Here is a 288,358-nt window from a genome sequence, read left to right on the forward strand (position 1 = left end):
CCACACTGACCACACAAGTCACTCTGTAGTTACAGACTGTAGTCCACTTGTTTGCCTCCTTTCCCCCTGTTCTTCAATGCTCAGGACCCCAACAGAGCAGGTTTGATTTGAGCAATGGATAATTCTTAGCGCTGCAGGGACACTGACATGGTGGTGGTGTGCTAATGTTGATTGGGCTGGTAGGAGTGGATCAGACACAGCAGTGCTGCTGGAGTTTTTAAACCCTGTGTTCATTCAATGTCCACTCTGTTAGACACTCCTTCCTCGTTGGTCAGAGACAGCCAGAGACAGTAGCTCATTTGTCGCTGTCCTTTGTTATGCCGTTGTCACACAAATAAAGGAAGCTGAGGATGCTGCTTTAAATGATATAGAAATATATTATTTTGGTTAGCAATCATATGATGCATATTACTGTTATTATTATTATTATTATTATTATTATTATTAACATGTGACATGTGACATGTGATTCACACACACACACACACACACACACACTTCTTCATGAGGATAAATGTGTATTAGAGTAGGTTCAATACACAGGTTTTGGAAGTGGGAGAATGCACGTGGAAGTGTGTGTGTGTGTGTGTGTGTGTGTGTGTGTTGGGCATATATGTGTCTTTATGTGGGATGCATGTGTGTATTCAAGCAGGGTTAGTGAACAGGTGTAAGAAATGGAAGTGTATGTGTGTGTGTGTGTGTGTGTGTGTGTGTGTGTGTGTGTGTGTGTGTGTGTGTGTGTGTGTGCAGTTCTCGTTGATAATCTGTAAATGGAGGAGAGGACAGATGGTAATCTCATGCAGGAAGTGAGCTGAGAAACCACAGGAGACACTGACCTTGTACGCTGCAACTTCACACATAGTGCAGCTGCGTGAGATGCTGTCAATCATTTTCCACCACACACACACACACAAACACACACACACACACAAGCATGCACAGACAGAGTGTGGCCTAGCATCTAATGTGTAAAACATATCCTCGGTGCAATACGCAAATTTTACCTATTGCTTTCTCTCAATCTTCAAATCAAAGTTTGTAGCAACTTCTCATCAGGTAAGAACCCTCTGATTTTATGCTGGTGTTTAATTATAGTTATATTACTGCACTTTACTACTGCTTTATTACTGCTTAGAACTCTGCTAAAGCCGTGAAGGGTGCATTTAATCTTCGTCACACTGTAGTCTACGCTAATTTTACCTCTTTGAATGTATTATCCGGTGATATATTTTGGGCTTTATTAAGTTATACATTCATATAAAGCAATTTCACATAGAATAATATCACTAAGCACGTTTGTATTTGTGAAAATATAAAGGTAACACTTCCTGTGTTTCCTGTTGCTAAATACGGTGTATATATTACTTTATAATTGTAACATAATTACTGTAATAAACTTTATAAATAAGCATGAGTTCATAAATTCACCTTCTGTAACTCATTATTGATGTGAATATTTCAGATTAGAATCATGTTCGTTTACAAGACCTTTAAAAAATGTTGTTATGCACAGAAAACTTAACTTGAATAAAGTCATGTTCACTTATATTAAATTATATATTTATTGTAATTGTAAACAAATGCAAAAACTTTATGAAAGGCATTGTAGGAACTTTAAAATAAATATAACACTACAAATTGCTCTAAAAACATTAATGTGTGATTTGTAAAATGTTTTCTAAACATTTGTTTAACTGACCAAACAACAAAGGAAATATTTCCAATAGTTTTTACTAAATAACTTGATGTTTTGTTAATACACCGGATTTTTTGACTGATGCTTGCAACAAACATAAAAAAAACACACAACACACAACAAAATCAAAATATTTGAGGAAAATTTGTAGAATATTCAGGTTTCACTATTTTCCAACCAAGTAACCGTGAGCAGGAGAATATAAACCGTATACAAGGAGAGTCCAAAAAAGCTCAGGTTTTCCAAGTAATAACGTGATTTGCTCAACACTTTGTGAGAGAACTGAAAAAATCTACATTTCTCAAAGTGAGATCGCAATAAATTCAGGTCTTTCTCAATTAACTGTACACAAACATCTGAAAAGATTCAGGAAATCCTGAGAAATCTCAGTCGACATAGAGCACAACATGATACGACTGTTCAGTGTGAGTGAAAAACCTTCAAGCCCTCAGATGGCACTGCATGAAAAATATGTCTGGCATGGACACTGTTAGTCATAAAAATATTTTTTTATCCCAGATCCCATTTTTTTTTATCCTTTTTATATTTGATCCTAAAAAAGTGCCCGAAAGCTTTTTAAAAACCTTGATTCGTTCTCAGAGTTTTGGACCAATTATACTGAGCCATTTACTATGAAATGTTAACTTTACATAAAAAATATGTGGCTGTCAACAACAAGTAATGTAAAAAATAGATGACACTTTACTGTAGGTCACCATTCACAACAAATTCACAAGCCCTTCATGGCAACTGACCTCAACTTACCGGAATATCTATAAAGTATGATAACACTTTGTAGTATGAAAATACATTAGGCACAACTATAATGAGTGATTATTGAGAGGAGCTTAAAGACGTTTATGAAGCTTAAGTGCCATGCAGCCTCATATATATATATATATATATATATATATATATACCTAGATTCTTGTGTTATTAATTTATATCATCACATATATAACATATCATAACTGTCCAAAGAAAACCATGTCTCTATTTTTTTTTTTTTAGATTTTGTTTCATTTGTAAAATATTTCATGATGAAAATATTCCAAAATTAGTTAGAACACAATCTTTTTACATTAGCATGCATGCATTCGCAAGAATGTTTTTGCTTTTTACTGTAAAGTGATAATTCATTTTTTATGTTGTTGGATAATGAGGTTAGCAAAGTTCAGTTTTCTTGATGGTTGTATATTATTTTCCTCTCTTTACCAACAAAAAAGGGAGTAAAGTTAGGGTTAAGCGAGAGAAGAAGTGAAAAAGGAAACATTGTTGGACTCTGGAGTCATACAAACAAAAATTCAGTGGTCCGATTTCCAGAGAAACATTTAATGTGAAATATGCTGTTCTCTCTGAACTGCCTTCACATGCAGTGGGTCAGTTTTATATAAACACAGCCAGCAGTTGGCATGGTGAAGTGGACGACACTACTGCCTTTCACTCAGCAGACGCAGGGACAATTCCCAGCTCAGGCAGCAGCACCAGTGTTAGGAACAGTATTGCGAAATTTACAGTATTGATAGTACTCTATCAACGAGTCCCTGGTCAAGACCCCAAACACTGGCAAGAGCACCTGGCAAGAGCCGTAAATGTATTTGAGCATGAAAAAACATCAGCCTAATAACAAAACCTCATATTCCCAAAATATTTTTTGGGAAACAAATTAAGTTGCAAATTTTTTTAATTGGTCAGTTGTGGTCATGATTAACTAAGCTAATAATAATAGTAATTATAATCTAAACTAAACTCCTCACTGTTGCCTTGGAGTGTTGTAAGTTGTAAGTTGTTTGTTGAATTTTATGGAAGGGAATAATAAGTATCACATTTATTTGTACTTGAATGACCCTTGTATGCAAACACACACACAGTTTAGGAGTTTTGGGGATGGAGGTTCAGTTGTGGTCAGGAAAGGAGCGGTTGCACTTCATTTTGTGTTTTTCTTTTCACTTCTCTCTATTGTAATGTGATTCTTAATAATCGGTCACTTATTTATTAGGGCTAAGGACGTGTGTGGTTAAAAACAAACATCTTACAGTGAAAAGAAGTGCATTTATGAATTTCCACTCTGGTAGCTGGTTACCAGCTAATTAATTGATAATTCATTCATATAAATCTGTGGAGATAATGAGGCATGTACTGAGTACTGAGGTCTCTCAGTCTCATACTTTCCTCTGTATGATGACCTCTAAAATGTCCAGGATCATCCTTGTTTGCTCAGATTGTTTCTTACAGTGCACCGAACTGGCTTGATTTAAGATTAGAATTCAAGTACTTATTAGTACTACTTTTAAAACAGGAAAAGTGTGTTCTTCTTATATCAGTCACAGTTAGCACTGGGTGCTACAATATAAGCATGGGGTACAGCTTCTGCTTGTAGTGTAATATTAAAAATATATTTTTTAACTTCCTAAAAGCAGTTTTGTGGCTTGTAATAAACCATGGAAATAATTTAAAGCCCAGCTGTTTCTTCCACACTGTAAGTTCTCTAAGTATGGACTTTGGAGTTTAGGAATTTTGGGGACTGAGGGTCAGTTGTGGTCAGGAAGGGAGTGGTTGCACTTCATGTTGTGTTTTTCTTTTCACTTCTCTCTATTGTAGATTTAGTTTAGTTCAATGCTTCTTATATATATGAACCACCAAGTACCACCCATTATAAAACCAGAACCTCAATGTGTACATCATATCACAGAAACATAACACACACACACCCACACACAGAGAGAGAGAGAGAGAGAGAGAGAGAGAGAGAGAGAGAGAGAGAGAGAGAGAGAGAGAGAGAGCGAGAGAGAGAGAGAGAGAGAGAGAGAGAGAGACAGAGAGAGCGAGAGAGAGTACACATACAACTGCATGTCCATTTTGTTACGGTACTTGGTCTTGTCATATTTTGGGAAAGTGGTAAACAACATTCTTCACCAGTTTTGTTTTAGCACCTGATTTTGCAATCCACAAACAAGCATTGTGAGATGTTTCTTGGGATTTGGAAACTGCGGTCGCAGTATTCTTTATTGTGGATGTGCATTGTGTCAGATCTTTAGTTGACATTTGCACACAGGGTATATATATATATATTTTTTTTTAAAGCAAACACAAATGTATTTGATTTAAACTAAATTTTGCAAACTCTGAAACAGTGTTAAACATAAATTACACATAAAAATTGATTTTCAATTGTAAAATAATTATTTTATCAGTGAATTTAGTCCATTTTCAGATGTCATCTGGGGTGTCACTTCAGGATGCTTCACTTACCACAGATTGAGAACCACATGTTGTTGTTCATTTACAGCCATATATACATATGTACATATGTGTGTGTGTGTGTGTGTGTGTGTGTGTGTGTGTTTGTTTGCATATATACTTACTTAAAATGAGGAATTAACACTTTACACACACTGTACACAATCAGAACCAAAATCAGCAAAACCAAATCCAAACCATGTAGAAGAGTTATGCAATCTGATCACACACATATATATGATATAAGATATGTTTATTTTAATTTGTGTAAGTCTTTCACTTACAAAGGATACACACTGCACTGTGTATTTTGATATTTTGGGCACACAAAAATTCTGATAATTTATAAATTGTCTGCTAATAAATAATCTGCATAAATTACTAACAAATAATATGGTGACTATATATTAACATTATTTATATGTTTAGGGTTAACAGTAGCCCCACAAATGACCTGACAATAAATCCAGATATTTTATACATATTTCAAAATAAGAAAACCCAGCTCTTATTGTAGCTCATGTTAATACAGGATTAATACAGGAATACAGAATAATAGGCTTGAAACACGATATAAAATAATAAGACTGGGATTTAAGTGATTAGGTTTAGGTTTGGGTTTATATTCACAAAATCAACTGCATTTAAATTTACAAATATTTTGAGAAATCTCCATTTGAGACACTTAACTAAACGGCAACATGTCATGGTGTGTCAGCAATCTCTTAAAATGGTTTCCCCACCATTTAAAAACATTTTTGAACATTTTAAAACTTTTTTAAACTGTGTTCACAGTGACATAGTGAGTTTACGGAGATATAAATCATAGTTAGAAAGGAATGACATAAAGACTTGATTTAATCATTCTACATTTTTGTTACAGAGAATATGTTCAAAGAAGAAAGAAAGCACACAACATTCATTTAATATCCAACTTTTAAAAAAATTAAAGTTTGCAATTAGTATAATGTAAATATTCAATTCCTTTTAAGGGGCACAAATTGAGTATAGGATAGCTGCTGTGCACACAAAGCTTCTCCATGTCCAGTGTGCAAGAGAGAGGTACAAAGCCCCCAGCACTGGGAGTGAAAACAGGGGACATGCATCCAAATATTTATTGAGCTCAGTGATGGTTTTGTTGCTGAATTCCATCAAATCCTCCCAGAAATGTTCTAAAATGTAATATAAAGCTGTGTCACAAAAGAGGACGAACACCATGTCTGTCTGTATGCCCATTTCCAGATTATTTTTTAAATAAGAGAGCTATTTAAATAACTGATGATCATAATCTACTGCTGGTAATAACTCCTTGGTCTCCTCTTATATATCATGTCTATGCTCAGTGATAAGTTCTTGAAATTGTCCTGTCATTTATTATATGCACTATATAATGACACACTATATAAACTCAGTTGCACAACACTGTAGTTTAGTTAACATTTAACTTTATTAAATTATATTCCTTTATATAAATGTAAATGTGTCACATTTACATTATTCAATTGCTGCAATGTAAACAAAGTCAGTCCTAGTGGCCTCATGGATGCACCTTAATGTGTTATAAGTGTGTTAAAATATTTGTATTGTAAGCCATGTTCACAAGGTATATTTTATATATGTGGCCCTTGGGTAATTTCCTCTTTTATTAAGATTCTCAATCATTTCTGGTCTGGTGATTTCCGTTTTTTTTTTTTTTTTTTCACTTTCATTCCTGAGAAAATTACAGGCTGAATTAATTAGAATTTGTGACTGAGTAGCTAAGAGTTACTCTGGTGATTTTAATTCTGTCAGGATACTACAGAGTTTATGAGTTTCTGTAATGACAGTAAAGATACGTCTTAATATCAGTGGGAGGGTTTTAATACATACTAGGGGTTTCAAAATGGTAGGGAGCAACAGTCAGCCATATTTTCTTTCTAAAATGAGGCCACAAAAACACGCATTTGGAACTAGATGAAGAGTACTGGAGTAAAATCGAGATTGATGACAGTACTATACACTTTTGAGTAATGAAACAGATGCATTTGAAGAATCCCTTGGTTATCTACATTGTAAATACTTTTCCTTAAAGAAATATAATCAAGAAGAAGAGAGAAGTGAGCGGTTCAATAGACATTACAGTTTCAACTACAAATTTAAAGCATGACTTTTTATTTTAAGATTATATGACCAAATATCTGATGTTGAAGAAAATAGCCACTATGTGATCATTTTATCGCAATCCAGACGGGAGTGTACAGACATCTCCTTGTTAAACTAATATATGCAGCTACACAAAGCAGACTTTGCTGGTGTTTGCCAGTAGATGGTGTTTGGCCTGTTATTTTCAGACTGTCATTTTGAGCGTGGACAGTGACTCTTTCAGCGATCACAGTGGTTTATCATTTTTGACCTGAGCTATAAGTGTGTTAAGAGAGGAGAAAAAATGCTGTGTGTATTTTTGCAGCCTCTGCTCTTCTTAGTCTGGAGGATGCAGCAGGAAACCGCACTGAGTGAAGAGCTAAAATTAGAGCAACACACACATATATTTGCACATCAGTAAAACATAGAGAGAAAGACCTTGATGTTTTATCATTTTATAATTAGCATTTACACACACAAACACTTCACGTTTATTTTTCTCTTAATAAATCTATGCAAGCCTAGTGTTTCAGTGAACTATCAACTATAACTATCAGTTCTTATGACTTAAGTTGATGGTAGTGTGTTTTTGTTTTTCAATAGAACTTACTGAGAGATCACTAAACCTTCAATGGAGCTTATCCAGAGAAGACGGTAATCACACACACACACACACACGCACATACATAAGTTGTGTATTTTATTCCTTTGTATAAGGCAAACTCAATTACAAAGTAAATGTTATTTTAGTTCATGACATGAAATATTTTAGTACAAGGCACAATATACTTGCTTTTTAATGTAAGTTAACACAGAAAGAACTAGTTCTCTATTTTCATATTATGCTGTTTATCCTGAAACCTTTACAAGGTTTAAAGCAGAATTGCCCATTCCAGATAAGGCATTTTTACACTGGTGTTTAAGTGCTTAGTTCCTTCATTTGTAAACTGTCAGTTTCTACAAAACTCTTTTTGTTATTTTATTAAGTACCATGAACATGTGCGCTTAGATGAAAAATTCAGGTAACTGGTAGGAGATAAATGAGGACACATGATTATACAAGACAACTGTAGAAATTCTCATTAAAAAAAAAAACAAGAAGATTTTTGAAGAAGAAATTTGAGGAAACAATAAAGATTGAAGCCTTTTTCTTTGACCGATCTGAACATTAACCCAATTTTGTGCTTTTCTGGAAGCATATGTGTAACCTCACATCAACAGAATATCATATTAATAACAGAGTTTTAGTTGAGCGTATGACTGTGGTTATTTTTGTTTCTCCTGAATTGACATTGACCTCAGTGGTCAGTCATTTCTTTTGGGCAGCAAAGGCCCAATTCGTGATCAATAACAGTCTGGCCCTACATAATCAAACTTTCACGCAAAATATATATACTTTTATCATGTAATTATGCATCTGTCCATTGCAGCATATCACACACTCACCCTGTTTTTCACGCACTCACATCTGCGAGTTCAGTTCACCTACGGCCATGTGTAAGTCATCGCTGTTCAGTTAAAACATAATTATCTCTCCTGTAACTTTACAGGAGAAAGAAAAAACTTTCTTAGCTCTTAATGGAAGTCAATTTAAAAACATTTTATTCAGAGTCATTTTGGAGCATTTGGAGCATTAAACTAAATATCCACAAACATGCATATACATGTTTTTCATTGGACAGCGATGATATTTATAAGTGGGTGGCATAAGGTGTTCCAGGTGGTTGCTAAAGTAGGTGATGCTTGCAATAAGATGTTTCTTGCTGTCTCCTCTAGTATATAAAGTGATTTTTAATTTAAATTGGACAATTTTGGTTATAATCTGAGAGGTTATTAGGTGGGACAGTGTTAGCCAGGTTGGTTGTGGTGGTAGTCTGTATGACTGTGTAGTTGTTATTAGTGCATTTGTATCACTGTAACATAAGCAATGTGAACATTTTTTGCATCTCATCCTTGTGACAAAACAAAAACATCAAAATTGTGTTGTTACATGGAAACTATAGGTCTGATCAAAAGAATTCATACAAACCAGACTCGACCAATCAGACTAAACTGTGTGGAGTTAGGATGTGGTATGATATTTTAGTGGACAAATAAATATGAGACTTGCTCTGCGATGCACAAATGAAATAACTGCAACTACTGCAACATTTGCATATTGGTTTTAAAACAGAAACTTTCTACAGATGTGAGTGTGTGAGTCTCTGGGTGACTGTGTGTAACTGTCCACATGTATGAATGTGTGTGAGTGACTGGGTGAGTGTGTGAAACTGCCTGCAGGTATGAGTGTGTGTGATAAGATAAGATATTTGTTACAGCAGCAGAGTAGATGCACATTATACAAAATACAAACTAAGATATAATTGTAGAAATACATAAATAAACATCTGTTAGCAGAAAAATATGACCAAATAGGTGACTGGATGAGTGTGTGAAACTGTTCATACGTGTGAGTGTGTCACCGTGGTGTTTAATCTAGTGAATCTGTAATGAATTACGCTGGATTTTTTTAAAATCAGAGCTGATCGCCCAAACTATAACGTACAGTTCCATCATCTAACATAAAGCATAATGAGCAATAAGCAATAAGTATAGAGTAATTGTTGTTGTTAAGCTTTTACTGGTCAACTGTGGTTTGTGGTAACTGGAGTTTGGTGAGAGTCTTTACTGTGCAAAATAAACTGTGTCAATTCAAATAGATTTCGGTAATATAATCTAGGTCACTGTCTATGTGTGTGTGTGTGTGTGTGTGTATGTGTGTGTGTGTGTTGTCAAAAGCAGAGGGTGAACAGAAATGTGTCTTTGCTGAAAATGGTGAGTAATTCTCTCTCTCTCTCTCTCTCTCTCTCTCTCTCTCTCCTTTGCTTTGATCATCTTTTCATTAAAACCTGATGAATATACCAGTTATTATTCATGTGATCAAATGTGAGATGATTATATTATAAAAGATGGATAGATTTTATGCTAAATAAATTAATAAAAAGATAAAAACAGCCAATATTTTAAATAAAATGTTGTACAAATGACAAATAAAAAATCCTGTTTCTGGAAAATTTGGTACATGCATTATGTAATATGCAATATAAATAATAATGAGGGTGTGTCAGAAAATGTGCCCTATTCACTATATAGTGCACTATTTTACGGATCTGAACTAGTGAACGATTTCAGACATATGGGTTTACTCATTGTGCCACTGAGATTCTATCAAATAAATGTCACCAGTCCATTAAAACCACAGAGTCTAACTGTCCACAGAAGAAGAGCCATTTTGTTTTACAAAGTACTGAATAAATATTCTGCACTAAAACTATCTTTCAGGGGACAAGTGTGGGTTATTGTGTGTTCTGAACGCTACTGACCTGCACCACATCTATGTATTTTTGTTGCCAGTGTTACCATAACCAAAGCAAATTTACCTCTTATTTTAATTCTTAACTCATAAGCTTATAGTAAGGGCTTTGAGATAGATAATGTATTTATACAAGGAATCCAGCACTACTGCTGCTCTATGCCAACTATGTAATCTATGCCTCCTTAGATCAACATGTGAAGTTTCACACCAAACATCGCTGTGTATTATGGGTTTCTGCCGTCCACTAGGGTACATGGGTTGAGGGGTAATTTGAGTACACTGAAAATTGTGCACTGTGTTTATGATCACCACTGACAAAAGGCAGTACCCCAAAATAACACACTATATAGTGAGTAATGTTGGGAATAGTTAGTAGGACCCATTACATACATGGCTTCAGGGAATTGTTAATTCCCTTCAAGGTTTATTAAACTGACAAAAGGGAAAAAAAAGTTAAGAAGAGTTCCCAGGTTTTTATTTGAAAGTGTGTTTATATATAATATAAATAATATATATATATATATATATATATATATATATATAATAAACAGATTATATTATATTGTATTTAAAAAAGTGTGAAAAAATTATGTCCATTGCCTGATGCCGGAGACGATGTGTCACAATAATTTGACTTAAACATAGGTTCACAGAACAGAAATAGTCTACATGCATATTATTTTTATTCTTTAGTTATTTATTTATTTTGCCACAGATTTTTAAAGCTTGTCTTCAGAAGAGTAAAATGCTTTAGCTCAGTGCACAGTAAATTCACCAGTGTTAAATCAACAATATTAGTGTTAAATTAACGCGGTTAGTATAATACCTTAGCACTCTCAGTGTTAAGTTAACACTAATAGTGTTGATTTAACACTGGAGAATTTGCTGTGTTGTTGCCAAACTTTTTCTGCAGTAGATAAGAATTTTTTCATGCCCCTCTCCAGACTTCACCGGAATTTATTTTAAAAATTGTAATAAAAAAAAACCCTGCAACTTCTTATTGAACAAAACAAAATATAGCGACATATCAACTTTACAGTGACACCCACCCTGCACTTTGGGAACCACTGCTTCAGCATGCAGAACATGTAGCATGTCAAATTTCATATATCATACAAATGAATTAAATTAAATCATCTACATCCGGAGATATAATTAGACAATGAGTATATTACTTAAACTGTATTACATTTCATGCAACAATTGGAAATAAAAAATAATAATAATAAAAATAAAAATGCCTTTTTTTTGTCAGCGTAATTTTTACTGGTGTATTTTTATGCGTTGTGATTGACACCTCTGTCAACAAATAGGAACGTCTGACCAGAGGCGGCAGGGTCAGAGACAGACCTGATCACCACAGCGACTCAGATGGAGATGGAGATTACCACACTCCAGAGGAACCTGTAACACACTTCTGCCTTTCGCAAGGAAACCAGTCTAAAGAGTACGCAGGTATCATCAGACCCAGCTAAACAAAACCAACAGGGGTACAAGAGTTTGTAAACACTCACTCATCCAACATTTTCTCAGAATGAAAGAGAATTAGCTGAGAGTTTTCTCCTTTTGCCACAGTAACAGGCCACTCATCTCGTAGATATTGAATAGAGCTCCATCATCCTGTATTGTGCAACAGCTCGGGGGCCCTTATACCCATTTAACCACACTTAGCATTGGGCTTGACATTCAGTTCATGTGCATTCTGACACTTCCGTACTAAAAAGAACACTATCATATAAAAATATTGTTTTATTCTATATTTTATTGGTGAGTTTATAGTATATTTGTAGCTGTTTGCTGTATTATTTTTCACTGTAGTCCTGTAAGTCACTCAGCAATTACTGACTTCAGAATTTTCAGACATTAACACACTCAGAACATTGCATAATCTCTCACTGTACTCTCATTACAACTCTATGATTCTTTATTTGTACAGTTCTCGGTTTTTAAAATACTCTTTGTCTACACACTGCTCTATATTTGTTTTAGTCCTGTGTCGACCAGAGGAGGATGAGTTGATCTGAGACTTAATTCCACTCAAGGTTGTAAAAACTGAATATATATATATATAAGTGCTCTATAAATAAAAAAGTGTGGAATTTAATTGGACTTTGAGCAAAGGCATTAAATATTTTTCCTCTGGAGGCTCCCATTGCCTCCTGTTTGTAACTGAATTGTACTGAACTCATTATTCCACACAAACCCAATACTTTGGCTTGAGAATGGATTTAGGAAACTCCACCAATTTCTATGAAGATTCATACTATTTACTGTGCAAGCATGAGTGGAATTAAAGAACCTTATTCTATATGTGTTCCAGTGAGTCCATCTAGAGGTCAGAGTCTGTTACTGCAATTTGAGTTGGAGAATAATAATGCTCTGGATCCATAAACTGAAAGACCCCATGAGTAAAGCTTAGCTTTGACTAGAGGTGTCTGTTAAAAGCCATTAACACTGCACTAGGGAGCAGATGACAGACTATCATTCAGTATGTCTATAATATGTTGGACTCGATTTTGTGATCTAGAACTAATCATTCACCATCAGTACCTAACCGCACTGAAAATGATATGCCAGAATGCAATCAAAACCTCATGGCAATGTTCCAACAGCTCATTTAAAGCCTTTGGCAGATGAGTAGATTCTGTTACTGCAGCGAAGTTGAGAAAACTCTTGATTAATGCCCTTCTAATCAGAACAAACACAGGGCAAGTTGGATTTCCGTAAAAAAGGAAAACACAAGAAGACATTTTGACATGCCCTTTAAAAAGAACAAAAAAAAAAAGCTCCTAAAAGAACCAAACAAGATACGTTTTCACTCTAAATGTTACTGGGTCCAATCACATGTTGTACGTAGTGTTAACAGGGCGCATTGAGATGGCTACATGAGACCATCTCTGATCAGTGATCACCATCTAATCATATATGAAGTTGCTCTAAGCCATGACATTCGTCCTCAGGCACACTGTATTAGAAAGCACACTATAACGACCTCAACTGTTATTGTTACTTTTGTCTATAACCATCCAGACTTTACCGCCATTTCTTTTCCTGCTCACATTAATGACTTGAAGCTCATTACAAACAACCTACAGACTGCACTGTGTACAGACATAGACAGTGTTGCGCCCGTTAAGACCAAACAATTTAGAGAGAAAAAGCTAGCTCATTGGTTCAGTGACAGCACACATACTTTAAAACAGGCTGCTCGTTACCATGAGCGTAAATGGCGAAACACAAAACTAGAATGTTTCCCAACTGCATGGCAGCACAGCTTCGCCGATCTTTCCAAAACCAAATCAAAGCATACCACTTTTCTTTTTAGCACTGTATCAAAACTAATTGGCAACCAAAAGAATATCAACTCCATTGTCCCCTCTGATTTCTGTAGTAATGATTAAAAATTGATTAAAATTGATTAGCTTCGATAGCCTTCCTGTTACTGTTTAGGGTTCAGACACTCTCAATCTTTAAAACCTACCTTATCACACAGGCTTTTGGTTACTCTTTCTCTTCTGGTGTTATAACTGGTTTTACATTTTATCTCTACTTTGTATTAACCCTGTCTTAGTTATAACATTTTTTTTAGTTAGCTTTCTGGTAACCACCAATCATACTGCTCTCTCTCTCTCTCCTGCCTGTCTGTTGCTGGGTTCCCTTGCCTGGCCTGTGGATGCTTTTTTTGCAGGGCAACTTTGCCCCTGCTTTACTATGAACCTACCAACCACTTTACTCCCCACCCCCCTTCCACCCCTTGTCTGATTTTCTTTCTCTTGTCTCTCTTATGCTTCGAGATGCCCTTTTCCTGCTGATCTCCTGCTGTTGCCCTGATCCAGTCCCCACTCTTGTGTATCCTGTACAAGACCTTGGCCTTCTCTCATCTACAGCATCATGCTTGGCCATGCCAATTTATTTTTATCCCAAATTAATTCTGCTTGCCTTTACCCTCCTAGAGAAGCACTGACCACCTCCTCCTTCCTCATACTCACATCAGTAATATTTTACCTTCACATTAATATAATTAATTTATCTCTGTCAGTTCTCTTGGACTTCTGTTCTGTTACCTGTTAGCTCTCCGGTGTCGACCCGAGGAGGATGGGTACCCCCTTATGAGGGTTATGAGAGTTTCATCTTCGTGCGCTGAGGGAGTTTTTCTTTGCCGCTGTTGTCCTTGGCTTGCTCATAGGAGGCTTGGACCCAGATCTCTGTAAAGCTGTTTTGTGAAGACTTTCAGTTGTGAAAAGTGCGATATAAATAAAATGTGATTGATTGATTAAATTCAGACTCACAGGATCTCTCTCTCTCTCTCTTTCTCTCTCTGTGTTTGTGTTGTGTAGACAGACTTCCAGTGAGAACGTGGGGGACTCGGAGAGGAGAGGAGGAACCAAAAGTGAGTTTCTCACAATCAACTGTAAACATGTCTCTATAAAATGTGTGTGTGTGTGTGAGAAACAGAGAGAGAGAGAGAGAGAGATTTGAAGCTGACTGGAGTGTTTGTGTATCCGCAGAATGTCCTGGCCATACCTCCACGGCCCCCAAAGAGAATTGGAGGTAAATGCAGCCGGTGTGATTTGTTTAACTGTATGATGGCTTCCTGTTTGTATGTGTATTAATATTTTTCACAATAAAACAACAAATATAAAAGGTGTGCACAGCACTGTGCAACAGTCTTAGCCACAATATTCTGTATGTAAGGTTCCCATCAGTAAAAGAGACAAACATTGTTGATATTAGTTGTTATGGCTTGGTTTGTGAGGCAGTTTAAGCTCAGTGGGGCATCACAATGTTAAAGCTGTAATTATAAGGTAGGAAAACTACATAGTGTTGCTTTAAAAGCTATTTGTAATCGCTTTTTTCAATAAAGAGCACAGAAGAGTGTAAAATGACTTCTATCCCACCTTCACCTCAAGTTTGCAAAACAATTAATATTATGTTATTTCAAATTTCAAAAATGACACCTGTCTTAAATGTGTAAATGGGAACCTTATGTATAAATTATTCACACAAACAACAGTAGCTAGATCAGATTTCTTTGTAGGAAGTAAATCTGTAAATCCTTAAAATGGCAGAGCCCATGACTATATTTGTGCCTCTCCATCTTTCATACAGGAAATGCAGCGCCGCTTGTAAACAGAGACCTGAAACCAGGCCGACAGCCAAAGATTACCTCAGGTTTGACAAAGCTCTCGCTCTGTCTCTCTCTCTCTCTTCCACCTACCACTCTCGCTCACTCTCAGTCTTACACTTTTTCTCCCACCTCCCTCTCACACACTTTCCACCGCTCTCTCTTTCACTTTCTCTCACTCCCTCACTCTCTTTCTCAGTCTGTCACATACAAAGCAACTGATATGAGAACTGGGCTCTGGCTTAAGTCACCAATGTAAGTGTTGGACAGTAGTTTATCAGTCGTTGTTTGACAATGGATCACTACTCCGACTCATCCCAAAGGCCTCCGTCTTTTCTGAGAAAAGGTTTCCCAGCTCTCCAGCCTAGTGCAGGGGTGTTTATACCACTCTAGCTGAAGCCTGGCATTGGGTTGTGTCAGTGACGTAAGGCCTTACTGAGGCTAATGTGTGCTACATATGAGTATCTCATATATCCCTTCATAATGTGTATTTTTTCTCTCTATACACAGAAAGCCAATCAAAATCAGTAGGCTCCACTGAAACGGTAAACATACAGCCCTTCTATGTTTTCACAAACACACGATAACTCTACTATTCAATAATTAATATAGTTATTGATTTTATTTTGTAAAATATATTTGTGGGGAAATGTATGATTCCAGAATATTCATTCGTCTTAATATTATCTTTGCAGAATACAAGAACACCACCAAGGTAAATAAAGAGAAAGGTTTGGTTCATTTAATCCTGATTTTGTGTCTAAAGTGATGTATACATGATTGAATGAATGTTGTATGATATGGTGCAAATATTAGAGGCCACATTTCTGTATTGCCCGTTTGAAAATTGGGAAAAAAATAGAGATATTTTTAAGGATATTTCAGGGATATTTACGAATACCTGTAAAGTTACAGTTGCATTTTGAGCTTCTCATGAACCAAGAAATCCCAAACACATTCTGTGATTATGAGGTTAGAGATCAGCACTTTGTTCTGAAAACACCAGCTATGTGGATTGATTTGATTCAGTTTTCTTCTTTCTGGTCATTTTTGATTTCTTGAGAGATTCAAATTCTTTCAGACACATAGCGCTGATTCGTCTGGTCACACTGGAAAAATTAACAGAACATTTCTCTGACTTTGTCTTGTCTCTTAAAGGAATACTAGGTAAGATTTGCTATTTTTGCTCCTGGGCTCCTCCCACAGTTCCACAGTGTTAGCAATTTTACAGCACTGTCCTGAAATCAAGGTGGCAGGGAGTGAGGTTTCCTATCCCCCTCCCAAAGTTACATAGTGCAGTTTCTGCAGAGCTGAGCCCAGAGTAGCAAAGACAGAGGCTTTATTCTCCCTATTACAGCCCAGTGGAGCATCACAGTGATTTTGAAGCTGTAACTTAAAGTGAAATTATTATCTACTGTCACTTTAAATACTCATTCATTCCTTATCTGTAACCACTTATCCAGTTCAGGGTCATTGGAATCATTGGGCGCAAGGCATGAATACACCCTTGAGGGGGCACCAGTCCTTCACAGGGCAACACACACACATTCACTCACACCTACGGACACTTTTGAGTCGCCAACCCACCTACCAATGTGTGTTTTTGGACTGTGGGAGGAAACCGGAGCACCCGGAGGAAACCCACACGGACACAGGGAGAACACACCACACTCCTCACAGTCAGTCACCCAGAGCGGGACTCAAACCCACAACCTCCAGGCCCCTGGAGCTGTGTGACTGCGACACCTACCTGTTGCGCCACCGTGCCGCCTCGCTTTAAAGATGACAGCTTTAAATACTGTATATGTGACAAGGATTTATTTTGATGATCTAGCATTGTTGATAATTCTAAAATTAATTGGAGATTAATCTTCAGAAAACAAAAATATATACTTAAATAATAGATTTAAACTCTGTCTGTAATGGCATATTTTAATGTTGTGTTTTTTGTCCTCCAGGCCGATTAAATGTCTTCCAAGGGAAACAACGCCTCAGCTCACCATCCCAATAACCCCACCCAAAACGTTCAACCATTCTGGAGATTCACCCCCACACAGACCCCTACCCAGTACCCCGCAACGTCCTTCACACAACTATCTACACACTTGGCCTGAGTGAGTGAATAATTCTTTCATAAACACAATCTTTAACAAACATTCTCACAAGTGCAGTGCACGTGAGAACTATTGGCATCCAGGTTACATCCGGATGAACAAGTCTTTTGTTGTGTTGTTTTGTCTTGATCTTTATTATAGTAAAGACATCACAGAGACAGATGTTTCTACACATGTGTTCACACAGTGCTCCTGAATCAATATTAGTTTGTTCCCATTCTGTTGCAAAAACATGTTCAACTAGCTTTGCAAGTTTTTACATTTGCTGTAAGGATTTGATTGCATTCAGCTACTTCAGGTACGGAAGTGGCATGATTATTTCTCAACATCAACAACAAAAAAAAGCTCCAAATAATCTCAAATGCTTTGGATGGTGCTTCTTCACTCCAGGAAATGACTGCTCCAGAGCCCAAGGCTCTACGGCTTTCATTTATTCGTTGTCTGTAACCGCTTGTCCAATTCAGGGTCGCGGTGGGTACGGAGCCTACCCGGAATCATTGGGCGCAAGGCCAGGAGTGGGTTCCAGTCCTTCACAGGGCAATACACACACTCACACATTCACACCTATGGACACTACCAACGTTTGTTTTTGGACTGTTGGAGGAAACCGGAGCACCCGGAGGAAACCCACACGGACACTGAGAGAACACACCAAACTCCTCACAGATAGTCACCCGGAGCTGTAGAAACTGTTACTGCAGCAATTGGCCTGCTAATAAACTACATTTCAGAAGAAACCCTGGACCAGTGCCAGGGTTTTCTCATCCTTCATCGTGTCTGGCCCTGTTTTCCTTGGGACATGTCTTGGGTTTGTTTTTCTTTCCCCTCCACTGGCTTTCACTGTATTAGCCACTCCCCTGTCACATGGCCAAATCACCCCCAGCTGTACTGTGTTCCTAGTTTATATTCCTGGGTCTTTTTATCTGTTTGTCCACCACTTTAGTTTGCTATGTAGGTGTGTACCTCTCTGTTTTACAGGTCTCTGTCTATGTCTTCTGTTGGTTTTTACTTCTGGTTTACTTCATTATTGTTATTTTGTTTTCCTTACTTCTGTGTTTTGAACCTTCTCTCTCTTATCTTAATCTTATCTCCTTTCTCTGTGTTTCATTTTATTTCGTTGTTATTTCTCTCTTTCTTGAGAATTTGCCTCAGATTCCAGTTTTCTTTGTTATAGTTCTTGTGTTTAATTATCAGTTCTTGTTTAGTGCTTATGCAAATGCTTTGTGGTTTATCTGTTTGCCTCCACAAAAAAAAAAAAAACAACAACTCCTTTTTCAGGTTGTTAAAAAGCATTGAAAAATGCAAACACACACACACACTGCACAAGGAAATGTACATATTAAACAGACATAAACATATCAAATATAGAAATATTAAATATAAATATTAACAAAACATTCACATAAACAAAATATTAACATAAGTATTCACAAAAACTCTCATTTGTATTCTTCTACAGTGGCGCAAGTGCTAAAGGAAGTGAGAATGTAAGCTGGATTTCAGATCTAACTCTAAAATGATTAAGTCATTTAATCATAACATAAGTTACAAAGGTGTTCTTTTCCTTCATTTGACCTGCAGGTTAACAACAGATTGGGTAAGTGTCTGAGTTGTGCTGAAATACATATCTGAATGTTTACACTCATGGAGGGCATCTATGGTACTGAATGAGTGTGGTAGAACTCGGGTAGGAAGATTTCTGGTACAGTATAAAGGTGGTTGGACTATTGAATATTTATAGTACTGTATACATGTGAAATATCTGATTAACTGCAAAAGGCCTAAATTCACATTCCGCTCCTCCTGTTAGTGTTTAAGAACGACTCAAACCAAAGACTCTCCCTAGATCTGGAGACGCATGATCTGGAGCGAAGGTAATTAACTCTCATATACTAACAGCACTCCTCACCGCACTTTTGGATGCTCAAAATATTTTCAAGTTCAGAAATGAAATAAAACCAAACACAACCTCAAAAAGATCAGAATCTAGAGTTTCAGGGATTATACATCCCTCTGCTTCCAGCATTTTTCATCCAATAAGTCTGATTAATTTAATGAACATTAAGAGATGACTATGAATGACTAAGAGATGTCGATCGACATTTTTCTTAACAGTCATTTGTGTTGTTTCTAGTGACCTATGCTCACAGTTCTTGGATAAAATTAAATTCTCAAGCTGTTATCAAAGAAAAAAATAAACTGTTCAATTAATGTCTAGGTTCAGGAAAGTAACAAAAACATATAAAAAATGTAAATTTCTAAAGCTGCAACCCTACATTAGATGCTATGTGCATGTATGAAACAAATAAAATAAAATTTTAATTTTATAGTGCTTTTTACAACAGATAGGATCCTGGGTCACATAGGATTTTTACAGAATTACTATCAGAACAGATAACAGTGTGGATCAGAAATCCCCGAGGGAGCAAGGCGAAGGTGGCAGTGTCAGGAAAAAGTCCCTTGAGACTGGGGGAGGAACCAAGACTCATTAAGGGGACCCATCCTCCTCTTATCATGTAATTTACTGGAACAGACACTTGAGGAATGTGATGTTAAGGAGTCTTATTTGGAAACCAAACTGCCCTTAATGTCGCTCTAAGAACATCCTTAACATCCAAACTGGCTCACAGTGCTGTTCAGAGTTTTCTGCAAACATCAAACACTCTTTCTCACTCTCTCTCTCTCTCTTTCTCTCTCAAAGTGGTATAGAGCGAAAGAACAGCATGAAAGGTAATCTTCCTTTTCTAAATTGTAATAAAATGAACATAATTATTATTTAATTGATGGTATAATACACTCATCTTTTGTAACTATAACTTCAGAAATATTAAAGAGTTTTATTGTATATTTTAACTGTTGACCCTCATATGTGTGAAGTTTTCTGTTGGTTAACACCTCCATTAGGTTTGGGTGCCTTGAACTGTAATGACATTTAAGTGCTGATGGGAGTTTTGTGATGTGTGAAATGCACAGGTTTGAGTTTATGAGTTGGTTAAGGTGTTGTTTTTCTGCTAGTACAGATTCAGTGAGAAGGCAGCACCATGAATGGCCACAGGTTAAAGGAGACGCAGACCAAAGTGGGTACAGTGGTCAAAGCAAACCAATGGAGGTACACACACGCACAGTATATACTTTATAATAACAATCCACACACACTACAGACAAACTACAATTTTCTAGTCTTACAATTGTGTTGCTACATACTGAGAAATTACAAGCCTCAAGTTTAAAGTCCCACAGTCCCCTGGTGTCTTATACAGCACTGTGGAATAGTTTTAGACAATGGAGAAAATTTTGATTTAATATCTGTTTATCTGAGTATTAACACCAAATAATAACAAACAAATAAAACAAAAAACCCTAATATTAGTATAAAGCCTACCCCTTTATTCCAGTGAGTGTGATACTGTGTTGTTAATAAACAGCAAAAAAACATCTTCATTATGTTAAATCAAGTGTGCTGTTGATTTAACAAATCCATATGATCAAGGAGAACATCTGGAAACAAACTTTGTTCTTCATACTCGCTACAAAACCACTACTTGTAGAAAAAAAAGTAATTTTCCTTTTTACAGGGTTTTTTTGGAGTTATATATACAATTATATAAGCACCATGCTTATTGAGACCTGGCTTGATAACTGAGGGATTTTTGCTCAGATAAATAGCATCTTAAATCCCATTTTCTCAGGTGCCTAAAACTTCTGCACTATACTGGAGAATATTTTCAAATTAAGGAGCTCATAAATAAACACCTGTGCTTTCTTATAGGGTTCTGAAGAGCTGGACTGGTACGTAGGACCCTTCAGTCGAGTAGAAGCAGAACATGCTCTTCATCTGGTGAACAGGGTAAACAGTTAGCTACAACACTCACAAAAACTTGAACTCAAGCACTTCATGTGTTTGTTGTCATCGTAGTTTTCATACCACTGGTATTATTTGCTTGAGTGTTCACTGTACAAACGAATTAAATGTAAAAAATATATATATATATATAAAACATTTCTTATCACTATAGTAATCTTATTACTTATTTCTTTATCAAGGGGATTTGGGTTGTGCATATCTCCTGTTTATCTTTCTGTAGGCAGCATCTTCTAACACACTACACTTAGCTTACCTACTGTTTTATTTAAACAACTGTACGTGTAAAACTATGCCATGGAAGCACATCGAAAATGTAGCACAATTCGCCAGAACACCGGCAGTGGCACTGACGTTTTTACGATCCGTATTGGTACAAATGTGGGACAAAGTAACTTGCTGATGACAGGTTAAAGTAATATATAATAATCACATTTTCCTGGAATGTACAAAACATTACATTACAACAACCCCCTAAGGGGGGTTGACCTCTGTCTATAAAGTAGAAGTTGCCCTTTGGACTGCAACATTTCAGCAGCAATCAATGACCAAAGTAACTGATTATCAAGTGAATAAATGAGCTGGCGTGTCATATCTGTTAATAACATATGAATAGGAGCCTTGAAGGAAATTAATATGTGCATTAGAACATGTGCTATTCATTTTTTAATATTTATTTTATTAGGTTCTTCATTTCTGAAAAGTACAGTGTAATTTTGTCATTTTATGGTAACCGTGTTCTGTTAAAAATTACAATTGTCATTTTATTCAACAAAAATAACCTAAGTGTAGTAGTGTGAAAATGGCGAGTGAAGAATGTATTGGTCACTGCTCCATCAGGAAAAAGTGCTGCAGAAGAATTGGAAAAGCGGTTACATAATGAATGAATGAATAAATGAATGAAAAACAAACAACCAAAAATATCTATTTATTCATTCATTTTCTATCATTCTAACCCCTTCTCCTAGTGGTGCGTGTGAGACAATCCTCTTGTATTGTGATAATTTGTCTAATTTTCTGCTTTATCTTCACTGACAGGAAGGAGCTTATCTAGTGCGAGACTGTTCCAGGAACACTACCAATGAGCCCTACGTCTTGGCTGTCTTCTATGAAAACAGAGTCTTCAATGTCCAGATCCGCTACAGCAAAGAGACCAGCAAATACACACTGGGAACCAGGATCAAGACCAATGATGTGAGTTTAGTATCTCGTCTATTAGGCAGAAAGAGAGTGGGAATTAATGCTTTCGTTAGACTGATATCCCCAGTGAAGTCTATCAAATAAGCCTTTCAAATAAGAGTTTGACTAAGTGAAAACAGTTAAAATTTCAAAATTTAGTGGTTATTCAAAAGTATACATGTTTGTGTGTGACTGGGTGTTTTGCCATGTGATGTTCTGGGGCCCTGTCCAGGGTGTGTTCCTGCCTTGCTTCTCATGACTCTTAGCCCTGGACCCATTGTAACAGTTTTTTTTCTTTTCAGACATTTGCAGCAACAGATATCATGCACAGCTTAATACAGTAATGGTTTTACTTAAAGCAGTCACACTCTTTGATTAACCTGTGGCCAATTTTTTAAAGACTGAATTGAGAGTGATTACAGCATGGCTTGCCCCAAAACAAGGAAAGATGATGCAGAAAACCGAACTGCAATAGTGTAAAAGAAAAAATTTGTAAAAATGGAGAGAATACGAACTCCGTTATAGAATCATTTTTAAAGGTTGATTTTAATTGTTGGACCTATGTATATAGATTCTATAAAGTTTGGACCTTAGTTTGAGTTAAATACTCGTGATTTAAGGCTTCTCTGAACGTTAAAAGTGAATTACATATTGCTACATTTGCTGAACATCATTGAAAAGAAAAGTGGGAAAAAATGACGATAAATGACTTCTAAAAGCACCACCTTGCCCTTGTCTTCCAGACTTTTGATTCGGTGTCAGACATCATTAAGTTCCACTCCATCTTCCCCATCGTTCTCCTCGATGGACGGACCCCCTCAACAACGTCCCAACCAAAGAGACACTGCATCCTCATGTACCCCATTACAGCAAAGGACATGAACCAACTGCTGAAACAGCAACTCTGCAGCTAAAGGAACTGAAAATGCTAGCATAAAAATACTATTCAACTCACTCAGGACAAAAAGCCCAAAACAACTTCACAAACATGAAATTTGAGTTCTTTTATTAAGCCAAAAACACAAGTATTGATGTTCAATACAAAGCTGTTTATTAACAAACAACTTCCCATAAAATAAGGCATTTTAAGAATTATTCATTTAGAATGGAATTGTTTTGCACATTTACAAAAGATATAAATAAGCATGTCTGTTATTTGTTTATAACTGTCAACATAACAGGCCCATCCATGCTCCACCCACAAATGTGTTCTGTTGTGACAAGGGATGCAAGACGGATAAACATTCAAATTCTGAACAGAAACCATCAAGACATATACAATCGCAATAAATTCTCAGTTTTGATTAGGCCCAATTTTAATTTGCTGCTATTCAGTGCTGCTAAATGTAATGGACATGCAGTGAAAGTCAGACACTGGGCACTCTTGCTACACAATCTGCTTTGAGGAGACACATTTGTGGGCAAAACAAAGACAGTTGCATTTGGAAAAGTCAACATCTCTGGACACGTCTCTCATCAGAACCGGAAATGAACTTAATTTAAAATGAAACATAAGAAACTGTGTGAAATTGTGGATATGGAAATGTGCCTTGTAGGCTCTCAAAGAAACAAACATAATTTCACTGGTAAACCCACTCTTTGAACCCAAACACTGAACTTTCATTGCTACACAATCAGCTATGATTTGGTGTTTGAGGTATGAAACATACAAAGAGCATCAAGGTGCAAGTTTTGTCTGTTGTTATCTGTACTACTGCAGCAAATTAATGACCTGAATATTCATTCATACCTTTACTGCCCTTAAATACAAACGTGTTAGGCACAACATGGAAATATAAACCAACATAGGACCAACAACAGTATGCTGAGATATCTTTTCAAAACATAGCATCAGCTCTCCACTCTGATCTTATTCACCACTGTGAAGAGTTCTCTAATAGTTAATTTTTCATTTGAGTGCATTTCTTTCCTTTGACATTCTGGCGGCATTTCTGCTACTACAGTTAAAATAATGAAAAAACAGGCGGAAAAGGATCATAATTCAAAATGACTTCTCAGCTCAAAGCAATACATAATGGTATTCATGTCTATTCATTTAATAACCAGTGAGTTTCTGTGATTCTTCACTAGGAAGGGACTTCATGGCAAATATATAACAAAATTTAGGGCTGGTGTTCATCAGAAAACTTCTGCTCAGAAGCCCACATAGGCCTGTCACAATAATTATATTATCAAATTATCATTGTACAATATATGGACATTACCTCAATTTTTGCTGTATAATTTTGTGTTTGTTTACGTAATAAATAACACGTATATTTTCGCCAGTTGCTCTGTTCTCTGGTTTTCTCTGTTCTGGAGACGTTATGTGGATTTGTTTAAATACAGTGGTTTTACTTTATTTGTTATTCATTTATTTGGGATATTTAAATACTTTATATTCACTATTCCAATATCTGAATATTCTTAACTTATTTTGCAATATGTTACTGCTAAAATTTCATTGTTCTTTAAAAGGTGTGTAACTGCTTTATTATACTATCATTACATCAGTGGCATAAGATGGTCATAAAATGACTATATCATATATTGTAACTATTTCTGGGACAATAAATCAACCACAAAACATGGCTATTGAGACAGGCCCAAACTCACATTAACATAATGTGATATGGATATGATTCCTACTTTAAACAGCAATCTAATCTCAAGAATTTATGTATTTTATTGGTTTTAACTGAATCTGAAAGAAATAAGCCCAACTCCTTACTGTCAACCTCATACTTACAGATGCTATCATTATTTATTATTTTTCATTATTTTACAAAGGTCATAGTTCCAATGTGTGTATATCAATGTGGTTCTGTCTACACTCAGCAGAAAAAGTGTCACAAATCCATTATATTTCTTCATTGTGTGACATCAAAGTGTTAGAAATGTGGCACTATGAACAGAAAAAAGAACAAATCCGACATTTTTAGCTGTAATTCAGGGTTTTTTTTCCACTTGTGGGACTAAAATCTGACATGCAGCAAAGCAACGTTGATACACGTTGTCTTTCACGTTGTTACATTCCTCATAATTTTCACACTGCTGACATGAGAACAAACATTAAAATGTAATCTTCATTATTAATGCACATTCATTTATTGTGTACTTAATTATTAAGGTAATGTACCCACTTTTCCTCTTTGGGAGTCTTTATTTTCCAGTTTAGACATATAAAATATCAAACTTTCCTGCGTCCATCCAGCACACGAAAAAATCACTGACGTGTTGGAATCTGTTCAATATTATTATCTATATTTTTCACAAAAAGAATCTGTATGAATCTGAATGTTTAAACTAACATCAGATTTATGTCACATTAAAAAAGTGTAATGAGGAAAAGATTTGCGACACTTTAACAAGCTGTGTGATGCTGGTTTAATAAAGCTGTTGCCACATTTTATAAAATCAGTGCTTTTAAAATGTCAATCTTCTGTCTTCATGAAAACATTTGTCAAACACTAAACCTTATGTACAAAATTTGAAAATATATCAGACTTATTCTTCATTTAGAATTAAATGAGATGAGGTAGGCCACAAAAACAAAGGTCAACAAGGAGTTCACGAAATGTAGTGATGCCATAATTATGTAAAATAGTATAAATACTATGTAGTGAACTATGCAAAATGTTAGTTGAATACTGCAATGCTTTCATCAAAAAATACAGCTTCCAGTCCTCGTAACCACTAGGAAAACTTAAAAACAAATATACATTTATATAAACCCATGTGGGGAAATGTGTCTCATATTTACATCTCATATTTACAAATTTGACATGTGCCTATGGTGTTCTCTCTGTGTCCGTATGGGTTTCCGACCATGGTCTAAAAACACATGTTGGAAGGTGGATTGGCTGCTCAAAAGTGTCCATAGGTGTGAGTGAATGTATGAGTCTGTCACCCTGTGAAGGACTGGCACCCCCTCCAAGGTGGATTCCCACCTTGTGCAACCCTGAACTGCATAAGCATTTACAGACAATGAATGAACATCTGCCTATGGTTCTTGAAAAGAATAACAGTAATGAAAGTATGTAATATTGTAGTGCATTGAAATATCATAAAATGCAGAAATGAGTTGGAGATGTACAGGGAATACTGTGAAATGAAAGTTTTTTTTTTTTTGTTTTTTTTTTTACAAACTTTGACAAAGGTTTGTTTTTTCAGAGACACCTTTCATTACAAGTTCTGTGACCTCATACTTCTGCCCCTGGACTTTTTTAAGTTTCATTATAAATGAGGGACAGTGAGGAACGACGTGAGCAGGAGTATCTACTTTCCCAGTTTGAGGGTTACAGGCTGGAGAAATATTGTTATAATCCTTCAGAGCCTGGTCACCTCCACTTTCCGACTGGAACAGGGGGTTTGGATGGTTCAGAACCACCACAGGTTGGTTTGCTGCTGGCCGTTTGACGAGCTGATCTTCTTTTAAAGGCATTAAACACAGCTTTTCCATCGTCCTTTTCACCAAAATCTCACTGAGATTCAACGTGTCATTTGAAGGCTTATGTTTCTTAGCCCTTTTCTTTTCTTTATGTTTTTTGTGTGGAGACTGAATAACAAAGTGTGCGAGTACAGACTGATAGTCTTGGCCTGCGTTCTTGTTTTCGCTTTCAGATCGTTTCCTTTTTAAAACAAGTTTAATAGCTTTTTCTTGCACATTTTGCTGGCTTGATGTGCTATAAAGAACAGGTCTGGCTGTTATGCTTTCCTCATCAGCTGGTCTCTCTGAAACTTTCTTTGTAGATTGTACTAGGGAATAGAAATCCAAACTCGGAATTCTGGCCAAAGCTACTGTAGGATACATAGGTAAAACAAAATTACTTTGTTTCTGCACAACCAAACTGCTCCCAGACACTGATGTTTTCTCCTTTTCCTCACATTGTTCAGAAAGGTTTATCCTGCTCAGTGGTGAATCATTAATCTCCACTAATTTATCTGCTGCACCTGTTGGGTGAGCATCGGTCGAAAGACTAGACAGCACTTTTGACACAACTTTGTCCTTCTGCTCTTTTGGAACTGTGTCTACATTTTCAGGTACAACAGTCTCCGTAAGTTTGGTATCTTTGACAAGAACATCCATCTTCTCTTTCAGGTTCACACCAGGTTTTATAATGTTTTTAGTTGAAAAAATTATTTCCTTCTCTGTTTTCAGTTGAGTTTTACAGATTGTTGAATTATTTACACGTGCCATGCTTTGACTCAAGCCTGAATCAGATGATTTCTGGGTACCTTCTGCATGTTCATCCGCAATTCCTCCTCTCACATGAATGCCATTCAGAGTTGCTTCTGGACCAGGGCATAGCGAGAAAACTGAAGAAATCACAGGAAGTCCTTGGTAAGAAGACTCCACATTCTCCTGTTTGTTATTAGAGGCTTCAGGAGCACTGAGCTTACGCTTAACACCCGCGGCCTTGGTGGTGTTTGCACTTTGAGACTTGGTACGTTCTCTGCAATGTGTTTGTCGCAGCTGAGTAGCTGTTTCTGTTGTTTTTCCAACAGTTTTGTGTCCTGCTGATGGTGCATGTGATTCTGAAGATTTCGCCACTGATCTTGTTATGTCACAGAAGCCTCCAGTCAAAGATCCTGGTGTCTCTATTACACTTATCTTTGAACAAACCACTTTTACCTCAGGTTCCTCTTTCACATCTATATTGAGATCTGAGGAATGCTCCTTTAGATGTGGTCCTTTGCCTTGAGGCTCTGGAATTGCATTTATCTGTAAACTGTTGGTGCCATGGTTAAGTCTCATTGGTCCAGTCTCATTTGCAGAAACTTTACATTTAAAAGACATCCTGCTTGTACTATTCGGAGTAGTAGTATTGGCAGCCCTCAAACTTTCCGCTTGCTGTGCATGGGGTTGCTGTGGAACCAGTCGAAGCTCCAATTCTCGAGTCCCATTGATGGTTTTCACCTCCACCAGCTCAACAAGGCAGCCAGCAGGGATGGTTATCTCTTCAGGACATGAAACCGTCAAGGGTCTGTTGTGTACGATCGGCTGGTTTAAAGGTGCCAGCAATTCTACTTGGACACTCGACTGTGTGCTTGGATTAAGCTTCTCTGTAGGGCGCTTTGAAAGAATGTTGGGACGTGTCTTTCTTCTGTTAGGAATTTCTGCATTCAGATTCCTTTGGGAAAATGATGGTGCTCCTTGTCCAAACTGCTCAACTTGTGTGCTGGGATGTGCTCCAGACTGAATAGGCCTTTGTACTGCATTTGCCACTGGAATGGTTCGTATAACTCCCGTATGAACTGGCTTCTGTGTTAGCGAAGCTGCCGTCACATTCCAGGTTTCAATAGCCCTTTGCCTGACAGGTTCCACTGGGCTGCTAAGAAGTGTTTTCAGATTGCCACTGGTTCCAGCTGGCAACGGTATCTGGCTTTTGGGAGCTGTTTTCGACTGAATGATAATCTTTTCAGTAGCTCCTACTTGGTTCTGAGGCTGTGATTTTTGCTGAATGGCACGATCCGCAGAGACACAAATGACCTGATTACTTGCAACTGTTTTTGTCTGAAACACTGTCTTCTCAGTAGTTGCTACTACTTGATTCTGTTGCAGTAGTTTTGGCTGAGTTGCACGATCCGCAGACACACAAATGATTGGATTATTTGCTACTGTTTTGGTCTGAAACACTGTCTTCTCAGTAGCTACTCCCACTTGACTCTGAAGCAAGGTTTTCTGCTCAGATGCATGGTCCTCAGAGACAAAAATGACTGGATTACTTGTAACTGTTTTTGCCTGAAGTACTGTCTTCTCAGGAGAAGCTCCTACATGACTCTGAAGCAGTGTTTTTTGCTGAGTAGCATGATCTGCCGGGACATTTATGTGAACTCTGGGAAGCAAACTTGAAGTAATTGCTGTTCCTGAAGATGTTCTTCCAGGAAGAAGGTGTTCAACTTGATTCCCAGTAGCATTTGCTAGATTACTAATACCATGTGTAATCACAGTGTGACTAGAGCTGGGCAAACTGTGGGGAGTGCTAACAGTCTTCGAAACAGGAAGAATACAGGTTGTGTTACCAACAGACTGGGCTGCTGGACTGCAAATCAAATGGGTCTGGGGGTTGTTTGTTTGCTGCACAGAACTGAGGAGAATATATGGCGCGCTGGCTCTGGGCTGATTTGCACTAGGAAGCAAACCGAACACATTCCCTGCTGATTGACTAAGAAGCGTCATGTTTTGGGTAGGTTCACTCAATGTTCTTGAAATCTCAAGGCTTTGATCAGCAGTCTGATTCTCCACTTTTGCAGCAGGCAGAGCCCAATCCATAGTTAAGTCTCCATCTGCAGGCTTTCCGTGTATTCTCTGAATATGTTTTACCATGTAGTCCCTTCTGACTGCACCATACGAGCACCAGTTACACTTATAGGGAAATGAGCCTTTGTGTGAGACAAGGTGCCGTTGTGATTCCACTCTGGAGTAGGAGACGTGGCTACACAAATTACATGAGAAGGTCACCTCCTTATGGTGAGCCACATGCCTTTCAAACAGTTCCGCATCCTTAGTTGAGAAACGGCATTTTTCACAACAACGACGCCTCCCGAATTCTTTAGGGGTCTCTTTTTTGTTGTTTTCCAAAAACCAGATAAAGTTTTGTTGTAATCCTGTTGATTTCATGTTTACGACAAATCCAAAAATGTAAATATTGCTGATTACTCATTGGTAGCCTGTTCTGGCCTCTTTCAGTCAGCTGTGTGATGGTCTAGATCAGACAAGTTGTTTTTGGGGATAGAAATATACAGCTCCTGTCAATCTAAAAAAAAAAAAAGACAAACATTAAGAATGAATATAAATTTATGCAACAAGGCGACTTATGGCTTATAAAATAATGATAGTATATTAATTCAACATTACAGCTTTGATTAAAAAAAGGAACCTAAATACTGCAGTAGAGTTGTGAAGAGTACTGAACTTGTTGAGATGTGTAATACTAATCATACACACTATCAATGCATTTTTTCCAGAAAGCATTAACAAATCTCAACCCTGTGTAAAAGCAAATATTCATTAGGTGATTCTGTGTTAGCGACGAGTTAACAGTAGTGTTATTTATTTTCCCCACACTGGGTTTAACCCTGTTAATGGCAGCTTTACAGTAAACAGTATAATATATTATTTGTGGAAGCTGGTATCATGTTAATAATCTGCTGCTCCAGCGGGTTTTATTTAGCATGGTCTCAGGCCTTTGCCTTAAAGGCTAAGCACCAGCTATATGAAAGTGTCAAACAAATAAACAGAGTGGAATTTGAGTTCCTAACTTGTGTTTATTGATAGTCAGAAAACATGTTATTTCTTATTAACTGAAGGAATAAGGTTTAAAAGACCGTTGGTCCACCCACCAACAGTGTTCGGAAACTCTAATAGGCGTCTTGCCTGTGACGTAGATGGTGGACAACAGCTCTAGAAGTTGCACTTAATTTAATGCAAAATGACGAAAAGGTGTGTTGTTTTTAGCTGCAATAATTCAATCTACAGTGGGACATCTGTGCACAAATGGCCCAAAGATCCCAAAATATCCAGAAAATTGACTAAATTTGTCAACTTTAAACGGGCACTTTGGAAAGGACCATCCGCTCACTCACTCCATTATCTGTAGTGCTCATTTCACTGGCGCTTTTCCAACAATATGGGCAATATGGGAAACCAACAAAAGAGCCTCTGTAACATGGAGGTAAACAGAGCAAGGACACTTACTTCGCCTGTTTTAGTTGGTGTTAGTTAACGTTAGCTTGACTTGCTAAACTCGGTGGCTCAGATTATACTCGGCCACGTAGCTGCATTACGGAGGTTTATAGTGTCGGATGAATTCGAGTTCGACTTCGATCACATTTACAAGAATAACGGTACCTCTAAATTTGTTTTTAGCTTATTGCTAGGCTATTGTCATGAATAATGTTGGTTATTTAGCTAGATACTGTCATAACAGTCAGTCATAACTGTGTTTTACGGCGTTCTTCAGCTGTTGTCCACCAGTGACGTCACGGTTGCGTTCAAGAATTTCCGTAGCGAGCTCGGGTTTTTTTTGTCAATTTAATAAAATTGTCAGTTTTAAAGCAAAATAAGCTGCTATTTTCATTTTAATCCATACTTATATATGTCAGTAACTAAAATAATGTGAAATATTCATGGAGGTCCATTAAGTAGTGTTTAGCCTTTAACATATATTATTAGTTTCTTATTACTGCAGAGACTCAGAACACAGACGGAAACTCAGGATTAGGGAATAAAAACTGACTTCAGATAAAGATGGGAATTAGCAGAATTTGACAATTAAAAAAAATGAAATTTTGGAAAATGGATTTCAATAAAAAGGCCTTACAGCTATGATTAGAAAAGCAAATGTGTGGTGGATCATTTTCAGTGCTGCAGTGACACTGACGTGGTGGTGGTGTGTTAGTGTATGTTGTGCTGGTAAGAGTGGATCAGTCACAGAAGTGCTGCTGGATTTTTAAAGCCCTCAGTGTCACTGCTGGACTGATAATAATCCACCAACCAAAAACATCAAACTGACAACATCCTGTGTACACTGATAAAAGAATCAGAGAATGACCAACACAAACTGTGCAGCAACAGATAAGCTCAAGGTCGGCCAACATCTACAAGGTGGACCAACAAGGTAGGAGCATGTAACAGAGTGGACAGTGAGTGGGTTTAAAAACTTAAGCAGCGCTGCTGTGTTTGATCCACTCGTACCAGCGGAACAGACACGAACACATCACCACCACATCAGTGACACTTAAGCACTGATAATGATCCACCACCCGAATCATACCTTTTCTATGGGGGTCCTGACCATTGAAGAACAGGGTGAAAGGGGGCTATCAGAGTTTGCAAAGCAACAGATGAACTAAATTCTGATAAATTTTAGTGGCAGTGCTCCTGTGTGGCCAGAAGAGCTGAGACAATGGACAGGGAGGTTAGAAACAAGGAGGTGGTCATAACAGTCTAATATTATTGTGGGTATAGCAGCATTTAATGCAGAAATCTCTTTAGCACATTTTCCAAAATGGACAAGTTTTGACATAAAGGCTATTTTCAAAATGGCTGAACAGTTAATCAGCAACAAGATACCACATAATAATGTACAATATGTACTTAATTCTAATAGTAATGTTATTGTAAATATACTAGAATGGATGTGTTAAATTTGTTTAAAAAAAACACAAATAGAAAGACTAATATTGACATGTCACAAAACAAGCTCAAGCACCACACAAACCATATGAACGAGTTTTATTTTTGAGAAGCTTACTGCATGGCATGCACCTGAGAGATTTATATCTTATATACATGTGAAGCCCTGTAAGTAGACAGGATTGGCTCCCTGGGTTTGTGATGTAAGAAACCCTGGCTGTCTGAAATCACCCATTCAAGACTATTTGGATCAAAGTTTCAAAACAGAAATGCTCAGGCGTGGCACTGAAGGTCATTATCACATTATTATACATTTATAATAAATTAGAAAACACATGGACGTTCAATATAAACACGTTTGTGTATCTTTAACATAGGTGTTGCGGTCTAGATTTGAAAACGGGAGTGTGAGAGGAAATGAGGGGAAAAGAGGAACTGGTAGAAAAAAGTGAAAACTGAGAGGAAAAGGTGGGACCGCAGCAATTTCCAAAACAATAAAAGTAAATAATGTAATTGACGCTGAGGTTTTTCCATTGGCGTCTAAGCTATGTTCAAAGTATCCGAATACTTAAATAAAGTTCTCATTTCACTATAACTGAGGATAGATTGAAAAAAAAAACAGGCTAAACGATTTGATTTTGGCGAAATATGAGGAAAACCATGATGGAGCCGGACAAGAGAGCGGCTGCAATCTGAACATTCCCTTCCATGTCTCGAGAGAGAGAGAGAGAAAGAGAAGGACGGGCAGGGTGGGGGTCGGGTTGATTTACAGGGCATGGACAGAAAAATAACATCCATATTCTCTAGAGGCGAAAATACCGCCACGACAATGCTGCGACAAAACACGGGCAAAACCGGCAGCTCGCGCGTGCGAAATCTTTACAGTAAAAATAGTGTCTCGCGCGAGAGGCACAAGTGTCCGCACCGCTTCTAGTCGCCTCTGTTGATCAGACATTTTGTCCATTGTTTGCTCGAAACGTCGCCATGACGATTCCTCCCCCCACCTCCCTCCCTTACCGTGTGAAAACAGAATCCACGCGCACTCACCTTCTCCTTCCCCGCCACGCGCTGGAATCGCGCATTGTGACTCTAATCGTCTCCCAGTGTCATGTGCATCCGTGTTTAATCCCACGCTTGCCTTTGTTGTGATAAAATCGCTCGTGTCCGCTCGGTTGCGTGGCCCCAGCTGTGCGTGAACGCCATTGGCTGCGCGCGCTGCTGCAGTAGAGCTCTACACAGTCACGAGCTTCCTTGGCTTAACCCCGCGCGTGCCGGACCGCTGTTCGATTAATGCGTTTTACGTCTGTTTTTGCGATAGTTTCGACCCAATAGCGATAAGAAATGAAACGAAATTGTGTTTCGGGTCTCCGGAAATGCGACTTTAAGCAAATTTAGGCGATGTATTCTTTGGTTTGCAAGTGTTAACCTTGCGCATGCTCAGTGGTGTTGAGTAGAGTGCTACGTTAACCCTGCCCATGCCGGATGTGCCGGAAGAGGGTGCATGGAGGAGTGTGATTAGTCGTCGTGAGCTGACTGCGTTAGTCGTGTAATTCATGTTGTGTATGATTTTGAATATTGCAGCCACAGTTTAGTTCTCAGTTAGAATTAAATTAACACATGGTAGTATTTTCACATTAAAATTACAGTTTCAGAGTCATTGTGATGATTCACTGAGCTGTAAAAGGATTGCCTCTGTAGTTGCTAACCCAGGATAAACACAGCAGAATCTGCGCTACATAACTTTTAGATGAGGGCAGGAAGCCAGCCCCATTATTCCGTTATCATTGGCCGCCATGTGTTGCGCCAGAATATACAGTCCGTGCAGAAACACTTCTTATAACTGAGTAGGCTGATATACAGTCCTCTCCAAATTTGTAGTTCACCCAGTAAAATATTAGTAAAAAGAGTTATATTAAAACATCTGAAACTGCTTATCCAGTTCAGGGTCGCGGTGGGTCCGGCGCCTACCCGGAAACTCAAGGTGCAAGGCAGGAACACACCCTGGAGGGGGCGCCAGTCCTTCACAAATTATATATATATATATATTGCGAAGGACGCGCGCCCCCACCAGGGTGTGTTCATGCCTTGCAACTAGTGGTTCTGGGTAGGCCAGATTAATTAACAAATACAATACCATTTTTAGGGCTTCAAAGGTTTGGTTGCATAATTATGCAATGCAAATATATGAATATTAGGTGTGTGTGTGTTGTGGGGGTGTTTGTCTTTCAGTGAATCTGCGTCCCAGGCCTGAGTTAACATCCCAAGTCTGTGCTGCAGCTCCTGCTAACTTGTTCCCTAACTCGCACATACAGACTGGGCACCGAGTACATGAGTTAAACAGAGCTTCATGGAGAGGTGGTCTGGTCTAATTTGAGGTATAAATCTGACAAAATTAACTGTAAAGTTTTTTTAAATTTTAACAGTGTTTACATACTACATCAAAATCTTTTATTAAAACTTTAAACTCTAGCAGTGACACAGTGCAAAATGTTTAGCAGCAGAGGGTTTGTGCGTGAAATATATATAAGAAAATACTGTTAATAAAAATACACTCATGTACCAATAAAGCTGTATACTTCTAAGACTAATAATATAGAAAGAGAATAAAACCTGTCCTTATGACTATATTCCCAGGTCTCAGTGAGTCTGCTTTCTAAAACTAAGATATTGGCTAAACTGATATGTAACTCTATTTATCTTTAAAAATAAAAGGCTATTATTTTAGCCGTCCCAGCTAAATTCATTCCAATACATACACTCTACTCAGCACAACATGGCTCTGAATTTTTCAGTTTGTGAACCTGGCATCACTGGAATCGACTCCTGCAATCCAATTTATTGTTTGTATAAATCAGTCCACTATGTTTAACCAAATGCCATGCCACTTCTCTAGATGGAGTCAGGATTAAACAGTTTTTTTTCCCCACATTTTTTTGCTACTCAGCTCCACTGACTACACAGGAGCATTTTGTACTTTTACAGATGCAGACTGTAATCCACCTGTTGCTCTGCATACATTTTGTGCACACCATTTCACCCTGTTCAGTCAGGACCTCCATAGAGAATGTATGATGTGGGTGGTGGATCATTCTCAGCGCTGCAGTGATACTGATGTGGTGCTGGTGTGTTAGTGTGTGTTGTGTTGGGAAGAGTGGATCAGACACAGTAGTGCTGCTGGAAATTTGAAAGCCCTCAGTGTCACTGCTGGACTGAGAATAGTCCAACAACCAAAAAATCCTATTAGTAATGTCCGGTGGACAATGTCCTCTGTGCACTGATGGACTAGAGGATGACTAACACAAACTGTGCAGACACAGATGAGCTACTGTCTCTGATTTTACATCTACAAAGTAGACCAAAAAGGTAGGCGTGTCTAACAGAGTCTACAAAGAGTGGACACAGCGTTTTAAAACTCCAGTAGCACTGCTGTGTCTGATCCAAAACACATAACTAATAGACCAGCACAGCACACACTAATACACCAAAAACACATCAGTGTCACTGCAGCGCTGAGAATGGCCACCACCTTAATCATACCTGCTCTGTGGGGGTTCTGACCATTGGAGAACAGGGCGAAATTCGGCTAACAAAGTATGCAGAGCAACGAGAGAACTACAAACTGTAAAGAAAACAAAGAGTGTGTGTACAAACATCTGCAGCTTCTGGACTAGGTTTAAAATAGAGTCTCCCACTTGCATACACACATCTAGAACACCTTTTAAAGTGTGTCCCCTGTGCGGGGTGAGGACATTTTTGTAGTTAAAAACGTGAGTCACGGGCACTAAACCCAGATGCCAGCTCAATCTCAAACTCATCCCGGCCATGGCACACGTCACTTCCAGTGCGAGCTCGATAGACTCGCCGCTTTACTATATTTGGGCAAAGGCGCGAGTGGGGCGGAGGGGCGCGTGCACTTCCGCGAGAAACTCAACACGTACACGGGAGCTCCGGGACTGTGTGTTGTGTTGTGTTGTGTTGTGTGTGAGGTTTTCTTTTCTCCCCGGTCCGGTTCGGAGGATCAGCGCCATCATGTCGTACGAGCTGAGTAAGTGCTCCGGAGCTGCGGGGGCTTTTGTGTTGAGTTTGGGGGGGTATTATCCGGACATACCGGCGCTACAGCACCGGTGACCGGCTCATTAGAAATAGCAGAACCGGTGACAGCAAATGCAGACTTTCTGAGCTGGACTGGCTTCTAGATAATGCCACTTTACTTCACGTTCTAAGCTTCTGTATTCAGCTTTTATTACCGCTGTTAGTCATAACCAGTTCGCCTCTTTCTTATTGTAATCCACCTTAAATGCTGCAGCAGTGACGTGCCTCCTTCCGCTACTTAAGGTGGAACAGGATAGTTCATTGGCGAGCTGCAGAACATTAACTGTGTGCCTGAATTCTGAATAAAATTGTTAAACCATTTAAGATGAAATGGAAAGTTCAAACACAAAAAACACATTAATTGCTGTTGATTTTAATGTATTAATGTGAAAGTCATAGTTTGGCCCAAAAACTAAAAACAGGTCATCTGTCAAAACAATAGCGTTAGCTTCTTTTTTTGTGTTGATTCTTCCACCTTAAATGGTGCAGCACGATTTAAGGTGGAGCGTAACATTCACATAAAAACCGAAAAGAACGTTGATTTCTTCTGTAGTGACATTGGAACAAAACTGAAATCATGCATATAAGGTTAATGTCTAAAACACAGAAGTAAGTGTGTGTGTGTGTGTGTGTGTGTGTGTTTTGGTTGCTGCACCCATATGCGGAAACACAGATTCGTTTTGACAGACAGGCAGCTTTCAGTGTTTTATGACAAACACAAACTCTTATTATCAGTGCAAAGCAAACCCGCCTCTACTGTGTGTGAGAGATTTGTGGTTTAAATCATAAATACAACCAGAATGAATGAATAAAGAAATGAATGAGTGAATGAATGAATGCTTTTCATCTGATCTCTTTGGAAAAGCCCAGCCCTGAATGCTGCTGGCCCTGTCTGCCTGAGGCCTGCATGTAACTACATGCAGAAACATTGGTGTTTCAGGTTCAGATCTGATTAGTTTCTTTCAATTTAAAGTGCACAACTTTAACATGTACAGGTGCATAAAGTTAAACAAATGCATCTCTATTTTAATCAGTGGGTTTCCTTAAAATCCTAGTTATCTCAAACCTTCTTTCTGTTCATCTAAATTACAGATGCTAAATGTATGTCCAATAATCACAGTTTAAATGTTAATTAGCTTTAAAACCTTTATTTTTTTATTCAGTGCATATGGATCTATTAAACAACTAATTCATGACTCTATCTCTATTTGACCCCCTTCAGCTTTAAAGCCCTGCTCTGTAAATAGATGGGATTGGTCCCTAGGTTTATGACCTCAGAAACCCTGGCTGTCTGAATTTGCCTGTTTGTTACTGTCTTTGGAGCACTGCAGTTTCAAAGCCAACATTCTCAGCCATGACGCTAAGTGCTTATTTCACTAATGATATATATTTTTTCTAGTACAAAAATACCATACAGACAAACTAATGGCAAAATAACAAACGTGACCTATACTGGAGGGGGCTTTTAAGGTTTTGGTGATACACAAATGCTTTAATCATTTAGCAAATCAACAAATAAAACATTAAAACATTTGTATATAGACTTTATTCAGAAGTGCTGAATATTCATATTCAATAACACAGCTTCCAGTAATGGATTACACCTTTCTTATTTCAGTAATAATGGTGGAGTTGATTAAACTGTAGAGTTGATATTTCTTATATTTTTAAAATGTCTCCCAACATCATATATTTGCTTAAGAATGTTTTTATTCTGGATGTCACGGTGGTGCAGCAGGTAGTGTTGCAGTCACACAGCTCTAGGGACCTGGAGGTTGTGGGTTCAAGTCCCGCTCCAGGTGACTGTCTGTGAGGAGCTTGGTGTGTTCTTCCCGTGTCCACTTGGGTTTCCTCCGGGTGCTCCATTTTCCTCCTATTGCCATAAGAGTGAATGTGTGTGTGTTGCCCTGTGAAGGACTGGCGCCCCCTCAAGGGTGTGTTACTACCACAACCCGGAATTGGATAAGCAGTTACAGACACTGAATGAATGAATGAATGAATTAATTAATGTTTATATTGTGAAAAAAGGACAAAAAAAAAGAAACTTTTTCTGTCAATTTGACAATGTTTATCCCTTTAACGTTTTGTTCAGTGTTTATATGTAACCTTGACTAGCATCACTTCAATCATCTGATTTTACTGCTTTTTTTTATTGAACACCTCTGATATTTTTAAATCCATATATCCATATCCTACATTTTTCTTATCTAATGTCCTGTAACGACAATTGCATGTTTATTTACCGTACGTTAAAGTATCTTTTGTGACACAGCCATCTTCCAACCTCTCGTTATCCCTTTTATGATGTTATACAGGCTGCTATAAATTTGCTTTCAGGGCTGACATATGTAAATGTGCTTATTTGCACTGTTTGGCTCTCCTGTGTTGTGCAGCACTGAGAGTTTATTCCAGTCTGGGGCTTATTTTTGTGCCTTCATTCTAAGTTTGTTGTCGATTTCTCAAACTACATTATTCTTTTTTCCCCCCTAAACACCTTCTAAGTAATTGTTGTGATTTTGGTTCTTTGGAAATGTAGACTTTGTTTTCAGTGGATAATAAATTAGGTAATGAATTAAAATGCAGACATTTCAGAACAGCATCCCAGCAATGACTAAAAGTTCTGCTCTTTTTTAAATACACAAAATACTGATTTTGGAAAACTCTTTGTCTTTCCAGTGCAGATTTCTAGCAAGCACCCTAGTTTTGTTCTTTTGAATTTTGTTGATTTCGAACACATCTTGAACAGACAGTTGCATTAAATATTTATTGGTTGAGTTAGATCTCTATCTAGTGTTTACAGTTGTGTAACCATTTGTTTTGTTTGTCCTGCAGAGCGTGTGTTTGCCAGCCTTCCACAGATGGAGAGGGGTGTAGCCAAAGTGCTGGGTGGAGACCCCAAAGGGAACAACTTCCTGTATACCAATGGAAAGAGTGTTATCATCAGGAACATTGATGTAAGATATTGCCCTCTCAGCTTCCACCGATGAGACCTATGATGATAATCCCTAACTGGCATAAAGCAGGAGTTTAAATAAATGCTAGGTTTGGTACCGAACTTGGGATATATTTTAGTTTGGCTTCAAATTAAGGGGTTACTTCTGAGCTGTGGATGTCACAGCTTATGTCAGTCACTTGTAAAGATTCAAATGTCTCATGGCATCGGAAATGTGAGTTAACTTCTGAGAAAAGTTGATCTGGATCATTGCTCTGAGCAAACACATTTTGCGGCTCAGTTGTCATAGACCTCCTTTTTCGTTGTTGACCACTGCTGCTATTATTCTGCTCAGAGACATTAGGTCTGTCCTAAAACCTAGTGAGCTGCCTAGGTACGGACTGCATAGACAACTGTTTAAGTAGACAACATTGTAACGGTTGTCTGTCCTCATGAGGCAGATTATAGAGATGATTGCATCAGGGCTTGTTCCCGCCCACCGCACACAACCAGTGATTTTTTTTACGTCAGCAGATAGCATCGCGTGGTGGTTTTTATTGCAATTTTACTCATTTTGGGTCTGGGAGATGAGAGAAATGGACGGGAATTGTTCATGCATTTCCTTCGCAGATGAGGAGAGGTTCAATGCTGCCTTAAAATCTGGCCACTAATTGGGACAGCCTATGTGTCATCAAATGCTCTCTATTTAGACAGCTTACTTGTTTTGGGACAGACCAATTTTGTTTACGTTGCAAAATTTTCAACATTTCAGGTTCAAATCTAGAATAACCTGTTAGTTTAATCTGTTATGTAAAAACATTTTGTCTATGTCTTGTCTTATAAAGCAAATAATTGACAGCGACGGCTCATATCTCTGATATAAAATTGATTCAACCGTAAGCAACGGTTTCACTGTGCTTCATGACATTCAGAGCTGTAACAATAGTCAAAATTGCTTTTCAGTTTGCTCCAAAACAAAATAGCAGGTGTGAAAGGTTCTTCAGTCCATGGTCCGGACAAAACTGTTGAGATTTTTTCCAACCAAAAGAGTTGGTCTAGGTCTAGTTCAAACTGAACCTTGTTTCGATTCCTGTGCAGTGTGAAAACACTTTATTGGATGACTGCAGGAAGTCGAAGCCGGCTATCGTCACTCAGTAAAACACAATATTATCATGTTATTTTCCTCTTTGGGATTACACGTATAAAATCTTAAACTCTCTTGGGCAGGATTCATTATTCCTGGGTAAGTTTAATTCAGGACGTCTGTAATGTTTGTAACTGTCTTTACACAGAGAATTCAAGCCACGTACAAATCAGACACGGATATGACCAGGCAGAATACATACTGTCTTCACTCCAGAAAGAGTAGAACAGTTATAAAAGCTTACATTTACCTGAAAATGTATTACCTGTATTTAGATAAGAGTGCATACAGTGATCATTGGATATGAAAAGCTCTTACTAGGTCTGTTATAAATTATAACCCCTCTCATCCAGTGCAGTGAATCCAAGCATTTAAAGTGGAACTGAAAATGTGAATAAGGAGCTGGTAAAAAAGTAGGCTAAGCTTGGCATATGTAAGGAATGTGTTTATTGATTGTTGCTGCTGTTAATGGTTCCATAATATTATCTGCAGATTGACAACAAAATGAATCTGTACATACTACAGTCCCCCAGCTACCTGCCGAATTGACCACATGCCGACATCCTACTCACACCCTTCTATAAGCAAATTAGTGTCAAGTATAGGATGTACAAGGATGTAGGAACAAAACACTAACCTTGTTGTCACACACACATTTTATGGTTAAGGATATGTACCAACATATGTACCTATTTACCTAATAATGTAAGATGTAATCAGAATATCAGTCTGCATGTGTTATTATAGAACTATTATTAAACTTTATGTAAACTTGTCTATTGATTCAGTTTCTCCTGAAAATTCTCTGGCCTAGTTGTACTTAGAAAGGCCAACACAGCTGTGTGTTTAACTCTCTGAATGCTGTAAACAGGGATCTGAGGGCCCTTTAAGAATACTATGCTCTTACCTTTCAGAATCCTGCCATCGCTGACATCTACACAGAACACCCTCACCCAGTCAACGTTGCCAAATACTCCCCCAGTGGTTTCTACATTGCCTCCGGAGGTGGGAAAGTTTCTTTATGCGTTTTATTCTATGTGATTTAGGCCATGACAGACCTGAAGCCAAGGGGAGTTGCTGGAAATGTGTATTGCAGTAATGACAGCTCATGATTTTAGCAAATCTGACAGGCATAATTAAAAATTTTATTGTTACTGCTTTAATATTTGCAGCTGTAGTCTGTGCTTTCTGAAAGCATATTTAAGTTTTCAACAGTTAGAAAGAGTCTTTAACATTTAGTTATGGAAGTTGTGCAGTGATACTTTCAGGAAACGCACCTAGAATTATTCAGTTTTGTTTGTGGTGGTTTTCGTTTTTAAATTCTCTTCCTGCTCAGACTGAAATTTCAAAAGTCTTAATTCTCAGTCGAGTGCAAATCACTGATTCTATACCCGATTTTAACACAACGCAGTAGCATGGCTTTGCTAACATGCCTGGTTGTACGCAGCTTAAAAATCATTTGTGGTGTTTCACTGAGCTGTAATAAGGAGAATAGGGCCTCTGTCATTGCTACTCCAAGCTAAGCACTGTGTAATTTTTGGAGGAGGGTAAGAAACCATCCACCCTTCCTCCCCCTCTCCATTGATTTTAATACAGCGCTGTAAAAATAAATTACACCCAGGGGGAGCCCCAGGATCAAAAAAGAACTCCACACCTCACCATGTGTTCCTTTTAAAAGCAGAAGACACGACTTTTGTTTTATAGGTTTATTGCTTTATGATCATTGCATGATGGTGTTGATAGACTGGTGTTAAAAACAGAGGGTTTTGTCTGTTTCCCTCATGTGTTGTGGTGACACCTCTCTACTGGACTGACATGATAATGCAGCCATATTCTTATTTTGTCTGGATGGAGATATTTTCAAAAACGGAGAGAGGAAAACCTCAGTTTTTAAAAATAAACGGATCCGCGTGGACGGGGTCTCAGACTCGCAATGGATGCCTCAGAAATATGAAAGTTGGAAAATTAGGAGCAGAAAAACCAACCCCTCTGCTTTTGTAGAAGCCTGGCCATGATCCAGCCTGTGGTTGGAAACTAGATCAGCTAAACATAGTGCCTCAATATCCTGGAAACCATTCTGTATTTGACTCTTGGGTCACACTTGCTTTTTCCTTCCAGAGCATTACAGCATTACTCCTTGTGCTTAATATAAATGATGAAGTTATGAGACTCAGTGAGCCAAACAGTGAGCTGTGTCCACTCATGGTGCTCTCTCAGATCCTGGAGGTTAGACTAAATGAATCTGGGCAGTTCTAGGAAATATCTTCCATTTGTGTGGAACCTCTACAGCATATGGGAGTTTTTTAAGCCTTTGAACTGGAGGCTGTTTTGTCATGCTATGATTTTTTTTATTATTTATTTTTTTTATTCATTTGTTAGTAATAAAACGTATTACTGTAGTACATTGGTGCATTTTTCTTTACAAATCACAAATTACCATTACAATAAAATGAATGATAAAAATTCACATTGCACATTAAATAAGTTATTTGCAAAAGCTAAATGCTAAAGGTATATTTTTAGTTTTTTTTTTAATTATTATATTATAACTATAACAGTTGTAATGAAGACTGACTGATACCAATAAGCAAAGAATTACAGTCATACGGCAGCAACGACATGAACACATGAATTTCTTCTACAGTTCTTTTTGACAAGCATGACTTAATCTAGTAGATATTTCTTCAACGGAAAGAGCCACTTTTATTTATTTATTTATTTATTTATTTATTTATTGTTTTAACCTAGGAATGACCTGGTGTAAGACACTCACTGATCTAATCAGAAGAGCAACCTATATTAATCTCTGTTTTTCTCTCATTTATTTGTAAAAAAGTTTTCCGGCCATCCAGGTTTACGTTTTTTGTTATTTGTAAGAAACAAAACAAAGTGATTTTTATATGTTACCACTTTTAAAGAAGAGTGTTTGGCATTTGTTAAGAATAGAGTTAGTTTTTGTGCCTTGTAACATTGGTTGTGTGTAAGAGAAAGAGAGTCTAACTGATCTGTCTCTGTGCCTCAGATGTTTCAGGTAAGATCCGTATTTGGGACACAACCCAGAAGGAGCACCTGCTGAAATATGAGTACCAGCCTTTTGGAGGGAAGATAAAGGACATTGCCTGGACGGAGGACAGCAAGCGCATTGCTGTGGTTGGAGAAGGCAGAGAGAAGTGAGGATTCTGCAGTTTAAATGAGCCCTGAAGTCATCATCATCATCATTATCTTTTCCGCTTATCCATTTCAGGGTCGCAGTAGCCCTGATCTAATAGGGTTAAAGAAGACAAAATGTTTGACAACATTCAGACTTTATCTAATTTAAGTCATTTTGTTTGCCCCATTTATATTTAAAGGTTTTGATCATACAGTAGGAGAATTGATGGGGTATAAACATCTATCATGCTTCCTACAGTAGCCTCTGAGCTTTTTGCCAAGCTACATATTTTAAATAATGGTTTGTTCAACATCTAAGAAACATGCTTTTTTTATCATTAGTTATAGGTTTGCATTTTTGTTTCACATTTGATTGATCGCATACTTTACTTGGCTTTTGACCCTAAAGACACTGTGTCTTGTTTGCAAAGCAGTGTATAATATTACAGCTTTTTGAGAGGGCAAAATAAGCTCCATCAGGATGCATTTAATACTTTCAGCCATTAAAGGAACTTGGGTATAATATTTGATATCTTTGCTCCTGGGCTTGTGGAATTGTGATATCTTTAGTATGCACTCTGAAGACACCTAGTATTGCTAACACTGCTGATATGCCTAATATTGGCAGCATTAACAAGGTATTGTTTTTGTAAATGAAACTTTAGATTTGACCCTTTAGCAAATTCACTATGGCAGCAGTTATAAATAACACAATCAACGGAAGCTGCGCTTTAAAACATGTATAGGAGGTAGATGTGAGAGTTGGGATGATATATCAGTTTTCTAGCCATTACGCTTCAGGATAAAACCAGGAAAGTGCAAAAATGTGCTGCATTTATCATTTTTTGCATTGTTGATATTAAATATATGAATATATTTATCTGCAATGGACTGATGGAATGGTGGCTTTCTGCCTTGTGCTCAGTGATTCCAGGGAATTTGAATGAATGAATAATAAGATTTTTTTGTTTGTTTTTTGTCTGTGCTTTTGTGGTATGGTTGTATATCTTACGAATTTGTGTGTGTGTTCCCTACAGGTTTGGTGCTGTATTCCTGTGGGACAGTGGGTCATCCGTAGGCGAGATTGTAGGCCACAGTAAGATCATCAACACTGTGGACATTAAACAGACTCGGCCATACCGCCTGGTTACTGGCAGTGACGACAACTGCACCACTTTCCTTGAGGGACCTCCATTCAAGTTCAAATGCACCTTGAGTGTAAGTTCTGAGAGTGTGTTTGTGTGTATACAGAGTCTCCTCTATATAGCGCATTGCTGTGCACTATATATTACCACAGTTATTTCCAGCCCTGTATATGTGATTGGATAAGAGATCTACTGAAAATGCTCTTTTAAGTATTACTCGGCCACATACACACAACTCAGCAATGACGCCGGTACTTACAAGACAGCAGGAGTCACCTGATTTTCTACCAATGTGGTACCAGTTCTGTTGTTGTTTGTGCATCTAATTTTGTAACGTTCAGCGCATTTCCACCAAAGTAAACAGATTCCAGAACTCTGAAGATTCATGCAGATTAATGCCATTTTAGTGCTGGCTGGTTTTAATTATTTATCCTTGAGTTTCATTCAATCTATACAGAATAAGTCTGGATAAAGTTCCTTAATAAACTGTCTTACTTAAAAAGGAGCTATAGAAACATTATAAATGATCTTCTTAGAGTATTGCCTTCTCACCTGGATGCAGGCTCACAAAATGTCTGATGAAAAATGCCAGCCACTTAACAGTTTAGCCCCTTTCAGTTTTTGGTTTTAAGAGTGTAGAGTCCATCACTTAGACTTTATTTGGGGAAAAGGCCACAGCAGTTTTGGGAGAAAGGAATGTGCTGCTTGTTTGAGCCTGTTTTACTTTGACAGCACCATGCTAGCTCGCTAACTTCACACATTTACTCACTCATCCTCAGTTTACTGAAGTTCCTCAGGCATGTTTGCTATTTTTGCTGGTTTTGCACTGTAGCTAAAAGGCTTGTAAACCACAAAGTAACAAAATTCAGGCTTCAGGAAAACCACTGTATCATGTTTTATCCTTTCTTATAAGAGGCATTGTCATTTAATTTTACGTAAGGAAGTCTATATGAAATGATGTAACAAATTACTTCAGTTTGAGGTAAGTAGATGAGGATTTAGGCCTTCAATTGATATAATGCTGAGCTACCATTGCTTCTCAGTCCTAACCTTTTTAATTTTTTGACAGGCAGGGTGCCTCTGGGGAAAAGGCCTTTCATATATTACTTTACATTCTAAGCAATGCTAGGAATGCTAGACATCCTGGAGTGTTTTAAGTACTGTTTCATCATTTTAAACACAAACATTTCTGTATTAAATCTGAAGCTAATTCCTGAGCTGGCGAATGTTCTTGTACATCAGTTGGTGTTTGGATATGATCCCAAACATGCCGCGTTAATATTCTACTGCAATACCATGCTGAAAGCCTTCTTGCCAGACTCAGATTTGTGTTGTTTTCCCAACACAGCTAGAACCTGGCTTTGAGTAGCATGGCAAATGCACAACTATGAACTAGAGACTTGTGTAGTTATATTTTAAAAATGCATTAAATATTTTAAGCCATTTTCAAGTTATGCAATATATATTATGATATTTTTCTAGTCTGAATATTGTAAACATGTTGCATTGAGAGTTGCAATGAAAGACAGCAATGCCATATATATTTTTAAATGCTTATTATTTACCTATTTAAAATACTTATTATTTACTTATTAAATATAAGCAAAAAAAGTACAATTTATTACAACTATAATAAGTTTCGTATTGCTGCCTCATCAGGAAGGCCAACAACATATTGGTATATTATTTATGCAATTTTGTAATGCATATGCATTATGTAAGGGCATAAATGCAGTAAAGTATTTGGAATATATTTAATTTTTAAGTTTTAAGCTTAGGTCTCTATATTTTGCACAATTAATCTTCAGTCTTATGAAGCTATTAGATAAATTTTTCTATTTAATTCTATAAATGTTAAAAAATGTATTGAATCTAGTGTGCAAATATGATGAGACACTGGAAGGTTCTGATGGTGTTGAGAGGGAAAAGGCAGCAGTAGATAGAAGTGAGGAGTGCGTTGTAGAAAGCAGAAGAGACTGAGTGGAGGCGGCTGTGTTGAAGGTTTCTGTTGACAGTGATTAATGCCATTGGCATTGGCACAGTTTAATCTGTCGTTTCTTAAGGGTGTTGTTAACATTGATTATGGTTCTCTCCTGCTGTATTTATGACAACTCTTAATTTTATTACTCCAGGGGAAGCTTGGCAGTAGAACTGAAATGTATGCAGCCTGATTAAGATGAGGATGAAGATGATGATACAAATCACCCATAACATTAACATGTAGCACCATCACTTAAATAAACACTGTTGCTCTGCTCCATAATTGATGGGGGGGTTATACACCTATTGCCCCCACTAGATATTGAGCGTAGTGATTGACTCTCCTGCTATAGAATTTTTCTCCATAGATTTAATTTATAATTTTACCATCTTTAACACACTTTTCCCATCTCTCTCTCACTCTCTCTCACTCTCACTCTCATTCTGCAGGATCACAGCCGCTTTGTGAACTGCGTTCGTTTCTCACCAGATGGAAGCCGATATGCCTCCGCAGGGGCCGATGGACAGGTGACAACTGCAGTCTTTCAATTGATATTGTTTGCCATTTTTGATTTAAGTATTTCTGCCTAAACTTCAGTAAAAGACATGTATCCACCTTATGGCATATTGTATTTATATTCTGAACTCATTAAAACTGTTCTCCTTTTTTTTTGTTTTGTTTTTTTTATCCTCTTTCATGTTGCTGCTTTCTTTAAATTCTGTTACTTGGTCCAGATTTTCCTGTACGATGGGAAGACTGCAGAAAAGCAGGGCACGCTGGGTGGAGCTAAAGCCCACGAGGGAGGGATATATGCGGTACGTGATGCTAAAATATATCTGCTAAAAGCTCTGGACAGAGTGGAATGTGCAGATGTTAGTGTGTGTGGATTTTGGTATGGAAAGATACTTTTCTACCATAAAAACCCTTTAAACTGTGTGTGTGTGTATTTGGCTTTTGCTGAGTTGTTATTTTGGGGAAGGAAGACTTCTACAATTCCAAAAAAAAGCAAGTGTGATATGGTTGAATGCTAACTTCCCATTTACATGAGTTTGCAGACCGTATTTATTATCAGTTGGATCTGTATAATGTACAACTCTATTTTTATTAAATCTGACTGAATCTTAATGAAATTTAAATAAAATTTGTGCCTTAATGTCATTGTACAGTAAAATAAAATTTGACCACTGGTTTTAACCCATATGTGCCAGTATACGCGCGCGAACACACACACACACACACACGCACACGCACATATTAAACTTCACGGGTTCCACTGTACTGGTTAAGACCTTCAATAGACATAATAAATGCAGCTAATTAACCCTGCGCCTACCCTAACTTGACCCTAATGTTAAATTGCATAACAATAAGGAAAACATTTGGCACTTAAATATAATTAAATATTGTTTTCCGTGCTGAGAGTTGAATTCAGCCCAAAAACATTTATTTCTACGTGATGATTACCACTCCTTAGGTGTGCTGGAGTCCCGACAGCTCTCAGCTTATCTCAGCCTCAGGTGATAAGACGGTGAAATTATGGGATGTGGCCACCGGCACCGCTGTAACTACATTTACCCTGGGGTCAGATGTGTTGGACCAGCAGCTGGGCTGCCTGTGGGTGAAGAACCATCTCCTCAGCGTTTCACTGTCCGGATACATCAACTATCTGGACAAGAACAGCCCCAACCGGCCTCTCCGGGTCATCAAGGTGAGAACAGTACTTTTTCCTCATGTAAATCAGATTTAAATCAAATATAGGATCCTATTTTGGTTTAGCTTTGCTTTGGAGCAAATGGTTTCAGAGACTGTAAAACATGTTTCTGTCTATAAATATGAATCAAACTCATGGAAATTTCAGCTTTTAGCTATGGGTTATCCTCTTTCTTCTTTCCATATTTTATCCTTGTAGCTCCAGTGGACTCCACTACATATGAGATAAGAAGAAAACTTCTGTAAATGTTTAACTATTGCTAATGATTTATTTCCTCACAACCTTGGAACTGAATGTAAAGGTGTTAGTGGCAGGTTATCAGACGAAGAGATTCTTAAGTTAACAAAGCAAGAAATACCCCTGTGAATAAAAGTCAATCAAAATCAAACGGAGAATAAACAAAATTGCACAATACTGCCACTGAGTGCCATAAGTTCCCATCTTTGATGAGGAACGTCATCAGATATTTCAAGCAAAATCTGTGCATATTGAGATTGTTGTGCCTGTTTTAGACTAAATCCTAAAAATGCAGCAAAAACCTAATGCTGAGTTTTCTACAAAAGTCTGGATATGTGTTTTTGTATAAAGCAGGTACAGCAATGCGTCAACAATGGGAATTTCGAGAAAGAGTGAAGGTCTTTGAGATGATTTAAAAATTTTTATTTAAAATCTTTTTCCCATTTTTGTTTTCTGTCAGGGCCACAGCAAGGCTATCCAATGTCTGACGGTCCATAAAGAGGACGGCAAATCTGTCATCTACTCCGGCGGCCAGGATGGGCATATTAATATCCTCTTAAATTTAACATGTCATTAACAAAAAAAAAGCTTAGTTTATAAAAGTTTGAAATGAAAAATTTAAGAATCAGTATAATAATAATACATTTATAGAGCACATGTCAGGATCTATAAGTGCTTACAAATATTTAACAAAGAACAAAAGCCATATTAAATCAACACTTATTCTTATTCATGTTATTTAATTTGGGAACCTGGAGCCTACCAGCTCTCAAACTGTGAATCAAATGTAATGTTCCACACATGATGCCAGTCATATATTACGTATTAGGGGGCGTTCACAAGAGGTTTACAGATAGATCCTTGACATCTGTGTACATTACTGGGACGCTGAGACAGGAGAAAATGAGGCAATCACAGGAAAAGGTCACTCCAACTTGGTGGCCAGGATGGACGTGGATGAGTCCAACCGTTTGGTCTCCTGCAGCATGGACGATACCATCCGTTACACAGATCTCGGCAAAAAAGAGTACAGGTAACACACACAATGAAAAAATGCAGTGCAAAAAAAAAGAGGCTTCAAATCACACTAATGACAACATAATAACAACTTTACTGTGTGCCCTCTCTGGGTCAGTGCCTCTGACTTGCTGAAGATGGATGTACAGCCAAAGACTGTTTCAGTTGGGCCAGGGGGACTGGCTGTAGCCGTGTGTATTGGGCAGGTAAGGCTTAAACACACACACACAAATCATAATATATATAAATATTCAGTCCTTGACTCTGGTCATTGTCTGAGTAGTTTACCCTTTTCTACCTGTGTTTTGACAGTTAGGGTTTCCTCACTTCAAAAACTTGTTAGTGAGATTAGCTTTGTGAAATTATCCATGTGTGTGACATTGTGATTATGAAATGCCCTAAGATGGGCTGGTGCCTGCAGGGTGTGTTTCTGCCTTCCCCCAGTGATTCCCTGCAGGCTTCAGATCCATCACATCCCTGATCAGAATGAACTGGGTACAGAAGATGAATAAACAAACAATCAAAAATCCTTTATTTGATCAGGTTTAATGTTAGCAGGCTACCAGTGCTGCACAGCTAATGTATTCTCCTTACAGTGGAGACTGTTATTGGCAACCTAAATTTTCCATTTTCCCCATTGGGGTTTTTAATTCTCTTTTATATTTATATTTTTCCTCCTCTCTCTGCCCTCTTGCTCATTTATTTATTCTTAGGTCTATTACAAGCACTGTCCATGTTATCCTGCTGAGGTTATTACAGTAAAAGCTATTTGCAGTGTGTTAGCTGCTGAGCTGACAGATTTTTGTTCTGATTTCCTGCTGCAGGTTGTGCTGCTGAAGGATAAGAGAAAAGTTTTCACTCTTGACAACCTCGGCTATGAACCAGAGGCATGTGCTTTTCATCCAGGGGGTGGAACTGTGGCTGTGGGTGGAGCTGTAAGTCATCAGTGTGTGTTGTTTTCAAGTTAATGATTGGTTTTATCTGTTACAACAATCATTAACCATCACATTTGCATTAGACAGACCGTTTGTATTTGTCTATTTAAAAGAGAAAAGTTTCCTGACTTTGTAAGAAAGCTCAGCCTACATTTGTAGTGCCAACAGCATGACTGACTGCATGTAGTTATTTTAAGACTATATCTTAGTGTCCCATATGGTCTTCACATAACTTGTTCGTAATGACCAAAGATATTTTTGCCTATGAACAGCGTGTTTCATTGTTTTTAAGTGAAGATTTTTGTTTACTGAGTTTTAGCTTAGAATTAGGTTTTTGCAAATATTTTCATGTGTAACATATTCATGTTCTTTTCAGTGTTTTGCATATGGAAATGTGTTACTTAATGAGTGTTTGTGTATGTGTATTCACACCGTGCACGACACATGAATCGACATTGTATTAAACAAGTTTGCATGTGTGTGTATGCGTGCAGGATGGAAAGGTGCGTCTATATTCAGTCCAGGGGAACACTCTGAAAGATGATGGGAAGGATTTGGAAGCAAAGGGACCTGTGACTGATATGCAGTTCTCCCGAGACGGAGCCTTCCTGGCTGTGTCTGACGAGAAGAAAGTCATCACCGTCTTCACTGTTGCTGATGGTTATGCGGTGTGTATTTCACCTTAAATTTTATACATTTTATAAATTCACATTTAGCCTTTTTTTTTTTTTAATTTATTGATTTTTTTTTTTTTAATGCTTACAGATAGGTGTGTATATATATATATATGTATGTATGTGTATATGTGTGTGTGTGTGTATATTTTTATTTCCATTAATTATTTATGCTGTAGATACAAAAAGCAATTTATGTAATTTATCTTTAATTTTTTTCATTATTATTATTATTATTTAATTGGCTTCATATACAATGTTTCATTCTCAATGTCTCACGCACAAAAAAATAGCGTATTTTATTACAAATGCAATGTTTTAAATGTGTTCTTTGTGTGTGCAGGTTAAGAATGATTTCTACGGACATCATGCCAAGGTTCTGTGTTTGGCCTGGTCTCCTGATAATGACCATTTCGCCTCCGGAGGGATGGACATGATGGTCTATGTTTGGACCGTCAACGATGCAGACAAGAGGATCAAAATCCCAGGTAAATTATAACACACCCACACCGACACACACAAAAACGTGACGTGTAAACCTTGCAGAGCACTGATTGTCCAGAGAGAGTCGTCACTCTACACCACATAATGCAGACGTCCAGCACAAACTTGCCATCTCCAGCTACAGCAGAGATCACATTTGTTTATTTGTTTTTATCCGACTCTCAACGGATAAAATTACACCGTGGTCTTTTAAACAGCTCCTTGGATCGGTGGCCGACAAAAGAATCTAGCGAGAGCTGGACGCTGCCACAAGAAAGGAACACATTTATTTGTCTGAACTGATGACAGCTGCGTACAGTTTCAAACAATAAAAATTACAACACGCTAATACATGATGTGTAAACAACACAACATTACTGCCGCTGTTGTTGTGGTTTCCAAAGCCCACTGTTGCTGTTAGAGACGGGGTTTTGAGACAACACGAGAAATATATGTCTGAATGTTTGCGTAGACCCCTTTTTATACTGAGTAAAATTTGTTGCTTTAATGTGGGGACCTAAAAATCCAGTCGTGCGCACACAGCTTTTATTATCCACCTTAGAATACATGAAATGAAATGGCACACTCTGAAACATAAAATCATGTCCTATGCTGTCTGTGGACATAAAGTACAGTATATGTTCGTAGTAAAGTTTTCCAATAAAAATAGAGGCTGGGATTATTCTTAATTAAAATGCTTGAATTCAGAAGGAAGTTCTGTTGAGCAGATGTCTACTTTTGCCATATACGCCACATAGTGTATTTTATATGCTATTTAAATAAATTTATATTTCAAAGCTAATTGTTCTGTTCTACCTTGTGGTCCATAAATATTTTCAATAAATCCTTTCACACATCTTTCTTACAGATTCTCACCGATTGCACCACGTCAGTGGCTTGGCCTGGCTGAACGAAAACACACTCATCACGACATCTCACGATTCCTGTGTGAAACAATGGACATTGAAAATCTAAGCACACACGCACACACACTTCAAACACTCTCATGGGATCACCAGGGATAGGGATGACTGTAGAGAACTGCTCTCTGGCATTTTCTTTCTGTCTGTTTAGGTTTTGGGAAGTTTGTAAGTAATTTTGTTTTGGCAATCAAAGCTGATCAGTTGGTAAAAGCGTACTGAAGTGTTGGCTGTGCATCTAAAAACTTCTGTGTTTTAATTTCATTATTCATCTGCGCAGATAAAAACACATCATAATACTGTATCTAAAGGAGAAATCCAGCATTTTCATTCAGATCTCTGTTTGGTACATCTGTATTTTACCAGCAGTGTTCAGTCAGCAGTTTCAATACATTTTCAATACATGGTAAAGAACAAGAAAACAGTTGACTAGAGATTTGTTTCTAACAGAAGCCATATGGTGAGGATGAGACGGACATGAGAGTCTTCCCAAAATTGTTCTGCAGTTTTACCAAGCTTTTGAGTGCTAGCCGTGTATTTATAATCACTTAGTAGTGTTTGAAAACTCTACCCATAGCACTATGCAGACAACACGTTACTGGAAATACTTCCCTCTGGAAAACTAGTTCACTAGTCTCGACTTTGAGAGAATGAAAATTTTAAGGGATTCGGTGAAGTGTTTAAGAGCAGTATGTGTGTTACATAAATGCCCACTGATTTCCATAATAAGTGAGTATGAAATCAACAGGTTTTTTTTAAAACTCTTTTCTAAGTGTAAACAAATGTGTTGAAATGATTCTCTGCTGTAATTGATGCATGGATACAGATGCAGCCTATAGGGAGCAGCTTGAAAAACACTGGAGTATTTCTTTGAAGCACTTAATATCGGAGAGCTTTCTTACCTTAAACACAATTACAGATATCTCCTAGCTCTACATTCCAGAGGCACAAGCCTGATCTCCACCCAGGTAAAGAGTCAGAGAGTAAGTCTAGGATTTTGGTGATAAAGGTTCACACCTTATGCCTCTATTAAATTCATCTTTCTTCTTTAATACTAAAGCAACTGATGCAAAACAAGCCTAAAGCTCAAGAAAAGTGTTTCCAAGAGCACTGCAAAGCACAGCCTTTCTGTAACAGTTAAGCTTTAAGTATTCCTCAACGCAAGACCAGCCACTAAGCACCATTCTAATCAAGTCTTTCCTTGGTGGAGATTTAGCTTCTGCCCTCTTTTTCTCACTCTCTTTTTGTATGGTGGAACATATTTGTGTTTTTCACAGTCCAGCTCTAATGAGAGGAAGTGTGCCTGTTTGGGGGGAGCAATAATATATAAAGCCGAAAACATAATGAAAAGTTCAAGAAGATACTGTAGTGTGTTTGCCGCTTGTGTGTTATTTTTGTTCTCTGTGTATCAAGTTTCCTTTTGGTTTTTTTGTTTCTGATGCCTCCACTTTTTTTCCATTGGAGTGGAGGTGATTCATAATAATATTAATAATGGAAATAAAAACAAACACTTTTTATGCATTTGGATGTTGGATGTCGTCTCATTCCAGAGCCCAGTTAAATGTTATTTTTCCTTTCAGAATGAGTGAAATTCGTTCTTACACAAGTCAATATTAATATATTTAAACTAACTTTAGATTTGTGTGCAATGAACTGACGGCAGCTCCCTGCCATGAACCTCAGTCAGTGAAAGATGTTGTAAATAACGTATATTGAAATATTGAAAATGTGTTTTAAAATCATATGATTGTTAGTGAATCATTTTATATTGTGATTGTATATTGATATTGAATTATTGTCCAGGCCACGAATCAAAGAATGAATGAAATGTGTAATAAACAGACACTTTCATTCACTTGCAACAGGAAAACACTTGTTGGTAACATTTGATCTTTTTGCTTTTACAACAGTTTGTTAACATTTGATAAAGTTGATCCTCTTTTGGCGCAGCAAGTAGTGTCGCAGTCAAAAGCTCCAGGGACTTGGAGGTTGTGGGTTTAACACCAGGTGACTGTCTGTGAGGGGTTTGGTGTGTTCTTCACGTGTCTTGTTTCCTCCGGGTGCTCCGGTTTCCTACTACCGCAAAAACACACGTTGATATGTGGATTGGCGACTCAAAAGTGTGTGTGTGTGTGTGTGTGTGTGTCACCCTGTGAAGGACTGGCACCCCCTCCAGGGTGTGTCCCTGCCCTGCGCCCCATAGATTCCGGGTAGGCTCTGGACCCACCACAACCTAGAACTTGATAAGCGGTTTCAGACAATTAATGAATTATTTTCTTTAAAAATCGTGAAGCTGTGACCCCTGTCTTTTTAATGCTGGAAATTATCTAGATAAAAGTAAAAAAATAATAAATTAGTAATGTTAACTAATATTTCAGTGTAAATATGCGGTAAACCTCCATTTTAGATGTGGTGATTTGATCATTTGTTTAACATAACCTTAGAGCTAAACGCAGCTTTCAGTGTGTAGCCTGTGACTTTATTGCACAGTGTTTACTTTCAGTCTTTCTTAAATCACATCATTGCTAGTAGTGGCTAAGTGGAAAACACTTTGGCTGGCTGACAGAGAGACAGAAAGACAGACCTGTCCTCTCCTGCAGAGCTATGACCTACGCTGCTTAGATACCAAGAGAGAAAGGAGTGAGAGGCGCAGTGTGATGTTCTTAGTGGCTGTGATCAGATCTGGCTGGTTATTCTGATTTAAACTAGAAAATGTATGTCTGTTGTGTGTGTGTGTGTGTGTGTGTTTGTGTGTATAAGTTTGAGAATGTGTAACAAAGGAGCTCTGTAAATCTAGGAAATAAGACTAGAGGCTCAGTCACTGTCCTGCAGTGCTATGACCTATGCTGCTTAGATACAAGAAGAAGTGTGTGTGTGTGTACCAGGAATATATCACTCTCATACTGTGAGGACCATCATTACATTCTAAGTTAAAGATATATTAAGGTCAGGTTAGGGTTGACGTTAGTAGTACTTAGAAAAGTTAAGAGTGAACTATTATTTCTCTCTGTTCACGAGGCTAACATCGAAATCCACGCCTTTTAAATCATAGAAACCAAAACTCACGCGTACTTTTGATGATAATAGTGATTTTAATGCGACATAACAGTTACCACAAAATAGCAGGAGAATGTTTGAGTTTTGAATTACCATATGTTTACACACAACCTATTTGAACATAACGCAAACAGGATGAAATCTGGACCTCCACCTGTTCTGCTGCAGCAGTGCGGCCTTGACCATGATACGGAGCAGTGTATAACTATGTGGTGGAGATTGTGTTTGTGCAGCAAAATAAGAGTATCAAATTCATTTCTGCGCTCAGAAACAATCAGCTATTCATTCAGCCACATGTAAGGCCAGCCTTTATTCAGTAGAGAACACACACACACACGCACACACACAGTCACACTGCTCTCCACACTTAATGGAATGTACAGGAAGATGACCCTGGTAAATACAAATTTCAGTAATTTACTCCCTGTCTTTCGCTCTATTTCACTCCCTCTCTGTCTCTTTCTCCTCTATGTTTCTCTCACTCTCTCTCTTCCTCTCTGTCTGTCCTTTTCTCTCTCTCTCTCTCCCTCTCCCTCTCTCTCTCTCTCTCTCTCTCTCTCTCTCTCTCATGGTTCATTGATAGATCTTCCTGGGTGCACTGGATTCAATGAATTTGATGCCATCCTGTTCATATCTTAATCTCTAGAAAAGAAAATCTAGATAACAAATCACAGTCACAGCTGCACAATAAGCCTGTGACTAGGCCAAATGCCAGATGTAGACTTGAAGGACAATGTCCTGTGAAGCACTGTATTCAGTTTCTGGAGTGAAGGATATATATTCAGTGTCTTTGGGATGAGTTGGAGTGGAGTTTGTGATCCAGCACTAATCACCAACACCAGCCTCCTCATTGATGCTCTCATGGCTGAAATCCATCATATCCTTACAGAAATGTTTCAGCATCTAGAGTAAGGTCTAGACAAGGAGAGTAGAAGCTGCTACTGTAACAACACGAGGACTAAATCCTAATTAATGTTTGGTATGATTTCAGAACCATTGTTAAATGAATGTTTATAAACCTTTAGCTAAATAGTTTATAGGCTGCAGGATCACGTGTGTGTGTGTGTGTGTGTGTGTGTGTGTGTTCTCTTTGGATTAAGTGTCACATGCATCATGAATACTGAGATGCCTGCTGGAATACTCAGAACTCTCCCTCTCACTCCCTTTTGCTCAGAATAGGTCGAAATAATTAAATAAAGGACTTTTATATATTTTAGGAGGATACATTTCCGCTAACGGCTCGCGACCACACGAACTTGAGCCTGTGCACGCGCGTGTTTCCTCTCTTTACTTTCTTTAGTTTGTTATTGTCTTTCTTTCAAAGCCGCGGGCGAATGACTCCGGGATAAAAAAAAAAAAAAAAACACTGACTCCGTGGCTTTGTGTAACACCCGGAGTTTAGTCTCGGACTCGGCGCTGTTTTGTTCATCTGAACCGCGCCTGTGGTCTGATGTGAAGGGGCTGTGCGAGGCTGAGGCGGTAAAGTCACTAAGCGACGGAGAGGTGATGGTTTTGTAGCATTTAGAGAATATTATTGTTTTTTATTTTGTATTAATGTAGCTCTCTGTCGCGCCGTTCCTGTGAATGTGTCATTTTTACACGTGGCCACTAGAGGTCAGCACTATCTGGAGCAGCGCTGTAACAATGAAACACATTTACAAGTTATTTGTTAAAACAAACATTTAAATAATTATTATGAAGTAGAGGTTGTAGTATGACAAATTAATAAAACATAATAATAATAACAAGGGGGCGGCACGGTGGCGCAGCAGGTAGTGTCGCAGTCACACAGCTCCAGGGGCCTGAAGGTTGTGGGTTTGATTCCCGCTCCGGGTGACTGTCTGTGAGGAGTTGGTGTGTTCTCTCCGTGTCCGCGTGGGTTTCCTCCGGGTGCTCCGGTTTCCCCCCACACACGTTGGCGACTCAAAAGTGTGTGTGTGTGTGTGTGTCTGTCTGTGTTGCCCTGTGAAGCACTGGCGCCCCCTCCAGGGTGTATTCCCGCCTTGCGCCCAATGATTCCAGGTAGGCTCTGGACCCACCATGACCCTGAATTGGATAAGCAGTTACAGATAATGAATGAATAATAACAAGTGGTTCTCCTCATCTTCTCCAGACTTTGATATTTTTGATCCAACTGCCGTAGGCAGAATCTGGACTCATCGCTGAACATAATGTTCCTCCACATGTTCAGGTTCCAGTGCATGTGTTGCTGACACCAGTGCAAACGTTCCTGACAGTGAAGGGCAGTCATGGCAGCTCAATGAGACCGGAGATTGGCTGCGTGCAGTCTGTTCCTGATTGTCTGGGCAAAGAGCCGTGGGCCACCTAAGCGCTGACAGGGTGAGGAAACAATCTTCTTGGGGTGTCGTCTTCTTGGTACGCTAACTTCACGGCCTTTCTCTGACATCCTCCGTTATATGGAACTTGGCCTTCAATTTGGACATGGTACTAGGGCTTACTACAAAAAATGCCGCAACTAGGTTTTGCGGACCACCACCTTGAAGTTGCTCTATTGCACTGGCTCTATCTCGATCAGCAAAACAAGCTGTTTGGCATTGGCAAAGAACATATTCAGCTCTACTGCTCATCTCACAAATATATGTTCTTTACAAAAGTGGCACCATTTAAAAGGGAGATTAACAGGCTTTCCAATGGTATAGATTTTATAATAATAATAATAATAATAATAACTTTTTATTTGAAAAAGCACCTTGCAAGGGACCAAAGGACACTGTACAATAGATAATAAAATAAAAAGGGAAATACACATACATACATACATACATAGACACAAACATAACCATAAACACATATACATAATATCATACATATGGTAGCTTAAAAAGATGAGTTTTAAGTCTGGTTTTAAAAACATCTGCAGATGAACAAGCTTACAGTTCATCAGGAAGACAGCTTTGGACCCGCCACACAAAATCCTCTATTTCCAATGGTGCTTTGCATAAAATGTGGGACCTCAAGCAAACGGAGGCCTGAGGACAGAAGAGTACGCACTGGAGAGTATGACTGAAGTAAACTGCTTAGATAAGAAGGGGCAAGTTCATGCAAGGATTTAAACACCAACACAAGCAATTTGTACTGTATACGGTACTGCACTGGGAGCCAATGAAGATGATTTAGGACTGGAGTAATATGCTCCCATGATCTTGTATGGGTCAGCACCCTAGCAGCAGAATTCTGCACATACTGCAGCCTGCTCAAAGCCCGAGCAGGGAGGCCACACAACAGAGCATTGCAGTAGTCGAGTCTGGAAGTTACAAATGCATGGACTATGGTCTCAGCAGCAGTGAAAGTGAGAAAAGGGCGAATCCTAGAAATATTTTTAAGAGGGTAGATATTTTAAGATGATATTGTTAATATGTGATTCAAATGGTAATGTTACTTTATCACCAAGAAGCATTGTTATAACAAAGAAATAATCTACCAATCACAAATGACCTTACTCTTTGTGCTAAGTTTACAAATTATGTGCAACAAGTGGAAATCATGCAGTGTCAATTGTAATCAAGTTTAATTCTAACTACTACTGTGTTCCATTTCTCACAGTGGACATTTTCTTTTGAGGAATTTCACTCTAAAATATGAGTCTTCTTTTTTTCAGGGTTTTGCTTCTAAGCCACATTGTCTTCACAAGGCAGAGACATGAGGAAGGAGTGAATTACAGTAATTGAGCTCATGTGATAGGGTCTGAGCTGAGATATGAGTCACAGCTGGAGGACACAGTGGATCAGATGCTGGGTGAGTGTGACAGAGTTTTTGTTAGAATACTTGTTGGAATTGTAGTATTTTATTTGTAAGTGTTTAAGAATGAACTTTATTGAAAATGACGCACTGTAAATTGATCGTACTTTTACATCTGCCATAAACTTATAAGACACATGACTTACAGACACTGGGACTCAATGTTATTTTTTACTGTATCATCCATGTGTGATTCTGTGAGTGTAAGAGAGAGAATGTGAGACAACAACTTAGGAAAAACATTACTAATGTGCAGTTGGTTTTGAATAAAATGAAGCCTCTGTGTGTGTGTGTGTGTGTGTGTGTGTGTGTGTATAACACATGTGCTCTGTTCATGTGCATTACTCTTAGAACTTAGAACTATTTCTGTAATAGGAATTTCTGTATTTTCTCTCTCTCTCTCTCTCCCTCCCTCTCGGCCTGTCTGTATCTGACTCTCCTGTACCTCACATCTCCATATCCCCTAGATTAATAGTGCTGTAATTACCCTTGTTGAAGTCAAGATTGAAAGCAGATTTAAATCCTACCAGTCTTTTGTGGCTTTGCGCTGAGGTTAACCGGCTGTTTTGTGAAAATCCAGTTCTGCGAAACAACTCAGCAGGACAAGCCAGTGTTATTAAGTTGAACCACAATAGCGGCCTTTTTTGGGCCAGACACTGGATGTAAGTACATGTAAATAGCTGTACAGTAATACCTTCACTTACGAGTTTAATTCGTTCTGTGACTGAGCTCGTAACTCAATTTTCTCGTATGTCAAATTAAAACTCCCCAATAAAATGAATTGAAATACTATTAATCTGTTCCAGCCGCAACAAAACCACAACACGTTATGTGTTTTTATTTAAGAAAAATGTAATTTATAAATACAAATAATGTATAAAAATAATAATACATAATTGAGTGTAAGTTTTACTTATTTGCTCTATTGATTAACATAACTTACTCGCTACACACCTTGTGTGAATGAGTATGTATGTAAGAGTGATTTATAAACCCTTAAAAGGGTACTTCATAATTGTAATCAAAACACTTATTTTATTATTATTAAATTCAGAAGATGTTTCCTCGCCATTTGCTGCTCTCCAGTCGGTTTGCACTGGAAACCAGTCTAATGTGTTTACAAACCCCCAGTGTCTGTAAAAACAAAGTGGCTCACAGCAGAGGCACCTGGAGGTTTATAAAGAATGGAGAGACTCCAAACGTAGAAAAGCACAAACTGAAATGAGGATATTGCACAATTCCTGCACCACAGGTGTGTAATGTTGACTTGTTTGTGCTGTTTTGGATGACTTAAGGTTGAAATGTCTCCAGATTAAGAAGATGGCTAACTGAATTACTGAAAGTGCTACAAAACGAAACAACTCGAGTTACAAATGAGTTTCTGTGGTAATTCAAACTGAATAAAAACTTACAGACAATTAAACATCAGCCACGTACAAACAACAGTCAGTGTTTTCCCTTTTAACACACCATTCCACCTTAAAAGAAGCTTCCTTTTAAGTCACATATAACCGGTGTTTAACACTATGCTTACTGTACATTTAAACAAAAGCATAGGCCTCAATCTGCAAGTTAATAAAAGTTCTATTTGAGTTTTATTTATTGATTTATTTAATAGTGTGTCACATGCCATTTCAAACTACATAGGTATTAACAGTAATAATGTTTTTGAAGGATGCCTTTTGTCTGCATGTTTTAAATCAATTGTTTACTGAGTAAGAATGTGATCAGTAATTGCTCATATGGGCTCTGAGAGCTGCAGGAAGAACCCAGGGAGTCAGGAGATGTTTTCACTTCCACCAACATATGAGATGAGTTTCTTCACCGTCATAAAATATGAGGGAGCTCTTGAGTGTTTTTGCTGCATTATGTTCTGTTTCTCTCTGTGGGTCAGCATGGTGTCTTTAGTGAAGAGGGTGAAACCCGGCATTCTCAGTTGAGATTTTGAGAAAATATTATTATAGCAATTTATGTGGTTAAATATTGTCATGTCTGATACAGGTCCTAGGGTGGCTGCTTTGCTCGACTTCACAAGAAAACATGAAGATAACAACAATAATAATAAATTATTTAATTGTTTAAATCATTTCATTTATAAAGTGCCTTTCAAATATTCAGTAGAAATATTGTTCCATGACCAGCAGCTTTTAATTGTAATTAGTTATAATTCTATCTGGTTACAGTAAGACAGAAGTGCAACACAAATGTGTGTTTATTTATATAGCACAGTTCATTCAATTATAATAAAAAAGCTTTACTTATTTACACACACAACATATATGCAATAATATACCAATATCCTTGTGTGTATTTGTGTGGGTGCCTGTCCAATTCATGGCAACAGATTTCATTTCTGTGTATATAGCAGTTTGCATTTTAGATTTGCGCAATGTTTTTGTCATGAGTTAATGATTCAAAGAGAGAGAGAGAGAGAGAGAGAATTCCCACTTGCTCTGTGCTAATGCTTTCTTACACTTCTCTTTCATCAGGGTAAGTAGCACTTATCAGCTCTCTCTCTCTTTCTCTTTCTCTTTCTCTCTCTCTCTCTCTCTCTCTCTCTCTCTCTCTCTCTCTCTCTCTCTCTCTCTCTCTCTCTCTCTCTCTCTCTCATTGCATAATGAACATATTCATTCATTGTTGGACCTTTACCCTCAGACCTGTTGCAAGTTTTGAGTGTGTGTGCATATATATATATATATATATATATATATATATATACGTGTTTTGACCCATGTTTCGAACAGTTACAGTCTCTTGAGTCCTGGCTGGTAGCAGTGTAGTGGATTTTAGCAGTTATTCAAGACGAATTAAGAATTAATGCCGAGTCGAAGTTTATATTTTCCATTTTTTTCTTTCTTTAAAGTGTAAGTGTGAGTTTTGGTTTAGACGATTTAAAGCTGGTGATTTCGATGTTAGCGATTGTGAACATAGTGTTTTAATACTTCATTTTTAGGTTACTTTTTAAATAAACAATTAATTAATTAATTAATTAATTAATTAATTTATGCATTATACATAAGAAATTATTTAAAACTTAGTTGTACAACTAATCCATTTATAATAAGCTGGCATTGCTTGAGAGATTTTCTTCGTTATGCTGCTGTGGAAGGCAACAGAGCATTAGGGTTCTTGCCCAAAGTCTCAAGCTTGCTTTCTGCGTTCAGTGGAGAACTGGACCCTAGTCCAGCACATTGCCAACAATTCCAAATTAAAGAGTGCACTGACCACATTGCAAGTCGCTTCAGTGTTGTGGTCAGTTTTGCTCTGTGTGTGTGTGTGTGTGTGTGTGTGTGTGTGTGTGAAAGAGATCAGATCTATGCTGTTTTTATGCCTTGCTGTGTGACCTCTGGCTCCACACACACTTACTTTCAGCTCAGTCACCACTGTTCTCACGTGGATGATGTTTCTGATGAAGATTAACTTTTACAGGCCTGTTGTTTTGATATCAGGGGCGATGGCTGCCAGTGTGAGATGTATGGCACCTCGAAAAGTCACTCTTAGAAATGTAAAGGGCAGAAATGTTAATATTTTCTCTGCATTTGGCAACCACATGGTGCTCAAAAGGAAGAGAGGTCTCTGCTGTTTGAATGTGTGAAAAAGATTTGATCCCCAACTAATACAGACATATACCCTCTTGGGGTATCTGCATTAGTTACACACACACACACACACACACACACACACACACACACACACACACACACACACACACACTTTAATACACTCCCACACACATTTGTACTGCATTTAGTTGTAAATAAGTTGTTGGAAACATGGCAGTTACTGAAAACTGAAGCAGCTATTGTTTTGTGAGCTCAGAAATTAAATACAATTTCCCAAATATTTAATGAAATTTATATTACATTCAAGTTACTGTGTCAAACGTACGTGCTGTGTCTCTTACATCCACACGGTGGCACCCAGCACAACTCTGTGGCCCTCTTTGTGCTGTAAAGCTGAGGTCCGGTCTTTTAAACCCACCCTATGTCCACTGTACAGGGTTCTGACTGTAGTCCGTCGGTTCCAGGGAGGTTTATAAACTCCCCACTACCCTGTCCATTAATGAAAGGACCACCACTTACTGGATATATTTTGCTGGCTTTCTTTAGGCTCCAGCTGAGGTTTTGTAACACAGCAATCTTTTTACATTATTAAATTATCGTACAGTATATGGACATTTTCTCAGTCATTTTTGCTGACCTTAATGTCGTCCATTGTGTTTACTGGCATTTTTGTTTACATAGGACTAAATGTCTCCAGTATTTTAGTTATCATTTCTTTTAAAGGGGTGTAATTGCATTATTATGCTTTTACATGATTTTTATGGCATAAAATGGTTTAAAATGACAACATCGTTTTTCACAGTTATTTCTGGAAAAATAACCACCACAAAAGAATGGCTATAGTGACAGGCCTACTAATGTTACACACTGAATGCTCTGGCACCTAATCTTTTAGAAAGTGATCTGCTGTTAACAAGTAAATGTGATTGTGAACAAGTGAGATCACATGGAAAGTCAAAAGAGACTTTTCTACAACGAGTCTCCTGGAGAAATGAAAGCAGTAACCTCACCTCTGTCTCAGCTGGAGTTTAATGGAGATCTCAGTAGAATCTTGCACTTGTCTCAGATTTACTGAGATTATAGCTCTCATGTTTATCTGCAGTTAAAGAAAAAGAGTGAAATCCTGTGTGGACATTTCAGAAACTCATTCAGAATTGTGTGTGCTCACAATTGTGACGAGAGTGAGCTGCTGTCCCAGTGCTGAGGTCACTGCACTATTTTTTATAATTTGAGCCAACACTGGAGATACTGAGGTGAGTGGATTACGCAGAAAAATCACTGATTTGTTCAACAGCTGCAGAGAGAGAGAGAGAGCTGTTAGAGGGATAGGGATCAGCGAGTAGGTCAAGAGCACAGCTGTGTTGCCAGTTTATTTCATTCACTTTTTATTTCATTCATGGCAACTTCCACATTCCTCGACTGTACAAATGTGTATTTACATATTATTTCTATTTATTTAGTTCATTCATTCATTATCTGTAACCCTTATCCAGTTTTCCCCATTTTATTCTATCAATAGAAAGAGTTCACCATTGACCAGATATGCTCTTAGCTCCTGTCTTTTCATTCATTCATTGTCTGTAAGCGATTATCCAGTTCAGGGTCGCGGTGGGGCCGGAGCCTACCCAGAACCATTGGGCGCAAGGCAGGAATACATCCTGGAGGGGACGCCAGTCCTTCACAGGGCGACATACACTCACACACTCACACCTATGGACACTTTTGAGTCGCCAATCCACCTACCAACGTGTGTTTTTGGACTGTGGGAGGAAACCGGAGCGCCCGGAGGAAACACACACAGACACGGGGAGAACACTCCAAACTCCTCACAGTCACTACTGAACACTATTTGCTGCACCACCGTGCCGCCCCTGTCCTTGTTCTCTGTAACAAACTTTGGAAAATAAACATGTCTCATTTTAAATTGAGGGTAAGGATCATAGTGTATAATTTTTGGCCTTGTTGTGCCTTTAAGATCTAGAATTTACACCCAGGCTCTGTCTACAGTTTGGGTCAGAAGTAGAGGGCAGTGCTCAAGGGCAGAGACTGGACATCACGTATTTTCTATCAAATAAACTCCTCCAGGGGGCAGTACTGCTCTATGCTGTGACTCATTCCCGGTTAGATGTGATATTACTGAGTTATCACTCCCATCACTTTCTCTTTCTCTCTCTCTCTCTCCCTCTCTCTCTCTCTCTCTCTCTCTCTCTCTCTCTCTTAAGGAAACTCTGAAGTCATGCATTTGATTTTGATTAAAGTGTGAAAATAAAAATGCTATGCAGATCAGTCAGGCTAGGATTAAAGTTATTAAGTGTGCATATTAGAATGAATGCACTGTGAATTGCGTATCAGCGAGTGTGTAGCGAATGCTGTGAAGTCACTTATATAGTGTTGTGGATTAAAAAACATGATCTGTGTGTGTCAGAGGAATGAAATGAGCTTCCATTTTCAGGTGTGTGTGTGGGTGTGAAGGATTATCATTGGAGGATTTTTCTCTTTTTCAGGCTCCTGAGCTTCTATAATGGAGAAAATCCAGGGAAGCCCTGTAAGCAACAACAAGGAGCAGCAGGCGCCACCGAAACAGGTGTGTGTTTGTTCGTATGTGTTGTGTATGTTTACCTTTGTGTTGTTTCCGAGGGACTTATTTAAAAATCATTCTGTGGCAGTGGCCATGCTCCCCCAGGAAGGGGAAAGCCTAAGGCAGGAGTGGTTTGGCCCTCAGGCTGTTTATTAAAGTCTACATACATGTGTCAATGCCTAAATAAACAGTCTTTCAACGCATCAGACCCAAGGACAGATCCAGAGTCTGCCTCTTGTCTCTTTCTCTTGCTCTTTCGTTCCTCTCTCTGTCTCTGTCTGTCAGGACGTCTCCGGCAGGTGTGTGTGCGACAGGTAATCAGAGCTGAATTGAGTGAGGAGAGTCATGTGGTTGCAGCCTCTCCCCACCCCTCAGTCTTTGTGGCTCAGGGCTTGTCTCTGAGCTCAGACTCTGAAGATTCCCACGCATAGCTAAAGAGATCCTCTCTGATCACACTCAGGATGCTCATGCAACACATTCATAAGCACAGAAAAAAATCTCAAGTGGAAACTCACATTCAAGAAGTGATTTATTAAATCTGTATTTGATGTTTTTAGATAAATGCAAGCTTATTGACCAGTGTGCTAGAGGCAATAGATCAACTGCAGGTTAATATCAAGAAATTTCATATTAAAACCCAGAATATATGTATAGATTAATTCAGATGGTCATTTTAGATATTAAAAGCGACATTCACGATTGTATTTAAAACAAAAACAAAAACAAAACACTTTTTTTTTTTTCTTTCCCTTTGCTGCTTTCAAGTCGGTTTGTACTCGAAACCGGTGTAATGTGTTTATGAAGCCCCTGTGTCGGTAAACCAGTAAAAAAAAAACCAAAAAAAAAAAAACCAGTAAAAAAACAAAACAAAAAGACAAACACTTTCAAAGATGTGGAGCTTCTGAACGTAAATAAACCAGAGTGAACTGCAACTCCCCACAGTGGCAGACATTCCTTTTAAATAAAATGGTTATATTTATTGCAAACATTTTAGCCAGTAGTCTTCATAACCGCGACTATGAAGACGTCAGAGCCAGTAAGTTTCTCACTAGGAGGGGAAGAGATGAATAAAGATATGGAGGGCTGAAGAATGAAATCAAAGATATGTAGATGGAGGAATGGAGGGAGAAAATAGAAGGGAGGAAGAGGAAGAGGAAGAGTGAGAGAGAGAGAGAGAGAGGAAGAGTGAAAGTACACTAGACAAGAAAAGCGAAGGCAGGGTGAAACGGGGAGAGAAAGAGAACAAGAAAAAGTGAGGGATGAGAAATGAAAGCTACAAAGGTGGAGGAATTGAGGGATGGATGGACAATAAGAGGAAGAAAGTGAGAGAGCTGAAAGACAAAAGATAGAGGGATGAGAGAAAGAAATAGGAATGGAAGTGAGTGAAATGGCAAGAGAGGGTGAAAGGGAAATGTTGGAAGAAGAGAGTTTATTAAGTGAACTTCATTAATGCCATCAGCTCACATTCCACCAGTTAAATTCGGATAAAATTTCCAAGTAAAGCCTGTGATTCATTCCATACCAACATTAATACTAAAATAAATAAATAAATAAATAAATAACGGGTCAATAAAAGTTATGCCATCAGCGGAAATGTTGCACAAATCCCCGCCATGATCCCATACACTCTCAAATCCATCCAGATTATTTTTGTAAAACACCTTTGTCCTGCTCTGCATCAACATCGTAAATATCAAAACCACATCACAGTCCTGAGTAGCTTTATTCTTTCTACCGAAAAAAATAGAGGTTTAAACCTGACCTAGAATAAAATGAATCAACTGATATTACTTTTTCTTTTTTTTTATGGCAGTGTTTAAAACCTAAAATAAAAGAGAGAGAGAGACAGAGGGTGAGACCGTGTGAGTTAGTCCTGTGTGTTATATCTCTAGGGTTTTTAGTGGGATGGGTATAGGGCTGTTTTTTTTGTTAATTAGGAATGACTTGTGTGCTGCAGGATTTCACCACGATACTCAGAACCATGCTCTTTTACCCAGTGGTCACTAAGAGAGGTGGGGAGGCAGGATGCATTGAAGGAAGAGATGGATGAAGAGGAAGACACTAATTGTCCTTAATGGCCTACTTATTTATAGAACTCTGCCTTTTATTAATGAATTGTTTGGAATGTGTGAAAGTTTCCTCTCGTTTATTAATGAATACAAAAATATTATCCTCATGAAGCTCATATTTATTTCACGTTGATTTTAAAGCCACTGTCCACTTGTTTATAACTAGATTTACACTTGTTTTTCAAGATTCAATGAGTATTTTTCACTAGGTAAGTTTTGATGTTTTTGCTCCTGGGCTCCAGCTACAGTTGCAGAGTGTTATTCACTTTTACAGCACTGTCCTGAAATCAAAGGTGAGGGGGAGGGATAGGGGGTAGTGTCCTACCCTCCTCTAAAGGTTACATAGTGTAGTTTCTGCAGTGCAGAGCTCGGTGTTGCAAAGACAGAGGCTGTGTTCCTTATTACAGCTCAGTGGAGCATCACCATGATTTTGAAGCTGTAGTTTTAAGGTAAAAATATTATCTACTGTTACTTTAAATCCTGACATTTTGGGTTGAACAGGAGCATTGAATGCGACCTCTCATCCATCAGTGTCTTTGTCCATCATTGTTTTTTCGTGACTGAGTCGTCCTTGAGAGATAAAAGCTCTAAACAAACAAGGTTTTAGAGCTTTGTCTTCTAATTAAAATCAGCTTTCTCTAACTAAAGCTAAAATGTGATTACAGCGGGAAAGCCTTCTCCAGCTTTGTCTTTCTCTGAGACTTTGGCTCTATGGCCTGATTGCTTGTTTGAGTTTTGGTCTAGTTGTTTTTGTTTTTTTTTGTTTTTTGTTTTTTTTTTTGTTCTGGGAAGCCATTGTTCATCATGTTAATTAAGCTGCAAGAAACTGCCGAGAGGATTTGAGGCATCAGCATCATCCAGCACTGCAGAAATCATCTATGTATGTTTTCAACAAACCATCAGTGTGGGATCAGAGAGGACTTTAAGAGGCTTCCTGCAAGGCTTAGGAAACAGTTTTGGTTCTCATGGAGAAAGTGTCTGTTTACTGGCAGTAACTTTAACAGCTGGTAATTGCTCTGGAGCCGTTGGGGCTGAAACGTGTCTCACGCATTTCTTCAAGTCTGTCTGTCTTTCTTCATTTCTGTTTGTCCCCAAGTGTTTGATCAGTGGACAAATCTTTGAGCGCAGAGTGTTTTTGGGTGTGTACGCTGGAATAGTTGTTGTTCTCTTGTTTATTGTCACAGTTTTTCTTATTTTGAGAAACACATATTAGGCTTGAATGTGTGAGTGTGTGTCGCTCTGTGAAGGACTGGCGACCAGTGATTCCGGGTAGGCTCTGGACCCACCCTGACCCTGAACTGGATAAGCGGTTACAGACAATGAATGAAAAATGAAAGATATAGTCCCTATTGAAGTGTGTGTATTGCCGCTTTCCACTGCATGGTCCCTACTGGACTCTATTCTACTCTGCTTTTCTGCTTCTACATCAGGTAAATTTGGCCCTGGTCCTGGAACTGGGTTCTTTTTGAGTCCCTGCTCTCTCGTGGTTAAGAGCGAGCCAAGTAGGTACTAATCTGTGACGTGTAAACCTTGTAGAGCTCTACGTCACTCAATGCAGACGTCCAGCACAAACTTGTCATCTGTAAAATCTCCAGCTACAGCAGAGATCACATTTGTTTTTATCCTACTCACAACAGCAGCTCATAAAATTATGGTCTTTTAAAGAGGTTCTTGGATCTCTGGCTGCTGAAAGAATCCAGCGAGAGCTGGACACTGCTACAAGGAAGAAACAACGACTACTGATCTGTCTGAACTGATGACGGAGCTGTGTTTAGTTTCAAACAACAACAATAACACGCCAATACATGTGTATCAGTAAACAACGCTTAACGTTATTGCTGCCATTGTTGTGGTTTCCAAAGCCTGCTGTTCCTGTTAGAGACTTTACAAATATTACAGATGACAAGTTTGGACTGCATTGCATGGTGTAGGGCGACGACTCTCTTTCTGGACAATCAGCGCTGTGCAAGGTTTACACGTCACGGTTTAGTCCCTACTCGGCTCACTCTGAATCATGAGAGAGCTCCAGCTCATTACTAATATCTTTCAGGAAGGTGTTGAGTCTCACTTTGAAGGTGACAATGAATTAAGTCTGTACAGATTTTGCTAAAGATCCCATATAAATGCAGGTGGGACACTCAAAAGAGACAAAGCTCATTCTAAACATAGGGTAAAGATGAGCTTAACCATGATCAATGTTCTCAACAGTAACGCCTCCTCCAGTGTTTGCTCCTGTTCAGAAACATGTGATCAGTTCTGTAAAAGGCCACAGCGCCATCGATCTGCAGCCTTTGAGCCAATACACAGAGACAAATCATCTCCTGAGACAAAAACCAATCCCACTTTAGTCTTTCACTATCTGCCATCATCACACTTCACTGTGATTCAGGTATAGTTTAGTGCTGCAGAAAAACCATATTTGATATTTCCCTATTCTGAATGTGGTTAATCTCATTTTCTAATTGTCTTGTATGTGTGGACACATTGTTTCTATACTTGCTGTCCAGAGAAATACATGTATCTTGTGTCATCGTAGCAAATTTACCAGATAAGCAAGCAAAAAGCTTCTTAACTTTCGGTGGAAGTCAGTGTAAACATTTTTGTAACGTTTTCTATGAAGCCCATATATATAAGACTTTATACGTGCAGTTATAACTTTCTGTAAATTGGGAGTAATGCTTTGTAAGTATATAAACTCTATAACGCCGCATAAGGCTCTTATAATGTGCAAAATTATAAAGCCCCTATAATACATATTAACAAATTTAAAGACATAAATGTTTAAAATGCCATCATTGAGTGCTTTAATAATGTAAACCATCAATCACTTTACTTGAAGCACACAATGATAGCAATTTAACCTTTCTCTTGTGTTAGGGTCTTGACCGAACCATTTTTAGGTTTTAAATGCTTACAAGTACTGCATAAATTTGTTTACTGCATCAAGACTGTTTGACTTCGTCAGGAACTCCTATTTAAACAAAGTAACAAACATTTTTTTTTTACTAAATTATAAAATGCTCTTTTTGTGGCTTTTTTTTATGGCTTTTCTGAGGATAGGGTCAATTTCGACCCAGGTATAATTTTAAATCAGAAAACAATAACAAGAGCCAAATCTGGAATCATAAACACACTATACACCAACAGCCTACAGCTAGCTCTTCCTACAACCACTTGAGCTTCATTATTCTATATTTGCCTGTATCAGCCTAACAAGGTAAACAAGAGGTAAGAAACTAATTGGTTGATAATTGATTGTTTTTAGGGGAGATCTTATGGCTGATTTAAGACATGGGTCAAAACCGATCCGTTAGCATAAGAGATGGTAACAGAAAGCTAACACAGGAGGAAGGTTAAACATTTAAAACCTAAAATACAGGCCTCATAGAAAGTGTTACTATAATTTTTATTCAAAGTTATTTTGGAGCATTTTTATTGTATATAGTCCACTCTTCATCAGATTTTTACCCAGTGTGAAGAACAGCTGCTGTGTTCAAGTGATGATTAAAAATCCACATAAATTGACTTGTGGACGATATGGTGTGTAATGTCATAAGACTCTTGACTGGAAAATTATGATTGAACATCAAAATTATGAGTTTCTACTGTATAATCTGTGTCAGTTAGAGTCCTATCGCTCTGCAACATATGGGAAGTGTCTGATTAGGCCCAGATCCCCTTGGGTTTGTATGAAGATAACAGAGGAGATCTGAGTGACTTTGAGAGAGTGTTCATTATGGTGCCCAGATGACAGCACTGATAACCTTGCTGCTGTTTCAATAGCAAAAGTGATGTGAGTGTCATCTGCATTTCGTTCTGTCAGATGGACATCTGTAAATAGAGAAAGGACATATTCCTGGACCACGATGCTTGTGACTAATTGTGATTTACAGAAAAACAGACAAATAGCAGCTGTTCATCAAGAGTCTGTGAAGGTCAAAGCAGCTGTATGCTTTCTTTCAGAAGAAATGTCTACAAACTTAGACTCATGCCTTGAATTCTGAGTACAGAGATGCTTGTATATAATTATAATAGATACAATATTACACAAATACAGTAAAAAGGGCTCTTTCTCAGCTGGCTTAATTCTTGCCTCGACCTGGAACCGTCAAAATGTTTGCTGTGGAGTTACGAAGCTCTGTGGGTCTTTTGGCCAATTTATACAAAGCAAATCAGCCTCATCATACCAATGTTTTCATGGCTGAATGCCATTGGGTACTCACAGCAGTGTTCCAATTTCTAGTTCTCCCAGAGGACAAGAGGTTGGGCAAACTCCACTTGACTTCAGAAGAAAATCAGACAAGTTGGATAAGGAGGTATTTTAAATGTTGGCTGTATCATACTGGATCCTTATCCATGTTCACACACCTGATGTCTGCATACACTGCATTTCATTTCTGGTTTTAACCCTCCGGTGAATCCCTGACGCCATCTTGAGTGCCAGTCCATTACTGCATCAACTGAAGTGAAGTGTGTTAGATGAGCCCTCAGAGTGGTGAGGGAACGAGTGAATGCTGATGTCCACTTCAGAAGCAGAACTTGCCCAGAATGCACAAACACTGTCAGAAAAATTGTCTCTGTGGTACATATTCATATCTGCTGTAAGCTGTACCATATTCTATTAAATTGTAGATGTTTAAAGTTGTGTTGATTTCATACACCCCATTTCATCTCCAGGATTGATATTACTTTTTGTCATTTTCACAGCTCTTTAATGAACAACTGCAAATATCCCCCTCTCCTTCTGGAGAAAAGAGTGTTGTTGTACCTTTAGGGAACACAACTGGACTTTATACCCACTGTTGTACCTTTAAAAGGTTTTTTCCCTTCCTCTTTAAAGTTACTATTTTGGAAATACAGATTTCCTTTTATAATGTTGAAAATCCTCAGCTCGTGTGTTCACTCCTCTTTGAAATCTTGTGATCTCCAACTTTGAAAATCAACAAAGTTAGTGTTTGATGCTGGAGGCGAGTGTGGTCCGATTGGAAAACCTCATGGCTCCCTCCTCCCCTCGAACTACGAGTGGCCACTTGTGACGTAGGTACAGCGCACTTCTGAGTGGTTAGTGGAAGTATGAGAGGGCAAGTGAACATTGGAAATGAAATGCAGCTTCATAGACTTTACACTTGCAAAACTTTTAGTTGAAACTAAACATGGTTACTAAATGAAGGTGATTTGAGATGCATTTAAGCACACACATGCACGCACACACACACACACACACACACACACCTCTCCAGATACTGTGGGTGAGTGACATCGGGGCCGTTTAAGTTCCAGATTTAGCCTCTTCTTTGGAGCTCTGTGTGTTTCCAGATGAAAGGCATTTTTTCTGAATTGAGGCAGAATTCAGCACTGGGAGAACGTAGGCTTTGATCTTTTGTGTGTGTGTGTGTGTGTGTGTGTGTGTGTGTGTGTGTGTGTGTGTGTGTGTGTGTGTGTGAGTGTGTGTGTGTGTGTGTGTGTTTATGGAGAGTGACGCAGCTCTGAGCTCAGACACAAGAATAGACACATGGGGATCTCCCTTCCACAGCCTGTGGCTCAGATGTGTGCATAATTAGACATTGCAGTGCACCTTTGTATCTGTTTTATGCTCTCAGCATATCCAAAAGTTTAGACACTCCTTTTGCTGCTCTCAGCTACCATTGTGTGTCCTGCCTTGTGCCTGAGTGACTCTAAGTTTAATCAGGAAGATACAGTTACAGAAGATGGTTGAATTAATGAATAATTTGCCATATTGGATAATTCTGTTTTCAACTCAGTGGAGGGTCTTGGGATCACCTGCCGCTGCAGAGATGTCTAATTATGTATCATCAGCTTCACTGCAGAAACGCTCATTCGTATGATTCATTAATACGATTCTCAATGTTTAATCAAGTCCTTGGTTCTGTAGAATCGGATTCGGGAAGGTCTTGACAGAGAAATATTAGGAAAGGATCATTTAATCCAAACACTCTTTTGTTTTTTGTTATTAAAACAGTACGTATTTTTAACACATATTTATTGATCTTCCTGCTATCCACCCTCTCTCACACTTAACCCTATAATCATATTTACTGACTATAAATAAAGGTAGAATAAACAGAAAACAAAAGGATGTTTCCTACACTCTCAGAAAATAAAAAGGTGCTGTACTCAACAGTGTAATGTACCTTTAAAGGTACAGCAGTGGTGTTGTGTTCCCTAAAGGTTCGTTACATTCTCTTCTCCAGAAGGAGTGGTGGATATCTATAATCTTCCATCATAGAACTGTGTATGAATAAAAGAAACTAATATAAATCCTGGAGATGAAATAGGACATATAAAATCAACACCTTAAAAGACATGAAGATCCTGAACATAAACAACCCAGAGAGAACTGCATTTCCCCTCAATCGTATATGCTCTCTTTAAAGCCAGTGTTGCTCAGCTCCATGTTCTGATGTTCAGGTGCTATTGCTGAGTGTTATTTGCTAAGTTTGCTTTGGCTTAGATTGCGTAAATTCCATTTCAACTCCACACATTTTATTTTGTTTGTTTGTCCAGCTTCTATTATTTACCTTTTCTTTCTTGAAAAGAGAATGTAGTGTATCTTTAAGGAACACAACTGGACCTTAAGATTAGTGTTGTATCCTTTTGGGTACATTGTTTGTACCTTCAGTGAACAGGACCTTATTCCTGTGTGTGTGTGTGTGTGTGTGTGTTTCTCTCAGCAGAGATTGACAGGCTGTCTGCTAAGTGCTGCATTTTTTGGAGCTCTGGGATCCTCCTTCCTCTACGGCTACAACCTGTCTGTAGTCAATGCCCCAACAAAGGTCAGTTTTTCTGCCTGTACAGCTCTGTTGTGTTGTGTTGTGCTCTCTTCTGCTTTGTTCTCTTCTGTCTGAAAACAAATGTGATCTCTGCTGGAGCTGGGAGATTGTACAAGTGTTGAGATTCTCCCTGTCCAGTCATCACTCTGCAAGGTTTCCACGTCTCGTTTTAGTCCCAACTCGGCTTGCTTGGAACCACGAGAGAGCAGAGACTAATAAAGGTTCCAGGACCAGGACTAAATGTACCTGATGGAGAAGCAGAGTAGAGTCGTGTAGAGTAGGAAACACATCCATGTAATGAAGTCTTATAGTTAGCTTTAATTCCATCTAAAACATTGGTTAAATTTCAGCATATGTTTCTTTTTTCTGAGGTAATTAACAAATGTCACCAATACTCATTCATTCATTCATTCATTGTCTGTAACCACTTATGCAGTTCAGGGTCACGGTGGGTCCGGAGCCTACCTGGAATCACTGGGGGCAAGGCAGGAACACACCATGGAGGTGGTGAACACTCACACATTCACTTTTTAGTTGCCAATCTACCTACCTGTAGGAGGAAGCCGGAGCACCCGGAGGAAACCAACGTGGACACGGGGAGAACACACCAAACTCCTCACAAGTCCCTGGAGCTGTGTGACTTTGACACTACCTTCTGCACCACCCTGCCATCCAACAATACTTATATAAACTGGAAACTAAAATTATATTGCGACAGAGATTTTTCACAAAAAGTACACCATCACAGGTATGGTAAATATGCTTTCTGATTTCATTTAGCAGTGAAGCAAGTCTCCTTTAAAGGAATGAACCTGAGGCAGAGGCTGAACACATTAAATACTCAGCACACTGACACTAAATTCAGTTTAGAATTTTTGTGTATTTTTCTTTCTGTGCTCCCTGAATTTTCCTGAATTTTCTTAATTTCTTGAAATTAAGAGCTTAAATGTTGTATTGTCAAGAAATTAAGTAAATGCAGGGTCTCTGGTGGTCTCTACATATATTCACTTGCTCTGTTCCATGTTCCATTTCCCTTTAGGCAGGCACACACACACACACACACACACACACACACTCTCTCTCAAACACAACTGATTTTTAAACTGAGCTTTCTTTGGTCTAATTAAAGTGTGTAACTAACAGCTACCCCTGCTGTGAATGTAAGAGGGCCTGTGTGTGTGTGTGTGTGTGTGTGTGTGTGTGTGTGTGTGTGTGTGTGTGTGTGATTAGCTGCTCCCCTTGAGTTCCCCTGGCTTTGATCATTGACATACGTGTAGGGAGTTCAAATACTGAGCAAACATCCCTCACATGCACACACACACACACACACACACACAGACACTGCCCCCCACTGTCATTCGTTTTCTACTTAATTTTGTTCAGGTTATTTTTCTAAAATTGAACTTTGTGCATGTGGAATATTTTCTTTAAGGTGCCATTTGTATTTTAAACATTTCCTTGTCAATCAGTTCAGAATATTGGCACACAATATTTAATTTAAAATTAAATGCTGACATTTCACGTACACTGTATCTTTAGAAGTTTGTAGACATAAGTTTGTAGATTAGAAGAAGCAACCACAGCCTAATGTTTAGAGAACCCTGCTTGGGATGGGAAGGCAATGCTAATACACTGGAGAGTTTGGGAGCTGGTGCCCATGAGCCTAAGGCAGATGTAAAATCAGACCCACTGATCCTTTCTAGAAGTTTGTTTCATCTGCTCAGATGCCTCTAACGCTGATTTGAGGTGATTTAAAGAAGCCAGACATTTGGAATAAAAACCTGTTCCCATTAGAGGCAGGATTTTGAGACGACACCAGATTCAGGAAGGAGCTGTGGGAGTGGAAACCTGACCAAAGACCAGGGGCCAAACAAAGAGTAGTGTCCAGAAGAGACCAGTAGAGTCCATATCTATTCTTCCTAGTTTTCCTTATTCCGAGGATTCTAGTTTCCAAGTTTTCATAGTTTCCTGAGTTTACCTGCTCTGGATGTTTTCCTAGTTTATGATTGTGGAGTATCTCATATTGAATATCTGATACTGGTATTGTTTGCTTGTGCTCTGACCTTGACTACTGACTATGTAAGATTCTTGGAAAAACCCTAGTTAACCGACTCTGCTTGCACTCTACTGTCACGAGCTCCTGCTCATTTAAAATCACTGAGAACTGGTGCATTCTCTTATTAAAGTCCAGCTAGTCAACAGATGTCTGCCTTTGTGTTGTTAAAACATACAGTAATTCTGTGCAGCTTTCCTTCTTTAAGAGAAGAGAAGCGATAGATCTCTTCAAGCACGTTACTAAACATCAGCATGTGGTAAATATGGATCTGAGTGTGTCTCTGTGACGGTCTGTGCATCGTTCTTTTTCTCATTCATTTTTTCTTGTTCTTTTCTTTCTCCTGCTGTTCATCGCTCCACACATAAGCTGATTTTCTCCGGGCGGCACTATTGATTATGTGACTTCACAGCTTTTGCCAGAATTAAGTGTATCTTCTCTGTGTCTGTAAATAACGTGCCTGAATTGATGGAAGTCTGAAAACGACTTCAGAAAGCAAGCGGAGGTGTGGAGGGAATTATTCAAAATAATGAGCTCTACGATGAGGGTGCTGCTGTGGCTGTTCTACATGAATAAATCATGGAGGACACTGTGTGTGTGTGTGTGTGTGTGTGTGTTTGTGTGTGTGTATGTGTGTGTTGACCTTTCTGTCAGTTACAGATATATAGTGATATAACTCATGAGTGTAGACGTCTAGGTCAAGTGCAATGAAAAACGTTTCGCAAACACTTCCGATGAAGCCCATATTTATAAGCTTGGTAATATTAGTGATGATAGTAAGCATACTTATAAACTCTAATAGTGCCTCAGAAGACTTTATAATGAACTATAATTTAATATTTTTTATCATATACACAAGTGTCACTATTGTCATTATAGTGCTTTTGTAAATGGATAATGACCTGTGCATATTTATAAAGCACCTTTAATGCATAATAAACTGTTAAAAATCATTATTAAGTTATTTCTTTTTGTATTTATAATATAATAAATAATAATATAAACCGTCAACTTTACTTGAAGTATTCAGTGATGGCATTATAAACATTTATAACCCATTTCCATTTCGAATAGTTAATACATATAAGTGTTTTATAATCATGCACAGGTCATTATGTATTTAGACGATATTATAATGAATAGCTACACTTCTGTACAAGTAAGAAAAAAATTGAATTATTATTCATTATTAATTCTTTTGAGGCATTATTAAAGTTTATGAGTATGCTTACTAATCATTATTGCTATGTTATAAAGAGTTATAGCCACATTTATGAGGTCTTATTAATATGGGCTTCATATAAAGTGTTATCAAATTTTCAATTTGTAGAACAACTTTTTTTTCTTATGTACTTACATGAAATAACACTTTGTAACTACTAAGAGAAGTATTTGGTTAGTATTTAGTTTAGTCTTTATGTATGTAGTATTTATTAGTAACATATTGGGTGTGGTGCAGCCTGAAAAACATGCCCCACACTATCATATGGACAGATAAGTAAATAAATGAATAAATGCACAGACAGACTATATGTTGCTATACGTTTGTGTCTCTGTCCCACAGTTCCAGTGTCTCTGGGTCACATATTGGAATCTTTCCTCCAGTCAATGTCTGTAAGGGTTTTGGTGTTCTCCCTGTATCTGTGTGGGTTTACTCCACATGAAACCCTCACTAATGAAAATGTTAACAGCTCAATATTTCGTCAGACAGGAACAGTATTGAAATTGAAAGGAATCGTCTGTGTAAACACTGCCTGCAAAGCTTCAGCATGTAAAGAAATCAGTTTACAGATATATCTCACTGTCTGTATGTTGTATAAAAAAGTGTTGTTATATAATGTAATGTCTGTTGTGTCTGTGTGTGTGTGTGTGTACTCTAGAACATAAAGGCATTTTATAACGCGACATGGCTGAGTCGTTATGGGGAATCTGCAGCAGCCGAGACACTCACTCTGCTGTGGTCAGTCACTGTGTCCATATTTGCAATCGGTGGCCTGGTGGGGGCGCTCTTGGTCTCATTCCTCATCAAAGTGCTGGGCAGGTAGGAGTCCACCTGTCCTACATACAGCTACATGCAACACACACACACACAAAATGTCTAGAGAGTCAGTTCTGCTCCTCCGATGTGTGACAGGACCTTTAAATTACCTGTCCACTCCCCAGTAGGCTTTAACTCTCCCTCTTTCTCTCTCTCTCTCTCTCTCTCTCTCTCTCTCGCCCTATTTCTCTCATCACTTTTTGCCCCCTCCTATCTCCGTTACTCTCTCATTCACTCTTCTTGCATTTCCCCATCAGTCCATTTTCTGTTCACTACTTCTCACTATGAACCCCTTTTCTCTTTCTCCTAAATTTGTTTCTCTATCGCTCTCTCTCTCTCTCTCTCTCTCTCTCTCGCTCTCTCTCACATACACACACACACTCCCCCCCCCCATTCTTCTGATAGTGCTGGAATGAGAGTGTTGGGGTGGGGGTGGTATGGGCAGGGGGCAGCTGTTGGAGGGGGTTCAGACTTGGAGGATATTTTTAGTGTGTCCCCACAGAGTGAGGCAGGCTGGCAGGGTACTACTAATGGATGCTCTTATGTCTCTGTGGTGCATGTTCACACACACACACACACACACACAGACATCAGCGTGTCCACTGTAATTGCTCAGAGTGCAGTAGATCAGTGAGTGTTGATGACACACCTCAGATGTGTGGTATTGATTGATTAATCAAAGGTGTGTGTTTGTTCACATCTGTGTTGTGTGTTAGGTTTGTGAGATTGTGTAAAAACCCTGCACACACTTATGAATGGCATGGGGTCTTGTGTTAACATAAATGCTGTAATTAACTGCTTTTCTGTCTTATGAGCCTGTTAATGCTCGAATATGATGCTTAGTTAATGTTAGATTAATGTTTAGATTATGATTAGGGTATCCCTAGGGTATTTGTTTTTGATGAGTGTATGTATTTTATGATGAATGTGTGTTTGTGTGTGTGTGTGTGTGTGTGTGCATTGATTTTTATGGGGTGAACCAGAAGGTGTTGCTCGTTTGTGATTTTTAAAGCAGAGCTACACGGGTCCATTAGGCCAGATGTCCTGCTCTCTTTCACGCTTCATTCCCTCCACTCTCCGCTTTCTGACACACACACACACACACACACACACACACACACACACACACACAGGTGGCTCCATCTGAAGGTTGGCTATATTTAAGTTTAAGTTGGGGTCTGTTTTTCTGCAGATCCAGTTTTTGATGTTTGGCTTTTAGTCGTTAAACATATTCACCTCAGATAAACGTGTTCAGAACACAAGTCTGTTAGATCTCCCAGAACAAACGCAGACAGTCTAAACTGACAGTAAAATGGACGTTTTCCTTTAATCAAGACAGACGACAGCTAACAAGCGAGAGGACATCAAAGTGAAGCTCAAAGCTGCTGTAAGCTGTGCGTTCTGCTTTTTTGGTGATGAAAACCCAAACATGTTCAGGCGCATTTTCACAGGTCTCTGTTCTAGTAAAATAACAACACCACAGAAAACAAACACATTGGTTAGAACTCTCCAGAACTGTCCAGTGTGATTGTAATGCAACTGTACAATTCATGACCCTTTCAATTTGTATTCACAGAATGTGGCAAGCACTCGTCACCAGAACGACTCATAGTTTTTAATGATATCAAAGAGGTAGAGGCCAAAGTCAGGTTAGGAGTCTTGGCTAAGTATTATTATGGATGTATTGTGGAATTCCTGCCTGAGTTGGGCATAGAACCCTTATCTGAGTGTGGAGGGCAGTGGAGTTACCCACCAGGGCTTTCTAATAAGCGGACCACAGTCCACGTATGGACCCAGACGTTGTCCTACCCAGACCTCTCCCTATAATCAATAAACTATTTAGAACTCTTTAATTTTGAAGGAAGTGTTTACTTTATCCTGTGTAACTTTTCTAGCAATTACAGCACAGGTTTAGCAGCCAGGGAAACTCACAGACCAATCACATGTGTTTTAAATAACACATGTGACACTACTCAGCCAATCAGATCTGAGTACTCAATCAGAATCCTTAACAAGACTTCTGTTTACAGATAAGATCTGACACTTCAGCCAAATGAGCCAATCAGTGTGCTGATTATAGATAAAATCTCACCTTTCAGCAAAAAGAACCAATCAGCTTATAGGTTATGCAGTGAGCAGGGGAGGGTGGGTGATATTGTGGCGGTAAAAGCACTAACGTCAACCTTCACTACGAGACAAAGACATTAAACACTTTATTTTAATATGCATTTCTAATCATTTTTTCAAAAGCATTCAGTTTTATTCTTAAATTTGAATTGAAATGAGGAAAAAATAAGACCTGGAGGTTGTGGGTTCGAGTCCCGCTCCGGGTGACTGACTGTGAAGGGTTGTTGTGTTCCCCCCCGTGTCCACGTGGGTTTTCTCCGGGTGCTCTGGTTTTCTCCCACGCTCCAAAAACACACGTTGGTAGGTGGATTGGCGACTCAAAAGTGTCCGTAGGTGTGTACTTCTACAAAAACAGACTTTAGTCCATATGCATATTTTGTTAACTCAACTTTACCACATTTCTCAGAATGTGGTGGCCAGAAACGGTCAGAAGTAGAAGTCAGAGATGTTGGGAAGTTGCTGTATTTGAGTTGAGTATTGAATATCTTAGGTGCATCATTTTAGTCAAGCTTTCAAGGGTTTTAGTTTATTCGCTGGAGGTGTTGTACTGTACAAAAATAAGTCCCATGCCATTAATGAAAGAAAAATCTTCAGTTTGAAGGACAGACCTTATATGAAGACAGTGTAATAGACTATCTGTTGCACAGCTTCCATTCCATGTATTGCTTCCTTCTGTCCTTCAGCCTGAAGGTTTTCTGGAATGAAAACCTCATTATTTGAAGCTGTATTCAAAGTGATTCTGCTGACAGGCTGTGGCAGTACTGTAATGACTACACATGACTATAGCAATGTCAGTAATGCCTGTGCACGACTGTAGGAAAGAAAAACATCAAAAGTATAAGTTCAGCAAAGGAAGGCGTTCTACATTTACTGTATTACTACTGGAAATCCGTATACAGTCATTTAATTTGGTGACATATGTTGATATTTACTCAGTGCTCAGTGCCCATGACCCCACATCCTTGCCCCTTTTTGTTAATTTATTGATTGATTGATTTATTAATTATGAACGAAGGCTAATTCCCATCTGTGAAAGATTTATCAGGTGTACATAAAAGTTTGAAAGTGTTTTTGTGTAACGTAATTGTAATTCAAAATTAAATTATTCTCAGTTCTTTTGTCATATAATAGTAAACATTGTGTAGCGGGCGGCACGTTGGCGCTACAGGTAGTGTCGCAGTCAAACCTCTCCAGGGTCCTGGAGGTTGTGGGTTCAAGTCCCGCTCCGGGTGACTGTCTGTGAGGAGTTTGGTGTGTTCTCCCTGTGTCCGCGTGGGTTTCCTCCGGGTGCTCCGGTTTCCTCCCACACTCCAAAAACACACGTTGGTAGGTGGATTGGTGACTTGGAAGATTGTCCATAGGTGTGAGTGTGTGCACGCATCCGGTGTAAAAACTGTGCCAGATCGATGGTGTTGATCATGGTTGCTCCGCTGTGGCGACCCCATACAGGAGGCAGCAGCCAAAAGAAAAAGATAGTACCCTTTGTGTAGGACTAAAAATCACAATTGTCATTTTATTAAACAAAAAAATAACCTAAAACTGAAGTAGTGTGAAAACGGCGAGTGAAGAATTTATCGCTCACTGCATTCATTATGAGCTCCATCAGGAAAAAAGCACTGCAAAAGCATGTGGTGTATTTGCTCTGTTCTTGTGGATAATATTGTATCCAAAACTACGTGTGAGTTTTGGTGTAGTCAATCCATCGATCTGATGTGAATGAACAGACCCAGCTGTTCAAGAGGAGTTGCAGATCAGATATAGATCACGAAATCACGAAAGTCCCCCGAATCTAATCTAAAAAAATCAGATGTTCACACAGAAACACATACACATCTGTGTCTCATAAAGAAACATAGCCTTACCTACCACTGCCGTATGATAGTCAATGCTGAGGATGATCCAGCAGGGCAATAATACCTATAAAACCCTCTTCTGGGGTCCTGATAAGGGTGAGTGGGGTAAAAAGGGCGCTATCAGATTATGCAAAGAAAAAGACTGTAATTGTAGAAGCTGTGGCAAATGAATCTGATGAAATGGACAAGTGTAGAGAAAACGTGGGTGTATGTGACAAAGTGGACAGTGAATGTGCCAGATAATGAGGAACCTTAAGAATTCTCTTTGGACTTGATCTCTCACACACACACGTCCCTCTCAGAGAACATACAGTAGACATACACAAATGGATGTTGACACTTAACCTCTCTACTGTAGCAACTTCCTTGTCTCTATTTCTGTGTAATATAGTAATGAATGGGAAAGTGTCTGGGTCCAGAGAGGTTGTGTGTGTGTGTGTGTGTGTGTGTGTGTGTGTGTGTGTGTTTACAAGCCCCTCTCCACATTGCTCAGTCTCATAGCAGATAGGAGCACGATGCGCTGCTCTAGTGACACAATTAGTGCTAAACTGCTGCGTTTGGGGTAAAAGCGTCTGTTGCCTCAGTTAGAGTCACCTTGGACTCCTGAGCCGAGTAAATGGAGACGTGTGATGAGAACAGATGTCAGTGGGGCCACTGGGAGAGACTGTGCATGCTGAAGAAAGTTATAATAAGCAAATAAAAACAGTCTCCTGGGACTTTTTCTGTGCATTTGCCTTTTTAAGTGTCTGCGGAATCACAGCGTGCCATATAAAGCAATGTTAGCAGAAATAGAACTCTTGTAAATAAGTCTAAAGAATGGAGGAGGAATATAACAAATATCATTAAATACAAACTTAAAAGAGTTACTAAAAGTGCAAGGGATTTACCAAATGCAGTTCAATGTCATATAATTATAAAAAGCAGAATTCTCCTTTTATCTTTATTTTATCAGCCATGAAAAATGCTTAAAAGAAAAACACGTATCTCCATTGCTGTCCGTTTTTTCTTTACTACATCCTTTGAACACAGCAGTTCAGATTGTGTAAACATTTCATTGTGAATGGGCACACAAATTACTTGGAATAAATATTTTTACATTGACTTCCATTGAAAGCTAAGAAGTTTCTTTCCTTCTTCTATAAAGTTATCTTTTTGGGAGAAACATGTTTTTAGTGGATGATATGTGCATATTACAGTTCTACAATTACAGACCGTAGTACATCTGTCGCTTCACCCCCTGTTCTTCATAACTGCTCTATTGGGGTCCTAACTATTGAAGAACAGGCTGAAAGGGGGCTTTAAAATATGCAGAGCAACAGATGTACAACAGTCTCTACTTGTAGACCTACAAAGTGCAGCTATAGACATGGAGGTGGTCATAATGCTATGGCTGAATTTACACTGTACAATGCAAGGTTCTTTATTTTAGCTAGTTTTTTCCTCAGTTCTCTCTCTCTCTCTCTCTCTCTCTCTCTCTCTCTCTCTCTCTCTCTCTCTCTCTCTCTCTCTCTTCTCTCTCTCTCTCTCATGTTGCTCCATTTTTATCCAACTTCTATCCTTCTGGCCCCAATGCTTTCCCTTTTCACCAAAGTCTCTTCCCTTTCCAATCCAAACTCTTTCTCATTTCATTTCAGAAGCTCTCCATTCCATTCTCCTCCAATCCATTTTTCTGATCCATCCTCTGATCCCCCCTTTCATTGAACCTCTTCCATTTTCATCCAAACCTTCCCCTTTTACAGTCCAAACACTTCCTCATTCCTCACTTTTCCTGTTTCAGCCACGCCTGTTACTCCTCCATTCCAACCACTTTCTCCTTCCATCCCAAACACATCCTGGGCTCTTCCGACCCAAACCCTTACTCTTTCATTTCACATTATTCCCATTTCAGCCCAAACCTTCACAAAGCTGCAGTAAGAAATATTAGAATTATTTTCTTGTAGCATGTTAACAGCCACCAATCAGCTGCAATAAAAAATTATAATAAATACCTGTTTGCTTGGACACGTTTAGTAAATACAGTCCCAATTAAAGATGTGAAATATCTATGCACAGAAGGGTATTTTTCATTTTAACTCTTGTCCCTATTTCAACATTCCAAAAGAAATTAAAGACATCAACATAATTACTGGGACTCATCTAAACATTTAAAACCAATTAAATCTAGTTTTTAAGCAGTCCATCTATAATAATACTGTTACGAATAGTAACATTATTAATTCCACTAATAAATAATAATACTATTATTAGAAGTCTATCTACTGCACTGCATACTTTGCTATCCCCCTTTCGCCCTGTTCTTCAGTGATCAGGACCCCAACTGGACCTGCACATATGAACAGAAATCTGTATTTGCCCTGGACCCCATGGGTCCTTAAGCAGCCTATACTCCGCGAGGTTAAATTTCTAATTTCTTGTTATTTCTTGACTATTTCTTGTTATAAAAATATACCAACTTGATGAATTTGTTTGTGAAAAACAAGAAAATATCAAATGTCAGTGTATGAACAGATTCATTTACATATTTATGTTTGGTCAATCTCACATCTCACCAGTTATCTCTTGTAAATCCTTCCCAACAATTTGTATAGCTCTGCTAATGACTAGCTGATACTCTTACTCGGGTTTAGCAGGGTTAAAATCTCCACAAGGGGGCATTGTTAGCTTTGCATCAGTGACAATTCATGCTCTTTCCATTATTAATGTATTATTCTTAGTTTGTTTGTTGTGAGTTATTTTATTTATCTACTTTGATTTTTTTTATCTTGGCAGCAGTGAGGGCAAACAGCTGAGTGCAGTCGTTGGATCCCCAGGTCCATCCGAATGCAAGGTTTAGTTTAGTTTAGGAAATATCATCACATTTTTAAACCTTCTCCACTATTTATATTTGTCCCGGAGCAAATTTCAGCATAAGCCTTTAGATCACAATGCAAGCATTCGGTGAGATGTGTTCAACTAAAGCATACAAGTGTGGACATATCCTTCACCCTTCAAGGTTGGGGAGGGGCAGTGTGTTTTTTACAGAAGGAGTGGTGTTTAATAAACACTCTGACATTTTAGACGCATCGTCCAGGGCGTGTAAATGCCACTGCAGGATGATGAGAGGCGTAAGGTCACAGCGGGTACACTTCTGGCTAAATGTTAGCGAACACGTGGAGAGAGTGTGTGTGTGTGTCTTACAGCATGACTGACTTCTCACCCCTGTGTCCCTGCTCTTTCAGTGGGATTGTCTTTCCTGGGATCATTGCTTATACAGTAGTGGGCTTTATACACACACACACACACACACACCATATTGCGCAAACACCTGAAGCATCCAATATAGTGCCACATATATAGTTAATATTAATTAAGCAACGTTTTGAGATAGTGAGAGGCATTTCTGGGCTGTTTTGTGTCACTTATGTTCCTTATTTTCCAAATTAGGTAATAATAATTAAGCAACTTTTCTGCTCACTATGTGTCCCATATTGGGCTCCTAATTTTCTGGGAATAGTGATTAAGGGATTCGTAACAGCTAATGTGTTTCCATATGAGTCTCTATCTTTGTACCCTGCAATCCCCATGCCACTCTCATCGAGAACAGCGTTCCCGCTTGGTCATCCTCCAGCTGTCTCCAGTCTTGAGCGGCACACACTTGGCTGATTAAGTGATTTGGAACGATAGAGTACGAAGCGCTTGTGGAGAACTCAGAGAGGGTCAGAGGGTCTGATTACAGAAGGGAGAAAACTCATTTTCTCAGCCACAGAGGGAAGTGTTTAACTAACTAAATGTACTCAATTCAGAAACTCAGAGTGAGATATCATTACTGAGAGAGAGAGAGAGAGCGAGAGAGAGGCTGAAAATGGAGAAAGAAAGTAAAGAAAGACAAGTAATGTCCCCCCTCTCCCCTCCATTTCAGCAGGGTAATGACCCACGCACCCACACTGAAATGCCAGGACTTGGAGAATGAGTTTACGGAGTAAAGTGCCCCTGAGAGAGCCAGTTTCCCTCAGCTTAACGATTGCAGTCTCAGCTTTCTGATTATACCTCTACATGAATGACTGGAGTGAGAAAGTGAAAATAAAATGGCATTACGTGACAGGGTAGGAGATGCTAAGTTTTTCCCAAGGTCTTGTACCACACATATCAGATGCCTCACGTCACATACAAATTGTATACATCCAATTAGGGATGGGTGGTATTAACATTTTTCATACCTTCATATGACATCTCAAAATATTATCACAGTATACGGCATTACCATGGGGAGGAGTGGGTGTGGGGTGTGTACCGTCAGGCTGCGCTGAGCCTTATATCAGTGAGCTCAAATCATACACATTTAGACGATAAAACCTCAAAACTGTGAGGGGTCTTCTGAGAATTTTGTCTGTTCTCAGTGTCATTCCTCTTACTTTTAACCCAAGCTCAGCCCTAAACTCACAACTGTGGTGGGCTACTTGGCTTGTGCCCCCCACCCACCCATTTTCAGAGTGTGACATCACCAGTCAGTGAGCTCACAAAGTCTTCTTATGGCTCTCTTAAATGCACATGAATTAAATTTTTGGCCTTGTCCTTAAAGACACCGAACAGAAATTTGACACAACACTCACGTTGTAAATACCGCACTCGTCTTGATAAACATTCCACATTTTTAAATACCATTATTGCCAACCCTACATACAATACAACTGTGCCTACAGCACTGTACAAAAGCCTTAGGCACCTAAGATTAATATTATTATTCATTCATTCATTATCTGCAATCGCTTATCCAATTCAGGGTCGCGGTGGGTCCAGAGCCTACCTGGAATCATTGGGCGCAAGGCAGGAACACACCCCGAAGGGGGCGCCAGTCCTTCACAGGGCTTAATATTATTATGATTATTATTATTATTATTGTTATTATTATTATTATCATTATTAAGGTCACTGGATTAGGAACACCTGCCTTATATCTACATTCACTGTCCATTCTCTCAACTCCACTGACCATACAGGAGCCTTTTGTGATTCTACATTTTTCAGACTGTAGTCCTTCTGTTGTTCTGTATACTTTCCTATTCACATTTCTGTAATCCACCGGTTGCTCTGCTTATGTTGTGCGCACACTATTTCACCCTGTTCTTCAATGCTCTGGACCCCCACAGAGCAGGCATGTTTTGGGTGGTGGAACTTTCTGAGCGCTGCAGTGACACTGATGTAGTGGCGGTGTGTTAGTGTGTGTTGTGTTGATAGGCATGGATCGGGTACAGCAGTGCTGCTAGAGTTTTAAACCCCCAAAAACATTTTTATCTATAAAAGTGGGGCACAGCAGATGCTTTTTGGGAAACACTGGTAATATACACTAATATAAGTTCTGGTGATATGCCAGCTAAGAAGGTCAGTTTATGTAGCCTACTAAGCTACCTGTATTGATGTAAGCAATTCCATTTTTAATATGAATACTAACAGCACAGATCATAATTAAGAGATGGGCCAGCTCTTTGATACTGGTTGGGTATGTCAGGTCAGTTGGTGTTTGTTATGAGGAACAGAATTTGAGTGAGCAGGCTTTGTGTTAGTGTGTCTGTGTGTTTGTGAGAGTGTGTGTGTTTGTGTGTTTGTGTATGTTCCTGAATGTAGACACAGATTGGAAATAGACTAATGCATGCAATGAGAATAGAGATTGTCTCCCACAAATTATTGTTCTTTTTCCAGAGGGCACAAGGGAAAAGTAATTTTAACAAACAGACTCACCACACCTGGGGCTCTGAACCCCACACAGTTGTGCCCTTGACTTGAGTTGGCAGCTGTGAGCAACTGAGAATGATGTGCTAAATCCATGTGGAAACCTTATTATCAACTGTAAACAACATTCTTCCTTTAATTTCCTAAGCATTAAAAGCATATTTCAAGATTGTAATCAAAAAACACTTTTTTATAAATTGCAGATGTTTCTTCCTCATTTGCTGCTATCCAGTCTGTTTTCATAGTGTGGTCTAGTGTGTTTACAAAGCCTCACTCTCTGTAAATTAGTAGGAAAAAAAAACTGTCTCAGTCCGGTATGCTAGGCTCTCTCTCTGTCTCTCTGCATCAGGAGTTGTTTTAGACAATGAACTCCAAACATTGAAAAGCATTAACTGAAATGAGGATTGCCCTATTCCTGTCCCATAGGTGGGCAATATTGACTGATTTTTGCTGTTTCAGATCACTTATAGTGGAAAAGTCTCTAAACTCAGGAGACGGCTAACTGCATTACTGAAAGTGGTACAAAATTAAACAGTTCAAGTTACAAATTCTGTGGTAATTTAAACAGTGAATAAAATCTTACAGACAAGTTAAACTTCATCCACATACAAAGTTGTTTTTTTCCCCTAAAACACACCATTCCACATTTAAAAAAAGCGCGTAGTTAGAACTGCATTTCCCCACAATTGTAGATGTTCCCTTTAATGCAATACATTATTGTGTAGTTTCGTTTACAACTGCAAATGGTCCTTTATTCCACTGTAACTCACAGAAGAGTGATCTTAATAAGTATCTTTTTAAGCTGTTGGGGTATCACAAGTCATTAAAACAATCTATAGTCCCTACAGGTCTATAGAACTGATATGGAAGACTGGAATATTAATCTTACATTGTATATTCCATCATATGTTGATCTGGTGATGTTGTGGAGATTTCCCGTTAGCCCTTTTTATATGATTGATATCACTTTCACAGTCAGCAAATGAGGCAATTGCAACTGCTGCCCTGAGGAAGGGGCACTGTCATCCTTCAGAATAGAGATATATCATAATAGAGGAATGGTGACCAGTCTGAATATGTTAGTATTGATTTGCAGACACATTTCCCATTAAGAGGTCAATAGGAAACCAAACTATTGCAGGAAAATTACCCTCAGAGCACAGTTGAGCCACTAGACGTCCTTACTTTAGGGGTCAAGCCTTCAGGTTCTTTGATGAACACACATACACACACACCTGTCCCTAGTCATCAAAATAATGAAGGATCACTCCTCTGACCATATGGGTTGTTTTTCCACTGCTTTAACAGTTCTGGTCAGTTTTGAAAAATGTTTACCGATATCTTTCTCAAGAATCTTAATAAAGATGTTACTTGAGTCGCTGTTAGTATTGAGAAAATAGGGGAAAGGAATTGTAATTTCCTATTTCCATTTTTAGGTCACCATGACCTGCTCAGCACTTTAAGGGTGTTCTCACACTTGCCCTGGTTGAATCGTACCATGCCTGAGCATGATTGTCCCCTCTCCCCACCCCACACTGGTCTGGGTTTACACTGCGTTTAATGTTCAGGGTCCAAGCACACTTCTGTCATCAGACTGTGGATTTTATTTTGAATAAAGGCACTGTTGAACAGCAGTGAAGTTCAGGACTGTACTTTGTGGCCATGACTCTGCTTCTCACACGCCTTATAGATTTATCTATTATACAGCACAGGGATGTTCCTTCAATTGTAACTGCACATACAAAAAGATTTTTACAGAGGCACATAGCCCCAGATATTACCAAACATCTCTACAACCCTGCTTCTCAGCAGTAGACACTGTGTATTTGTCTAAGAGGAGACCAGTGTGACTTCTTTGTCACTGTGTCTGTTTCCGCGTGAGTATTGGAGCAGTGACATCACGTTTAGAGTCTCAGAGCAATCACACTAGTCAAACAAACATGACTTCAGGGTTCAAACGTGCACAGGCACCATACAGACTGTGGGTACACCCTAAAACATAGCAACAGAGAGAGCAGTCTGAAAGAATCTGAACCACTTACGGTTCCTTACTCATTTAATCATAACTTTCTTTTATTTATCACCCGTCTGTATACATCAAGTAAAGAGGATCTTACAGTTATTAAAAGATGCATTATAAAGACAAATCCCATGCTGCAAAACACTGGCATTTATGTATCATGATCTTTTCTTCTCATTAAATCATTGACCCACTGATGTGTGTTAATCTTGTGGGGAATTAGCTTTAATTTTATAGAAACAGGACAAGTTAACACTGTTAATTAAAGGTCTGTGACAAATTGATCAAAATATCCCATAGACTAAAAAAGGCCGCATCAATAAGGCACACAGAAGCTTTGTTGTAACTTTCTATGCTTGTTTTCACTTGTTTAAAATTTGTACTTATCCTAGTTATACAGTAATACCTTGACTTACGAGTTTAATTAATTCTGTGACCGAGCTCGAAGCTGAACTTGCTCATATATCAAAATAAATTTCCCTGTTAAAATGAACTGAAATACTATTACTACGCATTCCAGCCCCTCTAAAACCACACCCATTTTTTATTACATTTTTAAACAAGTAAATGTACATTGCATTTACAAATAATGTATATAAACATAATAATACATAATAAAAGAGAAAGTAAAGATAGAAAATTGTTCTATTAAGTCTATTTACCTTGAAGATCAGACAAAATGCAGGCGGAGGTGGAGGAGATTGTGGGAGTTTTTCTTTCCTTACTCTGTTGCTTAACTTAACTTCCCCACTACACACTTAATGCTACAATGCTACAAAAAACAGAGATACAACAGAGACGCACGGCAAGATAACCAAGTAAACTGAACGCTCGCTGGTCCACCTAGTTGTGTGTGGTGTAAGTCCACTCTCTCGCAACTCAGATCTTAGTGACGGCTCGTATCTTGGAAAATTCATAAGTTGATTCACTCGTAAGTCAAGGTTTCACTGTATCATGTCCCTAAGAGTTTGCACAGTACTGTATGCTAGACCCGGTAATGATGAATTTGTGAGAATGCAAGGGAATTGCAGCAGTCACAACAAATGCCCTGAGAATTCCTGTTCATAGTTACACTGAAGCAGGTTAATATCAGGGTGCTTCCACAGCCCAGAAAAGTGGTGGGAAAAAATGTGTTATATCTTTGACAAAGCTGAAAAAGGTGATTTACTCAAGGGCCATCACCAGCGAAGGATGTGCAGCCATTACAGAAAAAAAAAACCTTCGAAAACAGGACTCCAAGAAGGCCATGGAAGAACTGCGCCTGTCAGACAATGATATAGGAAATCGGATACGAAAAGGAAGAAGACAAGTATAAAATGGAATGGTCTAGGATGTAGGGGAAGAGTATAAGGCAGAGAATAAGAATTTAGAATGAGTAGAGAAGAGGATTGGGAGAAAGCGGGAGTGTGTAAGGAAGAAAGAAGTACATGTTGGAATTATTGAGGAAAGGCTAATTATAAAAAAAGCCAAAGGCTTGAGATGATGTAAAAAGGGATTAGTTTGGTAAAGGAAGGGGATGGAATGGTAAAGGATCATGGCTGCTGGGATGAGCTAGTGTTAGAGCCAGTATTTTTGAGCCCATATTCCACATTGCATTTTGTCCGAGGCTGTTATTTCAATAAATGGACAGGCTGCTGAATTATGGGCTCACACAGACAGGCATTAAAACTCAGTGACAGAAACTGTTCAAATCTCCATTTTGGCTTGAGGGCAGCACATTTTCCAAAAAGTTAAACACACAAGACTTTGAGTTGAGTGAGGGAACTGTCACAGAACACGACTAATCCTGCAGATGCCATTTACTACTTTAAAGTACTTTAAAGTGTGGTACAGTGGCGCAGCAGGTAGTGTCACAGTCACACAGCTCCAGGGGCCCTGTAGGTTGTGGGTTTGAGTTCTGCTCTGGGTGACTGTCTGTGAGGAGTTTGGTGTGTTCTCCCTGTGTCCGCATGGGTTTCCTCCGGGGCTTAATTATTGAAGGGGATCTTCTTAATACACTATGGAGAACAAAATTGCTTGAAGATACCAAGATTTTTACCATTCTGTTTTTGACCTGTGTGTAGAGTTTAAATTCAACAGCAATGTTCCAGACCTACATTTGTCCAAGAACTTGGAATGTGTGCGTGCGTGCGTGTGTGTGTGTGTGTGTGTGTGTGTGTGTGTGTGTGTCTGCCTGGACCATAGACTCAGAGATCTGGCTTTCAGCCAGAATCATTTCTCTTTCATTCGCCTCTCTCCAGCTGTCAGTCATGCAGCAAAAAAATAAATAAATAAATAAAAAAAAAAGATTTGTGCTGAGCTGCTGTGCAGAGCTCTGTGCCCTGATGGTGTTTCTTTTAGAGAGTGAGAGATAGAGAGAGAGAGAGAGAGATAGAGAGAGAGAGAGAGAGAGATAGAGAGAGAGATTGTGAAAGAGAAAGAAACTGCTGCAATCTGTCTTGCTCTAGTGAAACAGAACAGTCTGGAATGTCTAACAGAGTGGACAGTGAGTGGACACAGGGTTTAAAAACTCCAGCAGCACTGCTGTGTCTCATCCAACACAACACCACCACATCAGTGTCACAGCAGCTCTGAGAATGATCAACCACCCAAATCATATGAATAAGACTGATAGAATTATTATAATAATTGTCAAAATCCATACTATAAATATGTAAATGCAGAACGGATTTTCTACATTGCAAATATGAGGTTTAGGGCTTATCCAACTTAACCAACAAATTATATCATGGAAGCCCTTGTGAATAATTTGTGTAAAGTAGGAACTTTATTTTATTCCAGTTATTGAGAATCTTAGAGTTGACCAAGGGCATCATTAATTATTCATTATCATATATTATGCAGTGGAAATGATTGGAAAAATTGCCAGGTCTATGAAATTCATCCTGTTGTGATTAAGCAAAACAGAACCACACTTGATACAGGAAATAAAAATAACCCTAAAAAATGACATGGTATGTGTACAGTCATTCTGAACACCATGCTGTTTGAATTAGAATCGTTCTTATATCTCTAACATACTGTGTATCCGACACATGCAGCAGACTGAGAGAACTTTCCCACTGTTCGTGGTTGATTGAAAAGAGAGTTCATCAAATACAATGCCTCTATCTAACCTTCCCTAAACAGACTTTGGAGAATATTACAATTCTTATAAGTACGCAGAATTCGTTCAGACCAAACCAAATGAACGTAGACCTGTCTGTTTACTACATCAGCCTCAGAGACACATGGAGGGAGAAGGCTTTCAGATAAAGAGTCTGGATGAAGCCTGAGGGAGAACCAGATTTGTATTTGTATATTTTCAAAAACTGGCTTACACCTTGGTTCCTACAAAGTCTTTACTTTTTCTTTTACGAGCCTCCGATTAGGAAAAAGGTCGTTATGGTTAGAGGGCTGAGAGCGAGGAGTGTTTTGACGAGGCCATCTGCCAAAATGAGTCTCTGGTTTGTGCGTCAGAGCACTTGGCTTTAAGGCCATCCTGTCAAGAAGACAAAACTACTGCTTCAGAAACACATGACATCTCTATATCCAACACAGAGTGACCTCTGCGAGACTCGTTCTGTCTACCTACTTCAAAAGGGCAATATCTAGTCCTTCAGAAACAGACCTACATGTTTGACTGACGACAGTAGTGGAGGTTGTCTACATTGAGTTGCCAGATTATTACATGCTGTGCAACATAAGATGTTGTTTCTAGCCTCAGTTACTGGCCATCTGAGCACTAAAATGACCCCGATATTTGGCACAGAACTTGAGGACTCCAGCATCTTTCAAATGATTTTGATCATGTTTTGTTCATGTACAATCAGGAATCAAAACTGGACTGCAGAATGAGCAGTAGAGAAGATATTGTTCTGTTCATATGAGGCCAGGCTTTTTTAGCATCACACCAGTGTAAAGGTCAGAATTTGGTGCAAGCAGCTGGAAGATAGTGTAAGGAATATTTTCTTTATACATTAGGACTCCTGAAAAGCAGTAGTGGCTTGAAAATGTGGCGTATTTAAATGTTTTCAGGTTGTTTTTTTAATGTTTGATTTGAAAATGCTGATCAAGTCGATTTTCAGAAACTATTTTCCAAAGTTTCCAGATGTGTGTGGACAAGGTCTGAGTAAAACATCTGTGGGCTGGTAATTCATCCTAGTTATTCAGCACTGTAAGCAGCTCCTGGTCTCTTGGACCATGCTCACATTTCATTATTTAACTTATTGTAGTTTTCTCTTTTCACAAAAACTCATTTCATTGGCCCAAGACATGCTGTAAACGCAAGGAGTTTTCATGCAGACATCTCATTATCTACCTCCCATCTGTCCTCCCTCGCAGTTCAATATCTTTAGGACTAGTTGCAGTGAAAATTGTGATCCAACATTTCATTCAACATCAACAACTGACTTAAGGTTTTTGTGTCTGTATCAAGTGCTCTCTGACTTGTCCCAACACCTAGATTAAAGCCTCCTTGGAAATGTAAAACCTGCAGCGAAGCGGGGACAAAAAGCTCTGAAGAAATGCCAGATGAGTGGGTGTCCATAATATGTCCATATAGTGTTAGGGTTAGGGTGTCTACACACTAGACAACGCGGTAGATGCATAGGCATGCAGTTCTTGTCCATCTAGAAGGTGTGTACATGGCTGGAGCAGGGGCAGAGTGCGTAGCTCAAAATCCAGTGGGAAAGTTTACAACTGAAAAGGAATATGGACCATTAAATACCAGACAAAACCTGAATACCAGACATTTTTACATTCTGCCAATCTGCCATCGTACTGGGAAAAAGAACACTGCCATGATTCGCCTTTCCTCCATTCTGATTTTTCATCTGTCATTGGTCTGTGCCGCCCACCCTCATTTCTATTGGTTGAGGTGGCTCCACTTCAGAGTCCGTTGCAGCAAATGTTGAACTTTTTTGACATGTTCGGGCACGTTCATGTTCCATCAGAGCTGACGCAGAGTCCTAACTGAAATACATTTGAGGAATGCCTTTCTGATGCTCCATCAGCCTCTAGTGTGTAGGCACCCTTAGATTTATGGTTAAACATGATAAATTTACCAGAAACATCTCTAAAACCGAAGGTCGGAGGGGTGGCACTAGGTGAGAATGGGAAAATGGGCTGCGATGATGTGACCTTACATTGTTCCATGTATGACAGAGTTGAGAATGTTCCCACCACTCAGCTTCACTGACGAGGCACCACTGATGAGTAGCAAAAATGTCTTCAGGATTGAAGCACAAGCCCAGTTGCCTTGATTTACAGCTGGTGGACGATGTGTTTGTGTGTGTTTAATGTTTTTCACCACATGACTGAATAGACCTCAGAGACTGAGGAAATGTGAAGCCTTGTCTGGCCTTGGGAGGCTCTCATAGTGAGTCAGGATTATGAATGAGGGAATGAAAGAAACAGGGTCAACTCTTCCGGTGAAAGAAGAGCACGAAATGAATGGAGACGATGACGTGTTCAGCCCCCGTGGCTTACCTGCTGCTTTCTGGCGTTTGGTGATTGGATGTGATGGACTTGACCAGGCGTGAAACTTCATCAGGCAGAGAGAGAGAGAGAGAGAGAGAGAGAGAGAGAGAGAGAGAGAGAGAGAGAGAGAGAGAGAGAGAGAGATCACTGTGAGAAGTATTAGGTGTCTCTTTTTCCACTGTCTTTGCATGCACATATTTAGGACCAGACAGCACAAGTCAATACTGATGTCCCTCACATTTTTTACACTGGAACATTTCCTCTGGTATGACACTGATATTCCTGAGTTCTGTTGTGATCAATGGCTGTTGCAGTAAGGTGCGAGGTGTCTGGGTTCCACTTTAAAATAAAATTACACTTATAAAGTTTTATAAATGGTTTAAAAGCCTATTAAATTTGTGGATATTAATTAGGGTGTAGGGTGGCACTGTGCTGCACCAGGTAGTGTTGCAGTCACACAGCTCCTGGAGGTTGTGGGTTGTGGGTTCAAGTCCCGCTCCAGGTGACTGTCTGTTAGGAGTTTGGTATGTTCTCCCCGTGTCAATGTGGGTTTCCTCCGGGTGCTCCGGTTTCCTCCCATGGTCTAAAAACACGCTGGTAGGTGGATTGGCAAGTTGAAAAATTGTCCGTAGGTGTGAGTGTGTGTCGCCCTGTGAAGGACTGGAGCCCCCTCCAGGGTGTGCTCCTACCTTGCACCCAGTGATTCCGGGTAGTCTCCAGACCAACTGCAACCCTGCAAGATCTGAGGTTTAACAATATAGATGGATGTAGGTTTACTATTTGGCAAACAACAGGTCACCGTTGCCCTTTCTATGTATCAATGTATTAACAACATAATTAATAACAGATTTTAAACCATTTATAAACTTTTATAAGTGTAGTCTTTTTCTTAAGTAGTAATGGTGTCTGTCCTACCCATTTTACTTTGGTTCTGTTTCTTTGTCTTTTACTCCTCCATCTTGTTTTTCTTGTGCTTCCATGTTTGATTCTGTCTCCATGTGCTTCTTTGTTTGTTTGCTTTCCCCATGTGCTTCTCACTTTGTTAACCACACCCTCATCATGTGTCTTAATCTTTAATCATCCTAATTGTGTTCCTCCCTACTTTCCTAGTTCCTAGTTATGCACTTATGAAAATGTGCATAAAAAGACTGAATGGATAAGGTAAAAAAAAGAGCAAAAACACCCAAATATCACAAAAAAATGTAATGCTCAGACAAGGTGTAAAATGTAAAATATATCTAAAGATCAAATATGTGAAAGGGGGATGGAAAAGTATTTTTGTAAAAACAATAATTTTTTTATCTTGTTCGTCTGTAAAAATTATTCAGATTTTTTTTTTGAACTGGATAAGCGGTTACAGATAATGAATGAATGAATGAATGTTTACACTTGAGGGTACCACCACAGAGACAAATTTTCTGACAGTGTAGAGTTCCTTGGCCTTAGCTTTCCCTGTTGATGTCTTTTCTTAAACGTCTCTTCTCATTTAACACATTCTGTCTCATAGTGTTTCATTTCCCATCTCTCATCTTTCAGTAAGAGTATTGGTTCTCTCTCGGGTTATTAATCTGGTCTCTGTTTCCCTTCTGTCTCTCTCCGTCTTCTTTGGTTTTCTTTGTCTCTATTTAGTTTGAGTTTATCGATTTTTTCTGATCTCTGCTTCTTAGTTCTCTTAGTGTTTTGTTCAGTGTTTTCAGCTTTGATTTACATCCTTGTCACTTCCCTGGAGTGTATATTATTCTGTGTTTTCTTGTCCTCTCTTTTTGTGCATTAAAGTTTTCTTCCTTATTCTGGGTAAATAAAAAAAAAATCTGTACATACTTCCGATTCCTCGTGCCTCGTTCCTGCAATGTTTAATGACACAAGGAGATTTTGTCATCCCTGTGGATTCACTGACACTGAGGAACAATAAGTAAAGTAAAAGCTGTTTAACAAAACCCAATAAGACCAAGAAGAATTATGGAAACTCAACACAGCATGCTACAAAATTTAAAGATAGTTAAGATGTCCAGATTGTGTCTGGCTTTACTTTACTTGGTCAGATTCAAAACCATGTCTGGAGGTCACCCTTCTGATGGACATTAATTGATTTTTTATTATGCTCTCAAGGAAGCGCTACTGTCTCTCTGAATGATGCTCTATTAGGGTATTGTACATATTTATGGAAAACACCTTTAGAAAAACATCTATTTTGAAAGTCAGCATACAAATAAAACAAAAGTGAATTGAAATGTCTCATTTCCTCTCTCTTTCTCTCTCTATTTCTCTAGAAAAGGCACCCTCCTGGCAAACAACAGCTTGGCTGTGATTGCTGCACTCTTATTGGCTCTGGGAGAGAAGGCTGGGTCCTTTGAGATGCTCATCATTGGCCGCTTCATCATCGGCATGGATTCAGGTGAGTCTGGACTGGCCACGATGGATGTTTTTTTGTTTTCCAGTGGTTCAGTTGGTTGTCATATTTTTTACTAGACTGAATTAACAATGGAGATGGTGTCATGTATTTAACCGCTAAATATACAGTGCACTCAGACCAGTTGTTGAAGTATCCTCACCCAGATGTTTCCATCTTAATATTTAAATAAATTGATTCATTGATATATATCCTGTAAACTATCATTACCTTTAATCTGCAGTGATGCCTCAGCAATCTGAGCCTGGAAGTCCTGGAGGATACCAGTGCAATCTTTTGTTTTGCAATTTTTTAATTTTAATTTAATTTAAGCAGGCACAATTTCTTATTCACAATAGCAGCCTGGCAAGTAGCAAGGGCAATGTGAGCAAAAAGGGGATAAAAGAGGGGATATCTGTAAAGAGAAAAAGAACAGGTCAAGTATAAAACTCAGGAGTAAAACAGGAGTAAAATAGTATAAAAACAGGAGTAAAATATTATAAAATATTAACAGGAGTAAAATATTATAAACAAATTTTACATATTTAATGAGCAGATACATGTACTCTCTGGGTGGGTAGAATGGCCCCACTTCCCCCACCCCAGCATCACTCGTTGCCATGCTCGGTAGCACAGGGTGGAACTAATGTACTTTATACAATATATTTTGTAAAGAGCATGAGTAAATGACTGAAAAAGGCATGCAGCACAGTGCAGAAATGGGAAATCATTGACTGATACAAATGGACTGGTTAACTAATTTAACCTTTTGTTCCCAAGCTTGTGTATTTTGATCGTACCTGTCAGTTTTGCTACAGTCGTGTCATTACTGTAAAACCATTTTCCTGCAGCTTACAGCAGCATCTGCTCCAGTATTTCTCCAGTATTTAAGAAGCACATATTTTTAGGGTTTAACTGAAGATACGGCGACTAAAACTAGGTTCTAAAGCTTGTTCAGATGCTGAGTAGAGAATATGTTGTGATCGGATTGTAAATTTAAAGTTGAGTATGATGGACAGAAATGTCAGTGTGTTGGATTAGCCATCAAACAGTTCATAATCTGCAATAGCATGCAGGTTGCACCATGTTAGCTACTGTACCGAGAGTGGATGAAGTTCCATCATCTTGCTGGGGATCAGACTCATGTTCAGCTCAGTGGAGACTGTGGGTGAAGAAGAGGTCAGCGAATACCCAATGAAAGCTTTATATGCTTTAAAAAAAAAAGGTCAGAGAAGTCAAAGCCGGTCCGTGAAAAAGTGTCTGAATGTTTGGTTCAGAATAAGATGGAAGTTTGGGGAGAAGTTGAGTTCGTTCTGGGTGGGTAGGATGTCGATCCTTGTCTCCACATCACAAGCACAATGATCTGGAGACTTAACATTCTCGTCTATGTTTGTTGAGTTCTTCAGTGGTGCCCTGTAACCAGCAGCTGCAATATTTTCCTTCACGTCTCAGGTTGGTGGCATTATGTGTAATTAAGGGAGTTGTAGCTGAAGGGGGATTGCTGATGACGGAATTGGGGTGAAAGTTGGGCAGGCTGAACGAATGGATGAATAGATGTATGGAAGGATGGATGGATGGATGAACAAACATATAAAGTTTTAAGAACCCCAGAAGAGAATACCATATGAATAAAACAAATGTAAAATTTGCTAGAACTCTTAAGTATACACTATATATTTAACAATATATTGCAATTTTAGCAACAGTAGGTAGTTTTTTACCTTAAAATGTATAGCTTCAAAATCATTGTGATACCTCGCTGAGCTGTAAAATTGAGAATAGAAGCTCTGCTGTTGCTATTTTGGGCTCAGCACTGCAGAAACTGCACTATGGAACATTTGGAGGAGGGTAGGAAACCAACACCCACACCTCCTCTCTCCCCCATGATTTCTGGACAGTGCTGTAAAAGTAAATGTCACTCTTAAACTGTTAAGGAAACCCTAGCGCAAAAATGCCAAAGGTTACCCAGTGTCCCTTTAACATGTATTTCTGTATGAGGGCCTGTATGAGGAAATATACAGATATACAGAAACTGTACTTTGTCATGTGCAGAAGTGTGTATTTGTGGAGGATGTAGAGGATATATTTCAGCTTGTTTAATCAGCAGTATTTGATATTTGCTTGTAACTGTAGGAACAACATTAAATTCCTTCCCTCTTTTCCCTATTGCTCAGGTATTTCTCTCAGTGCTTTGCCAATGTATCTGGGGGAGATTTCTCCACGAGAGTGGCGTGGATCCATCGGTCAGTTTAATGCTGTCTTTATTTGCCTGGGAGTATTCGTTGGACAGTTGCTTGGGCTGCCAGAGATTTTCGGACATGTGAGTGTGTTCTTCTTCACTTTGAAGAAATCCCTACAAATGATACACGCTGTTATTTTTAAATGCTAAATAAGTAAGCAGTCTGTAGAAAACTACATCTGTGCATTCTAATTACTACTTATTTGCCAAATGAAACATTTGAAAGGGAAAATTAAACAAGGAATGTGACCAGTGTAGGCAGGAACACACCCTGGAGGGGGCGCCAGTCCTTCACAGGGCAACACACACTCACACACTCACAGACACTTTTGAGTCACCAATCAACCTACCAACATGTGTTTTTGAACCGTGGGAGAAAACCGGAGCACCCGAAGGTAACCCACACGGACACGGGGAGGACACACCAAACTCCTCACAGACAGTCACCCGGAGCGGGACTCAAACCCACAACCCAAGATCCCTAGAGCTGTGTGACTGTGATGCTACCTGCTGCACCGCCCCACACACATACACACACATATTGAGAGGAAAGTTTTCAAGTAAGTTCTGTTCTTGTTTTTTCTGTAGTTCTTCTTTTCTCTTACTCTTCTTATCTGTCTTTCCTGCCTCAGAGAGAACTCTCACATCACTGCTGACCACTGTTTAGTCCAGAATTCCTTTGACTAAAAACAAACTCACATTTTCATCAGATCTTCAGGCTTGGCCTTTACAAGTGTAGTTTTGGTTGATTTGTCATGGTATTAAAATCAGGGACAGAGAAAAACTCTCAGTAAATGACATCTGACAGTGACATTTTTATTAATAAATATATATATATATATATTATAACATTTACATACATACATATACACACGTCTGTTTGCACAGTGATTAGTTTGTGTTTAATGGGTTGAAACTCATTTCCAAAGCACTTTGGAGCTTTACAAGCCAAAGGGAACAGATCCCTAATTGAAGTAATTCTGTGAAGGCAGTGATAAAAATGCAGTGTGTTTATGCAAATGCTAATATATGTACACTTGCATGCGCTGATGGTGAAGTAAAGTCATGAAAGACTTAAAGTCAGTGTAAATAAGATGGTTAGAGTGCAGTTCAATGGAAGGATTTGCAATTATATTGAACTAGTTTTTTATACATGAGTTTTCCAAGCACTCTTTAGAACCAGGAAGGTTTATGTACAGGTGATGGTCATAAAATTAGAATATCATGAAAAAGTTTATTTATTTCAGTAATTCCTTTCAAAAAGTTAAACTTGTATATTATACTCATTCATTACTCACAGACTGTTTCAAGTGTTTATTTCTTTTAACTTGATGATTATAACTGACAACTAATGAAAAACCCAAATTCAGTATCTCAGAAAGTTAGAATATTGTGAAAAGGTTCAATATTGAAGACACTTGGTGCCACACTCTAATCAGCTAATTAGGCCTTTAAATGGTCTCTCAGTCTAGTTCTGTAGGCTACAAAATCATGGAGAAGACTGCTGACTTGACAGTTGTCCAAAAGACGACCATTGACTCCTTAAGGTGTCAACACCTTACAACACCTTAAGGTTTGTAAGGTGTACAAATAAAATTTTATAGCATTTTTTGTGTAACGTATAATTGTCATTCATAATTCAAACATTCCCAGCTCTTTTGTCATTTTATGGTGACTGTTGTGTGTTATTAAAAATTACAATTCTCATTTTATTCAACAAAATATAACCTACAATTTATGTAGTGTGAAAATGGCAAGTGAAGAATTTATTGGTCCCTGCATTTGTTATGATCTCCATCAGTAAAAAGCACTACAAAGGCATGTGATGGATGTGTTTTGTTCTTGGGGATAATGGTGTCTTTGGGAGCTTTAGACCCCTCTGGTGGTCTTTTGGCATTGGGCATGATGACATTGAACTCATATGCATCTGATATAAAGCATCTCATTCTACTGACTATACTTTTCTTGGGAGATTTTAAATATAAACTTAGCACAAAATAAAGATATCTTTTGGATTGAGCCCTAGTACCATCTCCATCAAGCTGCCATTACTGCCCTTCACTGTCAGGACCGTTTGCACTGGTGTCGGCAACACGTGCACTGGAACCTGAACATGTGGAGGAACGTTACGTATCAAAGTGTGGAGAAGATGTGGAGATCGCAATTCTGATTGCTGCACCGATAGAATAACATCTTTTGGTGGAGGCAGTGTGATGGTGTGGGGCGGCATCTCCCTCACTGGAAAAAATGAGGCTTGTCATCATTAGAGGCAATCTCAATGCAGAGAGATATCGAGATGAAATTCTGCAACCAGTGGCAATCCCATATTTCCACAGTCTGGAACTGAACTCTCCAAGATGAGAAAGCTCGCCCCCACAGAGCGTGGTTTATCAGAGACTACCTCCAGAATTTGGGAGTGGAGAGGATGGAATGGCCTGCCAGCGTCCTGACCTCAACCCCATTGAACACTTGCGGGATCAGCTTGGGTGTGCTGTTCGTGCCAGAGTGACCAACTCAACCATGATGGCTGACTTGCAACAAATGCTGGTTGAAGAATGAGATGCCATCCCACAGCAGTGTTTGACCAAGCTAGTGATATATATGTGTATGTATTGCATCTACATTCATACACATACTAAAAAGGCTGTACTTGACATATTCTCAGCAAATGTTCATGTTTTATGATTTCTCTACCTCATTTCTCACCCAACTTACTGTATTAGGCTCTTAAGCCTATCAGGCTCTTAAGCCTATCTGTATGTGTGTGTGTGTGTGTGTGCGTGTTTATGCTTGGTGCATACTGGAACTGGCAAGCTCACAACTTTGTTTGTAAGAGAAACTTCAGTGGCAGTCTTTCTCGCCTTTATTCTTTTATATTTGAGTAAGGCTGTGTATTGTGTGTGAATTGGACTGAACTTGAGTGAACGAACACACAGCACAGCGTCCCCTCACTGCAGGAAGCGCACTGTCTCTGTTTCTCGCTCTTTTTAAAAGTGCAGAGCTAGTGCTGGAGAGATTAGATGGAGCAGAAGGAGAGAGAGAAGTGCTTTGGCGCAGCGCGTGTGAGTGGGTGGGTATTGATCGGGAGGAGCCCTGCTGATGGTGAAGGCTCAGTTACAGTGTCTCTGAGTTTATGAGAGCACAACAACTGCTCATCAGCAGCAGACGAGCAGGCTGTATCCTTGACTGGCTTAAAAACATCGTTGCATCTTTATAAAACACAAGCTGTCCCCAGACATCTCTCATCCATCTGTAGCTACACATTTGTAAAAACACAGTTATGTGATAAATATATTTCACCATCAATGGTTTGCATAAATGTCTGATTGCACTAATGAAAAACAGTGTAGAACTAGTAAAAATGTAATATAATTTTTTCCTAAACTTCCTCCCAACACACTTCTGACCTGCTGCTAGTGCAGCATCATTGCAAAACTCAATGCTCTTTGAGGAGAACACCAAATATGTCACATGTGTAATAATGTATTATTTAGTGTAATAATGTTGTGCAAAAAAAGGGTCCATGGAGTTCCACATTAACTGCTTAGCAGCACTGTAGTAACCATAGCAGCCACCTAGCAACATCTTTGAAACATCTTTGAAAATTTGGGACACATGGGATAGCAATATGCAACTATCATAGTAACCACCTGGAACACCTTAGCAACCAATAGACATAGCTTAGCAACCACCTAGCATAGCAATGGGCCATAGTAACAACATATCCATTTAGCAACATCTTTGCAGCTGCCTAGGACTCTGCTATCACATTAAATGGCATGCTAACCACACTAGCTACCTGCAACACCCTTCAACCCCCTGAAATACCTTAGCAACCACCTGGAATACCTAAGCAACCACCCTAGCAACAACCTGGAATATCAAAACAACTGCCAAGAAGAACTTTAATGAAAACTTACGTTTTCAATGTGTGTTTTTGTGTGTTCTTACATTCTCTTGTTCTTGCTTTATCATCTTCCGTTGCTGAAGTTAGGTTCTAATACTCAAGAACATGAAATAATGATAAGAAGAAACACTTTTATGTATCCCCTTTGGGAAATTTCTTCTCTGCATTTGACCCATCCATGGTAGTGAACACACAAACACACACTAGTAAGGAATTCTTTACAAATACTAGTGGCAGTGAGCATACACACAACTGCAGCAGGGGGCTGCCAAACACCTTGGCGCTCAGGGGCAATCTGGGGGTTAGGTGCCTTGTTCAGCCATGAATGAATATTTCCTTGCCAGTCTCAGGAAGTGAACCGGTGACCTTTTTGGCCTCAAGCTCGCTTCTCAAACCATGGCTGCCTCCAAAAAGCACCTGGGTGTTATTCTCAGTCCACGCAAAACAGCCAGAATGCATTGGTTTGCACCTGACCAACGTGAACAACCTGAAAAGGCCCATCTTTCACTGCAGCATCTTTCAAGGTGACGTATCTTCAATGTTCTTCTCAAGTACGTTCTTCTAGTGAACACAAGTCCATTTTTGTGTTTGTTGCATTGATAAACAGTTCATAGTACAAATTTAGCAACACCTTAGGATTCACCTGATGCACCAACATAACAACCTATTATACCATAACAATTACCTGGAACACTTTTACAACCATTTTAAATACAATAGCAAATTCCCTAATAACAAGGAGCAGAGTTGCCATAGCAAACACCAACGATACTTTAGCAACAGCACACACATTAGCAACAACCTGAAATACTTCTGCAAACGTCATGTGAACACCTGGGGACGTCATATGCTGCGCAAAAATCCTTTGTTTTATTCAGGAAATGCAGTAGTTTATATTATTTAGAAATGATGTAGATATATGACTATCAATTTACATATTTTATAAAACTATATAAATTAGTTTTAGTACCTACTTGGCAGAATATATAGAAGACATCTGGTAATCTAATTCACTTGATTCACTCTGAAATGTTGTGTAGAATCAGGGCTGAAAGTTGGTAGTTGGTGTCTGTGTATGTTAGAAAACCGTGCGCTCTGGTGAGAATTTTTTAAACATGGTTTTCTAAAGCGCTTGCAGGCAGTGTTATGGCCAGCACACTATGTTAATAGATGGTTTGGTTCCTTGGGCTATTGTCTAAAAGCTTCTTAGATAACCTCTATATATGTTGGCTGTGGGCAGTAATTCCACACTGCAATTTGACGTCCAAAAACTTCAATATTTCATTTATCTAGAAGAACGACAACTCAGATACATACATGTCTTCAGGGTGTGTTTCCATGTGTAATGAGTGTGATCACAGATTAAAGGGTTCAAATGTAACTGTTTTGGTTTGGGGTTGGTGTCTTTGGAGGCAATGGCCCCTGGCTGATTTATTCTGTATTTATTCTTAGCCAGTTGCTCACGGGCGGCTGGAGCTGTGTGTGTAGTGTGTGATTGAACATCACTCATTGTGGACAGGCTTTAAAAACACACGGGACACTGAGCCGAGCGTTGCGCCAATCATTAAGAGAATTGAGTTAACTCATCGTCTCTGCTCAGTGCACTGTTAATGTCATTATAAACAGAGCATTCGCAAATCAATGTCAACGATTGGCTGTGAATGTGCATCACAGTGAATGTGCAGATCACAAGCTGAAATCTTATAGCAGAGGGACTGGACTCACATCAGTGATGTGTGAAAGAAAGACAGAACACAAGGTCAGTTGATCAATCATTTAGCAGTGAGATTAGAGTGAAAGACGACTTCCTTTCTTTCTTGTATCTTCTTAAATGTGGGCTGTTAAATACTGTGTTTCCTTTTTTTTTCATTTTTGGGCCAATAAGGATATAATGTAGTGACATAAACATTACAATACCACAGGTAGTCCTGACAGGTAGTGTGATTGGCTGGGAGATGTTTTAGGAGTATTAATCCACTATATTCATAATCACTAACACTGAAATCCCCAGTTTAATATCATCTAAACCAAAACATACACATAATTTTGGATACAATATTATTCCCAAGAACAGAACAAACCCATCACATGCTTCTGCAGCGCTTTTTCCTGATGGAACTCAAAACAAATGCAGCGACCAATATATTCTTCTCTCTCCATTTTCACAATACTTCATTCATTCATTCATTATCTGTATCCGCTTATCCAGTTCAGGGTCGCGGTGGATCCAGAGGCTACCTGGAATCATTGGGCAAGGCAGGAATACACACTGGAGGGGGCGCCAGTCCTTCACAGGGCAACACAGACACACACACACACACACACACACACACACACAATCACACCTATGGACAATTTTGAGTCGCCAATCCACCTACCAATGTGTGTTTTTTTTTGACTGTGGGAGGAAACCGGAGCACCCGGAAGAAACACACGCGGACACAGGGAGAACACACCAACTCCTCACAGACAGTCACCCGGAGCGGGAATCGAACCCACAAACTCTAGGCCCCTGGAGCTGTATAACTGAGACACTACCTGCTGCGCCACCGTGCCGCCCACAATACTTCATTTTTAAGTTAATTTTTTAAAAATAAAATGACAATTGTGATTTTACTACACAACATTCATTCATTCATTCATTATCTGTAACCGCTTATCCAATTCAGGGTCGCAGTGGGTCCAGAGCCTACCTGGAATCATTGGGCGCAAGTCGGGAATACACCCTGCAGGGGGCGCCAGTCCTTCACAGGGCAACACAGACACACACACATTCACTCACACACACACACCTACAGACACTTTTGAGTCACCAATCCACCTACCAACGTGTGTTTTTTGGACTGTGGGAGGAAACCGGAGCACCCAGAGGAAACAAACGCGGACACGGGGAGAACACACCAACTCCTCACAGACAGTCACCCAGAGCGGGAATCAAACCCACAACCTCCAGGTCCCTGGAGCTGTGTGACTGCGACACTACCTGCTGCGCCAATGTGCCGCCCACAATACTTTTGAATACTCAGGGTTGGGGTGGGTCCCGAGCCTACCTGGAATCATTGGGCACAAGGCAGGAATTCATACTCATACTCACAGCAGCACGGACACTTTTGAGTCGCCAATCCACCTATCAAAATGGGTTTTTGGACCGTGGGAGGAAACCCATACGGACACGGAGAGAACACACCAAACTCCTTGCAGGACAGTCACCCGGAGCGGGACTTGAACCCACAACCTCCAGGTCCCTGGAGCTATGTGATTGCGACACTACTTGCTGTGCCACCATGCCGTCCTTAATGTCACACATAAACACTTTAAAACGTATTTGTACACTTGCTATTTCCCAAATGTTTTTTTTTTTCCTGTTCTCTTTATCTTAAAACCTAACAATAGACAGTGAGGACGATTAAACATGCTTCTCAGTCACAGCTCTCATGGATATATCTAAAAATAAAGCACAAATGGTATAAACCATTTCTACTGTAAATGATGCAACTTTTAAGGTGGAGCGGCAAACAAAAACATAAATAAGTAAATGAATATATAAATAGATGTAAAGATTCAGCTTCTCTTTGTAGAATGTGTGTTTAGCTGCTCATTTCTCTGTTTCCATCTTTATGAAGTGTGCAGATATGATTTCATTCCATTTGTGGTATTCTGTACATTGGTTATTATTTTTATTATTATCACTTCAAAGTTAAAATATCATACTAAATATCTTCCACCCTTATAAATCCAAACTGAGAAATATTCTGATATATTTTCTCTCTATTTTTCTCTGTCTAAAGGACAACGTTATCAGCTGATTCAGTTTTCCATATGAATGTAACTTAATTGCAGTGCTTTTATACAAATTTGAATGTGTTATGGTTTGTTTGGGTGTAGAGGGTGGTGTGTTTGCTTTAAGTTATTTGTTCATTTTAGCTGCATTATTTCCACTTGCGCTAGGTAACTAAATAAATAAATAAATAACAGGAAGCATTAATTCATTCATTATCTGTAAGCGCTTATTCAGTTCAGGGTCACGGTGGGTCCAGCGCCTACCTGGAATCATTGAGCACAAGGAAGGAACACACCCTGGAGGGGGCGCCAGTCCTTCACAGGGCAACACACACATTCACTCACACACTCACATCTACGGACACTTGTGAGTCGCCAATCCACCTACCAATGTGTTTTAGGACTGTGTGAGGAAACCGGAGCACCTGGAGGAAACCTATGCGAACACAGGGAGGACACACCACACTCCTCACAGACAGTCTGACAGGAAGCAATAATTTGTAAATTCCAATTTTAATCTGCCCTATACATAGATACACCATTACAAAAGCTATGATAAATAGATACCAGTTACCATCGATTTCGAAAAACAGACCCAACACTTCTTCTCTGCCTGCCTCACAGATATTATTGGTCACGTGGATTGTGTCCTAATTAAGGTAGCACCTCCACAAGCTTGAGAAGGCATTGCGTATAAGTAGCTATCTAGATTTTTAAAAACACTTTACTGCCTTCAGTAAATCGCTCACGTGAAGACGTTAGATTGTTAAATGTTACTGTTCCACATTAAATGCTGCAGTGGTGACACACAAGTGTCAGGCTTAAGATGTGTTTTTTAGGCACTTTGAACGTAACTTCATCGGCTTTTAATGTAGAAAAGTACATTGAAACAAGAAGCAAGGTTTATTTTTTACGTGGACGGTTTGTATTTTCTAAACAACATAAGGAGAAATGTGTAAAACTCATCAAGACCTTAAAATTTACCAGAAGCTCAACGTAATGCACCATTTTAAGGTGGAAGGGAAAAATAGAACAAAACCTCATTTGTTGGCTGTAGCAATGAGGTTTTAGTTGCTGTTGTGAGTGGTTCTAGAGTAAACTAAATTATTACTGCAGTGACTCAATACATTGATGTATAAACTTGAAATAGGCTGAGGCACACATAAACCGAAAAAACAAACAAACAAACAAACCCATTTTACTTAAAGTTATTCACTAAAAGAGAGTTTAGTTTGGAGACTAACAATAGCCAGTCTTCTATATAAAGGCATTTCACCCCCCCTTAAGATTTCACATTGTAGATGCTGTATTGGTCCCCGTATGAATGGATGAAATAGGACAAAAGCCTAAGATACAGTGATTTATTCTCATTTATTCAGAATTAAAAACATATGGTTCCCGTGGAACAGATTCTGTATAATTTGAATTTCATTTTTAGGGCAAGAAAACTGCTGACAGATTTGGATTATTGGGTGGTCTATGCCTTTAATGTAAGTCAGGTACAGGCCTAAATTTTGTATGGTAGTAACCAATAGCATTGTTTGGTTTTGCTCTAATAAGTTGTTGGTGACCCCTGACTACAAACTCTGTGGTGTGGTATGTGACATATTAGCTGGTGTGCTGCAGTCATTACAGTAAACAAGCAAGACTCTGTACTGGTTTCCCATTATGACCTGAAGAAAAAGTGGACCCACCCAAACGTCATTTGTATAATTCACACCCTGCATATATGTCCATTTTATCATTCACCTCCATCAGCTTTTTCAACTTATTCTTCTTAACATTTTTATTAATTAAAGCAAATCATATAAATCATGTTAGTTTGTCAATGAGATTTCATAGAGTTTATCTATCTGTCTATCTGTATATCTATCTATTTTAATAGCTTTAAACCCCCTTGGCATTAATGATGCCAGCACAGCACCCATCTGTGGAGATAAATTTTGCCATTTTTCACTGTTCAGCATTTTTGCTGGAGGCTTTATGCCCTATTTTCCACTTCAAGATTCCCCAGTGGTCGTCTATAAAATTTGGGTCAGGTGAAATACTTGGCCAGGAGATTGTTTTCACTTGCCTCTACTATTTAGGCACATTCTGCTGTGTGTTTAGGGTTATTGTTGTGTTTGAATGATCTAATATTATTAACAGGATCTAAATTAATTGTTCTTAGTTTTCATTTCATTTTTTTCTTTTGTTGTTTGTTTTTTGGAAACATTCCTTTTCTAGTTTTGTGCTGTTTTATAACAGTTTATTTTTTATTTTTTAACAGAGGATGTCTTGGTGTAGGGCGGAATGGTGGCATAGCAGGTAGTGTCGCTTTCACACACATCCAGGCGCTGGGGTTGTGGGTTTGAGCCCCGCACCTGGTGATTGTCTGTGAGGAGTTTGGTGTGTTCTTCCTGTGTCCGCGTGGGTTTCCTCCGGGTGCTGCGATTTCCTCCCAGGGTCCAAAAACACACGGTGGTTTGGCTACTCAAAAGTGTCTATAAGTGTTAGTGTGTGTCACCCTGCGAAGGACTGGTGCCCTCCCCTGTTTGCGCCTAGCTATTCCGGGTAGGCTGAACTGGATAAGCGGTTACAGACAATGAATGAGGAATGAATGTCTGGGTGTACTGAGAGCAGATTTAATAAGTCTAGGAAAGTAACATTGTTAAGATTTTGGGGTTAATGAGGGTAACAGTCAATATTTTACAACAAATATAATGTTATGCTTCAGACATGGTCAATAAAACTGGAGAAACCTAAGGACTAAACTGTGACAGATGTGTTTGGCTCAGATGCTCTGCGCACAGGTGAGGAGCAGATGGAGTTGCTAGAAAACCTGTCTCTGTGTCTGACCAGAGGAATTTGATTATGTATGGGTGTGCATGTGTGTGTATGCGTGTGTGTTAAATGCTCTCAAGGTCCAGCCCTGTAGCAGCAGCTGCAGATTTGCTTTTATTGATTGAGATAGTCCTCAGGGACAAAGAGCTGTTGGTTTATAAAATCTCTCATCAGCTCTTCATTCACCAACTGGGGCTCAAGGGCACGCCACTGACATGATTCTCAGTGTTTGTGTGCATGTCTGTGTGTGTGCAAGCATCATTCAGGGCTGTGCAGGTGTTTTTTTTTTCTTTTTTTTCTTTTTTTTTTTTTTTACATGATTTTCTTCTTAAAGTGTATCACAAACACACACACACACACACACACACACACACACAGACAAAACACACCAAGAGACTAAGTTAATGAGAGTGTCTGGGATTTAATTACAGATTTAGTTTTGTCTGTGTTATTCCTTTGTTGTGTAGTTGCACAGAGCTGTAGAGGCTCGTATTGTTCTTTTGGAGAGTAATTAATGAATTGACTAAAGAATAATGTCATAACGGCAAAAGAGAAGTGCTTTTCTTTTACCAAGCTGAATGTGTTGTTTGTGTGTGTGTGTGTGTGTGTGTCTGTGTTTCATTGTTCATTTGTAGAAAAGTAAATAAAGTGCACATTGGATAGGAAAACCAGAAAATAACTGTGTTATCATGGAATATGGAGCGCAAACTGAGGATATTATTTTTGCATTATATTACATGTACAAATAAGTTTTAAAGCATTTCTGTCTAATATATAACTGTAATTCAAAATTGATTTTTTTGTTCTTTTATTGTAGCTAATGCGTATAGTATTAAAAATGGCAATTATAATTTTCCCAGTTTCCTTACACTTGTGACTGATTCTCATCACTTTCCCTGTGTCACAGGGAGTGAAAACAAAGAAACGGATGCAGGTGCCATGGTGGATTTAATAAACACAAAAGGAAACACTACACACAAAAACACAACACATGACAAGAGTTAACATCACTGTAAAAACAACAAAAGACATGACAAATGACTGACAAACTCTAGTCTCAAACACAAGGCTTATAGAGGGTTAGGGACTCATTGCTAGAAACGCCTCACTGTAGGGACATTGTAACACCCTGTTTCTCTTTTGCCATCATTTTACCTTTTTCTGCTTCTATTTTTATATTTTATTATATATTTCTACTTCAATTTTTTTATTCTATATTTAGTTTTACATTTCAATTTTTGTTGTCATTATCTTATTATTGTACTCTTATCTTGATGGTACCTATGGGTACCTCCCTCTGGAATCAATGAATTATCTATCTCTGTCTTTTATTTACATATACACATTCAAATGTGCAGTAATGTATTGAACGCTGCAGAACACTAACTGAATGTAGTTCACACATCACATGTAGTTGTTTTTGCTCGGAACTCTCCAACGGGGACAGAGTTTCAGGTAAAAACTTTCTCCAGTTTCCCCTGTGCCTGTGTTGTATAAACCATCTTGGAGCGTCCTGATAAACAACAGGTTTGAAAACGGATTTGAGTTTGAATTGAGCTGGCTTTGGCTCCTCAGCTCTATGGGACATAACTAGAGAACAATCTACACCGACTTATAATCTATGAAATATTTATTTTCATCTCTGGAAGTGTCACTCAGGGCAGCACTAAAGTGGCTCCCAGGAGGGGCTGTCATTCCCAGAGCCATCCGGCAGCGCGGTAATGGGATTCTGATCACTTTTAATGGCCGACTGCTATTTCAACAGAGCGACGTCTGGGTATGGGAAATCTGTCTTATCAACATCCTTTATTCTAGAGTCTGCTCCAGTGGTCTACACTGTAGTTTTACAGTGGGTATAAACATGTTATTTATTGTATAGTCTATCTTAGGAAATTCCCAGGAATGTCCAAAAATTCAACCCGGGGGTAGTCCTGTAGAGTCAGTACCATGCAATGAGACAGCCATTTTTGAATTTGAATATCTCTGGTCTTAAATCATAAATAAAGGGTTGTATTATCTCATTAACCCACATCAAATGTCATTTTTGGGTTTTTAAATTTATTTAAAATATTATAACTTATAATTTCTTAATTTCTGTAGAAAAAAAGTGATGAAAAGAACATTTACTCATACCATTTTCAACACTTATAGCCAGCAAGGATAATGGGCACCAAAAATCCCAGTTGTGCCCAGAGGAGCTTAAACACGCTCTGGGGCCCTGGGGCTATAGATTGTGCGCCCCGTGGGTCCAGTTAAAATCCGTAACATCAGCATAACACATTAAAGCACAACACAATACACTACATGTGAAGAGGTAGTCACATGCTAATCACCAGAGCCAAAAACCTTCTCCTGAAAACTCAGCATACAGCATTAGATTATTTTTAATATTTGTATTTATTTTTTAGCAAATTTAGCAAAGTCCAGCACTGCCCACTGCCTAACACTGCACCAGTTCAGGGTGTGTTCCTGCTTTGTGGCCAGTGAGAAAATAACAACCATACACTTACCAATATTCTGACATTGTATAAAAAAATATTTAGAATATTGATATTTTACACCCAAACCATCTCCACAAGTCAATCGTCTTTAGGAGCAAATTGATGAATGCAGACCAAATTTCCACGGTACTTGTTTCTGTGCCTAAATAACTCACGTAACTAATGTATGCAGTATTACGTGTGATTGCATGGCATCATTACATATATAAGTCAGAATATCACAATAATCACGATATTGATTTTTTTTTTATTGTTTACATTTTTTTTTACAATATTATTACACACAATAAGAAATTGCACAGCCCTAATCCATACGATCAAGGAAACACACTTTCAATCTGGAAACGCACTTTGTTCTTCACACTCGCTCACAAATATAAATAATTTTACTTTTACTACATTTATGATTTTGTATTTAATGTAATGGTATATAATTTATACACGCATCACACTTACTGAGAAGATAAATTCTCATGGAATGACATCAGTAGCTTTATTAATATAACTCATATAACTTTATGTGCATATCTCACTAATTTCCTTGACTGATATCCTCTGAGGCTGGACAGTCCTGGCAGTAAAGTTCTGTAGCATATGAACAAGGGATTTGAATATCAGGATTAGTTGATGTGATGAATTCATTACTTGCCTTAAAATATCTTTGAAAACCCTCAGAAGCTTTTCTCTGGAGTAGAAATATTTGAGCCAAGCATTGACAGGTTCAGGGTCATTTCTCTTGTGAAATATCGCTTTGCTTTAATAAAAGACAAGTGCTGGTGTGTCATTCTCTCTTGGGCAGCAAGCGTTAATGAAGCTGCACAGATGCTGTCTGCTCTCTGACTGACCTCTGCTGACCTGAGAAGATGGTTAAAGGAATTTCATTGGTTTTCAACCAAGTCGTATTCATGTTCAACTGTATCAAACCACTGATCAGCACAGACAGTTTCTTATTGGGGTTTAAGCAGGTTTGGTGATCCCTGGTCACATCCCATACTTGTTGATTGAAAATAGTTAAAACAGCACCCACATACAAACATAAATAAATCATATTTCATGTTTTTATTTGGCAAAATGAACGTTTAAAAAGGTATATCTACTGGAGGAAAGTATGCAGAGAAACAGAGGGACTACGGTTTGAAATTAGGCAAGGTAATTTTATTCATAGAGCACCTTTCACACTTTTCGTAATTCAAAGTGCTTTACAAAACAATTTAGAAATTTTACAGTAGAAGTTTTAAAATAAATATATATATATATATATATATATATATATTAAAATAGAAATTAAACCACTTATCCAGTCCAGGGTCGCAGTGGATCCAGAGCCTACCAGGAATCATTGGGCGCAAGGCAGGTACACACCCTGGAGTGTGTGCCAGTCCTTCGCAGGGTGACACATATTCACACACATAAAGGCCAAAAGTTGCCAATCCACCTACCAACTTGTTTTTTTTTTTGGACCATGGGAGCAAACTTGAGCACCCGGAGAAAATCCGGGTGGACACTGGGAGAACACACCAAGCTCCTCACAAACAGTCACCCGGAGCAGGACTTGAACCCACAACCTCCAGGCCCCTGGAGCTGTGTGACTCCGGCACTACCTGCTGCGCCACAGACATAGGCTGAAGTGTGATTCTAAGTGCAGCGCTATTCAAAGGCACAGGGCATCAGAGATGTCTTAAATATATTGGGGCACTATTTGGGGCAAATCTGTCTTCCAGGAGTATTTCAGGTGCAAGCTTTGTAGAACTACAAATATCTCAGTAGAGCAGATAAAAAAGGACAATGAGTGTAGGTAATTATAATGTTTTAATGGATTGTTGTATATATTATTTTCTTTCTTTCTTAATGTAATTAATACTCAATTATGTTCATTAGTAATTATTTACGTAGGTCAAGACACTGCAGTTTAGCCATTCCAAACTCTCAGACCAAGTCTCACATCTTTTATGTCCTGTCTGTATGAATAACCTTATATCTACTATTTACCTTTGTTTTTATATCATCTTTGAATTTTAGAATCTTATTTTATTTTTGTATTGGTTTATAAGAAATGCATCTTCATTGGACCAAATGGAACTGATTCATTATCTCTAACACCACACTTCATAAAGCTTATCGTAATCCTGTTATTACGTGCCTGTTTTTTATGGTAATTTGCTTTTGAGTGTGGCTGCCTACTTAGGCTGACTGAGTCAGATGTTTGGCCTGCAATGTGTTTGATGACATGGATCAGGATGTGAATTTTAATGTGACTTATGTCTTATTAGACGTGCACTTTGACATTTGTGGGTTGATAAATGTATTTCATCATGTTAATAAATCCATAACAATAGACATTATATTTAATACCACTGTTTTTTACATTGCAAACAGCTGCTGTAGTCTTACAGTAAATTACAAATCCGTTTTTACAGTAACAAACTGTTGTCCTAAACTACAACATGTTATTGCATTAGGCAATAATTCCGAAGGTGACATCCATAGTTAACATTCATTCATTAATCTTTGTCAGTCATTCATTAATTCATTAATTCATTAATTCATTCATTCACTTTCCGTAACTGCTGCAATCCTGTTCACCCACAGCTTATGAATTTTTAATTTACTTAATTTTATAAATTAATGAACACTATGATTATTTCTTATATTTTATTATAACGTTCATTTATACTTTTAATGCACATTATACCTTAAATGCTCAGTGCCATATTTTGTCCGAATGGATGGGAACACTGTAGCATTGTCAGTTAGCGCTAAGCACTTTGGGTCTTACTGAGCCTGTAACAAACAAAATTTTTGAAATGTCTGTGTTGATAACTTTTGAATCACAAGTGATATTGCAATCAATTTGTGAGACAATTCTGGTCTTCTTTGATATGCTACATGACCAACTTCCCATTGGAAAAGCTTTCCCTTGATCTAGTATGGCGGCTTTCAAGATGGTCGGCCATGTTCCGGACATGTAGCCTAAAAGATAGGCCCCCTCGGCCATTGCTTGCTGGAGTATTCAAATATGTAATTTTTACCTTTTGTTTTTGAAATTAAAAGGTGTCCTGCAACATTTAACTCACCCTTTCTCACATTCTCACTCTTAAAAATAAAGGTGCTACAAACATTTGTTTGAAGGATGCCATAGAGAACCAGTTTGACTAAAAATGTTTAAATGGATAGAGACCCTTAAGATCAAGTGATGCATTTTTAAACACAGCTCTTAAACAAACATGTTTCTTTATGGAATCAAAGGTGTTTGTTCTACAGCATTGCTCAAAAACCCTTTGTAGCACTTGAAGATAATAATAACCTTGATATAAATGAAAATGTACTCCAACAGCTTTAAAGTGGAGCAGATAATACTTTAACATTAGAAGCTATTGATTGGAGGTTGACCCTGCGTTTTTATGTTAATGCATATTTTTTTCCTGAAAACATCTGAAAACAAATTTATCCACACACAACCTGAGAAATGCGTGGTTGGAGCATGTTTGTGTGGTTACAAGTGGAGTAATAGCAGCGTCTAATTATTATACTAACTATGATTTCCTTTAGTATTATTCTTTCAGCTGAATGATGTTTTTTGCTGAAATTTTCTGCAGTTTATCAGTGTTAAACTCCACAGGATGTATTCTTGTAAAATGCTTAGTTATGTGTCACAGCTGTAAACTGTGTTGGACTGAGCTGAGGGATGAACGGTATTCAGTCCAGAAATTCTCAGGAATATGAGGCAGGTCATGTTTTAAGTTTGCAAAATGTTATTTTCGTGGCGTCTTATTGGCATGTGACACAGCTGAATAAAGAATTTGAGTTTACCTGGTTAAACAATAAGGTTCATTGATTTTTTTGGTGGAAATAGTAACAGAGAGCATGTTTTTTCAGTGCTGGATTATGCAAATAGCCAAATTAGTGCTTTCTTCTTTTTAAAGCCTGATAGCTCTATAACTATAGGTTACTACCACAATAGGTTGCCATCTCAAGTGTTTTTTTCAATACGTCTAAACAACTGCTGCAGATATGTTTCAGCAATTAATTCTATAGAGTGTCTAATATGACTAATTTTGTTTAACATAACATGATATATACTGCAACCCTGAAATGGATCAAGCTGGAAAGAATATGAATGAATGAATGAATGAATGAATGAATGAATGAATAACATGACATATTTTGTTGCTGAAACTAGAATGTGTGCTCTCAGTAAACTGCAATAATATAAATTAAACTGGTGGGTACTACTTTTTATAGTAAATAAATTATAGTATTATTAGTAAATAAATTATAGTATTTAATTTATTTATACTTTTTCTACTTTTTATACTTGTTTCATGTAAAAATAAATCACATGCCTATACTATTTGTGGGTTTGTATTTACTAGTTTACTAGAAGCAAATTTACCAAACAAAATCCTCATCTTGATGAGCGTACTTAGCTAATGTACATTTAATGCTAATTATAATTCTTTGAGTGTGTAGTGAAGTTACAATTGTCAATGTTCAGTGTACTAAAAAGACAGTGCACACTTAGAACACTTAGAAGCAGTCGATATTTGAGGATGTAATGATGGACACTGTTGTCCCACCATCTAATGGGAAACGGAAAGAGAAGAGTTTCTCACGTCTGGAAAATCTGTCCCAAATGGTGCCCTACTTCCTACATAATGCACTTTACAGATTAGTTTAATATTCTACATTGCATCTGCAGCTTGGTATGTATAGAAAGATTTCATCACGTCCTGTTTGTAAGAAACGGTGTAGTATTGAAATATTGTATTGTGTGTACTAGCCTGCCAAACTCAAACTTTTAAGATAAGTGCCTAGTATATACTGTGTAGTATTAGTGTGTAGTACACTATTGGGACACACCCAGTGTTGAAAAGTAGTCGCTGGGGTATTGTTAGGTGATTGCTACTGTATCCCAGGTTCTTGCTATGTGTGATGTATCAGACAAATGCTGTTTTGGCTGCTGTGTGTATAGTGATTTTGGTACAATAAGAGGTACGTATGAAATGTATTTTGTTTCAGAGGGTCAAGCACCACATTGTGCAGAGAGAGAGAGATAGAGAGAGATTGGGGAAGCTGTAGTAGTGTGTAAGGTGATGCTGTTGGTGTCTGGCATGAGAACTGACATTTTTACTCTGAAGGGCAAATGGCCAACCTGCTCAAAACAACACAGACACCTGCAATGGTGTGTGTGTGTATGTGCATGTGTCTTGGTACTCCTGTAAATATCCAAATGACCTCACATTGACTGGAAAACAGAATATAGTGTACAACTGTGTGTGTGGTTTTGTGTATGTGTGTGTGTGTGTGGCTCTGAGCATACTTGGTGAGTCAGTGACTGAATTCAGGTCAGTGACTCGTCCTCATGACCTTTATCAGTAAAGTAGTTCAAGAGTTGTGTCCAAAATGGCCGTCTATTCACTAATCCCTACATTACTCACTATATGCACTTTTAAAGGCACCTGAATTCCCGGAGGATGGTGAATGATTTTGGACGGTGTCCTATGTAGACATACAAAATGGCGGAACCCCAAAACATTGCACTATAATGTGAATAAAGCACAGTTTGAAATATCAGAGCTCTGACTATTCTGACTACTCTGACTCCGCTCACTATTCATATTACTCTACCAGGATTGCTACTAACAGTTAGTCCTTCCTGTCCGTCATCGAGCAGAAATATGAAATTAAGATTTTTTGAGTTTAAGATAATAAATAAAAAAGTAGTTTATGTGTTAAAATTTGTTGTCAAAAATAAGGTTTTTTGAGTAAGATATTTGTGGTCTGTTGAAACTTTCCAAATCGTGCTCAAAATTATTAACATTTATAATTAATGGTGTTCTCCTGCACAGCAAGGATGTATTTGAAGTTTGTAACAGACATTAACAAAAAGTTACCTTTTGTGTTGCACCATTTTACAGTTACTCTGTCAGTAAAGTGGCTTGGCATTGTTAAAGAAATGTTTTACTATTACTAATATTGAAATAAAACTAGGTTTGAGTGTTGGCTTCAAGAAATATTTGGGAAATCTAAATTGGATTCATTGGAAGATTTTTTTTGGATAATCTGATTTAAAAGTCCTTTTTTCCAGCTCCTGCCTGGCTTTGTCCATGAATATCAGCCCCTGTATTGTAATTGTGGTTTACAGCCTGTTTTATTACTTCAGTCTTTGTAAATTCTTAAACAATATTGACAAGAGTTTAGTTAAATTAATATTGTAACAAGTCATAGTAGATATAAAATAAATTAATAAAATAGAAGTAGATATTGTAACAGTCCCTGATGACTCCAGAGAAAGAGAGAGAGAGAGAGAGAGAGAGGCGAGAGAGAGAGAGAGAGAGAGTACTTATTAATTTACATTTACAGCATTTAGCAGATGTTATTATCCAGAGGAACTCACAGAATATGAAATTAAGACATAACTTATACTTAAAAAAGTATACTTATATATTAAAGCATGTACAAGTTATTAGATGTGAGTGGAGTGGAGAAAAATTTCAGTATTTCAGTCATTGCTCTGGGCAAAAAGATGGCCATAAATCCTGTAGCAGACTCTATCTGTAACACACTCTGCTGGCAAATGACATGGGTGTGAGTGTGTGTGTGTGTGTGTGTGTGTGTGTGTAAGAGATAAGTTTCTGTGCTGTGACTGTGAGATGTTGAGGCTGTGTGCAATATTTTAGGCTGCTTCTGTAACAGGCAGCTGAGCAGATGATTTTCATGTAGCTTTCACCTGCTGTCAGTGCTTACAGACTCACCTCTCTCTCTCTCTCTCTATCTATCTATCTATCTATCTATCTGTCTGTCTTTTGTCTTTATTATCCCCCTTCAGTTCTCTCTCTCTGTGGAATAATAATTTTCAGTGTGTGTTTAAATAAAACAATCAATTTTATACTGTACATAGAAATTGAAAAAATAATCAATTATTTCTTAATTCCTTATTATTTATTGATGTTGCTGTACTTATTGTAATTAAATATAACTATTTACAAGCACCACACTTACTGAGAGTATACATTATTTTAAATAGCAATTATGATGATAATAATAATAATAATAATAATAATAATAATAATAATAAACAACTAAGGCTTTTGAACCATATTGTATGTCCATACTTTTGTGTTTATGTTTGTGTTTACTGCATCTATATGTTTGTGCATGTATATGTGTACGATTAGTTACATGTCTTTTTTGGCCGCAGCACAGTGTGGGCTGGTGTTCATGTCTGTAGGGCAGAATGCCGAGTTTGTTTTCATCATAAACCCCTTCACTGATCCTCATCGTTACTGCTCAGTCCCACTAGGAGTAATCGGATCTATGAAGTGCTAAATTACCCGTCAGAGCTGTAATCTTTCCTCACCTCATCGAGAGCCACTGGTGAAATGAATGCAGGCTTGGTCTTCGTCCTCATGTCCTTTTAGATAAAACAGTTCAAGATTAAGTTTGAGACAGCTCATGTTGTTTAAAAGTTGCATATATCTCAGAGAAAGTGGGAGAGGTCTCATTAGATTCCAGGGATGCAGGGCAGGGGGCCAATCACTGCCACAGCCTCTGGGCTCCTTCTAGCAGGAAATGGTAGATATATTTAATTGCTTGTATGCCAGACTCAAATTAGGAAAAAATATATATTTAAATCTGGAATTAAATTATTTTATCACAAGTAAAGTAGACAATTAATTAATTGCATATTTATTTGTGTTTTACAGCATTTTGAAATCATCAGCTTTTGCATTTAGTAAACATAACTGTAAACATGCAGTGAATGAGCTGCTACCAACACACACACTGTGAAACAAGACCACTCAGTCACTTTTCTGTATGCTCAGAGGACAGGGGATTAAATTAAAATGCATCTGATGTCATGTACAGAGACTTTAGAATTGCCCCACCCCTTGTCTGAGTCTGTCTAATCACAGAGCTGGACCCGAGTATATGTGAGAGCGCAAATAAGTTAAATGCAGCAAAACAGACACAACGAGCATGGAGAAGTAAGAGCACTGAGTAAAAATGGAGAAGGAAGAGAACCAAGCGAAAACGGCTAAAAACCAGAGCTACTTCTCCTCGCTACTCACTGCTGTGCACTCGGGTCTGGTGAACAAGCGGCTCATCATTATTTAAATAAACAGGCTCTGAAAGTGGCTGTTCTGAACAGGGCTGTTTAGACAGGGGGAGAACGCTGCTGTGGGGCTTGTGGGGTTATGACCTATGATCTAACTTGTGGTAAAGATCATTTAATATATCACCTTTAATAACAAGGTCCTTCTATTACTTAAAAATTCATTAATTCATGAATTATTGAAGAGTTCTTGAAATGAGAATGTATTTATTTATGTATTTTTCCTATGAGTCATTTTTTGAATAATTTCGGCTGGCTTAAGTTACACCTATTGCTGACACAAGTGTACCGTACACACCTGTAACAAAAGCCATATTTGGTTTATGATAAGTAGCCAGTGTGGAACAGATTTGACCCAAGTCTTGTAGTTTTGGCTCATCTTGTGTGACACGGGCAATATTTTGTGATGTTGTTATCGGATTAGTCTGAAGCACTAAGCCTGAGTTTTCCATTTAGTTTATAGATTAACTGAGCGGGAATCATAAAGTCAAACAGCACTGGCTGTGGTGTTATTCTAACAATGGCTCAAGGTCAATAAGTCATTTTTACTCCCAAAAAGTAGCCAACAATATTTAACAAGGCGATTATCTGTATTTTATTTACTTTTTATGCTGTTTCTCAGCACTCTGAGGCAGATTGATTTGTAGTGTCTGAATATGGCAGCCTTGTTTACAATAGGTTTAGCACTGAATCCCTCATACATCCAGGCCATGGTGTTAGAATCATCATTGATTGCTGGGTTATTTTCCCAGCCCGGAATTTACCCACTACTATGGATGCTATTAAAGAAAACCTGTTACAACCTGGAAATGCCAATATGCTCAATCACCTGATCACAGCCTAATGTGTCTTGGGCAATCAGGCCTCTCTCTGTCACTCAGACCAGATTCTTTTTGTGAATGCTGTAATTTGGAGTGAATTACAGTTTTAGACATGAGCATTATTTAAGCAGCTCTTTTTAAAAATTAACACTGATTCTTAACAGTGTTGCATTGCGAGTGTGGTTTTGTTCTTAACACCCTGCTGGCAGAAACATAGAGCAAAATGAGAGCGTCATTGTTTTTAAAACAGCTTCTTTTCTTTTGTGAAATCAGATTATGTTTGATTGTCTCCCGCAGCGAGCGTTTATGGAACAGCTCAATAACGCATGGAGCACAGCGTGAGTCCAATTCCCTGAGCCTTCCGCAGAGGCGTTTAATATGCCTCACACAAACACCCCGGCTCCCAGAGTCCCACCACAGTCACGTCTGTCTGGCGAAGGAACACACTCTGCCTGTTTTTTTTTCTCCCCTCACACCTTTTATTCCCTGAACTATTAGATTCCACTGAATCACTTCAGAAACAGCTGAGAGTCCACTTCATGAAATCTTTGTCAAAATGCGCTGATCAGGAACAATGCTTGTGTAAAGTGGAAGCATATGACCTGCTGTGGTCTTAAAGGTAAATTTTCATTATCTGTGACTTCATTCAGATGTCAGACCTCGGTGAGAAAGAGAGAGAGGCAGGAAGAGGGAGATAAAAGGTGGTGTATGACAGTTCTTTTAAAAATGTTTAATAATTTGACTCAAAGTACTGAATAATTTATCTTCATTTATGAAGCCTTCACTATTCTGTATTAGTGTTTAATGTTGGAAATAAAAGTCAAAAACAACAACAATGAGTAGAGACTAAATTGTGACTTGTGTAGCTTGCAGAGCACTGATTGTCCAGAGAGAGGTGTTACTCTATGTCACACAATGCAGACATCCAGCACAAACTCCCCATATGTAAAATCTCCAGCTATAGCAGAGATCATATATGTTTTGATCCGACTCACAACAGCAGCTTGTAAAAATATGTCGTGGTCTTTTGAAGTCGTTTGAACACTCCTTGAATCGGTGGCCGACTAAAGAATCCAGCAAGAGCTGGACACTGCAACATGGTAGTAACGAATTCTACTGATATGTCTGAAATGATGGATGACAATGAATAAACAACTCTTAACCTCACTGCTGCTGTTGTTGTGGTTTCCAAAGCCTGCTTTCCCATTAGAGAAGGGTTTTGAGACAACACTGGGTAAAATATTTTGGGGGGTAGGGTGACTGTGGGAGTGGAAAACCGACCAGGGATCAAACTGTAGAGTCCAGTACAGTCCAGTAGTGTCCATTAGAGACCAGCAGATAGGAAAAGTGCAATACGTTGCTACTTTGCTATTATATGTTATAAAAGAAATATACTAACTTAGACTAAATACTTGTGTTAATAATGCAGTGTAAATGACATGTTATTGTTTGTCTCTGCAGGAATATAGATGGAACGTTCTGTTTGCCTTCTTGGCAGTTCCTGCACTTCTGCAGCTGTGTGTCTTGCCGTTTCTACCAGAGAGCCCACGGTATCTGTTAATGGAGCGCCGAGATGAGGCTCGTGCTGAGAAAGGTATGTTTTTCATCATCATTACCATCATCATTATCATTATCTTCAGGATATACCCCTCAGCTCTAGACCTCAGTTGATCTTTTGTCACACACATATTCCCAACTTGTGGAGAACATTTTGAAAGGCTTGTTTGACCTCATAATTTTTATGGTAAATGTTTTGTCATATTTAAAATTACAATTGTCATTTTATTCTTCTAAACGTAACCTAAAAATGAAGTAGTGATAAAATGACGAGTGAAGAAATGATTGGTTTCTGTATTCGTTTGCAGTTCTTGGAGTTTATATTGTTTCCAAAAGTACATGTGAGTTTTGGTTTAGACGACATAAAAATGGGGAATTTGATGTTAGCCGTTGTGAACATATCGCATTAATACTTCATTGTTAGATTATTTTTTAATATAAAAATTTAATACTACAGAACCTTTACCACAAAATGACAAAAGAGTGGTAGAATGTTTGAAATTACAATTATATGTTACACAAAAATGCTTTAAAACTTATATGTACCTAATAGATTTACTGAAAAGATGTTGATACATGCATAGACTCTGTAGTCACTTTATTGACACTCAAATAAAAATGTCCTGAATTCTAAGTTGACAAACGACATGTACTGTGTTGATGGCGTTTATGACAGAGAGATAAATCTTTTTAGATATTAAAAATCAGTCGAAGAGCTGGTTAATGACAGTCCACTGACAAATTGTCGACAATCTGTAGACAGTTTGCTGAAAAAAAATGTTTCCAGCATGAAGCTGTAGAACTGAGCATGCTCAATGCCAAGCACTGGCCAGGGGAGTATAAATCTTACTGGGACTGGGTTGTGGTAATTAAAAATCAGTACCTGTGAATGTTCTCACAGACATCATGTATAAGCCCTTCCATGAAGAACAAAGGCAGTTACTGCAGGAACTGGGCATAAAGTACTTATTGACACTAGACTACTAACAATAAGTGAGAATTACATGAAATTACATGAATTTCATGAATGAGAAAGGAAGAAAAAATTATCACTAAAAAATGTTATTAATTGTATTTGTTTTAGGGTGGCACAGTGGTGCAACAAGTACTTTCGCTTTCGCACAGCTTCAGGGTCCTGGGGTTGTGGGTTTAAGATACCGGTTGACTATCTATGAGGTGTATGGTATGTCCTCCCCGTGTCAGCATGGGTTTTCTCCAGGTGCTCCGGTACCCTCCAAAAACACTCCAAAAACAAACGTTGATTGGTGACTCAAAAGTGTTCATAAGTGTGAGTGTGGAGGACTGGTGCCCCCTCCAGGGTGTGTTCCTGCCTTTCGCCCAGTGATTCCGGGTAGGCTCCGGACCCACTGCGACCAGATAAGCGGTTACAGTCAATGAATTAATTAATATATATTTTTTCATTTTCTTAAAGAAATAAAAACAAGCAACATATGTTTCCTCACTTTCTGAGCTTGTGTTATCAATGCCAGTTTTACGAGCTGGCATAAATAAAGCTTATTCTAATGTAACTCTTGCTTTTCCTAATTTAGATAATGCCTCTGTTTAGTGGTTTACTATATATTTTTGGAAGGTTATACAGTTATAAGCTGGTATAACCAAAACATAACCAAGCTAGGAGCTGTCATTACCCTGTCAGTTGTGTGGCTGACTTGCTTTCAAATATTTTCTGCAACAAAACATGAAATAAACTGGCACAGACTGAAAGCTCTTCAAGCTTTTGGAAAGAAGCTGGGGCATTATGGGAAATGTAGTGTCTGTAATGAATTGGCCTTTTGACTTTTCACCACAGTGATTTTAGTGGGGCACAGCAACATTTTGCTGGGGCACATACTTCACTAAAATGAGTCTAAATACATCCCTGTTGACACCCTGGTTTCTATAAAATTGTACAACCAAGTGTCTACAAACATTGTAAATTATACTGCTGCTCTGCTTTGAACCTACATTCAAACAGATGGGGTCTTGGCTTTAAATCTTAAAGTCTGTGCTCTGTTCTAGCTCCTCCCCGCCTAGCTCTCAGGGGTTATGTGAGGAATAAAAAGCTCAGAGCACTGGGATTGATGGACATCTTATTCTTGTCTTTTTCTCCTGGTATGTCTGTCCCAGATTAGCTGCTGTACTCCGTTTGTGGCAGGAAGCTTCCTGTGTCCTGTGTTTGTTGAGCTCAGTGTGTTTTCTGAGCCAGCTGATGTGGTGGGTATTGATCTCAAAGCACTGGGAGATGCGGTGTGCATTGAACTCTGCAGATCTGGGCCTGAGCTTCGATAGCAAAGTTCCGACTGACAGAATGGGGTCAGGAACCTAGCACTGTCAAAGCAGCTTATAGGTTTTATCTTTTCATGCCATGAAATGATGGAGCGCTGGTTTCTCTCTATGGTCCTGACCCTTTGGGTCCAGATCTCCTAGTTCCTGCCCTCTCAGGTCATCTGTTGGTTCTGTTGTAGGGGTAGGGAGAATGTGGTCTGATCCTGTGTAAAGAGATGTGTGTAGAGGTCTTCTACACTAGTGTTTTCTCTGAGATGTAACATCAAATGGAAATTTACAACCAGTTACAATTGAAGACTGTTTCTTTTATTATCTCTATCACACAAACACCTTGTACACTCAGTCAGGGTTAGCATTCTATTCAAATCTAATAATGAAATCAGCAATAAATGAGTTACATTAAATGGTAAAAATCATGTTATATCAACTTCCACTTCAAAATATTTCCTTATTCTTTAATATCTCTGTTTGGGAGATTCAGAATTATGACTCCAAGAGATCGGCCATTTATATCCCATTCATATATAAGTCATCTTTCCTCTGAAAGTCATCTGTCATCTGTATGTTAGACAAAACTCTTCTCTAGGGTGGGCCATTTATATGGATACACCTTAATAAAATGGGAATTGTTGGTGAAATTAACTTCCTGTTTGTGGTACATTAGTATATGGGAGGGGGGAAACTTTTCAAGATGGGTGATGACCATGGTGGCCATTTTGAAGTCGGACATTTTGGACCCAACTTTTGTTTTTTCAATGGGAAGAGGGTCATGTGACACACAATTTCTTGTCTTTTTCTCTTGGCAAGTTTATCCCAGAGTGAGCGCTATACTCCATTTGTGGCTGTACTCCTGTGTTTGTTCAGTTCAGTGTGTTTTTCAAGCCAGCTGATGTTGAAGAAGAACACAGATTTAAACACTGTACACTGGTGTATAAACTATACACTAATTATCATTAGATTAACAGTGAATGTTTATTTCAAATGTCCTTCATTAACAACAAACTTCATCTTCATATTTTGGGTTCTGCTTGGTCTTATTCATTCAACTCACCCTGTTGCTCTGGCCGCTGTCTGGCTGTTCTCCATTCCTGAATTTTCTTCTTTCATTCACCTCCTCTAGTGTTAAGAAAGGTGAACTCACTGCATCCTTGGGGAATGTAGAGCTGGGAAATATCAGTTGTCTGAATTGTATGTTATACACTTGTCTTAATGATTAGCTGCTTCTTGGCTGCACTCCGCTGTGGGGCTCTCATCTCTTGGCTCATGGTGAAAGGTGAATCAGTGTTGGCTCAAATGAGCCAAATCACACAGCGCTGCATACTTTTATCCTTTTCTCATACAGCAACAGATAAAAGTTAGGCAGCAAAAACGTTTGGATATGAAGGCTCACCTGCTCATCCAAAATAAAGGATATCCATAGGAAAACAGTCCCTCTCCTGCTGTTACATCCTCTACTTATCAGAAAAGACATTGCACAGTGGTGGAATACTGCTGTGAGGATTTGATTGCTTCTGGCCGACATATAATTCTGTGTTGAGTCAGTGCCTGTGTAAGTGCACCACCAAAACAATAGGGCTTAATCTCCAGTATCTTCCTCCACCCTATGTAGTGCACAATGTAATGGTGTAGTATAGACCAAGATGGCCCCCTTTTAACAATACATTTGCATTTACACCTTACATTTACCATAAAAATTTACCTAGGGCACTATTGAGTGTGTTGGCTTTCTCTGAGTGTCCAATTAATAACGTTAAATTTGAGCATGATTTGAGGGCACTACAATCACTCCCAGTGCATTTGTAATTTGCTGTAAACATGGACCACATTTCTTTGTGAATTACTTTGTTACTGAGCAACTGATACAACAGATACACAACAACGATATATAAGACATCGACTACGCCACCCCTATGTTGTGGGAAAGGGGACCCTTTGCTAGGCCACTCAACTGAATGAGAGCCAGAAAATAACACGTGTATCAATCAGAATGTCACTTCTCAATATAAATTTTATTTCAGTTAATTAGAAGAATGCTAAGTAAGATATAAGTAATATCACGGACCAACCAAATGTGTGGCCAAAGACGTGCCCAACCCACGAAGCCCTTTGGTTTGCACACTAGTTATGTAGGCAATAACACTACCACTCAAAACCAATATCAAACTGAGGTCATCAAAAGCAAGATGACACCACCACAGTAAACCACCCCAAATAGGGCACAACCAGAGCAACTAGGGTGACCCACCCCTTGACCACAAAACAAAGAAAGAAAACTAAATATAACAAGAAGCACATTCCTAGGTGCAACTACACAAAAATGGCCTATGATATCTTATCACAATGCATTGTAGCTAGTGGCCTTAAGGCCCAGACCCCAAAACAAGACAAGTGGCTCAGCTAATACAATGTCCGTCCGTATATGCCATGTATAAAAAAAAATACAAAGACAGTGGAGAGAAAACAGTGGCCCGCAGCGCTTCTGGCTGCAGCCCCACTCCAAATAAAAAGACACTGCTGTTGTCAGTATGATTGATATATCAGCGTTCCGTAGAAACAGAATGTATCAGTAGGCGGCAGCCAAGCATCACAGATGCCCTCCAACCGTTGATTCAGCTGCCTGTGCTTCTCCACTTTTCAAATGATTGGCTCCAGCCACCTGCACACGTAGACAGACCAAGTTCCCCTAATAGTGGCTGCAACGCACCAGACGAATCCCGCCGTCCCTTCGTTTAAACAATGTGTAAGTGAACTCACCTGGGTGTGCTCACTTTTATCTTCCCCTGGGGAACACTATGCTCCCTACCTGGGAGTCCATGTTATCATTAATATTAATATTTAGCACTATTAGGCATTTAGCCATACCACACTAGAAAAGAAACAAAGCCAACACCAACGTTTTTTCTGGTTTGCTGAGTCCTTTCGTCTGGTTTTCCCTCAGGTTTTTCCTAAATTTGTTTATTCATTCCATGACGTCCAAACCGATGTCTGAAAGTCATCTGCAGTCTCTGTAGTGTGGAGAAGAGGAGTTCGTAATTTTGCACTCCCTTGGTTGTCTCCTACACTTGATCCATTGCCCGACTAATCACAGCTCTTTCCGTCTGCATCACTGAGATGCATCACATGAGATGCTTTGCAGGTAAGTGCTAAGGGCTCTGTTCCTGTTTAGACAGGCATGATGAACTTAAGCTTATATCCAGCCACTACAGAGCATCCCATCCTATTAAGAATGATTTTCCATGGAAAAACTGTGTTTGTACATTGCGCAATGGGTGAATCAATTCACAAATGGGCTCTCTAAACACGTTTGAACATGTATTGCATAACAGGGGTTCCCCATACTTTTTTATGACCATTGACTGGATGACAGGACTGGCCGGGTTAAGTGGGCAGTCGTATTATTTTACTGGTGGCACATTGCAACCACAAATTACAAAACCATTGACTTGTTAACCCACCATTAATAAGATTTCTTTAATTAATTAAGAAGCCTGTTTCCTGAAGATAAGTTGGTCATAGTGTGATGTTGTTTCTGTGAGGGGTTTTCTGCAACTATTCAATTACAAAACCATATTTTAGAGGCAAATATGAAAACTTTATGGCATTTCTTTTTTAAAGGTGAGAACACCTCATGTAGTTTATTTGTCATTGAGGAGAAAAAAAATATGTTCACTGCTGATGCTCAAACTCACACTGTTTGTACTCAGAGGGTCATGGTTTGTTTCAGAGTAATATCTTTTTTTTTTTCTTTCAGATTCGACTCAAAGCTTCACTGATTGTGCAATGGGATTTGCACTGTTAGCATTCAGACTTGTACTGCTTGTGTTCAGATTTTTTTTTTTTTTTTTGTATGTGCAATTAAATGTGTCTTCCGCCTATCTGTGGCAGTGAGCACACACACTAGTGAACTAGGGGCTGTGAACACACACCCAGAGCATCAGGCAGCCATCACTAGGTGTCCTGAGAGCAGTTGTGGGTTCGGTGCATTGCTGAAGGGCACCTTAGCTGTGGATTGAGGGAAGAGGACAGTGCTGTTCCTTCACTCCCACCGCCCCCAATATTCCTGCCATTTGTGGGAATCGAACCAACAACCTTTCAGTCCTAAGCTCTCTTCTCTAACCGTTAGGCCTGTTTGTGTTCAGATTTGAGGTGCAGAAAGTCACAAGAGAAATTCAGCAGTTAAGCTGCTACTTCCTCACCAAACTCAGTGTATAACCATCTATCTTGGTTGGGAGCCTTCTGTGTGTAACACTGAATTATGCATGTCATGACTAGACCCTTTAATCTTCAAGTCACTGTTCTTTTGCTCTTGATATGTCTTTCAATTTTACACACTGTTAGAATGTCAACTGCTAATCCAATATCTCAGCCCTGCTCTAAATCTAAACCTAACACTTTGAGTTTAAGTTTAAGTGATGTTTATAATCCAGAACATCATCACCCATGATCAGTACCTGACCTCACTTAATGGCAGCATCTATTGTGGGGATCTGCTGTTCCCTTTGGTTTGTTTCTGTTCAGAAGCTCAGCATCTTTTAATGTGGAATGGTGTGTGTGAGTTTGGCTGAAGTGTAACTTGTCTGTAAGTTTTTATTCACTGTTTAAATTACCCCAGAACCTAATTAGTAACTCGAGCAGTTTTGATTTGTAGCACTTTTGCTCTGTGTTTACTTTCATGCAGTTAGTGCTCTTCTGAATTTAGAGTCAGATCTACCTTAAGTAATGTAAATGTAACGGCAAAAATACGTCAATATTACCCCGCTATGGAGCAGGAATAGAGCAACATCTTCATCTCTGCTAGTGATTTTCAAGGTTTGGAGGTGTTTTTTTGCCATTTCTCTGCCGTGAGAGAGAGAAAGCCTAGCATATCAGACCAAGTCCCTTCTTTTTTTCTTTTTCTTTTACTGACTTTAGGGTTTCATAAACAACTCAGACTTGTTTGCAGCACGCAAAAAGACTGGAGAGATGAGAGCTATCACATATTCAGAGAAATGTTCCAACATCTATTCCAAATCTTTCCTAGAAGTTTCTACAGCCCCAATCGTTGGATGATATACCTGTTACTACCCTGTTATCCAGAAACTTTCAGCCATATTGAGTTTATACAGTGGATTTACCTAATCGGCTAGAAGCGTGTCCAACTTGTTTTGGCTTCTGAAATTCAAGCTGAATGCTTTAATGAAACCACCCACTGGTCAGACATATTACACTCAGATGGATTCATACAAGACTGACTGCGCTCCGCCTCTAACTTAATTCAGCACATTGTCTTTTTACAAACCGCAGTCATCCATCTCTGGTCAAGGACACCAGTACTAATAGCTTTGATTAAATGCTACTGATGTCTTTGTCAGAGAATATTCCTCAGCTATGTATGAGACACTGCACCATTGTTTACAGTAAGAATATGTGACTGGACTATACAAAGCAACTGCATTGTTATTTTAATGAATGCTCCCCACAGGATAGGACTGAATATGTATGAAGTTGACGGTTGAAGCAGCCATTCATTTCTGTGTGTACACAAGCAATAACCAGCATCCCATTATTGACAAAGCCTTTATTTATTTGCTATTATTTATTTATTTATCCTGTGCTCTGTTTTGTCTTTCCCTTTGGCTGACGGGCTGTTTCCGTTTTGTCGGCAGTTTGTTGTGGCTATGCACTAATGCTGAGGTATTCAAACTTATTCCTCCTGAGTCCCCCTTGGCGCTTTTGAGAACTTGGGTGCCCCCCTCAACTAATATGTGTGTGTCAATATGCAGACTACTACAATGTATATATAAAAATAACAACAAGTCATTCCATTTGTCCAGAACTTTTATATAAAACAATAATAAATGAAATAAAAAGCACATATATTCTCTCCTATTTAGCACAGAAGAACACAACTATTTCACTCCCAGTCCAGTCCATAAGTATTCTAAATTCCATTTAGCTTTTTATCTCGCTGGCTGCTCTTTAACAGTGGGGTGAAGGCCAAACTAAAAAGAAAGAGCAAGAACTTTCAGTAAACACCCATGTATACAGATAATGTCAGAACCGGGCGGAGTGACGGTGGCGGACACAAATGCTATTACACAATACTTTTATTTAAACAAAAGATAACAAACAGAGATAGACAGACTTGGATAACTTGACAGAATACTTATACAAAGAAAAAACCTAGACAGAGAGACTTGGACAGATAGAGTGAAACAGACTAAACCTAGACTGAGAGAGCTAAACAGACAGAGAGAGCTAAAGAGAGACCTAGACTAGAGAGACAAAACAGAGACCTAGACATGGAAAGACAGAGACAGACCAGGCTGACAAGAGGGTGGAGCGAAGGCGGGTCTAGTGCAGTGACAACAACAATAATAAACAGAGCCATGTGCTAAGTAAGTACATGGTGGGAACAACAGGGCCAGGCGTGACAGATACAGACCTTTCTCATATGACACTAATTTTGGCCATTTACATTTATAAAAATAAAATAAAGCAACATCATTGAATTGGATTGTGGAAAAATATTAAAACTTTAATAAATCATAACCACTTTGTAACATTCATTCATTCATTCATTGTCTGTAACTGCTTATCCAGTTCAAGGTCGTGGTGGGTCCAGAGCCTACCTGGAATCAATGGGCACAAGGCAGGAACTCACCCTGGAGGGGGCGCCAGTCCTTTAGAGGGCGACACACACTCACACATTCACTCACCCCTAAGGACATTTTTGAGTCGCCAATCCACCCCGAGGAAACCCACGCGGACACAGGGAGAACACATCAAACTCTTCACAGACTCCTCCTGGAGCTGTGTGACAGCGACACTACCTACTGCGCCACTGCGCCGCCCTGTTTTGCATGCCCCACTGTTTTAAGATCTCTGCGCTAATGGCTTTGCAGACATACCTTGAGCCCATGGATCTCTCCAACTATAGTCAAATTTTCCAGTAAGGACTATGGCCATGAAGGCTGAAATAGGGAGGCGATTTTTGGACAAGTGTTCAGGGTGGCTTCAGAGTGTGTGTAAAGCTATCTGAAAAATCTCCAATTATAGCAGACATCACATTTGTTTTTATCCAACTCACAATGGCAGCTCATAAAATTACACCATGGATTTTTTGAAGAGGTTCAAACAATCGGTGGCTCACGAAAGAATCCAGCGAGAGCTGGATACTGCAGCAAGGAAGGAACAAACTCTACTGTTCTGTCTGAACTGATGGCAGAGCTGTGTTCCGTCCCAAACAGCAATATCAATGCACCCAAACACAATGAGTAAACTACACTTAACCCTACTGCCACCGTTGTTTTTGTTTCCAAAGCCCAGATTTTTTTTCAGTTTATTGCTCTTTGACTGAAGGTTGTGGTTGAGTTGGGCCATACTGTGTGATCTAATCTTTAACTGTTGGAAGTGAGAAGATCTGTCTGCCGCCCACTGCTGGGTCACTCAGGGTTATTGCAAGTCCGTACTTCGCTCCCAGCAAGTGATGACACTGTCATTTCCTCCTGCTTCCCCACAATATCAGTGTTTTTCTCTTTCTCTTTCTCTCTTCTCTCTCTCTCTCTCTCTCTCTCTCTCTCTCTCTCTCTCTCTCTCTCTCTCTCTCTCTGTACCCCATGTGAACATATTTCTGAAAATATTTTTATTTCCAACAGTTTAACAATGTAATTGTAGCTAAAATACCTGCTGAGTTTTAATTACAGAAGCACTATGTGTATATTTAACATAATAAAGCTATGATTAAAGAAGAAGAAGAAGAAGAAGCAGAAGAGGCCGGGGACAAATTAACATTAGTACTGGAAAAAGAAGGAGAAGAGGAAGCGGAGGAAAACAAGGTTATAGTTGTACGGGAAGAGCACCCTAAATGAAAAAAAAATCTGACCATTCATTTATTCATTATCTATAAGCTTATCCAGTTCAGGGGCGCAGTGGGTCCAGAGCCTACCAGGAATCATTGGGGCAAGGCGGGAATACACCCTGGAGGAGGCGCCAGTTCTTCACAGGGCGACATACACATTCACTCACACACTCACACCTACGGACACTTTTGAGTCGCCAATCCACCTACCAACATGTGTTTTTGGACTGTGGGAGGAAACTGGAGCACCTGGAGGACACCCACGCAGACACGGGGAGAACACAAAATCTGACCAATAAAATGAAGAAAAAATTCTGAAAACAGATATAATGCAAATAAACAACACAAAACAGCAGAAGTGTTAAAGTGAATAAAGCTTTGTGTATCTGTCAACTGAAGGAGCCTGGGAAAGATCTGAGCAGGTGAAGAACTCCAAACGTTTGGAGCATGAACACAAAAAGGTGCTACATTTCTTTTTTATACATTTTACTGCCAAAATCTTCGGCATTTGATGAAGCTTAAGATCCGATTTGCAATAAAAGCAGCCGGGCACAGAGTAATAGATGAAGGTGGAAGAAAAGATTTAGAGCTTTATAAAGAAACAGAACAACTTGAAAATCAATTCTGGGAGACAGGAGCGAAGGGAGGATGATGCAAGACGAGAAAACAGTTCGTGCTGATCTCGGGCAATTCTTCTTGAAGGTGATATTTCCGCTGTAGTGTTTTGCTTCAGTAAAACTTAATCTGACCCTGTCTGATTGGACTAATCCCAGGTTGAAGAGGCGTTTGAATATTAGACGTGAAAAATGTGTTCAATTCGAGCCTCCAACAACATGGAGCTCACTACAGCCACTCGCCGTCATTCCTCTTCAATCAATCAATCAGTCGCTTTATTTAAACTCATGTATGAGTATGGTGAGTGTGTCCCTCATTTACAATGCAGCTGAGGTAATAAATAAAATAAAAAGATGGATTCATATAACGTACGATAAAAGAATTATAATAAAAACTAATATAAATGATAACAGTTTGATCCAAGAGAATAAATCTGATTTAAACAAACCGTGTAAAATAGTACATAACAATCAAAGTGCAAAATTATAAATAATGATTTATTAGTATTCATTGATTCATTTATTATTCAATGATTCATAATGGTTCAATTAGGAATAACTAAAATTATAACTATAAATATGAGAGTAGTTATAAAATAGAAGTAAAATGGATAATTAAAACAAACCAGAATAATTTAATTAAGGAAGTAAAATAATATAAACATATCAAATAACCTGTAGCACAATTGCACAACAGGTAGTGTTGCTGTCACACAGCTCCAGAGTCCTAACTTTCCAGGGTTTGAGCCCTGCTCCGGGTGTCTGTGAGGAGTTTGGTGTGTTCTCCCTGTGTCCGCGTGGGTTTCCTCCCGGTGCTCTGGTTTCCTCCCACAGTTCAAAAAACAAGGTAGGTGGATTGGCGACTCAAAAGTGTCCTTAGGTGTGAGTGTGTCGCCCTGCAAACATGCCCTCCAGGGAGTGGTCCTGCCATGAGTCCAGTGATTCTGGGTACGCTCCAGACCCACCGTGACCCAGATTTGGATAATCGGTTTCAGAGAGTGAATGAATGAACATCAGATAAGAAATCAAGTAAAACAGTGGCAGGCTGAGTGTTCAGAGATAAAAAGGTTAAAATGGTCTCTTCAGAGGGAGAATAGGATGTTCTGAACGAGCTACACATGAGTCAGTGGTCACCATGTCCAATGGCAAGCAATGGCTGTGGAGCAGAGGAAGGATTCTCATAAACTTTTAGCACTGCACCGACAAAGAACTGACAAACGCAACACACTATGGTACAGCAGCCCCACTGTGGCCCAGGGAGGGCTTGCAAAGAGTGGTGAAAACAATCCAGTGTATCAGTGAGTGTGCTTGCATGCACTTAACAATCCAATAACTGCAGAAAATCAGAAATTTGTGAGTAATCTGATCAAGGCGTTTATATGCACTTGGATAAATCGGATCATTTAATGAACTCAGCACTAATCTGATTTTTGCTTTGCAACAGCCAATAATATCACAGAAATATGTGACAAACTTCCTGCTGTGACGTTTTGTAGACATGGACTCAGTTTATCTGCAAATATGGATTTTCTTTAGGGCCCTTACTGCAATAGCATTAGGAAATAAACACTGTTGAACACTGAGTAGCTGTTTTAAGTGCTGATCTCCTGTTTCAGAAAACCTAACCTGAAGCTGGTTTGGTAGCAAGGGGCCAGACTTGACCACATCGGTTCCCATCCGCTGTAGGAGTTAAGGGAAATATTAATTCATTCATTCATTCGTTGTCTGTAACCACTTTCAGGGTCGCGGTGGGTCCGGAGCCTGCCTGGAATCATTGGGTCCTCACCCTGGAGGGACACCAGTGACACACACACACACACACACACACACACACCTACCACACACACTTTTGGTTCACCAATCCACCTACCAACATGTTTTTTTGGACTGGGAGGAAACCCACAGGAACACTGGGAGAACACACAAAACTCCTCACAGACAGTCACCCGGAGTGGGACACGAACCCACAACCTCCAGGTCCCTGGAGCTGTGTGATTGCAACACTACCTGCTGCGCCACCATGCCGCCCTACAAGGAAATGTGGTAAAATATTTATATTTAGTGTGTGTATAGGCTTACAAATATGACCGGTACATATGGGGTTGTAGAGATATGGTGATGATAGACTGGCATGGAAAAAAAACGATCAATTACTCAAGCATATTTGCTCTTCCTGTCTCTCTCTCTCTCTCTCTCTCTCTCTCTCTCACACACACACACACACACACACACACACACACTTACTCAGTATGAGCGTTGGTTAAGCCCCTCACAGTGCATGACCACCTCCAAACCTTGTCCAAACCAGCATGAAACAGAGTTTTAATCTCTCACATGCCGTTTCCACCAGACTGTGCTTCAGACGAGCTCTGTGGGTGTGTCACAGAGAAGCTGATCAGTGACAGGGGGCCAGTTGTGATGGTGTGGTAGAGGACTTTCAAATGATATTCTCATGATCAAATTGTGTGGACACTTGTATTTTTCTGTACTCAAGTCACAATAATTATATTATGTATTTCACTCACTTCAAAGTTATTTCTATAGCTTGTGGTGTCACAAATCAGTTTTACAGAAGTTGAGAATTAAAACAAAATGTAAATTAATAAGTGAGCAAGTCATCGTACAGTATATTGACATTTCCTCAATCGTTTTTACTGACCTTAATATCTCCCATTGTTTTTACTGGTGTGTTTGTTTACATAAGAATGAACATCTGCAGTATTTTAGCCACTGTTTCTGTTCTCTGGCCACTCTGGTCTGGGGCCGTTATATACTGTAGATTAATTAGCAAAAAACAAACCATACAAATACGTTTCATTTTATTTAGGTTTTATTTTTTGAAGTGTATATTTAAACATTATTAGATATCCATTCCAATGTCTGAGTATTCCTAATAACTAAATTTCTGCCAAAAGTTAATTGCTTTTTTGAAGCAGTGTAATTGCGTTATTATACTACTTTATAATCTTTACATCAGTGGCATAAAATGGCCTTAAAATAACTTTAATATAATTTCTCACAATTATTTCTGGGACAAAATATCCATCAGAAAAATTGCATATTGTGACAGGCCTTTACTCAAAGATAGTGATAAGAAATTAGCCCCCTTTGCTGCAGTAACAGCTTCCTATCATCTGGAAAGGCTTTGCATTAGATTCTGAGATATTTCAATGAGGATATGATGGTGTACAGCCATTAGGTCATGTACTGGTAATGGCTGATTAGTTCTGGATCACAAATGTGCTCTAACTCACTGCAGAGTTAATGGATGTTGCTCTACAGTTGTACAGTTCTGTAGCACAGAAATCTACACAAATAATAATTGCTAAAAATAAATCTAGACTTCAAAGTTTAGGAATGGGTAATGTTCCAAACAGAGAGTAACACATACAAATCTTTAGTCATTTATTGAACTCTGGTTGTGGATGCTTATTCTGATATTTGACATCTTAACCCTCTGAGTTCAGCACTCCCATGGGCTGAATAATCAGAATAAATCAGGTTTTTTGTCCTGCACACTCAGAAAAAGAGGTACTGTATAGGTACATTATTGTCACTAAATGTAGAAACAGTGTAATATCCCTTTTAAAGGTACAGCAGTGGTGTTAAAGTCCAGTTGTGTTCCCTAAAGGTTCATTACATTCTCTTCTCCAGATGAAGAGGGGGGATATCTGTAATCTATCATTATAGATCTGTGTAAAATAATAGAACATAATATAAGTCTTGGAGATGAAAGTGGGCATATGAAAGCATACAATTATAATAGAATATGGTACAATTAAGATACTTAACTGAAGGTATTGTAGATGTACCCTTGAGGGTAATAACACAGTGACGGCAAAAAGTACCACCTCAGTGAGTTTTTCTAAGAGTGTAGAAACATAATAAACAAAAAAGAAATTAATTTTAATCACTTGGTTACAGAAAGATAAGTAACAAAAGGAAGGTTCCAGAATGCAAGCTTTGATGTCCCTCATATTTACAAGTTTAGCTTTTCACATGATACAGCGTGGTGAGTCGGACCACTCAAAACAGGTCGGCACGTACAAGTTATTTATGTCAAAGGAGGTATTATATAAATGAAGGGTGGTCTCTGACTTTTGCACATTGACATTATTCCTATTGAGGCTTAAAGATGCAGACATAGCTTGGGTGGGGGAGGTAGTGCAGGGACTGTTAATGAAACATCAAACACGTTCTATAAGACATTGTTGATGACTTCTCTCATCTCCAAGAATTGAGTTATTCAGGATTCTCTCTTCGTACCTCCTCCTAATTATAATTTCTGACAAGACTTTAATGAGAGATAAGTCCTGAGCAGTGGCCTGCCATGGGGTGACAATGACAAGAAACTAATTCTCTGCTTAATCTGATTTTGGGCCATTCCATTGCATCCCTGCGACTTTTAATCCTCACGAACCGGGAGCACATCTGTGGAATTAATAATTCTAATCACATAAGGATGAAAAGCATGATTCTTACAGATTGCTTTATTCAGTGTCTGTGGTTCATCTCAGTCTCAATATCTTTCTCTTTTGTCCTTCTTCTGTCTCTCTTCCTTTCATGTTTCGTTCTTTCTTTTGTTCCCTTATCAGTGCTCTCTCGTGTCTCTCTCCTCCGCAGCATTCAGGGCCTTCCTGGGTAAGAGGGATGTTTCTGCTGAGTTGGAGGAGGTCCATGCAGAGAGCAGGGCTCAGAACACACTGCGGATGGCTTCAGCACTGGACCTCTTCAGGAATCGAGCTGTCCGATGGCAGACCATCACCGTTATTGTGACGATGGCCTGCTACCAGCTCTGTGGCCTCAATGCTGTGAGTGTTAAACTAGCACTAACACATTAACACACCTCACACTCATGCTTCTGTAGTCATTAATGCCTTCCAGCAAACAAGAATCTTCACCAAGGACCATCACAAACTAGGAGTTTTTATGTCAGGCCGTGTGGTCGTAATTCTTTCAAATTTAGAATAATTACATGACAGAAGAAGGATATTTCTTTAGCTCTTTCCAAACAGTTAAACCATTTTAAACTGTTCTGCAATATGCGGCTAAATATAAAATATATAAAATGAGTATTCATTCATATGCACATGAGGATGGGCCTTGGCTCACAACTTTGACAAACTTAATGAGAGGACTGTTTAAAAAAAAAACTTAAAATATTATAATAACTAATAATAATTACTATTATAAGCAGCTGAGTAAAATGAATAAAAAACAATTTTTATTTGTTGGAATATTGTCCATATTGGCCCTGAACAAAATGCTTCAGTCTGGGCCTGCTGTGACCATCAGTCATACATCCTAGAGCTTAGAATATCAAGAAAAATAAGTTGATCAACTTTGTTACTTCACTGCGACCCCTGAAATGGAAAAGCAGAAAAAAAAGATGATGATGATGATGATGACTTTGCTACTTATTTATGTACATTATGTACAATATGCATATGTATACACATTATCATCAAAAATGCTTATGTTTCCAACAGACACCCCAGACTAACAATTTCTGCAAAGATTTCTGAGAATATGTTTTGAAGGCTGTACGTTGAGAAACAGGCACTTTGTAAAATTTTGGTCAAAACATGGCCAATTTTAAGAAAATATCAAATATCAGTTAGAATTTAAACCTCAAGTAATTACATATTTGAGTAGCCAAGGGTCTTTAGAAAAGAAAACAACATATTGAATATGGCTATGTCACATAATTACTGTTTAAATGCAACTGAAAGAAACTGCACTATATGTATATGCAGGGTCCTAGGGTTTAAAAAGAACATTTATCAATGCAAAAACTTAAGAATGTAGGTCTCTCACCATCTACTAAACGTAATATTACAAAAAAAGAATAATAAATAAAATGTCTTAGACTGCTTTGAACCCAGTGATTCCTGGTAGGCTCCGGAACCACTGTGACCCTGAACTGGATAAGCATGTACAGACAGTGAATGAATGAATGAAAAAACATTCTAGCCTTCATTAAGATGAGAATATTGGTTGGGTCATTTGAGTATTTTACTAGAATAGTATATTTATTTAAACAAGGTTTTATTGCAGGGCATCAAAGGCTGTTACACCACTAGCTGTGTTTATTGTTTTTTGTGGGGGTGGGGTTTTATCAGTCAAATTTAAATACAGGTACAGCTTTGTGTTTTAACAACATCTAATTTTGTACTGGGTTACGATGTTCACAAAATCTTATTAATATGGTTATTGTCTATTATCTTGCCTCTCTTGTATTTTTATTATAGATTGCTGTTGCTGTTTTGAATGATTTAACTCCGAATCAAGCCAATCTTCATGTTCATATAATTTTACCCTCAGATTTACAAGCACCATACGTTTGGCGTTTGCCAAAAGATGTGATAAAAAACAATCAACTGAATATCAGAATGTGGTTGAACGTTGCATTTGCTCATTTTATGATTAGATTTGATTATTTTGCTGCTTTGAAGCATGAGGGCCAGTGTCGGACAAACCGACAGAGGTCTAAATTTTAAAAGTAGGTTTGAAATACCTCTCTCAGATATGCAGTCTCAGATATGTAGATCTTTTCCCAGACTGTCGGAAAGTATCCCAGGAGGCTCCTGTTCAGAGAATGATCAAGAGCATGTAAAGCTGCATCAAAAGCAAGAAAGAGCTACTTTGAAGAATATGAAATAGAGGATACTTTCGATTTGTTTAACACTTTCGTGCTGACTTTATAATTCCTCATGTCCTGTTTCCTGGCTTTGATGTTTGTACTGCAGTTCTGAATTGTGGAAAATAGTGAAGGAATAAGGAACTGTGCAATGTGCAGCTGTGTCCGAATTTCACCGCAGCAAACGCAAATGTGTAAATGCTGTTCTTATGGGGCAACTGCTGAAAATCCCACTTCAATTAAGTTTCCAATATATTTCTTGTCAGTGGAGCTTGAAAATCCAAGCAGGAAGGCAGATCTCAGAGTTCCTACCTCAATTCTCCCCTCTGCCCTCACACAGTGATTTGCGAGTTCAGCTGACAACTGGTGTATTGGAAAATTAATTGAGAAGCCAAAGGCCGCTTGAAACCTTGTCCCTCCATTTAGATTAAAACATAAACAGAAGAATGAGGGGAATCTCTACCTCTGTTTATTTCAGTTCCTCTCTGATTTAGTAAATAATATTTATTTATTGAGCGCATTTAATATAAACTGCCATTGCCCAAAGTGCTTTACACTGGAGTAGGATAATAAACATATTGAACGGAATGTAAGGAAGAGAAAAAAAAGCCTGCCACGTGATATAAGAGCATGAAATGGTTTACAGCATAATAAAGAAAGGAGAAACGTTTGCTACAGATTAAAGCAAACAAGCAACAGAGTAAAATAACAATGAATTAAAATCAGCATAGGAAGGATATACTGAAAAGCAAACATATGTAGAATAAATAGATGATGCAATAAAACAGAATGTCAAGGATGCTTTCTTCTCACTTTCTTTTCCTTCTCTTTCTGCTCGAAGCTTCTCATCTGTTCTCTTTTCTTTTCTTGTCTTTTTTTCCTCTTCTCTTTCCCTCTGTTACGTTTTGTTCTTTTCTTGAATTTGCTCATCTTCTCTACTCTTCTTTTTCTGACTGGCAGAATGATTAGAAACATTGTTTTGTCACTGTATAATCAAGCCATACTTCATTCTCACCATCATCACCACGGAACAGGTTTATTCTGTTTGTCTCCTCCAGCTTATCACACATGTATTAAGATTTACAAAAGCACCTGTGAGACGTTCATAACGTGGCCACTTTACATATTCATGACCACAGATTGGTCATCTATTATAAATCCTGGATATAATCAGAAAAGCAGCTGGTGATTTATAAAGCTGACCTATATAAACACAGCCAGAGGAGAGGGGAGAGCACTGGAGGTTAAAGGAGAAGTGGCACAACTTCAATTGTTGGCAGTTTGACAGTGGATAAGAGCTCTCAGCTTCTCACTGGAGCTACTGCTCTGAATCCTGATTATGCTTCATTAATTCTCAGGAGGAGATTAGCTCAAATGTCTACTCATTACACACTACACACTGGCACTCTTCACAGTAAAGCAGTCAGAAGAGGTTCTCTGGAGTGATGCCTTGGACAAACCACTTACGACTCATATTTTCTGCTTCTCCATCAGATAAATTTGGTCCTTGTCCTCTAACTGGGCCTAACCATAACCCTAACACTTGCAGATCACTGATTGTCCAGAGAGAGTCTTCACTCAACTCCACGCAATGCAGACATCCAGCGCTAACTCTCCAGCTTGTAAAATTATGGCGTGGTCTTTTGAAGAGGTTCTAACACATCAAAGAATCCAGTGAGAGCTGGATGCTGCGACAAGAAAGGAACAAACTATACTCATCTGTCTGAACTGAAGACAGAGCTTTGTTTAGTCCCAAACCACAACAACAACATGCTAATACACAATAAGTAAACAAGGTTTAATATTATCTCTGCAGTTGTTGTGGATTTCAAAGCCCGCTGTACCCTTTAGAGACAAGGATTTGAGACGACACAGTTTCAGGAGGGAGCTGTGGGAGCAGAAAACCATCCAGGGACCAAACAGAGAGTAGAGTCCAATAGGGTTCAGTAGAGTCCAGTAGAGTCCAATAGGGTCCAGTAGAGTCCAGTAGAGACGAGTACAATCATGTAGAGACCAGTAGAGTACAATAGGGTCTAGTAGGGTTCAGTAGAGTAGGAGCGACAGTGTATGAGGTGCTGAATTCATAAAGACATGTAGGTGTATTCGCTAGTCCTAATTGTCCACAGGTGCGAGTGTAAAGTGTACATTTCAGAGGGAGCTGTGGGAGCGGAAAACCGTGAGTGTGTGACTGGGTGATTGTGTGAGTGACAGGGTGAGTGTGTGGTGCTCTGTCCAGTGTGTGTTCCTGCCTTTTGCCCAGTGATTCCCAGTCGGTTCTGGATAAACTGATCAGGGTGAAGTGGTTACAGAAGATGAATGAATTCATTATTTACTTAATAAATTGATGAAATTTGATCAGTGACATGTCTTATTACTTAGAGTCACTGCAAGCCTTGACCTTTGCCCTGTGTTAGCCTATCCCTGAGCAGCAGCGAGGACTGATCTAAACCCTGCAGTGAATAAATCTCTCCTCCTCAGAACCTTGTTAGCCTCTGGTCTGCTGGTCACAGCTGGTGAATTACATCCACTGACCTGAACTCACATCTGTTTAACCTTAAGATGTCTAGAGGTATTATTATCTATTTTTGAAATGTTATTACATAGTTAAACTACAGAGCAAAGATGGTATTTGTCAGTGTCAGAGCGCAGGAAAATTATAATCAGGGATCTGCTTAAAATTTCAGGCTTATTACAAACTAAAGGTTATTATTCAGTAATTACAGGGCTCTCAGTGCAAACTTCTGGAACTGTTCTCAGGTTGTAGAAGTTTGTAATATTTTTTTTATTTAAATTTGAGCCCAGGGCCATTTAAAGGGCCATATTATGGCATTTAAGTTGCACCAATAACAATAAACCTTTTCAAAACTGAAATGAGGATAAATACTTCAAGGAGCAAGCTGTAATATTGACACCAAGTGTTTAAAATCGGAACTATAGTACAGTTTAAAAATAGTGGAGAGAACTGTCTGCCTCCTTCCCACTTCTCCCCAGATGTGAAGCTCGACCAGGTTGCCAATTTGAGTAAAACTGAATGAACAAGCAAGAGACAAGTTTAAGAACTTTGGGCAGTAATAGCAAAGAAGAATGTGCCTTAATCAACATGTTTATACAGAAAAGTGTTCATCATTTCACTAAAACATCTACCTATGCAAGAGAAAGGCAAAAATGTGAATGAGCGGCTGCCATTTCCCTGCATTTAGAAGCCTTTACTGTCCAAATCCACTTAAATATTTTGACTAGACAAGGCTGGTGTTACTTATCGATTTTCCCTTTCATCATAAATATCATTTAGGAGGCAGAACTGTGCTTCTTATTCACAATTTTCGTAGTCGTTCCACCTTACATATGCCCATTTATAAGTCTTAGTAGCATTATTCATCAGCTTCTTGAAATCTCTGTTCTGCCTTAAAAGCCGAATCTAACACTACAGCTTTTTAAACCTTTTGAAGCAACTGTTATTCCAGTTTATCAGTTTAAAACTCACAAACCAATTGTATGTGATGTCACAAAACATTTACCTACTCAAGTGAAAGGCAAAAATGGAAAGAGCCCCTGCCGTTTTCCTTTCTAAACGGCCTTGAAACTTTAGAATGGCAGTTGTTCTTTTCCCTAATGCCATAACCATACCACTGGGATGACTTGGATTGACTTTGTGACACCAAGGTTGGACACCATCACATCCAAACTAAAATATTCCAATATTTATCCCAAATCCTTCTCTGAGGAGCAGAAGCTGTGGCTACAACAACAAGAGCTACAATTTCGTTTAATTCCTTTTAATTCAGGTGTCCAAAGGTTTAGTTAAAAGCTGTTTTGATCAGAGATTAAATAAATGGTGTCTGGTCTTTTTACACAACATTATATATTGTTATGCAATTAGTAATTACATTTATGAGAAAAGATTAATGGACAATTACACCATGCTAGTTATCACCAGCGATATCAGCAAAGGTTCATTTTCATTTGTAGCAAGCTTTGATGCTGCCAGCAATGTTAATGAATGTAATGAATGGAAATGAAAACGATTAATAATGTAGAAATGGAGCCTTCCACAGTTTAGCCGCAGTTCTGGCCTGGATCCTAACGAACTGTCTTCCTGTCTGGTTTGTTATGAAATAGATATGAATGACAGGCCTTGATATTTCTCAGTTTTTTGTTGTCAGAAACTATGATAATCCTCAAATACTCATCCGTGAACCGATTTATCTGTGTAAAAACCCATTTAATGCTCATGAATTCAGCATTGAGGCTGGACGCATGGCCATTAGTGCTGCCTGAATTGTTACTAATGATATTGAAATGTGCCATAGCCAAGATTTCATTGTGCTTTTTATAGATCGGCCAGTCTGAAATGGCCAATTGCATTCCATTTATGAGCAGACTGCTTTATATCTAAATGGTTTATTGATAAAAACACAATATAGAGTAACTATTGGAGTCCAGTAGGCATACAACATGACCGTAATAATTAGCAATACTATTTATTTCTATAATCCCACTTATCACACACAATAAAAAGCATGCTGTGGAAGTATTTGATTTATTACCATGTAACATTTCATTAAAATGCTATCAGGCATTAGTTGTGGTGGACTGGAGTCCTGTCCAGTGTTTTCCTGCCCTGCACCCAGTGATTGTGAAGGGATTACAGAAGATGAATGAATGGATGAATGAATGAATGAATGAATGAATGAGTGAATGAACATGCTTTGGTCAAAATTGATGTCAAATTGTCAGAACTATTCACAACCCGTGGAACTGAATTTTGTGCTGACCAAACTGTGCATCATTTTTCACTGCTTTCACACAAAATGTATTTAATGAGCAGGGTTTTTCCACACTCCACCACCTACAAATATGCTTTCGAAAATTATTTTGTTTGGAAAGTTGGCTCAAGGTGGGGAAGAATGGAGGCAGAAAAATGGAGAATTTCCACATTTCAGTGCAAAAGGTTTTTTAAATTAATTAATTATTATTATTCTTTTTTGTAGTAGTAGTTTTTTTATTTGTTTGCTCTTATTTTGGACTGTCTTTTTGGCTTTGACTATTTGGCTCTGTCTCTCACCTCTTGTTTTGCCCTGTTTGTGGTACATTTCAATAAAGTGCCTGCTAACAGATCCTTCTCGTCTCCTCGAGCCTCCATCATCACAGTATGCTTGCTTAATTAGAATTGTTGCCAGTGTTAGGATTGAATGAGCTTATTCTGAGCCATGTATGAGCTGTTTTGGTGGTTCTGAATGGGGTTTGGAAGTGAGAGGAACTGTTTGGCTGAGATGCATGTTGGTAATCCAGACTAGAGTTGTGTAAAATGCTACAGCAGTTGCATTGAAGCACTGTACTGTATCTTCTGTACCATTTAAGGTGGACTGGTAGCAACAGAATGTAACATTGTTCCTCCATCACAGCTCTGACAGAAAACCAAAAACATTTAAAAGCAGGTTTGGAGTGTGATGTAGCCCATCTGTCACAGGTATTATTCCACAAGCATTTGATACTCAGTATATCCTCAGAGAGAAATCTTTTTATGACATGAATAGTCACAATAAATAGCATAATTTCCAGTGATGCAGTAATAAATCTGATGTCTGTTTTTTATTGTTATTTACAGATTTGGTATTACACCAATGGCATATTTGAAGCTGCAGGATTCGACAAGGCCATGATTCCTTACATCACCCTCAGCACTGGAGGCATCGAGACATTAGCTGCCATTGTATCAGTGAGTTTGATTTATAACCAATGATCCCACTTTGATTATATCTGCTTGGTAACTGCACATGTGACAACACAACTCTTAAACTTTTGTTAAAGTTTGCTGAATAATTTAGCTATTTGCTTATGCAGGGGGCTTTAGTGGGTCTCAACTCATCTGATCACTTTCTGACACACTGTTTAAATAATTCTATTTTTACAGTTCATGCCAGATTTCAGGTACTGCTCACCCAGTTTAACCTTTTCATCAGATATCCCAAAAATCCACAGCAAATTTGCCAGCATTAAATCAACTGAAGAATTAACACTATGCATGTTAAAACATAAAACAGTGGCGCAGCAGGTCGTTTCCTTGTCACAGCTCCAGTTTCCTGCAGTTGTGGGTTGGAGTCCCCCTCTGTGTGACTGTCTGTGAGGAGTTTGGTGTGTTCTCCTCATGTCCTTGTGTGTTTCCTCCACCGTCCAAAAACACATGTTGGTGGGATATGAGTGTGTGAGTGAATGTGTGAGTCTGTGACACCCTGAGAAGGACTGATGCGCCCCTCCAGGGTGTGTTCCCACCTTGCACCCAATGATTCCAGACCCACCTCGACCCTGAACTGGATACCTGGTTACTTTTAATGAATGAATGAATGATTGAAATTAGCTGTGCATGTGGCATAGCTTGAATTGCTGTTATTTCTATAAAAACATGTATGTCTTGTAAAGCTCAAAGCAGCTTGCAAAATGCTGTTCCATATCACTAGTGCATCTGGATGTGGAGGTGCTTCATTTATCATCTATTAAAAGTAGAAGAGTACATTAATCATTTAACAAATAATAATTGATAGCATCATCATATGCTCGCTGTAAATTTGACAATGCCTTGCAAGAGAAATTAGGCATTTGATAAGAATTGGGTCTTAAAACATGTATTTCAGATGCAAGTGTGTGTGTGTGTGTGTGTGTGTAAAACAGATATAATGTTGTCCCAATGGTCAGAGAAAGCAGGCCTGTCGACTCAAATCAGGAAATTTATCACCATTATATTCAAGTTTCGAGTCATTTGATTTGCATAGTTTGATTCATGAGACGCTGTCTGAGTGAAACCAGTCTCCAGGTCATTGCAATTCACCTTCAAGGGCTCTTCATGAAATATATTTATATATTCTGAGGTGGTACCTTGAAGGGAACATATTCAGTACCTTTAATTAGGGAAGATAATTGTACATAATTCTATTACAATTGTAGATTTCATACGCCCCATTTCGTCTTCAGGTATTTCAGCGTGTACCTGGTAGTTACAGTGAAAAAGAGAAAATGATGAATTGCAAAGATTGAATATATGCAATTCAATGCAAAGATTGAATGGATCCCTGAAGGCATGGTCCACCACAACAGACACACACACACACACAAACACACACACAAATACTTTCTCAGCCTAGACAATGAGAATTCACAAAGATAACACATACATTTCTAACAGCAGATGCTGTAAATAAATACATATATTTTAAAAAAATAAACACCTTTCTAAAATCCTGCTCTCTCTCACTCTCTCTCTCACTCACTCTCTCTCTCTCTCTCTCTCACACACACACACACACACACACACACACATGCACACACACATAAACACACACTGTCACACACCTCTGTTTGAGTGGTAAGGTGGTAATTAAATATACCCTTTTCATTAAAAATAAGGACTATAATTAAACCTTATGAAGCTGTCAAGTTTCTGCTCCACATTTGTCTTGTAAAGCACAAGCTAAACACATTCCACTCATTTTCATCTGGAGGCAGGTCTCTGATTAGTCAGCAGGAGCTCATATTTTGGCAACTTCATTTGCTGAAATAAATAATGCGGCAATAAAATGGTCACAGACGTGATTACAGACGTGGTTTCCAAATGATTTTTCCAGAAGCCCCTTTTTGTAGATAAATATATTTTGCATCCTCCAACACACAAGTGCAAGCTGTGCTTGAACATGCTTCATTTATTTGCCATGCTGCCTTATAGAATCATAGCCTGAATCATTTCATTTATCAGACACAGAAAAGTCAGAACTGGAACTTTCTCATTTCCTGCTTAAAGCTAGGGTTTCTGATGTGAGCTTGGGGGCAATGAGATGCTGAAACCCAATTTCCTTCAAAATCTCCCATCTCAGTGTATACATTAAAATTATACCTGAAGAAATAGGAATGGACAAACACTGCATACACAGACAGGATGCACATACATTTTAGAATGTATAGACGCAAAGGCAATCCTGAGGAAAAACAGCATAAATAAAACATAAAATAAAGAGGACCAAGCAAAACGGATAAAACCCTGAGGTTCTGCTCACTCTTTCTTCACTCCTGTGGGCTTGGGTTGGACTGAACTGTTGTTCATTATCCTTAAAAAGAGGTAATGAAAGTGTTGTGAAGTTTGATCCTTCTTCTATTTTGGCAAAGCATGTCACAGATATTTCACTAAGACTCCAGAACTAGGTTAAGTATAAAACCATGATGTGTAAACCCTGCAGAGTACTGAGTGGCCAGACAGACCTGTAAGTCACCACAAAATGCAGTGCTCGCTGCTTGTAAAACCTCTCAAGTTACAGCAGCGTTCACATTTGTTTTTATCCGACTCACAACCGAAGATTATGACATTACCTCGAGGGGTTTTGAAAAGGTTCAAACGTTCCTTGGGCCGGTGGCCGATGGAAAATTTCCAGAGAAAATTAAGACAACACATGAATATATGATGAGTATATAGTGGCTAACGTTACTGTTGGAGTTGTTGTGGTTTTCAAAGTTTGCAGTTCCCATTACAGACAAAAAGATAGATACAATGTTAAGTTCTAATAGGGACAATATACAATAAGGCCATAACTCCAGGAACACTGGGCTATAGCCAGTGTTGACCCCTGGTTACATGTGTATTCATGGATTAAAGATGCTGTGGTATGCTCTCACTGCTCTTATGGTCTTGGATGCTATTCGTCATCTTTTTCTGAATTCACCTGCACAAGCCTGTGGGGAAGCTGATGCAGGCAATGTCCAAAATGAACCCCTGCATCTTCCATACCTTCTATCCTAAATCTAGATCACACAGTGGCACAGCAAAAGCTCAGCTTTTCATTAGCAGATTTGTTTTGCTCCGTAGAACTGTAGAATTTCCCATGTGGATTTTGAGCAGATTGACAGCTGCATTTCCACAACAAGGGTACTAGGGCAAAAAGCCTGTTTCCACTATTGTGCAGGGAAATGCTCTAGCATGTAGTCATTCTTGGAGATATTTTGCCTTATAGGCGTAATTTATGCTGGGGACATGTCCTCAGTGCTCTTTTTGAAAGGTTTAATTTTGGTCACAACATTTTGTTTATAGAAGTTTAGCTTTTTTTATATCATTGCAGCAACAACATGCCCTAACAACATGCCTTTGTAAAAAGCATAAAACTTTTAGGCCAAGCCAAATATGTCTATTAATGATGTTTAATCTGCACTTCTGTTATTCATTTGATGGGTCATCTCTGTTCATCACTATTACATACAGTATTTTATACATATAAATATGCCATTAATCCCAATCTGTCTCCTCCCAACCCTGCACTGCACATCACCAGCTCAAAAGCCACACCCCACATATTGATAGGTTTGGTTCCTTAGATTTATGATGTATGAAAACATGTCTGTGTGATGGCATCTGTTTCAGTCTCCTTTTAGGATACTGCAGTTTCAAAGCAGAAATGTTTGTTTCTCTCATGGTTTGTCTTCAAATGTATAAACAACAACATACAGACATTTAAACAAGGTAAAATCCTTGTTTTTAAAAACTGATACAGGATGTCCTCGGGTTACTTCAGTCCCGAGTTACGATGTTTCGTGGTTACGACACATCCAGTTGCATTGTACGCCATTTTAGCTTGCTGCTACCTCGTTCTCTCTCACGTGTGCATGTGTGTGTTTGATTTTGTGAATTTTTTTTTTGCCCTTCATTATGGCTCCCAAGTGTAAGGCACGCTCTTCTGATGGCAGTGCATCAAGAGGAAAGCCATCACCATGGAAGTAAAATTAGATATTATAAAGCGATTTGATAAGGGGGAAACAGCGACAAACATTGGCTGGTTGCTTGGACGTAGTCGTTCGATTGTTGCTATGATTATCAAGGATAAAGATTGCATCCTTGAACATGTGAAAGCATCTGTTCATATGAATTATATGTGTTTTTTGATAATTACTGTGTTAGGATAGGATAAGTGCTTACAGTATGTTATTTACGTACAGTATGTACGTATGTTCCGACTTACACCGAAAATCAGTTTACGACGCGACCTAGGAACGGATCAACGTCGTAAGTCGAGGACCCCCTGTATTAATGTTGATATCAATTCATAAATATTATACAATCAAATATACCAGCTTTTCTGTTCTCTGCATTTCCACAAAAGGCTGGAGCACCTCTGTTGAGGTTGGTAAAGATGACATATAAAGTATACTATTTTGGAACCACTAATTTGTACTAAATCATTACTAATATATAATATAAATTACATGAAGTTACACATAATATATACTGATAATAAAACGTTACAATCACTAGTCTGCTCAGTATATATTAAGTGTAACTGAATATAATTTAAATTATATATTGGTAGTGATTTAGTACAAATTAGTGGTTCCCAAATAACATCACTTAAGTATACTTAATAGCTTTAGGAAATAGTTTTGCATTTGTTTATCCAATGCAAAACTATTTCCTAAAGGTATCCTAATAACTAAATGAATTTCATCTTTTAATTTAACTGAGAAAGGACATGTTGAAAAGAACATTCTGTAACAAAGCCATTACTTCAGAGGTTTTTATCCAGTTTTTGTCACAATTTTTCTCTTTAATTGGAGGACAAGCGTATCACAGACCTTTCATGTTTTATTAAAAGTTTTATCTGCTTTCAAATCTGATCTGAGCTCTGAATGACCTTGGAAATAAACACAGTGCATACAAAGGATTTCTTCTGCATTTTTAAAGTGTTATTAGTTACATAAAACCTGCCAGCACATAGAAACCACAGTCCTATGCACTGTTTTTAAGACTTTGATGAGATCTAAACAGGTTTCTTTTCATATGAATGTTAACGTGCAACAGTGTCCCTCAACTTTAATGGCCAATATATTGTTTAAATGTGATCTGTTTCCTTGCATCTTCGTATGCCTTATTTAAACAGATCATGCTGTGTCAGTTGCCTCTGAGCAAAATCTAGTTCACAGGGTCCAGAAAGTCGTGCCACTGCGGGGCTCCTGGTCACTTCTCCAGATGGGATTTTTTTAGACAGAACTTATATACGTCTGACACAGTAAATCACATTTCATTTCTGAGCTGATTTAGTGTGATTCGCTTCTCTGTAAATGTTTGGTTTATTGACAGAACACAATATGCTTTGGCTAATGGAGCACAGCACTCATACGGTCTGAATATAATGGATAATGATGTCAGTGTCTGGCTGTTCTGAGTTTAGAGTTGCTATAAAATTGATTTACTGGATATTACTTAGGGAAATACTCTTCAGACTTCTTATTTCTATAATTAATTGCACATGTATTTTATCACCAGTAAGTAGTCACAACAACTCCTGTGCTGCCTCTAGAGTTGAAGAGTGTAATTCACGTTTACAGCACTGTCTTGAAATCAGGGTGGAGAGAAAGGGAGAGTGGGCGTTTTCTTACCCTCCTCCCACAGTTACATAATGCAATTTATTCTGTGCTTAACCCCAGATTAGTAAAGACAGAGGCTGTGTTCTCTCTATTACAGCTCAGTGGAGCATCACAATGGTTTTGAAGCTATAGTTTTAAAGGGGATATAATATAGTTAGAATAGGTCTGTGGGCTATACAAAACATGTTCATGAAGTTCTCTGCACATAGTTACTCTCGCATAAAGAGATCTCACCAGCTCTATCCTGACAGTTTCAGTCCCTTTCACTTTTATGCAAATAAGTTGTTGCTGGCCATGCCCCACCCATCACATGTTTAGGTGGTTCTGTGCAAATTTGCTTATCCAAACGGCTCGTAGAAGAATATGATTTCTGACACTAAAATCTTTCAGCTGACTCATACAAAACTGATGGATGTTTTTTTTTTCACACTTGGAGTGTTTATAGGAGCAGTAGAGTGGAAAACAAAGGCACCCAAAAACTTTGCATAATATGTCCCTTTAAAAAGTAAACAAACAATCTTTTTGATGGATTCAATTTCAGAGAATGATACAACAAGATGATGATGATAATTACACTTCTACAGTGCTTTCCTAGATCCACAAGTGATTTACTTTTGGGACATTAGGAGTCGCTTCAACTAACACAAATATGCAGCTCCTACTTGGATGGAGTCTTTCCCAAACACATGTATTGTGTAGCAGTTTGTTCTTCCACCTCACCTAGGTGGAAGAATACACCCTGGTCTGCTGCACTGAAGTCAACAGTCTTACCCACTAACACCTCTGCCATTTTTATGTTGAACTAAGGTTCAATTCCCAGCTTAGGCAAGGACATTATTATACAGCAATGAGAGTCTTTGGGCAAGATTTCCAAATCTGTATAGGACTTTTAATTGCCTCTAGATAAAAGCAAATACCAAATGTTATAAATATGAATGGAAAAAAATCTGTTTAAGTCTATGAAGAATTAAGTCTATGAAGAATTAGAATTAACACTAAAACAGTGAATTTTTGTGAATTTGCTGTGTATAAGGTGCTGGAAATGATCATGAGTATTGATTTAGTCAATTGATTATTATAGATTAAGTATTGTAATTTTAGTACAAAATGCAGTAAAATATCCAATAGGACCTTTAGTAAAGCAATAACACACTCCAACATAGTATATGGACCCTTTCAGTTGTTAACAAAATCTTTAAGTGGTTTGAGGAGGAAACGCTGTTCTAGAGAAACAAGCAGAACATTTCTAAGGGTTTATGGCCCTTCATATAAAGCTATATCACAGAAAGTTATTACAGGAAATGCTTGCAATCACATAGTGTGGTGCCTGAGATATTTGATTTATGATTTGTTGTAGAGGCAGATGCAGTGTACAGTGCAAATAAATACTCAAAGAAAACTTATTTTGTACAGGTTCATTGATCATTTGGAGAGCAAATCAAATGGCTATGCTTCTATTCACAAGCACTGGAAAGATATCAGTCACTTTCTCTACAATTGAGCATTTCGCACCAGACTTTGTTTAGTTTTAAAAAACAGAATTATGGCAAAAAATTGTACTGTTATTTACATTGACATTTTTAATTATTAACTGTCTTACAAAAAAAACTTAACATAGCACAAAAAGTAAGGAAATTTGTGGTTGGTAGATTATTTCTTTGTTGTAACAATGCTTCTTGGAAATAAATCTTATACCGATGGAAAGCCTGTTAATCTCCATTGTAAATGGTACCACATTTGTAAGGAACATGCATTTGTGGGATGAGCAGTAGAGCTGAGTATGTGGGTTTCACCCATGAAAATTTTGTTAAACCCTGTCTGCCGATGCCAAAACGCTTATTCTGCCATTGGCTCTGGTATTTGCTGGGCTGGATGACTGAAGTTTGAAGAAACAATACTTATTGGCAATTTAACAATTTATTAATTTAACAAACAGGAGCCTCAGTAGCGTGTGAAAGAACCATACACAGCCAAAACAGCCTGGCACTTCCACCTCATGCTAGTCACCAGCCTGGTCACACACTGCTGTGGGATGGCTTCCCATACTTTAACCAGCATTTATTGCAAGTCAGCCATCATGGTTGTGTTGGTCACTCTGGCACCAACAGTATGGCCAAGCTGATCCCACAAATGTTCAATGGGGTTGAGGTCAGGACACTGGCAGGCCATTCCATCCACTCCACTCCTAAATTCTGGAGGTAGTCTCTGATAAACCCCTCTCTGTGGGGACGAGTGTTGTCATCTTGGAGGATAGAGTTCAGTCCCAGACTGTGGAGATAGGGGATTGCCACTGGTTGCAGAATTTCATCTCGATATCTCTCTGCATTGAGATTGCCTCCAAAGATGACAAGCCTAATTTTTCCAGTGAGGGAGATGCCACCCCAAACCATCACATAAAATAAGCTGTTTGGCATTGGTAGAGAGTATTTGGCAAATTTTTCATGGGCACAACCCATATACTCAACTCTACTGCTCATCCCACATATGCATGTTCCTTACAAATGTGGCACCATTTAAAACGGAGATTAACAAGCTTTTTCTAACAGTATAAGATTTAATACCAAGAAGCATTGTTACAACAAAGAAATAATCTATCAAACACAAATTTCCTTACATTTTGTGCTACATTTTACATATAGGTTTACTCCAATGCTGCAGGCCATAAAACAGTGACAGACTCAAATCTGGATATTCAGACATTACCTTTAGTGATGACAAGCTTGAAGACACAGGAACGAAATGGTATGTCTGAACTGTAGGTTTGCGGCAAAAACAGTCCCAAGTCAGGCATTTTTGAAGTTGTAAGATTGTATGGAGTTTTGAAAGGAGTGAAATGGTGGGTGGATGTATTAAAGAGTGAAATTTGTTCTTTAAAGCACGAAGCTCAAGATGAATCTGAAAGACTTATGTCAGGCTGATATCGTGTGGTTTACATCCAGCTCTAAGAGAACAAAGTATTAGATGTAGCAAATCCTTCCAAACCTGCAGTGCTCTGTAAAATTGGCTTGTGTCACCTTGGAGATTTCTTCAGGATGAATTCGGATATGACAGATATGATAGTTTATTAAAAGAAATGATTTTGATGCTTTTCTTCATCCATGTGTTTAGTTTTTAGTTGTGAAGAATATAACTGTGTTTCTTATAAATGCAACCTGAATGAAAGGGTATGTGTAATTGCATTTGTATGAAGTATGTTATCTGTCCCAGTGTGTCACTTTGCATGATGTAAAGCCTTTATTCTGGGTATGTTACCATATAACCGAACAAATGCTACAACAATCATCTAATTGTTTTTAAAGTTGGCAGAAGTAATTTAACTTTTCTCATGATTACACATCCCTACTAAAGTCTGAACAGGTTGTAATTACAGTCACTTAATCACACTGTGAGAGAGTTAAAGGCAATGTCTTTGTTTGTGGGGAAACCTCATTCTCTCATTTGTTTACATTCAGAAGCTGTGTGTCCGTTAAATTGGAACAAAATGTTTGAGAGAAAACTTGTCTGTATGTTTTTATTCACTGTTTGAATTACCACAGAGACTCATTTCTAACTCAGACTGTTTAGTTTTGTAGCACTTTTGTGTTTACTTTTTTGTTTACTTTCATGCAGTTAACGCTCTCCTGAATTTAGACCCAGTTCCACCTTAAATAATATGAAACAGCAAAAATAAGTCAATATTACCTACCGGTGGAGAAGGAAAAGACAACCTCATCTCAGTCCAAGCATTTTCAACATTTGTTTGAGTCTCTCCACCGTCTAAAACATCTCCAGATGTAATTTCTCTGCAATTAGCAGAGAGAGAGAAAGCCTAGCATACCGGACCATTTGCTGACATTGTAAACACGTTAGAGAGCTTTCCAGCGCAAATGGTGGGGAAACATCCTCTGATTTTAAAGATAGGAAAATATGCTGTTACATCTATGAAGACACACATGCATCATAAAAACTGAAGGTAGACATTTGTAGACAGGTGTTTACCTAAGCTGTACTGTTATGCAACAGTAACAATGAATAACATTAACAGTAGTTGTGTTTGTTACATGTATATTCAATGTGTAATTACAAAGTTATAAGAGGTACAACATCAAATGGGACCAGATATGTTGTTAAAAATCTACAAATAGCATGACCTTCAGCCCTAAGCTCTTAGCCTTAAAGTTTGACATGAACTGATGAGTTTTCAGCCTGTACCTCTTACTACAAGTGGCTAGACATCCCACCCCGTAATAAGAACATCTTTCCCAAAAAGGGTGAGCTATAACCTTGGATCCAGAATGTGAAACACCTTTGTGTATTAAAATCAAAGCCCCTCTCAGTGTGTTTGGGAGGAAGAGGAATAACAGCAGTGTTGTGGCCAGCTTTTTATAGTTTGTTTTGGTCTGAAATTCCCAAGAGGACCTTCTGGAGAAATGCAGTCTGTGAAAACAGGTCACACACCATAGAACATTTCACATTTATTCCCTGGTTTTATGTTCTACTTCACTGAAAATCAATGGACAGTAATTCCTGTCATGAGGAAGTATCTAGTGTAGCATATAAAATTTAAACCGTATGTAATGTTTAAATATATATTAACTAAATATTGATTTAATAACACAGCTGCCCAGGATACAGTAAAGGGTTAAACAGGGTTTCAGGTTTACAGAAATTTAAAAACACATACACGTGTGTAATCAGCGTCCCTCAGGGAAAGATGCTGAATTTTATATTGCTGTGATTTTTTATCATGTTTTAAGTCACAAATATCACTCTACCTCATACCTGAGTTAATGAATGGTGCCCCATCACTCCAGAGATGACTGGTCCACTTCTGCGTGGTGAAGTGGGGTCAGTGTTGCTGAAGGGAACGGGATCACATACTGTGATTTTAATGTGATTTTTGAGTTTCCGGTATATATCCCCTCACCAGTGTAAGGTCAGAGAGGTGAGAAGCTCCTCATGTAACACTGCAGTCACTAGTATTCAAAAGATCCTGCAGCAAATGTCACTTCTCAGTGTCAGCGCCATGCTCATTAGCTCCAGTGGTGACAGCACACGCTAATCACAGCAGCTGGGGATTTATGACATTCATCTTAGCTAATCTGGGACTTGTGTGAGGCCAGGCACTTTCTCTTCTGGTAGGTGATCCAGACATGCAATAAGTGAAATAAACTTAATTTACCTTTGAAATATGCTTTAAAAAATGAGATGTCAATATATCATCACTCTAAGAGCTTGAAAATTCATTAGAGTTCTTAGAAAAATTGAATTAGTATTATGTCCCCTTTCTCCACATGCTGGATGTCCATCAGTGCAGTTTTAATTTTGTCTATTTTGCTGTACCTCATCCTCATCCCATGCTTTGGTTGGAGATACTCTAATGAGGGGTTGAGGCCATTATGAAACTTATTTTAGTTCCACAGTTTGTGAGTTGTTAAGAAATCCAGATTCTCAACTTAATGTGATTTTACAGCAACTACACTATAAGTCTAGCAGTATGTTGGGACTATTTTTCTCAGCATTTTCCTATTTTCTGTTTCTTTATTCTGTCCTTACTGGTGAGGTGCACTGCAATTTAGCTCCATAGAGCCACAACACACGTCAAATTTTTCTCACTTTTCTTGAATGCATTGCTGACACGGTCCAGGTTATTCTATGGTTAATACTTTTACATCTTGTGTCTTTGTTTGATCTTCTAACAAAGTCCACTGCACTGATGAAAAGATGAGAGAAACTATCCTGTCGTGTTGGTGAAAAGGGTTATGAACAGTGAGGTGGTGTTTTCCAGTTCAGTGGCTGGTTCGTGATGAGCTGCTGGACACACGAAGGCCAGTCAGTCTCTCTGATTTAGCCGCATGCTGAACGTGTGCCTTCACGGTTTGAAGATAAAGCTAAGGTAGATTTATTATAGTGCTCATGAAAATGTCACCATGAATCAGGACACACGCACACATACACTCTCTCTCTCTCTCTCTCTCTCTCTCTCTCTCTCTCTCTGTATACATTCATCACATACCGTCTATGTTGCATGTGAGAGTGGGGGACAAGACATTTGTGAATCTAGTATTATTTCTCAATAATTTAGAAGGTCATTCTCTCTGGCCTTTCATTCTTTATAAGAAGAAAATCCATCATGGAAGCAGAGAGTGTGAGTGTGAGTGTGTGTGTGTGTGCGTGTGTGCGTGTGTGTGTGTGTGTGTGTGCTTCTTTTAAAATGTTTTGTTTGCAGATGTCCTGTCTCTACCATTACCCACACACATCCACAGACACATTTATATTTATAACAAATAAAACTTCTATCTCCAAAAATGCAGCCCTTTAAGAGAAATAAAATCCTTTCTTCCTGGTAATGGAAGGTAGTGTAAATTGATTTTATTCAAAGCAATTTTGAGTTATTTTTATTTTCTGGCATTTCAAAATAATATATAAATATGGAGATGGAGACTAAAAAAGTATGGAAAGAAATTACAGTGCATGTGCACATTGATTTGTTTTCTGTGTTCTGCCAAAGTCAAAAAAACATAGAATATAACAATCCATTGTGATTCTGCTCCACATCTGACGTCAACTGCAGAGACTTTAGAGTTGCCACACCCACTCGTCTGGGTCTGTCCAGTCCCTGTGCCCTTAAAGACAAAATTAAAAGCAGCAAAACTGACACGTGTGGAGGAATAAGAGGAGGAATAAATGTGTGTGGAGGAATAAGAGACACAGTGGCAGGTAGTGTCGCAGTCACACAGCTCCAGGAATCTGAAGGTTGTGGGTTCAAGTCCCACTCCGGGTGACTGTCTGTGAGGAGTTGGTGTGTTCTCCTTGCATGGGTTTCCTCCGGGTGCTCCAGTTTCCTCCCATGGTCCAAAAACACCTATTGCTAAGTGGATTGGTGACTCAAAAGTGTCCATAGGTGTGTGTTTGTGTGTGTGTCACCCTGTGAAGGACTGGCGCCCCCTCAAGGGTGTGTTCCCGCCTTGCACCAAATGATTCCGGATAGGCTCCGGAGCCACCATGACCATGAATTGGATAAATGCTTACAGACAATGAACGAATGAATTTCACAGCTCTATGCTGTGGTCAAATAAACAAGAAATCCGCAAACATGGTGATACATATTTTTTTGGGGTGGGGGGTGTTGGAAGAACAGATTTTTTGTGGCAGTCCTTGGGCATTATTTCTCTTGACATGAATTCAGTGGCTCTGCTGCATTTGCCGCTTTAGCCACTGGCACCGACAACAGCTATTTGTGCCCTTGCTGAGTGGGTGGGAGGTTAGACCTTCTGCTTTAATTTTAGACTTTGTGAAAGGCGGACTTTTGCTCCAAGGAGCTAACGGGGTGCCGACAGATCCTGCTGTTCCTTCCTGTTTCGATTGAGGCAAGTGACCTGCTTAGACAGAAGTGACCAGCACTGACCTAGGCCCTCTATATCTCATAGTTTTAGAGACTGGGAGTATGTGCTGAAATATCCCTAAACTGATGGAAACCTAAAGGTTTTGGTTTCTTTGCTCGCATCAAAATGTTTTGTCATCTTTTCTTATGTAGAAATTCCAAGGCCTTTAAACAGGAGCGTGGTTTATTTGTCTTATTTGTATAAAACAATAAATTCTACCTCATGTGTAAAGTCATTGTTCAGAAATCTGAAATGTTGTTGTGTCCAAGCCACTAAAGCTGAGGCAGTGATGTCTCTTCGTCATATCTTCAGTAGAACAGAGTCAGTGCTTAAAGAACAGATCTTTTCTATATTACAGCATGGCTAATGCACAGGTAATCACAACACTCATTATAAACACATATGACCACACATACTGTCCTACAGAAGCTACACAGTGCATTTTCTTCAGTGCTGAGCCAACAGTTGCAAGAACAGAAGCTCTATTTTCCAACGTACAGCTCAGTGAAGCATCACAATGATTTTGAAGCTGGAATTCTAAGGTAATAATACAACCTGGAGTTGCTTAAAACAGATTTAATCAGGATTCATCGTAATTAAATATGTGAAATTAAAACAGGCTTTATTAATCACTATAATATTTAATACAATATTATAATATCATCAATAATATTTCGGTGAGGACCAAACAAATCTAAAGTACAGTGGCCCTTCAGAGGCAATTTTAGTGAAAGGGAAACTACTGGTGCCTTCACAAACATAGTACAAAAACAAGTAGTTAACAGAAGTCAAACTTTCTGTCTGCGAACTTATACAACATAGAAAACAGTGACACACTACAATATCTGTGTGTTTGTGTGTGTTTATGTGTGTATGCAGTCTTACTCTAAAGGCTCTGCCTTCTCCCAGGAGCTGTTGATCATCACACGACGACACCCACACATCCCCTCAGCATCCAACTGTCTGAGTGAAGGGTCCTGTCTCCATGGTGACACTGATTTGACTGACACCTGTCAATGTCACATAAAAGAGATGAACGAATAAAGAGTCTGTTACAGTAACACAACATAAAAAGGATCGAGATCACAGGGGGTGTGTGTGCATGTGTGTATTCTGTGTTCAGTCATTTTTGGATTAGAAGTCACTCATTCTGTTTGAAATGCTCCACTATGGCCAGCACGCTGATAACCTCTGTCTAAAGACGACTCTGTTGCTTCTGTGGGCCCCCTGTGGCATTGTAGGTTGAACATTCATGGCTGTTTATTGTGGTTCGAGGACTTTGCTCATTATTACAGGAAAATTGTTTCTGTGTATGTACCCTCAAAGGCACATATTCTGTACCTTTAAATAGGGAATGTAATTGTACCACAAGTGTGTTCTCCCTGTGCCTGCATGGGTTTCTTCCATGTGCTCCGGTTTCCTCCCACAGTCCAAAAACACGTGTTGGTAGGTGGACTGGTGACTCAAAAAGTGTCCATAGGTGTGAGTGTGTGAGTGAATGTGTGCGTGTGTGTCACCCTGTGAAGGACTGGCGCCCCCTGCATTGCGACCAGTGATTCCAGGTAGGCTCTGGATTGTATCCTAAATGTGCTTCTACACTTACTTAGAAAAAAAATCACAGGGCATCCAACAGTAAATCAAGCATTTTACCTCTTTTATAGAGCGATAAGAAACATAATGGCAACAGAAAACTGTGATACTGCACACCGATTAACATGCATGTTATGCTTGTTAAAGTCTGTGCTTTATTGCAAGAGCCTGCAGTAGTTTCTCACAAACTAGATGTAAAGAAACCTGGCGGATGGCAGTGAAATCAGTCTCATTGGTTTATGGTCTTTCCGGCCTTTCCCACCTGAGAGTCAGTATCCATCCACACAACAGGATTCAGAATATTGAGCATGTTTCATAGTCACAATTCACAGTCAGAGCCCCGACTGCACTGAGGAATGATCGGAGGAGTAGAGACTAGATTGTGGACTCCACAAACTACAGGATCATCCGGAGACCTCATGCGATTGTTGGGTGGAGCAAACCAGCCTCATATTGACCCGGCTTTAAAGGACTGTTTGTATATAGAAGAGGAAAACATATGTTGTCATAGAATAGAAGTTAATGCAAAGTTATTACTATATATTTTTTTTCAACATATCTGTCCAACCTTGATAGTAAAATGTACAAAGTAGAAAGCAGAAACTTAACAACAGACAACTTATGCAGTAATATTCTTTATAGTTTGTTGTTGCATGTTCATTAATATGTTGATTTGAATGATCTTAGCTTTTATAATCCAGACTGCTGAAGCCAAATTCGCATGTCCAATTACGTAAATGTTTGCAGAGATAAAAATCCATAACTTTGATGGATTGTTTCAGTAAGTCGTTCTGACAAAAAGAAAGAAATCGTTGACTAAGTGTGTAAATGCTCAAGGTCTGAAAGACATCTTGAGTAACCAAAAATAAATGAGTCCTCAAGGACAAACTGTCCTTGTTATCACTTTCCGAACATGTCAACTGTCATGACAATTATGTCCTGACCGTATTAAGGCAAGCTCATTTATTCTAACCTACTTCACTTATGCTAAAGCCTTAAATAAAATAGAAACATAGATTAGGATGACTATGTCCTTGTGAAGAGTAACTCATTATGTTTGAATGAAGCAGTGCTTCTTTAGAACTGAGATACAGAATTACTTTAATGACAGAGGTAGAGTATTACACTCCTCAATCTGTGGGCTTAAAATGTATTAATGCATAATATGTATTATTATTTATTTTATTATATTACTTATTTGTCATAAACTTGTAGGGATTATATATCAGTAGGAACTGTAGATACAGTGTCGAATATGTGGTTAAGTAAGTGATATCAATGGTAATCAATCACATGTCAATCCTGCAAAATGGTGGTATGTAAAATGCAATGAATCAGGGTTTTGTTAAAGACAAGGTATTTCGTGATTTGCAAAGTGCTTTATATATTATATTTTATATATTTATGTATTATATATTATTTCAGAATATTAATTCTGAAATGTATGCTGGAAACATTATATTAATTTAAAATTAGGAATTTTGTAAAAAGTTCAGAAAACACGTAAAACCTACAATTTAAGAAAAAAGGTTTGAAAGGGGTACATTATTGTTCACTTAAAGTACAAACAGTGTAAATATACTTTCCTTTAAAGGTACAACAGTGTTTAACCAACAGTTCAGTTGTGTTCTCTAAAGGTACATTCTCTTCTCCTGAGGGAGTGGTGAATATTTGTGAGTTTTCTTTATAGAACTGTGTGAAATAAAAAGACACAATATAAGTCCTGGAGATGAAATGGGGCGTATTAAAATCAACACAACTTTAAAATCTACAATTATAATGGAATAAGGTACAATTATGTTCCTTAATTAAAGGTACAAATATGTACCCTTGAGGGTATCACCACATTGACAAATTTTCTGACAGTGTCAGAGCGCACTGTCTCCACAGTAGCTCATATGTTGCCATCCTCCAAGTTACATAGTGCAGATTCTGCAGTGCTGAGCCCGGAATAACAATAGCAGAGGCTCTGTTATCCCTATTACAGCTAAGTGGAGCATCACGATGATTTAGAAGCTGTAAATATAAAAAAAAAAAATTCTGCCTAGTGTTCCTTTAAAGTTTCCTCACTTACAACAAGCGGCTAGATATTAGTGAATGCCTTTGATCATTAGCACCCTAAGATATAACAACAAAGAACAAAATAACAACAACCACTGATGTCTAAAAGATTAATAATAGCAGCTCATTCTGTGACACGGTCTCATCTGAAAATAAAATTAAATATCCCGTCCCATTCCAGTGTTTTTAATGTCAGTGCTTTCTCTGAGCCACACTGAAAGTAAACCGTTTGCTTTGATGAACACAGTTTTGCCTCTCAATTCAGTTTCACTCCATTAAGTCGCTAGTTTCCTGGATCTGCTTCATGACATGAAGCCCACTTCAAGGAGTTGAAGCTACAGTGTAGATTTTAAACGCTTCATTGTGGAAAACTGTACTTATCCAGTGCAAATGTGTGGTGATTTGAACTCTGTTGCTGCAATTATTTTTTATGTTAAATACATCTCAAAATTGTAGATTTATGTTTGATTTGTGTCCCAAGCACATGAATAAAACAAAAACTAAACCTCCCTTTAATCACATCTATAACAAACCCATAATGAACAGCACTCTGTATGAGCTTGTTTGTCATTCATCCAGACAAATGGCATCCAACAACAGAAGACTCATGCATTGTTTATGCAGTGCTAAAAAACTTGGTAAAACACAGCAAGCTCCAGTTCTAAATTCTGACACATTTCACTCACTTATGTGTACACATCCTTTAACAGCTCTGCTGGAGGAGTACAAAGGGTTTAAGGAGATATCACCAAATGTTTAGAATGGCTCACAATCAGAATGGAGGTTGTTCATGTTTATCTGTTACTTCCACAGTGATAAAAGCAAGCTGATTAATTCAAAAAAGTAAAACGACAATACATTTTTAGTGTTTGTTACATAAATGCAGGAATGAAAGGTACATTAAAGGGGATACATTATGCTCCTTTTCCTCAAGTGAACAGTTTGGGGTCTAAATGCACCATCTGTGACCTGCTTTGGCCAAAAAAAAGGCACAAGGATCAAACCCCACAGCAGCTTTCTCCCCTTTCAAAACAACCCTGTTCAGAATGCTCGCTCTCAGCATCTGTTCCTTTAAATGGTAATGAGCTGCTAGCAGTTCACCCCAACCGGAGTGCACAGCAGTGAGGATTGAGGAGCAGAAACTCTGGCTGTTAGCCATTTTCGCTCGGTTTTCTTTCTTCTCTGTTCTCATTTTCTCTTAAGATTTTCTTAATGTAATGAACTGTGGTTAAATTCGATGTTGGGATGATTATTCCAGAAATTTTCCAGTTTTATATTGTCCCTGTTCCAACCCTCTGGAATGTGTTGCATGCATTCACGTTTAATATTAGCATTCACAAATACACAATTCACTTCTTCTGTGTTGATTTCTTATAAATCCCTTTAAAAGTGGAATTACAGGTTTTATTAGAATTTAAGTTGCTGTTCCAACGTTTTAGAATTGAGTATATATTTTAACAAAATGCTGTGCGAGTTTGACATTATTGTCATAAATCTCGTACCCTGTTCTGCGGCCTGAAGTCTCAGCAGGCTGGTTAATCCCTTACCTATCCTCATCAGACTGTTCTGTGGCAAGGAAACGGAGTACAACTGTAATCCTCAGGAGATGTCTGTCCTTGCTATCTGAATAACAGACAGTTATTGAGCTTACTGCTCAATGTGTGTGTGTGTGTGACAGTGGATTCTCATTGGGTGCCGAATGCTGTTAATTAGTTTTGGGAGGTTGGAGACGTTTTTGAGGAAAGCTGATCATTTTCTGGAGTTTGCAGTTCCACTCTTGGGAAATCAGCTTCATGCCTACTGCCATTGGACAGATTACGACAAGCTGCAGGGCATGATGGGATACATCCCATTATTTAGCACTGTGATGCTTAGCACTGCAGAAATGGTACTATGTCATTTTTAGAGGAGGGTAAAAAAACACCTTCACTTCTCTTTCCTGCATTGCCCTTGATTTCAATACAGTGCTGTAAGGGTGAATTACACTCTGCAACTGTAGGGGGAGCCCAGGAGCAAAAATAAGAAATCATACACACTTTAAAAAATGATGGTTCTACAGGGGTTCTTTATTAAATGAAATGGTAGAACTCTGAACACTTGAAGAACCTTTTGCCTGATTAAAGGATTAAAGAACCCTTGTAAAACTATCATTTATTAGTTTGTACCTAGTGTTGCTTTAAGCTCATTCCATTCTATGTTTATAGAATCTCTCCAGGAACAACTGAATGGGTTTATATTGAAGTAGCTGAACCTACTTAGTACCTTAGTCCTCCTTAGTACCTGGCTGTTTTTTGGCGCTAAGTCCCCTCAAACATGTAGTGAAATGTATTTGGTGTTTTCTCAAAACCCAGTCTCTAACGGGAACAATGGGCTTTGGAAACCATAACAACAGTGGCAGTAACGTTAATTATTGTTTACTCATTATGTATTGATGTGGTCTTGTTTCGGAACTGAACACAGCTCCGTCATCAGTTCAGACAGATCAGTAGAGTTTGTTCCTTCCTTGTTGCGGCATCCAGCTCTCGCTGGATACTACCGTCGACCACCTTTCGTAGGATATCTGCATTTATCTCTGTCTCTCTGACCAATCAATGCCCTGCGAGGTTTACACATCACATTTTACAACCAGGAGCCAGCAGGGACTAATCAAGTACCAAATATTTGAGTGGTAATCTGGCATTGACGTGTTTGAGTTGGAGTCACCATAAACCTGCACCAAGATCCAGTGACAGAGCCATGTGATTGAGCTCTTCAGAACTGGGAGAGTGGATTATGCTTTCAGCAGCCAGACAAACTCCAGACCTCAGACAGTTAAATGATTCATCAAATTATCGTGTTTACTGAATATCATAATGCCACTCATTCATACTGTGACACGCACACACACACACACACACACATTTCTCTTGGTCTGTATCAACACAATCCCTGCCTCTCTGATTCACTGTCTGGCGTCTCAGACAAAAAAAAAGTGTTTTGATGTGGTCTCAATATGTGCTTGCAATCTGTCTGAAATTAGCCTTCAGTTCCTGAATCTGTAGCTCCTTATGGAGACTGATCACAGTACTGCCAAATAATTGCTCCACTCTTGTGACGCGCAGGCTTTAAAAGAAGCAGTAAAAGAGGAGAGCTCTGGAAATGAGAAAATGAAAGTATTAGACAGCAGCTTTAAAAAGGTTCTTCCAGTCAAAGCCTACTAAAAGGACTTTTGTTCAACTTTATTTAAACCATACACGTTAACATGTGAAATGGAGAGTTTTGAAATCACTATTTGATTTGTGGAGGAGTTGAAAGAAGAGCTGGAAATTTGTATGAGTACACTGCAAATTAACATCACTCAGTAAACAATTAAAAAAACAAAGTGGCTCAGTCCAATATGATAGGCTCTCTCTCTCTCAAACAGAGAGTAATTCAAACAGTGAATAAAAACTTGTAGACAAGTTAAATCTCAGCCTCAAACACACCATTCCACCTTAAAAGACAAAGAGCTTCTGAATGTAAACAAACCAGAGAGAACAGTGTTTCCCCATAATCGTAGACATTGCCTTTAACACTACATAGCTGTTTAAGCTCTGGTCAGTAGAGAGACCAATCACTTACCAATTGACACCTAACTGTGCTCTTGAGGACAATCACTGGCTTGGGAGAGTTTTTCTCAAATCAGCTCAGTGCTAAAATAACTGCATTGATTCTGACACGTTCTTTTAAAGTGCAGACATTATTTCTGGAATAGAGGTGCAGAACAAACAAAAATCTCAGATTTGACCATTCGCTTAAATAATTAAAAGAACAAATGTACAGCGTAAACACTTTTAAATGTTTCATTGATCAACATGACAAGCACAAATGCTTGTGTCCATGCACTGAGGTTGATTTATGAATTCCACTAATATCTGTAATTGTGTCATCATGATAGTTTCTGATGCTATAATGAATCAAGTGCTGATGAGTTTGTACATAATTCAGGACACTACAACATACACATATTTCCATGCACTGTGTTTAGTAAGTATGTGTATGATGTAGGTGTTTTTGGAATATATTATTTGCAGTGGAAAATACTGCAACCCTTTATCACCACATACTTCTATGCGTTGAATCATCAAGATGTATGTGTGTGAAGTAGTAACACACACACATAAACAGCAGCATTACACAGTGATATATATTATGCATGTAACATAACTGAGACTACACTCTTAACAAGGCTGTCTGAAGTTCAGAAGTTTAAAAAGAGAATAGGCCTGTCAGACTTGATATGAGAATATTATGTTCACTTAGATCTTTTAATTATTAAACCTCCCCTTGTGGAAAGATGCGAGCCTCCAGACAAGGGGATGATGCAGCTGGCCTTAGTAATGAGAGAGAGAGGGAGAGAGAGAGAGAGAGAGAGAGAGAGAGCTTTGATGTAAGTTTAGACATCCAGAATAGTGTGTTGACGTCACTCTAAATCCTGTGATTGCTCTCACTCTCTTTTAAAACCAGTCAGCTTTACAAACACGTCAGCAATCTCAACAGCTTTACAGAGTTCTGGGTCCAAGCCTCCTATGAGCAAGCCAAAGGCAACAGTGGCAAGGAAGAACTCCCTCACGCGCACAAGGAAGGAACCAAGACTCATACGGGGGAACCCGTCCTCCTTTGGTTGACACTGGATAGCACAACAGATAACAAATCAGAAGTAAAAGTGAACTGATTACAGATAATTGGGTCATCAGTTCACTTTTACTTCTGTTTTTTTATCTTTTGTGATCTCTGGTGACATCACACAAAGACATCAAAGCTTCAGTGAACACTAAGAGCCTGGCCTCTTTGAAATTAAAGATCTTAGTATAAATTGTGATGGTTTGGGGTCATCTTTTGCTGGTTCAGTTTTCTCAAGAAGCTGATACATGATGAAAACCAACTCTAAGATCCTTAGATCACCAAACACAGCCCTTGATATTTTACTGCTTCAGGCAAGGAACACCCTCCTACAAACATAAGGTCACTACAGTGTGTCGCTCAGTTTTGGAATCAAATAGGGTGAGATCGATCCACAAGGGCGTCTTATGACTTTGTAAGGGAATGGAGTGAGTTAGATGGCCATGGGGCTCCTATTCTAACGGGTTCTACTCTTTACAGTAACACTAGGTAGTATTTTTGCTGGACTGCCTACCGGGCCAGCTTAGAAGAGGCTTTTTCGCTTATTGACTGACTGACTGAATGACTCATAATGTTGAAGTGCGCATGCGCGAGTAGGAACTGTTAGTTCGGCCATGTTTCACAGAGAGAACTTAAGGTGGTGCTACTACACTGTCTGTTGTTAGCTCAGCCATATTTCACATTCCAGTTCATGAACTACATTTGGAACTGTTCAGCAACATAAACTGCTTCACAAACCAGAAAAATTGGTTCTCAGTTGGAACCAAAGAGCAGTTGGTTCTTCAGCACGATCAATGTCTGAATAATAGGAAATAAAACAGGAACATGCTTGGAACTTGGTACCATTTACACACGTATTGTATATCACAGAGAAAGGAGGACTGCTGAATTTGTTTTGTTTCAGTTGAGTGTGTGTCTGTGTCTTCCCTTGTAAAGGGAAGAGGTGGGGAGACATTTAGTGTGTTTATAAAACTCCATATAGCTCATACAGCCCCCTTAAACTTCACATGTTTTACTGTAACCTGTTACATTGAATAAATAAAATTCTTAAAATCAACAAATGTTTTTGGTCTTCACTGTTCTTTGGTGGTAGATCATCTAGTATGTATTTTTAAATAAAATGAAAAAGAAAAACACTGATGTTGGTGTCGGAGACCCCAGACTGTTGAGCAACTGAAGTTGTACATCAAGCAAGAATGGGATAGAATTCCTCCTACAAAGCTTCAACAATTAGTGTACTAAGTTCCCAAACGCTCATTAAGTGTTGTTAAAGGGAAAGGTGATGTAACACAGTGGTAAACATGCCCCTGTCCCAACTCTTTTGGAATGTGTTGCAGGTCTAAAATTCAAAATGAGTGAATATTTGCAAAAAAACAATAAAGTTTATCCATTTGAACATTAAATATCATGTCTTTGTAATGTATCTAAATGAATATAGATTGAAAAGGATTTTCAAATCATTGTATTCTGTTTTAAATTATGTTTTACACAACGTCCCAACTTCATTGGAATTGGGGTTGTATAGCTGAAATATTAAAAATTCAGATTCAAATACTTATTTCAATGATATTTGCTCCATAATAACAGAACTAGGCAGTGTTCTCCTCCCAGTTCACTTAGCTGTCCAAGATAACGTGCTAGCATTCATCCTCTGTTCACTCATTCATCTTCAGTAACGTCATCAGGCAGATGTTCATATTGGAAAAGCAAGTGTGAAAACACAAGAAGCACTGAGACTAAGACTCACTGAGAACTGATGCAAAATGCTCCTGAGAATTTTATTTTATTTTAAAGCTTTCAAGAAGTGAGTGAAGGTTTTGTGGTGAGCAGCTTTTTCACCCCCAGAGTGTGGGCCGGTGAGTGGAGGCAGCTGTTTGGGGTTAGTCGCGGTCAGACTTGTCTTCTGAGGGGAGATCTGCCCCTGGGCTGTGTGGTCTGGACTGTCCAGAACAGAAAGTCATCAACTAAGTAGCCTCAGGTGTGTCACAGGTGGAGAGACACTGCTTTGGAAAACACTAATTATATAATTATAAGCTTTCTTTTGTTATGCGCGTTTTTAAGAGTGTATTTACATCATGATATGTTTGATTAATCATCTAAGTATTAGTTGACTACTAAACTTTTATTTAGATTTTTAATTAAATATAAGAATGTTTACAGCTGGTACCGGGCAGCAAGTGGGTTTGAGTCCAGCTCCGGGTGACTGTCTGTGAGGAGTTTGATGTGTTCTCCCTGTGTCCGCATGGGTTACTCTGGGTGACTGTCTGTGAGGAGTTTGGTGTGTTCTCCTCATGTCCGCGTGGGTTTTCCATGCTTCAAAAACACACGTTGGTAGGTGGATTGGAAGTGTCCCTAGGTGTAACTGTGAACACGTGTGTGTCGCCCTGTGAAAGACTGGCGCCCCCTCCAGAGTGTGCTCTTTCCTTGCGGTATGAGGTGATTGTTTTAATGATGAGGGCTCCTTATCATGAGCCTGCAATGTTTTCATCCCTTGTTTCTATGGTTACGGGGAAGTTGTGTAGCTGTATTTGTGTTTACAGGTGTGTTGGTCCTCTGTCGCTGTGATGATGTGATACAGAGGGTGAGGTGGCAAGTTTCATCAGAGTTACTGTCTCTCAAATGTGCCTTCTGCTTAAAACACACATACACACACACACACACACACAGAGAGAGAGAGAGAGAGAGAAGCAACCACATGACCCAGGGCCAGATTTGAGGAGAGTGTTACTATTTATAAAGCTGGAGCTTTTTTGAGAGCACTGGGCTTCAGGCGAACACACACTCGCACCATCTCCACACAGGTTTATATTAGAGTGCTGTCAAATCCAGCGAGTGCATGTGTGTGAGAGGGAAGAATGCACTGAGGCATGACGGAAATGCAGCGTGGATGCATTTGTGTTCTTTTGTGTGCACAGTACCCAGTGTGTGTGTGTTTTTTTTTCAGGACCACAGTATTCAGAATTTTTTGAAGAAAAAGGAGAGTTCTCATTCAGAACCAGCAAATAGCTGCTTACCTTTTTCAAGTGCTTTTTATAAAGGCTCCATAAGGCATCTTGTAGTGTGGTGGGTTCTCCCTGTGTCTTGGTGGGTTTCCTCCGGAGGCTCCGGTTTCCTCCCACAGACCAAAAGCACAGTAGGTGGACTGGCCATGCAGAAATATCCAGATGTGTGAGTGTGTGGTTTAAGAGTTTGATACTCCTAATCAGGGCCGTAACTAGAATTAAAATTTTAGTGAGGTCCACACCGCGGGAATTCAAACCCACTTCACCTCACAATGGCAAATGTTTACAACTTCAAATGCTGACTTCTAATTTATGTTACACATCCATTCTCTCATAAACTACTTTGACTCCACTTAGACTATATGTTTTGTTTTACGTTTAACTTAATGGTCTCTCTCTTTCTCTCTCTCTCTCTCTCTCTCTCTCTCCCTCTCTCTCTCTATCTCTTTCACTGTGTGCTCATCCTCCTCTCTCACATCTTCTTACTGATTATTTAAAAAACAACATACATAAAATACTATTAATTATCACAAACACATTCACTTTGGCAGTATATAGGAACTAAGTCTTTAGTCCCTCATTAAAATAAACATATACAGTAGTAATCCATGTAGGATTGGGACATAAGTACATTAATTATTAGCATTAATACAGTTGTACTGATTGACCATGCAGTATATTAGTAATAATATTAGTAATATACTGCATGACCAATCAAAATTACTGTATTAATGCAGTAATTAAAACAGTTCATGTTCTTATATTGTACTAATATAGTGCAATAATAAGTTATTATGATACAGAAATTTGCAACTTATATAAATAACTGATGCTGGAATCATGTTTAGATAAATTACAAAATATACTACTTACAGTTTTATTTGTGTTGGACTGTTTTATAAAGTGATAAATATAACATTACTATAAAACATATAACTACTGAAAGCATTTTGTATTATTCCATTTTTACCCTGTGTTAAGATTTCCTACTTTTGTATTTTGGGAGTTAAACCTGCAAATACACACTACGTAGCAGGATCTGACCAGGTAGCATAACTTGACAGGTATTAAGTCTGTTCAGCTAACGTTGCTGCAGCTAGAGAATAGATTTTGAATAGCAGTGCTACACACACATTTCTGGCTAAACCTTCAATTTGCCCTCACAAAATCCTCACATTTATGTCATAGCAGCAGTGTCATATGCTAGTCTATAATATATGCATAACATATCTCTCAACAAGCACTTAAAGACGGTTAGTAATTGAAAGGTCTTGTGAGAGCAGATTGGTAATTCTAGCGGCAAATTGAGAGCAGGGTTGCCTGGTCCAGCAAAAATTTCCAGACCAAAGTTTGTGGAAAATCTATGTCCTAGAAATATGGGAGATGGGGAAAATGTAAAAAAAAAAAAAAAAAAAAAAAAAAAAAAAACAATGTCTGGACCTCAGTGGCCCCTAATTAATACTCATACAAATACCCTTTACTGTTTATGTACACTTGGTAGAAAATGAAAATCCCCTTTAAATATTATTTCTCAGGTTGTTCAGAGAAATAATAATTGTGGTTTTAAATGGGAATTATTATTCCTTGATCCCAATTGCACAGCTTACCATATGAATACAGTGAAATAAGTGTAATTTAAAAAAGCATTTAATTTATTATACTGACATCTTGTTTCCACTGGAGTCAGTACTTGGTAGAGACACTTTTGGCATCAACTACAACCTCTATGTTTTTTAGGATACTTCCCCACAAGTTTGGCACACTCCAGGATTTGGAGGTCCTCCACCGCTCCTGCACAGATTAAGTTAGATTAATTGATTTTTACTGATAAACAGCAACCTTTCTGTGGGATCAGGTTCAGGTCTTTCACACGGCCATTGCAGAATGTCTACCTTGTTCTAGTAAACCACTCCATGGCAGTTTGGCTTTTGGTTTACCCGGGGTCATAGGTGACGAATTACAGTACACTCTTAAAGAAGCATTTTTGCTAATATGTGTGTGTGTGTGTGTCACTGTGGAGTATGTGTGTGTGTGTGTGTCACTGTGGAGTCATTGCATCCTAAGATACTTTTAGTGGTTGCATCTGTGAACCACAAACCCTCCTCACAACATAAAGTGTGAGGGTTGTTGGTTCTCAACATTACTACAGTTAGTCCTTCATGGCCAAATACTTGTCTGTTATAACAATAATAATGCACAATGTAATTAAATATTAAGAATTCTATGTACTATTGTGCATTAAGAATTTTCTCTCTACCACCACCACTTCTCTCTTTCTCTCTCTCTCTCTCTCTCTCTCTTGCAGGGTCTGGTGATTGAGCGTGTAGGAAGGAAGCCACTGTTGATATTTGGTTTTTCAGCAATGGCTGTGTGTTTCAGTCTCCTCACCGTCTTCCTGAAATTCCAGGTCAGTCAAGCCCCATCCTGGCATCACATTCTGGGATAACAAAACAATAGTTAAAAAACAAAGTGTGTGGGTCCCGTATGCTTGTCTCTATCTCTCTCTCTGCTCAAGGCAGAGAATTGGCATCTGGAGGTTTTTAGACAGCGGAGAAACTCCAAATGTTGAAAAGTATGAACCGAGGATGTTGCTCTATTTCTGTTCCATATGTGGGAAATTTGACATATTTTTGCTGTTTTGGTTCAATTAAGTTGGAACTGAGTCTGAATTCAGGAGAGTGCTAACTAATAAGTTAACTTCAGTCACCAACAACCTACAGTTGTTTTATTTTCTCAAACAAACCTTTCCACATTAAAAGATGAGATACTGACTGTGTATATATATATATATATATATATATATGTTGATTAAAAACATGTATCTTCATTTTTAGCAGTTTTCACATTTAAATGTGTTACATGTGGGCATCAGTTTCTGTCTGTTCATAGAAGCTAATATCAAAATGACCAATGAAAATCTGAAAAATCACACAGTTTCTTTAACAAATATCTCCACTGGCTGCTTGACCTGTTCATCAAAACTGTGCATCTCCCCCCTCCCCCATTTTCCCAGTACCGTTTGAGTTTCCATGCTAAAGTTAACAACTGATCACATGTAAACTCACATGAAATATTATACCAGCATGGCTATAATTAATCACAATAAAGATTAAATATGCTGATTTCGATCAAGTATAGTGATGACAGACTCTTTGTTTTAGGAAAATACGCTGCAGGCTGTGGTTACACAGAGGTGAATGTGTCTCATTGGAATCCACTAAAAGAAATTAATGTTTGTCAATATTTGCTGTCTACTCGAAAGGCCATTTTACATATAAAGCTTTTGAACATGCGTCCCAATAAAGATATTTTTACATTTCTGAGCTATAATTGGTATAAATGAAGTTATCTGGGGTTTGTTTTTACTGTTACCATCAGAGAACTGTCTTTTCCTGTTCCTGAAAAGTTCTTTTTTAAGATTCTTTTTTTTTATTTCATTCACATTATTTTTCAATCATAAGTTATATCATATATAATTCACTCATTCATTCATTCCATCTTGTTATTGTGAGCCATATAACATCAAATAAATAAATTTATAAAACATAAATACAAAAACCTTTATTAACTTAGATTTTTTACTCATCTATTTTTGAAAGCCTCAGTTTATCAACTCCACTTTCACAAACACACACACATTCTAAGCATTTGCCATTTGCTGGGCTCTGCTATATTTTTGTGTCCCCTCTCCCAGTGCTGACCTTTCCTCATTCACTCCTCTTCCATTGTTCTGGTTTCATTTTGTGACCTTCCTCATTTGCATTCCATTATTGTACATTAATTTATATTCATATTGAAAAATGTTAATGAAAGGATAAGCTAGACAAACTGCTCTGTTACACAGAGGGAAAGTGTGTGTTTGTTTATAAGCTTTTGACTCTGAACTGACCAGTGTTTTCTGGATGCTTGAGTGGGCAGGACAAGAATAGACACTGTCCCGAAGCGACTGACTGACTCCGCAGGGTCATTACATTGTATTCAGTACCATTTTGGGCAGCACTGTAATCTAAACCCTCCCGTTTGTTTACTGTGGCCCCGGCTGTCACCAAAGGCCAATGTGGTAAATATTAAAAAAAATAAAGGACAATAAGGGACCACATCCAAATTTTAGGTTGCTGTTCCCTTTTGAGTTCTTCAAGGACTTCTGCTGCTGTGGTTACTTTTTCAACTCCATTTGCACATCTTGCACAATTTTCTGATATTGTTTCTGTTTATAACTGCCTTAATAACAATCCTTTGGATCCTGGTTTAAAATATGTTTCACTTAAGGTGTATTTCACAATGGTTATCAAAAAACCCTTTTTGTATATACATTTCAGACAATGTATGTTTTCTCAACATTTGCTGCTCTCCAGTCGGTTTGCACTGGAAACGAGTCTAATGTTACGAAGCCTCAGTGTCTATAAATGTATAAAAAAATAAACTATCTCGGTCCAGTATGCTAGGCTTTCTCTCTCTCTCTGCTCACAGCAGAGAAATGGCATCTGGAGGTTTTTAGACAAATCCCATATGCTGAACAGCCTGAACTAAATGAGGATATTGTAAGTGAGGACTGCTCCATAGATATATAATATTGACTTTTTTTTTGTTGTTCTGGGTTACTTAAGGTGGAAATGTCTCCAAACTTGGGAGATGGCTAACAGCATTACCGAAAGGGTTACAAAAGTAAACAACTCGAGTTACAAATGTCTTTCTGTGGTAATTCACTCAACGAAATAAAATTTACAGACAAGTTATAATTGAGACATGCAAACAACAGTCGTTATTTTCCCCCAAACATGCCATTCCACCTTAGAAGTCATGGAACTTATAACTGCATTTCCCCATAATTATTGATGTTCCCTTTCTGTGAAATACATTTAATACATATTTGAAACTGGAAATATGTGGGGTTAAAGTGGCGAGTCCACCAGTATGGTTTGTATTCTAGCTTTGCATCATTGAAGAATTGTGCTGCAGAAATTTTACCTGTAGAACAGGATTCAGCGCTGTCTGATAGGGTCTCATGACTCACATTTTTTTCTGTCAGATTCCACAACAAAGACTGTCAGCAGAACTTCCCACAACAGATACAAGCTACAGTTCATCCCTCAAACAAACACGAATCTACAGGGATACAGGGAGAAATGCTAGCACAGGCTTCTAGTATCTGTAGTTTCAGGTGCTGCACATCTTGATGGTATGGTGTGGTATATGGGGTACAAAGATAGTGGGGCCATTCTTCATCAGTGGGAACCTCAAGGCAACTGGATATGTGAAATTGCTACATGATGATGTGTTTCCCTCTTTATGCACTGAAGCAGGCACATTCCCTGAGTTTTTCCAGCAAGATGGTGCACCAACACATTATGGGTGACAGGTCAGAGCATTCCTAGATTTTGGATTCCCAGTTTTTTGGAAAGTGGATTGGTCGTGGGCCAGTTGAATGGCCCCAAAGGTCTCCCGATCTGACCCCCTTAGACTTTTATCTTTGGGGTCATCTGAAGGAAATTGTCTGTGCTGCGAAAATACGAAATGTGCAGCACCTGAAACTACGAATACTGGAAGTCTGTGCTAGCATTGCTCCTGCAGTGTTGCTATCAGTGTGTGAAGAGAGGGAGAAGAGGGTTGCATTGACAATCCAACACAATGGGCAACAATTTGAACACATTTTATAAGTGATCAGAAACTTGTAAATAACTCATGAAAGAGTAAAGTTAAAACCAAGCACACCATTGATTTTCTTATGAAATTCCCAATAAGTTTGATGTGTCACATGACCCTCTTCCCATTGACAAAACAAAAGTTGGATCAAAAATGGCCAACTTCAAAATGGCCGCCATGGTCACCACCCATCTTGAAAAGTTTCCCCCCTCCCAAATACTAATGTGCCACAAACAGGAAGTTAATATCACCAACCATTCCCATTTTATTAAGGTGAATCCATATAAATGTCCCACCCTAGAGAAGAGTTTTGTCTAACATACAGATGACAGATGACTTTCAGAGGAACTGTTTTAACAGATACACCATATAGATGCTCCATTGCTTCAGAGAACATATTTCCGATTCTCAGTTCTGATGCTTGGCATTCAGCTTAGTGTCCTTAGACTCATGTGCCACTGTTTCAGATTATCTTGATCCACACACACACAAACACACACAAACACTATAACACAGCTATAACATTTTAACCACCTCCAACATTCTGCACTTACTCTCATGTCAGTTTCACTGCAACACTGAGAATGATCCCCTACCCAAATCATACCTGGTCTCTGGGGGTCCTGACCATTGAAGAACATGGTTAAATGGGGGCAAACAAAGTATGCAGAGCAAAATATACTACAGTCTGTAAACGTAGAACTACTATGTGTTGTCCTGTATAGTCAGTGTAGCTGAGATAGTTGACAGAGAGTGTAGAAAATAATATGTGGAAATAGATATAGTATGTTGCAGCGGTGTAGAAAATGTAGTTGTAATAATTGTTGAAGTAGTAGTATACTACAATATTATAACTACTATATGTAAGAGATGTGTATTGTGCAGTTTTTAGTTGAATAATAGTAGCAGAAGTGTAACCTTACTATTTTCAAAATAAATTAATATTTGTGGGTTTATTTTCAGTTATTTTGGAGCATTTCTATTTCTCGGTATGTTGCCACATTTGGACTTGCTGAAGTCTAATTATTTAAGTCATAATTATTCTAATTATGTAAATTAAAATCCAAATTAAAAATCCATCTAAAGTGGGGAGAAGATAAAATGTTTTGTTCCTAAAGCAATGATAAGTAGCAGTATTAGTAATAATAATAACAGTAGCAGTACAGATACCAGTACAAGCCTTAATGATTATAGTACTTTAGTGTATTTAATAACTGGTCTGTGCTGTGCATGTGTTTTTAGATTAATTATTGTCATTATTAGTATTCTCTTATCTCTGTGCACTGAAGCTCATGCTGACGGATGCAGAGTCTAATTTTAGGATCCAGAGCTTGGGTGCAAAGTTATTATCACAATGGGTGTGTGTAGTTAAAATGTTAATATATTTAATAAGCACATTTCACAGATTCATGCCTCTCTGAGCATCCCCTACATCTCTCTCTCTCTCTCTCTCTCTCTCTCTCTCTCTCTCTCTCTCTCTCTCTCTCTCTCTCTCGCTGTTTCAGGAGCATGTGATTAATTTCTCATGTTGGAATAGAATATTAATAATGTGAACTCCCGCTTCACTGCTTGTTGGAGTTTAAACCCGATTTTACTGTGCTAAACAAAAAGATTAGCAGCATGCGGCCGCTTCATCACAGGAAAATCCTGAATGACTTCCAGCTAGCTGTACACACAACACCCACACACCCACACACACAGGTAGGCACTCTTCCTGCTCCATTATCCCTCCCTCATTCTTCATTTCATCTATCTCTCTTGCTCTGTTTCTCTGTAGGACAGTTTCTCATGGATGCCATACCTCAGCTTTGTCTCCATATTAGCTGTGATTGCTTCATTCTGCTCTGGCCCAGGTATGGCAGAACACACACACACACGCACGCACGCGCACACACACACACACACACACACACACACACACACAGACTATTAATCATATTACAAAATCGCTAATTAAATACAGAGTAACCTTTCAGTTTCAATGTGACTTAAATGCATTTGTGATCTCCTGCTGGTGTGGGTTCACTATGATCTTATCCCTTTAAATTATGCACTCATTAACATCTCAATTGCAAATAGCTCCCCCTTGTGGAGAAACGTCAGACTGCTGCATGTGTAGGAGAGAGTGAGTGAGTGCCAAATCTTTAACCCTGTCTTTTACCTAATAAAAAAGTTATTTTTACATCATTATTTCAGACGCACACTGAATAGTTTTTATAATATTGATTTTTTTTAATACATTTTGGAATTGTAATAAAGTATGCCAAAAGATATAATATTAAATAGAAAGACAAAATATGTACAGTCAAACCTCCTAATCTTAAACACAGCCCTGTGAGGAGGTTAGTTTTCTGTACTACCAAAAGAGAATCAAAAAGCAAACAGATCAGTTCTCTTACATCTCAGCTCTACAAGACTGCAGTCCCCTCTTCCTCAGTTTAATTTAAAACGCTCCTATACTGCTTCTGTTCTGAAGTATTGCACAGTGCCTTTGCAAGAAAACAAATGAGAACACCAACAGTTTAGGTTAAGGTTGTTTCTCTTCAACCTTATCTACAGTCTATTTATTTTATCTGCTGTAATGTAATGACTGGGGATATATTCTATAGTGAAGTAGAATAAAGAACAGCTTTGCTTTGTCCTTTTACATAACGGTTATTTGTTACATATTGTTTTCTCCTGTGTGTTGAATTGTGTTAATCTTTCCTAGGAGCATACAAGGGCACCAAGTGTTCTTAAGGGAAATAGTTATTTTACCTCCCAAACAATAACAACTAACTGCCAGTGGCAAAATAATTACAGGCATCTTTTATTTGCAAATAAAGATGCCTGTAAAAAAAGTTGTTTATTAACTTCAAGCTAAAATTACATTTTAAAGGAATGGCACCCCCTTGTGGAGGAGTCCTTAAATGTGACTGAGTGAGTGACTGAGTGAGCTAATGTTTGATATTTAAAGATGTATGCTTGATTTTATATGAATCTTATATGAATCTTCTGTCATGAACTTTCCACTTACTGTTGATGATGGACCAAACTTGAAGCTTTGTTTTTCTTTCATGTCATAATTTTTCTGTGACATGAATAGGAACTTTCTGGTTCCTATTGACCCAATATTTTGTTCTTCAGGCCACCTTTAATTACTTGTTTACACCTCAAATTTCAAACTTTTTTTAAATGCATTGAAATCATTTAAGACATTTTTAACAATGTGTATTAATAAAAATTGTCTGTGGAATTCATGAGAAACTGAGAGTTAGAAACCAGAGATGTAGGCGGTGTGTGTGTGTGTGTGTGTGTGTGTGTGTTTGTGTGTGTGTGTGTGTGTATGTGTGTGTGGTGCTTTGGGATATCTTTGTGCTTGTACGTGTATAAATAGTTTTGCTCAGTGGGAGGTCTTGTTCTCGTTTTCAGTGTTAGCAGCTTTTACTTTTAGAAACATGCAGAGCTTTCAATCTATACCTCACTCACAAAAAATAGCTAAAACCAATTATGAAAGTGGTTGTTTCTTTTTATATATATATATATTTTCAGGAAAATTAATGAAACAGTTTATAATTAAGAAAAATAGATTTAAAACAAAAACAATATTCATTATATGTAACCGCTTATCCAGTTCAGGGTCGCGGTGGGTCCAGAGCCTATGCGGAATCATTGGGCACAAAGCAGGAATACACCCTGGAGGGGGCGCCAGTCTTTCACAGGGCAACACACACACACACACATTTCCTCACACCTACGGACACTTTGGTGTCACCAATCAACCTACCCTTGTGTGTTTTTGGAGCGTGGGAGAAAACCGGAAACCCACAACCTTGAGGTCCCTGGAGCTATGTGACTGCGACACTACCTGCTGCGCCACCATGCCACCCGCAAAAACAATAGTAACATAATTTTACCTCCATATGATTTAAGTAGCAACATAGACACTTCTGATGAACTACAGTTTTTAGCAAATCAAACTCCCTCTTTAGTCTTTTCATTCAGAAACTCTACATATTTTAATGTGGAACACTGTGTTTGAGTAAGAAGCGACTGTATTTTGTAAATGGCTTGAATTATTACAGAAACTCATTTGTAACTCAAACTGCTTAATTTTGTAGCATTTTCCCTCTGTGTTTATTTTCATCAAAGTTAACGGTCGGAGTCAGTCCCACCTTAAGTTTGGTAAAACATCTGAAACATAAAAAATATGTCAATATTTCGCACCTGTGGAGCAGGAATAGAGCAACAGCCTCATCTCTTTTCGTGCTTTTCAACTTTCAGAGTCTCTCCACCATCTAAATCCCTCCAGATGCCATTAAAATGACAGCTGTGGCTGAGAGAGAGAGAGAGAGAGAGAGAGAGAGACAGAGAGGGGGTGAGAGAGACAGAGAGACCAGTTTAGACACTTAGTTTGTTTCCCATTTACTGAGCTTGGGCTGTATACAAACACCAGAGCTTTTTACAACAGATATAGAGCTGAGAGTCTGAAAATTTCATAAAAAAGTGTATTGGATTAAAATTTCCTATAAATTCAGAATAAAACACAATGACGTTTATTCATGGTTTCTTAAACAGCTGAATGATTTAAATTTCTTTGCCCTGATCATGGTGGTCACTTTTCTCACAATAGCCTCTGGCACCTTATTTTCAGTTCTATTGATCCAACTCTCTGAAATGAAACTTTATTATTTTCCTCCATCAGAGCGCTGTGCCCTCCCTTATTCACAGAAGCCCTTAGTATTAATTGGATTTGTAAGAAAATGGGTTGATTACTTTTTCATTTTAACATGCTAAGCAGTTTGTGTGAAGTTCTAGTCTTCTGGTTTAGAAAGATAACAGCACTAGGGAGTTGTTTAGTCCTTCATAGACCACATGGAGCGATGTATACACTATTTTGAAATTAATTTAAGAATATTATTTATTATTATTATTATTAAGAGTACAATTTGGGGATGTCTCCTTTTTGTTTAAGTAGCAGCTTGTACAAAGGATTTACATTTGACACTGGAACATTCCCATGAGGATTTGATCATAGTCAGACACATAATCTTAGTTCTGGGTCAGAAAAGAGCCCCTCAAATATAGTGAATTCAGCACCCTCTCTCCAGAGAAGAGTTTCACAGATTCACAGCCCAATGCTGGGGCCATATACCCCTCTAGCCAACACTTGATGTTGAACATGATGCCTTTGGCTCATGTGTGGCTGCTTGATGTTTATCAGTGTAGAAAATATGAGCTGTGCTTTTCCCAAATGAAGTGGTTAAAGTGGTGTTTACAGTGCTTGGACATAGTGTTGTTAGTATGCTACATAACACAATTTAACAACATGTATAATTCATTGTGACCACAACTTCTTCACCCCTGCAGTCTCACTGTTCATTGTCTTGGGTGTGTGGGGGTGGTGGTGTTTTTTGATTGTAGTCAATTTGTATTCTCTAGGAGGCCTGACAAAAATTGGCTACCTACGTGCAGAATCTGAACCATTAATTGTAACAAGCCAAGGGGTGAATTCTAACAGCTGCACAGTTGTCCAAAAATTGTTGCTGTTTGTCTCAGTAATAATTGATGCAATTAATCAACTAGATTTACATTTCCTGAAGGAAATAGACTGCTAGCATTTACCCTAAATGTTTTAAAAGAAAGTTAGAAGGATGCATGGCAATGAAGAAATTACAACAGAATAAAATATATACCAAGGATGCAAAGGAAAACTGTTTCAAAAACTAAAATAACAGTTGGACACACTGTTGGACACGGATATGGAAAATCATATTTGTAAACAGTGAGAGTAGTTTGGAACTGTGTAGCTGTGAGGCTGTAGTCAGGCTGTTGAAATAACATGTAACATTATGGTAACACTTTCTATGAAGCGTGTATTTATGAGCTTTATAAGTGCAGTTATAAGTCTTTGTAATTTGGCAATAATGCTTTGTATGCTCTTATAATGAGCAATAATTGATTATTTTGTAACTTATAAACAGAAAAACAAGTATTTATTATAATGCATTTTAAATGGATAATAAACTGTGCATAATTATAAAGCATGTATAATACATATTAATGATTTGAAAGACATTATAAATGTTTAAAATGTCATTGTTGAGTGCTTCAAGTAAAGATATTCTTCTTTTTTTTTAATAGATAAAAATTTAAACTGTCAACCACTTTACTTAAAGCACTTAGTGATGGCATTTTAAACATTTATGATGTATTTAGAATTGTTAATACATATTAAAGGTCTTTTATATTTGTGCAAGTCATAATCCATTAAAAAGATTTTATAATGAATAGTGACACATTTGCAGAAGTAAAATATATAATTATGGCTTATATAATTATTCTTAGAAGACATATTAATATTTATATGTGTGCTTACAAAAGAATATTTGCAAGTTACAAAGAGTTATAAGCACATTTATAAAGATAATTAACTGAAAACATGAAACATAGAGTAGTGTGCGATGCTTATCCAATATTAATATATTGAATATAGCGGTAAGTCTGTTAAAATGTGGTAAAATATGCTCAGATTGGTCAGGAATGTCTACACACAGCTAACTCAGGCTGCAGCCCCCCTCACTCTGGTTTTTTTTTTTTTTTTAAGTTTTTTACCAAAGTTCTTTACCAATAATTTCAGCACATTTGTTTTTGAATACATTGGTTTGGTGACGTCATACATTTTACCCCAGACTTGTCTCTGTAGGAGAGCGTAGTCCAGATTTTGAAATCTACAAAACAGGTAAAGTTTTTTTTTTTTTATTTTATTTTTTTTTATCAGGGTGTGTAAAGTGTAGATGTGGTCTGTAGTTCTGTGCGTTTGAAGGAGCCAATTTGGCTATTAATCAGGGCACTGTTCATTGAGGAAAAACAGATTTCCTTTTGTTTAAAATGCTGTTAAAAGCTTTCCCCATATTACTGCTCACACAGATGCTTCTGAAATTGTTTGTCTCCACTCTTATGGATGGGGGAGATAAGTCCTTGGCACCAGGTGTCAGGAAAACAGCTTGAACCTGAACAAGGTTGAATAGTTTGAGTACAGTCCTCTGCAGCTAAGGACTGCTACTTTTAAGCATTTAGTTTCTGATGCTATCAGGGCCACAGGATTATTTAGGTTTTACAGATTTGGATTGTTGAGCCAGTTCTTCCTGTGTTATGGGATATTAATGTCTAGTAAATGTCATTTATCAGCTCATAATTGAGGCTGAGGTCTTTTTTGGGATTTTTTTTTTGGATTTGTAAATGAGTTTTCCTTATTTCACAGTTTTCTGTGGATTTGTTGTGCCCAAACTATTCCATAATTCCCAAAAATGTTTAATAGAATCTTCAATTTCTATTTTTTAGTTTTGTTAGTATAATTTAGTTTTTTCATGTAGACTGATCGTTTATATTGTTTTAGGGATTCACAATATATTTTTCTAAATTCTTGATGGTCTGGTTGTTTTAGGTTTATCAGTTTTCTAATTTCATTAATAAACCATTTCACTTTCCCCAATGTTTTTGTATTCTTATTTTGTCTTTTGAAAGTCTGCCATGCTTTCTGCTTTTTGGAAGATATTGTTGATTTCTGTGATGGCATGTTAGTAAATTTAATGATTTGGTTTGAAATGTCAAGTGATTTAAGTATCTGTGCGAATTTTTCCCTGGCTTTTCAAGGCCCATCAGTACGTCCTTCGAAGCAAGTACAGTTTACTGGGCTCTGCTGCTGTTGATTTAGGGTGGTTTGATAGTTTGAGATACACATTAATTTGGTCTGATAGTAGAGACTGCTGCCGGATAGTGAATGCATTAATGGTGCTGGGGTCTATGTCAGTGGTGGCATAATCAACCACACTGGCTCCAAGAGCTAAACAGTATGTGAACCTCCCCGGAGAGTCCCCTCTGGTCCTGCTGATAAGTATGTGCAGACCTAGGGTTGGACAGAGGTGCACTAACTCTTTTCCAAGTGTGTTTACAGTGATGTCAATGTTGTTTATGTGTTTAAGCATAGGTGTGAGACACAGAGGGCTTTGGACAAACACATGTTTATTGCCCTGAGAATCTATATATATATATATATATATATATATATATATATATATATATATAATCCAAGCATTAAAATCTCCACACAACAGCACATTACCTTGGGCCTGGAAGTGGCTGATCTCTGTGCGGAGGTTCTTTAGATTCTCCTTGTCATAGTAGGGGGATTCTATTGAAGGAGTGTAGACAGCACAGAGGAGCGTGCCTGTGTCCTATAGTCTAAATTTTTTGGTGAAGTTTTAACCAGCAGTGAGATTTTGCTAATTTTACCACTGAAATGTGGTTGGCCAGTCCTGCTCTGTACCACACCACAATTGTACCAAACCACGGTGTACTGTGCTCAGTTTGACTGAGGGTATAATAATCTCACAGTAGCCTGAGGGATAATGGGTGGGGGCTTCATCACAGCACCATGTCTCTGTTAAAATAAGGATGTCTACATCCTCAATGTTCTTCTGGAAATTAGCATCTCTACTTTTCACTCTGAAGACTGAAGAGCAGAGACCCTGAATATTTCAGCAACTGATGTGGAATGAGCACATTTTAAAAGGAGAGATCCAACATACCTAGATCAACTTGGCTAGTGGACCAGGACAGAGGAAATATTTAAAGCATCATAGTGCAGCTTTGTAATAATATAAATTACTGGTATAGTACTATTATAATACTTAAATATTTTTATAGTGCAGTCCTATTGTGCATTTGGTCTTATAACTCTCTATAAAGAGTTTATTGCAGTGATATTCGATACCACCGATTTCCTTTCCGGTCCAATACTGAGTAAAATTCAGGCTGGTATCGGCGATACTGATCCAATACTGATAGTTTGTGCAAATACACCTAATGTGTCTGTTAAATCTAAAGAAATAGTATATTTCAAATCGTAGCTTCATATAGAATACAAGACATCAGTGTAATTAATTTATCAATTAATTAATTTATTTATTTATTTAAAAACTCTGAAGTATATTGGGTTAGCGGCCTCATTTACAATGTAGCTGAGCTATAATTTAACAACACCTTGTTTATGTAATTCACTTCAGTCAATCAATTCTTTAGGAACCATACCTGAATAAATCTAGGCTTTTTTGCCCACGTGAGATTATCCCAGTGATAAATATTATTACTCCAAGCTGAACTTATGTAGCTATTTGTTGAAGCATGTATTTATTTAACCATATTTATTACTTTGAACAACTCCAAAAGCAACAGTGCTTAGTGCCACTTAAAGCTCCACATTTTATCCCTCTGTACCTGGATAGTTCCTGCCTACAGCACCGAAGGACTCCACCAAAGACTGAAGAGAAACCGAGCTGAAATAGCTCCACACATGACTCTGTTTACGCTCTACCATTGTGTCTGTCTACAGACTGAGTGACTGACTGACTGAGCAGTGTGCCGCTGCGCATTATGCACTTACCCAGGTGGAAGAGAAAGTAGTTCCCACCAACGGTGTATTATTTAGACAAGATCTCAATAGTTTAATTACTTTCCCATGTGTTCCTGTTAATGATACACATTAAATCAAATGTCAAGTTATGAGTGGAGTGATGGAGTATTTCTGGGGTTCCAGGAACATCCAGTTGGAGTGGATTAGCAGCACCACCTGAGGCCTGGTGGCAGGTGAGGACTGCTGCTGGAGGTGTCTGCGTGACAGGTGTGGAGTCATTTGCTGGTGCTGTTCTTTGTTGGGGGTGAACAGAGGTCAGCTGTTCATGAGTGGGGTGGCAGTGTGTGGGATTGTAGAGGCTGAGGCAGAGTCTCTGAGATTCTGCAGCTGTTTTTTCAGGTCTTGTATCTGTTTTGTTGTCCCATCTGTGCCCAGAAACTGTGGTTCCCCTGTTGGAGCTCTTTCAGGCTCTCTTTGAGCTCTGTTGTGCTGGCCCGGCTCTCTGTCTCTTCAGCTATTGAATCTCCTCTTGGAGCTGCTGGAGAATCCAACCCTTTGAAATCAGTTAAGTCCAGTTCCAGCAGTGCCAGGTATCTCTCTCTCTCTCTGTATCTCTCTCACTCTTGCCCCTTCATTTTCACTCAGAGCAGGTTTGGCTGAGGGTCCTCTCCGGTGGAGACGGAGAGACAGTGACACTTTAAGGTGGAGAGAGAGACTTAGTGTTCAGTGGATTTATTTCCCTGCTCTGACCATCTCTTGTAAGAAGGGCTTCAGCCGGAGATCTGACCCACGCACTGACCCATCCAGTTGGCCACACCTGACACTGATGCTGGACCTGTAGCTTCTGGCTGGAGAGTAGAGACAGCTGCACACTGCACTGTGAAGCTGGTTCTCACAACTTTGTTGTATGGCTGTCACATTAAATCTCCAGGACTGGGAAATTATACAGTCCCAGCATATTCCTTACAGCACCCCCAACAGCCACACGCAGAAAACCTCTCCAGACCAACACACACCAGCTCAGACCCAGCTTTTATCCATTTTTACAGCTCACACATGGCTTTTAACCCTCAGGAGTCACTGATCACGCCGACATCTTGACTGGTTCCAGACGAGGCTCATGAAAATAAAGTCATGCAGAGCATTGCTGTTAAGTTTTTTTGCAAGTACAGGCTTTGTGCTCTGGGTTTGTTTTTGATTTAGGAGGATTAACAAAGTAGAAATGGAGGTATCGTAATTTAAATGTGACAAAATCAGAAGTGTACAAAAATATCCAATGAAAGAAGTTAATCTAATATTTGTTGATAAAGAGTCAATCCCATTTCACCACTTACCCCTACTCCTCTGTTTCCCTAGGGAGCTGATGTCTCAGGAGTTAGCTGTAAATTTACAGTTCCACATTAAATAATACATTTATTAAAGTCCAGCAGGTCTTTGATCCAGCAGGTGATATCACTGCAGACTGGTGGAGAGCTGCTACAGAGAACCACTAGTCTCCTGGGAATAAAGCTCCACTATTTTTTATTTGATTTCTGATGACGTATCAGGATCTTGGAGGGTTTTGTAGGGGGGAGATTTTAACCACTACATCCAGTAACTCAGCTCCAAGGGGCAAGAGGACACTTGAAAACAAGGGGTAGGGGTAAAAGTAAGAAACAGGATTCACCCTAGACATTTCACACTGCATCACAAAAATAGTAAATCACATTTCTGCTCCATAGTGTAATGCCTTATTTCTACACTTGCTCTGTGTCCACAAAAATAGAGCAGGTGCCTATAAACATTTTCACATAAAGTGTAGTTTACAGAGGTGCTAAAGAAGTTTAAATGTCTTTTAAAAGTCCCTTTTCTGTCTTGACCTTTTTTTTCTCCTTTTTTTTTCTTCTGAATGTCCGTGTGAATAATTATGAGAAGTTATTACTAAAATATCAGCTAATGCCATTTTTAGCAGATGGCTGAAGTTGCATTTACATAATCGTCTATGGACTGAATAAGTATGAATACATATTCATCAGATCAGGGCCACTATCTCTGATGTTTGTTTGTACGTAATTGTTGTCAAGAAGATGGATAGCCACTTGTTTTAGATGCATTACGAATGGCTTTTCTTGACTTTATTCTTATTGTAGTCCTCCTGCTGATAAAACAGGAATTTCAATTGACATATAACTAAAGGTTAGACACAAATACACACACACATGCAGACAGACACACTGCAGCATTATGGATGTCAAGGACACACACACAGCACATTTAATGATGAAACTTGCCCTTAGAGACATATGCAAATTTGTGGAAGGTCACATTTCACACATTTTCACACAGGCCAAATTCTCTTTGGATTTTTGTCATTCTCTAATTTACATTCTGCTTCTTTTTAAAAGTATATAAGCTTAGTTTCTAAGACACGTTTAGAATAGATGTATAAAGCATTTCACTGTATATAGAATGATCTGCTCTGGAGCAGGTCACCGAACTCAATGCTGACGATGATGTTTGAAGCATCCCTGTGATCTCTGGAGGGATGGATTTCCATCCAGTTTTTCTGGGATGAGCTGGAGTGGAGTTTGTGATCCAGAACTACATCAGCATCAGGACCTGACCTCACTGATGTTGGGCTGGCCCCAAATATTCGGGTATTCAGATACTTGTTCATTGGGTATGTATTCGATTTCTAATTTTGAGATTAGGATATTTTTTTTTAAATGTGATTATTGATAAAGACATTCAGGCTTCAGCAGTAAACACAGTGCTCTCCGCACTCCACCCGTATTCAGGCTCATCAACATAAAAGTCTGCAAATGAAGCAGAAAACTCAGTCATGTAAAACAGCCTAACATGCTTAAACAACACATTTACAATAAAGCAAGTTTATTTTGTCAGCTTTGTGCCTGAAACTAGAGCACCTTCATTCAAACTGGTTAAATTGTGTATACTCTGTGCCCTTAGTTAGCGAGCTAGTTAGCAAGTTAGAGCATGTTGCGAGCGAATCCATGCTTTGAGCCATGGCGCAGCCTGCAGAGAGGGATATTTAGGCAGGGGTCGGAAATGGATTTTGTTAATGACAACAATATACACCACACCACTCCCAGAGTATTCGAATATTCCCCAAATATCCCGGCCGAAGCTCCAAAACCCAAAAAATGTTATTCGGGACAGTCCTACACTGATGATTATGTGGCTGAATGTCATCAAACCCTCACAGCAATACTTCAGCATCCAAATCAAAGCAGCACCTAGAACCGATGCTGAAAGTGCAGCAAACTGGCGTCTATAAACATTTACACATAAATCTGTGTGTGTGTGTGTGTGTGTGTGTGTGTGTGTGTGTGTGTGTGTGTGAGTGTGTGTGTGTGTGCGTGTGTGTGTGTGTGTGTTTGTGTGTGTGTGTGAGTGTGTGTGTGTGTGCGTGTGTGTGTGTGTGTGTTTGTGAAAATGTTTAAAAGAGAAGGAAACTACTTTGTACTTCTAATATTTCAGTCTATATAGTTCTTGTGAGAAAGTATATTATTGTTATTGATATTATTAGTTGTATGTGTGTGTGTGTGTGTGTGTGTGTGTGTGTGTGTGCGTGTGTGTGTGTGTGTTTGGAAGTAGAGCTAAGAGGATGAGTCACCATTCATTAGTACTGAATTGTACCACGCCCCCACACTCCCTCGCTCTCTCTCTCTCTCTCTCTCTCTCTCTCTCTCGCTGCTGAAGCTCATGATTCATTTAGTGCTGGGTCTGAGATTATGTTTGTTTTGATTACGTATGAAGAACCCATATACCTCTCTCCAAGGACACACAACTCCTCTGAGGATTAACACACACACACACACACACACACACACAAACACACACACACTGTCTAATTCACAGCATTCAAAAGGACAAGATTTCCAACTGTGTCCCTGCTCAGAAATTACTTAAAGTAATTGATACAAATCTTTTGTGGATTATTCAAATGAAAAAGCGGAAATGATATGTTCTTTATGCTGTTGTGGAAGGTGAGACTCCATATTTAGCCCATTAATGGTAGTGGACCCATAAGCACTAGTCAGCAAAAGTTCACACACACACACACATACACACACCATTTGCAATGAGTGCACACTCTCAGTATTTATTCTTGTTTGTTCGTATGTCCACAAGTTATGTTTCAGTGATCAGAACTCAAACACCATAGACCAAGTCTAGGTATTATCTTTACCATAAAATTATATTTTTAAGATCATTGTGATGCTCCACTGACCTGGGACAATGGAGCATCTGTTGCTGCTACTCTGGGCTTAGCACTACAGTAACTGCACTATGTATCATTTAGAGGAGGATAGGAAAACACCCACATTCAATCATTCATTCATTCATTCATTGTCTGTAACCTCTTATCCAGTTCAGAGTCGTGGTGGGTCTGGAGCCTACCTAGAATTACTGGGTGCAAGGCAGCAACACACCCTGGAGGGCGCCAGTCCTTCACAGGGTGACAGAAACTCACACCTACGGACACTTGAGTCACCAATCCACCGACCAACGTGTGTTTTTGGACTGTGGGAGGAAACTGGAGCACCCGGAGGAAACCCATACGAACATGGGGAGAACACATCTTCACTACGTTAACATATATATTTGATTGGAGAACAGAATCAAATCCTCAACATCGTTTTCCAAATCCAAGCTTTTGAGACTCTTGACTGTATTTGAATTGTAAGCCTTGTCTGTAAAGCTTTTCATTTTGAAGAAACGTGAAGTTATGCTATGTAATATTTTTATTTTAAAATGTCAGCCTCACAGTCATTGTGAGTTGTAACACTGAGTTGTAATAAGGAGAAAATAGCCTCTGTCATTGCTACTCCATGCTTAGCACTGCAGAAACTGCACTGTGTAATTTTTGGAGGAGGGTAAAAAACCATCCCTCTCCTCATTAATTTCAGTACAGTGCTGTAAAAGTGAATTAAAAGCCTAATTATTTGTTATAAAGTGGGGGATGCGCCCCCTAGGGGAGTGCAGAGCTAGTGCAGAGAAGGACACAGCAAGGCACATGAATGAGAGACATAATGAATGTCACTTGTAATAATCCCACTGTGAAAGTGATCTGTGTATGGTGTTACTCCACCTACCAGCCAATCCACCTACCATTGTGTGTTTTTGGAAACCAGAGCGCCCGCAGGTAACCCATGCTGACACCGGGAGAACTACCCCACTCCTCACAGACAGTCACCCCGAGTGGGGCTCGAACCCACAACCTCTTGTCCACATAACCCTGTCCTTAGGCCATAAAGTAAGACTTCTTAGTGATTGTGTTGTTTAACTTTCACATTGGATGTTCGGGCTGTTATAACAGAGTGGTTCAGACTGTTGTTATTGCTGACTGCTACATTGAGATGAGTGTGAGTGAAGTGTGGAAGCTCCGTTCTCACATTTTAATGAAGTAAATGGATCTGATGCTGTAGATTGTGTAAAGGTCAGAGTTTGGGGTCAGTGCTGAAAATGTGGACAATGCTGACTCTGAGAGAGAGAGAGTGTGTGTGTGTGTGTGTGTGCATTTTGATGTAAGTGATTGAGGGTTATATATATATATATATATATATATATATATATATATATATATATATATATATATATATATATATATATATATATATATATATATTATTTATGTTATGCAATTAATTACACTTGCATGTGTTATCTATTGTCTTTCCATTGTTATACTTTTAAAAAGTACAAAATAACATCCAGCCCTGTGAAGGACTGGCGCCCCCTCCAGGGTGTATTCCCGCCTTGCGCCCAATGATTCCAGGTAGGCTCGGGACCCACCGCGACCCTGAATTGGATAAGCGGTTACAGATAATGAATGAATGAATGAAAATAACATCCATATTAGTCATAGATATAAAAATATGTACATATCATATACTGTACATTTGAAGATTGCTGTGAGAATCTGAAGGCATTAAATCAAATCAAATCAAATCAAATTTATTTATATAGCGCTTTTCACAACTGATGTTGTCACAAAGCAGCTTCACAGAATTCCAGTAAGACAAGATTTGACATGAAATGTAAAGACAAATGTAAAACCCTCAAGTGAGCAAGCCAGGGGCGACAGTGGCAAGGAAAAACTCCCCCAGCTGAGGAAGAAACCTTGGGAGGAACCAAGGCTCACAAGGGGTGACCCATCCTCCTCTGGTCAATCTACTGGTGATGATAGTTAGTAGTCCATGAGAACTTCAGTGTAGGGACAGCTTCAAGGCACTTGGTGGTTGCTGGAGCGTGGGCAGCTGGTCTGAAGCGTGGAGGAGGATCTCGACAGTCATCCATCAGTGTCCAGACAGACAGGTGGGCAGTCGTTTACTCGGAAAGATGTAAAGGGATGGAATTAGTTTTGAACTGTTTTGTGTTTGTAAAGTAGAAAATATGAAAATTTCCAGAGTGTGGCTAATGACTCCGGCAGATCTGACTATGACAGCATTAACTAAAAGGAGAGAACCAGGAGGACACACAGACACGGGAGCATCCTGAAACACTGGCTTCCCTCCGCTCCACCGTCAACAAACCTGAGTGATCGCGAGAAGCGGCGGGACGACAGCACCAGCGTCTCAGTATACTATAATTCCCTGTGTCCATGGACCCCCCGGATCTGCCGCCTTTATCTATGGGGGAGCATTAGCTACCAAATGATAAACTAAACAAATGAGTTTTTAGCCTACATTTGAAGATTGCGACTGTGTCTGAGTCCCGAACATTTTTTGGAAGATCATTCCAGAGTTGGGGGGCTTTATAAGAAAAGGCTCTTCCCCCAGCTGAGGCCTTCTGAATTCTGGGAACATTTAAAAATCCAGTATTCTGTGATCTGAGTGAACGTGGAGGCTCATAATAGGAAATTGTATCTTGAAGATATTCAGGAGCAAGCCCATGTAGAGCTTTATATGTTAATAACAAAATTTTGTAGTCAATGCGGAATTTAACAGGCAGCCAATGTAGTGATGATAAAACTGGGCTGATATGTTCAAATTTTCTAGTTTTAGTGAGGACCCTAGCTGCAGCATTTTGAACTAGTTGAAGTTTTCTTAAATTGCTGCTGGTGCATCCTGACAGTAGTGCGTTACAGTAGTCAAGCCTTGAAGTAATAAAGGCATGTACTAATGTTTCTGCGTCCTGGAGGGATAAGGCATTTCTAATCTTAGCAATATTGCGAAGATGTAAAAAAGCTGTCCTAGTGATACTACCTATGTGTTGATCAAATGATAAATCCGGGTCAATTATGACACCAAGATTTTTTGCTGCTGAACCAGGTTTAACTGGAAAGTTAGCTAGATCTAAAATTAAATCTGATAATTTATTTCTTGTCACTTTTGGACCCAAAAGCAGGACCTCTGTTTTGTTGCTGTTTAGAAGGAGGAAGTTACGCAACATCCAGCCTTTCACGTCTTTTACACAGTCCTCTATTTTCTTTAATCTGTGTTTGTCATCGGGCTTGGCTGAAATATACAATTGTGTGTCGTCTGCGTAACAGTGAAAGTTAATGTCATGGTTTCTTATAACTGTGCCTAGCGGTAACATGTATAATGTAAATAATAATGGTCCTAAAATAGAGCCTTGTGGAATTCCAAATCTTACTTTAGAATAATTTGAATTTAGATTGTTTACTTTTACGAATTGATAACGTTCCGTTAAGTAAGATTTGAACCATAATAGGGCTGTCCCTGTGATTCCAACCATGTTTTCTAACCTTTCTATGAGAATATTGTGGTCTATTGTATCGAAGGCTGCGCTTAGGTCAAGAAGCACCAACAGGGATACGTGGCCTTGATCAGAGGCAAGAAGAAGATCATTTGTTATCTTGACTAGAGCTGTCTCTGTACTATGATGTTGCCTGAATCCAGATTGGAATTTTTCATATATATGATTCTTATGTAGATATGAACTAAGTTGTTGGGCCACAGCTCTTTCTAAGATCTTAGACAGAAATGGCAAATTAGAAATAGGCCTGTAATTAGACAGTGTACTAGCATCAAGATTTGGTTTCTTGATCATAGGTTTAATAACTGCTAGTTTAAAAGCTTTGGGTACATGGCCCAGACTAAGCGATGAGTTTACTATAGTTAAAAGAGGATCAATAATAGCTGGTAGTACTTCTTTGAGCAACTTTGTGGGAATTGCGTCAAGTGTGCAAGTTGTACAGTTTGCGGAGGTGATAATCTTCTCTAGTTCTAATTGTGGGAGTGGGTAAAAGGTTTCAAGTCTTTCTTTTACAGTTATATTATGTTTTATTTCATTCACATCAGGTGGCAGCCAGGATGGATTTGATCCTGTGGCTAGAGTTTGTTGTCTAATATTTTCAATTTTATTATTAAAAAAGTCCATAAAATCTTTACTGGTGAGAGTTGCTGGAATTAGTTGTTCAGAACCTGCTTGATTTTTTGTAATTCTAGAAAACACACTAAACAGTGCTCTCGGATTATTTTTATTTTTATTTTTATTTTTATTTTTATTTTTATTCTGATCATCACCAACTGATGATGTTAAATGATTACTTTTATATATAAGTATAGGTTATTTTAGTTATATATAATTTATTGTCCATTCTCTCAGCTCCACTGACCAAACAGGGACGCTTTGTAGTTAGACAGTTACAGACTGTAGTACATCTGTTGCTCTGTATACTTTATTAGCCCTTCTCCCCCTGTTCCTCACTGCCCAGGAACCCTTCAGAGCAGGAGAGCAGGTATGATTTGGGTGGTGGGTCATTCGCAGGCGCTGCAGTGACTGCACTGACGTAGTGTGTGTTGCGCTGGTACAAGTGGATCAGACACAGCAGTGCTGCTGGAGTTTTCCTCAATGTCACTGCTGGACTGAGAATAGTCCACCAACCAAAAATATCCAGCCAACAGCGTCCTGTGGGTAGTGTCCTTTCCTGTGTCCACTGATGAATGACTAGAGGATAACCAACACAAACTGTGCAGCAACACATGGTCTACTGTCCCTAACAAAGTGGTAGGAGTGTCTAACAAAATGGACAGTGAATGGACACAGGGTTTAAAAACTCCAGCAGCACAACACACGCCAATGTTACTTTCATGGTGATGTTCTGTAATGAGAATGCGTCCATCCCTGTATCAGTGGTAAAGCTTAGAAAGATCAACTGTCCTACTTGGATACTTTCAGAAAATAGGAATATTATCTTAGTATGTGTCTGGACAGATTTCCCTATCATGAATCTAAATAGTGTGTACACACACCCACATACATCATAGTATCTGTTAACGTTATGATGAAAATAGCCTGAGGATGTGTGTAATGAGGGCAACAGCCTGTTTAAATCCTCCTAATAGCTCTGGTAGGGCTTTTTATGCTACATTAGCTAAATGTGCTAATCAGACACTGGCACTGAGAGTCCTCCTCGATCTGGCACTGCTTTCTCCAGCGCAGACACATAGGCGAGTGATTATTGGCTGTCTCTTTAATCCTGGGGAAGAACTTAAATCTGGCTCAAGTGACAGGCTGTGGATCCAGACGTAGGCCTCACTCTGAAAATGTCGTTCAAACTGTGGACAGAGTTTGGGAATTAAAGCAACACTAGGTGATATTTTTACCTTAAAATTACAGCTTCAAAACCATTGTGATGTTCTTCTGGGCTCTGGTAGGGAGAATAGAACCTCTGTCATTGCTACTCTGTGCTCAGCACTGCAGAAACTGCACTCTGTAACTTTTGGAGGAGTATAGGAAACCACCCTGCACCCTCCACTTCTTCCTTGATTTCAGGACAGTGCTGTGAATTAGAGTATTGTGCAAAACCCCGCGCTCATATAGAATTATATATAATTACCGTAAATACAGTAGAAGTAAAAGGAGTTTTATTTTTGTCTAAAAATAGTACACGTTGTGAGCAAATGTAAAGAACAAAGCAACATCAAACTTGATTTAACATAATGACTGATATTAACCGCTGAAACTAGGGATTGGATTATAGACTCAAATAATACTGGGTTGTCACAAGGAGAGATGTAGAAACATATTCACGCACACAATATCACACTTTTATACTACTGTTGTTCATAATGTTATGATTTAAACAAAACAATGTAAGGGGACTGGCACTGGTGTGGTTCCTGCCCCGACCACCAGGGGGAAGCAGCGCAGGACCAGATCCAATCAACGTAAAAACACACAACACCTGGAGTTGGGGGTGTAAAAGCCTGCCTGACTCTCATCAGAGCCTCATCAGAGTGACTGCCAGAGTCACACTCTGCTGGTTCTTTGCACTCATGTGGGCTAAATACGTAACCAGGTAAAGTTAGAGGACTGAAAGATTTCTCATAGCATTCAGGCAGTGTGGCTCAGGTATGAAAAGCCTGGTGGGGCATAGTAAACCCTGAGCGGCGAATAAAACAACACATGGTAGATACAGGACTCTCCTCGTGCTACACTCTCAGAAAAAAAAGGTACATTAGAGTTGCATTACTGTCACTAAAGAAACAAAGAGTGTAAACGTCCCTTTAAAGGTACATCAGTGGTGTTAAAGTCCAGTTGTGTTCCCTAAATGTTTGTTATATTCTCTTCTACAGAAGGAGAGGAGGATATCTGTAATCTTTAATTACAGAACTAAATGTGAAATAAAAGAACATAAAAGTCGAGGAGATGAAAGGGGCATATGAAATCAACACAATTTTAAGATCTACAATTATAATAAAATTATATGCCCTATTAAAGGTACTGTATATGTACCCTAGAGGGTACCAGCACAGTGACAGTTTTTCTGACAGTGTGTTAGTGCTGTGTGTGTACGACTGATGCAGTTTTAAGGGAGAAACATTAGTGAATGTAAACGAAACGAAAACATAGCCTGGTTAAATATTGTTGGGTGGTCCATTGACCTAGAACCTCAGTGTAAAACCCTAGGGTTCTCTGCGTGTGAGCATTTTAGACCTTTGGAGATCCTCAGGTTTCTCCGTGTGACGTGTGGAGACCCTTATGGTTCTCGGCGGGACTAGTGGTGTCCCATTGAATTGCACAATTCCATAAGCTCCATATAAAAGTTGTGTGTGCTGAATTGAATGTCTATGTGGAGCACATTTTAGAAGCTGAAGAAGGTTTTGGACACAGTAAATGTACATAGACCATGACATTATGAAATTCATAGACAGAGGAACTGAACGAGCTATCACAGACTTGGGCATAACACTGTATAATTAATCTAGGACACAATATGGTTACATATATAATAGATGAGACACGTGTATGACCCCACCTCCTGACATTGGATAAAAATAAATGTGTTTGTGTGTTGCCTCTTTGTCACTGTGTGTCTCATGACGTGTAACCCATGTACACTGATAGGACTTTTTCACACATTACATTCAGATCAAAGTGACACACACACACACACACACACACACACACACACACTATATTCACACTCTCAACCGTCCAGCCTAAAGGTCAACGTGACATAATGCCTTAAGGTTAACAGCTCCAATACTGTTGCTAAAGACACAGTCTCCCTCTCTCTCACAAAATTATACATGATACCCGACTTTAACACTATTAATAATACACAATATTTTTATACAATATTACACAGGTATTATAACTACATGTTAAGTCACTACAAAGTCTTATGTATGCCATTCATTCATTGATTCTTTCATTTTCTGTCACCGGAATCTGAGCCTATCCGGAATCATTGGGCACAAGCCGGGAACACACCTTGGGAGGTGCCCCAGTCCTTCACAGGGTGAAACACACATACACACACCCCTAACACTTTCAAGTAGCCAGTCCACCTACCCACATTTGTTTTTGGACCATGGGAGGAAACCCATGCAGACACAGGGAGAACACACCAAACTCCTCACAGTCTGTCCACAACCAGTGTTGCAGAGCCTGTGGGAGTCTTTCTGTAATTTATCACTGATAAATCTCTATTAAGATAATGATACACTGATAATCTCTAGCTATTCTTCTTTTATTTCCACCAACCTGCTGCCGTTTGTTCTTGGTTCTCGCATTATTAATGTCCACGGGTTCTGAAGCCTGGCAAATATTGTGAGATATGGCCAAGCACATAAAAGACTTTTAAAAGTTTGTAAACAAAAAATGCGAGTCGCAATGGGTTTTTGATTAGTTTGCTTTCTCAGAGAGGAGAGAGCTGCTATGATTTTTTTTACCTCCATCTCACAGCTCTGTTTTATTAGAATTTTATAAATTGCTCTCAATATTTGCAAGAAGTGATCTCTGCTGTAAAATGTGTGTGTGAATTGTTTTTTATGGTTATTTTTAAGTCTGCCTCCTGTCTTTCTGCAGTGTTTCAAGTGATCATATTGTGTTGGATGGATATCATTTAATACCGATTGCACTCTCAGAAAAAGTTCAATTGCGGTGTTGCTTTCAAGGCTATATATTCAGTATCTGAATATTTTTAAAAAGGGTTTTGTCAGCATTTTGGCATCTCATTCACATGAAAACAGAGGATTTCGGAAACACTCTCCAAGCTGGAGATCTGGGAAAATTCGTGTTGTCAGTGGCGTTGGTGTTTTATGGCAAAACTGAGCTTTGAAAACACATGTCACACAGCGTGTCCGTCTTTGGGTGAAATACAAACAGCTCCTCACACATAGTGAATTATATCAGTCATAAAACTACACTGTACACACACAAACAGCACTAGATTTCAGATTCCCACATATTGGACTGTATTGGAAATACCCATGGTCCAAAAACATGCTTTGGTAGGTGGATTGACAACTCAAGTGTCCATAGGTGTGAATATGTGAGGCCCTGCGACAGACTGGTGCCCCTTCCAGGGTGTGTTCCTGCTTTGCCCCCAGTGATTCCAGGTAGGCTCCGATCCCAACGCGACCCTGAACTGGATAAGCGCTTACAGACAATGAATGAATGTTACGACTGTGAGGACTTTGGTGTGTTCTCCCCATGTCCACGTGGGTTTCCTCCGAGTGCTCCAATTTCCTCCCACGGTCCTAAAACACACGTTGATTGGTGGATTCAAAAGTGTATGTGTGTGTGTGTGTGTCGCCCTGTGAAGGACTGCTGTGTTCCTGCCTTGCACCCAATGATTCCGAGTAGGCTCCGGACCCACTGCGATCATGAACTGGATACGCGGTTACAGACAGTGAATGAATGAATGAATGAATGTTAAGATCTAGATTCAATAATTTCATGACTCTGTAGTGCACTACATAGGGGGTATAACGTGATTTGGAATTAAACCTCTGTTTCACCTGCTTCCTAGTGTTTTGATGTCTCTCTCGTAGGTGGTACTACCATTTCTGTATTCAATTGTATTGGGATATTCTCAAATCGAGGGAGAAAAATCTCAGTTTTTAAAACTATCAAGATATATGTGGACAGGGCCTTTATTAGGGATCAGGTATACCATATTTATACCATATTCTATTTAAATATTATTTCATATAAGGCTATACTGTATTCCTTAAATGTTAAATATAAGATATGAAGTCACAAGCCTGAAAACAGACATTTCTGGTATGGGGTGTGGGTGTGACTATTAAACAGACCACCAGCGTCCTGCATGGCCTTGGGAGTTTAATAGAGAAGTCTTTTGTTGATTTATTGAAGAAACTGCAGAATGAATCACTGCACTGACATTTTCACACAGAAAACTGACCTCTACACTGGGCATCGCTGGTGATTTCATACTGTGTGTGTAATGTCAAATCTGTGGATCGATTCTGGCCTTGCTTTGGGGCAACCAGCTAATTATCACAGGGGTTTTTGCGTACCCAGGAAAATGTATCATTTCCTATGGATCTGTTAGTCATAAGGTTTATTAATGTGTTTCTAAGGAGTGATAATGAATATATCACACATTCTATCACATCATGCACAAGTCTGTGTAGTTATCTCTTAAGCAGTTATGATTACATTCATAACACACATTTCTGTTATATGAATATATAACATTTTAATTATAACATCAATTTGCAAGAGCCATGTAGACCAGAACCTCTCTGTAAACACTTAAATGCACTACAATGTTCTTATCAAGAGATGTTATGTAATAAACTCTGATATTATAAAGATATATATCCTTATTCTACTTGTAATTTTAATTAAATGTCAGCAATTCTACAGTCTAAACCATGCCATACATTATGCAGCTATAAAAACATAAGCATACATGACAGATGTTGCTGCAAACATTTTAGAAATTATGGACTGATTTGCACAAATCCAGATTTTGCATGTTGCACGATGTTGGTTCTTACAATACTAATCAGAGACTTTGCCCTCTGTAATAATGCTAAAATATTATTGATGATAATAAATGATAAATTAATTTATTTATTTATTCATTCATTGTCTGTAACCGCTTATCCAGTTCAGGGTCACGGTGGGTCTGGAGCCTACCTGGAATCATTGGACGCGAGGCAGGAACACACACTGGAGGGGGCACCAGTCCTTCAAAGGGCGACACACACACACACACACACACACACACACATTCACTCACACACTCACACCTACTGACACTTTTGAGTCGCCAATCCACCTACCAAAGAGTGTTTTTGGAACGTGGGAGGAAACCCACGCAGACACTGTGAGAACACACTAAACTCCTCACAGACAGTCACCCGGAGCGTAGCTCAAACTCACAACCTCCAGGTCCCTGGAGTTGTGTGACTGTGACTTTACCTTCTGCACCACCGTGCCGCTCCATTTTATTTATCATTTACTGAATCATATCATTTATCAGCTCCATTGACTTGCAGATGCAGTTCTACAGTTACTGACTATACTTTTTAATAACCTGTTGTTCTGTATACTTTATTAGCACACCTTTACCCTGTTTTCAATGCTCAGGAATGCCAAACAATGACCAAAATACAGATCTCTCTCTCTCTCTCTCTCTCTCTCTCTCTCTCTTTCTCTCTCTCTCTCGCTCTCTCTCTCTGTTTGTCTGCAGTGACAATGTTATTTAACAGAAACTCTTAAAAATATAGACATTTGACTAAATATGTCAAAATGTTTGTTATTTTTATTTTCTCTCTCTCTCTCTGTCTTTCTCTTAGGTGGGATTCCCTTTGTGTTGACAGGTGAGCTATTTGAACAATCGTATCGTCCCGCTGCATTTATGGTCGCTGGAGTGGTCAACTGGCTTTCAAACTTTGCTGTGGGACTCCTTTTCCCGTTCATACAGGTGTGTTTGTGTGTGTGTGTGTGAGTGTACTATCTAAAGTCACATTTTGGACTGCTCCTGCACTTGTATATCATCGCTGTTCTCTCTCTCTCTCTCTCTCTCTCTCTCTCTCTCTCTCTCTCTCTCTCTCTCTCTCTCTCTCTCTCTCTCTCTCTCTCACCAAGTTTTCTCCACTTGACCTAGAGTTCAGTGCTCAATAACACTGTATTCACAGTCCTGACAGTCAGAGAGAGAAAGAGAGAGAGGCCAAGTCAATGTTTTCATTTTATCCTTTTTATAGTGAAGCAAGGTGTTTTTAACCTCTTATGACCTTTTATTTTGGTGAGAGAATGCCTCAAGAGCCTGTCTGCATTTAGCTCAGCAGAAAATTTTGTGTATGTGTGTGTGTGTGTGTCTCTCTGTCTTCATGTGTCTTATTTCTGTGTTTGCGATAAAAATAAATGTTTATAGAGGATGTGCACTAAACTTTAACCAAGGCAGCTTGACAGCCCCAGGTCTGTGACCATAACTTGTATTTTTAATGATGTCGGACCTAAAATAAGAGAATTAGGATTGTGGAGGAAGTACAGAAATTCCCTGTGCTTGGGCAGATACACAATTTTGGGCTGATAATTTGCCAAATTAATTCCAAAACCATATGTTTTCAATTTCACAATGGATCAACAGCTATTCTAAAGGAAAAAAACTCATTAGGACTAGCCCCTTCTACAAATAAACCCACGATCTGTCCTGACTGTGATCTCTGTTCAAATGTGAAAGCACCCTAAAGCTCAATGTAGCACATTTAGGCACCTGCTTTCTCACAAGATCTTACACACAGACACACACACACACAGACTTTAGATGTGTGTTTGGTTGCTGGTGTTTTCCCTTCAGTAATTATCAGAGGTGTGAATTCTCCAAAGACCCAGAGCTTTAGATCCATTTCAGAATGAGTAGACCTCCTGATTATACATACAGTAGAGGTCAAAGAGGTGCCCCTCTCTCTTTCTCTGCCTTAGGCTGCGTTTACTCACATGGAAGCAATATGCTAATTATATTCAGGGAGTGTGATGTTAGATTGAAACACCACCTGTCATTTACTGTATGTCCAAACGTTTACAGACAGCTCTTATAAACAGCCAATTCTTACCTAAATCCAAAATGTACATAGTGCAGTTTCTGCAGTGCTGAGCCTGGAGTAGATATTCTAGTCTCCCTGTTACAACTCAGTGGAGCATCACAATGCTTTTGAAGCTGTAATTTTAGCTGTAAAATACTACCCAGATTTCATTAATGCAGCAAAAGCAAGCAAGTTCAGAGAAGACATTGAGTGTGCATGAGTCCAGTTAAAACATCTATTTTATGAAAGTATCCTATAGGATGAAGTCTTTCTGAATTTGTCATTTATTTATTTCCGTCTTTTTTCCTTCTTTATCATTTTCATATCACTTTAAGGTGTAGATAGTAGAAAAAGCTTCTCAGGTCTTGAGCTTCCAACCGTAAATTGTGTTTTAAAACTCACCTATATTCTGCATTATCGAGGTGTAATAGAGATTAAAGGGGTGTGCAGGTTCTTACAAGCAAAATCCAAAAACTCACTTCAGTGACAAGAGAAATGCTTTTGATGTCCGGTTATATAAAGATGACTTTTTAAATATTTATTAACCACTGAGCGTAAGAAATGGCCTCTTATTCCTGCTGCTTAGAATAAAGGCCTGCTGATATAGTACCGGTGAAAACTGAAAAGTGTGGGCATGCCTGTTCCTGAAGAGTTTTTTTTAACTATAGTTTATAATATCTTACACTTTAGAATTACTGTGAAGACTGCAGGCATGTAAAAAAATACACCTGAATTTATGGAGGAAATAAATCTATTATAAATGTTTATGTCTGAGCCATCTGCGATGCTCGTAAGAAAAGGTTTATATAAGCTCCACATTGGCTGGAACCTTGAGTGAAGGCCATGAATTTATATTTTAAAGTGTGTGAAAATTATGTCATACATCAATATTTAACTTAGCAAATACTCTTTCTCTTAGGGGCTGTAAATAAAAAAAGAACAGTTAAAGGCGAGGTTCATATTAATCAAAAACACTTCATAAAATTCAGAAGATGTTTCCTCACCATTTGCTGCTCTCCAGTCTGTTTGCCAGTCTAATGTGTATACAAAGCCCCAGTGTCTGTAAATGAGAAAAAAAACCTCTCAGTCCGGTATGCTAGGCTTTCTCTCTGTCTCTCTGCTCATAGAAGAGAAACGGCATCTGGAGGTTTTTAGACAATGGAGAGACTTGAGGCGTTGAAAACCTCGAACCAAGATGAGGGTGTTGCTCTATTCGTGCTCCACAGGGGGGTAAACTGATTTATTTTTGCTGTTAGAGTTACATTACTTAAGGTGGAACTGACTCTGAAAGTAAACCCAGAGGAAAGTGCTACAAAACTAAACAGCTCGAGTTACAAAAGAGTTTCTGTGGTAATTCAAACAGTGCGTAAAAACTTACAAACTTAAACTTCAGCCATGTACAAAGAGTTGTTTTTCTTCCCTCAAATACACCGTTCCATCTTAAAGGTGTAGTTAATGATAGTAATCAAAAAACACTTTTTATAAAATTCAAGAGATGTTTCCATGTGTTGCTCTCCAGTCAGGTTTGTGCTGGAAACCGGTCTAATGTCTTTACAAAGCCCCAGTGTCTGTAAATGAGTAGATTAGTCCAGTATGTTCTCTCTCTTTCTTTCACTCTGCTCATGGCAGAGGCAAGTGGAGTATTTTTAGACAAACGTTGAAAAGCACAAACCAAGTTGAGGATATTGGTCATGACTGCTCCATAGGTGGGTAATATTGACTTACTATTGCTGTTTCTGGCCACTTAACGTGTAAATGTCTCCAAATTCAGGAGATGGCTAACTGTACAAAATGAAACTGCTACAAAATGAAACAGCTCGGGTTACAAATGAGTTTCTGTGTTAATTCAAACAGTGAATAAAAACTTACAGATAAGTTCAATTTCATCCACTTTCCCCTCAAACACACTGTTCCACCTTAAAAGCGTTGGAATGTATACAACCAGAGAGAACTACGCTTCACTACAGTTGGAGATGTTCCCCTTAAAAGATGCCGAGCTTCTGAATGTAACAAACCAGCAGTTTTCCACATTCGTAGATGTTCCCTTTAAGGCCCTAATACAGAATTTTGTGGTACATACTACTGCACTATTCTGTGTTTAGAAAAACATATATGCATCGAGTCAAAATATAAAAATGCATATGCCATTGAAAAAAAAAAAAGGAACATAAACAAGGGTCCAAAATGGGAGGCTTGTGGAACACCACATTGCAATATATATATATATATATAATTTATGCTTTTGTTTGTGAATGCGTTTCTCTTCTAAAATCTGGCTGTAATTATTAAAAATAAAAGGGCCAAATCCTATCCTATCCTGTTTTCTCTAAAGTAATTTAAACCACCAACAAATACAGGAATAAACACTTATTTGTGTTTGTATGGGTTTGAAACGGCTTGAAATCTGCAAAATGTGGGTTGTTTGCCTCCTGATCAGAAGTTGAAAGAGCAATGACTAAAGGAAAAGAAGCATCCCTTACACTTTAATGGAAAGCTTTCTGGGTGGACAGCAGGCAGGAAATTATTACGGTCTTTTTTCCACCTCCCACTGAATGAATCTGAGCTTTTACCACTCAGCCTTAGGTTTAAACTTACCATCATTAGAATAATAAGCTGTAATGTCTCCTTTGCCTGCCGACTTTTCATTAGAATGCTGAATTTGAGCGTGGAGCCTATGTACTAGACCCTTTTCGTCCACACTCCATGTGACCTCGTGGCATCCTATGAATAGTGGTCTTAAATTTGATATGAGACCAGCTGTCTTAAAGGAGTACTCTAAAATTTCTCAGTCAGTGTCATGGTTTTTTTGTCATGGTTGATAGCTATAAAGCATTTTCATTTGTGAATGTACAAACCAAGGTTTGTGTTCTGTTCTCCCCATACACTGATTGGTTTGTGTCACGCCCTCGTCTCGTCATGTCTGTTTTCCCCGGTCATGTGCTCTTTCTCAGCACATGGCTATGTTTGTTTACGTTCTAGTCCCGCCTTTGTCCCGCCTTCTCGTCTGTCATTTGTTAACCTGTCCCCTCGTTATCTGTCCAGGTGTGTCTCGTTTGTGTCAAGCATTTAAGCCCTCTTGTCTCACGTCCTGTTTGTCGAACATTTCTCATTTCTCCGTTGTCTTCAGTCCTGTCGGTCATGTTTTCTGTCTGTCTCCATAGTTTTCCCCGTCGTTGTTTCATTTCCTATTTTCGTCGCTTCGCTTTGTTGTCCGACTGTCCCGTTTACCCTGTTTATTTCCTTGTCTCCAGTTTGGCTTGTTTACCTTCTGTTAAAAGTCTCTGCTTTGTTATTTTCAGTTAATAAACGTTTACTGTGTTTTAGCGAGTGCGTCCGCCCTCAGTCAGTCCGCTCCGTGATCCTGACAGTTTGTAGAGCATATACAGACTCAATTCTAATATTTACTACTAATACTACTTCTACAGATTTGTGCCTAAGATAAAATATATTTTATGATATAGATACAGCAACATACATTGCTTACTCTTCCAATTCTTACTTATTTAGCATTTTCTTATTTGAATGTTCAGTTCCACTTTAAATGTGACGTTCACAATTTAAAACACTTTTTTTTTTTTATTCAAAATATGTTTCCTCACCATTTGCTAGCTCTCCAGTCTGTCCAGTTTGTTCTGGAAACCAGTCTAATGTGTTTAGAAAGCCCCAGTGTCTCAGTCCATTATGCTAGGCTTTCTCTCTTTGCTCATGGCAGAAGCATCTGGAATATTTTTAGACAACGGAGAGAACTCCAAACATTGAAAGCCATGAACCGAAAAGAAGATATTGCTCTATTCCTGCTCCATAGGAGGATTATATTGATATATTTTTGCTGTTTCAGACCACATAAGGTGGGGAAAAAAGGCTAACTGCATTACCGAAAGTGCTACAAAACTAAACTAAACTCGAGTTACAAATGACGTTCTGTGGTAATTCAAACAGTAAATAAAAACTTACAGACACATAGTCATTTTTTTCCTTTCAAACACATTGGGCCACTTTAAAAAAACATGGAGGCTCTGCATGTAAACAACCAGAGAGTTTCCCTCCGATTCTCTCTCTGATTACTGCTGCGTCCCGTGTGATCTTGAACTGTGGTAAGAAACCGGAGAACCCGGAGGAAACCCACGCAGACACAGGGAGAACACACCAAACTCACAGACAATCATCCCACAAGCTCCAGGTCCCTGTAGCTGTGTGACTGTGACACTCCCTGCTGTGCCACCGTGCCGCCTTTCTACACAATTAGGTGCCTCATAAACTTGTGAATATATACATACGTAAACTTTCACGGGATTCAGTTACTGTTTAGTCTTTTTGTTCCTTTTTACAGACAGTGAAATGTGTCAGCATTATTGTGCTTTGGCGAATAAAGATAAGGATGAAATACACAGGAGTATTCCTTTAATGAGCGCTCGTCCATTTTCGTCCATGCCTGTTAGGTCTTTTATGTCTTCTGTCTTTTATGTACCTGATTGCATTCATATTTCCCCCCTGGTGGAACAATCAAGTTTGACATTGACATTCAAGACTGAATGTCAGCAGCGTCATCTCTGTTCAAATGCTCTTCAGTATCTGAGTTTTACTCGGTTTATTCCTTCCAAGCATCTCTGTTTCCACAGAGTTTGGCTGCTCTGTGTTTCCAGGCACTGCTCTGATCTTGAGGCTCAGCTGTGTGTGTGTGTGTGTGTGTGTGTGTCTCCCTCTCTCTCTCTCACTCTGTCTGTCCCTCTCATTTGGAAGCCTAAACCTAATAAAAATTAAGCAAATTAATCCCATGCCAAGACATGTTCAGGTTCTGAAGTTTGCTTCTTTAGTTTTGCACTGTGCACTGTCAGGGAAAAATAGTTTTAAAGTTTTAAAATCTTTCAGTTTTGTTTCTGAAAGATTATTACATTCACCTCTGGAGACTTTTATTCTCCAGATTAAGATTATTACATTCTCCCTGGAAAGAGGAGTGAATATTTGTTATCTATCATTATAGAACCTTGCAAAATAAATATATACAAGTCCTGGATATGAAATGGGGCATATGAAATCAACAGTTTTACAGCTAATTGAGAGATGCTGTCATGAGGAATTTTATCCAAGTGAATGGGAAGCTACTTTCACTTTCTGACATCAAAAGCTTTTTATCTCATGACTTTTTTATGGAGGAAATAAAAGTAGTTGTTACTTGTTGCTTGGCTGTGGCCAAAGCGGTTGTAGACTTTAGTCTGTCTGTCAGAGTGAATACGCACTTTCAGTTTGCTATGGTGACCTCAGACAGACCTGCCTGACCACAGCTATAGATGAGAAAGTTGCCACACACACACACACACACACACACACACACACAAGCACACACAGGTCAGAGAGGGTGGATTCAGTCAAGCAAATAATGTTATGTCCTCAAGTATCCCTCTGGGTTACTGAGAATTAAACACACACACACACACACACACACACAGGTCAACACAGTTAAAGCAATGACCCTTATTCAAGCTGAAAACTTGACATTCCAGTTTTATTTCCCCATCAGATTCTTGTTCAGAACAGGAGTGATATGTTCTCATAGCTTTGTGAATATAATAATAATAATAATAATAATAATAATAACAGCATATGTATTCATCTGTAACCGCTTATCCAGTTCAGTTGAAGCCTACCCGGAATCATTAGGCGAAATGCAAGGATACACCCTGGAGGGGGCGCCAGCCCTTCACAGGGCAAAACACACACATTCGTTCACACACTCACGTCTATGAACACTTTTGAGTCGCCAATCCACCTACCAACATGTAACATTCACCATAATGCTTTATTTTAGGCTCTGGTACTTCTTTATCTAGACTCGCACACGGATGTCACGTTTCCTGCCGAAGAACTCTGCTGTTCTTCAGTTCCAGCTGGGATTTATCTGATTTGCAAACCAATTTATGTTAGTGGAAACATACCGAACAGCTCCAAGTTAAGCTCATGAACAGAGCTATGAGAGCCACATCAACTCAACTTGCAAATGGAGAATTTACAAAATTTGTGACAAACTTTGGTCAAAATTAAAAGGATCAGGTCCCCCAGCTTCTGCTCCTCATTCTATATCCTGGCCTTTCACACTGAACTGAGCTGTGGCTCATTATCATTTAAAGGAACTGAAACTAGTCGTTCTGAGCAGGGCTATTTAGAAAGGGAGAACGCTGTTGTAATATCACAGACTTAAGTCCCCAGTGAATTTAGACCTCTGTGGTAAAGGGTATAATATATAGGGTATAATACATATTTTGCTAGTACGGACCACGCCCGTAGAGGCTGAAAAGGAGAGGTGAACTCAGAAGTCTTTGAGGAGGAGTTCAGGGTGGCTTATGAATGTGTATGAAGCCAGATCCCCCTGTTGGATTAATGAATATGAGAAAAGGGAGGAGACGGGTGGAGGTGGGAGCAAGTTTTAAAACAGGAGGCTCGGTGGGTTTGATAATGGCTGAACACGGCTCAGAATATGGGGATCAGCAGGAATGACCCAGCACAGAGGAGCGAGCTAACTTAGTGAAGCAGTTGAATTGAGATCCTTGTCCTGAACTAAATGAAGTGGGTTTGTCTGACACGGTAATGACTTGAATTTGCGGGGTATATATAGGGCTGAGAGGCTATATATATATATGTAAATTATTTATATATATATATATATATATATATATATATATATATATATATATATATATATATATATATATATATATATATATAATTCAAATATATAATTATAATAATATAAAATATGTTAAATTAAAATTCACAAATGTGGAAAAAAATATGTGTAATGTATAGAAATAATTTTTAAATGTGTAAAAAAGATTTGCATTTGTAAATCAAATGTCATGAATGTGTGAATCAGTACCTTCTCAAATGGCTTAAAATGTGCCATAACAAACATTTTTGAGGTTCTAAATGTGACAGTGGAAGTTTTTGAATGTGGTGGAAAAAATCTTCACATTCTTCACCTAATAATAATAATAATAATAATAATAATAATAATAATATATTTTATGTAAACAGCTGTGTGGCTGAACTGTGGGTGTGCAAGTCACTGAAAAAAATAAACACCAAAAGAGACTAGAACATCCAAAATGATGAAGTTATAAGGAAAATCAGCCCCAGGAAAAAGGCACAGTAGTTATAAAAGGAAGCTCACTGTGAAGGGATGGGCAGCTTAATTAGGATAGCTGCAAAAATAAATCAGAGAACAACCTAAAAATGTCCACAGAACTCAGAATTAAACATTGTGACCTGTCCTTAAACACAAATGGCTCTTCTTTCTTGTAATTTCTACAACACACAAAAACCAGTGGCACGTTAAAGAGAGGATTGAGGATTTTTAACATTTTTAAGCCAGTGAAACCAGTGAAATTTACAGTACTAGAAAATACTGGTGTAGGAGTCATTATTTATTCTGCATCATTAAAGTCCTGAGGAACAGTCCATTTTCTCCCATTTATGGCTCATGAATTTGATAAATATGAAATAAAATTAAAGATGATAAAATGAATAACAGAGCTAGTTATTCTAAGCGGGTGATGTGCCCCTACAGTGCTCATGTATCACTGTATTACTATTTTAAGCAACTCTGCTTAGATACTAACTGCATTTCATTGTTGTGAAAATAAAATAAAATTCTTCTTCTGTCCAGCTCCTGAAGTCCTAACCGATTTATGTGAGCACTTCATTGTATCAACATAAATACCACAAATCCTGAATATCCCACAATTTCCAACAGTATTAAATATGGATGTTTGTCCTGTTCAGAAAAACATTGCCCACCATTGCCCACAAAGCACCATTGCAGTGATAAATCATGTAAGGGCTCTATGAACTGGAAATATTTAAAAGGTGCATGTGCCACAAACCTCAACACAATGTGTCACATTATGAGAGCTGTGTGTTTGTGTGTGTGTGTGTGTGTGTGTGTATTTGTTTGTGTATGAGGAATGTATCACTTTATGAGGACTAAAACCTTTTTACACACTCATGTTGTGTGAACCTGTATTCCTTGTAGGTGGTCGCCAATATGTAATCACTACATTTTAAGGTAAAGAAATGTTTTAAGGTTGGGTTAGGATTATGGCGGTATGGAAAAGATAAAAGCAAACCTCCACAAAATGAATGAAAGTTAATGTAATATCCCCAAAATTTACAAATACAAGATTTTGTGTCTGTGTGTGGTGGGGGGGGGGTATGTTTGAGACAATGAGAGAGATTGAGATTTCCTCTGTTTCAGTGGATTACAGTTTCTCGCTGTGGCCCTCAGCCAGAGGTTGTGTAGGTCAGAAGGCTCATAATCCCACATAATCCCTCTGACAGCACAAAGCACTTTGATTGCAGCTCAGGTACAATTTCTCCCTAAAGCATGCGCTTCTCACAAAGAATCTACTCATCTGCACCACTGATCCAGACCCGGACTCCGAGGAGCCCGATAACACTTCTATATAATTGATTAGTGTTGAATAAGTGGATTGTAGAGCTCAGTGTATAACATTACTATCTTGTGTTCAGTCCCCCTGCTACACCACTGAGGGTCCTTGGGCAAGACTCCTAAATTTTACGACAAAATTGAGGTGACAGGCAAAACAAGCAGGAAATATTCTGTGAATGCTGCTCTTAGACACTGCACATGAGCCATACATCATTTTCATTAGAGTGATGGAAATGAATAAATTACCTTTATATTGATAATGTCTGGTTTAATCATTAAATTGAAAACCATATTACCGAAAGAAGCTTTTATAAGATGCATAGAATGAGTATAATATGATCTGGAAGGCCCTGACTAAATAGAGATGTGTTTTCCAGTGCTATGAATGTCATGGCCATTGTGAAATTATCCTTGTTGAAAATTGATGAAGGGGTTCTTTTAAAAAGGGATATCTCAGAATGGTGTGTTTTGAATGTAGTAATTATCAATGGAAGGAATGGGATGTAAAAATTAGTGGCAATTGAAAGGCTGAATAAAAGCTTTGCTCTTAAATACTGATAAATACTGGTCCAATACTATCCCGAATCTTAACCTGATTGAATAAATATTGAAGCCTGTTCTCTTTGAGGCTTAAACCCCATGTCTGAAGAGTCCTTTCGAGTAAATTGGGGTAAATTAAATTGTCAGGTGGATGTAAGTGCGCCTGTCCCTTTTTGCCTAAAAATAACAGCCCCTACTACTCTAAGAATTTTAGACCACGTTTCGGAACTGTGCTGTGATGTGCTTGATGGTATTAAGCCTCATAAACATTAGTGGGAACAGGTCATGATGCTGGACATTAGTTCTGGATCCCAAAGGTAATGACTTATGCTCCATAACTCAGGAGAACTAACTTACACTTTGTACTGAGTATAGTGAGCTTAATCACACGTGGTCCTCCAGAGGTGAACAGCTGTGTCTACAGTTACTGCACTATAATGTAGGTGAATTCACTAATTATGAAGGGTGTCTACAAAAGGTTCTATAATGAATAGGAAGAGGAGGAGGGATATGTATTTAAAAAATGTAACATAGGCATGTTTTCCTGTCACACTCCTCTATGCGTCTTATTATTCATCTGTTTAACCTCAGCGTACACGCATCCGCCCTTTTGTACGCACTGCTGTTTTTCTGCCAGTTACTGAATCTTTCTGCCTCTGCTACAGATAATGGTTTCTTCCATGGAAGTGTGTGTGTGTGTGTGTGTGTGTGTGTGTGTGTGTGTGTGTGTGCGTCCGTGTGTGTGTGTGTTTTAACATATAAGTGCTGTCTTAGTGGTTTTTGTGTTTGGGGGCTGTTTTTTATGTGTCTCAGGAGCTGCTGTCCATTTCATTTCGGGTCATTCTGACAATGGCAAATTTCATTTTGTAAAGTCCTTTTATGGAGAGCTCTCTCGCAACCTACTTTCAGCGCGTGTGTGTGTGTTTGTATGTGAGTGTGTGTGAAAGGCGTAAAGCACCAAAAGGCTCAGAGATGCCACTGTGCAGGATTCCTGCAGGCAGACAGCTCAGAACAATGAGGTTAAAGTGTCTGCTAGGTCACTCAGAACACATAGAAAGTGTGTGTGTTTGTGTTTGTGGATGTGTGTATTAGAGTTGTAACACAAAGGCAGTAACTGTCTATTTATTGTACGTTAAAGGGAAAGTGGTTATGGCATACATTCAAAGCAGACGTGGAGTGGCGTGTCAGGGCATAAAAATACATAGTGTTAGTTTGTATATAGTATACAGCTTGAGGGTAACAGCATTACAAAATAATGTCACTATACACTTACATTCATTTCCAATTTTGGGTGTGAAATACCTGGAGGTTGTGGGTTCAAGACCTACTCCGGGTGACTGTCTGTGAGGAGTCTCCCACGGTCCAAAAACACATGTTGGTAGGTGGATTTGCGACTCAAAAGTGTCCATAGGTGTGAGTGAATGTGTGAGTGTGTGTTGCACTGTAAAGGACTGGCGCCCCCTCCAGGGTGTGATCCCAGGTAGGCCCCAGACCCACTGCGACCCTGAACGCATAAGCGGTTACAGATAATTAATAAATAAATGAATGATTATTGATTTGCTCATTATATTATTGATACAGTCATCACCTACATGAGCTGTTATTTAGTCTGTGGGGTTGTGTGAAACTTTAGCTAATGTACTAATATGAAAACAAAGGGTTAGACAAAGGTTTAGACCCTTCACAGTGATGCTTAACATGTTTCGTACAGTTGCCTTTACTCCAGATACTGTAGCAGGTTAGGCTCTTGAATGTTTAGCACAGATAACGTCATAAATATCAGTTCACACACAGCGGCCTGCTGCAATGCTACTGCCAATGTAGGTGAATTAGAATAGCTCACAGTGGAAGCCTTCAATGCTGAAAATGCACATGCCCTTTTTACACACAGCAAATAACAAGCCTTAACTGAACTAAGCATGAACTCGTCTCAGAGGAGAAGTTGTCAACCACGGATTTAGTTTTTAAGACAAGGTATGGACCATGGACCATGGACATTATTGCTGGTTATAGGCTTTATTGCTGGTTTAGGGTATGTTCATGTGAACATACCCAAAGGGCAAACAATATTTAATACATACTGATACAATCCTGGGCAGCACGTGGTGCAACAGGGAATGTTGCTGTCACACTGCTCCAGGGTCCTGGGGTTGTGGGTTAGAGCTGGTCCCTGTCTATGAGGAGTTTGGTGTGTTCTCCCTGTGTCCGGGTGGGTTTCCTCCGGGTGCTCCGATTTCCTCCCATAGCCCAAAAATATACGTTGGTAGGCAGACTAGGGACTCAATTGTTTGTCGCCCTGAAAAGGACTGGGTTTATTTGACAGCCATAGCATACTGTAAACAAACTGTGTTTTATAGTGAATGAAACATGTTGGCTAGCATAACAATAACTTAATTTATTCTCCATTTTATAAATATGCAATATCTCATGGCTTATTATTTTAATCTGTTCATTCCAATTATGTATCTAAATGTGTGAGATATATGTGTGTATATTTCAGCATAAGACATATTAGATTACACACTGCTGAATATAGGTGTATTTCTTTTTATTGTGTTTAACTCTGTTGAGCACGTTAGCCTGGATTATTTCATGTCCTGTTGAACGTCTGTGTATAAATGGAGTTTATGGCCAGTGCTGTAGGTGTTTACTGGCAGTACGTTCATTCTTATTGTGAAAGCACTGTGACAGATTTATTTGGCATTAAATCCAGTTTAGTGCTGCAGGCTCCACTGAGGTCTGCTCTGCCACACATCATACAAGTCACTGTCCTACTGATCCACACACACACAGCTTTGTTTTTATACAGTTTCAGGATTCGTGGTCATTCATATGTCTCACATGTAACAGTACAGGCTGAAGTCTCCCCTCTGTGTTGAGATATGGTGACCTCAAAGGCATGATTTACATCATTTTTGTAACAAATCTACACATTCAGTGACCTGTCATGGGGGTATTGTCATCCTGGAAGAAACTACTCCCATCTGCATAGTATGTTGTATTAATTTACAAGTAACAAGTTTAAAAATGTAATTAAAATCTCCTCCACAGCAAACTAGAGTCACCAGATGCCCTTGGGTAAAATATTCTGGCTTGTTCTTATTCTCTTGGCATATTCCTCACACACTCGCCCAGTTGCGGTAAATAGAGAGATAGCGCATCTGAGGGTATCACTTGTTTCCTTGTCTCCAGATTTGTGCTTATGGATTCTTCTCCACTGAACTCTCTAATGTGCATTTGTATAGATGCTTAAAAAAACACTATGTAGCATTTCTACCTTAAAATTACAGCTTCTAAATGATTGCAATGTTCCACAGAGCGGCAATAACGAGAATGGAGCCTCTGTTGCCGCTACGCCGTGTCTTCTGTTGGTTTACTGCACTAAGCAACTTCTGAATCATGGGGTGGAAGACTCTCACGAGAAAAAGATTACACTTAACGACACATAGATCACAGGTGGATGGTTGCCTAGCTACAAGAAGAATCTAGTTCCATATTCCCATTATGGACAATATATGGCAGAGAGAGAAAGAGAGAGAGAGAATGAGCGTCCTTACAAGAGTTAATACTGGACTGAATTTACACTGCAGAGTGAGCTGAAACAGACATGAGGACACAAGTTGGAGCAGTAAGTATTTGTTGCCCATTTTTCATGCGTTGCGGTGCTATTCAGTGATAGTTTTGTTGACGAAAGTGTTATAATAAGTTTTTGATGTTTACTGAGCAGTGAGCCAGGGTTTGCGGCTGCTAACGTTACCTGGATTAGCTCACTTATTCATGGTAGATTTTGGTAATAAGTGCTTTTCACCGGTTGCTATATGGATTAAATGACTGAAGTTACACTTTGTGTCGATGGATCCCAATTTTTGTTGAGGACAGTGTTATTGAGATGTTTTGAGATTTACTGATGGACGAGGGTGAGTGCTAGCGCCTGCTTACTTTAGCCGGATTAGCTCTGTTTTTAGCATTGGACATTTAAGTCCTTTAATGTCGGTTGCTATGGTTATAACAGCTAGTGTAACAACAAAGTTACACTTTATGATTGTAGTAACACAGTCCAGTGTGTATAATGAGCGATATAGGGGTTTTATCATGTACTCAATATTATTTTATTCAATTATACACATTCCCCTGGCTCAAAATCAGCTGGAGCCCCAGAGCAATTTGCTGATTTTCTTAACATCACTCGATGAGTGAGTGGGTAAAGGAGAGAGGGTGTAAGAGAGGTCTGTGTTTGTGAGAGAGAGACAGGGAGAGTGTGTGCAAGTCATGTTTAAGTGAGTGAGCAAGCGAGCGAGCAAGGGAGGGAGAGAAAGATGTGTGTGAGACTTTATTCCAATGTGAATTACACTCAGCAGCAGGCAGGGGGTGCTCAGGTTTAAATCATCTTAAAGCTATCTTGATCCTAAACTGAAGTCATCTACTCAGCATTTGTATACATTAAGGATGTATATCTTCACCACTAAGGTCGATTCGATATGCATCTCGATACACTGCCACCGATACGATATAATTGCGATATACTGAAAACCCTTGTCGATACGATGCGATACAAATCACTCCTGTTCAGGATACGATGCAATTCAAAAATGATTTGATAACAATATGACTTAATTATAAGAGGATTTGGTTTGATAAGTAATCATTCGCTACAGTTAGTTGAGATTTGAGTATGTATTAGCCTAACCCATCAGTTTTCTTAACTCAATAGCACAATTCTGCTTTACCCTCTGTAACGATCTGAAGGATGTACGCATCTGGTTGTTTTCAGTGGAGTAAAACCAATACATAATATAAAAAATGCATAATTCAATACATTCAGACAGAGAATTACAATTTATTCAGTTGAATTACTCAGTTATATTCTCTGTCTATATTTATACGAAATGTATAAAACATACAAGATGACTTATCTGCTACTCCACACCGTGCCGTCGTGGAGGTTCGTCGTGCCGTCACCAGGTTTGTCGTGCTACTAACGTATTTTATAGGCCCACGGCATTGCTTGCAGATTGAGTGCATCTTGTTAAGTTGACCACCTCGCTTAAAAAACCCAAAATATGGTCACACGTTTTGTGTGTCTTTTTTGGTGCATTAAATATCTCTTTGTTGTTGCTAATGCTCTCGTTTCCTTCCATTTTTGTTGTGTACGTCTGCGTGCTTGAGTCCGTGCCTGAGGACACGATGGTGCATTTATGTTGCCTCAGAAAAAAAAGAAATCAATAAAAAAATAAGTTGACTCAGAAAATACGTTAGAATAAGGAATAGATAATGCAAAACAAAACACCCGATTTAACCATGGTATTTGCAGATGCAAAAAGGCTAGAGGAGATGCGCCGTAAATTCACCCGCAAATTAAACCGGATGCAACTTGAATCTACCGGTGCAGTCGCATCGAAGACATGTGTGCCGAACCACCGATGTGAATCCCTAGTATATCTCAAACCATGGTTTGATATTTTTAGTTTGCAATTTTATAATGGTGGGTTCGATTCCCGCTCCAGGTGACTGTCTGTGAGGAGTTGGTGTGTTCTCCCCGTGTCCGCGTGGGCTTCCTCCGGGTGCTCTGGTTTCCTCCCACAGTCCAAAAACACACATTGCAGGTGGATTGGCGACTCAAAAAGTGTCCGTAGGTGTGAGTGTGTGAGTGAATGTGTGTGTGTGTGTCTGTGTTGCCCTGTGAAGGACTGGCACCCCCTCCAGGGTGTATTCCTGCCTTGCGCCCAATGATTCCAGGTAGGCTCTGGACCCACCGCGACCCTGAATTGGATAAGCGGTTACAGATAATGAATAAATGAATTTTATAATGCAATACACTCAGTGGATGACTTACTGTAGCCTGGCATGCACCTCAAGCAGCGCTAGAAGAGTGGTGGGGGCCTGGGGTGGAAGATTTTTTTCAGGTTTTATGAAATAAGACATTGCACTATTCAGTTCAACAGGCAATTCCACACATGTGCACCTCTTTTGATTAATGAAAAACATAAACATACTTTAGGGCTCCCCCTAGTGTAATTACATTTTACAGCACTGTGCTGAAATCGAGGGGGGGAGGGCAGTTGGTTGGTTTCCTACCCTCCTTCAAAAGATACAGTGAGCCCATAGTAGCAAGGACAGAGGCTCTATTCTCCTTATAACAGCTCAGTGGAGCATCACCATGATTTTGAAGCTGTAATTTTAAGGTTAAAATACAGGGGCAGTGAGCGCACACACACACACACACACACACACACACACAGCGTGGCAGGCAGCCATACAGCAGCTGAGGGTTAGGTGTCTTGCTGAAGGGCACCTCAGCCATGGATGATGATGCAGGACGAATCACTGTTCCTTCAATGCCACCCCCCCTCCCCCCGGCCCCAAATTTTCTAGTCCATCGAGTGTCAAACCAACAACTTGTCCAGGACTTGTCTAGGTACACTCTTAAAAATGATGGTTCTCCCAGGGTTTTGTATTAAAATGAATGGTTGTATATAGAACCTTGAGCCCTTAAATAGCACTTTGCATGAACAAAGGGTTGTTGTAGCAGGGGCTCTTCAGATTGATGGAGAACAAATTTGTTTCTACTATTGTACCAATCTTGACATCGTAACAATAGAAGCACCTTTTTGAATAGAAGAATAATAGAACCCTTCTCTAAAAGGTGATTTATAGAACCTTCGATAGCACATCCTCAATCAGTCTAAAGAACCGCTTCATGAACCCTTGTAGAACCATCATTATTAAGTTTGTAGTACATGTCTTTTCTGCATGAGCACCAGGGGTCTGACCTGATTTTAACCAGAGAAATAATGAGGATAGACATGTCTCTGTTATTAAAAAAAAAAAAAAGAAAGAAAGATAGAAAGAAAGTAATGGAGAAGCACATAAGGCTCAGTATAGTGTCTGTAATGAAACAAGTGAACCTTGAATTATGTCAATTAAGGGAATGGAAAAGGACAGTGTTGGGGGTGCTCTCATTACAAATGATATCATTACTCCTCTTAAACTCTCCTTCTGTGTTACTCTTTAAATCTGCATAATACATGAGAAACAGAATATTCCTTTCAGTTCTAAACAGAAATAAACAAAAAGTCTGTTTTTGGTGGGTTTGTGGTCCTTTCTTTCCCCTTAACTGAATCCATCAGTTTTACATTTACTTGATTAGATGCTTCAACAGATTTTCACCAACATGCATCTCTCCTCACAATACAAGTGATGCAAAAGTGATGCAAATAATCAGTCATGCGAATCGCAAACAAGGACAGGCAGAGAAATATGTATACTTCATGGCCAAGTTAATTGCCTCTGAAAGCAGGGGTGTTAATGAGGGGTTTGTCCTTTGTTGCAGTGACAGAATCCATTGTTGAAGGAAAAAAGGCTTTACACTAGATGACCCAACATTTCTGTGAGGATTTCAGAAGTGCCTTTTTGAAGGCAAGAGGCTTAAAGGTCCATAGACAAGTTCACAGTGAGGCATTGTTCCTCCAGGACCCTGGCGCATACCCTTTGTGTATGAAGCAACACAACACTAGACAAAACGTCTTAAAGCACAAGAGCAACAATAAAGACATGCTCTTCTGTGGAGAGAACACAAACTCACACAACAATCCACAGCAGGTGAACAGTAACTAAATTCACAAATTCTAATGGGTGTCTACAAACATTTGGACATAGAATGTATTTTGTTGATCCTGTAAATGAACTCTTATTTTTGTTTTCAAAATCAGGACACTTTTGTCTTGAAAATGTACAAATACAAACACAAATGCACACGTGTACACAGGACTTGAGTCACAGTGACTATATATAGTGTGTGTGTGTGTGTGTGTGTGTCTGACTGCTCTCCTCATGGCTGTCTGTCTCTCTTGCTCCTGCCAGACTGTAAACATGAGTGTGTTATAACCAAACTGCCACAAGATACAGAAGTGTTACACACACACACACACACACACACACACACACACACACACACACACACACATCTAGTCCCTGTGAGTGTCATCATTTTTGGAGCAAACCCTCATATCTCCACCACAGGTAACTTTACAGAATTATGGGGGAATATTTTAACGTAGATTTATATAGTGTTTTTAAAGTATTTTTTGCCCCATTGTTTCTACACTTATGGTATATATATATATATATATATATATATATATATATATATATATATATATATATATATATATATATATATATATATATATATATAATATGTAGCTGTGCATATTTTACTTACATTCTGTCTTTTACTGTCATCTTCAGCACTGCAGTGACACTGACATGGACAACACACAGTACCACTGTGGTGGTAATGTGGTAATGTGTGTTGTGCTGGTATGAGTGGATCAGACACAGCAGTGCTTCTGGAGTTTTTAAACCCCTCAGTGTCACAGCTGGAATGAGAATAGTCCACCAATCAAAAACATCTTACACAATGGACTAGCGAGGTAGGTGTGTCTGACAGAGTGACCAATGCAAACTGTGCGGCAACACATGAGCTATTTTCTCTGACTTTGCATCTACAAGGTGGACCAACGGGGTGAGAGTGGACACAGGGTTTAAAAAATCCAACAACACATGCTGTTTCTGATCCACTTGTACCAGCACCATATATATTAACACACCACCTCCTCATCAGAGTCACTGCAGAACTGCGAATGATCCACCACCCAACAGGGGTAAAGGAGTATAGCAGGGTATGCACAGCAACAGATGGACTACAGTCTGTAAATGTAGAACTACAGAGTGCTCCTGTGTGGTCAGTGGAGCTGAGATGACTGTGTTGGTTGATGTGTTCTGCAGGAGGCTCTCCAGACGTTCGCCTTCATGGTGTTCGTGGTGGTGTGTGTCCTCGGAGCTGTCTTCCTTCTCTTCGTCCTCCCGGAGACCAAGAACAAAACCTTTGTGGAGATTAGTCAGAGCTTTGCTAAGATTAACAAAGTCCCACTGAATCCCGATAAAGAAATGGAGAACGTTCTCGCATCTCAAGCTGGACACACAGAGATGACCAATGGACTCAAGGGTAACACGACCGATGTTTACACTAACGACTTGAACAAAAAATACAGCAACGTAATAGAGATGGAGAGTTCCTTCTGATTATACTTTTAATCTCCTATTGATTTTTTCGTTGGGAAAATTTGTAATATCATGCCAATCTGTTTTTAAAGTGACATGCAATATTTTTATCATTTTTACAGCAGTGTTAATAAAAAATAATATTTAATTCAAAAAATATCTGGTGTGGATTAATAAATGCCTCAAGAACATATGCATATTTTCAGGTCACAACTCAATAAAAACCAGTGATATTATAATCTGTTTATTATTATTATTATTATTATTATTATTATTATTATTATTAAATCATTCATTCATTCATTTTCTGTAACTGCTTCATCTTGGTGGTTCCAGAATGCAAGGCACAAACTAACTATGGACAAAGCATCAGATCATTCCAGGGCATCACAAACACACACACACTTTCACTAACTCACTCACTCACTCACTCACCCAGTCACTCACTCCAGGACCAAGCCCCTCAGCAGTGTCCTCCCCCTGTCTAAACAGCCCTGTTCAGAACGCCTGCTTTCAGCACCTGCTCCTTTAAATGATAATGAGCCGCTCGCTGTTCGCCCTCGAGTGCACAGCAGTGAAGAGCAGAAGCTCTAGTTTTTAGTCGTTTTTGCTCAGTTCTCTTCCTTGTCCATTCTCGTTTTCTCAATTTTTACTCAGTGCTCTTATTTCTATGCACTCCTTGTGTCTGCTTTGCTGTGTTTAATCTCATCTTTGCACTCTCACATAAGCACAGCCCAGAGCTGAGATTGGACAGACTCAGATGAGGGGGCGGGGCAATTCTAAAGTCTCTGGCCTCTATTTAAAATGCAGCATAAAATCAGAATCAGTTTGTTTTATCCTGTGTTTACTGATTTAGACAGCCCACATGTTTGTGGACTCCAGATCCCCTCAATAATGTGCAAATACACTGAAAAACTGGTTATGTTCATAACGTGTTATGACATCCCTTTTACAGGAAACGTCCTAGCACTCTTTTAGCAAACTGGAATTTTATTAATGTGCATAACTTTGCTATTACCTCTAACACAGACTTATTGCACAGTTATTAACCTTTCGATGTATTATTCAGGTCCTGCTGTGAAACTGATATGTAAATGATGTAGTTATGAGTGAGAAATTGAACTGAAGGTGCACGGAGAGGCCAGTGGGGTCTAAGGGATTAAGTGGAGGTGAGTCAGCGATGCAATGCATTTTGTAGACGTTTCATTACGGCTCGTCTTTCCTGACGCACCTGTTTGAATTGAGATCCTTGAGATAATGAGGTGATTAGGTGGGAACACTAGATATGATTGTGTTCTGCCTGAGGGGCACCAAGGGTCCAAAGGTGTCAGCAAGGCCAGGATTAGTCAGGAGGGGTTTACAGCTCATTGCAGAATACAAAGTATTATTCTTTGTAGTTCAATTTAAATGACAGTGTCTCCCAAAGTTCAGTCACGTACAGACTCGCTTTCTCCGAACGAAACACCTCAAGCAGAAGAAAGACAGGTCGCCTTATTTAAGCATCATGTCCTTTTCCTTAATAAGGCTTTCTATTTTAAGACAAAATCATTAAATGAGGTACTCTGGAGCATCTATACATGATTATTGTGAAATAAAGACACCTTACCCAGTGCTTAGTGTCAGTTAAGCGGGGTATAAAGCCAACATGATATACATAATGCAAAACCAAGGCATTTATTTACAGACCAGGGACTCGAGGTTTAGCTTTGACAGCCTGCTACACATGGGGAAGAGAGAGAGAGAGAGTGTGTGTGTGTGTGTGTGTGTGTGTGTAAGAATGGCAGCTGGCTGAATTAAATAATCTGGATGAATTAAAAACCAGACAGGCGTTATGTGCTGTGATAAACAGGGCGTGAGGGGGAGGGAAAAGCCTATACATCACTATTAATGTTTCACTGGGCTGTTTACATTCTCTCTGTGTGGGTGTATTTCTGTATTGTAAATACTCCATCCATTATCTGTAACCGCTTATCCAATTCAGGGTTGCGGGGGGTCCAGAGCCTACCTGGAATCATCGGGCGCAAGGCGGAAATACACCCTGGAGGGGACGCCAGTCCTTCACAGGGCAACACAGACACACACACATTCACACCTACGGACACTTTCGAGTCGCCAATCCACCTGCAACGTGTGTTTTTTGGACTGTGGGAGGAAACCGGAGCACTCGGAGGAAACCCACGCGGACATGGGGAGAACACACCAACTCCTCACAGACAGTCACCCGGAGCGGGAATCGAACCCACAACCTCCAGGCCCCTGGAGCTGTGTGACTGCGACACTACCTGCTGCGCCACCGTGCCACCCTATTGTAAATACTAAATCTTGTAAAAAAGTCCACAAATTCAGAAAAGTAAGGTTTTAGGTCCAAAAACACACATTGGGGGCGGCATGGTGGCGCAGCAGTCACACAGAGGACTGGGGGTTGTGGGTTCAATTCCTGCTCCGGGTGACTGTCTGTGAGGAGTTGGTGTATTCTCCCAGTGTCTAAGTGTGGAGTAGCAATGATGACTGAAGCTCTGTTCTCTCTATTACAGCTCAGTGGAGCATGACAATGATTTTTGAAGCTGATTTTTCTGTCAACATTATGACCATTTTATGCTATAAGCTTCTGTTCTGGGTTTTAAAATCCCTCTCTCTCTCTCTCTCTCTCTCTCTCATATATATATATATACAGAGAGAGAGAGAGAGAGAGAGAGATTTATATAATTTATATTGTGGAAGATAATTTTGAAGAGAGAATTTTTTGAAGAGATAATATAAATTCAAATATAAATTCAAAAAAGGTGTCTCAATTAGAACTGTCTAGATGAATATTAGTCTAAGATTTAATGAATAATTACTATAGCAATTCTACACACACACACACACACACACGCACGCACGCACACACACGCACACACAAACACACACGTGCACATACAATGAACATATTGAAAGAATGCTGCAGTTTAAAGTCATTTAAACATCACTTATCTGCCACTAGATGTCACTGCATCTCATGGTTTCATTGAGGTTTAACGGATTTTTGTCATAAATCTGCTAAGGATTTTACTGAAGCCCATCTAAGATATTTTAATAATCTGTATCTAATTATTTTTAATAATCCATATTTAATTACTTATTTTCCATCGAAAATAATGTTGTGGACTTGTTTTCTTTAAAAGTAGTAAGATGTTTTTACCAGGAAGAAGTAACAGTATTTATTTATTTGTTTGTTTATTTGTTGGTTTTTATTTATTTTTTTGCATACATTATTAGCCACCCTTCACCCTGTTCTTCAATGCTCTGAACACCCAGGGAGCAGGTATGATTTGGGCAGTAGATCATTCGTAGTACTGCAGTGACACTGATGTGGTCATGTGTTAATGCGTGTTGTGCTGGTGCGAGTGGATCAGACACAGCATGTGCTGTTGGAGTTTTTAAACCCCTTCAGTGTCACCGCTGGACTGAGAATAGTCCACCAATCAAAAACATCCAGCCAACAGTACCCTGTGTCCACTGATGAAGGACTAGAATGTGACCAACACAAACTGCAGCAACAGACGAGGTGCTGTCGCTTTACATATTACAAGGTGGATCAGCGAGGTAGGTGTGTCTGACAGAGTGGACAGTTATTCATGTCTAGTAATGTAAGACCTCGTTTTATTTATTTGTGTGTGGGAAAAAGACATATGCTCTATATATTCTTGTTAATTTAAATTTTATTAGACACCACTTACTTACTTTAAAACCATAATGCTTTAATGACTTTAATTCAGGCCCATTTCTTAAATAAATGTTTTATAATGCATACACATCTTATATAACCTCAACAGAAAACCACTGTATTCTCTGGAGCAGTCACACATGAGTCTGTGATTACCAGGCCCAATGCCAAATGTTGGCAAGAGGAGTATAAAGGTCCCCAGGCACTGGGCTCTCTTCTGATAACTGTGGGGGGAGCTGGAGTGGGTTTGGGAGGCCTCATCAGAGCTGACCTCACTAATCAAGTAGAATAACATCAAATCCTCACAGCAGTGCTGTCACCACAACACCCCCACTCCCCACCACCACCAAGAGGAGAAGAAAGCTGTTAGAAAAGAATGAAGTGTAGAACAGGTAAATGTCCACAAATGTTTGGCCAGAGAGTTTAGAGGTCTCTGTGATCTGAGGTTATTATTTAAATCTAATGATCCTGATCATATGACTTGAGGAGAAGAGGAGGAGATGGAGGTGTGAAGGAATGTATAAAATGTAGCGGATGTTTCGGAATCTCTTGCAGTTTTGCAGCTAAATTCAGCTCTTCTTAATTTTATAATGCAGACAGTGTAGTCCCTGCAGAACGCACCAAACTTCTAGTCACCCAGAGCAGGACTTTAACCCACAACCTCCAGGCCCCTGGAGCTGTGTGACTGCGACACTAACTCCTGCGCCACCATGCCGCCCTGCAATATATTGAGATTTATTTATATATTTATAAATCAATCCTCACCCCTCACTCCTAGTCTCTCACAATGAACTGAGCTGTGGCTCATTCTCATTTAAATGAATGGTGCTGAAACCAGTCATTCTGAACAGGGCTGCTTAGACAGGGGGACAATGCCTTTGTGGTGTTCGATCCTTGTGGTATTTTGACCAAAGAATATAAAGGGCATTAAGTCCCCAGAAGTGTGTCTATGGAACCATATGATGAACAGGTGAAGGGTAAGAGGCGTCACTTTTCTGATACTATTCTTCAGGATCAACACAGTCTACAAACACAGGCAGCAGGACGACACACCCATTTTAACTTTCTTCCAGAACTTATGCCTGTGTCATAACTGTATATAGATATTTAATGGCTGAATGGATGAATGTGTGTCTGTTAGTTTTTTGTTGTGTCCGAGTAATTTTGTCCATGTTCCCCTATAGCCAAAAATAATGGAACCTCTCTGGCTATTTCACATAGTCTTACACCACAGACTGTGAGGGTGAGATTGTGTTATTAGTCGCTGTGGAGGCACCGTGTTAATTTAATCTTTTTGACTCCGACGGAGCCAATGTCTTATTACTTTCCAAATATCTCCATCCAATCTGCAGGCTCTGCAGGATATTAGAGAAAGAAGGAACTGTAATCAGACACAGAGGGAGAGGATGTGTTTCTAAACTGAATTTACTGCAGCTGTTTATCTGCTCTGCTTGCATTGTATTGGAAGATAAGTAAAACAAATCTTAAAGTCAGCATTGGTCAGAGGTGGGTAATGACCAGGTCCATTTATTAAAGTTCATTTACTGGGGTAAAGTATTGATGTAGTTGTATTTTCTTAAGTATTCTCAAATTGTACTACACTACTAGTTTTTACTCATGTACACTATATGTCTGCTCTGGCGATGATTGTATCTTGGGGATTGTGTGCTTGGGTGCAAGGTGTTCAGTCACTTAAAAGCAATGTACGTAGATGTTCATTCAAGGAGTGCCACATCTTTTAAGGTGCAATGGTGTGTTTGAAGGGGAAAAATAGTATAAATAGTGCTTTTACAGCACACACAGAGCAGAAAGCAGCAAATGGTGATAAAACATCCTCATTTTCAACATGTTATAAATATATCCCTGTTCTAATTTCAAACTCCTGCAGCCATCAACCTTTTTCCTTTCTTGATCAAACTGAGTTTCTCCACAGGTGTATAAAATCAAACACATAGCCTTAAAACAAATGCAGTAGAACGGGTCTCATTGACTTAAACATTGCTCTGTCACAGGCTGCCATCTTTGCTCTTAGTCCATTCAGTAAACTCCTGATGCCAAAGCTACTTCAGTCAACTGTAAGTTGTACTTTTGAGATATTGAAGGAACAACACTTTTAACCTGGAGCCCTGTAGCATCAACTGAGCTGAAACTAGTTTTAATAGGCTTGCAAATATGTTTTAATGCATTTTTTGTATAACAGCTTTGTATTTCAAAATTCAAACATTCTCCTTCTCTTTTGTCATTTTATGGTAACTCTTGTGTATCCAAAAGTATGTGTGAGTTTTGGTTTAGACGATTTAAAGATGTAGATTTCAGTGTCGGTGATTGTGAACAGTTCACAGTTATGGTAAAATGACAAAAGAGTGGGAGAATGTTTAAATTCTGAATTACAATTATCCAAGATCCACGTCATTGCAGCCACACTGTCAGCGTGGTATTTAGATTTCGCACTGTGTATATATGGATCACCAAAAAACCAATAAACAACATGGCAACCTATTAAAGTCAGATCAATATCACATCTCGTGTGATTTCATTCAATGTGTCATTGTACATGATTTATGTGGTATTTTTTGTGCTTAGGTTATAGATTCTTTGGCTAGCGTTGGCTTTGTGCTTTTCTCTACTCTGTAATATGATTTTGTTTGTCATGTTTCATGAAGCGAGGAATCTTTTTGCAAGTGAGCATCGCATTTTTAACAGAGAAACCGCAACAGAGAAACTCTATAGATCAAGTGTCTTTGCCCTTAGGCTTGTTTTTATTCTCACAGACCTTTCATAGATAATGTATATAGAAAGACACTGATTTACAAGTACTAAGATACTATAGCCTGTGTAGAGGATGTGTGTGTGTATATCTTGAATCACTAACATGGTCTAATCAACCTTGGTTGGAGCTTCACTAAAGAAAATAAACTCCAATCACTCAAAGATCCCATTGCATGACTAAAGGGTTCTGCACAGCAAAAGGGTTCTTTAGATTGATAGAGAATGTGCTATAGATGGTATTCTGAACACCTTTTAGAAAAGGGTTCTGTTTGCCTCCAAAACAGTTGTGAAGCCTGACATTGAAAATTTAAGAACCCTTTTTGGTGCAGTATAGAACACTTTAGCACAATGTCCGTGAATATGAAGAAGGCTTTCAAAATGTGAATGTTTAAATCATGCAAAGGGCTCTTTATACGTTTATGGTTCTATATAGAAGCATTTTCTTTGTAAAGACCCCTCAAATATACCAGTATTTCAAAGGGTGTGTTAATCAGCCATAATATTAAAACTACCGCCTTGTTTCTACATTCATTGTCCATTCTCTCAGCTCCACTGACCACACAGGAGCACTTTTTAGTTCTACAATTACAGACGGTAGTCCATCTGTTGCTCTGCATACGTTGTTTTCGGTGCTCAGGATTTTTGTGTGTTGTGTGATGTGACAAATAATATTTCATATTCTGTTTTGCGTAACCCCACCCAAGTATATTTACTTAGGTAGTGGGGGTTCAAGTCCCGCTGGGCTGTTTACATTCTCTCTGTCTCTCTCGCTGTCTGAGTCTGTGTGTGTGTATTTCTGTATTGTAAATACTATTACTATTGTAAATTGTAAATCTTATACATTTCTTTTTATTATTAATATTTTATACTATTAGCCTTTGGTGCGCACCCATTTACTCATCACTCAGCACAATACAGATGCTATAAAGGTTAAAGCATAGATATATTACTAACAGAGTAATTCGAGAAAGCATAAATTTGTGTATGAATTGTACATGAATATCTGGCAACCTAGCGTGATTCCCATAAAAAATACTCTAACCCTACAGTAAAAAAAACAAAAACATAAAGTCCACAAATTCAGAAAAGTAAGGTTTTAGGTCCAAAAACACACACTGGGGGCGGCATGGTGGCGCGGCAGTCACACAGAAGACAGGAGGTTGTGGGTTCAATTCCCGCTCCGGGTGACTGTGTCTGTGAGGAGTTTGGTGTGTTCTCCCTGTGTCTGCGTGGGTTTCCTCCAGGTGCTCCGGTTTCCTCCCACAGTCCAAAAACACACGTTTGTAGGTGTATTGGCGACTCAAATGTGTCCATAGGTGTGTGTGATTGTGACTGTGTGTGTGTGTTGGCCTAGGAAGGACTGTTGCCCCCTCCAGGGTGTGATCCCGCCTTGCGCCCAGTGATTCCAGGTAGGCTCCGGACCCACCGTGACCCTGAACTGAATAAGCGCTTACAGACAATGAATTTATTAATGTGTCTACTTGAATTGTGCTACAAGTAATGGGTCAGCGCTCAGACACATTTGTTGCCTCCTTGTTGTACAGGGACATCACTGATGGTGAATCCTGTTAAAATATTTTGAGGCTTTTTCCACCATTTGAGAGAGTGTCATTTTCTGTACCAGACAGGGATGTATGCTGTTGGAAAGCTTTAGAAATTTGAGGAGTAGATCCGTCTCTACTGCTTCAAACCTCAGCTGTCTGAGTCTGTTTTGAAGATATTAAGGCTTTCCCTTTCAGTGAACTTTTTATAGTTACTCAAATGTGTGGCGTACAGGAGTGGTGATAAAATCTATTTTAATAAGATTTTAATAAGAATACATTCCATCAGTGTTAACCATGAATTTTAAAGCTTAAATTAAAAAACTACTACAAAAATGGCCCGTGAATTCATCAAGTAATTTCTGTGACAATGTCATTTTTCTTTAAGCTACTGTCTATCATTCAGAACACAGACACTGGCTGACAGCTCGTTTTGATAAGCCTTCCACTGCTTCACAAAGAGTCTGTAATGCTAAGAGTATAATTGTGGGTGGAGGCAGTATCAGACTATTTATTTAATTAAGTGTTAAGTTCCCAAATTACTACGGTGTTTCAGCTCAGGTAATGAAAACATTTAGAAATAAATATGTATTTCTAAAGCACTGTGACACAGACTCCTTTCTAGCTGCTGTGTGTGTGTGTGTGTGTGTGAAAGAGAGAGAGAGAGAGAGAGAGAGAGAGAGATGTTATATGATTCGTGGGAACTATTTAAGGCAAATTTGAATACCGGTGAATACCCCCCCTCCTTTCTCTCTCTCTAAGTGGGACAGAGCCTGAGGTCAGTAGATGATCCTGTATGATCCTTTGCTTTTGTCTGTCTGCCACTTAAAGCAGCTCTGATTGTGTAAATAGCACATTCACTGTAGGGGTGTGTGTGTGTGTGTGTGTGTGCATTCTTATATATTTTCAGAACAGGTGTAAAGGAACTTTTTTTTAAATATATTTGCTGTATTTTATTTTGTATTCATTGTATTTATTATGTTGTATTTTTTTGTAATTATATACAATCGCCACATGTAAAAATAATAATCTTAGGTGTCTAACACTTGCACATTTCTCTCTCTCTCATATATATGAGACACAGGCTAACAGCTTATGATCTGCCCTCAGCCCAGAAGTGCCTGGACGTGGTAAGACCGAGCTAACAGGTAATTGTGGTGAAGTGTGTGACCAGCCTGTCTGACCCAGTTCAGTGAAATTAGAATTCAGCTTTTCTCCCCCTCACCGGCCTCGGAGAAATCAGCAGTTTAACATCGTTTTTTTTTTTTTTTTTTTTTTTTTTTTTTTGCAGCAGCAGCAGCAGCAGCAGCAGAAGGGCAGCTGTGGGTGAACGCCGTGGGCTAAAGTGCTGTAATTCTTAGTGGAGTTATCAAGTCTGGAAAAGTGGATTTACCATGTGTTACTATGTCTGTAATTGCAGGTACACAGCCACTCACATCCACACACACACACACACACACACACACACATACACACACAACATTTAGCCACAATTTGGAAAAATAATTAGCTAGCACACAATAGCTTCATAAAAGTCTTCACCAATCACACAACGCTACCAAACTGGGAAGGTGAAAGTCAGGATATGTTTAATTTAAAACACATAGCCAGACACTTACAGCTAATGCATTCAACACACTTGAAGGATAACACTATATGTATTTCTTCTGGTATTATGCATATTATTTAATGGCATTCATATCAGATTCCCCACTGCTCAGTTCCTCGATGTGTTACAGTGCGTCGTGGCATAGCTCACCATCACTACATTATATAAAAGTCATGCTGAGACACAGTCTCTGTAGAATCTGCACTTTTGAAGAAGGGTAAGATAGGTTAGCTATCATAGATAGTAGGGGTAATGCATTAGCTAGCTGAAATTAGCTCATTGTGACATATATCGTATATTTGCAAAGATTTTCAGACCACACCTGGAATCCACTGAATGAAAAGAAGGGAATAAGGAGAGGAAATGATAGCTCAAACCTTACAGACAGCACTAACGCAACATCAAAACCCATAAGACAGCATATATAATAGAGCCCGACTATAATGGCACCATGTCCGATATCAGCATCAATAACAGATCAAAAGCATGGCTCTTGAAGAAGACAGGGAGAACTACTGGAGGAGGACTAGTTTAAACATTAGAAATCATTTTAGAATGACCTGCCCCACAACTGGCTGGAAGAATGTCATTAGTGCTATGAGAACCAGAAAGCATACGGCTAATAGCAAAAATGTTAGCAGTTCTATTGTAATATTTCTTCTTCATATGCTTTCAAAGCTGTTATTTCGACATTTATTTGCTAATTGTGTGGTAATGTCACACAGATGTCAAGAATGAATGAATCACTCTCTTAAGTGTTACCAAGCTCTGGAAAACACTGACTCTTTCTCCATGAGGTAAATTTGGTCCTGGTCCCTGGAACCAGGTTCTTTATTTGTCCCTGCTCTCTCGTGCTTCTGAGCGAGTTGAGTAGGGATTAAACTGAGGGGTGTAAACCTTGCAGAGTGATGACTGTCCAGAGAGAGTCGTCAATCTATGCCACGCAATGCAGATGTCCAGCACAAACTCTTCATCTGTAAAATCTCCAGCTACAGCAGAGATCACATTTGTTTTTATCCAAATCACAATGGCAGCTCAAAAAATTACTCTGTGGTCTTTCAAAGAATTTCAAACACGCTTTGGATCGGTGGCTAATGAAAAAATTCAGCACGAGCTGGATGCTGTAACAAGGAAGGAACAAACTCTACTGATTTGTGAACTGATGATGGAGCTGTGTTCAGTCCCAAACAACAACAACATGCCAATACACGATGAGTAAACACTGCTTAATGTTACCGCCGCCATTGTTGTTGTTTCCAAAGCCCACTCTTCCTGTTACATTACATATATTTTAGGGTGGAGCTGTGGGAGTGGAAAACCAACCAGGGACGAGAAGAGTCCAGTAGAGTCTTGTATTGTTGGTGCCATACAGTGGAAATGTGCCATCTTGAGTGGGGTTAGAATCTACCAATGAAAGCAAATAAAAGGCCATTTCATTCCAATCTTGTAAGCTGCACTTGGCCTAACAAGACCTTTAAGCTGTAGTCTATTTCTGTAGGAGACACTAGGTGAGCTATGGCTAATTTAAAAAGATCTTCTGGACAGATACCTGTAATTGAGAAAAAGTTTCAAGGCCAGGCTTTGATCAATTACTCCCTCTTGAATTCATCTTTAAGTGAAATCCAGAGCTGATGATCTTAGACCTGGCTCCTCTATTCAAGCGTCTGTCAGCAACAAAGCAGAAGTCATTAAAGAGATATATTTGTAAATTAGATGACCTCTTTCACAGTCCGCTTTCCAATTTTCCACTGCATTTCATCATCTTTCCCGTGGCCGGAACCCATCACTCTATAACTCCTCTGAATCGTCCTGACACATCAGCCAATCATAACGTCCCTCTCAGCAGGACACCCAATCGCAGGAAGGGAGAATCATTCATTCATGTCTACAGAGATAATGAGACTACAGAGAGAGGGGAGACTCAATAAGAGAGAAAGAGAAAGAGAGAGTGTGAGAGAGAGAGAGAGAGAGAGAGAGAGAGAGAGAGAGAGAGAGGGAGAGAGAGAGAGAGAGAGAGAGAGAGAGAGAGAGAGAGAGAGAGAGAGAGAGAACTCTTGGCCTAGGGTAGTATTTGTACAATTTCTACAATAATTAAGATCTGGATCCAAGCCTCCTATGAGCAAACCAGGAGAGACCGTGATAAGATAAAACTCCCTCAGCACACGAAGAAGAAACATTGGAAAGAACCAATACTCATAAGCAAGAATCCATTCTCCTCTGGTCGACACCAGAGAGTACAACACATAACAGAAAAAAAGTAAACGTGAACTGATAGATAAAATGAGTTAGAGGTAATATGAAGGTAAATATTAGTGATGAAGAAATGAGAGGGAGCAGGGTGGTGGTCAGTGATTCTATGGTGCAGGTGCAGTATCCATTTGGGCTAAGACTGTAGTTGCATGACCGAGCATGGGGCTGTAGGTGAGACATGGCCAAGAGTTTGTGAGCAGGAGAGCAGCAGGGAACGGGCATCTCGAAGCATGAGAGAGAAAGGAGAAAGTAAAACAGAATATCATATGCAGATTATCATAAGTCACAGTAGAAATGTATAAAGGTAATGCAACATTTGTCTGGCCACAAAAAGTAGCATATTAATTATTTTATGACATTATTCAGCTAATGCATTTGGTAGCATGACTAAAGCATGTCAGGGCGTGTGGAGAGAAAGGAGGGAAATTCATTCAGTGATGGTACCCACAATGTGAGTGTGTAAACAGGTTTTCATCAGCACAACAAGATATATTCCTCTCACACACACAACCACACACACGTATTCGCTGCATATGCTTGAAAGGACAATAAGATCCACTTTACTTGACTTGAAATCAGGCATCATATCATCAAATTGACTTGAAAACATGCACATTGGACTCTATTCCTACAAGTTTACTCAAGGAAATGTTTCCAGAATCCCTGCACCCAGCTCACCTTCTTATAACATTTACATGACCTTAGATTATTAGGCCAAAGAGCTGAGAAAATGTATTGTATCTGACAATGTTCAGTAATACGTATTCAAGCAAATGGTTTTTAACTTCCCTTCATTAAAAAATCACATTGCATCATTAAAGCTACAGAGAATTTACACCATTATTAAACAAACCCTGAGGAGCAGAAGCTCAGGGGGATGTGTTCTGTAGCATCCACATCTCACAGGTCCACACATGGTCTTTGAGAGTGTCCTATACATGTAAATTAAACAGGCTTTACAGCTCTTAAACATGACCTTTCAACAATTTGTTGAAAATCTATAGAATATTTAAATAGATATTTGCTTAATATTGTAATCATTTTACATATTGTATGTGTCTTTAACAAATCCAGGTTTTATATTCAGGATTACAGTGATTTCAACCATAAAAAGTATAAGAAACTTTACGAGTTAAAGAAGGAGAGTGTAAATTGAAGCTGTGACGGAGGGACAGACTGATTAGTAATTAGAGCATGAAGGGTAATTTAAAGCTGAGAACATTAGTCTGTACGCTGCCATTCTCTCTCTGTCTCTCTATCATTCTCTCTGTCTCTCACTCACTCTCTCTCTCTCTCTCTCTCTCTCTCTCTCTCTCTCTCTCTCTCTCTCTCTCTCAGAGGCAGTGAAGTATGATTGACAGCCGGTTTGGTGATAATGACTCTAAACACTATTTAATATACAGCTCTGCTCTGGAAATAATGTAATTTAAACTCAAGCTTCATCCACTTTGACTCTTTGAGGTCTGTAATTAATAGGATGATTAAATCTGTCCACTATTTCTAAGTGGTTGGTCATTATTTTTCATCGGATTTTATCTCTGTTTGCACGGCTTCTGAACTACAAGGAGATGGATCAAATTTAAATGCTTTAAATCAACACTAGGTAGTTTTTGTACATTAAAATGACAGCTTCAAAATCATTGTTATTCCTCACACACCTGAAAGAATGAGAATATATGCTATGTTGTTGCTACTCTGGTTTCAGCACTGCAGAAATTGCACTATGTAACTGTTGGCGCAGGGTAGGACTGCCTTGTGGAGTGCTACAATCTAATCCCAGGCCAAAAACCAATAGAGATCATGTGGAAAATCCTCAAAAGGTCTTTTCACAACAGATAAAATGTCTCTTGAACGTGCGTCAGTTAACAAAATGCTTGTAGTTTTTATTGCTAAAGGATCCAAGACTCCACTTTCCTTTTCCACCAGCTAAGGATGTTTAATTGGTGTTAATAAGAAATAAAGGCATGAACGATTATAAGTATCTGCATGTTATTACCTTTAGCATATTGTGATGTATTTGTGTACTTTTGACTAAGAAGAACAACAGATATTGGGTGGCACAGTGTCGCAGTCACATAGCTCCAGGGACCAAGAAGTTGTGGGTTCAAGTCCCTCTCCTGGTGACTGTCTGTAAGGAGCTTGGTGTGTTCTCTCTTTGTACCCATGGGTTTCCTTTGGGTGCTCCAGTTTCCTCCCATGGTCCAAAAACACGTTGGTAGGTGGATTGGCTCCCTCTCCAGCAGGAAAATTGGGGGTGGTGGGAACGAAGGAACAACATTCTCAACATCCACGGCAGAGGTATCCTTGAGCTCCCTGCTGCTGTTGAAGGCCGTCTACCATTCCAGGTATGTATCTCTCTCTCTCTCTCTCTCTCTCTGTTTTTCCTGGACCCAGTGGAGCCCTGTGGGTAAATTCTCAGAGCTGTTATTGAAGATGAATATCGTGAAAAGACAAGCTGAAGTGGTTTAATCTGACTTTGCTCTAGGGCCTGAATAGACTTTATTTTGACAGGGAAGTGCTTGGGAGAGAAAAACCATTCCGGAATCAGTCATAGTATACCGCCATATAGCTCTATAGCCAGGTGAAAACTTATAGTCAAAGCTCCACAGCCCTAGAGCCCTTTAGGCTTTAAGCCTTTAGGCATGGCCACTTCTATTGATTTTTACATTACACGGGCAAATTTTAGGGCCGACCTGATTGAATATCTGTCTCGCAGTTGAGATTATAGCACTGAGGCAGTATCATGGGGTCAACAAAGTTAAGAATATTGTGGCACATATAACTCATGACTTAAATGAATATTGCCCTGAAAGTAACACATTTCAAACCATTGTGATGCTCCACTGACCTGCCATAAGAAGAATAATACCTCAGTTATTGCTACTCGGGGCTTAGCAATACAGACATTGCATTGTGTAACTTGGGGATGTGTGAAGGAAACCACCCCCTTTCCCTCTCCCATCCCCATTGATTTCAGGAAAGCCCAGGAGCAAAAATACCAAATCTTACCTGGTGCTGCTTGTTTAAAATTTTTTCTTAAATCAAGAGTATTAAAAGGTACTTGCCCGTCTACTCCTCTGGAAGGGCTTTAAATTAGTCAGCAGAACATTCCTGTGAGGATTTGATGACATTCAATACAATAGCTTTAGTGAGGTTGACATACTGATGATGGATTGTTTGGTAATAATAATAATACCTGTCATTTATAAAGCACTTTTTAATGACCCAAAGATGCTGAATTGCTTTCCACCACTCCAGAGAACAGCATTCTTCTGCCCCATTGTGACCTAAAGCTCATGTGCTGCTTCAAAGCTAATTTAGTTTGCTTTCATCGGATATTACTCAGGGTAGTTAAATTTAACACACTTTTAACATTAATTTAACTTAACTTTAAGTTAGCTTTTATAAAGTAATGGAGCTTGGTAAGCCTTAATATTAAGATACAGAAAATGAAATAGACCTTTATGAGTTTTGATAAACCCCAGTTATAATAACTGCTGTAACTACTTTTAGTTGGATGCCCTGAAGCAGAAGCTAATCATGTTTCTCATTACTGCACCACCATTAAGATCATTGAAATATTTAGCCTCTTTAAACATCTGTTACAGAAATGCTCAGAGGTACAGAAATCCCAAAGTGTGAAACCATCCTGCCAAGTATTGCTTCAAAGCTGTGTAGTTAGAGCTGAGAAAACAAGGAATGACTCGTCGGCAAAGGGCAGAAGTGAAAAGGGCATTTCTCTAACAGTGCCATTATAAATAGCCTATAGGTTTGTGACCTGACAGGGATGTACTTTATCACCTCTACTTTTAGGGCATTTGGTGAAACAGTTTGGATTGCTACCACACAGCTCCAGGGTCTTGGGGTGTTGGAGTCCTAGGTTCAGTCCTCACCTCAGGTAACAGTCTGCGAGGAGTGTGGTGTGTTCTCCCTGTGTCTGTGTGGGTTTCCTCCAGATGTTTCTGTTTCCTCGTGCAGTCCAAAAAACATGTGCTATTACGTGGACTGACTGGGCAGAAGTGTCAATAGGTGTGTTTGAGTGACTGGGCAAGTGTGTGAAATTGTCAACAGGTGTGAGTGACTGGGTGAATGTGTGAGTGACTGGGTGAGTGTGTGAGTTACTGGGTGAGTGTGTGATGCTCTACGATGGACTGGTGCCCTTTCCGTGATGTGCTCCTGCTTTGCACCTAAAGATTCTGGATAGGTTCTGGACCCATCATGACCCTGTCCCAGATGTAGCAGTTAAAGAAAATGAACGAATGAATGAATAACATTGTTTGTTTTAACTTAATACTTTGTCAATTGAGCAAATAAACAGTAACTGTTTACTGAAATATGTAGAAGGGTGTTGTGTGTAAAGGACATAGATGTGCTTGTAATTTGACACAGAGTATATATCATATTTGGGCCATTTGGTTTGTGGGTGTTTGAATTACAGTATCTGTGGTCAGAGTTTCCAGGCTCAGATGGAAAGTAAAGTTTTATTCTGTCCTCTTGTATTGTAAAAGGAAAATGTACTGATAAAGGGAGCTTTGTGAAGACAGTAAGTTTGCGTGTTACAGAGCTGGGTGGCAGTGGGAAGCTTCTACAGATCTATTATTTACTGCTGCACCTCAGGCAGGTAACCAGAGCACTCTTTCTCTCTCTGTCTCTCTCTCTATCTCTCTCTCTGCCATCTATGATCTAAGTATCATGAGAGCTCTGTTTAGAAAAGTAAAAAAAAGTTAAGTTTTCTCAACTTAAAATATATTTTACATTTAATAAACATTTATCAACATACAGATGTACATGTACTGTACAGACCATATAGGTCCACGTTATAGTTGTAATATTACAGACTGTGTGCCTTTCAGAGCTCTGCATACTTTGTTAGCCTCCTATTCACTTTATTCTTCATTGCTCACACAGTGCACCTGGAGTTGTTAAAAACAGTGTCCTCTCACTGTCCCCTCAGTGCACAGCCACAGATGGACTGCAGTAATTGTAGAACTACAAACTGCACCTATGGAGCTGATAAATTTAAGAATGAGTGTCAAATATTTGCTGCCAGTAACATCATTTTTGGGCAGAATTTGAAAACATCACTAGCCGTGTTCTGTGCATCAAACCTTCCCAACAAAGACGCAAATAGAAATGGACACCATGCCCAATGCCAAGCATCAGCTGGAGGGGAATAATGACCCCTGCACTGGACAATGGAGCAGTGCAAGTGCAATCTCTGGAGACTTTGAGCACCATCTGGTATACAGTTGGAGCTGGAGTGGCGTGTGAATGTGATGCCCAATGCCAACTGTGGGCAGGAGGAACGAACATTAAGCAGCACTGGGATATGGAGCAGTGGAAATAGAGTACCATCTAATACCTCTAGGTACAGTTTGTGACCTAGAACCAACAATACATCATTACTCTATGACTTTACAGGCAAGTGGGTGTCTAGACACTAGAGATTGAGAAAATGAGATTTAAAAAGCATCTCATCTGAGCAGTTAGAATTTATTTACTCAAAAAAACAAACAAAAACTGTAATATTAGAGTTAGAATAAAATCCAATCCAATAATTCCAGTGAGAGTGACACTGAGAGTGAATGTGTTAGTTTATCCCTTTCCTCATAACAGTCCAGTGTTATTTGAGGTTATCATCCAATCCCTAGTTTCATCAATTAATAAATACATGATAATGTAAAATCAAGTGTGCTTTTGATTTAACAAATCCATCCGATCCAGGAGAACATCTGGAAACACACTGTTCTTCACATTCGCCCACAACACAGCTAAATTTTTTTTGTATTCATTGTTAATATATAAAATTTTATAAAAGTACTATGCTCATTAATGAGATTATTTTAAATAATAATAATGTTACGTGCCTCAGACATTTGCACAGTACTCTATATCCATAATATGAGTAACGTAATCGATGATTCGAGTGGAAATCATATTGTGAAGGGTTCTCTATAAGCATGTTTGAACCAGTAAAAGGATATTGACTCTTGAAGTAATATACACTGTAGGTATTCCACTGTTTAACCACAGGCATGTAACTAGAGCTCTTGGGTTTTATTTTTCTCTCCCATGATTCTCTCAGTGTCTGCTGTTGTGGTGCTATAAGTGCATTAGGGTGGTATTTATAATCCAGACGGTGGAGACTGTGGGAAATTGCTGTGTAACTGTGTCAATGACATGCCACCACAGAGAGTCTGGCACATTCAGGACTGACACAGTTATGTCATCTGTTTAAGCTCTTACTGGTGCTGGCGGATCAGTGCCTCTGTCCCTTTCCTTACAGAGTTGAGCTGAATGGGCATCTGGATGTTTTGCCTGAAAGCTTAGGCTTAAGTACCAGTGACAGTAGGCATGTTATGTATAGCACAAGGCAAGGGTATAAATACACCGGACACGCCCCTAAGCAGTACTCCTAGGTGGCTCATGGAGCTACTTGATTGAAGGCCTAGGGAATGAAACTCTGGGTGAATCCCATTTCACCCCTTAGCCCTACCATTTAGCCCTAACCCTTCATTTTGCCTAGGAGTTGGGTGTCTCAATTCTTGTTAGGATAGAGAGCTAAGATCAAGGAGGAGGGCTCTATACCACTCGAAACTGAGAATTTTCAGGAGCACACTCCAAGCGGAAGGTTATGAAGCCTTGTGAATCACCAGCCTGATGTTGTGCAGCAACCAAACTAACACACAGATGTCAGTATTTTCTCCTTTAAACATTATGATCAGCAGTGTATTACCTTAGTTTCAGTGGATTTTTCCCCCCAACCACAAAACAAGCAGATAAAGTTGCTAATATTTTGCTGAAGTCTAAGCAACTTCCAGTTCCTCCTTAAATTTCATCCTAACACCTGTGGCAACTGCAAAATTTAAGTTGGAAGTTTGGAACAAACTGATGCAGAATAAGCAACTGAACTGATTCATATCACAGAGAATTATGAGTGGGTGATAGTATATGATTGTGGAACACTTTGAAAGGCATGACACCCTAAATTTAACTACATTAAAGTCTGCAGACCAGCAGCATGGCACCACTGAAGCACTGCTCTTATTTGTGTTTTGATGACGTATTAAGATCATGAAGGTTTGTTCCATTTCCTAGGACTATACCCTGTAACTCAGTTCCAAGGGGCAAGAGGACACACGTACGTGTGAGTTTTTCGTTTATACAATATTTATATATATATATATTTTTTAAATGGGGATTTTGATGTTAGTGATCGTAATGGTAGTGTAGTGTTGAAAAAAATGACGATTGGCGTAATTTATACTACACAACATTTACCATGAACTAGGGCTGGACAATAATTCAATATCAAAATATATCGCAATTTAAAATTTTTAAATAACAATGATTATTTTTATACACATTTTCAATATTTCAATATACATTATTTACAGCAACTCTCACTGACTGACGTTCATTACATGGTGCTGCCATCAGTTCATTGCATTCAATTTTAAAGTTAGTTTTAAAATATTGATATTGGCAAAGCAAAGAGGTTTATGTTTGATGGTGATGTCATTTTTCATTGTTCATGTTGATGCTGGAATTATATCATATAGACCAAAATTCAAAAATACATTGTGATATACATTTTGGCCATATTGTCCAGCTCTAACTGACAAAACAGTGAGAGAAAGTTTGAATACTGAATTACGATATGTCACACAAAAACTTTAAAACTTTGTACACCAAATTTTAAATTATACCCTTAATTTCAGATGAAATGTGGGATGAGTAGGTGTCCATAGGTGTGGACAATGATGAAAATGGTTGATCTATTGATTTGAGTGTGTTTAAAGCTTTAAGCCTTAGTAAATTCATAGTCCCACAGAGGCCATCTACATGTAGGTCATGACCTACTAGCTTTTAACTCAACTAAAGTCAACACTGCCTTTACAACAGAAATATGGGTCCAGACCCAGAATGACCACTGACTAGTGAGATAAAGGAGGGGCAAATCTCTGTTAGAGCATGTAAAAGAAGTGATAGGAACCAAGACTCAATTGAAAGGCTCCTAACAACCTGGGGAAGATTGAAGGTCCTGGATCAAAATCCATCCATGTGGTAAAGTATAGGTACTACATCATCCACTATGAGCTAATTATAGATTTACACCCAGTGTTTATTCTAAAATCAATGCTATCAAGTAGGGAATTGTTCCTCCTGTGCTGTAGTATCAGCTTCTTCACTCCTGAGAAGACTTTGGGAAACATTTCTGTGAGGATTTGCTGGCGTTCAACCATGAGAACATCAATGAATTCAGGTACAGGTGCTGTATGATTAGTTCTGGATCTGAGGATATAAGAGGATATAAGAGGATTTGGTTTGATAAGTAATCATTCGGTACAGTTAGTTGAGGTTTGAGGATGTATTAGCCTAACCCATCAGTTTTCTTAACTCAATAGCACAATTCTGCTTTACCCTCTGTAACGATCTGAGGGATGTATGCATCTGGTTGTTTTCAGTGGAGTAAAACCAATACATAATATAAAAAATGCATAATTCAATACATTCAGACAGAGAATTACATTTTATTCAGTTGAATTACTCAGTTATATTCTCCATCTATATTTATACAAAATGTATAAAACATATAAGATGAACAGTTTTCAAAAGTGCAGTATTAAAAATGTGCATAGAGAAAATTATGATTTGCTATTGTCTGCTAGACTTATCTGCTACTCCACACCGTGCCGTCGTGGAGGTTCGTCGTGCCGTCACCAGGTTTGTCGTGCTACTAACGTATTTTATAGGCCCACGGCATTGCTTGCAGATTGAGTGCATCTTGTTAAGTTGACCACCTCGCTTAAAAAACCCAAAATATGGTCACACGTTTTGTGTGTCTTTTTTGGTGCATTAAATATCTCTTTGTTGTTGCTAATGCTCTCGTTTCCTTCCATTTTTGTTGTGTACGTCTGCGTGCTTGAGTCCGTGCCTGAGGACACGATGGTGCATTTATGTTGCCTCAGAAAAAAAAGAAATCAATAAAAAAATACATTGACTCAGAAAATACGTTAGAATAAGGAATAGATAATGCAAAACAAAACACCCGATTTAACCATGGTATTTGCAAATGCAAAAAGGCTAGAGGAGATGCGCCATAAATTCACCCGCAAATTAAACCGGATGCAACTTGAATCTACCGGTGCAGTCGCATCGCAGACATGTGTGCCAAACCACCGATGTGAATCGGTGAATCTCCCCATCCCTAAGTTCTACAGATACTCTGATAAATCATAAGGTCTTTTAGGGAGCCTTCATTTCTAACATTTAAATATATTAACAAACTGGACTAATTTTATAAATTCTCTTGTATTTTATGTATATTTTGTTTAATGCTGTGTATCGTGGATGTGTCTGTTATTAGTTTCCTTTTTTAATTTTGAAACCAAAGACTAATTTCTGCTTTGGTGGGACAATAAATCTATATTCTATTTAATATTCTGTATTCTGATCTATAGTACAATACTAACGGGTTTCATACCCAGGCCTTATAGGTATGGAGAGTGATTAGTCTCAAAATACTTGACAAATGCGTGAATGTTAATCCACAAATTAAACACAAGTCACATATGTTTCAATATTTACAAACAAATATATCCCTATCGGTATCTGTATATATTATATGAATAATATATTCTGTTATAATACATAAAACTAATATATTAAAAATAAGTTTAGAATACATCATAACACATCTTGATGAAGCACATTGAGAAAACTATACTGTTGTAATTACATCCACGGTGTTGCAGGTTGGCACTTCTTGTTATGTAATTATTCAGTTAATATCTAAAATTATAATATACTTGCACAAACACTCAAGCAGGGCTTTTGATAATACATTTACATTGATCACAGCGCTAATCTATTGCCTGTTTTTCCCATAGGCAAGGCTCATGTGGACTTGCTTTATGAGGTATTTAACATGAGGGAATTTTGTCTGCATGCCTTCAAACTTCAGATTCAAGGGTGCCATCACTAGGAATCTGTGAAGTATTTCCTGTTAAAACCGAGAGGCGAGCAGATTTTTAAGAAGTAAGCTCACATTTGAAGCAAGGAAAACTGGAGCGTGCACTGAAAACAGTGAAATGAGAGCACAGAGCTACAGGAAGCGAGCACAGTGCTTAAATTTCTGCAATGTAAATTTAAATATACATATTTCTTTTGGCATACAATTATAATATAGCTATGAAAAACAAAATCATGTGTTTATGAATGAAATTGTATTTGTACAATTTGCAGACCGTGAGACATGGATTGGGATATATTTATTTGTGAATATTGAAACATTTGTGACTTGTGTTTAATTATTTGTGTCAAGTATTTTGAGACTAATCTCTCTCCATACTTATTTTGTAGCTTTAATTCAATACACCATTTCCCCACCATTTGCAGCTCTCCACTCTGTTTGCACCGAAAAGAAACCAGTATTTTTACATAGTCCTAGTTTGGTAACTGGGAAGCTAAATGTCTAAAATGACACAGGTATCCTCTCACTATGTCACAGCCAAGAAACAGCTTCTGAAGGCATCTGGGAGGTGGTTGTTTTTAGTTACAGAAGTATTAATTAAGGTGAAACTTGACTGCTAACATTCCATGAAAGTAAACACAGAGTGAAACTGCTATGAAACAAACAGCTCGAGTTACAAATGAGTTTCTGTGGTAATTTAAACAGAATAAAAATGTACAGACAAGTTTCACTTCAACCTTGTACAAGCTAGTCACTTAATACTTAAACACACCAATCCACCTTAAAAGATGCAAAACTTTTGAATGAAAACAAAAAGTAGGCGGGAGTTTGTTTTGCTATGAGAACATTAATTTTCTAGAATTGTCTACGCTAGCTTTAATTTGTAAATTTGTTACAGAACATGGGGCTAGGGATGAATTATGAGTGAAAGAACCGCATGCTCTCCTCCCTCAACATTCACAGCTAAAGTGTGCTTGTGCTTGTGTGTGTGTGTGTGTGTGTGTGTTTGTGTGTGTGTGTGCGTGTGTGTCTGTTTATTCAGCTCCCTTAATCACTAAACTGTGTGTGTGTGTGTGTGTGTGGGTGCGTGTGTGTGTGTGTGTGTGTGTGTGTGCTCAATTAAAGATCCACATTGGTCCACATTACAAAGTCAATTGTAAATGAAATGTGACAATACAAGCTTTTTCAGTGTTTATTCAGTATGTTTTCAGTGAACTGACATTTTTGAAGATTAGTTTTAAAATATGGACAGTGTGGAATGTGGAATGAACAGTTGGTTTAAGATTTTAAACTTGAATCCTGTTTTTTCTAAGCTCTGAACTTCTTCACCCTCAGTTTTCTTTCCCTGAAGCATCCTGAGAAAGCTGTTATTAAACACACAGGCACAAGGCAGTAAAAGATGTTCCCTCATATTCCCTCAGTCTAACTCCCTTATACAAGTAATTATGTCCAAGCCAGGGGCACCCGGACCATCCTTCATCAGCGGGGGGCCAAAGAGAGAAATGTCTGAAGGGGTAAGTGTCACCAGATTGAGAAAAATCTCTGATCTTAGTCCACACACAGAAAAGCTAGAAACTGTGTTTCTAGGTCTTTTATGTGATGTAAGAGATCAGTGAAGTTTGATGTAGCAGTGCACTTGGCTGAAATATTCAACAGTAAATCACTAGAATCTGGATGTAGGAATATTAATAATATCTGAAACACTGCTGGCTGGTTCTTGTTCTGCCTCTAGGGCTGACTGGACAGTTGTTATCAAACTTTATACTCCATGTTATATGTCCAAATATTTATAGACACCCCTTTCAGTGATGAGGGGCTTTATAGCCTTCTAGTCGACCCATAGCATCGAGCTAATAGTGCTCTTCTGCAGTTTCTCCACTTCCGTCCATTCTGTTGTCAGCAGTGTGTGAAAAACCCACTTGTAATCAGGGGGTTCCTTTGCGCTACTGTATGAGCTGAACATGTACGTTTATGTCGGTACTACTGAATATAAATTAACCATGCGAATGGCTACTGCACCCTCTAATAACATAACATAACTAGATAAAGTGCATCATACACATATACTCTACAAAATAACTTTTCAACTCAGTACAACACCATCCTGTCATAGACCAGTGCTGCTGTGATGGTTAGTTAAGAAAAATACGAGCTGAATTTCTCCATTTCTAGGACAAAAGAGGCTAAATAAACTGTTTCTAAATTCACATTTAGATGTAGATTTTTGTTGTAAACTCAATAGTTTTAACAAATACCATAATAATATAACATTTATCTTCAAGGACCTCCTCAAAAAAGGGGTCCAAAAAGTTAATTTGGGGTCCCCCCCAGGACTCCCTCTATTTCACACCTTGATTGTCAGTGCTTTTATAAGGAGAACAACAGTATTATAATATGAGCCATCTGAATACATCTGGGCACATAGAGGGCCACAAAGGCTAGAGATCACCTTTATTAACCCTGGATTTTTATGTTGCTTGGTAAATCCATTTTCAGTTATATCCACCCAGCCACATTAATAAGCTCCCTGGGCAAAGCCTAAGCATTCAACTGCATTAATTACAGCACCAGTCTTTTCAGATTAGGATTACATCAATCTCCTGAGATTGACATTGTCCATTTGAGCTATTTCCCTCTCTTTTTGTGCCCAAGCATGAATTTGTAAATATTTCACTGTAAGAACATGCCCAGCATTTTTGTACAATGTGTACTAAATATAATTGGCACTCATAAAATCTATACTGACAATCACTTGCATTTTAGCCTGCCCAGCAGGAAAGATCAGCCTTAAAACTTAACAGTCACACAGCTTAATGTCACGTGGGATAGAGTGATGACTCTCTCTGGACAATCAGCACTCTGCAATGTTTACACATTGCTCTGAGCCACAAGAGAACACTATAAAAGACTAAAGAAAAAAAAGAACTAGGACCAAATTTACCTGAATGAGAAGAAAACAAGTAGAATCAAGTAGAGTAGGGACCCTGCAGTAGAAAAGTACCATAAAGTTATTTTGATTGGACTGAAAAACTTTTGTAGATTTAGCTTCTTGAATAATTGAAAAGCTTTGGGTTTAAAGGACCTTTTCTTTCAAGATAGGTCATAGTCAGATAGAAGAGTGAGAGAGTGAAATAGAGTCTAAGTCATGCTGTAGTGTATCTCATTCTCTCTCTCTCTTTCTCTCCGATAGAACGCTGACACAGTTTGTAACAGGAGCTGCTCAGATAGTGTTCACCTTTCTTCTTTCAGCTGCTACAAATGATCTCATCTGTTCTGTCTGCTCTCTTTCCTGCACCTTAAAATTTTTAAAGAGTCTGTAGCTATAGCTCCACCTACAGAAACAAGCTCCTCCCCTACTTATTCATTGATTTCTCCTTTTATATATACATTTACATTTACATTTATGCACATTATTTTCACATGATTTTCATGAAATATTGCTTGTTTTTTTATTAGTGTTAAAGCTGAAGTTTTATATTTTTTTTATCTATTTACCTTTGACTTCCTTAAATTATTTGCTAGAAGTTCCTCTAATATGAAACAATACAATGCAAAGCAGAAAATGAATGAATGGCTGTGTTTGAATGGCAGTAATTAGATTAACCAGATTAATGTCTTGTCGGGTTGAGAGAGAAAGAAAAAGAGAGGGAGGGAGGGCAAAAATTGAGAATTAAGGAGCAACAGAGAGAAAAAAAGGGGGAATGGATAAGGGAGAGTGTGAAGAAAGTGTGTGTATGTGTGTGTGTGTGAGAGAGAGAGAGAGAGAGAGAGAGAGAGAGAGAGAGAGAGAGAGAGAGAGTAGTTCAGGAGACAGGGTTTCTATGCAGAAGTTGACGGTTCATAATTAAAGGCAGCACTTGTGACGGGCACGTCTCCTAAAAGTGAATTACAGTGTAATTGAGTCTCAGAGCTGTGTGTCTCCTAATTGGTTTTAGTGCCGTTATTGATTTCCTCTTTGAGAAATCAGTTGTTAAGAAACAACAAACCAGAACAGGCGTTAAATCTCACTGCACTCGGCTGACACTCAGCACACTCCATCTCCAGGTTATGGGGGCTCCCTGGGGGGGGAGGGGATATTTCATCACTGAGGTGTTCTCAGTTAGACAGGTGGTGTTTGTGTAAGTATATGCCCAGAAGAGTCATAATTCATATGTGTATTGCTACTTTCCAACATCTGGGGAAGTTATACAGGCTTCTGAGCAAGATAATATAAACTTTTTTTCATGCTTGCATTACCTTCACCTTCCAAAAATACCTGCAGCGCAGCAGGTACACTGTCACCCATCTCCAGGGTACTGGAGTTGTGGGTTCAAGTACCGCTCCGGGTGACTGTCTGTAAGGACTTGTGTGCTCTCCCCGTGTCCATGTGGGTTTCCTCTGGGGGTTCCGGTTTTCTCCAATGGTTTAAAAATACATGTTGGTAGGTGGATTGGCATGTGTGTGTGACAGTGTCATCCTACGAATGACTCCAGTGTGTGTTTCTGCCTTGCACCAGTGATTCTAGGTAGGCTTTGGACCCACCATTATCTTGAACTGGATAAGTGGTTAAAGACAATGAATTAATGAAATTCTGTTACTTATTATATGTAAACTTTTTAGGGCTTCATTAGGCCTCTATTGTTATTACATCTTTATTTTTGGTATAAGGTTGTAACCGCATCCACTAATAAGACAGCTACAAAGATTTTATGAGGGAGGGTATCACCTGGGACTGTATCAGTTGTATGGTTTGAGGCAACTAAAAGGTAAGTGGTGTACCTTATAATAGTCTTCTGAGGCATAGATAATACACAAGAAAATATTGTATTGTTATACAAACAGAAACACCAAACAAAGTAATTCACAATACCCCACCCACACAAAGCCACAAAATGGACAAACCAACATTCAACACTCAATATATACAAAGTGGTTAATGTCCATAGGCTACTTAGAAGTTTTTTGGTTTTAGCAACTCAAAGAATAGAATGGTTTTCTTGTTTCCATCAGGCAGTAAACTGTTCTTATAGTTGGCCTCTGTAGTAGTGATAGTGAAGAGCAGAAGGCAGCTGGTGTTAGCAGCTAATGGTGGACAAATGAAGTTGGAGAGGAGAACAAGGAGGGCAGAGAAAGTCCTGTCTTCACCAACTCAGAACTGTCCACAGAGTTTATGGTACATAAAATCTCCTTCTGCATAAAAAAGAAAACTGAGCCTAAAACCAAAGCCAAGTAATCCTACCAATAGCATAAGCCAACAGAACAACAGACACCTAGAGCATTAGCATTAGCAAATACACCAATAGCCTTAGCAGTAGCATTAGTAAACACAGTATTTAGCATTAGCATAGCAGTAGCATTATCACCCAGTAATTTAGCCTTAGCATAACAGTAAAATTAGCAAACACAAAATTTAGCATTTTAGTACCGTGTATCCTTCATTAAAGTTTACAGCACATTAACATTAAACGCACAAGTACACTTTTACACATGGAAAAGAAAAAACTTAAAATAGGCAGCAAACACAGAGTTTCCTATCAAGGAGATACCAGCATGGAGAGCCTGCAGTATGAAGACCATTCTCTATGGAGCTATATTGGGGTCAAATGTTTTTTTTTTCATTTGCAAAAAAAAAATCAGAAACTGTAAGTTCAAATCTTGAGATTGAACTTTGAAAAATGCAACAATATATTCAAAATTAAAATAAGTGTAAGATGATTTTTTTCAATTTAAATTATTAATAATAATAATATTATAATAATTATTAATATTAAATTATATTTTGCAATAAATTATTTATTTTCAATTTTCACTTTCCTTTATATTTTGGTATTTATATAAGTGTTTTTCAATTGCAGATTTTATGTTTTCAGATTGTAATCTGATATTATCAGCAGAGAGGAGCATGGTCTATTGACTTACAGCATAGCAATGAAGGCGGAGGAGCTTCCTCAGCATTGATTAAGTAAATTATTTATTTAATAATTGAATCAAAATTCTATTTAAATTGATTTAAAAATATATTTTTTTTTCAAATGAACATAATTCTCTCCTTGCTTCCTGCTTTGCTACCTCCATTTATACACAATCTTAGGTTACCTCCCTACTGACCCCAAGAGGATGGGAAGAGGAACTGTACCCAAAATTTTGGGAGTAGGTACGTTGAGAGGAGCCAGTTAAGGTTCGGGGAGGAGGCCCTGGGGAAGACCCAGAACACACTGGAGAGATTATATGTCTCGAATGGCCTGGGAACCCCTCTGTACCCACCCGTTAGAGCTGGAAGAAGTGGCTGGTGAGAGTGAGGTGTGGGCCTCTTTACTCAGACTGCTTCACCCGCGAACAAGACCCGGATAAGTGGTGGACAATGGATGGATGGAACACACCCAAACTCCTCCCCTCAGTCCTATTTATACCCTCCAAATTCACAACATTTCTGCGTCTGATAAACTCAGTCCCACCTATGCCTCTTCTCCACCCTTATCTTCATTTGCGTTCACCTTTTCACTGGGGTTGGGGGTCTTTACACACACTCCTTAAACACCCTAAACTCCTGCTCAAAGTATATCTGATTTCACCTTCCCATTCGTTCTGTACTAGCAGATATACCCTTATTTTGCACATTTTTCCATAGTTGTATTAGTGTATATATGTTAATCATATTTTAATGGTCACTTTGAATATATATTTTGGTTTTGTACACCTATACATATCTATTCATCCTCCCTCTTGCTCTTTTTCTTACACTCTCTCTTTCTCATTTGACCTTTGTTACTGACATCATTTTTTAACATCCACAGAATCAGAGTTTGTCTTCACCCATGAGAACCAACATGTTTGGTAGCACCTTTTATTTTTTTTTAAGTGAAAGCTGTGTCCCAGTAAAAAACAGGTCACTACCTGGTTCACTGAAGGACAGCATTAATCCCAAAAATGATTTTAGTAATGAAAATGCTCAAAGACAAAGGCTTTTATCATTTTATCAATGATAATGACAATGAGATGGGAAATTCAGTCTGAGATTATATTAAAATTAGTTGATATAATTTTGCTTTATACGAGAAACTAAAAGTCATAAAAATGGACTGGATTTAAGATCATTTCCCACTGGAGGGTTTTTTGGCCCTTTTTTTGTGTGTGTTTCCAGTTCATCCAGTCATGCCAAATGCAAGGTGAAACAATGAAAAAATTAAAACAATGCATCTGTCCCAGCAGTGAAAATGTGTTACAGAGAGATAGAAAGACAAGGGGGAGTAGGGGGAGTGTGAGGTGGGGGGAGCTGAACTGTCCACTATCTTTGTATGTTTGAGTGAAGCTGAACTGATAGCACCAGGTTTGAAATATTTGGCCAGACATTTCCTCTCAATCTGGCAGTAATGAATAAATAATTTGCTTTGAGGCAAAAATCCAGGTTTCTAAATGTTGTGTAAATGGGGGGAATGACAAGATGGTACACAATTTCCACAGCACATAAAGGGAATATGCATCCTAGTTTTATTGCTACTGAACAACAAATCTATGGAATCAGTTTGCCAAAAAACACATCTGTGAATTATCCAGCACTTTTATTAGAGTATTATTAGAGTTTTCTTTTTGTTTTTTGTTTTGTTTTTTGCACAATGGGATGAATCCTGTTCACGAAGAACCTTTCTTGAATATTTCTTTTATTACCAAGAACAAAACAAAATCACCTGTTTCAGAGTTTTTTTTAATATTTCTCAATGTTCCTAGTGTTAAATTCCAACAAGATGTGAAAATATTTGCACATAATGTACTAAAAAACCCTCCATATACTTATTATATTAGGAGCCCTTGGTTTATTATAATGCACTGTTATGATACTTATAGTTAGGAGACGATTGTTCTCACTTGTTGGTTAATCTAAGCATCTTTTAATGTGGAATGGAATACGTGTACTTTGTAAGTTTTTGTTCACTGTTTGAATTACTACAGAAACTCATTTGTAAATGGGAATGTTTACACTTTCAGTAATTCAGTTAGTTGTCTCCTGAGTTTGGAGACATTTCCACCTTAAGTGATCTGAAACAGCAAAAATAAGTCAATATTACCCACTTGTGGAGCAGGAATAGAACAACATCCTCATTTCGGTTCATGCTTTTAAACCTTCACTTCATTGTCTAAATTAGGGTGACCAGATCTGAGATGGTGAAAAAGAGGACACATGTATGGTGGGGGCTATGCCTATGCCGTTGTATGCTTAGCTGAATCTATGTGTGCTTTTAGGTCCTTTACACCTTTATTTGCTACACATGCGAAAACATGGGAATTTATTTTTTAATTAATCCGAGAACTTACATTTACGTTTCAGCATAGCTGCTCGAGATGAGGGTAGGTATATTAGCTTTGCCTGCCGTAAACAAGGACTACTGACGTGCAGACTGACCAATTAAATGTTTACAGAGAAGGTTATCGACCAATAAGAGTCAGACCGTGCAATCCAAAGATTTCAGGCTACTTCACCACTCCCCCATCTCACTCAAGTGAACCAATCGGAGTAGGGGAGGGCGGGACTAGTTTGTGAACGAAACACTTCTCGAAATTCTATGTAAGCTCTAGAAAAACAAAATGCCGGACGTTTGTGAAATTCCGGCCGATCATTTTTTTAATTCTAAAAAGGAGGAAATGTCCGGGTAAAAGAGGACGTCTGGTCACCCTAGTCTAAATACCTCCAGATGCTGATTTTCTGCCATTAGCAGAGAGAGAAAGCCTAGCATGCCAGACCAAGACAATTTTTTCTTTTTTTTCTTTTTTACCCATTTACAGATACTGGGGCCACGTAAACACATTCGACTCATTTCCACTGCAAACCGACTGCAGAGCAGCAAATGGTGAGAAAACATCTTCTGAAATTTATAAAAAGTGTATTTTAATTACAATTATGAATGCCACATTTACGGCTGAGTTTTCATGGGAAAATTTACCGATTTATTTAATACAAATTTTACAAACATAAATTATATTTAGTACACATTGTATGAATCCAGGGAATTGTGCTTAAATCAAATGTGTTTGAATTAATTTAAGACCAGCTTGTAAGATTTTCTCTCTCAAATTAGTAGAATAATGGGAGAGGCATCAGTTTAGAATGAAATAATAATTTGCAAAAATGCTCTGAACAATATTATGAATAATTAAAATATTATCCTTAAATAGGCATCTAAAATAATTTAAAGCACTCTGCAAATTGGAGTTGTTGAGAGTTCTGTGAAATGCATGTTATCTACTTTTTTCGTAATGCTGAGTGATAATAATTTGTAATTTCAGAGCCTTGAAAGGATATGGTGTTGGAAAGGAAAGGATACAGTGCTGCTGAATAGTCCACCAACCAAAAACATCCAGCTGACAGTATCCTGTGGGTGGTGTCCAGTGGCCAGTTTGGCATTGTATAAACCATATTGTGAAGTGTTTTATGCAAACTCTACTTCAAAGGCACAGTGACAACAACCACAAAGTGTACCACTTTTAATATCATTTTATTAAAAAACAAAACAAAAAACATCACTCTGGTCCACGTCACTGTTTGAAAGACAGCATACATTCATATTGTGTCGTACGTACAGTTAAAAACAAAGACCCACAGGGCGTAAATAAAACAGACTCTGCAGAATCTCTTTCACATTCTCTTAAGTAAGTGATTGGCTTCTGTTATAGTCTACATGGTAGAGAGAGAGAGAGAGAGAGAGAGAGAGAGAGAGAGAGAGAGAGAAAGAGAGAGAGAGAGAGAGAAAGAGAGAGAGAGAACCGAATGAGAGAGAGAGAGAGAGAGAGAGAGAGAGAGAGAGAGACTGTCCCAAATTGAGAAAGCAATTAATAATCCATTAATGTCATTGAGGCTGAACCCATAATTGCCAGGATCACATATATATATTAATCTCTGAAGATACTGCATCCTTAAACCTAGTGCATTTATGAATGAACATACCACTTTAATAAAAAATAATATCATCATAACATAAAATAAAAACACTGAAGCAGTACATCATGAAACTGGTTATGCCCAAAGGGTTTACAGTACAGTACAACTTCCATTCAGAAATGAATGCACAGTACAGATTTCGTTCAGTCAGTGCACAGTACACAGTGCAACTTCCATTCAGAAATTATGGTACAGTGTCAGTTCCAGTCACAGTAAACGTCTCTGTGACAAACAGTGATGTCTACAGTGGGTGGTGCCAGAGGAGCCAGAGTTACACTAGAGGTTCAGCCAGAGATGGAACTCAGCTGTGGGCACAGAGAGGGATGTCTGATAATGAGGAGAGCTCACAGAATGAATAAAGATGAATCATAAAATAGAGGTATGAGCCAAGATGGATAATTATATATTTTGTTTGTGAGAAAGAAAGAGAGAGACACGATGGGCACTTCTGTGTTTGGCTTTCATGGCATTTTGCACTGCGTGGTCCCTACTCAAGTCTTCAGGTCAATTTGGTCCCTGTCCAGCACAAACTCTCCATCTGTAATATCTCCAGCTACAGAGGAGATCACATTTGTTTTTATCCTACTCACAATGGCAGCTTGTAAAATTATGCTATGGTCTTTTAAAGAGGTTCAAGCGCTCCTTAGATCAGTGGCTCACGACAGAATCCAGCGAGAGCTGGACGCTACAACAAGGAATGAACAAACTACTGATCTGTGTGAACTGATGACGGAGCTGTGTTCAGTCCCAAACAACAACAAAATGCCAATACACAATGAGTAAACAATGAGTACACGCAATGACTCTAAAATTACTGCTGCCATTGTTGTGGTTTCCAAAGCCCACTGTTGCTGTTAGAGATGGGGTTATGACACCAGATACATATCAGAGGGAGGATGTGGGAGTCGAAACCCTACCAGGGGCCAAACAGAGTGTAGAGACAGTAGAATCCAGTAGAGTCAGTACCATGCAGTGGAAAAGCACAGTGTTTGTGTGTTAGTGTGTGTGAGCTGAACAAAAGTGATGCACTGAATTTACCCTCTATGTCAATTCACATCAGCCACTGACAGATGATATGTATAACACTGATTATCTCAGTACAATGGCACTGTTGAAGTGGCCAGGCATATTAAGCAGCAAGTGGACAGTCAGTTCTTGTAGTTAATGTGTTGGAAGCAGGTGTGTGTTGGGATCTGAGAAACTTTGACAAGGGCCAAATTGTAATGGTTTGTAATGTTTTGGTCAGTCAGAGCATCTCCAAAACAGCAGGTCTTGTGGTGTGCTCCTTGTCTGCAGTGGTTAGTACCTTCCAAAAGTGGTCCAAGGAAAGACAACTGTTGAACCAACATCAGGATCATGGATGCTCAAAGCTGACACGCCTTTTTCTGCAGTGTTCTACTGTGAGATTGGACCATACGCTCGCGCCTTCACTCCCCACATCCATCAATGAATTTCACTTCTCTGTGCTTTTAATCTTGTGGCTGATTGGTGTATTCTAAATAGGAGTCTAATAACATGAAATGTAAAGGCTCGATGTCAATGAGTGGAACTCTGTTTCCTGTAATTACGGAGCTCCATCCAGTTTTTTCGGATGAGTTTGAGTAAAGTTTGTGATCCGGAACTAATCCTCTAATATCAGTGCTCGATGTCACTAATGCCCTTGTTGCTTAATGCCATCAAATCCCGACAGCAAAGAAGTCCCTGATGGGTAGCAGCTCTTGGAGAAGCGAAGGAGGGCTATGTTGGATGAGAAGGTGTCCTTATTTTCTGGCGATAAATGATGTACTTTTTTTATGTGGCGTATGTAAACTCAGTGCATCACATTTTTCTTGTTGTAGTTGTGGTAGTGTATGCATACATTATATATCTATACATTTATGATTTGTGTGTACATTACATTACATGTCTATGTGTATATTATGTAGTGTATAGTCTGGATATGTGTGTATATCTGATGAATATATGAGTACTATTTGCTCATTCATTCCATTTCCCTCTTTTTTCGCTGGTGGTGTCTCTCCTCCTTCTGCCCCATTTCTGTGGGATTAGCTGAGCTGGATGGCCTCAAATCTCTGATGCATTTAGGCCGCATGCCGGACAACCCACTCCAACAAATCCTCTGCAGAACAGCACAGCAGGTCCCTTTAACACTAACCCCATCGCAGCAATAACAGCCGTGACACATTTAAAGCCCCCACCCCCCACTTCCAGACTCTCTCCCTCCAGGACTAACACCTGATGCTCAGGTTTTGGATGATTGCACACATGATGCTAAAACACTCACTGCTTTTCCCTTTAAGCCAAGGCCAGAAACATAGAGTCCTGGGCGAATGTTTGGATGTTTCTTATCAAAATCAGGTTTTTGTTGATTTTTGTGTGAAACCAGCCAAGAGTAATAAATAAAAATGAACAAAACATGTCATGAACAGAGGAATCCATTTTTTTTTTACACAAGACTGAAGCAAACACAAGCATAACACATGCACTGCTGCAATGCTGTGGTTAATACAACGACAGTGTGCAGCCAACAAATGGCATGCAACAGTGCAAACTTTAGCACAATGACAACATAATAGCTCATTATATGCTGTGCAATCAGCACAGTGGATTTTTCCATCACTGCCCCACTGTAAACAGTGCATTTCTTGGATTGTCATTGACCTGATACCTTTAAAGCAACATTAGGTTGTATATTTCCCTCAAAATCACAGCTTCAGAATCCTTGTAAATGTCTAATGAGCTTTACAATGTTGTTGCTGCTGTGGGCTCAGCACAGCAGAAACTGCACTATGTAACTTCTGAAGGAGGGTAGGAACTGTCTACATGCTGGTCTTGCTTTCTCTGTGTGAGTAGCATGGCACTCCCTCTCTCTTACTACTACTTTCATATACCAGAATCAGGCTGTTAGTGTTCTCCTTCAAGCATGTTGAGAATGTATTGAGCTATCCAGGGGCATTGGCATGCCCACACCAAAAATTTCATAGTGCATTTTCTGCAGTGCTGAGCCAGGAGTAGCAACCACCAAGGCTTTTTTTCTCCCTATTACAGCTCAGTGGATCATCACAATGATTTAGAAGCTGTATTTTTAAGGTAAAAATATTACCTATTGTTGCTTTAATGCTGACTGGACATAAACTTGCAAGCTGCATCCTAAAGCTTAGCCAAGCTGGGGTATTGCTGTAGAGCCTTGAAGTGATCCTCAAAACATTTTAGGTGATTGCAACCTCATTTATACTCCTGCATCTGCTCACAGAATGAAGAAAGATGTTATAAGATCGATTATATAAATGTCATAAAATCAAGGTGTGTGTCATCTGTGTATCTGTGATGTGGTCATTCTGCCCAAACAAGTGTCCACTGACATACTCGCCCTAGGGGTAGTGTTTAAACCAGAATCTACAGAAAACAAAGAAGAAAGTCGGGTTTTTAATTCTAAACTATTTTAAATGGGTAATATAAACTATTATTACATATGATGTGTACACATTTTAGCCTCTGTGAGCCTGTCCCTCTACCCATGACCCGCAGTTCTGTGTCATAAACGCACAAGTATATCACTGCAGTTGTGTAAACCAAGCTGTAGTACATTACAAAAGTTTTGTGATTTTCAATTTCACATAACTGAGTTTGCAGTTGTGTTTGAATGTTTTTTTCTCTCACACACATTTCTGTGCTTGCACTTTCACATTTACACACTTTTTTTTATTTCGTGGTCAAAGGGTTAGAGAAGAAGGCTTGGAACCAAAGGATCACCATTTTAGTCACCTCGAAATGCACAGCTCTATCTCCTCCCTCAACATTCATAGCTGAGGCTCCCTGGGGCTCCGTGCGACACAATTTTGCTGTACTGCTGTGCAGTGGCAATTAAAAGCACCTTTACCTTTGCGTTTTGCAACTGCATTCACAAAAGTGCACTACTGCACTTTTAACTTCATTTACAGCCTTGCAGTTCTGCGCTTGCATTCACAGACTTCTGTTTTCACTCGTGTTTGCATTTCCATATTGCGTATTCGGGCTTGCATTTACACATGAATGTGTTTTTTGCATGTGTGCACTTGCACTTGCGTGTTCACACACCGGCATCACATATGTTTCTGGCCTTAGGCTTTCCAGATTATTTTATAAATAATCCCTATGCCATTGGTATCCATAGAGAGAGCTCTCGAGGTCTGGCACTGAATCGCCACTGAACCTCTATCTTTTTTTACACAATCTCTCTAATTTGTGTGATGTCTGACCCTATTGACCCTAGAGAGGAATGACCACACCCAGAGTCTGGTTTAGGTTTGAAATTGAGACATGTTTTGATAAACTACATGTGAATACACAGTGTCAGGTAGGTGTATCTCTAAAAGCCTGTTTACACCTGGTATTAACATGTTTGTTGTATCCGGATAGTATCTGGATTTACTTTGACCAGATTCTGTTTACACTCTTCAATAAAATGCATCCCAGATGTGTCTGATTTTAATTTCCTACATGAAAATCCCACTACTGCTTTCATAATTTCCCAGCTGTAAACATGGTTTATCTCCTGCTCCATGTGTGTTATACGCTCTCAGACGTCAGGAATATATCTTTAAAACAGGCTGACAATCGTCTGCGGCAGCTGAGGACCCGGCGGTGTGTGCAGCCATTGGGGTTTCTGGTCAGAGTAATGTTTGGAATGGGTGGGAACGAGTTGTGTCCGGATTTATGGACAGATAATTCCGGTTGTTCCTGCGTGTACAATATCAGATGTTCTAGACAAACACCAGAAAAACACACACATGCGCTGACCCTCCTTAAAATTTTAACCCTATCCAGACAGAGAAAATATTCTGTTCACACTTGTGTTAAAGCAACACTAGGTAAGATTTGGTATTTTTGCTTCTGGGCTCCCCCTACATTTACAGAGTTTATTTCACTTTTACAGCACTGTCCTGAAAACATAGCAGAGGGAAAGGGAGCAGGGCTGGTTTTCTACCAGCCTGGAGTAGCAAAAACAGTGGCTCTGTTTCCCCCTGTTACATCTCAGTGGAGAATTGCAATGATTGTGAAGCTATAATTTTAAGGTAAAATATAACCTATTGTTGCTTTAACTGTGGGTGAGATCTGTTTCCGAATGTGCTGTAAATGAAAGGATAATCTTGGGGGTGTTTACACCTGGCTTTCCACTGTGAACAAATGAAATCTGAACCAAATCCAATCCCAAAATCTTAATTCCAGGTGTAAACAGGTTGTAAAAACTCCTAACAAATCTAGGCCAGTTCTGTGCTCTGATGGTATGTGGTATGTTTATTGTTATTATTATTGTTATTGATTTTATGATCATTAATGCAAAACACCTCCCCTTTCCTTCTTTCAACGCTAATTATGGACATGACTTCCCTCTGCCCATTCCAACAATGTGATTGGCTGCGGCCCCCTCCGAACGACCCGACCTTGCTCCCCAGCGTGCCTCGCGCGACCCCGCTTCCAGTAGGCTACAGTGGAATATCCCCCCCGCGCGCAGCTGCCGCCTGCCCCTATGGAGACGAACGCCCGGCTGCAATGCAGACGCACCCCTTGGTGAACCCATCTCTAACGCACACCGTTGGGCGTGAAGGGCGCGAGCGCGTCCAAGCTGATGTCGGCTGCGCTGCGCTCCAGCTCACACGCGGAATCCGTGGCCAGCTCGTCCAGGTCGCCGTCGCCGTGGTCGCGCGTGAGCTGCGAGATGCGGTCGAAGGTGTCCTCACGCTCGGCGCACTCCACGGCGTTGGGGATGATGCTGACGTAGGCGCTGGCGATCTCCTTGTGCAGCAGCGTGTCCTGGTTGTAGGACACGAGCTCGTTGCTGATGTTCACCGTCTCTACGGGCGTGCTCGTGCACAGGCGGCGGCAGCCAAGAAGGCTCGCGAAGGCCTTGCGGAACTCAGCGTTGAAGGCGTAGATGACAGGGTTGAGGCTCGAGTTGGTCCAGCCGAACCACACGAAGACGTCGAAGGTGGTGTCGCTGACGCACGCGCCAGTGTCCCCTGTCCCCGTCGCTCCGGGCGCTCTCCCTCGCGCCGCTGCGCTCGTCCTCGCGCAGAACGGCACCACGCAGTTGAGAACGAAGAACGGCAGCCAGCAGCACACGAAGACGCCCATGATGACCGAGAGCGTCTTCAGGACCTTGGTCTCGCGGCTGATGGACGTGCGCAGCGTGCTCGTATGGTTGCGGTGCCGCTGGTGCTCGCGGCAGCTCTGCGCGTGTTCGGCGGCGCGCTCCAGAGAGGCGATGCGGCGGATCTGCGTCTGTGCTATGCGGTAGATGCGCGTGTACGTCACCAGCATGATGGCCACGGGGATGTAGAAGCTCACGAGCGACGACGAGATGGCGTACTCGCGGCTCAGGCTGGAGTCACAGTCGTCGCGCGACGCGTCCACCTCCTCTGCGTCTGCGTCCACGTCGGCGGAGCGCGCGCTCTCGGCACGCGCCTTGTGCCAGTTCAGCTGGATAGGGATGAAGGAGATGAGCACGGACAGGGTCCACGTCACGCCGATCATAATGAAGGCCACGCGCTGCGTCATCTTGCGCTCGTAGCGGAAGGGGCTCGCGATGGCCCAGTAGCGGTCCACGCTGATGACGCACAGGTTGAGGATGGACGCCGTGGAGCACATGATGTCGAAGGTCACCCAGATGTTGCAGAAGGCGCCGAACGGCCAGTAACCGGCCACTTCCGCCGCTGCCTTCCACGGCATCACGAGCACGGCCACCAGCAGGTCCGAGAGCGCGAGCGACACGATAAACGTGTTGGTCACTTTGCTGCGCAGGTGGCGGAAGCGCAGGACGGCGGCGCACACGAGCACGTTGCCCAGCAGCGTCCAGAGGATGAGCGCGCTCAGAACGCAGCCCGTGAGCGCGCGCAATGCCGGGCGCGCCTCCGCGTCCGTGTCCGTCTCCGTGCCATTCACGTGCCACATCAACGGGGGAGGCGGAGGACCGGCGCTGGACGAGGAGGAGGAAGAGGAGGAAGAGAGGCAACGCGCCGGCGTCTCCATGGGTCACTGGGGCTCGGGCACGCTCCCCACCGCCGTGTCCCGGCGCGCGCTTGGCAACTCGCCCCGTTCCGTGGGCGCCGGGGGGGCGCGCGCGCGCTCACTGGCTTCTGTCACCATTTGAAAGCGACAAAATAAACAGTAAACAAATGAGATAAAACAAACAAGGCGAAAACTCCGAGGTGGGCTCCTCCGGTGGCGTGCGCGTTAATCCTGAGACGAGAGAAGCACCATCCGCTCAAGCTCCGGTCCACGAGGAAACGCGGAGAGCGCGCGAGACACACTAAGAGAAACGGGAGAGAGACGCGGAGGACACAGCTATTTAGAGCTTTAGGAGAGGGGAGGGGTGGAGAGAGAGAGAGAGAGAGAGAGAGAGAGAGAGAGAGAGAGAATGGAAGAACAATGAAATGTACAATGACACAGAAGAAATAGAAAGATAAAAGCCAGAGAGAGGGGGGAAATATAGCAGTAATGAAGAGATAGGGAGGATGCAATAATAAATAAAAAAATAATGAATAAAAAGAAAGTGAAGAGAGGTAACGAAAGAACAAATGTGGATGGTGAATCAAATAAAAAAGGGCTAAAAAAGATGAAGAGGGAGTGACAGAGGACAAGGGCAGAAGAAATTGAAGGCGTAGAAAAGACTGAAAAGACAGATAGAGAAAATAAACAGTTAAATCCACAGAGAGAGAGATTAAAGCAAATGAGAACAAATCCAGAGAGATAATGAAGAGAAAAAGGAAGAGGTTGGAGGGGTTGATCAGGATTAATAGCGTTATTATTATTATTATTATTGTGTAGTGATTACTGGTATTGAGGTCACACTTTTTTAACTAATGCTGCAGTCTGTTTTTCTTTTTTTTTTAATCATCAGGGCTGAAGAGGAACAGTGATTACGTCATGAAACGTCAGTCCAAAAGGTGGGAGGGCTGCGTCGTGACGTCATTTAGTGTCCACAGCGGGTGCATGTTTTTGCATATTTTTTAGGGACTGCTTACACCAGAGAGCGCTACAGTGTAAAAAGTGCAATTAAATAATATAAAACAACTAACACTGACGGTGACGGGTCTGTCCTGACAAAAATTAGCATAAAAAATTTGCATATATATATATATATATATATATATATATATATATATATATATATATGTATATACAGTCTATGGGCTGCTATTTTGTGACATCATATGTAAGGATTAAAAAACGTTATCAGTTCTTGTGTAAGAGAAAAACGTCATAACCAGAGAGACATGAAGATTAAAAAAAAACTATATCCCCGATGACAGTCACAACTTTCTGAATGGGCTTCGACTGTAGTTTCCTCTCGGTCCTTTCAGCAGATTTCTGAGAGAAATTACACCTGCAGACAAAATAAATCATTTGTCGTCCTCTAGTGGTCGAGAAGTGAATTTAGCCCCAAAGTGAATCCTGACCTTACCCAGATTTAACACTAAAATTACTTCACTCATTGACCACTTTACCAGCTCCACTGACCACACAGGAGGACTTTGTAATTCTATAATTATAATTACAGACTTTAGTTCATCTGCTGCTCTGCATACTTTGTTTGCCCCCTTTCACCATTGTTTTCTATACTCAGAGCAGAGCACAGCAGGTATGATTGCTGATATGGTGCTGGTACGAGTGGATCAGACACAGCAGTGATGCTGGAGTTTTCACTGCTGGACTGAGAATAGTCCACCAAGACAACTGGGGGCACTGTTCTGTGTCCAAATAAGAAAGACTGGAGGATGGCCAACACAAGCTGTGCAGCAACAGACAAGCTTCTGTCTCTAACTTTACATGTACAAGATGGGCCAATGCGGATAGAAGTGTGTGTGTGTGTGTGTGTGTGTGTGTGCGTGCGTGAGCAAGCGAGCGAAACTGTTGACAGATGTGAGTGTGTGAATGAGTGGTGCAGAAGATTAATGAATGAAAGTTTCCTAGCCAAATTTTAATGAATAATGAATGAATGGGAAGAATGAGAATAGGAGAAAGGGAAAAGAGTGAATGGACACAGAAGTATTAAAAGATATAAGCCAGAGAGGGAGAGAAAATACAGATAATAAACAGATTGAGAGGGTAAAAAAAGAGAAAAAAAAGGATGAATGAAGAATTAACAAGAGATAATAATTTTGATGGCGCCAAATTATAAAACCAGAGAGGGGGTTAAAATTTTGAACAGGGAAGAGGGAGGTGAAAAAAGAAGGGATGACGAGAAACCATGAAATGACCAAGGTTTCCTCCGGGTGCTCCGGTTTCCTCCCACGGTCCAAAAACACACGTTGGTAGGTGGAATGGCGACTCAAAAGTGTCCGTAGGTGTGAGTGTGTGAGTGAATGTGTGAGTGTGTGTTGCCCTGTGAAGGACTGGCGCCCCCTCCAGGGTGTATTCCCGCCTTGCGCCCAATGATTCCAGGTAGGCTCTGGACTTACAGATAATTAATTAATTCATTGTGAAATTTTGTATTAGAAATATAATGCACTGTTAAGATCTAGATTCACTTATTTCATGTAGTGCACTAAATAGGAGTGATTTGGGTTTAAACTGTTTCTCATGCTTTTTCTTTTCTTTTCTGTTCCATGTCTCTCTTTAAAGGAGCAATCTGGAATATTGACACCAAACGTTTAAAATCAGAACTATAACACAGTTCCAAAACAGGAGGCAGATCCCTCTTATTCATATTTTGCATATTCAAGTCTTTAGTTTCACCTTAAATTGGTAAGTTTAAGAGTCTTATTTGCATTATTCTCCAGCTTCTTATTGAATAATCATTCCACCTTAAACAGCCATGCGAAGCTAAAGCTAGCGCTAGGTTTTATAATCAAAATTCGTTTTGAAACACTTCTTATTTCCCATTTTATCCATATAAATACACGACCAAGTGTACGGCATGTCACAAAAACGTCTACCTACCAGTGAAACGCTTATATTTGCTGTGTACTACCAAGCTTGATTTCTCCGTTCCACCTTAAATAGGTGAAATATGGCGAGGCATTTCATACACACACTCTTACTCCTTAATTTGTTTAAAACACACACACCACAGAGAAACACTCATGAATCTGCCTCAATTTTTTTATAACATACAAACAATGGTATTTACACCTTTCAATCATGCTGTTATTCACCTTCGTATATAAATAGGGAGACCAGACGTCCTCTTTTACCCGGACATGTCCTCTTTTTAGACTTAAAAAAATTTCCGGGCGGAATTTCACAAACGTCCGGGATTTTGTTTTTCTAGAGTTTACATAGAATATGGAGAAGCGTTTCGTTCACAAACTAGTCCCGCCCTCCCCTACTCCGATTGGTTCGCTTAAATAAGAAGGGGGCGTAGCTTAAAATCTACTGATTGGACGGTCTGACTGTAGAGCTACCGTTATTGGTCAATAACCTAAACGTAGACATGTCCTCTTTTTCACCATCTCATATCTCATATCATCTCATATCTGGTCTCCCTAATATAAAACACACAAAACACAGTCCGAACACTTTTAAATGTCACTATGCCCCACTTTCTTTATATGAAACACACATCCTATGGTGTTTACTTATTTGAATCTATACATAGGCATCTGTACTAACATTATTTTCAAAAATTATTTGCTGTTAGCTGTTCAGGAGAAAATTAGCCAGCTCTGTCTCTGTAGTGCTATTCTGTAGTGCTGCTGCTTCTAAACTACCTCCACGTTTAAAACACAAGTCCAACATTTCCTCTCATTTTACTCTGATCATGGAGATTTTTAGAAAGGCAATGGGGCTTTTTGGGACCGTTAAAGTATAACATTAACTCTGTTCATTTGGTCATTTCAAATGACTGGGAGAAGACCCAGGACTTAGCCCCAAGAAAATGTAAGATTTGTTAGATAAGCTTCTTTAGCCAACTAAAACTATATTAGTTAATATGTTGGTTGCACATGATAATTTACTATGAGATTACTTTATGTGAGTGCTTAACTAATACACTCAGAAAAGCATGATGTTAACAAAAACATACAAGCACACAGGGCATTTTTGCCACATTCTGAAAAGAAAACTGCAGTACATTTGTGCTAAATACACTAAACCAGGGGTGTCAAAATACGTGTGGGTAGCGGGCCACATTACACTCAGTTCAATGTCAAGTACAGGCTGGACCACAAAATCTTAAATGGATAACATATCAGCAACTCCTCTTAATTGTTTATATTTATCCACAGCATGCATGTGAATTCACAATTTCAACATACAAAATGGATGAACATGTGCAACACATCCGTTAATAACATCAGTTATTAAAGTAAGGTTAAAACAGTAATTCAGTGCAGTTTGTCTAGGAGGGACTTTGACTCAGTTGGCTGCAGCACTGAATGATGGGCAGCTAACTCTGGCTACTGATTGGCTAAATAAGTGACGACCAATGAGAAGTGTGTTCTCTCATGCTGTGGAGTATTAGCCCTTCCCTCTGGCTAAGGGAGAGCTGCGAAGCTTCTCTGTTTTAAACAGACTCACCTCAGAAATACGGACTAAAAAGCCTCCAGTATCGGTTCCAAACAGAGCACGGTTTTTAGTGTCCAAATACAGGAGGGTTGGCAACCGAAAACAAGGCCCTCGAACTCCAGCTCTGAATCTGACTTGCAGAAATGTGTGCTAGTGCCGAACAGTCAGAAAAGAGAGTGTGTCTACGGATCACAGGAGCTCCACTCCGGACTGGGAACTCAAAAAAAATATACTGCTGCAGCAATGCTGTGAGAGGCTGGTGTGTTTTAGCTTTGACTGTTTCGTTAATCTATGATCACACACCCTGGACTTTTTGTGACTAAGTACAGTAAATAACTTATAGAGTGCTCCTTTTAGAGGTACTATGGACCCCTACTGGACCGGCATGATAATAATAATGATAATAATAACCGTTTTTGTATTTGTCTGAGACAGATATTTAAATTTTTTTAAAAAAACAAATGGATCCTTGTGGCTGCGGTTTCCTCCCATGATCCAAAAACACACGTTAGTAGGTGGATTGGCGACTCAAAAAGTGTCCGTAGGTGTGAGTGTGTGAGTGAATGTGTGTGAGTGTGTGTTGCCCTGTGAAGGACTGGTGCCCCCTCCAGGGTGTATTCCCGCCTTGCGCCCAATGATTCCAGGTAGGCTCTGGACCCACTGCGACCCTGAATTGGATAAGCGCTTACAGATAATGAATGAATGAATGGATCCTTGTGGCTCCGGTTTCCTCCCATGGTCCAAAAACACACATTAGTAGGTGGATTGGCGACTCAAAACGTGTCCGTAGGTGTGAATGACTGTGTGTGTGTGTGTGTGTGTGTGTGTGTTGCCCTGTGAAGGACTGGCGCCTCCTTCATGGTGTATTCCTGCCCTACACCCAATGATTCCAGGTAGGCTCTGGACCCACTGTGACCCTGAACTGGATAAGGGTTACAGATAATGAATGAATGGATCCTTTTGGACAGAGCCTGAAAGTGTATAATTCAAGCATACATTAAATACACAATGTAATATAAATCCCAGTCCAAACATAATTCCTGCCCACTCACTTTGAATCCTGACGAAAACTGACGTTTGACACCGACCGAATCCTGGCCTGACATGAATACAGACCCAAATGTAAACCTTGCCTAAAATTAATATAGAACTAAAATAAACCTTGACTGAAAACAAAATCTGGCCTAAACTAAATACACACAAAGACTAAAATCCCAGCTTCAAGTAAGTCTTCTTCCAACCTGAAACCTGTCCTGAAGAAAGTAGAGGCTGTATTCTGAAGTTCAGCATTCAGAAGAATCCAGGCCACAGAAAAACTGCTAGAAAACAAATCCTCCGCCCAAGAAATAAGCACGTACCTGTTCAGAGTTCACTGTAATCTGAGGTGTGCAACAATTCCTTAAATGTAAGGGTGACTGGGTGTGTATGAGCTTGTTTTTGTGAACGCCAACAGCTTTTAAAGATATCACATCTCACACACTGTTTCTCAAACATAAAAACACTAATGACCCAGAGTGTACAGAACAGACAACACATTTAAAGCAAAGGCGAGTGTCTGGGGGCCAAAATGTAATCTGAGTGCTAAGCTAAAAGGCACAAATCCTATAGGCACACACAGGATAAAATGTCAAAGAGATTGTAGTTTAAATGAGTCTAGCAAACAACAAAAACATAGCTCATACATGCCTCAGATTTCTGTCGAGTCATTTTGGTGGGAAATGTGTTCACGTATTGAGATAACATCACAGACATAGTGTTTCGGATAACACCTCTGTCTCCCACTAGGGGTTCCGTCTCCATTGGGGCAGGAAAATACTGCTGCACTGCTGCAAACATTACATGATTCAGTTTGCCCTGCATTTTCCTGTCATTATACCATCTATAAAATACTTTATTTTTTGTAAATTGCTTAAAATCACATTCACTATACGTATGCACAGTTTTTAGTTTGAAAAAGATCCAACCATATAAACCCGACACAGCAATCCATTGGATTCTCATTACACATACTAGGTCGGGGTTTGCACTCTTGAAATTCTGCTACAGTTTAACATGTTTGTTAGTTTGTTTTCTGGTTTATAACACACATTCAGCCATTGAACTGAATGCTATACGTTTTCTGCATAGAAACAGCTAGATTGCATACATCACACATCAAAAATAGACTCAAAGCTTAGTTTTGCATATATATATATTTTTGCATTACCACATGACTGCCAGTGTGAAAGGCTACAATAATTAATATATGGCATGGTGCATGTTGTGGCAAGATTACCACACCTGGTATGAATTTATCTTATTGCTTCATTAGGCAAATGTACAACAAGCTCTTCAAAAGTGAGTACATATATTTAAAAAAAGAACACCCTAGGTCAGTGGTCACCAACCAGTCGATAGCGATCAACAGATCAATCTCCAAGACCATGCAAGTCGATTGCAATTTATCATGGCTACTTCAGTTATCATGGCTACTAGAGTTTTCGCCTTCAAATGAATATAGCTGTGTCATTCTCTATCTGCAGTGGTTCGCTGGCTAGTTTTGCAGAGACATATAAAGCTGCAGTCACACGGGTTTGTGGCTGCGAATTTAGACATGCGAATTTGCGCCCCTGACCAATAGTGTTGCAGCTCTGTCTCTGCTTTGTCTGACCCAACGTGGTGGCGGCGCTGACCGTTTTGGGTTTTAAAATGGAAAATATACACATTTTTAATGCAGATTACAAATTACAACAGTGAGAGTCCCCAAATTCAGTATCTCAGAAAATGTGAATATTATTTAAGGCCAATACAAGAAAGGATTTTTACAAATGCTGGCCAAATGAAAAGTATGAACGTGAAAAGTATGAGCATGTACAGCACTCAATACTCAGTTGGGGCTCCTTTTACCTGAATTACTGCAGCAATGTGGCGTGGCATGGAGTCAGATCAGTCTGTGGCACCGCTCGGGTGTTATGAGAGCCCAGGTTGCTCTGATAGTGGCCTTCAACTCTTCTGCATTATTGGGTCTGGCGTATTATACATCTTCCTCTTCACATTGGGGTTAAGGTCAGGTGAGTTTGCTGGCCAATTAAGAACAAGGATACCATGGTAGCTTTGGCATTTTGTACAGGTGCCAAGTCATGTTGGAAAAAGAAATCTGCATCTCCATAAAGTTGGTCAGCAGCAGGAAGCATGAAGTTCTCTAAAACTTCCTGGTAGACGGCTGTGTTGACCATGGACCTCAGAAAACACAGTGGACCAACACCAGCAGATGACATGGAACCCCAAACCATCACTGACCGTGGAAACTTTACACTGGACCTCAAGCAACATGGATTGTGTGCCTCTCCTCTCGTCCTCCAGACTCCAGGACCTTGATTTCTAAAGGAAATGCAAAATTTACTTTAACCAGAGAATGTATCTTTGGACCACTCAGCAGCAGTCCAGTCCTTTTTCTCTTTAGCCCAGGCAAGATGGTTCTGATGCTGTCTCTTGTTCAAGAGTGGCTTGACACAAGGAATGCGACAGCTGAAACCCATGTCTTGCATATGTCTGTGCATGGTGGTTCTTGAAGCACTGACTCCAGCTGCAGTCCAGTCTTTGTGATTCTCCCCAACATTTTTGAATGGGTTTTATTTTACAGTCCTCTCCAGGGTGCAGTTATACCTATTGCTTGTACACTTTTTTTCTGCCACATCTTTTCCTTCCCTTCGCCTCTGTATTAATGTGCTTGGACACAGAGCTCTATGAACAGCAGCCTCTTTACCAATGACCTTTTGTGTCTTGCCCTGTTGTGTAGGGTGTCAATGGTTGTCTTTTGGACAAATGTCAAGCAGTCTTCCCCATGATTGTGTAGCCTACAGGACTAGACTGAGATAGCATTTAAGGTTTTGTTTTGAGTTAATTAGCTGGTTAGAGTGTGGCACCAGGTGTCTTCAATATTGAAGTCAAATTTTCACAATATTCAAAATTTCTAACATATTGAATTTGGGGTTTTCATTAATTGTCAGTTATAATCATCAAATTAAAAGAAATAAACACTTGAAATATATTAGTCTGTGTGTAATGAATAATATAAATAATAAAGTTTGACTTTTAGAATGGAATTACTGAAATAAATCTTTTTTTTATGACCAGCACCTGAGGAACAGTTCATGAGAAACACATGAACACATTCAAAACTGTCGGTCTGGGCATGAGCAGAGCTGCTAGAGAATAGGTATTGATTGGTAGCACAACTTGTCAGAACCCGTTTAGCACTTTCAGGCAGTGTACAGCCTCAGGCACCACCACATCCAACACTTACCTGTACATTAATGAAGTAAGTAAACAGTTTCATTTCATGTCAGGAGGAGGTGATAGGGAAATATACAACTTTGTTATTTTAAGAAGCCTAAGCCTGGCATTAGGTATTTTAACACTATATCCAGAAGTTAATGTGAACTTACACAAATATATTTAGTATATATTGTAAAAATCCTGGGAATGTTTGTTTAGTAAAATATTCGCAAATTACTTTGAGAATTTAGTGTACTTTAATCATCTTTAACATGATTCATATTTTAAGTCCGTCTGAAGTAGAGTGACAGTCACGTCCCATAAATGTAAATGTAACAATTCAGTAACTAGACTGTCAAGCTGTTGCATTAGGACTTAATGTAATATACATACAGACATGTACATGAGAGAACTTCATCTTGTAAACATACTATGAAAGAACATTTTTTCAATGTAATATGAAATGTTTACATCGCTGTAAGTGCCAAGTGCCAAAAAAGAAAAAAATGCAATAAAAAATCCAGAAGCTTAGAATGTGTTTTCTCGTCTTTTCCAGTCGCTGTTTTAGAGATATAAGGTTTTGGTAAAACAGTGACAATTATGACAAATGTGTCACATACCGTAAATATGCACAGCTAACTTGTGTGAGAGCAGATGTTGTTTAAACCATCCCTAGAACTGTCCAGAGTCAGGCTTTCCCAAATGAGGACTAGTGAATCAAATAAAGCTATATTCAAACTGATTCTTTCCCCAAACTGGAGATCCACCTGTTCTGAATTACTAGTAATTATTAATTTTGTCCCAGACTGACTCCCAGCCTAATTGAATCTTTCTCCCAAACTAAGTTTAATCACAACTAAAACTAAATTCTGATTCAGCTTGAGTGTTACATTTCAAACTCTAGCCCCAGTTGAATTCTTTTCCAAACTGAACTCTAGCCCAGACAGGACCTGAACTTAACCCTGGCACAAAATAACCCCCGATCAAACTGGAACTTGAATATAACTGAATCATAAAATATATGCTAGTCCTAACTGAATTCTAGCCTAAAATGAATCTCAGCCCATAATGACACATAAATCAAATCTAAGCCCAACATTTAAACTGCAGATTCATTGTAACCCAAATATTAGGTGTACAATTAAGCTTTAAAGCATTTATAATTGTAATTCAAAACTCAATGATATGCTGCTCTTTTGTCATTTTATTCAACAAAAAACAACCTAAACATGAAGTATTGTGAAAATGGTGAGTAAAGAATTTACTGGTGGTGGCAATGGATTTGTTCTCTTCTTATTATAATATTATATTGATAATATTGTCAGTTTTGGTTTAGATGATGTAAAGATGGGGATTTCAATGTTAGTCTTTGTGGATGTAGTGTATTTATTTTTAGTTTACACTTGTTTTTTGAATAAAATGACAATTGTCATTAATTAAATACTATGCCACAGTTACCATTAAATATTAGAATTATTGAATTACAATTATACATTACACAAAAAAACTTTAAAACTTATTTGAACATCTAATAAAATCCCAGAAAAATATTCTGACCAAAACAGAGTTTTTTTCCCAGATCAAATAAAGGCCTAAAACAAACCACATCTTAACCATAATCATGGGCCAAAGGGGCCAAAATTACAATGCAGTTTCTGTTCTCTTGTCATATTAAAGCAAAATCATTCATTGTCTGTAAACACTATCCAGTTCAAGGTGGCGGAGGGTCTAGGGCCTACCCAGAATCACTGGGCGCAAGACGGGAACACACCATAGAGGGGGAGCCAGTCCATCACAGAGTGACACACAGTCACACATTCACACCTACGGACACTTTTGAGAAGCCAATCCACCTGCCAACTTGTGTTTTTGGACCATAGGAAGAAACCAGAGCACCTGGAGGATACCCACGCGGACACAGGGAGAACACACCACACACCCCACAGTCACCTGGAGTGCGGCTTGAACGCACAACCCCAGAACGATTGAGTTTTGTGACAGTGACACTATCTGCTGCACCAACCTGGCCACCTCTAAAGCAAAATAATAATAATTTTAAAGGACAAAACACACACACAAACAAATAAAATCGACATTTCACTGCTGTTTTGTGTACAGTTCACATATAATCTGTTATATTTGTTTGAACACTCCTTGAAACTCAGTAACACAGTATGTAAAATATATATTGAGATCATTTTACTGTATGTATGGCTCTGGACTCTCATCAACAGAGGAATTCAAGTCTTTAGCATCGCTGGCACAAGAGAACATGATCCATCAAAGTACATATAATATACAAACAAATACAGAACTCAAAACAAAATAACAGATTGTTTTTCTTTCTGTTACTGTAGCCCTTTTACTGTTCCCAACAGAAGCATGTGGTGTAGTATTGAAAAAGTTAACATTAAATATTAATAAAAGCCTTTGTATTTGTTCTGTGTTCGTGAGCAAGTGAGCAGTGGACACTACAGGTGCCCATTTTTCATCAGTGATTTTAAACAGTGTAAATAAATATGAAAACTGAGAACTGATATGCAATTAATGATAATAACAAACTATATATAGGTTGGCTTAACATCAACTGACAATTAGAAACAAAAGAACAACTGACCACCAGAATCAGAAACATGATAATAGATTTTAAAATGGAATAATAAGTGTAAACCCACTGCTCAGTACTGATCACTTTTTGACCTAATAAGAAACAAATAATAAAAAAATCATGAAATATTAATTAATATCAAATGCATGAATAGTTAGAATACATACTATTGTGTACATCGATTAGTTAAGAGTATTATAAGGGAGAGTCCTGATGTGTCTCGCATAATTGAGGAAAGTACACTATAACAGTCGCTCACTGAAATTATTTCTGCCTTCTTGAAAATAAATTGAAGTAACAGTGATATTTACTGTTCCCAAATATGGTGTAAATACATACCATCAGAGGTATGTCAAAATATTTCTTTATTCTAAGTATTGGTGCCATCTTCGGGACATATTTGATCCCTGGGATGCAACTGCAATCTGTAACCGGGGGTCCATAAAAGAGCTTAGTGGACCTCACTCGTATTCAGTGAAATCGTACCTCCATCGAACCCGCTATTTCACAGAAATGTAGTTAAATTAGAAGTCAAGCATGTATTTTAGCTGACATAAGATAATTAAACCAGAGTCCAAGGGAGTCGATTTGCAGGGACATGCTTTACTCCTGCATGCCCTTGTCTGTATTTCACAGTAAGAGTTCCTAACCTATATCTGACTGGCTGTTTTGTTGATGTGCAATTTCTAACAACTAAGGCAGCAGTATATCAAGGGTTTGTAGATATTTTTGCACTGCACTTTGAAATACAGATACTGCAGAAGCCAGATTAATATTAATATGTGATCATCTTGATCCATCTAGATCAATCAATGTTCATATAAACTGATAAATGTAACTATTTTGGTAAAAAAAATATTACAGGTCACTCATTAATATCGCACCATATTGATTACCCTAAGGATATAGTGTATTTCAAGGAATTTTGCAATTTTATGACCTGAAACTTAAATGTGTGGTTAGCATTAGCACCAACAAAAAGCAACTCAGCTCCAAGCCAGAGAAAGAACTGAAGGCAGATCTTAAAAACAACCAAACTGAGAACATTTGGACAGGTTGCATAGCGTGCATATGGGGCTCTCAAGGTGTTGAATGTACTTAGAAATGCTTCAAAGTTCTGCATGTCTACAACACAACACCTTGTGAGAGACATAGTCTATCCAATCATTGCAAGGAGAAGGCAGGCAGTTTTTATTCTATCCAATCAGCATAGGAAGAAAAAAGGTTCAGTTTTGAGAACTGCCTCATTCACCACATTTCTGGCTAGAACCAGTGTTGGGTCAGGTTCTCAGATCTTGCGGAAAACCTCAAAAAGGGCAGCCACCGAGTGCATGCGATAGAAGAGGCTCATGGGAAGGGCAAAATTCAGCACTGTGCTCCAGATTGGGAACCCAAAGGAAGCCTCCTCCAGGCCGTTATCAAACTGCGGCCGACAGCCAAATGCAGGCAGGATCCAGAGCTATGAAACATAATAAGAAACAGCACATGAATTGAAGACTTCAAACAGAGACATAGCAACACAATGAGCAAATGGATCTATATGAATCTTAGACTGTGTTTATGGGGGAATAAAGTTTTTCAGTGACCCCCTAGTGGTCAAACTTGTAATAAATGTTTTGCCTGAAAGGACAAACAGTATATTTGTTGCAACCAACATTAAAGTTAGTAAAACATTAAACATTAGTATTGTAAAGCTCTACCAGAATCTAACCATTTGTATTAAAGCCGCTTTTCCACTGAGTGGTACACACTGAGACTCAGCTCAGCTTTTCTGCTTTTCTGCTATTTGAGTTCTGGTCCTAGAACCAGGTTCTTATTTAGTCTCATAGTCCAAAGCGAGCCGAATAGGGACTAAACTGTGATGTGTAAAACTTGCAGAGCACTGATTGTCCAGCACAAACTCTTCATCTGTAAAATCTCCAGCTACAGCATAGGTCACATTTGTTAGAGACAGGGTTTGAGACGACACTGGCTATTTTTTGTGGAGGGAGCTGTTTTTATGGAAAACCAACCAGGAACAGACAATGTAGAACTGAGCCAAGTTGAGTTGGTACCATGCAATGGAAAAGCACTATTAGAGAAGTGGTTCTGGATCACACAAGACTACACTGATAGCAGCGTTTGCAATAATGAGGAGTCTCACCGAAATGTTGCACATGAATAGGAAGATGGCAATATTTTTCAGGACCTGCCTCTTCTTGCCAGGTGTGTCCTGGACATCATGTCCCATAGAAAGAGACACATCTTTGCTCTTTTTGTCATATGTGTGTTTATCACTCTTGCTGCTCTCTAGCACCTCAAAGGGTTTGTCTGGACTTTCGAACGCATGGTTAACAATGCCGTCGTATGGAGGTGCCATGGATGACGCGACTGAGAAAATCTCATGAGAGGTGGTACTGTGGACTGTGAGTTCTCCAGGCTCACGGCGCCGACGGTAGAGGGATTCAATGATGAACAGGTTCTGCACACACTTCTCCAAGACCAACAACAATGCATAGGCTAGATTGCTCCATTGATAGGAAGAGTAACTCTTAGCCCCACTCACTGCTACCACACTGCACCAGCATAAGAGCCATGATCCCACAGACGAACCCAGCAGCAGCTTGGCATCAAGAGTCCTGGCTGGATTCGGTGCTGTGTCCATAGGCCATTCCTCCACTCGGTAGATCAAGAGTCCCATGGCTCCAGCCAGGCTCATGCAGGCCAGAATCACAATGCCAAAAGTGTAGAACATAGAAATTGCCCTTTCACGGGCATCTGCTGACTCTTCTACATGGATGATGTAGATGATCAAAACAGTAATGGAGCTGGCCAAGGTGAGCAGACCTAAAAGAGGCCCTAGAAGCAGACAAGAACCACTTCCTGATGCATGCTTCTGGTTGGTCTGGTGGTCTAAGTTGCGACCAATGTTTTTCCACATGACAAAGAGAAGGACCGAGACGAAGATGTGGTACTCAATGTTGAAGGGGCAGAGGTAGTACAAGCTGCTACTGAACATTGAGCATGCACTTGTTGTGCAGTTACAGTTGGGTTCCTCAGGATCTGAAAATGAGGGAAGGATAGAAGTGATAAGGCAAAATGTTTAGTATCATAATAATTGAGTGAATTAATTTATTCATTATCTGTGGCTATTTTATCTAGTTCAGGCTCACAGTGGGTCAGGAGCCTACCCAGAATCACTGAGCGCAAGGCAAGAACACACCCTGGACTTGTATTCAGTATCCAGTATCAAAGATATTGCACAAGGCTTCTCTGCACTAAAGCCTCTTTCACAGAACCTATGCCACTGAGGGATCTTGCTTTGCTCACAGGTGCCACCCCAGAGCTACAGTCAGCTTTTGTATTTGAAGACAGCCCTGCAGCTATGTTTCCACTTGCCCTGAATATGATTCCAATCAATGAAGTCCAGACTGAAGGGGAGGTATTAGAGTAACTCATATTCAGAGGCAACTTCCAGAGGTGTTTGATATGGTAGCAGACACTCTTCCACATGTGCCTTCAGGTGACATTTATGCCCTAGCCTGTAGGGTTATCCCTTGCTAAGATCTGGTGTCTGACTTTAGGTATGTCCTACTTATTGTCCAGAACCCACCTCTGTTTTCTACTTTTACTGTTGTTTCTGCTCTACCTGAAGATTCCCCTCCCTTCTCTATTCCTACCACTTGATCAAATCAGATACATGAACACACTGCTTAATTTGTTGCACTAACCTGTTCACCATCTGATTCAGATTTTAAATGGACTTCTCATTCCACTCCAGATTCACTCAAGGCCCTTAACAAAGCTATGTTTTCAGTTCTTCTGTCTGCCACAGATCTGGCCTTAAGGTAATAAAGCCCCTTTATTCTATCAAATTCTGGGAAGGGACCAACTTCAGTCCACAACATTTGTCCCGTACAGTTGTTATACAGAATTTATCCCACTAGTAAAGACTAGTAATGTCTGAGTAAGTGCATGTGTGAATGGAGACACTAATGTCCCAGAGTACTCCCGCATGTGCTGCACAAGTGCCGCTCCATGCCTAAAGCACACTGATTATCTCCAGCTGCAAAAATGTGTCTGAATGGTTCTCCCTCTGTGGTGAATGGATGATTCTTTAGAATTCCTGACCTGATACTCTGGAGTTTCTCCAAAGTTCATATGTGAAAGGGGTTTTAGTTGTAAATTCTGAGCACATCACTTTTGACTGTTTAGATCCAATACAATCTTACTCAAGTTACTAATGCTTCTCCAAGTCTCCTATTCTGTACCATATCCCTTTTTTGCCCTTTCTTCAACTTCAACCAAACTTAGCACCTGATTTGTCATCACTTATGCTGTACTTAACTCTTCTTCATCTTGTGTGAAAACATGGGTATTTCCAACTCTGTATTTATCTTTCTAGGTGTAAGTAAAAATAGTAAAATGTAAATGTAGATGTCTTCAGGATTTTTATTTTTCCAGTATCTATCCCCAGCTGTTACACAGAATTCTGTCACTGCCTTCACTTGTGACAATATCCTTTCAATATCTCTGATGGTTGAACGTCTATTGCCTTTCGAGGTCATGCAAAACTCATCTTGCCTTGTTAGGCTGCAGTTCATCCACTTATTGGTCCAAGTGCTGTTCATGACTGGATCAGAGTGCGATCTTGTCTCTGACCCTAACTCTGCCCTCTGCCTTGACACTTTCTTAGGTTTCAACTGCAATTTGTTTTTATTCTTTGTAAATATTGTGCTTTGTTCATTTGTGAATTCACACTCTCAGTCTCAGTGTAACCCCTAATTTGTATAAAGTGCTTTTGTCTTGTTACTTGCATTTTGCCTTTATATGCCACCTTAAACACTTTTTCAGCCTCTACCAGCAAGTTCACTCCTCCCACACCCCCTTCAGCTTGTAGTAAAGAGTCAATAGATTGTAACCCTTTTTATGTTTAATAAAACAAAAAATCACAAGATATTAAAATAAATGTAACACCTGTCTCATCCCATTTTGTGCACTTTTACTGATGTGGGAGCATGGTTTTTTCCCTACTTTGTCTATCTTCATGAAACAAAAACCAACAAAGAGCCCAGACCTATACTTTCAACTGAAGTTATCGGCAATGCTCAGCCTGACTTCATTTTACATCTTGTATCTATCTTGTAACTATCCACAAGGTTTTATCACACTGATGTGATGAGCAACTCTTGAGGTTTAACTCTTACATAACACTTTCATGATTTTGTTTTAATTCAAAATCTGTCGTTCATTAAAATCAAAAAAGCATAATGGAAAAAGCATAAACAAGTCATTATTGTGCTTATTGTCAGTGACATTCATATCAGTAATGCATTTATTGTTGATAATCGTGCCAAACCAGTGGGCAGAGCAGCTGTGGGGTCAGTGGGGCTTCTGTTTGGCCGGATATGAGAGCAGAGGTCTGCGGAGTATCAGTTACCTTAACAGCAACTTCAACCAAGGAAATGTGGTAGAGGAGGAGGGAGAATGGGGCAACATCCAGATTAAGCGTGTGGGGGCAGAAGAGGGCTAGTCACGGGGGAAGGGGCAAAGGGGCAAGTGTGTGTGCTGCCTGAAACCCTAGCCTAGTCAAAAAAAAAAATAAAAATACACGCTGGATTACTTGCACCAACCTCCTCTGAAAGGACCAGTGGAGCAAGCCTCAAGGGGACTATTGTCCACTTTCTTAACCAACAGGCAGCTCACACCATATCTTTCTCTCTCACATTCACATACAGACAGGCCCATGGCTTACCCACAGTGAAGTTGAAATATCCAAGAGCTACGAGTCGTCTCTTGTGGTCATTGAGAGCATGTTCAGCTTCAGTCATCACTCCGTTACTCCAGAGCAGGAGGTTAGTGAACACAGCATGGATAACACCAAACCTACGGCAAACAACCACACAAATTCAACAATAACACAGCATACTGTATCTATACAGGACTATTTTACAATGTACGTGTATACATCATCCCTACTAACCACCACAAAGCAAACTGGCACAAACTAATCTTCAGAAGATTGGGGGGTGGTCCAACATTGCTTCCTTAAGCAGCAATTCACTTACATATACTAGTTGGACTAGCCAAATCAATGACATAAGTATTTGAATCAGATTTTTATATATATTTAAACTATTCAAATACTTATGACACTGATTTAGCTCCATATAAATACCAAACTTTAATTGTCCATTGTATTATTTTATTGTTGGACAATTTTGGGTTTTCCCTACACAATACACTTGAACAAGACCAATAGTAGCATGTTAATTTATTAATTAGCTGAACCAAATGAGGTAGAAAATGACCCGGACTGGGATTGGGAAGTCCTGGACTAAAGGAAAAATAGAAAAATTTCAGTACACCCTACTCAAGATAGTTCTTACTTGCTACTTTTACATCTATTTAGGCAGTTTTAGTTAATATTTCTTTGCAATACCAGCTTTGTATCAACTTTAAAATGTAAGACTGTTACCTTTCCCATGTCTCGTGTCTCTTAATGATATCCTTGATGTGGAACCAGAGAAAGTGCACCTGCAATTATGAAAAAAAAGATTAATCATCATAAACCTACACAGACCAATGTGCAGAATAGTAATTTGGTTTGACTGCTATAGGACAAGCAGGTGGCACAGCAGGTAGTGTCACAGTCACACAGCTCCAGGATTCTGAGGTTGTGGGTTCAAGTCCTACTCCAGGTGACTGTCTATGAGGAGTTTGGTGTGTTCTCCCTGTGTCGGTGCGGGTTTCTTCCAGGTGCTCTGGTTTCCTCCCACAATCCAAAAACACACATTGGCAGGTTGATTGGCAACTCAAAAACGTGTCCATAGGTGTGAGTGAGTGTGTATCGCTCTGTGAAGAATTAGCGCCCCCTTTATGATTCTGGGTAGGCCCCGGACCCAACACCACCCTAAACTGGATAATCAGATACAGACTCATTTTAGATTAGTTTATTTACTGGGGAATTGTTCATAATGGGTGCATCCACTGAGATTAAAAATGAAGATTTAAACCCACCCTTGGTGGCACCTCTAACTGGGCTTCATAATCACTGGTGGTCAAGGTTATTTTAATGCAATGTCAGATACTCTTAAAAAAAAGTCTGGACCGTCATCAGATCTAAGAAATCTGAAAGCTGCCTAAAATGGTCAATCATACTAAAGCCTTGAAACAGCCTAGAAGAAGAGACCATAGCTAGAGAGCAAAATGAAAGACGTTCATGCTCTGTATGAGTGTGTGGAACAGAGCAGGCATTGTTTACAGACCACCCAAACTCCTTAGCACTACCAGGAGAGAGCAAAACTGAATTAATAATGATAAACTTGATTCAAGAATTTTTTAAAAACCTTTTCTAAATAACTTATCTGCAAAAACAGTTGGGTTTAGTGTGTGTACAGTTACAGTGCACTAGGCTTGTGTGATATGAAAGTCTGATCACCACTAATATCAGTGATGTTAATATCAGCATGTTCAAAGAATGTTTTGAGACAAATGATTCAGGGGTCTGAATTTTGGAGATGTGGTAAAAATTTGCACACACATTCTCTTCCAACATTTTTTCTGAAGTGTTAATAGATCTTTTGCCCACTTTTACTGTGCCAACGATACCTAAAGTTCTGGGAACTCCATTCTATATCTATCTAGATATAGGTATATATGCTGCTCCAGAAATAATCACAAATGTCTTTTTCAACTCATCGCTCAATAGAGCATAGTTCCACAGATCCATGCTAGCATGCTTTCTATCATTCTTTTCAAAGTTTGGGATTTGGCATGGAGACCATAGACTCAAGCTTTTTCAGATTTATGGACTTATATTGTATATCACTGTATTTTCTGTAACTTCACTAAGTAATAATTTGGTGAACTCACCTGTGACACAGTGTGGAGAGCATGGACCACTGGGTAGACCCCCAACATGACGGACACACAGGCCTGATACCCAACAAAGCTACCAATGCGGAAAGCATCCATGATGAGGGAAAGCAGTGCCAGCATGGTGAGACCTCCTGCACACAGATGCAATAAAGCCCCTAAAATCAGCTACAACATGTACACCTCATCTCAGGGCCACAGAGCAGAGCTAAGGGTTATCTTTGTTGCAAGTTAAAGAGCACATTTTTACACTTCATACCTAATGCCGTCTTATTGCTAGTGTCTACCCTAGTGCCATAGTGCAGAACCCTGAACATTATGGTATCCATAGTATTGTTCTAGAGTTTTGACCAAAATAGGTTTTGCCAAACTTATTCCCAATATATATAACCTATATAACTAACATGCTGCCATAGAACATGGTTCTGGCCATTACAGTAGTTACAGAAAATACAGAAATTGAAAGTCATCAGGGCTATTCCTTGCTATAAACCATATGTATAACATAAGAGACTTCAGGCCAGCACAGGGCACCAATAATATCCCTTAATGTTTCAGCTCTGTTTAAAAGTGGGTACCTTAAGAACAGAATTCAGAATTTAAAAATATATATATTAATATCCCCCAATTTTTTCTACCCCAGACTGGGTCTCAGTGTGAATACCGCAGTTTTTATTCTTTGCTATGCTCCTGAGTACTGTTCTCACCACAGTTCTCTTTATGTAATTCTTCAAAAACACTTTGAGTAATTTTTTATTTAAAAATCTGTACCTCAATATTTAGTATCTAAAAATAAAATAAAGTTTGGATGAAGGATCTCAGAATGTTGACAATAATAAATTTTTAAAAAATCAGTGTAATAGCAAATCATTTCTAATTTTGATTTTTAAAATGTGATTATGTTGAGATGCCAAAATAACGTAAGGAAAATATGTAATTTTGAGTTATTTTTGTGTAATTGTACCTGGCAGTGTTTTGTTTTTGTGCAAATAAAGCATGAAATACACATGCTGCTAGAGTTCCTGTATATTGTTGGGTTATGTTTAGATTTAGGATTATATGCTGGGTCAGGATTTAGCCCTGGGGTTGTGCTTGATGATGTGTGCTTTCCACACTTTTATTTCACAAAAAAATAAGAGTCACTAACATACCCACTATACTGTTTGCTTAAAGTCCTCAAAATCCTTGGTCAAGTTCAATATTTTATTTTTAAGTGAATTTGTGAACATATATCTAAAAATTTTAAATAAAGATTCATGATCAGTTTATGAATCACTCCAAACTAAGGCCTTACTCCAAAGGTTTAAGAAGTGGTAGGATTTGATTTTGCCATCTTCTACTTTATACTTAAATACTATGAATATCTGAGCATCATCTTTTCATTGTAAATTGATTCATTTCTGGACATCTTACAAAGAAGTGACCTTTTATTTAACATTTTACTCATTTCAAAGAAATCTTTGACTTTTCCCTGCTCATGGAACTAATTAATTGGTCACTTGATACCTCCAAAATCCATATACATCTTTAAAATGTTTGACCATAAAGAAAGCTCAATAAAACCTGAATAAATAAACAGTACTGACCAACAATTTAAATTCACGAATGCATTTCAGTCAATGTCAGACACATCTGAAACAGTCAGGCTGAGCCAAAACCGGAGAACCCTTTGTAAATGATTAGCCTTAATCTAATTTCTTCAGGTAAATTCAGATTCAGATCAAATTCTGTGTCTACCATTCTGATTTTAGAGAAAAATAAAGCACAAACCCTGCTATAGCACACATTTCAGACAATCGTCTCAACATCCCTGACAGAAAAAAACACTGTGAAGTCATTTTCATTGATCTCTCTAAACGCTTTTGATACAGTTGAGCTTTCATTACTTACTTAATAAAAACTACAAAAATGGCTTTGACTTAAGTGCTACAAGTTAGACTAGAAATTATATTGAAAAACAGTAATGTGTGACACTGTGACCAAGTAAAACAGAACTAATACCAGTAACTAAGTGGGTGCCTCAAGGTTCAATCCTTGGACCAATTGTTTAATATATAATATCTGTATAAATGCATTGTCACAGCCAAATTGGGTTGCAAACTATTCTGTACTGCTCTGCAGAACATATTTGAGTTGCAGTGGAATTATTTAATACATTTTACAAATAAAACCAGCCTTAAATATAGAGAAGTATAGAGAAAACTAATTGCTGTTTTCCAGTGTCTATGACATTTTTAAAATCACAACCCTGTTGGCATCTGACACTGAAAGAGTTGAATACAAGTGAATATGTGAATACATACTCTGGCATGTGGCTAGAAGGTGACTCTAATTTTAGTAATTACCACACTAACAACATCTTGGCTGCCTTTATTGAAACAATGTGTAAAAAATATCTGGATTATGGTGATGTTGTGTACTGCGCTTAAATTTATAGAGCTCTGTTTATCCCTCTGCTTTAAAATTCATTACTTTGGACACTCATGCAGTTCTTACTTTATACTTGTATGCCATTTTTATTCATTGATTGTATTATTTTATTACTCTTGGATTATAGATAACATTATGTTTGGCTTTAATATGTTTTTGTTGTTTTTATATTTGCCATAGTGAATATATAAATTATTTCATTATTCCTATTGGGTCTTAATGAACTTTAACATGGTTTTAGTATTTTTCGCTGCTTAATAATATTATAATTATTTGATCTTAGTAAACGTCATAATTTTAGTTGACTTTTTTTTGTTTTAGTTTAGTTTTTTTAGTCAATGAAATAAAATGAAATAAATCCAATTTTGTTTGTCATTTACCATATTTTCTTATTATTTCAACCTCGATTATTAATTTTGTTGTTTCTGTAATTTTATATATATAGTTGTATGTTTTTAATTTTTTTCTAATCATGTCCCATTATTACTATTATTATTATTATTATTATTATTATTATTATTATTATTATTGCTTTGTATGGGTTTACAAAAAAATTCTCACAACTGTTTATTTTTTTATTGCTGTTTATTTATTTTATCATTACTTTCTGTATGGCCTCGATTTCACTAGAAATGAGGGTCATCCTTAATTAAAGCTTGATTGATTGATTGATTGATTAAATGATTATTAACAGAGAATGTTAACATATTGCCACCATCCGTGCTCATTCTCTTCCTTTCCTTCCTTTTTCTGTGACTCTCCTGTTTTAAACTGCCCACTGAAGGGCCCCTCGCGGACCAGCCGTAGCGGGTGAAAGGCGCTCTTACCTCGAATCCAGCTGGTGGCGGCGTGCGCGTCTCTCTCGGGCGGCACGCTGCGCCTGCGTTCCCTCCGCACCATGTAGCAGAGCATCCACGTGAGCTGCACGAGCATGAGCGCCGTGAGGAAGGACAGCACGGTTTCCTCGCTCGCGGTGGGGCCTTGGTACGCCAGCGCGAGCATCAGCGCCACCCCCACGAGCAGCAGGTTGATGCCGTACTGCGCGCTCAGCACCTCGCCGCTCTTCTGCGGGTACTTCTTACCCAGTCTGCCGCGCAGCGTGTGCAGCAGCTTCTTCTCCCGGTCCGAGGAGGAGGTGGAGGACGTCGAGGAGGAAGAAGAGCTGGGGCAGTACTTGCTGAGGAACATCGGGTCCAGGCTGCTGTGCTCCACCATGGTCCCCGAGAGCGCAAGTGGTACAAGGCAAAGAAACGCAAAGTGTGAGACGCTAGAGTCGCATGCGTAAAGACGCACAACGAGAGACGCTAGTTACTTTTCCACCGCTTTTACGAGCTTCTAAAACACTTGGATGTAATAATGCCCCCGGAGTCCTCAGATAGGCTTGGTGTTCAGTTCTAATGAACTGTACTGGTCATTTTAATGTAGAACTATAGGCAGAGTTTACATTAAAGTAACTTACTCACTAACTTATTACCCGGTCGTCATAGAAATCTGACGCTGCATTTCACTGAAACCGCTGACGCTGACGCAGCACGGTAGGAAGCCCAATGCAAGTGCTTCAGCAACAAGAAACGGGGTTCAAACCAGTAGTTGGGAATCATTCGTTTGGCGCAAAGCGTAACAACGCGCAGTCAATGCGCAAAGGCGCAAAAAACTCACGAACACTTCGTCCTCCCTCCGCGCGTAAAGGCTCCGGGGCGCGCTCCCGTGGCCGAGGAGAAAGACAGGCAGCGACTATATATACCTGGTATTGATGTGTGTGTGTGTGTGTGGCCAAGATTAAGCGTGCTTAGATTGGGTTTCCGCCCTCCGCACTTCCACTCTCCGCTCTAGACTCCTGCACCTAACTCAGAGCTCCATGTGGAAAGCCAAAGGGCTCAGAAACGCCCACCACTGAAATCACGTGACCAAACCATGCCCACCCCCAGAATCAGGAAGAAAAAGGAAGATTTATAGCCTACATTCCCAATTTAAAATGAGTTTAGATGTAACTCTACATTTTCACCTTCAAATATTATTAAACAATTAGTCCCTGCCATGGCCTCTCTCCAAACATCCATCCGAACCGTCGCTCTCCTGCCGTTCAAACTGATATGATTGGTTCCTTAGTTTTATAATATCGGAGACCACTGCAGTTTCAAAGCAGAAATGCTACTCATGTCACGTCTTCTACACACTTAAAAATAATGGTTCTACAAAGGACCTTTTATTAAAGCAAATGGTTCTATATAGACCCTGAACACTGGAAGAACATTTTGCATGATTAAATGTTTCTTTGCATTGTGAATGGGTTCTTCAGATTGATGGACAATATGCTATAGATGGTTCTATATAGCACCTTTTTAGAAAAGGGTCCTATATGGCACAAAAATTGGTTTCTCTACTGTAACAAGCCTGACATTTTAACAACTGTTTTTGGTGTCATATAGAACCCTTTTCTAAAAGGTGCTTTATAGAACAATCTATAACACGCTCTCCATCAATCTAAAGAACCTTTTCATGATGCAAAGAACATTTAATCATGCAAAAGTGTTCAGGGTTCTATATAGAACCATTTCCTTTAATAAAAGGACCTTCTGTAGAAGACGTATCATGAGTGACATTAGCAGCCAAAACCATGACAGTGCATTTCTGTTTTAAAATCTGTAGTGATCTCAAATGAGTGAATTCTGACAGCCTGGGTTTCTGGTGTCATAAACCTAAAGAACCAATTATATTTTAGCTTACACGGGAGGGGTTTTGAGCCTCAGGAGAGTGGCGGATGGGATAGATGGGTGGAGAGAGATAGTGGTAGGGACTAATTGCCTATTTCAGATATTCAGGGTTCAACATAGAACCATCTCCCTTACTTAAGAACATTTTTAAGTGTGTATTGTAAAGGTCATGAACTGGGACGGCCAGGAAGTCAAGTCAGTGACAACAGCTTATCTGCCGCTTCATCAGTGGACACTGGATGTTTTTGGCTATTAAACAAAGATTAATATAAATAACCCCCTCCATCCTTCAACACTGATGACCAAAAAGTGTCTGCTAAAGTTTATAGAATTCAGGCTAATTGTGATGACCCAGTAACCGCACCCATAATAGGATTTAATGTAATTTAATTTGTAACATTAAGTTTTTATTTTTGTACTGACATGTTATTACTAACCGGCACATCACTGCGATAGTATCTGACACGGTTTACACATGCATTTTGCAAGTGAATCTGATTTCTTGTGACACTTCATAATACACTTATGAAGCTTTCTTTCCTGTTTTATACATGCCTTACCGACCCTTCTTTTTTCAGGTGTTTCCACATGATACCTGACATTAATACCTTTAATATCTTTAGACCTGGTTTGCTGCATGTATAAACTGCCAAGATGGGCCTTTCTGAGCCTTTCATCGCTGGACATGGGGGTGGTCTTGTGTTAGGCAGCGGTGGGATCAGATGCTGCGATCAGAAGCGGTGCAGGAGTGGAGCGTAAAGCCGATGAACGTTGCCGGAAGCTCGGGCCCCGGGGCCAGGGCAGTGAAGTGAGGCTTTCAGGAGGTTTTATGGGAAAGAGGCGGGCAGTAAGAGCTCAGGTTTCACTGGTCAATGCTCTGGTCCCACAATGGCCCTTTATAGCAGGTGGCTTTGTGTGACATGCAGCAGCTCTGACTGCTGCCATGAAAATCAGTGTGTCGGGGTTATGTAATGACAAGTGGCTCCTAGCAGACCCTGGAGCTGAAAGGGGCACTGAAAAAAATCAAACTTGTCTGAACACAAATGTGTTTAACAGAAGTGTATTAGCTGTACAAATAATAAGTTAGAATTTTTGTGTAACATTCATTGTCTGTAACCGCTTATCCAGTTCAGGGTCGCAGCGGGTCCGGAGTCTACCTGGAATCACTGGGCACAAGGCAGGAACACACCCTGGAGTGGGCACAAGTCCATCGCAGGGATACACACACTCACACCGATGGAAAATTCAGAGTCACCAATCCACCTGCAAACGTGTGTTTTTGGACCTTGGGAGGAAACCAAAGCACGCGGATGAAACCCATGCTGACACAGGGAGAACACACCAAACTCATCACAGTCAGTCACCCAGAGTGGGGCTTGAACCCAAAACCCCAGGACCCTGGAGCTGTGTGACTGCGAAACTATCTGCAAAAACAATGAGAATTGTCATTTATTAAAAAAATAATAATAATAATAATAATAAAGAAGCATTAATACACTATGTTTACGCTGGTTAATGTCAAAATCCCATCCCCCCATCTAGAAACCAAAATTCACATTTACTTTTGGATACAATATTATCCCCAAGAACAGAACAAATCCCTTTTTTCTGATGGAGCTCATAACGAACACAGTGACCAATAAATTCTTCACTCACAGTTTTCAAGATTCTTAATGACAAGTGTCATGTTTAATATGACACAACAGTTGCCAAAAGTGTGGGAGAATGTTTAAATTTTGAATCATATCTTACACAAAAAGTGTATGAAACTTAGTTGTTCTCTTAATACAAATAAATGAATATATACTTTATGGTCAAACACCCACACAGACAAAATTGCTTCTGAAATAAGTGTACTGATATGTAGTCTCGGGTCTCTCTGCACTCTGGAGATCATGATTAGTTAACACGTGCAATGTCGGCAGTGTTGGCTAGAGGCATGAAATGCCCCCCAGCTTTGCATTCTCAGGAGTAATGGTGATTGTGATGACGAACGAATCAACAACTTATAATCCATCATCATCATCATCTTCAGTAATGCTGAGTCGGCTGAATGTAATCAAATGTTCTAGAACTGTTCCAGTCTTAAGCCGTTCTTCTGATGCCCACAAGCCACAAAAGTTGATGTTGTCAGAACAAGATATCCAGCTGCCCATTTGTTTAGTTTTATTAAGAACTGACTAAATGACTTGGAATAGAATAATTTTTTAATTAACATGCATTAAAAGTTTACTTTTATTTTCTATTATGTTGTAATTTTGAAAACACCAGATTTTTATCTGACCATGATATTCCGTCATTGGGGCTGCTAGCATGAAAAGGAGTTTTAAGGAATTAAACACACTTGTATAAGACCAAGTGCAAACTTACCCTCTAAGAACCACAAGTCACACTAAGTCTAGGCATAGATTATACAGATTATTCAGCAATAATGAGGATGACTTTTAGACCAAAGGTCTAACAAATCAAATCATCCAGGAATTTTATTTGCTACTCTACCACTGTTTGAATATTCTGCAAGATGTTGTGTGTGTTCTTTTTATTTTAACCTTTAATTTAACCAGGCAAGTCATTAACAACATATTCTTATTTACAACAGCAACCTGGCAAGCAGCAAGGGCTACTTGAGGAAGGTTTAAAAGAGGATATTATATATAAGGGGAAGGAAAAAAATTATAAAATATTTGCTTAAATTTTTAGATGCACAGGAGTTCTAAAAAAACAAATAGCTCAAATAGCAGAAAAGCATGTACATGTATCAGTAATAACATTTCTCGTGTAATTTTTGAAAGCAGAGATTGACAGTGTTTGCTGAAGTATATTCCAGTCTTTTGGAGCAGACGACTGGAACGATGAGAAGCCAAAGGTGGAATATGTCTTAGGGACTTTCAGCTGTATGTACCTGGAGGACCTGGTGTTATATGTAGCAGACAGCGGATGTATCAAATTTTGTAGATAGGGTGGTGACTAACTGATGAGGGTTTTGTAAATGAATGTGAACCAGCGTATACTGCGACGAGTATGTAAGGAGAACCAATTAATCATTGAGTAAAGTGGGCAGTGATGAGAGTTATGTTAGAAATATTGTCTAGTAAATTATCTCAAAATAATAACATATATGCTTATATACTGTAAACAATGCAAGTCAGCATTTTAAGATGCTACATCTTCTTTTAAAAACAAAAAAACATTAACTTACTAAATTTAAAAGCAAAATACATTTTCCAAAATGTTCAGAAATATTGTAAAATGCAACAAAAACAACAATCTGTAATTTGCAAATTCTCTTGAACTATAATTTAACTGAAAAACTACAAAGAAACATATTTTCAGTGTTTTCACTGACCAACTTGAGTTGATTTTGTAAACATACACAAATGTAGAATTTGATGCTTTCAACGTGCTCTAAAATCTTGGAAAGGCAGGGTTTTGCTTTGTTTTTTTGTTTGTTTGTTTGTTTTACATCCATCTCCTCATCTTACTTTTTCATTGCTTAGGTCCTGAGTATATTAATAGTTGCAGGTTTGCAAGAGAGATTTTGGCCCATCCTAAACCTGATAGAAGGTTTTAGCTGCTCAGTCTGTGTCTGATCTTCATAATTATGATATGACATACATTATTAATAGGCGACATCTGGACTGCAGGCAGGTCAGTGAAGCACATACACTCTGTCTATGAAGCCACACTGTTGCAGCATGTGCAGAATGAGGCCTGGCACTGTCCTGCTGAAATAACCACTACAACAATGGTCCCTTCACACACACGCAAGTCACTCATGGCATGGACACTAATGCACCCCTGTACCATGACAGTTCTTGGCTTATGCTCCTACTACTGACAACAGATGGGCTTTTTTGTGCAGTACAGAGAATCATATACATCTTTTCAGGTTTCATTTATTAATGCAGTGGCTGTTGTTTGAAGAAATCTGGAGCCCATCTATGACAGTAAATGTTAGTTTCTCATGCAATGAATCTGAGGGCTCAAAGGTTGCATGGAGATC

At 39.0% G+C, this 288,358-nt stretch overlaps 6 protein-coding genes across 6 annotated transcripts; 3 read left to right on the forward strand and 3 right to left on the reverse strand.

The window, feature by feature from the left end:
- Window positions 1–917: 917 nt before the first annotated feature.
- On the forward strand, window positions 918–23,848 carry LOC136664706 (cytokine-dependent hematopoietic cell linker). The gene is made up of 18 exons (XM_066642060.1): window positions 918–1,056; window positions 7,661–7,711; window positions 9,839–9,871; window positions 11,726–11,867; window positions 14,750–14,802; window positions 14,921–14,963; window positions 15,522–15,584; window positions 16,048–16,082; window positions 16,233–16,252; window positions 17,496–17,651; window positions 19,111–19,138; window positions 19,233–19,248; window positions 19,462–19,525; window positions 20,353–20,381; window positions 20,672–20,760; window positions 21,421–21,498; window positions 22,552–22,707; window positions 23,436–23,848. Exons 3-18 carry the CDS (start codon window positions 9,869–9,871, stop codon window positions 23,604–23,606), a joined length of 1,146 nt encoding a protein of 381 aa, XP_066498157.1. The 5' UTR covers window positions 918–1,056; window positions 7,661–7,711; window positions 9,839–9,868; the 3' UTR covers window positions 23,607–23,848.
- A 2-nt stretch (window positions 23,849–23,850) lies between these two features.
- LOC136664705 (zinc finger protein 518A) lies at window positions 23,851–34,150 on the reverse strand. Its single transcript, XM_066642059.1, has 2 exons — window positions 33,881–34,150; window positions 23,851–30,452 (listed from the first exon to the last, which is right to left on the reverse strand). Exon 2 carries the CDS (start codon window positions 30,314–30,316, stop codon window positions 26,834–26,836), a length of 3,483 nt encoding a protein of 1,160 aa, XP_066498156.1. The 5' UTR covers window positions 30,317–30,452; window positions 33,881–34,150; the 3' UTR covers window positions 23,851–26,833.
- Window positions 34,151–36,656: 2,506 nt separating this feature from the next.
- On the forward strand, window positions 36,657–55,002 carry wdr1 (WD repeat domain 1). Its single transcript, XM_066642911.1, has 15 exons — window positions 36,657–36,878; window positions 39,758–39,879; window positions 41,916–42,006; window positions 44,024–44,171; window positions 45,189–45,369; window positions 47,727–47,804; window positions 48,012–48,092; window positions 48,752–48,985; window positions 49,686–49,773; window positions 50,102–50,258; window positions 50,361–50,448; window positions 51,067–51,177; window positions 51,672–51,845; window positions 52,195–52,339; window positions 53,203–55,002. The coding sequence occupies exons 1-15, from the start codon at window positions 36,863–36,865 to the stop codon at window positions 53,307–53,309; spliced, it is 1,821 nt and encodes a 606-aa protein (XP_066499008.1). The 5' UTR covers window positions 36,657–36,862; the 3' UTR covers window positions 53,310–55,002.
- Window positions 55,003–56,663: 1,661 nt separating this feature from the next.
- Window positions 56,664–221,361, forward strand: slc2a9l2 (solute carrier family 2 member 9, like 2). The gene is made up of 15 exons (XM_066641986.1): window positions 56,664–56,707; window positions 58,503–58,651; window positions 59,931–60,067; window positions 66,138–66,217; window positions 74,976–75,074; window positions 79,005–79,165; window positions 98,599–98,723; window positions 100,892–101,037; window positions 124,366–124,498; window positions 139,825–140,012; window positions 147,450–147,560; window positions 174,199–174,300; window positions 179,314–179,389; window positions 201,966–202,093; window positions 220,966–221,361. Exons 4-15 carry the CDS (start codon window positions 66,155–66,157, stop codon window positions 221,260–221,262), a joined length of 1,629 nt encoding a protein of 542 aa, XP_066498083.1. The 5' UTR covers window positions 56,664–56,707; window positions 58,503–58,651; window positions 59,931–60,067; window positions 66,138–66,154; the 3' UTR covers window positions 221,263–221,361.
- Window positions 221,362–258,564: 37,203 nt separating this feature from the next.
- drd5a (dopamine receptor D5a) lies at window positions 258,565–260,107 on the reverse strand. Its single transcript, XM_066642815.1, has one exon. It carries the CDS (start codon window positions 260,008–260,010, stop codon window positions 258,565–258,567), a length of 1,446 nt encoding a protein of 481 aa, XP_066498912.1. The 5' UTR covers window positions 260,011–260,107.
- Window positions 260,108–272,447: 12,340 nt separating this feature from the next.
- otop1 (otopetrin 1) lies at window positions 272,448–282,856 on the reverse strand. The gene is made up of 6 exons (XM_066643038.1): window positions 282,469–282,856; window positions 279,209–279,345; window positions 277,812–277,870; window positions 277,089–277,219; window positions 273,498–274,396; window positions 272,448–272,813 (listed from the first exon to the last, which is right to left on the reverse strand). Exons 1-6 carry the CDS (start codon window positions 282,854–282,856, stop codon window positions 272,643–272,645), a joined length of 1,785 nt encoding a protein of 594 aa, XP_066499135.1. The 3' UTR covers window positions 272,448–272,642.
- Between the last annotated feature and the right edge of the window lie 5,502 nt (window positions 282,857–288,358).

Source organism: Hoplias malabaricus, chromosome 13 (genome assembly GCF_029633855.1).
Source record: "Hoplias malabaricus isolate fHopMal1 chromosome 13, fHopMal1.hap1, whole genome shotgun sequence".
NCBI lineage: Eukaryota > Metazoa > Chordata > Actinopteri > Characiformes > Erythrinidae > Hoplias > Hoplias malabaricus.

Excerpts from the sequence above, each read along its gene's own strand:
- LOC136664706 (XM_066642060.1), top strand. Across the intron at positions 14,964-15,521 it reads GCCCCCAAAGAGAATTGGAG|GAAATGCAGCGCCGCTTGTA; the intron begins GTAAATGCAGCC and ends TCTTTCATACAG. Across the intron at positions 22,708-23,435 it reads CCAGGATCAAGACCAATGAT|ACTTTTGATTCGGTGTCAGA; the intron begins GTGAGTTTAGTA and ends CTTGTCTTCCAG.
- LOC136664705 (XM_066642059.1), bottom strand. The coding sequence starts at position 30,316 with ATGAAATCAACAGGATTACAACAAAACTTTATCTGGTTTTTGGAAAAC.
- wdr1 (XM_066642911.1), top strand. Across the intron at positions 39,880-41,915 it reads TTATCATCAGGAACATTGAT|AATCCTGCCATCGCTGACAT; the intron begins GTAAGATATTGC and ends CTTACCTTTCAG. Across the intron at positions 49,774-50,101 it reads CGGCCAGGATGGGCATATTA|ATTACTGGGACGCTGAGACA; the intron begins ATATCCTCTTAA and ends ACATCTGTGTAC.
- slc2a9l2 (XM_066641986.1), top strand. The coding sequence starts at position 66,155 with ATGGAGAAAATCCAGGGAAGCCCTGTAAGCAACAACAAGGAGCAGCAG. Across the intron at positions 147,561-174,198 it reads CATTAGCTGCCATTGTATCA|GGTCTGGTGATTGAGCGTGT; the intron begins GTGAGTTTGATT and ends TCTCTCTTGCAG. Across the intron at positions 174,301-179,313 it reads CCGTCTTCCTGAAATTCCAG|GACAGTTTCTCATGGATGCC; the intron begins GTCAGTCAAGCC and ends GTTTCTCTGTAG.
- drd5a (XM_066642815.1), bottom strand. The coding sequence starts at position 260,010 with ATGGAGACGCCGGCGCGTTGCCTCTCTTCCTCCTCTTCCTCCTCCTCG.
- otop1 (XM_066643038.1), bottom strand. The coding sequence starts at position 282,856 with ATGGTGGAGCACAGCAGCCTGGACCCGATGTTCCTCAGCAAGTACTGC. Across the intron at positions 277,220-277,811 it reads AGACACGAGACATGGGAAAG|GTTTGGTGTTATCCATGCTG; the intron begins GTAACAGTCTTA and ends TGTTTGCCGTAG. Across the intron at positions 274,397-277,088 it reads ATATTTCAACTTCACTGTGG|ATCCTGAGGAACCCAACTGT; the intron begins GTAAGCCATGGG and ends CCTCATTTTCAG.